General features: G+C 40.7%; 9 protein-coding genes and 1 long non-coding RNA gene across 32 annotated transcripts in view; 5 read left to right on the forward strand and 5 right to left on the reverse strand.

Moving 5' to 3' along the window:
* Positions 1 to 62,388, forward strand: part of LOC110984815 (uncharacterized) — a 339,182-nt gene extending 276,794 nt beyond the window's left edge. Inside the window, exons 4-60 of the mRNA XM_087143523.1 lie at positions 25,540 to 25,745; positions 25,981 to 26,088; positions 26,657 to 26,815; positions 27,248 to 27,395; positions 27,755 to 27,940; positions 29,571 to 29,785; positions 30,654 to 30,828; positions 31,286 to 31,408; positions 31,845 to 31,988; positions 32,413 to 32,586; positions 32,915 to 33,085; positions 33,344 to 33,457; positions 33,723 to 33,845; positions 34,214 to 34,359; positions 34,765 to 34,929; positions 35,288 to 35,449; positions 35,622 to 36,120; positions 36,437 to 36,628; positions 36,854 to 36,973; positions 37,390 to 37,610; positions 37,834 to 37,918; positions 38,275 to 38,454; positions 39,037 to 39,153; positions 39,577 to 39,834; positions 39,983 to 40,132; positions 40,663 to 40,844; positions 41,420 to 41,600; positions 42,189 to 42,446; positions 42,880 to 43,002; positions 43,390 to 43,635; positions 43,862 to 43,987; positions 44,234 to 44,356; positions 44,664 to 44,789; positions 45,228 to 45,353; positions 45,488 to 45,607; positions 45,987 to 46,109; positions 46,452 to 46,580; positions 47,030 to 47,155; positions 47,472 to 47,591; positions 47,806 to 47,931; positions 48,367 to 48,486; positions 48,900 to 49,037; positions 49,292 to 49,531; positions 50,713 to 50,853; positions 51,527 to 51,652; positions 52,039 to 52,161; positions 53,122 to 53,237; positions 53,874 to 54,111; positions 54,593 to 54,724; positions 55,546 to 55,671; positions 56,058 to 56,191; positions 57,131 to 57,380; positions 57,677 to 57,758; positions 58,251 to 58,414; positions 59,146 to 59,507; positions 59,999 to 60,127; positions 60,782 to 62,388. Coding sequence (XP_086999649.1) covers positions 25,540 to 25,745; positions 25,981 to 26,088; positions 26,657 to 26,815; positions 27,248 to 27,395; positions 27,755 to 27,940; positions 29,571 to 29,785; positions 30,654 to 30,828; positions 31,286 to 31,408; positions 31,845 to 31,988; positions 32,413 to 32,586; positions 32,915 to 33,085; positions 33,344 to 33,457; positions 33,723 to 33,845; positions 34,214 to 34,359; positions 34,765 to 34,929; positions 35,288 to 35,449; positions 35,622 to 36,120; positions 36,437 to 36,628; positions 36,854 to 36,973; positions 37,390 to 37,610; positions 37,834 to 37,918; positions 38,275 to 38,454; positions 39,037 to 39,153; positions 39,577 to 39,834; positions 39,983 to 40,132; positions 40,663 to 40,844; positions 41,420 to 41,600; positions 42,189 to 42,446; positions 42,880 to 43,002; positions 43,390 to 43,635; positions 43,862 to 43,987; positions 44,234 to 44,356; positions 44,664 to 44,789; positions 45,228 to 45,353; positions 45,488 to 45,607; positions 45,987 to 46,109; positions 46,452 to 46,580; positions 47,030 to 47,155; positions 47,472 to 47,591; positions 47,806 to 47,931; positions 48,367 to 48,486; positions 48,900 to 49,037; positions 49,292 to 49,531; positions 50,713 to 50,853; positions 51,527 to 51,652; positions 52,039 to 52,161; positions 53,122 to 53,237; positions 53,874 to 54,111; positions 54,593 to 54,724; positions 55,546 to 55,671; positions 56,058 to 56,191; positions 57,131 to 57,380; positions 57,677 to 57,758; positions 58,251 to 58,414; positions 59,146 to 59,507; positions 59,999 to 60,127; positions 60,782 to 60,892 — 9,308 coding nt within the window. The 3' untranslated portion in view covers positions 60,893 to 62,388. The remainder of the gene's footprint in view (positions 1 to 25,539; positions 25,746 to 25,980; positions 26,089 to 26,656; positions 26,816 to 27,247; positions 27,396 to 27,754; positions 27,941 to 29,570; positions 29,786 to 30,653; positions 30,829 to 31,285; positions 31,409 to 31,844; positions 31,989 to 32,412; positions 32,587 to 32,914; positions 33,086 to 33,343; positions 33,458 to 33,722; positions 33,846 to 34,213; positions 34,360 to 34,764; positions 34,930 to 35,287; positions 35,450 to 35,621; positions 36,121 to 36,436; positions 36,629 to 36,853; positions 36,974 to 37,389; positions 37,611 to 37,833; positions 37,919 to 38,274; positions 38,455 to 39,036; positions 39,154 to 39,576; positions 39,835 to 39,982; positions 40,133 to 40,662; positions 40,845 to 41,419; positions 41,601 to 42,188; positions 42,447 to 42,879; positions 43,003 to 43,389; positions 43,636 to 43,861; positions 43,988 to 44,233; positions 44,357 to 44,663; positions 44,790 to 45,227; positions 45,354 to 45,487; positions 45,608 to 45,986; positions 46,110 to 46,451; positions 46,581 to 47,029; positions 47,156 to 47,471; positions 47,592 to 47,805; positions 47,932 to 48,366; positions 48,487 to 48,899; positions 49,038 to 49,291; positions 49,532 to 50,712; positions 50,854 to 51,526; positions 51,653 to 52,038; positions 52,162 to 53,121; positions 53,238 to 53,873; positions 54,112 to 54,592; positions 54,725 to 55,545; positions 55,672 to 56,057; positions 56,192 to 57,130; positions 57,381 to 57,676; positions 57,759 to 58,250; positions 58,415 to 59,145; positions 59,508 to 59,998; positions 60,128 to 60,781) is intronic.
* LOC110984818 (coiled-coil-helix-coiled-coil-helix domain-containing protein 5-like) lies at positions 53,885 to 65,491 on the reverse strand. 9 transcript variants are annotated; one of them, XR_015427147.1, is made up of 7 exons: positions 64,960 to 65,169; positions 64,588 to 64,623; positions 64,123 to 64,263; positions 63,645 to 63,814; positions 63,390 to 63,475; positions 59,968 to 60,101; positions 53,885 to 55,669 (listed from the first exon to the last, which is right to left on the reverse strand). XR_015427147.1 is itself a non-coding variant. In XM_022245353.2 (5 exons), the coding sequence occupies exons 1-5, from the start codon at positions 65,375 to 65,377 to the stop codon at positions 63,447 to 63,449; spliced, it is 399 nt and encodes a 132-aa protein (XP_022101045.1). In that variant the 5' UTR covers positions 65,378 to 65,491; the 3' UTR covers positions 62,036 to 63,446. The 9 variants fall into 9 exon arrangements, 7 of the variants coding, with proteins under 7 accessions (XP_022101045.1, XP_022101042.2, XP_022101044.1 ...); XR_015427148.1 differs by having other exon boundaries at positions 63,390 to 63,472; positions 64,960 to 65,167; XM_022245353.2 differs by lacking the exons at positions 53,885 to 55,669; positions 59,968 to 60,101; positions 64,960 to 65,169 and adding an exon at positions 65,355 to 65,491 and having other exon boundaries at positions 62,036 to 63,475.
* LOC110984816 (endoplasmic reticulum transmembrane helix translocase-like) lies at positions 65,364 to 87,019 on the forward strand. Its single transcript, XM_022245348.2, has 27 exons — positions 65,364 to 65,618; positions 66,830 to 66,919; positions 67,375 to 67,568; positions 68,101 to 68,220; positions 68,609 to 68,717; positions 69,370 to 69,546; positions 70,339 to 70,468; positions 70,770 to 70,825; positions 71,079 to 71,205; positions 71,740 to 71,877; positions 72,137 to 72,257; positions 72,631 to 72,785; positions 73,985 to 74,160; positions 74,628 to 74,738; positions 75,241 to 75,366; positions 75,684 to 75,864; positions 76,421 to 76,530; positions 77,204 to 77,296; positions 78,441 to 78,537; positions 78,794 to 78,864; positions 79,368 to 79,523; positions 79,809 to 79,926; positions 80,643 to 80,839; positions 81,506 to 81,648; positions 82,794 to 82,905; positions 83,421 to 83,564; positions 84,375 to 87,019. Exons 1-27 carry the CDS (start codon positions 65,364 to 65,366, stop codon positions 84,480 to 84,482), a joined length of 3,615 nt encoding a protein of 1,204 aa, XP_022101040.2. The 3' UTR covers positions 84,483 to 87,019.
* LOC147797467 (uncharacterized) lies at positions 74,102 to 75,243 on the reverse strand. Its single transcript, XR_015427152.1, has 3 exons — positions 74,986 to 75,243; positions 74,516 to 74,832; positions 74,102 to 74,237 (listed from the first exon to the last, which is right to left on the reverse strand). It is a non-coding gene; the product is annotated as an uncharacterized LOC147797467 (long non-coding RNA).
* Positions 87,020 to 88,254: 1,235 nt separating the features above from the next.
* On the forward strand, positions 88,255 to 107,466 carry LOC110984804 (uncharacterized). Its single transcript, XM_022245335.2, has 14 exons — positions 88,255 to 89,175; positions 90,689 to 90,740; positions 93,681 to 93,906; positions 95,667 to 95,862; positions 97,381 to 97,511; positions 97,670 to 97,737; positions 97,857 to 98,034; positions 98,247 to 100,937; positions 102,007 to 102,057; positions 102,188 to 102,313; positions 102,802 to 102,884; positions 103,119 to 103,246; positions 104,133 to 104,259; positions 105,300 to 107,466. Exons 1-14 carry the CDS (start codon positions 88,681 to 88,683, stop codon positions 105,407 to 105,409), a joined length of 4,662 nt encoding a protein of 1,553 aa, XP_022101027.2. The 5' UTR covers positions 88,255 to 88,680; the 3' UTR covers positions 105,410 to 107,466.
* LOC110984805 (ciliary microtubule inner protein 2B-like) lies at positions 106,949 to 111,746 on the reverse strand. Its single transcript, XM_022245336.2, has 7 exons — positions 111,511 to 111,746; positions 111,159 to 111,415; positions 110,614 to 110,786; positions 109,944 to 110,088; positions 109,535 to 109,653; positions 109,120 to 109,243; positions 106,949 to 107,867 (listed from the first exon to the last, which is right to left on the reverse strand). Exons 1-7 carry the CDS (start codon positions 111,570 to 111,572, stop codon positions 107,773 to 107,775), a joined length of 975 nt encoding a protein of 324 aa, XP_022101028.1. The 5' UTR covers positions 111,573 to 111,746; the 3' UTR covers positions 106,949 to 107,772.
* A 1,234-nt stretch (positions 111,747 to 112,980) lies between these two features.
* On the reverse strand, positions 112,981 to 164,747 carry sptan1 (spectrin alpha, non-erythrocytic 1). 15 transcript variants are annotated; one of them, XM_022245323.2, is made up of 55 exons: positions 164,664 to 164,747; positions 153,468 to 153,746; positions 152,516 to 152,542; positions 150,445 to 150,570; positions 149,650 to 149,790; positions 148,558 to 148,838; positions 147,672 to 147,816; positions 147,133 to 147,249; positions 146,598 to 146,771; positions 145,831 to 145,932; positions 145,212 to 145,349; positions 144,646 to 144,756; positions 144,072 to 144,149; positions 143,661 to 143,816; positions 142,867 to 143,071; positions 142,409 to 142,521; positions 141,467 to 141,652; positions 140,715 to 140,964; positions 139,873 to 140,090; positions 139,377 to 139,469; positions 138,851 to 138,892; positions 136,293 to 136,427; positions 135,324 to 135,472; positions 134,410 to 134,524; positions 133,947 to 134,030; positions 133,586 to 133,690; positions 133,297 to 133,388; positions 132,730 to 132,874; positions 132,434 to 132,550; positions 131,881 to 132,045; positions 131,414 to 131,562; positions 130,927 to 130,975; positions 130,430 to 130,680; positions 129,741 to 129,988; positions 129,159 to 129,343; positions 128,604 to 128,708; positions 128,271 to 128,380; positions 127,691 to 127,789; positions 127,165 to 127,285; positions 126,556 to 126,597; positions 123,315 to 123,436; positions 122,673 to 122,805; positions 122,368 to 122,466; positions 121,920 to 122,156; positions 121,166 to 121,302; positions 120,756 to 120,945; positions 120,064 to 120,179; positions 119,307 to 119,483; positions 118,061 to 118,075; positions 116,669 to 116,723; positions 116,279 to 116,373; positions 115,737 to 115,838; positions 115,213 to 115,413; positions 114,927 to 115,074; positions 112,981 to 114,438 (listed from the first exon to the last, which is right to left on the reverse strand). In XM_022245323.2, exons 2-55 carry the CDS (start codon positions 153,705 to 153,707, stop codon positions 114,313 to 114,315), a joined length of 7,362 nt encoding a protein of 2,453 aa, XP_022101015.2. In that variant the 5' UTR covers positions 153,708 to 153,746; positions 164,664 to 164,747; the 3' UTR covers positions 112,981 to 114,312. The 15 variants fall into 15 exon arrangements, with proteins under 15 accessions (XP_022101015.2, XP_086999186.1, XP_022101013.2 ...); XM_087143060.1 differs by lacking the exon at positions 164,664 to 164,747 and adding an exon at positions 164,388 to 164,409; XM_022245321.2 differs by lacking the exon at positions 164,664 to 164,747 and adding an exon at positions 164,115 to 164,273.
* Positions 164,656 to 167,110, forward strand: LOC147797468 (three-prime repair exonuclease 1-like). The gene has a single exon (XM_087143078.1). It carries the CDS (start codon positions 165,075 to 165,077, stop codon positions 165,789 to 165,791), a length of 717 nt encoding a protein of 238 aa, XP_086999204.1. The 5' UTR covers positions 164,656 to 165,074; the 3' UTR covers positions 165,792 to 167,110.
* Positions 167,111 to 167,790: 680 nt separating this feature from the next.
* On the forward strand, positions 167,791 to 170,946 carry LOC110984809 (three prime repair exonuclease 2-like). Its single transcript, XM_022245340.2, has one exon. The coding sequence runs from the start codon at positions 168,172 to 168,174 to the stop codon at positions 168,925 to 168,927; it is 756 nt and encodes a 251-aa protein (XP_022101032.2). The 5' UTR covers positions 167,791 to 168,171; the 3' UTR covers positions 168,928 to 170,946.
* Positions 170,947 to 179,270: 8,324 nt separating this feature from the next.
* LOC110984806 (uncharacterized) lies at positions 179,271 to 243,101 on the reverse strand. Its single transcript, XM_087143082.1, has 50 exons — positions 242,904 to 243,101; positions 231,153 to 231,494; positions 228,343 to 228,459; positions 227,398 to 227,745; positions 224,964 to 225,080; positions 223,500 to 223,856; positions 223,064 to 223,180; positions 220,241 to 220,585; positions 218,823 to 218,939; positions 217,940 to 218,287; positions 216,035 to 216,151; positions 214,602 to 214,955; positions 213,318 to 213,434; positions 211,609 to 211,959; positions 204,984 to 205,100; positions 204,710 to 204,859; positions 204,308 to 204,439; positions 203,812 to 204,090; positions 202,937 to 203,044; positions 202,597 to 202,701; positions 202,004 to 202,246; positions 201,433 to 201,687; positions 200,899 to 200,960; positions 200,044 to 200,136; positions 199,420 to 199,587; positions 198,834 to 198,989; positions 197,768 to 198,197; positions 197,163 to 197,342; positions 196,630 to 196,740; positions 195,715 to 195,935; positions 195,382 to 195,460; positions 195,004 to 195,168; positions 194,575 to 194,691; positions 194,081 to 194,341; positions 193,097 to 193,249; positions 192,575 to 192,756; positions 192,302 to 192,482; positions 191,795 to 191,941; positions 190,841 to 191,095; positions 190,180 to 190,434; positions 188,680 to 189,306; positions 188,169 to 188,264; positions 187,093 to 187,230; positions 186,776 to 186,885; positions 186,041 to 186,257; positions 185,139 to 185,229; positions 184,710 to 184,756; positions 184,111 to 184,418; positions 183,921 to 183,998; positions 179,271 to 183,695 (listed from the first exon to the last, which is right to left on the reverse strand). The coding sequence occupies exons 1-50, from the start codon at positions 242,980 to 242,982 to the stop codon at positions 183,651 to 183,653; spliced, it is 9,588 nt and encodes a 3,195-aa protein (XP_086999208.1). The 5' UTR covers positions 242,983 to 243,101; the 3' UTR covers positions 179,271 to 183,650.
* Positions 243,102 to 243,793: the final 692 nt, after the last annotated feature.

Here is a 243,793-nt window from a genome sequence, read left to right on the forward strand (position 1 = left end):
TACTGCAGCAGTTGAGACAACAACAATGGTAGAAACAACTGTGGCTGATGTCACTACCCCACAGACAAAAACTGGTGTGCAGCAAACTACCAAAGTCGCTGACACAACAACAGTGGTGGCTACAACTGCGGCAGATGTTACTTCTAGAGAGATAAAAACGACCAAGGCTGAACTAATAACTGCAGCTGTTGAGACACCAACAGTGGTAGAAACAACTGTGGATGATGTCACTGCTACAGAGACGCAGACAACCACGGCTGAACCACCAACTGCAGCGGTTGAGACAACAACAGTGGTAGAAACAACTGTGGATGATGTCACTAAAACACATTCATCAACTGGTGCTCAGCAAACTACCAAAGTCGCTGAGACAACAACAGTGGTGGGTACAACTGCGGCTGATATTACTTCTAGAGAGATACAAACGACCAAGTCTGAAAGAACAACTACAGCTGTTGAGACAACAACAGTGGTAGAAACAACAGTGGCTGATGTCACTACCCCACTGACAAAAACTGGAGCGCAGCAAACTCCTTTAGCTCCTGAGACAACAACAGGGGTACAAACAACTGTGGATGATGTCACTAAAACATATTCAACAACTGGTGCGCAGCAAACTACCAAAGTCGCTGAGATAACAACAGTGGTGGGTACAACTGCGGCTGATGTTACTTCTAGAGAGATAAAAACGACCAAGTCTGAACTAACAACTGCAGCTGTTGAGACAACAACAGTGGTAGAAACAACTGTGGATGATGTCACTGCTATAGAGACGCAGACAACCACGGCTGAACCACCAACTGCAGCGGTTGAGACAACACTAGTGGTAGAAACAACAGTGGCTGATGTCACTACCCCACTGACAAAAACTGGAGCACAGCAAACTACCAAAGTCGCTGAGACAATGCCAGTGGTGGGTACAACTGCAGCAGATGTTACTTCTAGAGAGAAACCAACCACCAAGGCTGAACCAACAACTGCAGCTGTTAAGACAACAACAGTGGTACAAACAACTGTGGTTGATGTCACTGCTACACGGACAACAACCAGTGCACAGCAAACTCCTTTAGCTCCTGAGACAACAACAGGGGTACAAACAACTGTGGATGATGTCACTAAAACATATTCAACAACTGGTGCGCAGCAAACTACCAAAGTCGCTGAGATAACAACAGTGGTGGGTACAACTGCGGCTGATGTTACTTCTAGAGAGATAAAAACGACCAAGTCTGAACTAACAACTGCAGCTGTTGAGACAACAACAGTGGTAGAAACAACTGGGGCTGATGTCACTACCCCACAGACAAAAACTGGTGCGCAGCAAACTACCAAAGTCGCTGAGACAACGCCAGTGGTGGGTACAGCTTCGGCTGATGTTACTTCTAGAGAGATACCAACCACCAAGGCTGAACCAACAACTGCAGCTGTTGAGACAACAACAGTGGTAGAAACAACTGTGGATGATGTCACTACCCCACAGACAAGGTCTGGGGCGCAGAAAACTACCAAAGCTGCTGAGACAACACCAGTGGTGGGTACAACTGCGGCTGATGTTACTTCTATGGAGTTACAAATGACCACGGCTGAACCAACAACTGCAGCTGTTGAGAACACAACAGTGGTAGAAACAACTGTGGATGATGTCACTGCTACACGGATAACAACCAGTGCCCAGCAAACTCCTTCAGCTCCTGAGACAACAACAACGGTAGAAACAACTGTGGCTGATGTCACTACCCCACAGACAACTGGTGTGCAGCAAACTACCAAAGTCGCTGACACAACAACAGTGGTGGGTACAACTGCGGCAGATGTTACTTCTAAAGAGATAAAAACGACCAAGGCTGAACTAATAACTGCAGCTGTTGAGACACCAACAGTGGTAGAAACAACTGTGGATGATGTCACTGCTACAAAGACGCAGACAACCACGGCTGAACCACCAACTGCAGCGGTTGAGACAACAACAGTGATAGAAACAACTGTGGATGATGTCACTAAAACACATTCAACAACTGGTGCTCAGCAAACTACCAAAGTCGCTGAGACAACAACAGTGGTGGGTACAACTGCGGCTGATATTACTTCTAGAGAGATACAAACGACCAAGTCTGAAAGAACAACTACAGCTGTTGAGACAACAACAGTGGTAGAAACAACAGTGGCTGATGTCACTACCCCACTGACAAAAACTGGAGCGCAGCAAACTACCAAAGTCACTGAGACAATGCCAGTGGTGGGTACAACTGCAGCTGATGTTACTTCTAGAGAGATACCAACCACCAAGACTGAACCAACAACTGCAGCTGTTGAGACAACAACAGTGGTAGAAACAACTGTGGATGATGTCACTGCTACACGGACAACAACCAGTGCACAGCAAACTCCTTTAGCTCCTGAGACAACAACAGGGGTACAAACAACTGTGGATGATGTCACTAAAACACATTCAACAACTGGTGCGCAGCAAACTACCAAAGTCGCTGAGATAACAACAGTGGTGGGTACAACTGCGGCTGATATTACTTCTAGAGAGATACAAACAACCACGGCTGAACGAACAGCTACAGCTGTTGAGACAACAACAGTGGTACAAACAACCGTGGATGATGTCACTAAAACACATTCAACAACTGGTGCTCAACAAACTACCAAAGTCGCTCAGACGACAACAGTGGTGGGTACAACTGCGGCTGATATTACTTCTAGAGAGATACAAACGACCAAGTCTGAACGAACAACTACAGCTGTTGAGACAACAACAGTGGTAGAAACAACTGTGGATGATGTCACTGCGATAGAGACACAGACAACCACGGCTGAACCACCACCTGCAGCGATTGAGACAACTACGGTGGTAGAAACAACTGTGGATGACGTTACTACCGCACATACAACAACTGGTGCGCAGCAAATCACCAAAGCTACTGAGACAACAGTGCTGGATACAACAGTGGCTGAGGTCACTTCTATACAGTCAGAAACAACCACGGCTAAACCAACTACTGCAGCAGTTGAGACAACAACAATGGTAGAAACAACTGTGGCTGATGTCACTACCCCACAGACAAAAACTGGTGTGCAGCAAACTACCAAAGTCGCTGACACAACAACAGTGGTGGCTACAACTGCGGCAGATGTTACTTCTAGAGAGATAAAAACGACCAAGGCTGAACTAATAACTGCAGCTGTTGAGACACCAACAGTGGTAGAAACAACTGTGGATGATGTCACTGCTACAGAGACGCAGACAACCACGGCTGAACCACCAACTGCAGCGGTTGAGACAACAACAGTGGTAGAAACAACTGTGGATGATGTCACTAAAACACATTCATCAACTGGTGCTCAGCAAACTACCAAAGTCGCTGAGACAACAACAGTGGTGGGTACAACTGCGGCTGATATTACTTCTAGAGAGATACAAACGACCAAGTCTGAAAGAACAACTACAGCTGTTGAGACAACAACAGTGGTAGAAACAACAGTGGCTGATGTCACTACCCCACTGACAAAAACTGGAGCGCAGCAAACTACCAAAGTCACTGAGACAATGCCAGTGGTGGGTACAACTGCAGCTGATGTTACTTCTAGAGAGATACCAACCACCAAGACTGAACCAACAACTGCAGCTGTTGAGACAACAACAGTGGTAGAAACAACTGTGGATGATGTCACTGCTACACGGACAACAACCAGTGCACAGCAAACTCCTTTAGCTCCTGAGACAACTACAGGGGTACAAACAACTGTGGATGATGTCACTAAAACACATTCAACAACTGGTGCGCAGCAAACTACCAAAGTCGCTGAGATAACAACAGTGGTGGGTACAACTGCGGCTGATGTTACTTCTAGAGAGATACAAACGACCAAGTCTGAACGAACAACTGCAGCTGTTGAGACAACAACAGTGGTAGAAACAACTGTGGATGATGTCACTGCTACACGGATAACAACCAGTGCACAGCAAACTCCTTCAGCTCCTGAGACAACAACAACGGTAGAAACAACTGTGGCTGATGTCACTACCCCACAGACAACTGGTGCACAGAAAACTACCAAAGTCGCTGACACAACAACAGTGGTGGGTACAACTGCGGCAGATGTTACTTCTAGCGAGATACAAACGACCAAGGCTGAACTAACAATTGCAGCTGTTGAGACAACAACAGTGGTAGAAACAACTGTGGATGATGTCACTAAAACACATTCAACAACTGGTGCTCAGCAAACTACCAAAGTCGCTGAGACAACAACAGTGGTGGGTACAACTGCGGCTGATATTACTTCTAGAGAGATACAAACGACCACGGCTGAACGAACAACTACAGCTGTTGAGACAACAACAGTGGTAGAAACAACTGTGGATGATGTCACTGCTATAGAGACGCAGAACACCACGGCTGAACCACCAACTGCAGCGGTTGAGACAACTACGGTGGTAGAAACAACTGTGGATGACGTTACTACCGCACATACAACAACTGGTGCGCAGCAAATCACCAAAGCTACTGAGACAACAGCGCTGGATACAACAGTGGCTGAGGTCACTTCTATACAGTCAGAAACAACCACGGCTAAACCAGCTACTGCAGCAGTTGAGACAACAACAATGGTAGAAACAACTGTGGTTGATGTCACTACCCCACAGACAAAAACTGGTGTGCAGCAAACCACCAAAGTCACTGAGACAATGCCAGTGGTGGGTACAACTGCGGCTGATGTTACTTCTAGAGAGAAACCAACCACCAAGGCTGAACCAACAACTGCAGCTGTTGAGACAACAACAGTGGTAGAAACAACTGTGGATGATGTAACTGCTACACGGACAACAACCAGTGCACAGCAAACTCCTTTAGCTCCTGAGACAACTACAGGGGTACAAACAACTGTGGATGATGTCACTAAAACACATTCAACAACTGGTGCGCAGCAAACTACCAAAGTCGCTGAGATAACAACAGTGGTGGGTACAACTGCGGCTGATGTTACTTCTAGAGAGATACAAACGACCAAGTCTGAACGAACAACTGCAGCTGTTGAGACAACAACAGTGGTAGAAACAACTGTGGATGATGTCACTGCTACACGGATAACAACCAGTGCACAGCAAACTCCTTCAGCTCCTGAGACAACAACAACGGTAGAAACAACTGTGGCTGATGTCACTACCCCACAGACAACTGGTGCACAGAAAACTACCAAAGTCGCTGACAAAACAACAGTGGTGGGTACAACTGCGGCAGATGTTACTTCTAGCGAGATACAAACGACCAAGGCTGAACTAACAATTGCAGCTGTTGAGACAACAACAGTGGTAGAAACAACTGTGGCTGATGTCACTACCCCACAGACAACTGGTGTGCAGCAAACTACCAAAGTCGCTGACACAACAACAGTGGTGGGTACAACTGCGGCAGATGTTACTTCTAGAGAGATAAAAACGACCAAGGCTGAACTAACAACTGCAGCTGTTGAGACAACAACAGTGGTAGAAACAACTGTGGATGATGTCACTGCTACAGAGACGCAGACAACCACGGCTGAACCACCAACTGCAGCGGTTGAGACAACAACAGTGGTAGAAACAACTGTGGAGGATGTCACTAACACACATTCAACAACTGGTGCTCAGCAAACTACCAAAGTCGCTGAGACAACAACAGTGGTGGGTACAACTGCGGCTGATATTACTTCTAGAGAGATACAAACGACCAAGTCTGAAAGAACAACTACAGCTGTTGAGACAACAACAGTGGTAGAAACAACAGTGGCTGATGTCACTACCCCACTGACAAAAACTGGAGCGCAGCAAACTCCTTTAGCTCCTGAGACAACAACAGGGGTACAAACAACTGTGGATGATGTCACTAAAACATATTCAACAACTGGTGCGCAGCAAACTACCAAAGTCGCTGAGATAACAACAGTGGTGGGTACAACTGCGGCTGATGTTACTTCTAGAGAGATAAAAACGACCAAGTCTGAACTAACAACTGCAGCTGTTGAGACAACAACAGTGGTAGAAACAACTGTGGATGATGTCACTGCTATAGAGACGCAGACAACCACGGCTGAACCACCAACTGCAGCGGTTGAGACAACACTAGTGGTAGAAACAACAGTGGCTGATGTCACTACCCCACTGACAAAAACTGGAGCACAGCAAACTACCAAAGTCGCTGAGACAATGCCAGTGGTGGGTACAACTGCAGCAGATGTTACTTCTAGAGAGAAACCAACCACCAAGGCTGAACCAACAACTGCAGCTGTTAAGACAACAACAGTGGTACAAACAACTGTGGTTGATGTCACTGCTACACGGACAACAACCAGTGCACAGCAAACTCCTTTAGCTCCTGAGACAACAACAGGGGTACAAACAACTGTGGATGATGTCACTAAAACATATTCAACAACTGGTGTGCAGCAAACTACCAAAGTCGCTGAGATAACAACAGTGGTGGGTACAACTGCGGCTGATGTTACTTCTAGAGAGATAAAAACGACCAAGTCTGAACTAACAACTGCAGCTGTTGAGACAACAACAGTGGTAGAAACAACTGGGGCTGATGTCACTACCCCACAGACAAAAACTGGTGCGCAGCAAACTACCAAAGTCGCTGAGACAACGCCAGTGGTGGGTACAGCTTCGGCTGATGTTACTTCTAGAGAGATACCAACCACAAAGGCTGAACCAACAACTGCAGCTGTTGAGACAACAACAGTGGTAGAAACAACTGTGGATGATGTCACTACCCCACAGACAAGGTCTGGGGCGCAGAAAACTACCAAAGCTGCTGAGACAACACCAGTGGTGGGTACAACTGCGGCTGATGTTACTTCTATGGAGTTACAAATGACCACGGCTGAACCAACAACTGCAGCTGTTGAGAACACAACAGTGGTAGAAACAACTGTGGATGATGTCACTGCTACACGGATAACAACCAGTGCCCAGCAAACTCCTTCAGCTCCTGAGACAACAACAACGGTAGAAACAACTGTGGCTGATGTCACTACCCCACAGACAACTGGTGTGCAGCAAACTACCAAAGTCGCTGACACAACAACAGTGGTGGGTACAACTGCGGCAGATGTTACTTCTAAAGAGATAAAAACGACCAAGGCTGAACTAATAACTGCAGCTGTTGAGACACCAACAGTGGTAGAAACAACTGTGGATGATGTCACTGCTACAAAGACGCAGACAACCACGGCTGAACCACCAACTGCAGCGGTTGAGACAACAACAGTGGTAGAAACAACTGTGGATGATGTCACTAAAACACATTCAACAACTGGTGCTCAGCAAACTACCAAAGTCGCTGAGACAACAACAGTGGTGGGTACAACTGCGGCTGATATTACTTCTAGAGAGATACAAACGACCACGGCTGAACGAACAACTACAGCTGTTGAGACAACAACAGTGGTAGAAACAACTGTGGATGATGTCACTGCTATAGAGACGCAGAACACCACGGCTGAACCACCAACTGCAGCGGTTGAGACAACTACGGTGGTAGAAACAACTGTGGATGACGTTACTACCGCACATACAACAACTGGTGCGCAGCAAATCACCAAAGCTACTGAGACAACAGCGCTGGATACAACAGTGGCTGAGGTCACTTCTATACAGTCAGAAACAACCACGGCTAAACCAGCTACTGCAGCAGTTGAGACAACAACAATGGTAGAAACAACTGTGGTTGATGTCACTACCCCACAGACAAAAACTGGTGTGCAGCAAACCACCAAAGTCACTGAGACAACGCCAGTGGTGGGTACAACTGCGGCTGATGTTACTTCTAGAGAGAAACCAACCACCAAGGCTGAACCAACAACTGCAGCTGTTGAGACAACAACAGTGGTAGAAACAACTGTGGATGATGTAACTGCTATAGAGACGCAGACAACCACGGCTGAACCACCAACTGCAGCGGTTGAGACAACAACAGTGGTAGAAACGATTGGGGCTGATGTCACTACCCCACAGACAACGACTGGGGCACAGAAAACTACCAAAGCTGCTGAGACAACACCAGTGGTGGGTACAACTGTGGCTGATGTTACTTTTAGAGAGTTACAAACGACCTTGGCTGAACCAACAACTGCAGCTGTTGAGACAACAACAGTGGTAGAAACAACTGTGGATGATGTCACTGCTACACGGATAACAACCAGTGCACAGCAAACTCCTTCAGCTCCTGAGACAACAACAACGGTAGAAACAACTGTGGCTGATGTCACTACCCCACAGACAACTGGTGCACAGAAAACTACCAAAGTCGCTGACACAACAACAGTGGTGGGTACAACTGCTGCAGATGTTACTTCTAGCGAGATACAAACGACCAAGGCTGAACTAACAATTGCAGCTGTTGAGACAACAACAGTGGTAGAAACAACTGTGGATGATGTCACTAAAACACATTCAACAACTGGTGCTCAGCAAACTACCAAAGTCGCTGAGACAACAACAGTGGTGGGTACAACTGCGGCTGATATTACTTCTAGAGAGATACAAACGACCACGGCTGAACGAACAACTACAGCTGTTGAGACAACAACAGTGGTAGAAACAACTGTGGATGATGTCACTGCTATAGAGACGCAGAACACCACGGCTGAACCACTAACTGCAGCGGTTGAGACAACTACGGTGGTAGAAACAACTGTGGATGACGTTACTACCGCACATACAACAACTGGTGCGCAGCAAATCACCAAAGCTACTGAGACAACAGCGCTGGATACAACAGTGGCTGAGGTCACTTCTATACAGTCAGAAACAACCACGGCTAAACCAGCTACTGCAGCAGTTGAGACAACAACAATGGTAGAAACAACTGTGGTTGATGTCACTACCCCACAGACAAAAACTGGTGTGCAGCAAACCACCAAAGTCACTGAGACAACGCCAGTGGTGGGTACAACTGCGGCTGATGTTACTTCTAGAGAGAAACCAACCACCAAGGCTGAACCAACAACTGCAGCTGTTGAGACAACAACAGTGGTAGAAACAACTGTGGATGATGTAACTGCTATAGAGACGCAGACAACCACGGCTGAACCACCAACTGCAGCGGTTGAGACAACAACAGTGGTAGAAACGATTGGGGCTGATGTCACTACCCCACAGACAACGACTGGGGCACAGAAAACTACCAAAGCTGCTGAGACAACACCAGTGGTGGGTACAACTGTGGCTGATGTTACTTTTAGAGAGTTACAAACGACCTTGGCTGAACCAACAACTGCAGCTGTTGAGACATCAACAGTGGAAGAAACAACTGTGGATGATGTCACTGCTACATGGACAACAACCAGTGCACAGCAAACTCCTTCAGCTCCTGAGACAACAACAACAGTAGAAACAACTGTGGCTGATGTCACTACCCCACTGACAAAAACTGGATCGCAGAAAACTACCAAAGTCGCTGACACAGCAACAGTGGTGGGTACAACTGCGGCAGATGTTACTTCTAGCGAGATACAAACGACCAAAGCTGAACTTACAATTGCAGCTGTTGAGACAACAACAGTGGTAGAAACAACTGTGGATGATGTCACTAAAACACATTCAACAACTGGTGCTCAGCAAACTACCAAAGTCGCTGAGACAACAACAGTGGTGGGTACAACTGCGGCTGATATTACTTCTAGAGAGATACAAACGACCACGGCTGAACGAACAACTACAGCTGTTGAGACAACAACAGTGGTAGAAACAACTGTGGATGATGTCACTGCTATAGAGACGCAGACAACCACGGCTGAACCACCAACTGCAGCGGTTGAGACAACTACGGTGGTAGAAACAACTGTGGATGACGTTACTACCGCACATACAACAACTGGTGCGCAGCAAATCACCAAAGCTACTGAGACAACAGCGCTGGATACAACAGTGGCTGAGGTCACTTCTATACAGTCAGAAACAACCACGGCTAAACCAACTACTGCAGCAGTTGAGACAACAACAATGGTAGAAACAACTGTGGTTGATGTCACTACCCCACAGACAAAAACTGGTGTGCAGCAAACTACCAAAGTCACTGAGACAACGCCACTGGTGGGTACAACTGCGGCTGATGTTACTTCTAGAGAGAAACCAACCACCAAGGCTGAACCAACAACTGCAGCTGTTGAGACAACAACAGTGGTAGAAACAACTGTGGATGATGTCACTGCTATAGAGACGCAGACAACCACGGCTGAACCACCAACTGCAGCGGTTGAGACAACAACAGTAGTAGAAACGATTGGGGCTGATGTCACTACCCCACAGACAACGACTGGGGCACAGAAAACTACCAAAGCTGCTGAGACAACACCAGTGGTGGGTACAACTGTGGCTGATGTTACTTTTAGAGAGTTACAAACGACCTTGGCTGAACCAACAACTGCAGCTGTTGAGACATCAACAGTGGAAGAAACAACTGTGGATGATGTCACTGCTACATGGACAACAACCAGTGCACAGCAAACTCCTTCAGCTCCTGAGACAACAACAACGGTAGAAACAACTGTGGCTGATGTCACTACCCCACTGACAAAAACTGGATCGCAGCAAACTACCAAAGTCGCTGAGACAACGCCAGTGGTGGGTACAACTGCAGCTGATGTTACTTCTAGAGAGATACCAACCACCAAGGCTAAACCAACAACTGCAGCTGTTGAGAAAACAACAGTGGTAGAAACAACTGTGGATGATGTCACTGCCACCCGGACAACAACCAGTGCACAGCAAACTCCTTTAGCTCCTGAGACAACAACAGGGGTACAAACAACTCTGGATGATGTCACTAAAACACATTCAACAACTGGTGCGCAGCAAACTACCAAAGTCGCTGAGATAACAACAGTGGTGGGTACAACTGCGGCTGATGTTACTTCTAGAGAAATAAAAACGACCAAGGCTGAACTAACAACTGCAGCTGTTGAGACAACAACAGTGGTAGAAACAACTGTGGATGATGTCACTGCTATAGAAACGCAGACAACCACGGCTGAACCACCAACTGCAGCGGTTGAGACAACAACAGTGGTAGAAACAACTGTGGATGATGTCACTGCTATAGAAACGCAGACAACCACGGCTGAACCACCAACTGCAGCGGTTGAGACAACAACAGTGGTAGAAACAACTGTGGATGATGTCACTAAAACACATTCAACAACTGGTGCTCAGGAAACTACCAAAGTCGCTGAGACAACAACAGTGGTGGGTACAACTGCGGCTGATATTACTTCTAGAGAGATACAAACGACCAAGTCTGAACGAACAACTACAGCTGTTGAGACAACAACAGTGGTAGAAACAACAGTGGCTGATGTCACTACCCCACTGACAAAAACTGGAGTGCAGCAAACTACCAAAGTCGCTGAGACAATGCCAATGGTGGGTACAACTGCAGCTGATGTTACTTCTAGAGAGATACCAACCACCAAGGCTGAACCAACAACTGCAGCTGTTGAGACAACAACAGTGGTAGAAACAACTGTGGATGATGTCACTGCTACACGGACAACAACCAGTGCACAGCAAACTCCTTTAGCTCCTGAGACAACAACAGGGGTACAAACAACCGTGGATGATGTCACTAAAACATATTCAACAACTGGTGCGCAGCAAACTACCAAAGTCGCTGAGATAACAACAGTGGTGGGTACAACTGCGGCTGATGTTACTTCTAGAGAGATACAAACGACCAAGTCTGAACTAACAACTGCAGCTGTTGAGACAACAACAGTGGTAGAAATAACTGTGGATGATGTCACTGCTACAAGGATAACAACCAGTGCACAGCAAACTCCTTCAGCTCCTGAGACAACAACAACGGTAGAAACAACTGTGGCTGATGTCACTACCCCACAGACAACTGGTGCCCAGCAAACTACCAAAGTCGCTGACACAACAACAGTGGTGGGTACAACTGCGGCGGATGTTACTTCTAGCGAGATACAAACGACCAAGGCTGAACTAACAACTGCAGCTGTTGAGACAACAACAGTGGTAGAAACAACTGTGGATGATGTCACTGCTATAGAAACGCAGACAACCATGGCTGAACCACCAACTGCAGCGGTTGAGACAACAACAGTGGTGGAAACAACTGTGGATGATGTCACTAAAACACATTCAACAACTGGTCCTCAGCAAACTACCAAAGTCGCTGAGACAACAACAGTGGTGGGTACAACTGCGGCTGATATTACTTCTAGAGAGATACAAACGACCACGGCTGAACGAACAACTACAGCTGTTGAGACAACAACAGTGGTAGAAACAACTGTGGCTGATGTCACTACCCCACAGACAAAAACTGGTGTGCAGCAAACTACCAAAGTCGCTGAGACAACGCCAGTGGTGGGTACAACTGCGGCTGATGTTACTTCTAGAGAGAAACCAACCACCAAGGCTGAACCAACAACTGCAGCTGTTGAGACAACAACAGTGGTAGAAACAACTGTGGCTGAGGTCACTGCTATAGAGACGCAGACAACCACGGCTGAACCACCAACTGCAGCGGTTGAGACAACAACAGTGGTAGTAACGATTGGGGCTGATGTCACTACCCCACAGACAACGACTGGGGCACAGAAAACTGCCAAAGCTGCTGAGACAACACCAGTGGAGGGTACAACTGTGGCTGATGTTACTTTTAGAGAGTTACAAACGACCACGGCGGAAACAACAACTGCAGCTGTTGAGACAACAACAGTGGTAGTAACGATTGGGGCTGATGTCACTACCCCACAGATAACAACTGGGGCGCAGAAAACTACGAAAGTTGCTGAGACAACAACAGTACTGGATACAACAGTGGCTGATGTCACTTCTATACAGTCACAAACAACCACGGCTAAACCATCAACTGCAGCTGTTCAGACAACAACAGTGGATGAAACAACTGTGGATGATGTCACTGCTACACGGACAACAACCAGTGCACAGCAAACTCCTTTAGCTCCTGAGACAACAACAGCGGTAGAAACAACTGTGGATGATGTCACTAAAACACATTCAACAACTGGTGCGCAGCAAACTACCAAAGTCGCTGAGACAACAACAGTGGTGGGTACAACTGCGGCTGATGTTACTTCTAGAGAGATACAAACGACCAAGTCTGAACTAACAACTGCAGCTGTTGAGACAACAACAATCGTAGAAACGACTGGGGCTGATGTCACTACCCCACAGACAACAACTGGGGCGCAGAAAACTACCAAAGTTGCTGAGACAACACCAGTGGTAGGTACAACTGCGGCTGATGTTACTTCTAGAGAGATACCAACCACCAAGGCTGAACCAACAACTGCTGCAGTTGAGAGAACAACAGTGCTAGAAACAACTGTGACTGATATCATTACCCCACAGACAACAACTGGTATGCAACAAATTACCAAAGCTGCTGAAACAACAACAGTGGTAGAGACAACTGTGGCTGACGTCACTTCTATAGATATGCAAAGTACCACGACTGAACCACCAACTGCAGCGGTTGAGACAACAACAGTGGTAGAAACGGCTGTGGCTGATGTCACTACCGCACTGACAAAAACTGCGGTGCAGCAAACTACTGAAGCCGCTGAGACAACAACAGTTGTAGACACAACTTTGGAAGAACATACTGCTACACCGACACAAACAACCAGATCCCAGCCAACTACTGCAGCTGCTGATACGGTTGAAAAGACAATTTTAGTTGATTTCACTACTAGACAGACGCAAACAACCACAGCCCAGCCAGTTACTCAAGCTATTGAAACGAAAACTTTGGTAGAGACAACTGTGGCTAATGGAACTACCACAGGTACACAAACAACGACAGCGCAAACAACAACTGCATCCACCGAGACAACAAATGTAGTAAAGACTACTCTGGCTGCTTTAACTACTACACAGACATCAAGAACCACAACACAACCAAGTACTGCAGCTGCTGAGACTACTGCAGTGGCAGAGACAACTGTAGCTGCTTTAACTACTGCAAAGACACAAACAACCAGAGCCCAACCAATTACCTCAGTTACTAAGACAACAACAGTGGTAGAGACCACTGTGGCAGATCTAATTACCACACAGACACAACCAACCCCATTCCAGCTTATTACTGCAGCTTCTGAGACAACAACAGTCGTAGAGACGACTGTTGCTGATGTCACTACTATAAAGACACAAATGTCCACAGGAAAACCAATAACTGCAGCTGCTGAGACAACAATGGTTGACAGAAGTGTAGCTGTAACAGGGATTACAACTGCAGCAGAGACAACACGGGGTGATGGTACACCAGACGTAGATACCCTGACTGTCAAAGAAACAACCGAACCTTCATATCTTTCAATGGGCATTGTTACAGTAACAGATTTTTCAGTTGCAGAAACATCCTTAGCAGCCGGAACCACACCATCAGTGCCAGAAATCACCCCTGCTCCGCAGATAACAGTGTCTGGCTTCTACACACAGGAAACTCGGACTACTCGCGAAGCAGCCACAACAAAAGAAGGTATGCTGGTTGTTAATAATTATTTTGGGGGATTTTGGACACATCGAGTGAATCTTTGTGATACTCTGTCCCTGTACGATTGTTTACCTTGCTTTTAAAAATTTTCATTTTCAAGTTTAAGTACTGATTCATTCTTGGACAGGCCCTTTAGTATTGGAAATTTTAGAATAGTGATATCATCCTCAAGGATGTATGAATTTTGCCCAGATAAACTATTCAGGATTTCAGTAATCCCACATATGCAACGAGTATAACGTTGCTTGTTTATTTCTGCAGATATCTTAATCAACCACTTAACTCATAATTGCCAATTTTGAAGCTTTCCGAGACTGCTACAGCAATTAATGTTTTAATGAAACTCATTAATTAAAAATTAATTATAATTTGTACTAACCATGTCCAAATACTCATGTAATGAGAGTCATTTCAGGTACTGCAGTTAAACTCCTATTTCTTTTTAAGTAATGTCGCTCGTTCATTTCAGCAGACGTCTTAAACACAATTGCCAATTTTAAAGCTTTCTGGGACTGCCAGAGTAATTATTTTTTTTATGAAAACAATTAATTAGAAAATCACCAATCATTTCTACTAACCATGTCCAAACAATCATGCGATGACATTCATTTCCACTACAAGTTACCTTTGTTATACTCTCTTTACAAGTGGCATTTTAACAAGCATTTTGCTTTGAACTTTACATTACATAACTTTTGAGAAGGTTAACTACTACACTCGCGGTATTGTTTCCCGAAATGCTTTAAAACTGGAACGGAAAACGTGAAAAGTTTATTCTTATTCATCAAATTAGTCTTTAATAGGGGCAAATGGATCGTAAATACTGTGTTACATGTATGTTTCAGCAAGAAGCGTTGAATCACGGACCATGATCCGCCGAATTCAGCGAGTTTTAGGCTACACAAATTTGCACACGTACTGAGTGCCACGTACATTCGTGTCATGCGTGATGGCAGCTGTTTCATATGAAATGTAGCTAAGGATTTCTCTGAAATAACGGTACCAGACGAAAATATATTCATGGTACGAGTCCAGCCCATTCCCAACGTTATTTGTGAAATTGAATCGAGATAATAGTAACAGAGTCGGCTAAACTACTGACTTTATCCTCCTGCTTTTTACGTGAATAATAATGCTGCACTGACTAGTCGTGTCATGTCCTCCAGCCTGGCAAGACCAAAAAGGGGAAACAACTTACTGGACATGCAACGGCAAAACTCTTGTTTATTACAAAAACTCCGCATACAACTTTCCGCACTGTTGGCACGTCAGAACAACTATTGCTTCCGCGCCTACACAAAAAGTATGACAAGAGCGCCTACTAATCCACGTGACCTATAGTAGGTATAAAATATCACAAAGCACGGCGTTTACCAATGTAAAGTGTTTCACATTCATTTACCAAATCATTTACCAAAAATAAAGCCGACAGTAGGTACCGTAGTCGGACTACTGACGTGCTGGGTATTATTCCATAAATTGGCTTTATTGTTTGTGAATAACACTAAAAACGCACTTTACGATGGACTGATACCAACCATAGGTCAGCTGCTTTAGTGGGCGCAATTAGTATATTGCCCGGTACTGGGAACTAGCCAAATCCCTCCCGCACGCGGCCTACCAAAAAGCCCTCGGCAGCCCAGAATAGAAACCAATTTCTGGTGTGCATACAAATTGCCAGAAGATAAAAGTATGTTTTCCGGTAAATTTTGGCAAAAGAGCAACCAATTTAACACCCGTGCGTTCGAATTGCAACCATTTTCCTCTCATGAATTACTGTGTTTCAGTTTTGCGAGAAAAAGAATGGCACAGAGGTTTAAATGGCTGCTTGTTTGCCGAAACTGACCGGTAATACCTTTATAAAGAAGCAAGTTAGGGCGCTCAGCTGAAATCCCTCCACCGACGGCATGAAAATAATCGAATGGAAACCAAAAGGCTATATTACAATCTGTTACAATAGTTGACGTTTTGACACAACTTCAGAAAGCCTGAAACAAAAGCTTGAAAGTTCTCGTGAAATTTTTCAAAGTACTAAAGGTGGGAAGGTTTTCAGCTTTGCTGTTTTCGTTAGCTTTTGTTTCTCTCGTCCCTCCTGGACGTGCTTGCATATTGCCCAAAACTCATCACAGATTACGTTATATCCCACTCACTATCAATCGTCTGCCCTGCGGGCGAATTAATCATTTAGCGCTTCGGGAATGAATGACGAAGACATGAATTCAGTTCACGAGAGCTCATTTTTGAAAGCTAGATCTACTTTCCATCATAATGTTTCACAGAGACGTACAACGAGCCTTTTGCGAATTAAATTTAAATGAAATTTAGTACACTGATGGTACAAACGCATGAAACACATTAGTACAATCATGTGACGATTTGAATTCCCCAGACTATAAGGGCACTTATGCTATACCGAGCGATTTACGACAAGGTTTTAAAAAGTGACCATCATGTCTGAAATGGACTGAATCTTTACTCCCAAATCATCCTTTGATAACCGTGTATTGGTGCAAGACGTTTCTTATGTCACTTGGCAAGTGCGTGCCCCGAATTAGACTGTATCCCGTCCCGCGCGTAGTATATAGACGTCCTACGTACGTAGGGACTAGTAGAGAGTAATGATTCCAGAGGAATCCTGCCAGTTTTATGTTAAGTAAATTAGCATATAACAGTTCACACAAGAGTTGAGTGCGTCTGGCGGACTGTTAGCTACTACCAACCGTAAAAAGAGTTGTGCTCAATAGAAAAAGGGGAAAATAATTTAATTGAAAATGATAAAGTCAAGAGTTTATGATATCAACGTGGATTATTTATGTTCATGTTCTATCTCAGATATGTTCAAGGGTTTCCGGTTCATCGTAGTGCAATGAATCCTGCGCGGAAGTAAAGAATGCGTGCTCTCTGCGTTGGAGAGGTGTTAATTTTAATTACAGGTTTTGCCCTTAGCGTCTTTCCATTAGAACTTGCTCAGAGACTTTAGGTTTACATCTCCTCGACACAAAACACATCTTGAAATAGTTCGCGGTACCCGCTGCTCAGTGGTCGAGTGGCCGCACTAGTAAGCAGGAATTGATCGTAGGTTCAAGTCCCACAGAAAACTTGTGAATTTTTTCACAGGCTCTCGGACTGGCACTAAGAATAGTTTTAATCAGTGCACGTCAGGTAAGGGCAAATTCCATACTTAAGAGAATGCGTGTGTTTATTAAGTACTCACTGTGTGGTCGCCTCTTCAGTGACAGTCACATCCGCAACTCTGCAAAAACAAAATTGCAGAAACATTCATTTAAAATCTTGTTTGTATTCGCTGAATGTATCACCAAAGGCTTACGGTTATGTCTGCAATTATTTAAAGCAAATCCGTAGGTTTAACGTTAACCAAATTTTCGAACAAAGTGAAAGACGAATGGTTTCTCGAAAATTGTCCGTTACAATGTAGTCGGGTGCCTGGATTAACAAGCGCTCGGTAACGCGATATCAAATTGGAAAACAAGCAGGGGCTACCGTCCTGTGGCCAGCGCTAGCGCTTCGTTCGTCGCCCAGAGCCTGAACTGGGTGCTGGCGCGGGGACCCTAGTGATTGTGCATGCCCTGTTACCGTGAGGTTAATATTTAAATTTTGGGGCTCGCAAATGGCAATGTCTCGACACGGTCAAATTGCCGGCTATATGATAAAAACATGGCCTTTGTACCACACGTGTCTTTTAGCAATAATTTTCAAATTAATAGTTATCTTGATCAGTTTTGGGATTATAAATAAATAAAGTGTAGTGAGAATATTTTCCACTTGGAGGAAGAAAAAGAAAAGTATCGAATTGATAACTACCGGTAATGTAACACATTGAGCTAGCTGGCGCGGCTGGCAGAACTTTACTCCCAACGCTCTGCGTGCCGTCAGCTGTGACGTATTTCCTTCACTAAACTCTGTGAAAGGCGACCAGCCCTTCCCCTCAGCGGGCGTTGAGCGACGAGCGAACGCTGGCGCATGCGGTTGGTCATTGTGTAAGGTAAAACTGTGTCCCGCGTGGTAAATAAATGACCGGCAAATAAATGACCCGACAGCTCCCGGTAACGTTAGAAGTCTATCACCCAGACTGTGTATTTCAACTGTTTTCATACAGCTTTCAGCCAGACGTCGTATTTTTTTCTGGAGTGATTACGGCAAAACACTGCGACTGTTATACGCGGGTATCCATGGCGACCGAGTCGTGCGTGCAGAAGTTGTACTCATTGTCATCATACGAGTTTAATGTGCTCGAGTCCGGTGACTTCCTCTGCAAATTGGCCGTGGCAGCTACAAACTCATGCAAGACTTCAAAGACTGCTACCCTGTAGAAACATATTTCGATTGATTTTACATCTTCCCAGAACGTTTATGGTATCCACAAAGAAGATAAAATGACGTATTTTCCTCCAAGTATTGAACAAGTACATTTCTTTTGAACTAAAAAACGGGAACCAACTGGTTCAATTTGTTAACCATAGTTCGACTACATAATTCTTATCAAACGCAGCCTAGTCGACAATGGACTAGATTGGACTTCTTTAGTCGACCATTCACAACCAACCTCGAGGTAGGTCGCGTCGTTGGTTGCCTTTTAATTTTAAGTGTAATAGCAGAAGTGCAAAGAAGACCAGTTATAAGATTTTGTGGAAAACAGTATTTCATTACAGTATACAATCATTTTCAAATTTCTTTGGCTATTTTGTCCCTCTTACAGCCACCCTTTCTCCCCATAGGCGTAAATTAGGCCTACCTGACAACAATTTACTAGAGTCGTTCGCACTCCAACTCCACTGCCCATGCAAACCAACCACCAGTAAACAATTATTCCTTGGTCGAACCATAGAGCCAGGAAAAGTGCTCTATGGTCGAACTTGTCTTTCTACCGGTATGCAGGCAGAAAGGGTCCCTTACAAGATATTGGTTGTCAGGTTTCTGTTGGCGCAGGGGTGGATTTTGGGATTTTTCGGGGGTGTCAGGCCAGAGATTTCTGTGTAAAGGGGAAAACAATTCTGAAAATTTACTTGACATCAACGAAATGTCGTGTTGTTTTTACAGCTACTTTATTATTTTAAATTATATACATGTATTCCTTTTTTTAGCTTTTGGTGCCATAACAAGGGGGATTGATCCCCAGTCACGCCATCAGCGCCCTTGTCGTCTTGTTGACAGATAACATGTCGCCAGCGTCTGAGAACGGTGCCAACTGCATGTGAGCTTTATCCAACCATTAGACTACGCATAAGAGCGGGAGGGGTTTTAAGCGTCAACATCGGGGCTGAATTTTCAACCGGCAGTAGGCGTATCGATTCTTTAGTTGTCTCTATTTGATTAGAATCTCCATGCAAGAATGGCGCGGGTCCCTTGTCATCACCCAGCGGCGTGTCCAACTCTTACCGTGTGGGGGGAGTGAATGCCGCTTCGGGCTTATTCAACATGATTTTAGGGAATAAAAATTATCAAACGCCTTACTCAAGGTTCCGGCACCCTTGATTTTATTCATGGTGTTGTTTTCTTAGGGTTTTGGCGCTTCAATTTGATAAATAAAATATTAATATTAATGTTTGAATAAAAAAAAATTCCGTCGGGGGAAGTTGGATACTGTCATCACAGAATGCAAGCTGGAGAAAAATACAAGTCATGCAGTTGTCACCTTGTGCCAGAGGATAATATCCAGCTGAAAGGCCTGTAATACTTTCTTCACTTCGTGAAACTAGGCAACCAGTGTGTAAAGCAAACAGTCGTTTGAATGGAACAAACCCCAAAGCTTGGCGTTTGTACCTCTCCGAGTGGATTTAGTATCGAACTTCTACCAAGGTAATGGATAGGGGCTACTTGTATTGTAAAGGTGTGAGGCATCCTTGGCTTTCCCGCTTTGGTGTTTTTTCAGGAAAAAGATACTCACTGATGATAACGTTTGCATTTTCGCTTGTGTAAGTGCGAATACACAAGCCAAATCTATTCAGAGGTGCATATATAGGGAAAATTTCAATGACTAAATAATGATGCAAAAGTTTCCTATGGGCCCAATAGGCCTATGGAACTGCAAACTCAGTTTTCTCGATGTAATAATTTCTGGCGTTTGCGACTATTTCCCATAGACCTTGTGTGTCAGCGTCTCCAATAATTAGTAAACAGTCCGCGGGTGAGATGCCAGGATAGAGTTGCCACGTTCTACCAGGCGAGGCTAACTACAAAAGAGCCCACTGTAGCTGCGGGGGCGCTATTACCAAATAACGACCTTTTATCAATACATATTGTTAAATTAAAGCCATGGTGCGTTCCGCACGTTTTGTATTTTCTGTTGTGCATTTACTTATCCAGTCCACCTATCTTTTTGAACACTCACCCACCATTAATTAAGAGTCTTGGTGATGCCAAGAAGCAATTTGCCATTCTCACTGCAGACGTAAACAGTCAAGAGATTTTCGGTGATACGTTTAATCAGGTTTATCTAAAAAAATACAAACCTGGTGCTAAGGAAAGATATAGACCTACGGTACATGTGATAGGTTGTACAAGAACGTACTCCTTGAAATGCGTTATTTGGTGTAAATCTCTTGTGCAACGTTTCTGAAATGTCCCCTACTGACAGTGGCGGCCATGGCCGTGGAAAATGGGGAACTGACACCATAGGCCTATATCACTACATGTATATGGGGGCGATGTTCATGATACAGACATACATCTGTAATTATGTATAACATCGTGCAGAATGTAACATCATAACAGCATGTTTATAGCTTTTTTATTGTAAAATATTATTGGTGGTTGGGAAGTCTAAAAGGTCGGGGATGATGCAATAGCCCATCATCCCCTGATCAAGGGGGGGTGTATACTCCCGTCCCCGTACCTACTTATTCTGCCCGATAGGCCTAAACCTGAAGTCCCAAAGAAGTTTAATCTGGGCGTATGCCCACACCTAAACTGTTGTCGAACCTCCCGTAAAGTGCATTCCAATGAAGATTTGAAATCCTTGAAGGAAACAGTGAAAAGATTTTTCCTTTCCTCTTGATTCAACACTCCATGAATAAGGGCGCGCTAAAGATGCCGTAAGGAGCTTATTCTTGTTTGCTCAACAGTTTCGTTTTTCTCCACAACATACTAAGAGGTTACTGAAAATAAGAAACTGTGTGGCCCTTGAAAATTCGTGTCAATCCCCTTCATCTGAAAGCCACTTTACAACTTGGCAACAATTCCTTCGATTTTAGTGTGATCTAAATGTGCAGCTTCGCTCCAACATTTACATCAGTGCAGGGTTCGTCTGGTAAACTCACGAATTTTCTACACCCCACATGTTTTGCTTATTTGCAGCGTGAGAGGTTCACTTATTTGGTTACCAGCACATCTTTTCTGCTTTATTGGGCACAGCCAAGTAACTTTGCAAATATGCCCAAATCTATGAGAGTCCAAAACAGCAAAAATTAATAAAGTTTATAATAAACATTCAGTAACCTACGGTAAGAGCGCCTCGGAGTTCAAAGGATTGAGTTTGTTTCAGACTTTTGTCTCTAGTTTGCAAACGAAGTTTGATTTCTCATACGTTTGGTTAATCTGAAGATTGATAACTTGTGTGTAGATTTGTTGTCTTGTCTTTCATCCTTTGATTTCGATTTCTTATCCTTTGGTTTCTAAATTTTTTCTTTTGTTTTGTCCGTTTCTTGGTTTTGACTTTCTGATTTTTGTAAATTTGCCCTTTTGTTGTGCTTAATCCGTTGTTTGATTTTGAATATCTTTTTGTGAATTTGTTCCGTCACCACTTGACTTTGTTTATATACAATTTTGTTCTCTAGGTGTTTTGTAATTTGTTAATGTTTGTCTTTTCACAACAATATTCCGTGGCTGTTGTTTTTTCCTTTATATATTTCTGAATGATTGTTATATATTTTATTCGTTTTGGCCGTTTTGGCCGCCCATTATAATTAAGCAAAAACTCTGGATATCTTTATCGAGATTATTTTGATTAACTTCTCAGTGATACATAAACCCTTTTGTCCGCAACGGTCTTCAACACTTGTAATTATGCGGACTAACTTCACGTACAGGCCTGTTGATCAATATGCATGGCCCTTGACGATTATTCACAACAGCTTGTTGTCAAACTTATGAATGCTAGGGACCCAAGGTTTTTAACGTTTCAAAGTTCTCCAGTCCCATTTTATATGGTTTAATCTTTTAGTGTCGGACGTTTTCCCTTGATGTAAGTTTCCACTGTGATGGTTTGGGGGAAAAAATAATCCAACATCACGGTAAATCAGCATGTCCGATCTAGCAGGCCTATGACTCAAAAAGGGTTACCACATTTTCACAACGTGGACATGATCTGCAAAATGCGTAGCGGCCTACCCCTTTAATTAAGAATTTAGTTGTTGGACTCATTTAAAAATATACTTAGTAGTCTACTCGTAGTATTCTTCTCATTAAGTAATTCTAATGCCGGCTTTTGTCTAAAAAAATGAACACAATAAACTTCATCTCCGTTCTTTGAAAAATGTTCTACTGAATTATTTCATGATCACTTTTGTGAGCGTTTAGAGGGAATTGCTGCGTTCAGTCGTGAGTCGGTACAAATTCAGAGAACTAATTTGAAAATACAAATAATGAACCAATCAAAAAAAAGTGTTTGCGTTTTCTTCACGCAGGGCATAGGTGAGTAGATTTGCAACATGTCTAATGTTGCGATGAACACTCATGTTTTATGTATGTTGTGAAATCGACTTGAGGATAATAACCAACAATTATTTGCCGAGTATTTCAGGCCTCAAACCAAGTTATAAACCTGCTATACGCACGCGTGGTGTATCAACCTTGCATAATATAGACTTATGTAACAGGGTGGGTCGCAATTCTGGACAAGTGTCCGGGTTTTAAGAAGATAAGTTGTACCTTTTGTCAAGCATTCAAACATGACGGAGACGCTACATATGAATGCCGGGTGTGTCCACCGAAGTTGTGTGTACCTTAGCACCACACAATAGGGAAGGACAAAAGCAAGGGATTGAACTCACGGTTTGAGGCTATTATGTGAATCATAGCCGTCCACGGCATCATGCACTCAGCTTGTGCTCCACCACATCGATCGACCGCCATTGAAGATTCACTTGCCCTAGGCTGGTTACATTTCACACTTCTGTATCAGAATTCAGCGCGGATCTGTTACACTTTCAGCAGTAAAAAAAATCCACCCGTTGACTGGGCAAATCATTCGGAACCTTAAGTGGAACTGAAAGCAGATGAGACGAGTGACGATGAACTTACTTTTGATGGATGGGACGAGATGCTTCGATTTTTGATGAAATTTTGGATTATCTATAGCATACATGGCCACCCCCAGAATCGCTGGCTACTATGTCGCGTTGAATGGGAGTCATTGTAAGAGCTAAAATAACTTTTACAGGTACACCACTCCGTCCAACATGCCGCTGAGAATTCGACTACAAAGTGGAAATGTCGTGATGTTGCTTTCCATTACGAAATCATCAGGGTCGGGAATTTCTGCGTTATATGGCTGACATGACTTGTTTTTATCAGCGCCGTATTATTAAAGACTATCAGTGACTTCTTATCTTGAACTCCTCGGTGGACAGTGGGATGGGCCTGAAAGCTGTTAGCTCATCGAAAATAAGCCTGCAAGGAAATTGGACAGCACAACTACCCAACGCTTGACAAATTATTACTTGTGGCACCGTACCAATGTGCAGCCGTTTCACTTCCAGAGCTTGCCCTATGGGATAAACCGTGTTTGCTGCGTTGAGAGCCAATCGGTGTCGATTGCTACTCTCGTTCGATTAGTGCCGGGCACGCATGTTCACGAGACGTGGGCCCTGTTAGATTAGGATGTTGATTTCAATCAACATAGACTCAGATCCGTCTAGATTATTTCCAGGGACTGTGATTGCTTTATCTTGCAGAATTTAAGAAAGAAAGGTTGACTATACTACTTTTGCTTTAGGAACAGTGACAGAGAAGGCAGTGATGCATTAATTAGTTGTTGGTTGATTGCTTATGGGGATAAAAAGGTTAAAGATTTGGATTTTCATGTATAGGACAACTTAGGTATATGAAAATTCTTAAAAGGTAATGTTACTCTCGGTTTAGTGAGAAACTGCAGCTTAGGGTTTCTTTTTCATACATACACACAGTTATTTTTAGTGCAACTCCTATTGATAGAGATTTTTTTCTAGTTTCTTTTGGATAGGCCATTTAATTTGGGACCAAACAGTGCAGCAGGAATTACTTGCCATCTTCAATAATTAAATAATTAGTTTTATTTACTTCAAAAGTCTCATTACTTTTTTATTTTACGTGGAGTCGTTGGGTTAGAAATTTACACTGGGTAATTTTCTGCGATATGCAGGAATTCTTTCTTTTTGCTTTTGTAGAGAAAAGAAAATATGCTTTAACTTTAGAGGAGCAGCTAGGAGTTTTGTAGGAAACTATAGATGAGTGGCCCATGGTAAAGCGAGCTCACTCCAGCAGCAGTGAGGTATAACTGTAGTTCATAGAGAACTTGCAGATAGATTTCAGATCTAATGTTGAAGTGTTATGTTGCAGACACCTGTTAGGCCCTTGGAAAAACACAGTCAAGGTCCACATTTTCCCTAAAGAAGTGCAGATTTAAGGTATAGGATCGTCCTTCACTTACACTAACCCCTGATCCTAAATCTTAGAATCTCCATTTCTGCCAGGGTGGATAAGTGACCAGGGTTTTGTTTTTGCAGGTCTCCGTGTTTTGCTTCATTTCATTCAGCCAGCAGAAGGTTTAGTGTAATTTGATCAGTCAGGTGTAAATAAATTTAGTGTAGTCACAGAGATAGGACAGTGGGACTGAGCTCGTTTCACTACAGGCTACTTTGCTTTAGGGCTTGTCTGAAGTCTGTCCCGTCTGTCCTGTCTGTCCCGTCAGTCCCAATTTTTCATTGCATTATTTTGCCCGCATTCACCTTGTTAGAATGATGCTTGTAATGCTTTTTTGTAATCATTCTCTCCTAATATACAGAAGTTGAGGCTATTGCCGTAGGTGATCCTCACTACTACACCTTTGACGGCCGCCACTTCACCTTCCAGGGTTACTGTGAGTATCTGTTTGCCTCAGATTGCATAGCGGATAACTCACAGTTTGAAGTGGTGGTTGTCAACCAGCAAAGTTCCAGCAGTTTCCAGACGGCAGTCACTCAGTCTGTGCGCATCACCATTGGTGACACGGTATGTTTGCAACTGAGTTGTCATAGCAGCTCATTTCCTCTTAAGTATCACCCTGAAATATGTGTCATACCCAGTTTCTTACCTCTGCCAGTTTTATGTTTTACATAAAATACACTGTGGAATTCAAAATGGCATAATTTGCTTGATGATAATAAACTCTTGAAGTATGAAAAACCAATGCTGCTTTTACTGATTTAACAATGGAAATATACCTTTATCTTGTCCTTTTCAACAGGTAATTCAGCTTCAGCGAGGCAGACAGCAGTTGGTCAATGACATTGCTATCAACACTCCAGCATTCTTAGGAAATGACATCAGTATCAGGAGAACCGGTCTGCAGACGGTGCGTATTTTGATGTGAAATTTTTCTTACACTGAGTGGTATTGAGTGATACCTGCAGAGTCTAGACTTTCATGAAGTTATTGCATCTAAATAATTTTGAAAGTCTAAAAGCTGTTTACTTCTGCATTGTTAAGACGTTAGAAGAGCTTTATACTATGCATATTTATTGGTTTCTAGTTATAATTCTGAAACAGCTTTTACTTGTCCTCAACTTTCATTTCAGAACTACAATGTTAAATGGTTTCCCTAATGATCCTAAATTCTCAAACTGTTGGAGGATTCAGGAAAGCTAAGATTAGTGTGTTCTGCAATCTACAAATAAATTGTTGTGAGATACGACTTCTGCTATTTGGAATAAGTGAAATCTGACTTTTGATAGGTTAATCATGACTAAAAGATTGCAATAGAGGTTTGATATCAGAAAATCATATTTTGACACCCTCATGACTGATACATCAGTGTTAACATTACATCCTTCTCGAGTTTTCAATAGAAAAGCTCTGCAATTATGTACAGAACATATTCATTATTAAAAAACTGTTGAATGCCAATGCCTTCATGATTGCAGTCTATTTTGACCCCTCTTGGACTGCGAGTGAAGTGGGACGGCTCTACCGGGGTGAAGGTGCTTCTGAATGGAACTACCTACGGGATGATGATGTGCGGCCTTGGAGGAGACAACGATGGAGACCCTAATGATGACTTCACTTCCAGCTCTGGATCACTAGTAAGATGTTGATAGGGACTTTTTCTTCATTATTGTTTAGAAATAAAATTTATATTATTGAGATAAAAAGGGTAAATTTGCTGGTGCACTTCAGGAACTCTTTTGAAGGTTCATTCTATTGGTTTTGATCATTTTAGACTGTACCTGGCTTTATCCACTTATCCAAAAATCTGAAGTGATTGAGGGGAGAGTAAAGACTTAAGTAAAGGACTTTATATTACCCTTATGTACACCATGGAATTAGTATTGTGATGTATGATATCTATGAAGGGAAATGTTGGTCTTCACTGTCAATTGTTTGTCTACCCAAGACAGCAAATCATTATTCCTACAATAATGGATGCAACTTACTTATTTCTATCTTTTTATTTCAATCTCTTTGACAATAATGGGTTATAATAGTTGTAATTACCATTCCCCTTTTTTATTTAGTCTTCCTTGTTGGCATTTGCCAATAGCTACATAGCTAATCCAACACAGTGCCCTGAGACATCAACGAGCATACCAAGTCCTTGTGACAGCAACTCAACTGTTGCTGCTATTGGAGCAATGATCTGTAATGACATCATAAGATCTGATGGTGAGATTTCTAGGACAGATTTTGACTGTTCTTCTGAAGAGTTATTTTTTTGCTCCAGTATGCTTTTTTTCTCCCCCAAAGATGAATTTGGTATGTTTATTCACTGGAATCAGACAGTTGTAGCCAAACTCAAGTTAGAGGTCAAGAGTAAATCTTTCAAAATGAAAACTTCACAAAATAACAATCTTAATTGTTTGATTGCACATCATACCGATGAGATCCTTTGATGTAAAAAGCTTCCCTTAATTGTGCCCAAGACATGTTCTTTTGACTATCTATGATATCAAAAAGTTGTACATATTGAACATGACAATTAGACATATTGTAAGTATGCTTGTTTTTTTTCTTTTTACTTCAAGGTCCATTTGCTGCATGTGCTGAAGCAAATCCAACATATGCGAGTTACTTCTATAGCGATTGCCAGTACGATGTATGTGCATCTTACCCTGACACATCCCAAGCGTGTGACACTATTGCAGCTTTTGTGGACACCTGTAATGCTCGAGGCTACCCTCCATCTGATTGGCGTTCATCAAGCCTTTGCCGTGAGTTTGCTAAACTTCACTCTCTCTTGGTTTTGGTTAGGTGTTACCAATTCAGCCTTCAGTTTCCTCTGAAGTAATTCCTGGAATCTGGGAAACATTCTTATTTTGTTAAAAGAATTGTTTCTGTGCATGTTCAGATTTTTCTGTAGTAGTTTAAGTTATAAATGCCGGATATGTTTTAAAAGGGCCTTGTCTTCAGTGTCACTTTATAACTGGTTGTTGCAGAAGTTACAAACAATTCTGTATCTTTCAATTCTAGTGTTTCCATGCTCTAGTATAAAAGTGCATGCTATATGGGAAGTTCAATTCTGTGCTTTAAAATGATTTCTGACGTTCAAAGATTCCTAGTCATTTCATTACTTTTCTATTGGAAGTAACAAAACTGTTCAGTAAGAAAGGTAGAGAACCCATAGATGCATCGGTGCAGTTCCAAGTGCAACAGTAATTGCATGATCACAGTGGATATACATGTACATGTAGTTTAATGAATCCAGCCAAAGTTATTATTCACTGAGGAACCAGTAAAAGTGGATCTGGGGAGGAACGACCATCCTTGGTGGTCTGGCCCCTGTTTGTAACAGCATTCATTAAAATGGAAGGTGTTGAAAGTAGTGACATAAGGCACTAAAAGCTCCTAAAATTGCAGTATACAGTATACATGCACTGCTCTAGAGGTATTGGTAATATAGCACTGGTTTATATGAATCTGTGCACTTTGCATGGAAGTCAGTTGGTTCTGCTACTTTCCATGTGGAGGCCATTTGCTTTTGTCAACAGATTATTGTTCATGGTGCGATCTGGGGATTCAATGACCTGTCTGTCCCTGGACTGCATCTTGGGTGTGGTTTGAGTTCCCATTATATGCATTGAATGGATAATCTCTTTATCTGTACCTTGCTATTCTGATTTAAATCTCTTTCAACCAGGAATCTGTAGGAAAAGGGAATGAAGCCTTCCTCCAAAGGCTTTCACACTTCCTTGCATGGAAATATGTGGTGAAATGCGTGGGAAACATTTCAAGATAATTGTGGTGTTGATCATGCCAAACTGAATTCTTCTGGCCCTTATTCTCCATTTTTCTTCGATTAGATGTGGATTTAATGGCTTTAATATATGTCCTTCAAGTGTTATTAGCAATTTCAGTCCTTTATTAAAGTTCTCCAAACTCTGGGACCCTGGTGGACCCCTTAGTTATGGTTGCTTCCCACCATGTTCTAAAAGTAGCCACCGAGCTTTGAAATCTGAATTCCAATTTGCCAGGTTTGCCTTTTTAAACATGTCTTAGATGTGTCATCTTTTCACTACATTATGTTGATGAAAAGAGCATGTCCAAATTGCTTCCAGTTTTCACAGAAAAACATGCCCTAAAGAAGCCTAGAAATGCACAAGATCCTGAACTTTAATAAATGGGTTCCTATTGAGTGGGACTACAACCTCTTACTAAAGCCTGGCCCCATTCACATCAAGTGTGGAATTTAGAGTTTTGAGAACACTGACATCTATTTTTACAGCATTTAATACTAGTCAAATTGATTTTTTCAGAGTTTGGCAAGTATGAATGCAATCTCTGTAATGTTGAATTTGTGTTATTAAAGGTCTAAGCTTTTTTACTTTTTGATTTTTTTATTAGCGATTGCATGCCCTGCAAACTCTTCGTACAGCACATGCAGCAATGATTGCGAGTTGACATGTGCTGACTACCGCCGCGGCAACCAGTTGGAAACTGCATGCGATGAGCTGCCCTGTGTTGAAGGCTGTGTGTGCAACAATGGCTACTACCAAGAAGGGGATAGTTGTGTTCTGCCAGAGGAATGTGGATGTGTCTACCAGGGCAACTATTACAATGTATGTAATGTGTATTACACGTATATACATGTAACCTGATTTGGGGGGGTTGGGAATGAATTTGGGCTTTTCAATATCCTTGCTTTTTACTACATATAATTGAAAAAATATTTGCCTCCAGCAAAGTTCAATCCTTTGAGGAAATGAGTATCTTATTTCAAAAAGATGTTTGGTATTGTTCACTTTTTGATTCAAGCAAAGAAAAAAAGATTTTATTAGAGTAGGTAACCTGCTAATTTGAGCACAAACATCCAAAGGAGAAGTTAACAGTTTGCAATGTATAGAATTCTCTTCAAATGACTTAAGAAGTTAAATTTTTCAGATGTTTGTTAAAGTATATGTCAAGATTCTTGGAGACCATATGTAAAAATAGTAGGTATTTAGTTGAGTGTCATACATAACTTCATTAGGATGAAGCACTTCAAATGCATTACTGCTTAATGCAGTGTAAACTGTTATTTTACAGTAAGAACTTTCAAAAGTTCGTCTTAAAAGATGTTTGCCCAGAGCCATAAACTGATTATACTTTCTCGTCCCTAACCCCCTGGATTAAAGTGTGATTAAATAAATCATTGTTGCATTGAGCATTAAGATTGAAGAATTAGTAATAAGGAGGTGAATGGGCTGCAAGATGCTTACCATTCCTGCTAAATCTAATCTGATTATTGCCCAGGTATTAAGCAGAGTTGTTTGACTGTCTGCTCTGTGGAAATCGGGATGGAGGATCAGGTCATGAAATCACATAGGAAAGAATCTTTGGTGGTCACATGTAACTATGAAGCCCTTGTGAAACCCTGAAATAGCTTATTTACATTTTGGTCCCTCAGATGTTAAGTATAGCACAATATGTGTTCATTTCACTTTGTAGGTAAATGAATCATTTTTGATGGAGGGATGCGAAAATACTTGCACTTGTGGAACTGGAGGAGTAACCACCTGTAAACCTAGTAACTGCAGTGTTAATTCGGTGTGCCAGATCATCAATAATGCCTATACCTGTGTCTGTACAGAAAGCTATGAAGGAGATGGTTATACTTGTGAACGTGAGTATAAGTTAAGGCAGTTCTGTGGAAAGCAGTTGTTCAAATTCCATGCCATGGGATCTGATTTTTGTCACATTTGCCAGTTTGTGATTCCAATGAGTAAATCTGAATCAGGCCCTTCACTGTTAAAGAATTTTCCAGCAGAGAATGTGACAGCAATTATACTTTTAAAGTCATCTCTTATTATAACAAGAAAGCATAAACTTTATATCCTTTATTAAATGTACATACTCATCATACCAAATAATGAATGTTCCACAAAACTGACAGAACCTTTGTTGATAGTTTGACTCCGCTTTGTTCCCCTTCAGTTTTCCATTCGATTCTGTAATGAGGGCACTGTAGGAGAGTAAATTTTGACCAATGTGTTTTCCTGGAATGCATATTGATTCCCTCAGTTTTCATATCTAGCAGGGACAGATGTGTAATAAATCGATCTCTCCAAATATACGTGCAGGTGCTTGCGAGGCAAATCAATTCAAATGTCCTGAGGGAACCTGTGTACCAAGTGAATGGATCTGTGATGCCTTCCCTGGAGACTGCAATGACTTCTATGATGAGGACGAAACACTTTGCTGCAGTAATTAATATATCTGTCTTTTTCACAGTAAAGAAAAGGGTCAACACACACCTGTTTGGCTGTGTGACTATTTCTGAAAAAAGTGAACTTGATCAAGTTATTAATCTCACATTTTGACAAAGTGTACATTCCTTCATTTTAAAATACAGTGCCATTTAATAACATTGGACTTCAATCTTTTGTTTAATGTCTGTGTGTAATAAGTTTGCCTACTCTGATTAATCAAAGTGGGATTTTGTTTCATTGCGCCTAAATGAACATGACAAGCCGCTTATCAAAATGAAACAGTCCATTAAGATGGCGACTTAAATATTACTTTTATGCTTAGCTGTATTCTGCTTCTCTGAATTCAACACTAATAGGGTTGTATAAAGTCACAAATACCCCACTTTTACATTCAAAATATTCTAACCAATTTGTCTTGTAAATTTTTCAGATATTATGAATGTAACAACTCACTGCCCCAAGCCAGACTATTACCGTTGTCCAGATGGTGTCTATATACCAAACAGTTACCTGTGTGATGGCATTCCTTATGACTGTGGTAACAATATGGATGAATCAGAAGAAGTTTGCAGAGGTATGAACTGTATAATTAGACATTCATAAGCTCAGTGTTTAATATATTACAGGCTCGGAATCTAGTAAGAGCAGTATTGAGATTTTTAGTCAAGCTGAGGTAGCAGGTTGAGCAAGAAACTTGCACACCTATCATATCCCCCTCACCTTGTTTGTCAAGGTTATGTGTGCGGGATTGGTTATGTTTGTTCAACCCCAGGGTGGGAATTTTGCACTAGAGACATTTTTTTTTCTGTTGCATCTACATTGCATACTCAAAGACTGCGTGGGATGGGGGTTTGTCACTTCAGAAAAGATAATGCCCGTGTATGCCAAGGATTGGGTAGCCTTGGGGTAGGATGGGGCTACATTCTTATCAAGCAAGTTTTTTAAAAGGCGAGATGAAGTGTAGATCTTTAAATCCATGCAAACTTTAATTTTTACAGGAGTTTGCCCGTATCCAGGTGACCTGGCAAATGGACGAGTCGGTCCACAAAAGTTTCAGTACCGTGACGGAGAGAGCATATTCTTCCAGTGCTTCAGTGGATATACCAGAGTTGGACCTAATGAGATTATGTGCAACAATACCATATGGTCTGATGACTTGCCCATCTGCTATGGTAAGTTGAACTCAAGGGAAAAAAGTATGTTAATGTGTGCAGCAGTAGGGCTTCACAAGGCTTTTGCATGCAAAATTGAATACATATGCATCAAAAATAAATTGCAAGTACACTAAAGAGAAAATGTTATTAATTGTAGGAAAAAACATGCCATTTTAAGGTTTTTTGTGCTACTGGTGTAATTACATGAAGAAATTGCTTTTTTCAACACAAATCACAATTGATTGTGTTGAAACATCTAAAGCATATTTTTCCATTCAAAACTTTATGTATGTGAAAATACTTGTCAAGATTCAAAGTGTTATGGAAATAACTTGTTTCCTCCTAGAAAACTGCATCATTCCTGTACCTCCGGCCCATGGTTTTGTGGATGCCATTGCTTTCAACCACAGTGATATTATTGGATTTTCCTGTGAAGCCGGCTACATGCTGGACCCAGCCAATGCAACCTTGGCCTGCAACAATGGCCAAGTGAATGGAACCATACCCGTTTGTTTAGGTAAGAGAAGCTAATCATTAACCAACTTAAAACAGTGAATTAAGTAACATTTGCTGAAAAAGTATGGTTAAGTATTAATCACTTAAACATTCTTTACCAAAACAGGGGCACCAAACATTATGAACCATAAAGGGTGCTTGGATCTGCAGTACAGAATCCAGCAAAGTCATGCATAACCAGGCTTTAGCATATTTGGATTAATTGTGGAAAAATCACAATCAAATTGTTTTTCAACTCGTATTTGACTTCTCCTTTCAGATATCAATGAGTGTGCCTCTGCACCCTGCCTGAATGGTGGAACTTGCTTGAACAAAGTTAATGCTTATGAGTGTGTTTGCACTTCATCATGGACCGGAGTCAACTGTGAAACAGGTACAAATAGCTGTTTTTCCAGTAGAGAGCACTCCAGATAGGTTTAAACGGCATTACATATTTGTATGTAATTACATGTATTATGCATTATGCATCATGCATTGCCATCATTAATGTTTATAACTGACTGCTGATTGATTGCATGAAAGCTAAATTTCTAGCTCAGTAACTCTGCCAGGGATTGGAACTAGGATATTAAATGACTTCGATTCTCATTCCTTTTGAATTTTGTCAATTTTATAATGTATGCATGGTTGTTTCACAGACGTTGATGAGTGTATGGTTGGGTTGGACACATGCCATGCTAATGCTGAATGCACAAATACAATTGGAAGCTTTACCTGTGCCTGCAGTGAGGGTTATCGAGGAGATGGTTTTGATTGTAAAGGTAAGGTACAAGTTAATATTAGTTTGGCACGAGAGATTCATTGCAAAACACATTTGTGTCTGTAAACCTAATTTCTCCAATCATACCTGTGACCAGTTTTCCGTGCCATCAAAGTTCACATATCAGCTAGGAATACAGCAAACTAAATGATGCTGGAGATTTAAAAAACACAGGAAGTTACATTTAGTGTTAACAATGCATCAACATTTTAACAAAAATGTCACTGTTTTTGTAAAGATCTTCAGGAGTCCTCATTAGCAATACAGTAAAATTATAACAAGAAGCATCAGTGTTTTGGAAAGATCTCAGCATTACTTTGTTATGGATGTAATGCTATTTAATTGTTTTCCTATCTCTCTGTCCTTTAGAAATAATCCTCTTCCCATTTGGCCTTGAGAATGGCGACAGGTCTTTGCGAAACATAAATGAAGTGGTTGACTTTGAAGTTGTGTCACAGACATTCCGACCGGAAACAGGCTTCCCATTCGGCAGATTGTTCTACCCAGGCCTCTATGTAAGAAACAGTTATACGTTGTAATCTATGTCCGAAGAGGACCTACCTTTATTTGGTTACTAATAAAAACTTTTCAAAATAAACAAATTAAAAATTTTCAATGCCTTTGAGGGTTGTATTCTTCTCCGCAAAAGTTGTCAGAAGGCAGCTCATAGGTTTGCCAAAAGTCAAAAGCGTTACAAGTTATTCATTTCAGCTGTGCTTGTGATTACAAATTAAGGCATTATTCCTCACACATCCTCCATTACATTTATTTGCAAGTTGACTTGTCGTTGACCGTGCAACAATCTGTTATTTTTAAATTTGTATGCCTGTCTGCTTGAAATTCCAGAGGATCCATTGTCTGTATTTTAAAATTTTGTAACATTTTATCCATGTTTTTATCACCATTCATTTTTTTTCTAGTTTATGGACAATGGCTTGCTCATTCTACTCAACGAGAATGACGACAAGTTGGGTTTCCCAAACCCTTTCCCGGGGGGATTCACAGACATCAATACCGTTCCAATGGTGGCGCCATTTTGGGCTGACACCGACCTTAGCGCAAACCAAGGAGACGTTTTCTACCAGGTATCAATTGGTGGATGGATCCCACCTCCCAGATATATTTTTGACAAGAGGTCTGCTGCAACATTTGTAAATTATTCCACTATCCTTGACCCTGTGCAGTCAAATGGTCATGTGCACAGCAGAGTTGGTGATAATTAGTTTGGCTTATTTTTGCCTTTTGGTATTGGTTGAACCATTTCCAAACTGAAAAGTGAACACAGCAGTGTTAAGTATATATTAAGTATTAAGTTGTATTTGATGATTTCAATCCACATGATTGTTTAATTGATGATAAAATTCTACTTCTAACATTACCCTAAGAATATTAGCTACAGTCGAAGGAAAAATGAATGTTGATACAAATCTTTCTTAATTCCAGGTGTACGAACCTTCAGCCTCAGGGACTGAGGCAAGAGACGCTGTTTTAGCTGATGCCAGTTCCAGAATTAGGATCCAGTATGCGCCTTCTTTCTTTTCCTTTAATGCCACTTGGATGCTGGTTGTAACATGGTACCAACTGCCATCTTTCATCCAGCAAAATGTAAGTGCAAATTCACTTTTACTGGAAAACCTCTGCAGGACTTTCATGTGTGAAATACTCAGCACTACAGCTTTCTGGCCTCTCTTAAGGCATAAATGCATTTTGGTATACTGAATTTGAAGCGTATTATTTTTGTGCAGTTAATATATGGTATATATTTTTTATCTGTCAGGAAACCAACACATTCCAAGCTGCACTAGTAACTGATGGCATCTATAGCTTTGCCATTTTCAATTACCGGGAGGGGGAAATGCTCTGGGACTATGAAACCCTTGCCAGTACAGATCTCATCATCGGTTACAACGGTGGGTCAGGCACCTACATCAATGCCCAACTGGAAAATCCACCCTTTGCTACACGAGCTGATGCCTTCCGACCTGATCAAAACCTTGGAAACACTGGACTCAAGGGCCGGTGGATCTACCGACTGGAGAATAACACTGACGACACAATCAATCCCAAAGGGTTCTGTCTGGACTGGTACAACAGGCAGCCTCAGCCAAGCACCTGGGATCGTTTCCTTGGGACGTGCCCGTGCTCATTCGACCAAGGTCGGAATGATAGATCTTATGGGCGGAGGGCTTCTTCCAGAGGGCGTGTTTCATCAGCAGCATCCAGAGCTCCTGGCCGGTTTAGCCAAGAACTCCTAGATCAGATTGAAGCATTGGAGGGTGAGTGGCTAAACGTGTTAACTCAGATTGAAGGAAAACGTTTCATATTGAGGTTTTTGCATGTTTACCATTTTCTCATGTTTAATCCATTAATGTTTATATACTAGCTTGACTAAGCATGCAGTGTGTGGCAGACAACATCTTGTTGAATTTTGCAATTGCAGAAATTCACGGTTGGTGTTATTTAAATCTAAAAGAAATGGAAAAGCTCTGATGTTGTAACAAACAACACCTCATACTTCAACTGCAGATATTTCTTGATATGCATTGTTCATGACTGCATGCTTTTGACATACTTTTTTTATTCTTACCCCAGGACAACCGTTCTGTCTGGTGACAGAGCTCTCACCTTCCATGAATGGTGCTGGTATGCGATGCTGCTACCGTGAGGATCGGTCATTGATTCTCGGCTATGAAACAGATTTCCTCATCAGTGTGGAAGAGAGATATCTGTTCAACTTCCAAGGAGAAGTTTCAGAGTATGAGCCACAGCTCATCAATTGGTTGTGTAAGTTCAACAGTTCCTGAAGATTGTTCACCAAACAGCTGGCAAACCTTTTGGGGCATTTAACATTACACACAACATCATAACAGGCAATTTGTACACTTGAAATGGGTTGTTCTTTTGCTTGAATACGAAACATTATTGGCAGTTTCAAGGCTTTAGTTATTTTAAGCACAAAAGGTGTGAGAAGACATCGGCACTTGAATTTTGTTTATTTTGTGTTACTAGTGGAAGACTACTTTCCACGACACTACTGCTGTAATGCAGCAAATGATGAAGCCTTCTGTGACAGGTACTTTGAGAGACGGCCCGCGGGCTCCTGTAATGGTTATCTGCCTCCAAACATAGGTAAGAAAATACAATTTGTAAATATTTCCCAAATTTGATAGCTAATGCAGATTTCTCGTTCGAGTAGTTGAACAGAATGGTTATGGTCATAGACTGCTTTAACAAAGTGTAGTTTTAGGGAAGATCATTGTTGATACATACATTTTGTATTCTAATTTCTTCATCCTATTAAATCTCGATTACAGTTTCACAGTTGAAATTTGTCAATTACCTGATTTTGTTGCAGACTCAAACAGCATTCTTTATATATAGTTATTTATCAGGGAAACAAATCAAAAGAGGTAGTCTAATTTCACAGGTATCTAAGTGTTAAATCTCAGCTGGAACTATTGTAGTTATGTGGTGTCGAAAATAAAGTAAATGACACTGTTTAATATTCCCAATTCAAGATTATTATGATTTCATTTGCTTTTAAGGATGGACAATTGGTGATCCTCACATCGAGACCTTGGATGGCAATGCATACACATTCAACGGCCTTGGCGAATATGTGCACATTACCTTCCCAGACGGTAGCGGTGGCACCATCTTTGAGGTACAGGGTCGCACTGCTCAGGCCCTAGATGTGCAGACACAACAGCTCACTCGGGCCACCATATTCACTGCCTTTGTTGCCAAGGCCAATGATGCCCAAAAGGTATTTTCATTTTAATCAAATATTGATATTAGGCACAAGCATCAAAGACATGTTGCAAAGGCTTCATTTGAATGCCGTACATCTTGGAAATGTCTACAATTACAGACTTTCACACTGCAAAATATGCAACTGGTTCAATTAAAACAGGCAAATGTGAATTTGAATGTACCAGTACCACTGTCAGAATGTTTGACGGAAACTTTCTTTGTTCTATATTTCACAGGTCCAGATGACTTTGAACACTGATGGTTCTGATGTCGACCTACGTGTGGATGATGTCCTATTTAACAAAACACTGTTTGTTGATGGTACGGACTTCAGGCTTATCTTATGGTGCACTTTAAATGCCAAAAATGGTTTCTTTCCTCATTACAACATAAGTACATGTATTTTCTCGTAACAGTTTTTGGGCCAACATGTTCATGGTAACATGACAGGGAGGCAAAATCGAAGACTGACTGCATGTTGACAATACTTTTTGGTTTACCTTGGCATTTCTGAGATACCAGTGAGAAATTAATTTCACCTGAACCAAAATCCTTCACAAGCCATAAGTACTTAGCCTTTTTTTGGCCATATTTTCTTGTTCAGTGTGGGGACCTATGTTAAAATTTTGGTAACGCAGAAGAATGAAGATGCCATCAACCTTGTAATTTCTTTTCAGGAAAATACAACTTAAACGGCACACTACAACTTTCTGTTCAAGAAGTCAATGGCACCTCAAGGTACATAGCTTACTGGCTGAATGGGATGTCCATCAATGTAGGCAGTGTTAGTGGAATCCTGGACATGGTATTTTCTGCTCCTGAAACATTCAGGGATGGTTCCAGCCGGGGCTTGCTAGGTGAGTTGCTTACTTGTGTCGAGATATTCTCAGTTAACTTGAAAAAAAACTGCAGTATTTAGTATCTCCACTTTCACTTGATAATGTTGATGTTTTGTCAAGACTGAATATGGCTGCCACAACTATTAAACGTTGGTTTTAATATAATATATTCTTGCCAACAAATTTGCCTTAGACTTTCTCGACCAGCTTTGCTTCTGATGGGATTCCTCCACATATGTACTATTTATATATTTTCTTCTGATATACACTTTATATCCAGTATTTTGTCGTATATGGAAATAACGAGAGATTGTTTTGATTTTGATTTGAAACCACAGCTATTACATGATTACTTCTCTTTGTTACTCTGAAATGTATCTCCTTGCCAATATAAGAACAAACGATTTCTAAACAGAAGTTGCTTATTGCCACTCAGCTGTTGCAGACGCTCCCTTATACTAATACATGGACATATTTTCAAAGGGATTTAGCACCTTTTTTTAAAAGGAACAGCAGCTACAACCTTCTTTAAAGACGATGCCAGGCACAGTCACATTGTCACACTGAGTTTCAATCGCGGGTCAATCTTTCTTTTTTCAGGTGTGTGGAATAATGATCCTAGTGATGATTTTATGAAGGTGGATGGCATGCTACAATCACCAACTGGTGCTGGGAGTAGTTATACGGAAGCAGACTACTTCACTTTTGGCGAATCATGTAAGTTCAGACATATAGTCTACCATTTTCATGCGCAAATCGGATATTAAGGTTTGTTTTACAGTGATAGGCTATGTACATTTATAAGCTTTCACATGTAGGTGCTTTCTTTTCACAGGGACAGAATCGGTCCCTATTAAAGTGTATAACTTGTTAAACAATCATGCTATTCATCACCTTAAGGAAACAAGATGTTGATTGACTTGCACTAAAGTGGTCTTATGTCACACAGTAGGAATGATATGCATTGAGAACCAAAGTATTAACTGGTAGCATAAAAGTATATACCATGAACGACAAAATGTTTCTAAATCTTGGAAGTGGTGTCCATATCATGTCAAAATGCCATTTTCCATTTGCTACCTCTTCCTGATTTGCATAACTATAAATCTACACCTGATTTTTTAACTATTGCTTATTCAGGGAGAACAACAGCTGCCACCTCTCTGTTCTACTATGAAGCCGGCGAATCCTGGGACACAGTTAATGATGAGACGTTCATGCCATTGTTCCTGGACGACCTGATAGCTGCCGCTGATCCAGCCTATCTGACTCAGGCCCAAACAATGTGTGGGAGTGACAACCAGTGTCTCTATGATGCCCTGGCCACCAATAGCCTTGTCCTTGGGGTGGAGACAATGTCGCAGAACCAGGAATTCACAAATGAAGCTGGAGATCTTGGTATGCTTTAGTCAAACTGTTCAGGGCTGAATATTTCTAACAAAACTTCCAGTGATGTTTCACAAACAACAGTTCTTTTCAAGATGTTTTCTCAGACCATTGGAAATGGTACTCATACATCCCACAATTTGTCTGTTCATCCCAACAGCTAACTTCCCACCCAACATCACTGGCCCCAACATCCTGCAAGCTGTTGTTGGAGAGCAGGTCACCTTGACAACAACATCATTTGACCCAGAAGGCCAGTCCATCACATTCTCCCTAACAGAGAATATTCTCAATGGCTCTATTGATCAGAGTAAGTTATTCTACATTGATCTATATCAAGATGGGGAACGAGGGTTGAAATTTAGACTGTTGGGTTTAAGGGAAAATGCTGATGTTGACAACTTCAGAAAAGTTTTCTAGAAACTGAACAAGCAACCTTGATTCTGCTTTATAAATTAGTTGTTTAAAATATAACGTGACTCCTACTTCCTTTATTTTTGTAATCAACTAAGCATTGATTACCCAGAATATAGTTACCTTTCCCAAACAGCAAATTTTAATTGCAAATGAAATCATTAGTGGTTTGGCCAAGATGCACCGGACTGAAGGCATTGAGAATGGGGAAAAAGTTAACCAGTAAGGGACTGACCGTATCTTTATAAACTTCTTGCATTATGTTTGCCATAAGAAAAGTTATTGAAAGCCACATAGTTTCTCTCATTATAAACTTTAAATTATTGTAAATTGGAAGGGGTTTTATCTGACATCACATTTATAATGTGTTGCATGTTCATGGGAATAACATTTTGTATTTCCTTTTATGTTTTTGTTCCTTTTCAGATGGTGTCTTTGCGTGGAACCCACAAAATTTGAATAAAGTGAGGGTTGGCATCCGGGCATTTGATGGTGAGACCAATTCAGTCTTGGAGCCTACTGTCAAACTATGCGACTGCCAAAATGGTGGCACCTGCATGTATGACCAGTACACAGAGAACTCCAATGTTGTTGTGGACAAATTTGCTGTAAGTGTTAAGGTTTTTGATGGAGACTGTAGACACCCTTTACCATTTTTACTCTGATAGGCCTTGGGCAGGATCTGAGCAAAGATATTACAGGAAGACAGTGCCATACATTGTCCATGGTAGTTACTACGTTTACTTGGGAATCCAGTGCTCACTGCTCAGTCAAATTTGCACGTGTGTAAGACCATTACATGTTTAATATTTTATAGGGGAGTTGATTGTGTTCTCTGGTGCAGATTCTGTGACAGAATTTATATACATGTACATGTTGAGTGAATCGAGGATGCCAACTCCACACTCATTCGTCGTTATTGACCTTTCTTGATCTGTATTTCTATGACCTATGCCATAGATTTCTAGATATGTGAAGGGGAAATGGGTGGAAATAGTAGTACAATCGGAAATAAAAAGGAAAACATCATAGTACTAGAAAAGTTGTAGAGATTAAAAACTGTAAACCAGGGCAGTTTGGGAGATGTCTCCTTGAAATATAAAAACAAGGCACAATGAAAATTGGAAGGAACATCATTGAGAAAGTTTGTGCTTTGAGTGTATTTCATACGCTGTGATCACAGGTTGTTGTGTGTGCCTGCACCTTGGCCTGGACTGGCGACTTCTGCGAGACTGACCGTAATGGTTGTGAGGATGACCCTTGCTTTCCAGGCATCACATGTGTGGATGCTCTTGCCCCATTGGAAGGGAACACCTGTGGGCCCTGCCCAGATGGTCTGGAAGGGGATGGTTTCAAGTGCTATGGTAAGAATGCATACTAATTTAACAGAGTTGCTCTATGGTGACTTCTAAGCTTGACTGAAAAGCATAAACTGATGATAGGGATTTCAGTTTTAATGAAAACTTAAACCCTGTGTTAAGGCACAGTGTTACAAATGTTGTGACAAAGCTGTGTCCAGTGAAAGCTTAAGCCTAAATCCCTAGCTAGGGTGATTTACTAGTGACCTTCCACATCCTTGCAAATCTCAACATTATATGGTGAAGTGGGCACACAAACAGTTGGACTCTGTTTATTTGTGGTGTACCTAATCCCTCACAAAACACAGTCAGTTTACAAGAGTAATACTCATCCTAACGGATTTCAACAACCCTGGTGTTGGAATGTTGACTGGTTTTGGATTGATAGGGTTAATCCGGACTTAACATTTAAAAGCCCATATCTCAAACCTCACCACCTAGCTAGAATGTGGCCAAGTTAATTAAATATCTTAGAACAGACCTATACCGTTGAAGCCTCCTTTCTACTGGCTTCCCTGTTTACGAACGAGTCATAATCCATCACCCTATAACTCTCACTTGGTCAAGTCGTACTTCTCCACATCTTGTTTGCAGATTTGGATGAGTGCACCCAACCAGGAGGATCACCATGTGAACAGATCTGCAACAACATCCTTGGGGGTTTCCGCTGTTCCTGTGAAACTGGCTACGAGCTTCACCCAGATGCACGCACATGCCTTGACATTGACGAGTGTGACCTCCAGACAGACAATTGCCATGAATTTGCCACCTGTGCCAATACCGCCGGCAGCTTTACTTGCACCTGCAGTGAAGGATTCTCGGACACAAATGGGGATGGAACATTATGCGAAGGTTTGTTTCTGTCATAAATTGTCTACCCACTCAGCTAAAGAAATCATATTATCGTTAATCATTCAAGTTAGTGTAATTTTGAATTTCAAAATGCTAGGAGTTTTCAGAATAAACAAACCTGTTCTTAATTGTCATGATTTTGTACACTCTTAATTTATTAATGTAGCCAATTCATATGTCAACATTTGGGTCTTTTAATATTAACATTTAACTCTTAATGCATGGATTCCTCAGAAAAGAATCTTTAATTTTTAACCCATCAAGCAGCAGTTTAAAAAAGACTAGTTTTCTTTAAATAATATTTCAACAAACTCATTGTTCTGCCTCCCTCAAAGCCCTAAAAGCTGTACCATGTATACCACATTCATGTAATCACGTGTACATCTAAGAGATTTGCAAGTGTTTAGAATTTGACTTGTTTATCTTATTGCAGACATTGATGAGTGTTTCAATGAAGTCCCTGTCTGTGACACAAACTCAGAGTGTACAAACACTGTTGGCAGTTATTCCTGTATCTGTGACACTGGATATGAGAAGATTAGTGGAGTGTGTCAAGGTGAGTCTTGCAAGGTTTCCATGCAATATACTAATCTGAGAAGACGCCGTACTGCGGTGGCGTTGTGCTCACACCCACATTCCTGATCTTGAGACGTGTGCCTGGCAAATCGCGACACCTTATTGGTCAACGGCATGTCAAGCGCGTTTAGAAGAAACTTTACAAATATGGCAAGTGATAATAAAATGCCAAATTTAGTTAAGGTTTGAAAACTGTTGATAAATGGCAGATCAGTTTCATATTTATCGAGCACTTTCAAGTATAACTGTTTCTTATGATTTACGATACATTTCAATCTAAGTCATTTATATTTTATTCAAATTTCCATTTTCTAGTAATGTTGGGTGGGTTTCGGATTGAATTATGATTTCTGTAATACTTTTTCAGACATCAATGAGTGCACGCGAGGCCTGCAAAACTGCAGCAGTCTGGCCACCTGCACCAACTCCCCAGGCTCCTACTTCTGCACTTGTAATAGCGGCTTTGAAGGGGATGGGCGGGACTGCCAGAACATTGATGAATGCATGCTGGCTATACGCCCCTGCCATCCTCGCGCAGTGTGCGAGGACAATTTCGGGAGCTACGTCTGTGTGTGCAACCCCGGCCAGATCGGAGATGGAATCATGTGCATGGGTACGACTAGAGAGGAAAATGTTTTACATCAGTAGCATGGTGGAGTCCCATTGATTTAACTTATGAAATTCACGCTTAGTTAAAATTAGGCCAGTGGCCAAACTCAAGACTTAGCTTTGTGAAATTTTTGGTCACTCAAAAAGAGCAAGTGTCATAGTTGGAGGCCTTTGTTTAGAGGCTTTTGATTGTATAAATGCCTTTATGATGTGATTTGTTTCTGTTTCAGATGTGGATGAATGTTTAGCCAACACTGATGATTGTGCTGCCGGCACAGCCATGTGCACCAATACCCAAGGATCCTACGAGTGTCGCTGTTACGAAGGCTACACTGGTGATGGTTTCATGTGTGAAGGTTAGCTTTTGATGAAAGAGGTTCACTAAGTTATTGCAGTGCCAAATAGTCGAACAAGTAGTTAACAACTTGTGTGTGAGTATAGCATCACTAAAGGAATGTGATCTTTTCCTGGTACCAGGGTTAGTTGATCATCAAGATTCTTAGAACTACTGCTGTGTTCACCCTGTGTCTTACATGTAGCTGCATAAATTAGCAGGATTTACGTTGACTCCATCATTTTATGGTCTTTCTTATTTTTTGCAGACATCGATGAGTGTACCATCAATGCTACCATTTGTTCAGTCAATGCCAAGTGCCAAAACACCCCTGGCTCCTATGACTGCACTTGTAAAGATGGCTACATCGGAAATGGTGCAGAATGCTACGGTAAGAGTACACAGTATTATAGAGTGCCTTTCTACCAAGCATCCTTTGTTCTTTCTTTAGAGAGAGTCCAATCCATCAAATTTAGAATGTCAGATTGTAGCATTCGTGGAAGTGCATAACATTGTGCCCACAGTTTGATTGTAAAAATAATTTAGAAGTTACTGACAATGTACCGGTAACTATGCAGTATACATGGCATTGATTTGCCCTGTAGACCCCATAGCTGAGGTTTTTCCTTATTGTTTTTGTTCAAAACATTTTAAATATAGTGGTGAGTTAATTTGTTGTATGTATTTGTTGCCATTAGATATGAATGAGTGCACTGAAGAAGTGGACACTTGTAATGATACCTTGGGACTGTGCATCAACACCATAGGGTCCTACACCTGCCGTTGTGTTGTTGGCTATGAAGGAGATGGCCGGACGTGCACAAGTAATTATACCAATGTTAAAGCCTTTTTGATAGCTTAATAGAGGTATCAGCTCTTCTTATTGCACAGTTTCTTTACTTTTGCAGATTCTTATGTGTAACACAACACTTCTACTGTTTTGAAAGTTTAATTCTCTGAAGTGAGATAGATCTGTAGTGGAATGTTTTATCAAACAGAGCAAAATAGTGAAACAACAATGGAAAACATTGTGCAATGTTCGAGTTTTGAGCTCTTTGTTTTGTGAACAACTAAGCACCATAGAGTTGTTTTGTGCCCCGAAAGTGCAGCTGAAAAAGTAATACAAATTTAGTGAGTTCACAGTTATTGTCATTTGTATTTGTAAGCAGTTATAAAAAATACTTGGGATTGCCTGTTGTGAACTGAACATTTTGAGATCATCCTTAACTATGTAACATTCTTTCACCACCATTTTCGTGTAGATATTGATGAGTGTACTGCAAATACAGACGACTGTGAGCAGATTTGCACTGATACCATTGGGAGTTTTGTCTGTTCCTGTCGGTCAGGTTTTACCGTCGACATGACAGCAACAAATCTTTGCCAAGGTAAGACATTCTCCTGAAGCATTTTGTCACATGCTCTGTTTGCTTCTGATTGATATTTTCCTGTTTGTGCAACAAGTGTATTGTAATCTGGTGATCTTAATTGGTTTATAATTGATATCTTTTTGTTTTTACAGACATTGACGAATGCAGCCTTGCCATTGACAACTGTACACAAGGATGCAACAACACTGTTGGCAGCTTTGAGTGTTTCTGCTTCGATGGTTTCCGAAAGGACAATCAGGGCACCTGTGTCCGTAAGTGGCATCAGATGTTATAGAAAATCTGCAAAGATTCCCTCCACGGAAGTCAACTTTAATTGTGCTGCAAAAGAATGTCCAAGTGTCAACGCATGAAGGAGTGATGATGAAATGTGTTACTTATAACCCTTGTAAAGGAATTCCATTATGTCCTGACAATTTCATGTAATCTTTTTTTTTTTTTTTTTGGCTTCAAATGGTCATATATAGTATCTCACTTGCAGAGAAATTGCTTACTCAGCTAAGGAAAACAAGTTTTGTCTTCCGCTGAAACAAAAATTCTTAAAGTAAGAATGTTCTCAAAGTAAGCAATATATAGTTGATTTCCCACCTATTTGACTTGATTCTGATAAATTCAAGTTTTCTCCATTTACAGCTGATTCTGTGTGCATCAGTAAAATCTGTACCAACGGCGACTGCTATGTTTTAAATGGCATGGAACTCTGCGCATGCTATGATGGATACAAATTAGACGGCAGCAATGATACCCTGTGTATCAGTAAGTTACTGCAACTTTCAATCAAAGTGTTATATACATGGCTTTCTTCATGGAATTTATAGACTACAGTTTGAACTTTCTCCTTTTGTGATGAAAAAATGTTCAGATGACAGATGATAAAATCCCAAATGGTTTATAACTGTATCCATGTTCGTTGTATATTCGACGCAAATCATTTTGAATTTTTGCTTCAGAATATAAACTTCATTAACTACAGCATTTGACGCCAACATCATTCGATCAAAGCAATTTGCAGATTCTGTTTTTATATTAAAATAATTTACTAATTTTATATTGAGAAGCATTTTCAGTGCTTAAAAAATCACTTTTTTTTTCATTCAGATATTGATGAATGTACAGATATGCAATACCCAGATGCCTGTGACCAGATTTGCATTGATGCTATCCCAGGATACACCTGTGATTGTAACACAGGTTACAGGCTAACAACTGGAGGACGACTGTGCGAAGGTAATTAAGCCTGGTTGCAGTTTGCCACAGATAGTCGCAGATAGCCCCAAAGTTCAAAGTGCATTGCAAAGCTATATAGCAAGTACTACGACACAAATTGATATGAACAATATCACAGATTATTAGCAATTGTACTGATTTTCTGGATCCTCAGTTGGAGGTTTGCATAAATTCAACTCCTGCCTGTTAGCATGCATATCAACAGTCATCCTACATTATAGCATGCCGAAGATCGCAAAGTTTGCTCAATAACATGACAACTTGATTTTCGACCCCAAATTGGCAGAAGGTTTTAGCTTGCCTAACCCTTTATTTAATTCACTGATTCATCCATTAGATAAGCAGTTTTCCCTCTTCACTTTTCACTGCATGATCATTTGTAAAGTTACACTGAAATATTGTTCATGGAAATTTTAATATGATTGTTTTGTACTGTTTCTTTTCAAAAGATATCAATGAGTGCATAGAGGGCACAAGCACCTGCGATGCAGTATCTGAGAATTGCTTCAACACAGATGGAAGCTTTGTCTGCAACTGTAAGAGTGGATTCGTGACAAATGGGACCATCTGTTCAGGTGAGTTAATACGTTTTTTTATACTGAATGGATCATGAGATAAATCAATAGTAAATATTTAATGCTTCATTCGTTCCTAACTCTAGTTAATTTTGGGGATAGGATAATGATTTTAAACATCTGATGATTGTTGTTCATTTGATAAGACTCCTATGTGGGTCTTAATGTATTGATGCATTTACTTCGATGTGGTTTTCCTCATAAGACTTCACAGAATTCACTGATTCAAACCTCAAACACTCTGGGACTGATAAACTCTTACTTTTGCTTCAGAAAGGTCATTAAAGTTGATAGATTTATTCAACCTATGTTGCAGACATCAATGAATGTGAGGGTGTCAACCTTTGCAGTGCTAATGCTGCATGCACCAACTTGCCTGGCACATATTCCTGCACGTGTCTCAGCGGCTATTCGGGAGACGGACAAACATGCGTTGGTAAGCACAGAAAGACTTACTGCAAGTTGAGAATTTAATTTTTCACAGATAGTGATGTCAGTCTTTAACATTTTTTCATTGTTTTTAATACAGTACTTCAGACAAGGTCCTCAATTTCTTGACCATGGGTTAGCTTCAAGGTCTCAGTTTCTCCAGCCTGGAATGCGAAGGGTTTATCATCAAACACTTCACGTGATACTTTTATTCCTTTCAGACATCAATGAGTGTGCATCATCCTCCCTGAATGATTGCAGTGTTAATTCTGTGTGCACCAATCTACCAGGCTCATACCGGTGTGATTGCCTGACAGGATTTGAGTTCAATGGAACTGTTTGCAATGGTGGGTGGAATTTCTTTTTCATATCTACTGATCATGCCTCATGCCAGCAGAGGCTGGCATAAATTCCCCATAATTAGAAAACAAAGTAACCGAGTTTATAATGGTTCATGTTTTTTTGTTTCAGAAATTTTGATTTAAAGGGTTTACAAGTTACATATGAAGAATTGCACGCAGCAATGAAACTTACTTAAATTCTACAGTAAAATTTAAAATAAAAATCCCTTCCATTATTATTAACGTCAATCTTACTTTGAGCTTTATTGTTCAGTAATTGCATCCTGTAGAGTAAATTTTAGTAAAAATATAACTTGCAACTGATGAAGGAGAATTACGGAGCAGTATTTTTTGAAGGGCGAGTTAAGCTAAATGGGCAAGACAGATTATTCTTTAAAACTATTTCATAAGTGATATTTGCTTTTGTTTTTACCTCTGCAGATATCGATGAGTGTGTTGTTGGCCACAACTGCTCTGCTCTAGCTATGTGTGTTAACACCCCCGGGTCATACCAGTGCCCTTGCCTCAGTGGCTACGAAGGAGATGGAGCTGTTTGTATCGGTAAGAAATCCATGTTCTCCAACATCATATTGTGTCAGAGTTAAAGATTGGAAAAGAGGAATACAGCCCATCTGTTTTGTCTCCCACTTTTCACTTTGTGCTTTGAGTCACTTTAACAGTGGAGGGTTAACTCTTGGTAACCCTTTAAGCCAGAAATGAGGGGCAGCTTGCTTAATCTGTACAAAAAATTTAAAATACTTGAGAATGACTTGTTTGAGAATCTGGATAGCATTATATGTTCTTCAGTGGGACTTGAATAAATTCATGGACAAGGAAATGTAGCATTATTATCCAAAAACCAGACAAGATATGGAAATGCATACATGTGTATCCGCATGTTAAATGTTAAAGTCTTGTGTGTAAGATGAGTAAATTTTTTAATTAGTGATATCTTTTTGTTCTTGTTCTTGAAGATGTGAATGAATGCACACTCTCTTCCACGGATGCCAGGGCTGACGACTGCCATGCAGATGCCACTTGCACCAACACAGAGGGAGGGTATCTTTGTGCATGTAATAGCGGTTACTCAGGCAATGGAACATCATGTACAGGTAGGCCTAATGAGATTTGCATTTTTCTCAGTGCGACCCTCTTCAATCCAGAAAATCCTTTTTCTACTTGTGCAACATTCTTATCTGCACGGGATAACAATGCACATGAAATTTTCAGGTTTTCAAACCAAACCTACAGTTTTGTATGGAACAGATTACATGTACATGTCCCTCTTATTTTGAAGTTAGCACAGAATCGTGAAGCAAGTTAATAGATCCCTGTAAAGAAATCAATTTATGGCTTGTTTTGGTAGACGTCAATGAATGCAACATTCCAGACAGCTGTGCTGCAAACAGCACATGTGACAACACACCTGGTGATTACGTCTGCACTTGCAATGAGGGTTTCAGCGGTGATGCCCGAGTGCAGTGCTTTGACATCGATGAGTGCTTGGATTCCCCGTGTGACAACAATGCCCAGTGCAGTAACAGCATCGGGAGCTACACTTGCACTTGTCACAATGGCTATGTTGGGACTGGATTCAACTGCACAGGTAAATTTTAATGTCAGGGAATTGGTCTAATTTTTTACCAATTTTTCCTAGTGAATATCTACCTTGCTTCAATTGACTTGTGGACACAGTCAAGTTAAACTACATTCTACAGTAAAACGGATTAATAAATTATTATTTCATTAGCCTAATCAGCCATTTGCGAATTAAATTTGAATAAATCTGGTGTACTGAGTTCTTTGAATTCACTTGAACATAACAGCTTTAATTCTCCTTACTAAAACCACTGTTGCTATACCTTGTGCTTTGGAGCAAGCTTTTGCTCAGTTACATAAAAGATGCCTTGCAACAATACACTGTTCTCAATGGATAAGAACAGCACAAAGGAACCAGTCCATTCCAGAGATGGTGGTCGCTGGGCAAAAGCTTGCCCCAAATAACGAGGTATAGCAACAGTGTCTTTAGTCTGGGGAATTCAAATTGTTACGTTTCTATGCAATTGGATAACACAGTGTACCAGATTTTATTCAAGTTTAACTTGCAAGTGGCTTATTAGCTAATATAGCTATGTTATCATTCATTACTTGACTGGGCAGAACTGTTCTAATGCAATACCAGACAAATAATTTTAGGCAAAATATGAAAATGCATATGGATAAAGGAATTCTTTGTGTATACAAACAAGGACACCTTTTGGACAAACAAGAAATTTATTGGAACGAAAAGATGAGGGTGTCAGAGGAAAGGTCGTAAGATTTTCCTTTCCAATAAGCGCAAAAACAAGTCTTTTCCAAGCCATTTGGCCCATTATTTTACTACATGTCTATTCAGCCCAAGATAGAATGCCAGTCCATGAAAGGTTTACTCCCCCAGCTAATGCCGTAATGCTGGTACTCATTTATTGTCCTGGGTGGAGAGAGGCAAGCAGGGGTGAAGTGGCGTACCTAGGGCCCCAGCTTATGTACAGTAGCTGGATTTGAACCCCCAACCCTATGTTCAGGAGTCACAAACCTTATTAATCACTCGGCTGCCTGCATCCCAAAAGAGGCTCAAGAAAAATACCTAAGCGAAATCTAAGAGAATAGCAATAGGTTTTCTGCAAGGTTCTTTGTCTCTGTCAAAGTTACAAGATATACTTTTATATTCTATAGGTATTCCATACTCCTAAAAACAGTCTTTGCACGATCTTTAAAATAGAATTTTCATTACCATGTATTTTCCAGATGTTAATGAGTGTGCATCAGATGACACCAATGACTGTCATCCCTTGTCGACATGTATCAACGTTGACGGTAGTTTCACATGCCGCTGCAGAGATGGCTATGTGACAAGTGATGGGTTTTCACCAGGCAGAGAGTGTGAAGGTATGCTGAAGTTCAGGATGCATGCACATTGATGAGCAACAATTGCCACTGAGCAAATGTTGGTCAATACCTCTAGGTTTTTGATAATTTGTCCGCTGCTTATCAGTGTGCTTAAATAATGCGCCAGCCAAGGTCTTTTGGGAACAATGTATGTACGTGAGTCGGCGTGTGACTGTGCTGCTAAGCCAGATTATCACACAAGTACATGTACATGGCTGTAGCCTCATAGTGGACATGCGTGGTTAGAATACTAAACTGGCTCACGCACCAGGAATATCTAAATTTAAATTTCTCATTGAATCAGTTGCTGAATGAAGATATACATGCTTGCCTGTGAGTAGTTTTCAAGTAAAAATCATATCCTATTGTGTGCGTATCAGTCAAGTATAAAAAAAAGAGAATCTTTGATTTACATGAGAAAGTGTTAACGGACAGCTCTCGCATATCATGGGAATTCCTCATAAAGTCGAATGAACAGATACCATATCTGAACATTTTACATGTACATAAAACTCCAACTTCTCAATTAACAATGATTCTGGTGCACCAGAGCACTTTCGTGCATTACACTTGTTCACAAGGACGTGCAGTTGCGATCACTTGCTCTTTCTTGTATCTTTTGTTAACTTTTCCACATTGTAAAATATTTTTAAACCCTAATCCTTGTATTCAGATGTAAATGAATGTGCCTTTGAGACGGACACATGTGATCCAGTCAAGGAGGTGTGTATTAACAACTTTGGCAGCTTTACCTGCATGTGTGGAAATGGTTACGAAGGAACTGTTGGCGCATGCACTGGTGAGTATTAACATCTAGTCACACAAAAGTTCATTTGCCCTCAGTTGATAAAGCCTTGAGAGTTTTATCTTATCACATGTCAAGGTCTCTTTCGTAGCAATTTTCTACTGCTGCCCTGAAGTAACTTGTAAGCTGTCCTGTACATTTCTCCTTCTTGTGGGTGAAAATGAGGAAAGTTGATCCTGATCCAGCACTCAGTACAAACATCAATATCACCTACAATTTGAAAAGTGTGTTTTTGTTTGTTAATAACATGTACAATTCTGAACTGAGAAAAAAATCCGTAAAGACTAATATTTGCGACCAGTGTGATGTAAAGCCTCTTGGCATGCTTGGTAATATGCCTTGCAAAAATGTTCTCAAATGATTGCATGTGATTCTTCTAGATGTCAATGAGTGCGAGAACAATCCGTGTGAATCTCAAGTCAACACCCGCTGCCAAAACCTTGCTGGGACATATCGCTGCTTGTGTCAAACAGGCTTCTTTGAATTCTTCGGCGTCTGCACAGGTATGTAACACACCATGAGTGTATCCTTGTTTGCCAGGGGTCGATTATTTGTTTTTCCTTTAATTTTTGTATTTTGGGCTCACCCCTTCCTAAGGAGTGAGCCAAATATTTCAGGCCTCACACATAACCAGATTGAAGCCATCAAGCAAGTTCAGAAACGAGCCTGTAGAATAATTCTTGGTTCTAGCTATATTGGTTATGATCATGCCATGTTTGAATGTAAACTTCCGACCTTGTCTGACAGAAGAGAAATGTTGAGTAGGAAGTTTACCCAATCGTATGTTAACTCTCCTAGATTTCAATCCTGGTTCAAGGATAATAGCAGTTGCTATGAAATGACCCTTAGAGAAAAGTACCGTTTCGATCAACTTAAGTGTAGATAGGTGAGATATATGCTAGCAGTGCAATACCATACCTGACGAAACCCATCAATAAAACAAAATGGTGAAATTTACAGGTGAAAAATATTTATGTTCAAATTCAATTTTAATCTTAATTCTATTTTTCTTAGCTGATCACATTTCCTTGTTACGTGGCTCTCTTTTTAATATTTATTTCATTTTAAGTTATATGCATTTATAATAATAATATTAATGATATGCCAATGGGATAATGTATTGTATGTCGTTATCCAACGTCCTTGTCTGCACATAACAAGTGAATTTTTGACCAGTTTTAGTCAAATATTAATGCTATCCATGCTATCTTTTGGTAACACACTGCTTTACACATAAGCTACATGTACATTGCTGAGCTTTGTTCCTTCACATGGTTAACTTGTGCATGGTTTACGCAATTACATGTTCTTGCATTTAATAAGAAATTACAATTTACTTAAGCCTCAGCTTAATTAAAGAGCCCCATGAATGCAAGAGTTGGATAAAGTTTGTAGTGGTCAGTGGGACTTTGCTTTAAATAGTCAACCTAATAAATGCTACTGTATGATCTTTTGTTTTGCAGCTGGTGTCTCAAAGACAGTGTATGCACTATTCACAGACATCGTTGGGTTCGAAGTTAACGATTTGTACTTTAATTACAATGACACAACAATCTACCAGATCCCACTATCTGCAGATGTAAGTATAATGTATATTGAAAGTGACAACAGAAAAGGGTGCCCATTTTTGCCACATCCAGAGTCGCAAGAAAATAACTTTTTCAATGCTTAGTGACTTCAGACAGGTTTAAAGTTCACATATATTTTAGGAGAACAATGACCTTTTTCGAAACAAAGATATCACATAAGGTGACTTTGTTTCTCTACCTTATTCAAAACACATTCTAGCAAATATTTAATTTATGCACAATGTCCCTTCACTAGCACGATGTTGTCTCTGAAAGGAGTATTTTCCTGAAAAGTGTTTCAACCAATGTGTCACATGTTGCGTAATTTACAAAAATTCACGACACTTTGCAAAAGTTACTTTGTGAATCTGCTACCTGTACAAAAGTTGGTAATTTTATGTATTACCTTGTAACATACAAGTCAAATGAAAACAATCTTTGTAGGAAAAAATTTCGATTGTTGTAAATCCAGATTTTAGTTTCTTAAAGTAATACCATAGCAACGACTGATGTGCAAGTTGTGTAGGCCCTGTGTCTTACACATAGACAGTTATGCACTGTGAGCTGGCATGTAAACATGGTAAAGGAACAAAGTCTGCAGCCCCTGTAATAGAAATATACATGTATGTCATTGTTTGTCTTTACAGCTGGATGCTCATTTCAATGCGAGTATGCTCAGAGACTACCAGTCCGTCTTTGTCAACTCCATTACCATGGCTGGCCAGGTAGCTCGGGTCATCATGACCCTGACTTTCCTTCCAAACTCATCTGTCAGTGACATGGAAATCATTGACGCCTTTGTGAGTCGTCTGACTGGGAGAGATAACAATGTCATCCTGCCAGACAGCAGGGTGTTCAACACTAGCTTTGGTGTTGGGGATCCAAGTAAGTGCAGAGCCACTTTTGAATTCTATTATTTCTAAGCAACTGTGACAGAAATTGATGTTATTTGATTTGACAGTTCTCAACCCTAACCATCCTCTAGCCCTCACCATTTGGAGGATTTAGGACTGTTAGAGTAACAAAGTATTTTTACCATAAAGTGCCAAATCATCTACTGTCAGTATAATTTTCCACATCCCGTAGTTACAGGTTAAAGCTAATGACTACACGGTAGAATAGCCATTGACGTATAATATACTGTGCAGCAGTGATGCAGAAATTTAAAAACATACATGTAGCTTTCAAGCCCACTTATTTCAAAGTCTATACCTTTTTGTAACTACTTTCTACTTGCCCGCTATATTTTTGTTATCACCTTACATTTGATGTATAATGTAGCTTCTGCTTGTACCTGACTTTCTCCATCTGCTAAATAAGCCATATCTTATTTACAAAAATTCTTTTTGCACCTTTCGTTTGACAGTCATCAATCCATGTGAAGAAGGCACGTTCCAGTGTCCAGAGAATGCTGTTTGCGTGTTTAATGGCATCAGTAATGAGCATACCTGCATGTGCGCGGATGGGTGGAGCGGATCTGGAAATGAGACCTGCATAGGTTGGTATTATGAATGCAAACTCTCAATTCAAAAGACCTCATGAAATGTATGAACCACTCTATTTTCAACAAAGTAGAATTTATATCTCAGAATGTCTGATCAGGGAAATAAATTTGACCCGTTCTGTGATGATGGGGAATTAAGGGACCCTGCTTTTTCACGCTAAGGGCTTTATTGTGTGGACAGGGTGATTTTTCTTTTCCTGGTTTATTGGCTTCTATTATATCAGTACTTTCACAATTCATACAAGAAACCTAACTGCTACTATGGGTATCTTTAGAGACTTTCTTCTTCGCTGATTTCTTTTTCCACTTCCTGCGTTTAAAGAGCTTTATCTCTGAAAGCCCTTCCGTTAATGTGTATGATATGTTTATGCAAAATCAATATATTTCTAGATTGCAAAATGCCACAGGGTTCAAACCTACACCAAGTGAAAGCTTTTAATGTAACCAATTCAAATGTGCATGTGACTCATTATGAAAAAAGTCCCATTATACCCATTTTTGTAGAGCCGGTCACAAATATTCTGAAAAAATAAATTCAAACCACATCTAACTGTGCTTTGCCAAACATGTTGGTTAGAAGGCATTGTTAACACTTTTGGTATAAATATTGCCTTGGGTATTTGAAACTTTAAAAGCATTAATATCCTGACTTTTCTAATCAAGCTACTGTAGGATTTCGGATCAGACACATGTAAGGTTTCAATATCTCCCTCAAAGAGTGAAGGAATGCATTGCAAATTTAAATACGTAGCAATTATTCTTTATGCTTTGCACAAGTGTAGTTGTTAGAATACCAATTGCTGTTTCTTATTCAGATGTCGATGAGTGTCTGACTGCCCCGTGCACTGGCCGTGGAGAGATGTGTGTCAACTCACCGGGGAGTTACAGTTGTGATTGTCGTGCCATGGATGGTTTCCAGAGGGTTGGAGGCATGTGTGTCTGTGAGTAATCAGAAATCAGTTGCTTATTTTTCTTCAATGTGTCTCTTTCAGCAATTAATACAGATATATAATCCAGGGATCATTTTAATTAAACTAGATCAGAATATAAAGTTTGTAATGATACATTTGACTCTTTTCATGTCAAATCATCACTGGTCTTTTGAAATCTTAGACAAGGACTTAATTCGGGCATGTTTAAAACCATTTACTTCCAAATGGTCCTTCCCTACATTTCAAGTCACAATCAAGACTTGCTATGAATTATAACAGTCAACCTCAGATAACCTCAGAACTCACCGCAACTTTTTTATGCCCCCAAGGGGGGGATTAAAGATGAACTTTTGTATGTTTTACAGTTGGTAATAATTACACTCTTAATTTTTCAGTGTTCATCACATACGATGGACGTTTCACCGTGTACGAGGTCAACAGGATTGCAGGAGATGCCCAGTACCTCCCTGCACTGGGTGACCCAACATCACCAGAATTCCTGGACCTTTCACTAAGAGTCTGTGGTGTGGTAAGTGCTGTGGAACTATTTAGTTGTCTTTATTGTAGTATTGGCCTTTCCACGGTTACATATTTCATTTCTGAGTGGATTATTCTATAACTTTCATGTCCATTGTTTTTGTGACCCTGTTACATCTGGTGTATGATTTTGTAAGCTTAGAGCACATTCTTTAACTTCCAAGAGCCACTACGTAATGAATGTTACCTGCCAAACAAATGCCAGTAAAACTAGTTTTAAAGTCAATTTCAATGAGATATCCCTTGTCATACGACATGGGTCAGGTGTAACAGGGACAGAAAATGCCACACATTGGACCCCAAATTTACAGAACAACCTGAGAATGACTTCAACAGTGGAGGCACCAAAAATGGCTTGGATTGCACTTCACTACATGAACAATACCCCACAAAAACCAGTATGTTCTTCCAAAGTGGCTTCTACCCAATCCTTTAGTCAGGAGCGAAACTTGGAGACAATAAGGACCAGCTTACTACACTTTGCTGCCACTGTGAAGCTAAATGCTCCTTTCTCTGTACCAGTATTATCAGTTTTTAATTTTTTATGATGGAAAAACACATGTAATGTGCAAGAAGCATGAAACTTTATATTTAAGGTAACACATGCACACTTTTATTAAATATATTCATGGAGCCCATTTTATACATTTCAGTGAGGTTACCAGTGCTGTTAGTACTTCAGGCCTGTGACAATTAGTCACCAAAAAGTCACACTTTCTGCCAAATATGCCAAGGAAAACTGCCTAAGAAGGAACTGAATATCCGAAATGTCGATCCTTTGTTGGATTTCATTGAACCACAGTCGACAAGTTAACAAGGAAAGCACTGGTACCAGTGCATCAGCATGCTGATACTGCATAGAGGTAGTGGGATGGTTACGTAAACACCGACCTTCACAATTCATTTGATTCATCATCTTTTGCCTATTTAGATTCGCTACACCATTCTTCTGGAACGCTCCTTGCAAGATTCTTACTACGACTGTCAAGTGATAAACTTCACCATGGCCGACCAAGGCACGGAGGCAGAATTCCTGATCTTGTTCATTGACAACGTGATGACGAGTGGCTCTGAGCTCCAGCAGCTAGTGATGAACCAGTTAGACAGTAACAATGTGATTGTGTCCGGCACTACAACACTGGGCAACCTCACCCTGGCACCATCATCCATTGTTATCACAGGTGCAGGTTCATTTCTTTTCCTGAATAATGCCGTTGTAGTTTATCTCATCAAACTTGATAATGATGCTTATATGGCTAGTCAATCCTGAATAGAAACAATTTCAGTGCTGCATTACTTAAACATTGACACTGACACTTTCTTGATAACCAGTCTTTAGTATTGTTCCGTGTTGTCCCGAGAATCTGCTTGCACTTATGCAAGGAAACCTCTACCACTGTTGCATTTAGAAAAATTGACCCAAACCTGTCCTTCTTGTGTAATGTTTTGAAGTGACCTTTTTCTCTCACATCTTCAGATATCAATCCTGCCTGCACAGACACATACTGTCTGAATGGAGGTACATGCGAGAATGCTGGAGACTTCCGAAGAAACTGCACGTAAGTATTCTAGTACACTGCAGGATTGGTTTCATCATGTTATCCAGTAGAGACTTTTCAGTTCCAGGCAATTCTGTCGGTTTTTGGAACAACAAAAAACAGATTGTTGGAATTTTAAAAGGCCCGCTTCAGCTTGTTTGTTCTGTGTAAATAGAAGACCTTGCTACTAAGAATAAGAGCTTAATGCATAACCGAAAAAGGAAAGTAGAAATCTGGAGTATAAAAAAGAAACGAGTATATGGAGCTTGCATGCCTTTTAGTCATTAATAAAGTTTTATTTTCAAATGTTTTGAAGAAGTGCCTCTTACAAATAGTCAAACTTTTCTACCAAAAAAATGGGTATAGTAGTACAATTCTCTGTCATTTCTTTTTTGACACTGCAGAATGTACTTTGGTGGCATAGTGAACAACCAACAGTTTTGAGGTACAACTATAAAATCTGTTGATTCTTAAAATACTCTTAAAATTTTCCGTAATCTGTTTAAAATGTAGATGTCCTGAGGGGTATGCTGGCAGTAGGTGTGAAATAGCTCCAACAACAGAAGTCCCTATAACTCAACCAGTAACAACACAAGCGGTGACTCCAGCAACTGTTCCAACAGAGCCACCAGACGTTGCAACAACAGGACTACCGCAGACAACAGCAGCACCCGGAGGTGAGATTCTGAACTGTTGCTTTTGACTGGATGAGAGAATGTAGATTTGAAGTAAAGGGGACCAGTTCAAATCAAGCTAAGAAACAAGTGTGTGCAAAAAGTATTTTTACAAGTTAATAAGGAAAGCATACTCAGAGTGAGGTTTTTTGGAGGGGGGGTGGTAAGTGGTGGGTGGGTTGACAACCGATACGAAATTGTAAAACTTTATTAAATGTAAATTGTAGTCTGTCACACACATTAATGAGCAAAGAGTTCTGTTAATGCTGGCACTATGCATTTTAGAAGCTTAACAGCAACAAGTGCTTGTTTGATTACATCATAAAATATATAACTGTCTGCAATGCATGTTTCAATACTGTGAAGATACTTAAGATTTTGAAGTAAGATCTTGATTAAACTTGTGTGTTTTGGTATTAACCCTAACAGTCCGTAATCCTCCAATTTCAATACAATTTTACATACACCGTTGGGGGTTAGGGTTAAGGCAAGTGTAATTTCTTTTTGACACTGCTTTTGCTTTATTTTGATCTCAACATGGTAAACCATGTTTTTAACAGTTAAAAGGCATGCCATAACTGCTAGTGATGTTTAGATGTCCTTGAGGACTAATTGCTGTACAGAAAAAGATCTAAATATTCAGAAAAACACTGACAATCACCTTTAATTGCTTGGTAAATATTGTGTAGATTGTAGAATTATTTTGCTAAAAAATGTGTCCTTTATCTGTTCAGGAGGTTTGACAACACTGCAGATTATAGGCATAGCCTTGGGACTGGCAGCCTTTGTTCTGCTGATCATCCTAATGTGCCTGTGCATGCTTGTGATGGTGCGTCGCCGACAGGCTGAGGCCCGTCGACGCGCAGATTACTTCCAAGCCCCGTCGGACCGCATGAAGATCTTCTACAACCCGCCGCTGGGTGCCACGCGCATCTCTGAGTACCGCGGGTACCTGCAGCCCGATGAGTACCTCGGGGTGGACAATGAGTCTGTCAGTGACGACAGCAGCTTTATTGCCTCTCTGGGCCAGCGTAGCGAGGAGGAGAGTCGTATGCGACATCTTGCCAATGTTATCACTCAGTCTCCATACCTGAATGTAAGCTTCTTGGCAACTGATCTAACGGACAAAAATTTCTGTATGGCTTACAGTATTGCTTGGGAACATTGTCACTTTTTATGTTGTCCGATGCAAGAACATGGAAAAATGCACGCGTTTTACCTTTGAATGAAATCTGTATATATTTGGCGGTTATCCCTCAGCAAACTGCCAAGTCAGTGGGTTTATTGTTGAGTTGGATGCCATGAAATGGTTCAGTTTTTCTTGACTTATCCTTGTTTTAATTTGTTACAACATATCAACACCATTCCAGACCATCATTTTAAAGATTCTTTTCACCGTTTCTTTCAGCAATTTCTTCCGTAGTTTTCAGCTGTCCAAATTCTAAGCCAAGCAAAAATCACAAGGCCATCACCCTAACATTGCTAACAACCGGGTTTTGTCATTTACATTTATCTTGGCGTTCAAAATTAGAATTATTGAATGGGAATTAACTTACTCAATGAAGAGTTGTTCTCACTTTCTCACAGGAGCGTATGAGGGCCAGAATATCCAGTATGGTATCTCAAGAGCCGCCACGTCTCCCTCAGTCAGAATTTGTCCGTCCATATATTGCCACTGGACGAGAAGCTGCTGAAGTTGAAGTACACAGAGATCCGGTAAGACTTTAGTTCAAGCTGGTTGTGTTGTTAATTAAATCACAAACATCATTGCCAATACGGGCAATTCACAATACAGCACACCACCAAGAGTTTGCCGCGACAGGCTACATTTCAAGTTTACAGTTGACAGGCTGCTGCGATTAAGCACACTTTGTACGTAATTTGGGGACATTTGATTGATTGAGGCATTCCCAGCACCACTCAAAACCATCATCGCAATGAGCAATTTCGAATTTTCAAGCAAGATAAATGTTTACGTTTGGAAAAAATTCATGTTTTCAGCCCACAGCATCATGTTTTCGGCGCACAGCACAGTTAGTGAATGAGACTTTGTCGTCTATTTATCCCACAATACACTATGAAAAGGCCTCTCCCATGACAACCTCTTGGTGGCGCACTGCATTGTGAATCGCCTGTATTACATTTTTTCTTATTTTTATTATAAATTTTCTTTTTTGGGGGAGTGTTTTACTTGCTTCATAAAACACTGATTCTGTTCACTGTTTCAGAACTGATTACATGAAATGTTTTTAGATATTTAATAATGTGGCTATGTGGGTGAAGGCAAAATACAGGACCAGTGTAAACTCAGGAACCGCATGATTTTTTTAAAGTGACTGAATTCCAAAATTCAATTGCTTTGTCTCTCAGGAGGATCAACCACCCCGAAGACCCACTGCCAGATTGCCAGAACGCCAGACATCTTTCCGGATACCACGAGCCCAGTTCTACTGGGACTCCAATACTGAAAGCTTCTCTTAAATTTGGACACTGGCCTCCTCAACATGAACTGCTCAGAAAAATCCTGCATTTTCCTCTTCAGCGTCTCTCTAATGTGTGTGTCAGTATAAGGGAAACATCAGTATTAGAAACTATCAGTTCAGACTTTTGCACATGTGCAGAACTTCTTGAATGAGTAGAACACAGCAGTTCATGTTGTTAAAGGCCAAACCAAACATGGATACACTGTACTCCAATTTGCCTTGAAGCAAAAAGGGAGAGCTGAGTCATTAGGTGTGCACCCCAGTCACTCCTTTGGTGCATGGCTAATTGGAGTATATTCCTAACCTGATTTTGTTGCCATTTAAAAAGATTGTGTAAAACATATTTTAACATCTGTGAAGTTTGTAAGGTGCTGCCGTCTTATACTGTGGTCAGTGACAGTGGTGACCAGTCACTTATTGTCAAGTCAGTGCTGTGACTGTGACATTTGTTACCTACACAATCCCAGGAGTGGTTGTGGTGATGACAGACATTGTTTACTTAATATCAAGTGAGGAATGGTGGATTTGACTATTTTTATAAATGCCCAAATTATTTTTATATTTTTACTTAGGAAACTGAATAAACAGCCTAATTTGTGGCTTTCTGGAACACTTTGTGAGACCCCCATTGGATCACCACGACTAGTTCTGTGTAACTTAGTTGATGCCCTTTCAGTGATAAACATTATGATGTAATGAATATTTACAGCAGATGTAATACTAGTTTTTGAAATGCTTGGAACAGAAGATAGCTTTTTAAATGTCCAATTAAAAGTAATTGTCAGTTTTTAAATGATGGTATTTTAAAAATATTTCATGAGAAATGAACTGTTTTCCAGTGTTGAATGTTGGTATAATTGTGTAAGAGGTGCCCAAGTAATTTACAAGTGTTATTTAAAATGCAATTTTCCATTTTTGCACCCCAAGTCCCATTGTTAGTACCAAGAAAGATTAAGCATTTTCTTCATTGTTGATTTCACACTCTTTTCTTTAGCTGTTCTTATATTTTGAACATTTCCATCTTTTTAGTGTAAAAGTAAACAAGACATTTCTAATGTTGTCTCAATTATTTGTTTATTTTCGTATTTTGCTGTTTTTAAACTGTTGTCATGTGCTTTTAAAGAACAATTCTAATACAAAATCACAGGTTTGAATATTTATTGTATAAAACGAACTTACAGATGTGGTTAAACCAAATTTACCCTGGGAATATATTTAAAGGTAATAACTGCAATTCTATGAGCCTTGTATAAAAGGTTACTGAGTTTTTAAGATCTTAGGTCAAGCTACAGTTCAATAATTGTTCAACTAACCAAAGAGCTCAGATAGTTGAAAAGGAAGTGTCTTCCAGCCAATTTTCACAAATAGTATATCTTTAACATCCAGCAATTATTGCAGTATGACCCAGCATTGATCACATTTTATTCTTGTTTTCTACTTTTCTTTATCTTTTCCAATAAAAGTTCTTTGACAAAAGTTTAGCTACAAAGGCAACTTATTTGCATGGGTCTTACAGTGGCATATATAACTGTATTTAGAAATGCACACACAACTTTAGTTCATCACAGATGACAAAATAGTGAATCAACAAGGCACTCGTCAAGGAAACTTGCTTGCCAACACGACTCCATTTTGCACACCTGAATACGTTATCAAGCAACACTGCACAGCTTCGGCAGGGATTTATTATAGTACAGCGTACTTGAAACATTTTATCCCCAAAACGTCTTTCCCAAAAATGGCTATCCACTTTGAAGATTGCAGAAATATAGCAAGTGATAATTATAGAAATTCGTGAATGATCACGTAATTCAATGTAGTGACAAGGGGAGAAGTTTTGACACAAATTACAACTGATATTTGGCTGTGAGTGTTGACTTTTCCCCACAATGCAATGTGTTTTCAATGATTTTCAGCATTCTTATTTTGGTGTAGAGGCATTGTGCGTTGCTCCTACATTTTAATGCTGCGACATGAAACCTGGTAAAAATTTGTTAACACTCAATGGTGGCCACATGACCTCGCCAGCACCACATTGTGGGAAGGATTTCTCTTGGCCGTGAACTTTGGACAAATTTGTGGCGAATTTGGTAGGAGTCCCTACACTGTTGTACAGTGTGTGTGGGGTCTCCCCTGCTACAGCCTCGGAACAAGAATGTATGCCTTGGCCAGCATTATACCGAGGGGACAGTTTCTTTGGTAAGGAAATTTGGGACTGAGTAGGTTTGGACCAGAAATTTGTTTCCGCCGTAACTATCGTTCAATACATGGATAGTCTTCACAGCTGCAAGATGGTAGTGTCATTTACCTGATATGCAGAATTTGCAAGGTAGTATTTATGTAAAGAGTCCTTTCTATAAACCAGCCATGTGACAATATAACAAGTACATGTAAGTTAACTGTGTCCAGCACAACTGTACAGTCCACAAATCATGTGCATATTAAACAGCTTTTTATTTGATCATTCTTTTCAAAATCATTTAAAAAAAATTTACCCAGTATGGATCATGTGATGGGCAACCTGCACAAAATTGCGAAGATGAGAGCTTGTATCACAAGGAATGACTTCCATCTTTTTCTGCTGGAGAAAGAAGGCAAAACATGAACTGATAACGAGAGGATTTTACAATGGTACACTGTATTTTGGAGAGGTTAAAAAAACACCCTGTCAATGCATGTCAATAGGATATGTATTACCACATCAAGATTGTTTTTTCTAATCCAAATGAAAGAGCAACGAAAAAACTCACATTTTTCTAAAACTGCATTTTGTATTCTGTGAGCAGATGAATCGGCACATTGCAAAAATTTGTGCAGTTGGTCCACACACACCGTGACATCTTCTGGGTTCTTTTTGAGACAAGCATCATAGTTGCTGAACTCTGCTACACAGTCACGGTTGATTTGACGAACTACTGGACTGAAAAGAAGCAGACAAGAAGATTAATATTAGGACAATACAAACCACAAGGACAAGATCAGATTAGTGGAAGGGCATTAGTGACACATTGAGACTCAGTACTCCACTACTAATTACCTTCTTAATAATGCTCTAAAATACAAGCATATGGCACACTCTGCCATGCCCTGAAGAGGCTTGACATCATTCATATACGACTGTACATGTATCACTACCTACATGTAGGAATGCCCTCCACTGACATCCGCAGTGAGGTCACAGAACGCCCTCAACAGTTCAGGCAGTCAGCAATTGAGAAATGGACTCACTGGTGATCTGAACAATTGGCAGCCGCCTCCTTCAGCTCAGCACAGGCAGTCTGCCAGTCCTTAGGATGTTCACTGACGCACTTCCCATACAGTTCCAGCTCCGTTCCACAATACTTCATGACTAGAGTTATGACAGCCTCCCTGTGGGTGCAATACACATTTTTTTTTAATAATAGACAAATAATGATAATTGAAAAGCCCACATAATACATGTATATATGCCTGGATTTTGGAGGTCAAAAGCTACAAGCTCACCGTCAGTCATCTTCAATTAAAAAATGAATAGTTTGTCTTCAAAAGGTGGGACTTCCTGCACTATAAATTGGAAAGATTCTGATCATATTGACAGTGGAACCTGATCATGAATGTCTGACTGGTCCCCACTCTTCCAAATGGACCCAGTCTTGAAATGCCCCTGTACTGGAATCTAGATGAGTTTTAACTGAGATCATCACTCGTCCTTACATTTTTGTTGATGTACCATCAATGTCAGTACAGGTGCTGTAAAAAAAAAGACAACAGGTGTACGGTTAGCCTTCATGTTTGAGCTAGCTGCATGTGCTACCCCATTTTACATTCCATTAACCGTATCCTATCTTGTAAAAAAAAAGAAACTGCTGCCTAACCTGTCTTTCACATGTTTAATGACTTAAGCAACATTGGGCAAAATGGTAGAAAGGCATTGTGGAAAGGAAAAAAGGGCAATGTTTGCTACTTTTTCCTTCCCACAGTGCCTTTCTACCATTGTGTAAAAGCACCCATGCAGTATTTGCGATAAGGCATAGGGCTGGCCCCCCTAAACGTTCTTCATAATCATATCATATGATCATTACTTGCATCATTGCATTGGCCCTACCCCCATATACAGTCATCAGAACGCCTAAATGAAATCGATCACACAAAAGCTTCAGTCATTTCAACCCAGCAGCACAGCGAGCAGAAATATTCATCAAGATGTTACAAATTGCAGCACATGTCCCGCTCACCACCGAATGGGCATTGGCGAGCTAGCTAGCTAGCTGCACTCGACTCATTCGTTTGAAAAAATTTACAGAAAAAAGCGAATGACACAGCAAATAAGACCAGCAATTAAAATTGAAATAATCCATGACTAATGATTTTTAAATTATTTCATAAATGCTATAATGAAAATATTGAGAAATTGACACAAGTATGGGGAAAATAATTATAATTGCTGAATTTTATCATATTCAACGAGCGCAAGAGGATACGTTTCAAAGATGGCGGCTTCCATAAGCGATGAGATTCAGAGCATATCTCTCCACAATCTTCGTCCTGTGGTGTTCCACGGTTATATTTTCCCATTTATTTTTCTCTATGGCATTTGGCTGTATTTTTGGGTTGGTGTCTACGGCATAAATGAGTACTTTGAAGCCGGTTTGATCGCTTTAGCAATTGTCGGATGTATTCAGATACTGGTTTGCCTGTTCTGCCATTGGTCTGTGCACGTCCGGTGTTCACTCACGTGTACAACGGTAAGTACAATGGGCCATGATTTTATGGACACATTGCAGTTTCCAAAAATGATGGCCCTTTTTGTCCACATATTCGTCATGATGGTCAGACATAGTCATTGCAAATGTGTGCGTTAACTTGTTAGGTAGTTAAGATAGGCATGATCATGATGGTAGGCCTATATTTTTATATACAGGCCTACGCCTGGTATTAATTACATATTTTTAAAATTTTTACCACTCCATCTCCATTTGGAAAATCAGTTGTTGGCTGGTTGTGGGAAAGGGTATTTCATTTGGTGTAATTTTTCACTCCACCACAACCAAATTAAGTTTAGTAGACCCATATGGTGCTAAACCGCGGCATGCAACTTTTCCTTGTTGTATCAGCTGATTTCCTTGTTTTTCACTTCACTCTGAAAAACACTGTACAAAGTCTTGTAAAGATTGGAATTCCATTGATTTTTGACAAAGTTCAAGTTTCCTGCCCGTAAACCAAGTTGAGAACACATTAAACATGGAAAATATGCTGAGTAGAAACCAGTTTTTCATCTCTACCTACATCAGTTTCCCTGTCCACCTTTCCTTTTCTTTTTTTTTTTCTTTTTGGTTAATATGATTTGTTTCTATACATGTATGTAGCTACATATGTAAGTTGAAAAGCCTTAAAGCTCTTTCATTTCAGATGCAAAAGTGAGCAAAGGTGGAAAAATCAGCTAGGTGGAAAAATCAGCTATGTGAAAAAAGAATTTTTTTCCTTCTTCACTTAAATAAGAATTGGACAAGAAACTATTTTTTTCCCTCCAAACTCCGAATGAGAGAATTAGTGAATTAATGGATTATTTAAAGGTTACTGCTCTCATTATCATCTCAGTCATGTCAGTGGTGATCAATTGCTGCAAATGGGAATCAAAATCCAGAACTTTGTCCAATTTGAAGAACTTAAAGTATTTTCACCGCTCTACATAGATACGTGTATACGCAGATTAATAAGTGATACCCAAATACTATTTCATGCTCTCTAACAGCAAAGTTTGGTTTATGAATCTTACTCCTCTGCCCTAGGTACTCTTGTAGGTCATGGCCACGTGAGATTACTTAATATCCCGAAATCCAACAATTACACTGTGCAGTTTTCTGTTTCCAGTCATTATAATGATAAAAAGATAAAATCTATTGCTTCAAAGATAATTTTAAATGTTTTTTTCTGGATTGTGCATTTTACTGTTCAGGAAAATGATCCTTACAAAGCAGAATGGCTGAAAGTGGTACCTACTGAAAACAATGGATACCCAGATATAATCAAGCTCCATCATGACAAGGTATAGTACCAGACAGAATAAGAGACATATTAACATGTAGTCTGTGGTGTGAACATTAGTGACTGTTGAAAAAAAATTATACTTAACACATAAGATTGAATGTGCATACAATTTTTATCAGCTCTAGGTGCTAAATTGCTCATTATCAGTGAAAATGCAAACATAATCTTCAGGAATGGAGGATGCTGTTAGGTGTAACTGATGAGAGACTGGATTGAACTAGCAAGAAGATTAAGCACTGCTGGGGTTAATCTTTCCCAACTTGACTTGATTGAGCAATAGATACATTGTATCTCTGTTGTTCTCTCATGCATACCTTTTGTCATTAACCCTAACCCTCCTCAATCCTTCACCTGTTGGAGGATTGAGGAGGGTTAGGGTTAAGGGTTCATGTGTGTCATTTGGCCGGAGTACCTTACTGGTACTGAATATTGCCACTTTCAATTTATCTCCAGGCCAAAGAGAGCAAGAAGCCACAGCTTTGGTTCATCTTTCAGAAGACCAAGTACATCTATGATGCTGAGGAAAAGAAGAGATTCCAGTCCGTACAGTTCCCTACAAACCTGCCCCTCAGAGACTATCAGAACTGGAAGGGCTACACAGAAGACACAGAGGTGGCTGAGGCAAAGGACAAATACGGAGACAATGAGTAGGTCCTATGCATTCTGATTATAATTTGTATCCTTGTCTGTTGTGGTTTAGTTCATGTTGTTTTGTGCACTGGGTGGAAGGAACTAGGCCTTTGCTTTACAAGAATTTGGTAACAAAAAAAATTCAGTATCATCAAAAGATATCTGAAACTCAAGTCTTCCAAGAAAAATTATTCTAGACAGCATTTTATCCTTGATGTATTCCATCTCCATGTGCAGTTTAAATATGTGTCTCTGCTAGTCAGTACATTACACTCACTGCGCAGTAGATAAAGCCAATTTTCTGCATCTTACGTTCTCTAGAATATTTATATATATTCAAGACTACTTTTTCGTCGTGATTGATACATGACCAGGCCACTATTTGCTCTATGAGGCACAAGCTGTTCCAGTTGGAGTTCAGTGAAAGGGTCATCGGTTTTCAGCCTGGCCATCAATTTTTGCAGAAAAAGAAGACTTCCTTGCCAGTGCCCCATACCAGGAGTTGGGGGTTGATAACTTGTCTTGATTGCTTGTCTGTCTGTATTTCAGTCTCAACATGGAGCCGCCCATGTTCAAGGATCTGTTCAAGGAGAGAGCAACAGCTCCATTCTTTGTCTTCCAAGTCTTCTGTGTTGGTCTTTGGTGTTTAGATGAGTATTGGTACTACAGGTACGTTGTGTGCCCGTCTGGAGAGTTTTCTTACAAAATGGATTTCCTTCATATTTGCACGTAACTTTCAAATGGCTGTTCACAAGTACTCCCTATGAAAAAAGGGTATTCATTAGTTGTGTCAGGAGAATATTTACACAGCACTACGCAGCGTAATTCATTCCCAGAGTTGAACATATTTGTCTACACTCTTGAATTTGGGAAGATCCTGAATCACAAACATTAATGAAGTACCTGTTTTCAGAGTCAGTGGATTTCAGAGGTTTTACCATTAAACAAACCGCTTCATTTGTCCTAGACTTAAAGTGCCAGTAAAGTGCATCAAGTTTAATGGTACATGTACGTAGATTGCAATCATTGTATTTGTGCTGTCCTCTTGTACATACAGCATCTTTACACTCTTCATGCTGGTGACATTTGAAGCCACCTTGGTACAGCAGCAGCTCAGGAACATGGCAGAGATCAGGAAGATGGGAAACAAACCATTCCACATCCAGGTGGGTTGATGTACACCTGTTCCCTCTTTTTTATTCTAGCTTTAATATCCCACTGCACCCCACGTCACCACACTCGCTTGATGCAGTGTCACACCTGCAGTGTAATAGGGATTGCATACCACAATATGGCATAAAGCATTTTGAAGCAAAGACAGTCACTGGGACAAGTTGCAATGGAGTTGTGGTGTGTTATGACAAATTTTGACTGATTCGAGTGTAGTAGTAAAATTGGCCTCTTGAGGTGACCCTCCTTTGGTGCGAAAAAATTGATTGCATCAGGGGAGACTAGTTTTACAATGCCTCAAGATAAAGCAGTATTTGTTTTGGGACACCTCTCTCACAGATTCTGCTCGATTTTGTGACGACTTCTTAATTTGATCTTAATATATATGAAAGGTTTTCATCTTTTTGAATAAGAAATTTGTTGAAAATTTACTAGCACTTTTCCTGACTACCTCTTCATAGAGTATTTGGACCTAGCTTTGTAGCTAGGCAATCTAAGAATTACATCAGAATTAGTCACCATGCGTGGTGTCTAAGGCAACTTAAGAAAAATTGCTGGGTTTTCAAAGCAAATTTTATTTCATTTGTTATTTGTCTAAAAGGGAAATTTTTGCTATCCACACTTTCTTCAATAATTTGCTGTTGGTAGGTGTACCGTAACCGCAAGTGGCGTCCCATTATGAGTAATGAACTGGTACCTGGTGACATCTGCTCCATTGGGCGTTCTCAGAATGAGAACCCGGTACCCTGCGATATGCTTCTCTTGAGGGGACAATGTATCGTGGATGAATCCATGCTGACAGGCGAGTCTGTACCCCAGATGAAGGTAAGGCTTCAGGAAGACAAAAATTCTGTGTGTGGATCTGGCTCATTTCATTTTCCTTTCTTTGTACTTTTCTTAGACATTAAATGTGACCCACCATCCCCAAACCAGGCTGAAGTAGGTAACTTCATAACACTGAAAAAGTGGAACTTCTGCTGTTCAGATTTTCACGGGAGTTTTACAGCTATCACTACCTGTAAGAAGCTTACTGCAGACAGAATTTGGATTTCACATGGATCACTTTAAAGTGTAAAAAAAAGCTGAAGGAGAGGAATTGTCCAACACCACAAATTATGACATCAGCCTGATTTGGGATGGTGGGTCGCAAATGGTCTGCTAACTATCTGCTGAATGAACAAAACTCTTTGTGACATTAATCTACCACTTACTACAGACATTGATTGAACTATGTGGATGCATATGTATTGGTAGTTTTCAATCTACTGCTCAAACCCTGTGGCCATCCAAGAATTCGGGAATAACTGTAAGGGTTGCAACTATTAGCTGCCATTGTCAGCAAATGGCATCTTGTTTACAAAAATGGTTTGGATCCTCAGCACCTGGAACCCTTTGCTCCATGCAAAGAAGAGATACTAAGGTTTTGGAAATTAAAAAAGGCTTGCCTCAACAACCTCACATAGCCATCATGAGTAAGTTGTACCCTGCCTTGCAAAGTTCTGGAGTAGGCTTCATGATTGCCCAGTTGAGGGAAAAAGGAAGTGATGCAAAACTGTCTTAAAGCTTTGCCGGTAACAGGCCGGCATTTTTGTTTAATTCTCACATATTTGTCTTAAGGAATCTATTGAGACATGTGAAGGAGACGAAATCCTGGACATGCAGTCATACAGCAAGCTGCATGTCATCTTTGGTGGGACCAAGGTTGTTCAGCACTCACCACCTAGCAAGTCAGCAAGCGGACTCAAAGGTTTGTAGAATGAGATCATTTCACATACAATTCAAACACTGGTCAGTTTGTAGAAACGTTAACTAAATATAGTTCCCTCATCAACCACTACTCGTATAAAGTTCCTTTGGCCTGGTACGTAGTATGTGGAATCAGATGAGTGACATACTTATGTCGTGGTCTGTGTGACTGAAAGACTAAATGGTTTTCAAATTTCGTCAAAGTTGTACTTTCATGGAATTAGAATCACCTCATCACTCAAGAGTTTTGGACAGATTCTTAAATCAAGAGATTGATTTTTTTGTTTCTGTTATTTGTCTAGCTCATGACAATGGATGTATTGCCTATGTTCTCCGCACTGGGTTCAACACATCACAGGTAAGACTTTCAATTTTGCACAAATTAAAAATAATAAATTAGTGAAAGGAGTAGCTTAGTAAATCGAGAAATTTCCCTAGAATCGGGGTTCCTTTTGATGGTATGCTGACGAGCAGAATCAAGCTCAGTGCACGCATAGGACATTGTAGCCTTACCTCAAAGGTGAGGAGGCACCAGTGGAATGTAAAGGTTTATTTTGGGTTTTCAAGATTAATATCTTTTGCTTACATTGACCTGACCTTTGACCTGCCAGGGGCGTCTACTACGCACCATCCTGTTTGGGGTCAAGAGAGTCACAGCCAACAACTTGGAGACATTCCTCTTCATCCTGTTTCTACTGGTCTTTGCCATTGCTGCAGCATCTTACGTGTGGATCGAAGGTGAGGTGAATAAGTTGTCAGTGACAGGCAGTCTTACTGATGTGCCTTCCCCTGAAGTGCTTTTCTTCCAGCATCCAGTTTTTCATTTTCATACATACCTCAATTTGCTGAGTGTACAGGCGATAATGATTACTTGGACAGAACCACCAACACTTCAATTTTACTTCTACTATTGCATGTGGCATGGTTGAGATCAGTAGCGCTAACCACGTGGTTCATTTTGGCCATGATAGCAACGAATTTGCAAAAATTGGGACTCGTAGTGCTGCATTACAATTGTAACGTTAAGCTTTAAATTAAAATTTTGCTTCACTTACTGGTGTAAAATATTGTAGAAAACACTAAAGTCTGAGTTGATTGGTAAAGAGTTGCTGTTCAGGAGCATTGAAGGGGCAATTTTAGGAGCATTTGATTGGCTGAAGAGTGAACAAAGTTGACTGATTTGGTTTTGAACACCCAGTTGCATACATTTTTTCTCAATGTTGATACCATAAAGCTGTTTGTTTATTTTATGAGGTCTTCTGCTTTCACCAGGTACCAAGGATCCGGACAGGAATAAGTACAAGTTGTTTCTGGAGTGCACGCTGATCCTCACCTCTGTGGTCCCCCCTGAGCTGCCCATAGAACTCTCCCTTGCAGTCAACTCCTCCCTGCTGGCACTCAGCAAGCTTGGTAATTCTTGGTCTGAAGACAGACTGTTTTATTCATTAAATAAAATAAGGATTTATAGCTTACAGTTCTTTTCTTAATTTAATGTCTGATAGATCTAACTACTTATTGAAAAGCAACAAATTGATTCACTGAAAATATTAATTTTGCTACATGATTTTATGAAGCATAATTTCAAGAAGTCGTAGAAGTCTGAATTGATATGTTGTTGTTTATTTGTTTGTGATTGTTTGTGTAATATTTCCTGTTTCCTTGGTTAAAGGTGTGTATTGTACAGAGCCATTCAGAATCCCTTTTGCTGGGAAAGTTGACATGTGCTGCTTTGACAAGACAGGGACTCTAACCAGCGACAACCTGGTGGTGCAGGGAATAGCTGGACTCAAGTACGTGGTCAGGTGGTAGACATAACCCCCCCAGACAAGGAGTTGGACCATGTGGGCGTAACAGAACTGGAGACACAGTGTTGAACTTAGCAAGATTGAATGCCATTTATTCTTAAACACCTTTAGGCATATTCCTACAAGCATCCCCGAACTGTCTGTTTCTGAAATCCCTCTGTGTAGAAAAGCAATGACGCTGTCTTTGTACTTTAATTTCAGGGGGCATCTGGTCCTATGTGGTCAGTTTTACAGGTCTTATTTGCTTGAATGTAGATTGGCTATTGTTTCCCTTGTTGAACCAGTCCTAAGGGAGCACCCGCACTTTGCTCTTGTGAATTAGACAGCACACATATTCATTGTGTGGTCTTTTTATCAGGGGAGGTTCCAAGCTCTGTCTGATTGCTGACTGTCCCATCGAGACACATCAGGTGCTAGCAACCTGCCATTCATTGGTGCAGCTGGAGGATACCATAGTCGGTGACCCATTGGAGAAGGCAACACTCACTGCTGTGGACTGGACACTTACCAAAGGTTAGTGACAAATGCCACTGGATATTATTTTTTCGTAGAACGTGTAATGTATCTATTTGTATTTTAGATGATCAGCACATACATTGAGAGTTAAAAAGATATAGGTAGGATGTAATTGACATCTACATGTATTCTACATAAAGTTAAAGTTTGATAGTTTTCAGATTTGTTATAATTTTAGCATTACTTGTGAGGTTGTAAAAGCTGTTGCAATGATTCCATTAGTCTGATATCAAACGTTTGGAGCGCGTCTATGTCTGTTTTCCAAGTTATGTTGGCTTTTTATGTTTTTATGAAGTGAGTAGATGTCACCAGTAATTGATCAACTTTGAAGTAAAAAGCTGCAACAATTCACAAACAATTCAAAGAAATTCTCACAGTTAAAACTGCAGTCAGTTTGTGACTTCCATTTATTTCCAGTCAATAATGAACATTATTCCATGTTGTCTGTATTGAATTTTCTATTTACCATATAATCAAATTGTACCATTTAGTTCCTAGGGTGTATGTAAAATCATATTGAAATCGGAGGATTCAGGACTTTTCTATAGGATTGAGATGCACGTGATCCATTGAGCATTATGCTGTATTCTAGGATTCTTCCAAAATAAAATATTTAACTGCCATACAGATCGTTGTCATTTGATTGGTGGAACACGCATCACGTGACATTCATTATTCCTGCAATTCATGCTGCGTCAGGTACTATTCGCCCATGTGCAGATGGTAAAAATATACAACGATTAAGATCATCCTTGTTTCCACGACATTATGAATGGCCTCGTCCCTCAAAAGGCAGCATGAGCGTAACACGCAGCACATAGCCCAACATGCAGCACAAGCACAGCACGCAATGCTGATCAAACCTGGGGAGAATAAAATTTGGTCCAAACAGTTATTGGGATTTGAAATTGTTTGAAATTTATTTAAAGATGAATCATATGACAAGGATCTATGTGACACTTATATAAAACAAATAATGAATGTTTTTTCACTTGTGCAGTGGGGAGAATATTTTCATGAGTTGACAGATGGAATGTTCCATTCAACGAGGCGAAGCATTCCATCTTTTAACTCATGAAAAAATTCTAACCATTGCACGTATAAACATTCATTATTTGTATACTATTTTAGCTCTTTCAAACTGCATTCTTAAGAGGAGGGTGATGATCTTGTGTCACCCTCTCAACCTATCACAGGTGACGTAGTTATTCCGCGCCGCATCCGCAGCCAGCCTCTCAAGATAGCCCAGCGGTATCACTTCTCTAGCGCCCTCAAGAGGATGGCTGTCTTGGTATCCATGCAGGAAGCAGGGTCAACAGAGAACAGCTTCATGGCCACCGTCAAGGGGGCACCAGAGACTCTCAGAGCCATGGTAAGATTTGCTTGGACAATTTAAGGCTGGCTTAGCCTGCATCCAAAGTTTTGGCTGTGGCAGGTAGTAACGACACCCTGGAAGTGGATAGAACCATGTTCTGGTGACTTATTGGTGCATCCATCATTTCCAGCCAAAGCAGATATTCTTAGATGCAGCTTCACACTCATAGTACTTCATTTCACAGCACCTTTGTATAAATACTAGTACATGCTACATTGATGTAATCAAATTCATTACAAGTGAATCACAAACTGATCACCAGTTGGTTAGGTTCCAGTAATGAGCCATACTAACTTACTGTACCTATGTGAATTTCATCATTATTACCGTTCTCTGTTACTTCAGCACTTACATGTTGACCAAGATCCAAACTGTTGTTCATTGCATGTAACACCCTCATCCATTGTGGCAAAGTATCAATGATATGTTTCCTTCACTCATTTTGGTTTTTTTTATGCTGGCAGTTTTCTACCGTTCCTGCTGACTATGATGCTGTCCATTCACAAATGTCAAGGCTTGGTGCTCGGGTGTTAGCCCTCGGGTACAAGAAACTGGGACATCTGTCATCACAGCAGGTGGGCTAACTTCAACAATTGCATTGCTCTTCAAACACCTTGAGGCAGTTTTCACGGATGAGTTGCTATTCCCTCCTTATCCTAAGCTAGAATGCTGACATAGAGAAACAGTAGGTGTACGTCTAAGTAATCCTTGCAATTGTACCAATCATTGTTGTGACAAAAGCAGTTTTCCTTTCAGTTTTCAAATGAAAAGTTTGACAGTTTGTGAAGTAACTCCATCCTAACTTTCTGTGAAAATTCTTACCCACTTTGAGCTGGAACCTCCAGAGCTAGGGACTCGAAGCCCCAAGCAGACAGTTGAGATGAAATAGTGGTTTGAAGAATGACTGATGTTCCCTAAAGGATTGTTCCTAATGCGAAGCACTTTTAGCATTTTATAGAATGAAAAGTATGTAGTTTGAGGTGCTACCAAGGATAGGTGAGGGAGTCGGTTTTCAACGTTTGTGTTATTGGCGACAGTATTCAAACTTGCACCCTCTGCTGCTCTTAATGTTTGCAGATACGTGACATGCACCGTGATGAGGTGGAACACAATCTTCTCTTTGCTGGTTTTGTCATAATCTCCTGTCCCCTCAAGAATGACTCCAAGGCCGTTATCAAGGAGATACAGCATGCCTCACACCATGTAAGTCACTTGTAATATCTGGAGAGATTTTGGCTATAGATTCTTGAGAATTCCCCCAAACACAACCTGCCACATTGCAGCAAACAGCACCATGGCTCACCTGTAAAGACAAGAACGGGCAAAGGTAAAGAGGCCTACCATGGAAAGTTGCCAGGTTTTTGTCAAATTAAGAAATGCCGTCACTAGAGTATAACAGGCTGAAATTTTTTAGGAATCCAATTGGAGCCCAGGACAGGTCTGAAGGGAAAAACATGGGTTGAGAAATCGTACAAAATTCAACAAAATTCAGAACAGAATTTTTGCAATTTTCGTTTTAGAACGTGATGATCACTGGTGACAACCCCCTCACTGCCTGCCATGTTGCCAAGGAGCTGAAGGTTACCAAGAAACAGCACACACTGATTCTCAGTCCTCCCCAGAATGATGGGAGTACCAGGAACCCTGACACCACCACACAGAACCATTTGGAGGAAACAGACACCAATATTCCGCTCAAAGGTACTATTATGGACTTCCTGTGTTAAGTAATGAAGATTTGACAGGCATGCTCCCACAGGTGCAGTGAAGGCCTCAAAAGTCTTTCCCTGTGTACAATGAGTGGCATTGTACAAGCTGCCAGTTCTAAACTATCAGTTCACAGTGCTGCACCCTTCCAATCTTTTATCTCAGAGGCCATTTTTAAATGGCATTATTTATTGATTATGTGTGGTGCTGCACAACCACAGATTTATTGATGCACAGAAAAATCCAATTTACATTGTGCATGTCACGAAGAGGTAAAATATTCCAGGTCCTCGTTTTAAAAGAGTACATTTTAGTGATTCAACATTGCATCATAATATAAATACTATAGAACACCTGAAAAGCTTTTCTTAGCACAAAAAAGGAGTCATTTCGAACAGTGGTTCATTGTTGATTCTTCCGTACTCAACTTTAAATCTCACTCCTACCTGTAATGCCAACTATTTCCTCTGATGTGCAAAATACCATGGCCATACCTCTCAGCATGTAGTTGTCATTTAGAGATTTTTTATTCTTGTGTTTTTTATTATAGGGTGGCACTGGCAGTCGATAGATGACACAGTTACTCTACCCATGACGCCTAGCAGTCGAAGGGAGCAGCAAGAACTGATTCAACAGTACGATTTGTGCATGACTGGCGAGGTAAGCATTGATGCAACACTCCAGGGGCCAATTTCATAGAACCGCTTAAGCACAAAATTTCCTTTAGTACAAAAAAACCTTGCTTAAAAAAAAAGGTTACCAGCTCAAAATCTATTTGATTGTCATACTAACCAAAAGACAGGTAAATACCATTCCAAAACATTATACGGCACATGGAGTTTGGCTGGTAACCTGATTTGTCAAGCAAGGCTTTCTCACACTTAAAGGGTTACAGAAATAGAAAACATTTAGTTCGCATGAAGTATTTCAAAATAACAATAAATACGTAACCACTTCAAAAACATTTCAAACCCTTTAAGCAAATATTGTGCTTAAGCAGCTCTATGAAATCGGCCCAGGGAACATAGAGAATCTATGGTGCCATTCCATAAATAGCATTGAATGCTTGAAGACATTATCATAGGTTTTCGCCGTGACATTCACGTTGCTAAAGAGTGATGTTATGTTTAGCTGTTATTAAATTGTACAAAGTTCCAAGTCCATGAACCATGGTTTTAAGGAGTTTTGTTCAAAAATTTGGACTTCAAAGAGATACCTTTTTACGGGAGGTCACTGTTGTGCATATCTCTTCATGCCAGTTTGTGTTATTTGTCTTGTTACTGACTTGTGTGGCACTGTGGAAGTTTATTCATCATTCTGCATTGTTTAACAGGCTTTGCAGTACCTGCAGACAACAAATGTAAAGTTCTTCAGCAGTGTGCTACCCTACATCAAAGTGTTTGCCAGGGTCGCCCCAAAACAAAAGGTGATCATATGTATTTCAGTTTGAATAGCAGTGGTTTGTCAACAGTCTGGCCGCTTGTGGAAATGGTAGAGTTATTAATTGCTTTATAAATTGGGATTGTTTTATTCATTTGAAAATATAGGTTGTTGTCAATGGAAATGACTCTTTCCGCCTGGCGTAGACCATGCTTAAGTAACTGCAAAAAGACCACTGCACTACTTGTAGACACCTGCTATTTATTGGCTGTTTCCCAGTGGGCATAGCATATATGCCTGGTGTCAAGATAACATGTCCCTGATGGCCAGATTCTTTTTTACACAACATGCTGGGGAAACTTGACTTGAATAAAGGCTATCGTCTTGGGTCTGGAAGATATTTTTAACAGGGAAGTAAAAGTCGACATTTCATCAGCGCAGTCTTCGTTGAGGCGTGAAGACTAGTCTCCTCGCAAGACTGGCAATGAAACCATTTTCCCAAAGGAAATTACATCAGGAAAGTGTATCCCCAGTCAGTTATGTAATAAACAATCTTCCTGATGGAATGTCCCATGGGTTCTGAGGTATGGGCCACCCCTCGAATCTGCTTAATTTTCTTACAGCACTATAAATTGCATATTCCAGATTAGTAAAAAAAAAAGCGCTTCTTTGTCCTACGGTCATTTGCAAAAGGTTAGGACCACCCAAACAAAATGCAATAACCTGAAGAAAAACCAAACTTAATCCAAGCAATGTATGTTTATTTTCAATGTGTAACCTAAGTATCTTGGTTAAACAGCTATTTGACTATATTTTCATGATTTGAAATGCTTACAGTCTGACATTAGTGTGCCCTCCTTCATATCTGATTACTTAGACTGGCTTTTTTTACCCATGCTGCCTTACAAACAACATGTCATACAAGACCTGCCTTTGTAAAAACTTTCATTCAAATGGGTTTACATATATAGCACTACAATGATTGTATACGCAACTGTAAAACATTAAGTAATCATTCAATGAGACAATGTAATGCAGGCCCTGTGACAGAAATACCAATAAGATTGCAGGTGGTCGTAAACTTTTGAAAGTGACTGTATATTGTTTTCACTGATCTTATAAATGTAACTAAATGTGACATTAGAATAAGTTTCTATAATCAAGCTAGTGTTTACCTCATAACTTGATAGGAATTTGTGGTGACATCACTAAAAAGACTAGGGTATACAACACTGATGTGTGGAGATGGGACAAACGATGTAGGAGCTTTGAAACATGCTCATGTTGGTAAGTGAATTAAATTGTTTCTGGGAAGGTAGTTATAAAGTTGAGATTCATTATCAAATGACGGGTTGCTTGCTATCAGTTTTATTGGTCAGATACAAATTTTAGACTAACTGCTCTTGTCTGCCCATTAAAGAGGTAAATGGCAATGTTTGTGGGGATTTCTGATTAGAGCCTTTATGTGACTCCTCCGTAAATGTGTGTTTAACTTTTGTCTTTTTTTTTAGATCAATAACTCAAATGTGTTTGTTTCCTGCAGGTGTTGCCTTGTTGTCGAATATCCCAGAAAAGGTGCTTGAAAGGATGAAGAAAAAGGCCAAAGAGGAGCAGGTGAGACGCGCTTGTTGCTTGGGAAGTTGATAAGTCAGGAAGTATTGATTGATATATTTTTGTCTAAAGCCTTTTTTTGGTTAAAATCGAAATACCATGCATTGTGTGGGCATGTAGTTAGTGTGTTATATGTATTTAGTTCTTTCTGTTGCTCAAGAAAGATAAGAAAAGACACCCAGGGTCAGAATTTATGCTGTACTCTGTTGATTCGCACATTTTGTGTGAGCAAGTTTGACATTCCAACAGTGCATGCCCAATATGAAGCACGTCCAAGGTCATGCAGACATGCATTTGAGGTCTGTCATTAGCATGGCCCCGGGCGGACTCATTTGCATGCTTTATTCCCTTGTGACCTTGCTGTTCAGAAAGTCCAAACTGGCTCAATGTGAATCAGTTTTTCGCTGGTTACCGGTGAAAAGCAAATGCCAGCACATAGATCTCATAGAGTGCCCCGGGTTATTGGACAGACTGACCTCACTGCACTCCCATTCTGCTGGTTTCAGGAGCAAGCTAATAATGTGAAGCAGGAGTCCAAGCACAAGGGTAAGACAGAGAAAGAGAAGACGGTGGCTGATGCAGTGAGAGCCAGGCAGGGGACAGGAGGCTCCAGCAAGGCAGCGAAAGCAAGGGCTGTACAGAGAGGCGAAGATGTCACCAGGGTAGGCCTGTTTTAGACTTGATATTCTATGCTTGTTAACCCTTTGTGCATGCATTGTGCCTTTCCCACATACCATATCAACTGTGTTTTTTGCAGAACTCTCCCTGGTCACCATTAGTTCTGTTTTCAATTTCTGCTTTTAATCAGTTATTCTTGGTCTGATTACTCAGTTCCTGATTAAGATTTAGAATAGATGTAGATTAAACATAAATTTCGTCAGTTCCCCCAAAGGTTTTCCGTTATGCCTTTTTGCAAGTCAATTGTAGTTTTTGTTTGTTTGATGTAGAAACGTATCAATGCCATCTTGAAAGATATAGATGAGCAGGATCAGCCCCAGGTTGTCAAGTTGGGAGACGCCAGCATCGCATCACCATTCACATCCAAACTCTCATCGATTATATGTGGTAAGACTTCTTACTCCTTTACAAATGAACTCTTTCAGAGATGCCAAGCTTGACCACTTGCTGCCGGGTGGATTTTTCTTGAGCAAGACAAGATGCCGGGTCATTTTCAAGATTTTCCGTTTTCAAAATTCTTCAAAAATTCATCATTTCATTTAATGGCCGTTTATACCAAAATGAAGAACTCTTTGGGCACTACTCTATTAAAAGCTGACAGGTAAAATTCATTGACTCCTGAATATTTCAGCCAGGCCTGCAGCCTTTGAAAAAGAGCCCAGATTGTGCGGTGTTAAGTAAGATTCTTTTGTTCCCAAAACCGGCACAGTGCACTGCTGACCTCTTTTCAATAGGGGCCAGATTAGCGTGCAGTGGTGCTGTGTGGCTCATCGCTGCGGTGGTGGAGAGCTTTTGTCCCCGGTGGTAATCCACTCGCTCTAAATGCCTCAAACTGTGGTATACTGTTTCAAAACAAGGCTGGATTATCTCCACTATTGAGAACGAAAAAATGTCAGTAATGCCCAGCAGCTCAGTCTTTTGTGCTGAGCATGGTCTTTTGTTATAAGACCTAACTCTTTTGTCCCAGTTCCGGGCTCCCCGGCTCTGCATATAAAGCCTGTGTACCCGAAAATGGGTCGCCAGACAGGAAGTGATTAGATGTGGTAAAGGTGTGCTCTGTAGTGCACTTTATTACACCATCTTGTGTTCACTTGGTTCCACAGTGTGTCACATCATCAAGCAAGGCAGATGTACCCTGGTCACCACACTGCAGATGTTTAAGATCTTAGCTTTGAATGCCCTCATCTTAGCATACAGCCAGAGTGTTCTCTACTTAGATGGAGTAAAGTTTAGTGATGGCCAGGCTACTTTACAAGGGCTATTGCTGGCTGGCTGTTTTCTCTTTATATCACGTTCAAAGGTATGCGGTGTTAAAATTAATGCATTGAATTTTTATTACACTCACTTTTTGTGCATCTTTATACTCTCCTTCTGCATATGAAGACTGAATTTCTTTTTTAATTAAGTGTATTGGAAAGTGCGCTTTTTAAACATTAAAACTTGTCTAAAATTTCCAGGTAAATGAGAGCACTGTTGTGTATTTGTAATTCAGGTGAGACATTGTGTTTTTTACAAGTTTCCATGTTCCGATTTTTAAATTCCAAATTTGTTGTTTGAAAACACTTCTGAAAATATTTGCTTGCTAGATATTGTCATATACATGAACCTAACAATAAATTGCCAAATAAGTGGAAATTTACTGCAGAAATATATATAAGATTGCTGCATATTTTTGTTTTTGGGGGGGGGGAAATCAATGCAGCATTTAGGTTGGACAAATCTTCTGTAATTTCACTGTATTGGCCTTTTCTAGAATAATTGCATTCCTTTTGCATTAAAATATGTAATAGGTGACGTCTCAGTTCAAATGCAGGTATTTTCATTATCAGCACATGTGTGGTGTCGAGGAGTGGATATGATATATTCCATTATTTGAAGAGAACGAATGTGATTCCACGGATGACCTATCATTCAGGTATTCATACCGCTTATTTGGTGCTTGAATTCAATTTTTTTTTTCCTACAGCCTCTGAAGACGTTATCCAAGTCTCGTCCCCTGCCCAATATCTTCAACCTCTACACCGTCTTGACAGTTTTGTTGCAGTTTGCAGTCCACTTTGCATGTCTTATCTTTCTAGTATCTGAAGCTAAGGCAAGATCTCCACCAAGGTCAGTATACTCGGCACGTGTGTCCCCGAGCAAGATGCTTTTCCTCAATCACGATTTGGCCGCATGTAAATGGGAACATGGAAACTAGTAGTCCTCAGTGTGGAACCACTATTGAAGTGCACTTCAGTGAGTGTCATTGTGACTGTGTAATTAGTTGTGCTATCACACTCTTGTAAATTCCACTGACTTGGCAGAACAGGTTTGTGCATGTCACCTTGCCCCCAAGTTAGCACAAATTAGTGGATATGAACAACGTGTCCTGTACTCTCTTGTCAGACCTGCCAACCTTTAGAATAGCAAAAGTGTATTCAGAGGTTCCAAAATGTGTATTTTTCAGTAAAAATGTGTATTTTCCCAAACAGGAAAGACTAGCTTACAAATACCTTTTCGTGACTACATACTTTTTGAACTTTAATACTTTACTCGTGCAGGCTTCAATGGACCTGGTAATTTCCTGGTGTTGCTCACAGCAGTTGCTTTCTTGCATGTACGCAACAGTTTATTTTGGTGTGCAAGTTGCTGCCATGGCCTGGCTGTGGCTTGGGTGTATATTTTTTTGTGAGAGAGTCTGACAGCATTGCAGTACTGTGGGTCGCATTCTTCGTTTCAGCGACGTCACGGTGTTTACCGGTCATGGTATTAAGCGTATTAAGATTCACGCAGAAAAACAAATCTTTTCACCGATGTATGGAGGCCGCCATCTTTCTTTACTCTACTGTCCATGCAAAAACAAGATGGCGGCCGGTCGGGCTGCTCGAGCAGGCCCGAATTTGTCGCTCAAATTTCCACCTTCAAATATCATTTTTGACAAAATGATACGTTGAATATGATGTGTAGGAGCCTTATGAATATTGTAAATATAAAATATTTGTATAAAAATGCTTGAAATGGTCTTATTTTCATCAATTTTTCATACAAAATATGCCAAAATCGTTCTAGTTGGCAGGTCTGTCTTGTGAGTAGTTCATATATGAACTAAAAGTTTCCTCACAGAGTCAGTAAGTCAAAGTCAGTAGAACAGATCTGATTGTCAGTTATGTACTCACATAACATGAGGGTGAATGTTTTGGAATTATCTGGAGTAAATCTTTTTAAAATGCTTAAGGGCTAAAACAACTGTTCAATTTTCTGTTTGGGTTGCACAGGGAAAAGAAGTTTGTAGATCTTGAAAAAGAATTCCAGCCAAACTTACTGAATAGCAGTGTCTATATTATATCCATGATGTTGCAAGTCAGCACTTTTGCAGTCAACTACAAGGTATGTATCATTGCCAAGGTTCATGTTCGTCAATTTATTACTGTCAAGTGGCAACTTTCATCCAGCTGACAGATTTAAATAATGGCTAGTTTGGGAGCAGCCATGTACTTTTTACACATTGCTAAATGCAGATACTTGGGATGATAGCCAAAGTTTGTAAATATCCACCATTAATTTGGCAACAGTGGTTACTGGCGGCGGGAACACACTGCAGAACTGACGTACTCAGACCTAGTCACCAAAGTCTAATTACTAGGTTGTGCTTAAAACAACTGCTTTTCCCTACTTCAGTTGCTCATAATTCTTGTTCATTTTCAACCATTGCATATAAGATAACTGTCATACATTTGACAAATACGTGCATTTTTACCAGAGGGGTTTTGTGTTCAAAGCAGTGAATGCATCATTGAATTTGTGACCTGATTCTGTGATTGACTTGGATGACTTTGTCTGGTTGCCAGGCTACCCTCTTACTACACGCTCTGATGAGATCAACCTTTGTTTCCCTCTCATAGGGCCATCCATTCATGGCTAGCCTGAAGGACAATAAGCCCTTGCTCTACAGCCTGTTGATATCAGGCATTGCTATCATAGCACTCACCACGGGTATCATTCCGGAGATATCACAGCAGTTTGAGATTGTAGAGTTTCCTGCAGAGGTGAGTTGAGTGCTGAATAAGTTCCCAGTTGCAGTTACTATTTCGTAACTTCTGCAGAGGTTGCACACTTGATAGTGGACCAAACTTAAAAAGAGTCAAGAAGTAAAAAGCATTGTGCAAAAAAGTAATTGGAAACTTCTACCTCTTAGTGCAAGACACATATGGCAGTGAGTCTATTAGTGCTTATTGATATCCATTAAGATCCTCAGTGGTAACCTTGATATTGCCCCCTTTTGTAAAGAACCTCACTGTTGATTAAGTGCTGACCAGAAAGTTTTTGTGTGCCAGAGTGCTCTAAACGCTATGGTCTCTAGGGTATAGATGAGAATCTCATGTCTTTATGCTCAGTCATGCTTTGATTGCGCCATTGAGTTCCAACCAAAGATCATCAACCCCTTTGAGAAACAGTTCATGATTTGAAACATTTTCAGTCAATGGTGAAGCAGTCAGCAGAGATAAAAGCAGTTCATTCCACTTTAGCCTTTAGTTTATACTAATATAGATCAAGATGGGACATGTAGTAGATAAAGATTTTTATCTCTGATTTGTGGTGAAAAACCGTAATGAAATTTGTAAAGGGTCAGCCTGTCTCACACAGGTTAATTTGTGTGGCCACAAGTGGAATTTGGGCATTGGCTTTACCCTTACCCTCATCCTGTTTCATCAGTGGCAGGGTACCTATACAGAAAGCACGTAGGTCTGGTAATGATGCAAAAGTAGCCCATGAATTGCATGGCTTTTTATTTTCTCTTGGCTGTAGGTTACCTGGCTTTGCTTTGAATTTCTATTTTATTCCCTTCTCCACTTCAGTTTCGTGCAGTGATGCTCCAGGGTCTCTTTGCTGACATGGTAGCTGCCTTAATCATAGACAGAACTCTGCAATTCTTCCTCGGATATGCCACACTGAAGACTGGTTGAAACACTTTTTGTAGTGTGAAGTAGAATGTGTAGAGGGGCTAGGTCTAGGAACTAGTCTCATAGAATCTGTAGAATTAGTATTACTTCAAGTTTAGCCTGGGGGTTAGTCATACGGGTAACCCAAAATCATTGGTATTTAGATCTCGGTGGAAGACATTGTGGCCAAATTCTCTCTCCCTATATGTAGTTGAATAAAGTAAAACCGTAAACTTGTTGCAGTTAAAAAGTAAAAGAACTAACGAATTAATATCTGGAGTATCCACTCAGATGTTTTCTTAAAAGTTCATATATTCCTCAATTCATTAAAACTTATTTGGTTTAACCACTATTTTATATAAGAGTTCCACATGGAGTTCCCTCGTTATCAGCTAGGTTAATAGTAATTGTACTTGTGTACATACCAAGCTAAATGTTTGATTTGTAAAGTTGTGTTTACCCAAATGTCCATGGCATTTTTCTCTCACTGTACAGGGAGTCCCCCTAGAAAATGCAACCAAAAGTAGAATGTATTTTCTAACGATTTTCAAAAATCAGCAACTTCAGTTGAACATGTGCAATTTACGTCGGTCTCTTTGTTAAGGTGCTGATCGTATTTACTCAGTAGACAATATTAATCACATTGAAGCATTTCAGGATCCAGTTTGTTAATGGAAAGTTAAAGGGGTTTGAACATGACACAACAAAACCCTGCTCAGTGCAGTATCCTCTCCAATTATCTCATGTGATCAAGAGTTTTCAATGGGAATGACTTCGGGAGAAAATGAATGTGGACTTTGGGTTGTGTTTTTTCTTTTGGGACACACTGTATATTTTGACTGGCCTTTCAGTCTTCAAAGCTAATGTACACACTTTGTAACATACAAAAAATTGGACTGCTTAATTTATTATAATAGTAAGTAATAGTGTCATTATGTAAAATTCTTTCACCTGGAAAGCTGTTTTTTTGGGAAGGGGATAAAAAAGCATTTTGTATCGTTCTCCAAGAACCGTCTACAGGAAAAAGATAATCGATGACTCACGGTGTCGTGTTGCTGGTAGCGACGTTTCGGCTGCTGGTGCTGCTAGCCTTCATCAGGCAACTGAAGTCTGGATGCTGCAGAGATATACCACTGGACTGCGTCCTCCGCGTTTCTCGCTCTTCTGTTAACCTTCTGTTAACCTTTTTCCTGTATTTGTCATCCACCGCGGTGATTATGTTTATCTCTTCTAAGAACCGTCTAGACAAATGGTATTTGGAAGAAAAACTTGTATAAACACATTTACTGCCTCTGTCAATGGGTACCTTGCATCATTCTCGCCCCTTGTGGTCCATGTGTTTTTGCAAGACAAATTAAGCGAGTTATGCTTTGATGAAAACTGTGCAGCTACATCAGGGATATGGTAAACCGCTTTTCTCTCGCTCTTCTGTTAACCTTTATTGACAGGCTGTTAGGAACAGGTACATACAACTTAGGCAAATCTAGGAGTTAGAATACTAGGTTGTTTAACCTTTACTTGTGCCTTAAAAATCATACATATTCATTCAAGTACATATGAGTTTTTAATCGTATATTCAGGTTATATAAGTTGTAAGTTTACATATAAATTATATGTGCATGTATCACATACCAATTTAAGTCTTGCATGTCTTACAGGTCAGCAGAAGTGCGAGAGAATGTTTGTCACCTTGTCCCAAATACAATTAGTGAAAAGCAAACACTGTTTTTCTCAATTTTTCTCCAGCAGTAATAAACGAATACATGTATGAAAGAAGCAAATGGAATGATAGACACTATATTAAAAGCAAGTGCCATTACCTTCAGTGTGCCCCTCTTATATTGTGCTGTATCCAAGTTATTATTCTTTGCCAAAAGACATCATTTTTTCCCTAATTATAATTCCTTGTTCGCATGAAAGAAGTTTATCTTTTACAACACTGGCCACTTTGTTAATTATTCAAGAGGTGGAAGAGGAGATTTGTGCCCATGTTCATTCAAGGTTTTATTTTACACATAATTTGTTTTATTTTCTTCATTTTGGCCTTTTGGGCCACCTGCATTTTCTTGTCAGTTCTCAGTTTGGTCATGTGATGTAACCATTGTTCTTAACATGTGTATTTGTTTTAATCGTTTTCCACAAACCATTGCATTCCAAACACAACATCATACCGGGAGCTCTCAGGAGTCCCTCAGTAATAGCGATCATGTGCTGCCATTCCAAACATGAGATTACTTTGCATTGAGGAAGCCCAAAGTAACACATTTTGCAAGCTATTGTGCAAATATAACAGCCTTTAATAGTTCTCGGTAAAAATTAACTTGCCGTGCCTGTAGTTCGGGAGGATGGACCATACTGACGTCACAGAGCAGTAATGCACAACTCATGCTCAGATTGGTCTGCTGTCAAGAGAGGCTATAATCTGCCTTTGAAGTGTTTTCTTGTTTTCTGAGGTATTTATTTGACAAGCATCCCATTTGCAGAGATCTGGAATAAATATCTGGTTAATAAAGGTCAACAAATCTGCTTTAAAATAAATTCTGCGGTAATTCTTCAAAGAATATTCGCTTTGGCTGATAAAGTGGAGTCTATAATCATCAAATAAATAACTTACCTATTTATAGATGACGTACATGTATTCATTATCAGGCGTCCCTACTAAAACAGTCTGGGGAGCTCTGATCAGACGCCAATAAAGCAATGTTAATCTGCCGTTAAGTCAGCGAGATTATTCTGAATTAAGATTGGCATTTGGGTAGAATTTTGCCACTTCAGCAATTAGGCCATCGATTCAAACTCTGAAACACCGAGGAAATGTAAGATGGGCCGTTCGGATGGGAAGACAGTCACAGGGCGCTGGCTGTATTTTTTCTCGGTTTCATGTGTTTTTTGCATCAATTAGTGGCCTTTTTGTAACCCCCCCCCTTTTTCGTAAGCTTTACGTGTTAAGGCCACGCCGAGCAATACGTTTTCCCACTGCATAAGTTGCCGAATTTATACAATAAATATTGTTGGACTGGGATTCGTTCAATAGACTTTTTTTCATTGGTTAGTTTGTAGATATATATATAGAGTATATTGTTTAGGAGAACAACCTAAAGTTAAAGGGGCATAATTAACGGTAAGTGGTGCAGGGGGAAGTCAGTAGCCTCGGCTGTATCGATGAATGTGTATGCCTGTCGGTTAACTAACCAAAGGAAAAGCGTCATTCAATAATATTGCGATGTATGAATGTGACGGGGAACATTCATCACACACTTTTTATTTTCCACCTCTAGTAGGCCTATATATACCTTTGATGCTCAGTTATATAGAACGTTGTTATATAACTGAATATTTAATTACAACTTTACGGATCAATAACTGTCGAAGCAGCTTGCCCTTTTTTAAATTAATCAGATCTCTTTTGTCTGTTTTGTAGTGGTTGTCCCTAAATTTTTGTAAGAAATGCCAATTTGTATCGATGTACCTTGAATAAGATTTATACTATTATTGAACTGTTCTTAGCGGGACGAAGTAGGCCGGACTCAGTAGACAAAAGAAATCGGTGTTGGCACAACACGCTAAAGACCTGTTGTAAAAGCCGCAGGGTTAACTTCCACACTCCCATTTACGTGGCTTCTGTGCTCCAGAGACGTTGGCACGGTTCAGAGGGTTTACTGTATACCCGAACCCGTACGTACGCACCATACAGGACTACACGCACTCATACCGCGGCCTTCGAGTAATCGCGTGTCCGTACTGTAAGTGTGCTAAACACCTGTGCATGTGTACGTACATGTACATGTACATGTACAGTAGGCCTACGTGCACTCGGTTGAAGTCGATGTACCATGCAGGTAGATATAGCAACGGACGCTTCGTGACGAACAACCCAAACAAAGTCCAGACTGTCCCAGTCCGCGGTTAAAGTAGGTCACTTGATTCATATTTATAATCTCCTACCTTCACCAAAAATATCGATTATTTATTCAAACTGAGAAACTAGTTAAGCACGTTTGTGTATGCTCATCAAACAGTTATAAAAACTGCCTTTAATTCGACCACGACAACTTTTCTGAACTTTTAAATCAATGGAGCGGAATAATAACAATTACAATTACAGTGAGTGTCCTTAATCAAAGATGGCTGACAAGTGACACTTGCGTGCGGACTCGAAATCGAGATCTTCGCGGGATATGTTTCACGTTCTTGAAGTTTCTCCGTTTATGACATTACTGCAATGCAAGCAGTTATGTCGATCGAGGAGGTAACTAACGTAATACCTTCCACGATCACCTGGCGTGAGCCGGTGGAAGTAAGCCAGGTGCGGGGAGTCGATGCCGGAACGTCCCGGGCTGCCGTGGATTCACCACGGGGAAGGGAGTCACCTGCGCACAGCGGGCACCTCTCCGACGGAGATACACCTGCCTTGGCCAAGTTAGCCTCGCGCACACGGTTTTACTCTGGTAGTTCGCAGGGCCATGGCTACGGTGGGCTCGCGTCGAGTAGCTCCAGTCCAAATTTGACATTAAGAGACCACGACCAAGCCAACACCTTCACTGAGACTACACAGATTATTGGAATACAGGCTAAGTTACAAGAGAAGCCATTCAGTGGTGGAGGTGTGTCGGAGTCGGTAATGATGCCGTCCGTGACAGATGGAGTTTCACCAGGGAGCCCACAGGTTTCCCGGCAAACTATTCGGTCAAGAGCCAGACCAAGACGGCCAGATGAGGTAAACAAAATTACAACTTTTAAACTGTTGCTTCAATTAATTATGCTAGGGCCTACCTTTGAGAACGTTACAGAACTTTTCATATACAGACATTTGATGCCCCTGTCATGCCTGTGCACAAACCTTACACTTCCTTGAAAAGAATCTTCGACATGTTTGAAGTGGTTTCTAGGGAAATGCTTCGGAATTTTTCGGGCTTAAGTTCACTTATTAGAATATCTTATCACTGTCTGATGGCTGCTGTAGCACTGTAAGAGCAAATAAGTGCTGTCTGTGTATGGGACTCTTTCCAAAGTGGCTTGTTAAATACTGAGCGTCTTCTGGTTGTGTGATTTTGTTGGTTGTAGTGTGTGTTCCTTACAGTCTTCTTCAGTCCCGATTCTAAATGTCTCTTTAAACATGCAGTTTTATGACAAATAAGTTTGAGGTGAGAAACTTTTTACAGGTGATAGGCTTCACATTTTCATTTTAGATGTGTCCTATCCTGTTTGAATATATTGTTTCAAGTGAGGCAGACTAACTGAGGAAGTGTTAAAAATATAATTTTCAAATTTATAGGCCCATTTGATGTTTGAGCCAATAAAAGAAAGTTCTCTCCCCAAATGGATGATGTGAGTGTGCCAGAGAGTAGGATTTTCCAACATTTTGACTGGCACTGAGTGTACCTCAAGCTTTGATTTTCAAATTGGATATTTTACATTTTTCCCTAATTTGTCCATTTTTGCCTGTGGGTTGAAGGGCAAAAGATATGGAGAAAGTATTTTTAGTAAAATTTTACAAACAAGTGTTTCTTTGCACATTGTTGTGATGTTGATGGAGGAAACAGTGGCATACCCAGCTCGTTTAAGCCTTTGGCTTCAAACTTATTGAAGTATTTATATCCCTTCTGCCTTGCAGAATGAATAGTCTGATTATAATATAGTTATTCTTAGAACCAAAGAAACTCGACCAAAATAGTTTCATTTAGCACGGCATAAGAAAAGTGGCTGTAAAAATGTGCACTTTGAAATTTACTTGCTGGAATGGTTACCCTGCAAGGACAGATCTCAGACTAAATTTCCAGGGTGTGGGCCAAAAAAGTAGGATTTTTTTATATGGCCTTTATTTGGGGATGAGGCTACAGAGGTACATGTAGATCCAAGTTTATTTGCTGGTTGGGGTGTAGGAAAGTTTTGCTTGTGCAAACCATTTAATCTCCCTGTTTTGTCCTTTTGGCTACATTATGAGGGGAGGTACATGATGTTTGTAGGTCGGTAAATAAGGTCAACAATTTCCCTTTCCCTCGTAAAAAAAAAGTGGTGTGGGGGGACATGGCCCCGTTGCCATTCCCTCCCCCCCATCCACTAGCTCTTGGAACCCTTGTACGTACATGTATGCTAAATGCAATCATTTGTAAGTCTTTTGGATTGAGTCACATACACATACAAACTGTAGACTAACAAATTCTACCCCAATGAAAATGTTCACACAGTGTACATTCTGACAAAAAATATATTTTTGTGCTTTCTTTCAGCCTGCTCCATTCCTTAGTGTAGACAATTTACCAGTTGACAAAGTTATTGTTGGTAAGTACATGTACATTTTACAGATAATTGTAGTGACTTGGAAATGTGTGATTGTATGCAAATTAATACAGTATAATGAGGCACATTTGATTTGAGTTGTCCAGGATCCTTGCTAAAGCCAACAGCTTATCAAACATGTAGTTGTAAAGCGGGCTGAGAGTTATGGCCTTTGGTGATAGTAAGTAGAACACAAAGTATTTTGTTACTGCCAATAAAATGTCTCTACTGAACACAATCCAGCACAGATCTGATTTTTAAAGATCCATTTAACGATGTTTTAAAAGAAATACAGTGTAGCTGCACATCACTAGAAATGATGTGTGGAAAAAATTAAGCGGGAGGTTAAAGAAAACACGATAAGAAAGGATGTTACATGTGCATCACTTAAACCTTGTAAATGAAATGTTGCAAATTTTTGGGATATGGCGGTGCCTTACAGATCTAAGGTTGACTAGCATAATGGTGGTATATGGATTGCCTCCAAGATATCTGGTTAATATACATTGTCAGGCCTGGGCTATATGCCGTGCTGAATAAGTGAATAAATAGCATAAGTCCATAGAGCAGTGTCAGGCCACTGCTGTTGAGAACACCTATACTATAGTGCAGCATACCCTGTGAAGCCAAGGAGCTTGCCATGAATACTGCAACTTGCCAAGCTGGACTGGAGCTAAATGTTGTGCTATTGCTTTGTAAACTTCAAAAAATATCAAATTGTTTGAATATGATGTGGCTGTAGCATGGCATGTAGCCTAGGCCTTAAAGACTAAAGAGGGAAAATTACGGAGGCAAGGAGACAGTACAGATGTTTAAATCAAATTCTAAGAGGCTTTTGTTGCAGTTTACAAAAGTTTGTATATGTACCCTCTGCACAGCATTCTCTTTATGGCAGGCTTGCTGTAGGGTTACTGAAGAATGATTCTACATGTACATGTACATGTACAGTAGTTTAGTCAGCTATTAATACAGCAATTTTGCTAGTGTTGAATGCCAACTTAAATTGTCTGGAGACTGCTGATACCAAAGAAAACAACAATACATACGACCATTCTACCTTTATTTAACCTGTCACATGTACATGTATCAGTAAACATTTCAAGCTCCTTAAACCTCAGATAGTGTAATCATAAGTTGTAAAAAAGTAGAGACAAAATATTTACACTGTATCTCATGTGCCCAACATTGTGTTTGGCGCTATGCTAGCAGCAGCTTCTGAATGCAAACTGTTTGTGGAAGAAGCAGAGATCCCATGTCCTTGGTTTCAGAAGAATTGTGGGCATAAAAACCAGTATGAGAACCAATATTTTCTGACATCCTCCTCTGCCATTGTCTGTGTCCCATCTAGTGTTGACTCTGCCCACACCAGTGTTTGCCCAGCAATCCAACTGGAGCTGCATCATTTACCCCCCATGTTGGCACAAGGGTGTTTTGGCATTTATGTGTGGTTATCAACCTGAAAATGTGGTTCAGCATTGTTTGGAGAAGGTTATTACCTGCATTGCGCCAGAGATTCATGTGAACTTTGCATCACAATTAGAGCTAAATAGCAGTTTGGAAGTAATTTCTCGACCCTGGGTTCCATAATTTCCCCCAGCCAGTTAATTATGTTTGTGTAACGAGGAGGCCTTCATTTGAGTGGAGAACATTTTGGGCAGTGATTCTGCACAGATTTTAGAATCCTTGAATCATATGAAATTCATAGAAACCTAGTATTCATGCATATTCATAGTAACAGCAATTGCCTGGATGGTTTGATCATTAACCGGATTCCATTCACACCTGCCACTCCTTCCAGATCTCCAGTGAAAATTGGCCATTACGCCCAGCATAAAAGTGATTGACAGAAATTTATTTGGTGATAATAACTGGAAGGGTTTGGTGGTAAAGTGCAATTTTAATAGATGTTTGTGTCAGAAAAGATATTCTGAAACTCTAATTTATGTACATAAGGGTCCAAATGGAATAAATACATGTACATGTACTGTGTTTAAATTTGTGCATTATCATCAGTGATAAAAGTCTTTAGATTTGTTTGCCCTGAAACCCCTATATAGTAATTGCCTTCTTTATCACTGAGAATCCATGTCAAATTTGTGTGTGGTGAAACAGTTAAATGTAAAAATTGTAAAAATAAAACTGTAAAATTTGTCATGCCTCAGTTTTTATTGAGGAAACAGATCTGTGATCATTGGGTCCTTATAATTGTGAGGGGAGGTTGTGCCTGGGTGGTGTGGGGCTGGGCCATGATTCACTGCGTTTTGTACACCATGGGGGAAATTTATGCTCGGTGCAAAGCAGACAGTATACAACTTACAAGTGCTATTACGCAAGCTGATGACCCAATTATAATGTGAAACCAATGAATTGATTGTTCACACTTTGGTTGGAATGTACATACAGGTACATGTAATACTAATAAGCTGTACTAATACACCTGTACATACATGTATAGCCCTATAATTGAATTGAGCCATTCTAACAGAATGGGAGGAAGTTTCATCTTGACATGCTTGAAAAACAGAGTTTGTGTACGTATCTAGTTAGGATTCCTTTGTCAACTCCTTTCTCTACAGGCACTGGCTTTCATGCACATACATACCGGTACATACCGGTACGATAAGTCACAACAAGAATAATCTCATTAAAATTTATTCAGACATGCTGCCACTGGTTTTCACCAAATAGAATTAATACAATAATAATATTCGTAAATTATTCGTCTAAGTTACACAAACTCATAGTTGTAAATAAACCCCACTTTCCGCTTTTTCACAAAATGGTCTGACATACATGTAGTCCATGGATGTGTGCCTGTGTGTATGTTCAGCTGCATCTCAGCATCCATCATCTGTTTATAAACTTCCACATCATACGTTTTCAATTGTAGCCTTCCATTCATATTGACTGCAAGTTACATGTAACCCCCTTTTCATTTTGCAGAGGGCAAACCACATTCAAAATCCAGGCTGCCATCCGATTCCCCTCGCAAGCCAACAACTGCAGGCAAGAAACGTCCAGACCCCCTCCTAAATGGGACAGGGCGCAAGACTCGCTCCCCTCCCCAGTCGGCTTTTACCTCACCTGTGCCAAGGTCACCGTCAAGAGGGCAGTCCAGAGGTACACCTAGTGCCACGTCTTACAACTACAATTCCTTCTTTACGCACAAGTAAGTGCAAAAATTGAATTGAATTGAATTGTGAATGATTCCGCAAACTTCCAGGCAACATCCAAGATGTAACATTGCCACACAGTCTATACTACAATCCCAAGGTTGCTGAAATTATTTTTTGTGGTATCTTTTTGTTGGAGAAGTACAAATTTCAGTTGTTAATGAATATTCAGTTTAGCATCTTTTGTAAGCTCAGTCAGCATGGACTCTTCCCCCTAAGTTTTAATATGAGAAAAATGTAACCATGGCACTTTACATTGTGCAGTAGTTACCAACAGGTCTGCATGGATAATTGGATCAGCTTGTAATTTAAGTCTTCAAGACAAACAGTTAGGTCTCACTTGTTCTAGTGTCAAGTTAACAGTGGGGAAACTGTTAACAATTGCATGGTCCCAGACAGTGCAAACACTCTTTACAATGATCCCTTTTACCAGCTGATCAATGATGGATGTAATGGAATCCTTTAATTCAATCGTCTCCCTGGTTGAGTTGGCATACTTCTTGGCCATTTCATTCAGTTTTTGCTCCCCCGAAGGAGTTGTTGATTTGTATTGAATTGTAAGGGACAGACCCACACTTGTAAGGAGACCAAACAGGAGAAATATTTCAGGGCTAACATAAGGCAATTGTCTGTAAGGATAACCCACACTTATCTGAAGTTGCTCAGCCTGCAAACATTGGAGAAGTGGAATCCAAACATTTCACTACTGCTGTTCATTTGAATACTGGTGAGCACATTTTCTGAAGCTACTGTAGGAAATGTCCTGGAATTAGGCCAAGTACATATACATGTACATAACACCAAAAATGTTCAAACAACTCAGATCACAAACCATGCACACGTACATGTACTTGCACCTTTGCAAATTTATGTGCACATTGTTATACAATTAATATCAATTCAAAGAAAGAATTATCTTAATCTTGCTGTTCGTTTTCAAATTTGTTGTGTTAATGTGGAGAAGGTGTTTAAATGAAAGATACTGAAAGAATTTTCCAGTAAGGTGTTTAGAAGATCAAATGCAGACAGATTTATTTCATATTCAATAGAGGCTAGGTCCAGGATCTTTTCACTTGCTGTGTTTGTTTTTGCATGCTGTTACACCTCTGAACTACATGTTATTTATTTGGTCTAAGTTCACACATCTTGAACACATCATGCATGAACTCACACATTGCCATCTGAGACGTCCTGAGATTGGGTTACTGACATGTTTGGGCTAGCTTTGTAAGTGATACAGGCAGGCTCTTGCAGCCTTCACATTTGTGGTGTAGTCCCAACAGAGGTATTAAAACACCCAGATTTTCTTTCCTCTTGGTACTGTCATTGAAACTCCCTTCATTGCCATATAAATTTAAACCTACATTTTCAACTTACCCTGTTAAAATAATGATGGCTTTTGTGGAGGTACATGTCGATGTACATGTACATTCAAACAACTCTAGGTTAGTGTTTCTACGTCTTCTCTCTTTGTTGCTCTGAAGTAAAGATGCTGAACAGTCTCCAAGCTGTTACAGGTCTAGACTCAGTTTCTTATTTAAAGTGTTTTAGTCATAAAAAAGAAGCCCTAAAGAAATAACATATCAGCAAGCACCTTTGAGTAATTTTGCAATGATGAAATTCCTCAAATTTGTTCTTTCTGATTCCTTTTTATGTTCCAATATTAAATTTATGTAGAAGTTGTCTGCTGTACATGCATGTATCAGTATGGAGTGTCTTATAAATATTTCGGATTGGTGTCTGTCATCACCTGTAGGAGTTCAGCATTTCTGGCAGGCCCTCCTGACCTCTGGTCCATGGGCAACAAATATTGGCCCCAACATGGCACCCCTAATGATCGGCAGAAACTGGCCCCGCTCCCTCAGAGCGTAGCAGCGGAGGCGTTGGCCCCAAAGCCAAATGTTCATGTCTCCCAGCCTTTCAAGCATGACGTGAATGCGGAAGTGCCATTAGTAAGTAGAAATCAAGCGTGATTTATCGTTGGGTGTTGGAATTTTGTCAGATGTCGCCTTTTTTTAGCCTCCTGGTAGAAGATGAAGTTCCAGATGTCAGTGAACTGCTATTAATAAGAGAACTGTCATCAGCAAGCCATAACATACTACATGTATATTACCATCAAAGGAAAATAAAGACTGATTCTGTGAAAACTTAACTTTTTTCATCCAGCAGCTGACTTTTTTTTCATGTTTTGTTAATGAAAGAATATTTTGCTGCTGAGTCAACTTTCTGTTGGTTAGTTGTGAAGTTTTGTTTAATCATGGAAAGGAGTCTTTAGCCCTGGTATCATTTTCCCATGGGATTGATTATACCACAACAGAATTTCAGCAGGTTTGCCCTATACTATAAAACCTGAATGAAGGTTTTGCCATCATCAGTAGGAGAACAAGATTACTTTTCTCCCATGTGTTTTTGTACTTTTACAAGTTTGTGGACCTGTTTTGTCCATGATATATTGGTACACATAATATGTACATACATGTATATGTCATGGAATGAGCCACAGGCTTTCCTGTGGTTTGTTCAGTCAGCACAACTACACATACAGTAGATAGCTTTTTTTCTCAGCCCCTCCCCACCACCTCACTACTCAAGTTAATCTAATCATCTTTTTTGTCAGTGGTTCCTTGTTGCCCATTGTGTCTGGCGCAAAGGCCTTGTTGGCCCTAGGCCATTCTTCCAACAGTACGTGCTCCATAGAAACTAAGTGTTGCAGCCTTGCACACCTGCATGGACTTTTAGCTGGCTTTATATCCACCTCAGCAACTATTTTATTGAAGTTAAACTGAAGCTGACAGCTGCCTTGGAACAGGGATGAGAAAATGTTTAGCAATAATTCATCACTTATCATCCTGCCTGGTCAGCATGATGGTCTATTTTATTTCAGAATTCCTTAACTTTTACCTGTACAATCAAAGAAATGCGGCTTGTTCATTTCAGAGTTGTTTTGATGGCTCCAAGTTGCTAGTGCAAGTGTGCATTCCCTTCATGACTCTGTGCCAGAAAATTTGTCTGTAATAGAGTCATGTACATCTAATCTCATCCAGTTACAAAAACTGCAGGAGTAGAATTTCTGTATTTGAGTGCAAATGTCTCCCGAAGTTCAATTTGACAGAGAAGAAGAGAGGCTTGTTTGTTTATGGGTGTGACTATTTATGTGTACACATGTATGTTAACATGTAAATTGTCATTATCAACATCCAGTATTAAGCTGCAAATTATCATTTTTGTTCAGGTGTTTTGAACTTGTGTCAACTTGGACGAGATTCATTTACACTATCATTTTCTTGCAGCCTTAAAAGTCTTAACAAATAGGCACTGCACATTCCTCAGTACATGTATAAATATGAGTTGCTGTGTCTAATTACCATCGCTATTTTGGGAAGGAATTTTAGCAAACATCCCCAGGTTTCTTTAAATTCATTTTAGCTTCTCAATGCACTGTCTTATATTCTGCCCTCATCATGTCACAGGATCGCCCCGTGTCACCCAGCCAAGACCTGAAGGAACGTAGCATTTATGCTCTGAGGGAGGTCACTAGAGGGCTGAACCGCCAACAGTCCCCTCCACAGAGCAGGAGAGGGGGGAGATTACTGAAGGGGAGGTATGGCAGTTACAGGTTCTGTTTGGTCATTGGACTTAAATTTTCTTAGTGAAAGATGATCTTTGTTTATAAAGTTCAAAGCACTCGCAGCAAATTTCAAACTTCAAGAAATGATTGATTTACATATCAGTATTAAACTATTTATGCTTCTGTTGTAGGTTGAAGCCACTGCATACATTTAAGCTTTCTGGGCCTACCATTGATAACTGCAAAGGCATCCAACCAGGTAATTTTTAACTTTTTTCTGATTTAAAGTTAGTCTACACTAACAAAATTTGGAAAAGGCGCGCGTTTTCATGATGATTTTTCCAAGATTTTGAGCAAATCTAACTTGAAACCTTGCAGAGGAAATGGATCATGGACCCAGTGAAAGTCGGATGTTGCAACGAAAGCGAGAACTTCTTAGCATGCTTCCCGCTGATATATTCCAGCCGCGACCGATGACAGGAGAGTCTGTCCATCGCACGTCCATTGTCTCCCAGCTATCAACAGACAGAGACAAGCATCTTGAAGATGAATTGGGGTTGGTGCTTGCCCTTTTTTATAAAGTTAACTTCAAGTGCATTGCTATTTTGAAAAAGATGCACATGAATATTAAATAGGCAGATGTTAAAATGAATATTGTTTAGAAAATATTCTAATGATTAAGCCATAGGCTCAGCACTGGCATACAAGCAGTGCTGTGCAGTTTGTTATATTATGGTTAAAAGGTGTCTTTGAATTTCTTTTTAATAGAAAAACAGAGGAAGGAACTGAAGACGAAACATGCAAACTTAGTCAGGTCCTGTCTGGTGTCCGAATGCCACCAAACAGCTTAGCCAGTCTCTCGGGTGACAACGTATCCTACCTCCAAGATGCCCTGACCAGCCACATGGAAATCCCAGGGGTACCCTACAACAGGGATGCAGCCAGTGAACACCAGCATGAGGACAAGGAGAGCCAAGATGACCAGAGCAGAGTCCCTCAGATCTCTGAGGCCTACGCAACCAGCTATGAGAGCGGCAGCAAGATAGATCTGAGTTCCCAGCAGGTGGAAGAGGAGGTGACTGCTTCTGGGGATGCCCCTGCAAGTGAGGACAAGATTCCAGAGGAGAAAGTGGAAGATGAGAAGGAATCAGCTGTCAAGGATGAGGTGAAAGCCACCATGAGCGATTACATGAATGAAGGAGGGGCAGCCAGGGTGCTCAGCGACATGGTCCAGAGGGTCACCAACAGCGCCAAGAAGAGCACAGTGGAGGAAGACAACGCCTTGGACCAGAAATATGACACCTATTTTGCTGATACGGAGACAAGGTCTGACACTCCGACCAGCCGTACAGGCAGCAGCACACTGATGAGGCGGCAGAGCTCAATGGATGACATTGAGATAGATCAGGCCAGCTTTGAGCTGACCGACATGGTGTCCGAGGATGGCTTGGGAGAGGATGGAAGTGTGAAACAAGCTGGCAAAGAATCAAATGTCGAACGTGGATCATTAAGCTCTTTAAGCAAAGCCAAAGAACCAAATGAAGAAAACAGTGTAACCAATGATGACACCAAGTGCCAAAGCAGAGAATATGAAACCCCAACAAATGAAGACTTTCAAAAAGACATTTCTGTACATACAAATACATCTGACAATTCTTCCACAGACAAATCAAAAGAAGAAAGTGTAAAAGATCATGGTATAACAGCAAGTACTTTGTACAAGTACATTGACAGCGGGCTTGTAGAAAATTTACAAAATTCAACCAGCAATTCCAGCATAAACGTAGATCAAGACCTCACATCTGCTGGAGACAGTGCAGCAGAACTGACTTTAGGGGAGACAAATGATGATGGTCAAACTGTAAATGTTAATGACAAGGGCCTTGAACGGAATAAAGAAGGAAAACCAACAGACACAGAAATTGGAAGCTCGTCTGCAAAAGACGATGTAAAACCCCTGACAATAGAATCTGGCATTCAACCCCAAGAAAATGGCAATGTGGACCCTCTTGCCGAACAACCAAGAGAGGTTGGTGAGAACACTTCCAATATTCCTGTTGCCAAGGGGGATTTTGTGGCTGCTGATCCAGAGGCTAGTGTAGATACTATCACCACTATTCAGCTTGATGGAAATGGACAAAAATCAGAAATCACATCCAAAGAAGGACCAGACTTGACTGTTGAGCAAAACCAAGACACAACTGGCCATTCAGCAGATACAGTCCTCAATGACATTGATCAGGAATCAGAGGAAGTTAATATAGCAGAAGTGGTTGATATTGCTGATGAGAGCAAGGTGATTACACATTCTCATGAATGCAATGGAGACAGAACTGAATTGCCTGATGGAGAATGTGAAAAACCAGCAGAAGAGGACAGCAGTAAAGAGGAAACACAAGGTAATGAGAGCAGCGGATGTCATGGTAACAGTTTCAAGAAAGATGATGAAGATCAGGATGGTAATCAGGGTGGGCAAGGTGGTGGTGGTGCCCGTAGTGGTGGTGGCAGTGGTTCGGCTTGTGGGGGTGGAGATGGTTCAGACACCAATGGCGTGAGTGATACTGGGAATTCGCAAGGTAACCCACCATCTGGAACGGGTACAGGGGGAACACAACACAGACTGAATGAAATAACGCATACGGATAACCCTGCTGATGAAGACTGTCTAACTATGCAAAGAGATTCTTACTTGTACTTGGAGTCAGACAGTTTCCAGCCAAGACAGGATGATACCGTTAGTGACGATTATGAGGATGACATTCCTGAAGTAGATGAGCCAGTCCTCTTCTGTGGAATATGTGGCCTCGATGAGGACATGTGTCTGTGCCCTTGCAGCACTTTCAATGAAAAACTTGGATCATTAGGACACAAACACACAATCAAATCTACTTCAGCTGTCATAGACAATAACCCATTAACCTCAGGTGCTCCTCAAAGAAGTTACAGTGCTGCGGAAGGCCTACAAAGCACTAGAGGAATTAAAGAAATAATGTACTCGTGGAGTCAGGAAGCAGAGATTGAAGAGAAGTCAATCCAAAGACATCTGATCCTGGAATACCAGGCAATGATAGAGAAACCAGGGCAGAAAGGTTTCTTGAGCGAGGCACTGACATCGCCCAGGTTCGGCCAGGGTAACCTTATGCTCTTACAGGGTACCAAGATGAAGTGTGGGTCAAGACAGGAGAGTGCAAAGAGGAAACCCCAGGCTTTCCTCTCAGAATTTGAATTCAGAAATGACATGTCAAGGTTGTGTAATGGCGTCAGTGAGCAATCTGAACAGTTGGAGTGCAGCATGGTGTCAAATGACATGATGGTGGACAGTGGATGCTGGAGCGAGATGCAGGGAGAAGCATCCCCTCAGAGTGAGGAGTCATCCAAGAAGCAGACAGAAATAATGTCAACAAATGGAGAGAGCAGCGATTGCGGTTCAGCATACGAGGTCAATTTGGATCAGTCAAGGTGCTTGCATTTTTTAATTTCTGAACTGGCAACAGAAGTCCGGAAAAGAACTCTCTATAGCCATCAGATTTATGTTCCTGAATGCTATAAGTGCACCCCAGATTTTTTTGTGTCTTATGTGATTTTACATGTCTGCAAAACTTTCACATTTCCGTTTTGATTTTGTGTCATGCTGCTTTATGTCCACAAAATTGAAGATCACAGCGTATTTCTGGAAATCATTTTATTTGTCCACATTTGGCACTTTTGACATAAATAATACAACTTTAATAATGCAAAAATCAATTCATTGTGAGCTGCTCTGTCTGTACAGTGGATGGCAATGGCTAACACCTGTCCAATATCCTGTTTTATGTCAGTGGCAACTACACTGCACTATCCAGGATTCAGAAACACCTGCTAGAAAACAATTGGCTGCGTGCATTTAACAATTGTAATGGGAAATTAATTCAGAAGCAAATGGGTATTTGACATTATTGCATTGTAGAATTGAAGTTTAACCAGATTGCATAATTCTTTTACTCAGTTTTCTGACACAGTCACGCCTTTTGGAAATATCAAACTAGTTAATATTTCTTTACAGAAATTGTAAAGAGAAACTCTGCTCATAGTTCATCCCTGCATTAAATGGCAGGGTCCCATGAATCACCTTACTGGCAGCCCAACATCCATACGAAAGACACATCAAGCAGAAATAGAAACCTAAATATACAATGATGTCTTGCTCCTTTGCATGGGTCCAAGTGAAAGCAATCTGTGGAGTCAGCTTACTGGCAATTTGTCCTATGCAGCTGGACCTTGTGGATAAAAAGTCTGCACTTGGAGTTTCAGGCTCATTTATATACACATATGTATATATACATGTAGGCAACATCATGTGGCGATCACAGTATCGGAGGTAATATGAAACAGTTTGTATTGTTGTTCTTGGGATTGCATTCTTTGTTGAATGTGTACATCAGATTTGTTGGATGTAAGTGAATTGCATTAACACAGCATATATTGTTACAGTCTGTGGTTGCTGATATATTTTAACTTTGCTTGATTCTCTTAACCTTTCTTGTTCCAGACTTGAGGCAGAAACTTTGGAGGTAGTGGCCAAGCCATTGTCAAAACCAAGGTTAGCAGCGTTTGTACTTCATAGATTCATACAGTTTATCAAAGTTTGGCCACTCAGCAGCCTGGTCATTCATCACTCAGTTAACAGTCAGTTGTAATTTATTTTATTTACTGTGCCACGTGTTTGACAGGTATCCAAGGGACACCCATTTTCCTGCAGCCAGAGCTCCTGCTCCTCTGTGCTTCAAGATCAATGCCAAACCACCATCAGGGTTCCTTTACTACTTTGCATATGGAGCCGACATGAATAAGAGCAGGTTGGTCAATATCTTTCATGCTGGGTTTCTCATGGAATATAAAGGGAAAAGGAATATAACTTCTTTGTTGACTTGTTCATTTGGGCAGTGGTGAGCATTAACAAAACAGAAAATATGGCAGCTCTGTCTTTGAGCTGGTTGGAATGTAATCACAGCAGATGTCCTTAAAAATTTGTTGCAGATAAAGTTTCCGGTTCTTTTCAGAACCACACATACTCAAAAGAGATATTTTCCACATGGTGTATCCGCAAACCCTCTACCTTAAAGTATCCACATCGTGGCACTAAATGAAGAAAGTTATAAATTTGAAAAATTAAAACAAACATAAAATGGAGTAGTCAACTCTAAATGTGCATTTATTTAACAAATAAATGTACATTTAGAGTTGACTGAATGCCTGTTACTGCTTTTTTGCTTTTTTAATATGATTTGTACTGTGATAGTCTTCAACCAATGCAGAGTGATTACTTTGTCCTGTTTGCATGCAGAATGTCATCTTACATTGGCAGAGAGGCAGACCACAGACTCTGGGGTATCTTGTTTGGCTTCCAGTTGACATTCAACAAACGAGGTTACAGAACATCTCATGCTTTTTTTATATGTCAGAGAAATATCTCCAAGTCCATCTCATCAATGCAATCCATACTTTCTGAGTTTTTACGATAACCTTAACTTGCACTTAAGCATTTGAATTTTTATGACCAAAAGCAAAACTTATAAAAGAGACATTAGCATTTGCGAGGGCATTTTGATTCTCAGGTTTTCCTTTTGTAGGCCTCTGTCATTTTTGTAATGTCTCCCCCAGGTGCTGACTTGGAAGCAGGAGGATTCCCCAATATTGCTTTCAGCCCAGACAGCTCAGTGGAAGGGTGTGTCTATCTCATAACACCCTCAGAGCTGCAGAAGTTGGATCGCCACATTGGATGCCCAAAGGCGAGGACTGGATTTTTTGGATATTTTTTTAGAAAGATATCTTGTTTTGTAGGCTAATTGGAGTGATTTATGATACAAAGCACCAGGAACTTTTTTTTAAGAATGCATTGTGGGAAGAAGTAGATTTCCTCTTTTGTGCACAAGAATTTTGCAGGTATTCCTTTTCTGGATACCCGACATTTCCATTTTGTGCATCGATAGTAGTTCATAATCATTTGGTGCAGTTTTGCTGAGATGTTGACAAACATAAACAAAAAGGCACAGATGTTCATCTGTAGGATAAGTTGGAAAATGATGTCTTTCAGACATTTTTTACTTGAGGAGAACCCCGTTTGTTTGCGTGGAAACTAATGCAGGGTGGCCCTTATATGTATTTCTTTTGCAACAAGCAAAGAAATATGATCTTATATGCAGTGGAATAAAAGATATTCCTGTATCATACTTTTGAGAAATCTGTCCCCAAAACGATTTCTAGCGGAATGTTTTGAGTTCTCTGTAAACTCCCAAAACAGGCCAAGAACCTTTGTCTGCTGGAAAATTCTGGGTTCTATCAAGACTGTTTGTCAGCAGGGTTGAACATATTTCAAATTGGATTGCTTGTTGAAGGACAGTAGTGGCTGTACCATTAACCCTAACACTCCTCAGTCCTCCAACAGGTGAAGGATTGAGGAGGGTTTGGGTTAATGACCTTGATTGCAGAGTCCAGGGTTGTCTTCTTATCTTTCATATGACATAAAATCACTGCTGGTTATTAGAATACACACTTCAGTTATTTGGGAACTTTTGCAGGCAAATGAAATTTAGATCCAGGAGTGTTCTACTGCATTGTGTGAGTCATTTCAAGCACCAAAGCCTATCATGACCATATCGTATGCTTCCTCAACAGTTCTACACGAAAGCCGTGTTTCCAGTATGGATGATGAACTGTGCTGAACCAGATGAGCTGGGTGTGGCTCAGTACTGTATCCCTGCACTGATGTATGTGGCTCAAGATAAGTGGACCTTGAACCAAGGTGCATATGTTGTCCTCGGTGCAACTTGTTCACTGTGTGACCTGCAGTTCAATCTGTTTTAACCTGATATCTCCACTGTATATATTGATCAGCTCTGGTAAAATTTCCATTCGGTTTTACAAAGTTGAGAAAAATTTAGAGGTTCTGGGGCCAATTTCATAGAGCTGGTTAAGCACAAAACTTGCTTCAGCGGAAAAAAAATTTGCTTAATAAACAAAGGTTACTGGCTCAAACTCTATCTGATTGTCATGCTAACCCCAAAACAGCTAAATACAACCCCAGAACAATATACATCACATGGAGTTTTGGCTGGTTACTTGATTTATCAAGCAAGTTTTTTTCATGCTTAAGCAAATTTTGTGCTTAAGCAGCTCTACGAAATTGGCCCCTTTTTATATTGAGATATCAGGGATCATGTATAAGCAGAGTTTCAGGTCCAAACGAGAAATTCAGTGATTACTGTGCAGTTTACATTCTAAATATGAGAGTTGTTTACTGTAATAGTCGTGTAAGTCATTGCCTGGGGCCAATTTCATAGAGGTGCTTAAGCACAGAAGTTGCTTAAGCACAAAAAAAACCTTGCTCAATTAACAAAGGGTACCAGCTCAAACTCTATGTGATTGTCATGCTAACCAAAAGACAGGTAAATATCATTCCAGAACAATATACATGTAATCTCATACAGGAAGTTTTGGCTGGTATCCTGATTTGTCAAGCAAGCTTTTTACACTTAAACAAATGTTTTGCTTAAGCAGCGCTAGGATTTCATGAACATGTAATCCTTTGGCAAGGAGAGATGGAAACATTGGGCAATTGCCATCATGCAGGGCTGGGCATCTAGGCAAAGTTAGTAGAACATAGCTGTGGTTACAGGGTTGGTTTTGTGTTGATCCTTGACTAGAGAGAGGCATAGAATTTAGTGAACCTCCGCACAGAATTTCATTGTGTGGTTTTGAGTGTTGCAAAAATGGATTATTCCAGTTCGTCTTGGAGTGTAACAAAAGATGTTCAAACCATTTTTTTTTCTGTCGCCTTTACAGAGGAAAAAGAACAAGTTGAAAGTGACTACAGCGTCGGCCAGTGCTTAAAAGGATCAGAACTCCTGACACCATCCTATGTCCAGCATATTGCCAGTTTACGTGTACACTGATAACGTGAATTCAGTGTGCTCATGAATGACCAAAGCAACCTCCAAAGTGAATGGATTTTGTGGTATTGAGTTTCTGAAACTAATATCTGAAAACTTTTTTAGTGTAGTCTTTTCTTGGCATGAGAACGGTGTAAACAGTGCAAGGTGTACCCCTGTGCTCTCGTTGAAACGCACTCAAAACATGGAGTGCCAACACGATACACCATTTGCACTGTTTAAGCCATTCCAGTTCATTCCTTGTTTGGACTAAAAATGTCAAGTAGTCAATTAATGTAATTCAGGCCAAGCTCGTAAATGCCAGTGGCCATGCAACCTGATGACAACACAATGCGATAGACAAAAATCAGTGTCGTGTTTTGGTTGTACTCTGTGGAACAGAAAACTAATAAGAAACTGACCGTCTGTTGCGCTGAATGGCCACTGCATTTTTAAACACATATTTTATCCATCTATCTCAATCAGTACCAAGGGCAAGATAAGTTGGCAGAGAACAGCAACTATCTGAAGGTTGCTGAGTCTTTGCTCTGATGTTTCTTGGTTCAGTATTTACAGTCATGTGTAAAGCTGTTCCATTATTGTTATCTCGCATGCACGAAGGTGATAATGAATGTATGTTCAAGCAAACTTGACGCACAGTAAAGATGTTATATAGGGGCCTATGCACACAAATGCACTGCCTGTGATTTTACAGTAAAATTTTGCAGCTGTGCATTTTGCTTTTGGCGTAAAAATAGCATAGTGAGTAAAGTCAGAACAGATCAGTACGCTGGGTTTGACATGGACCATGCAACAGTTACATATGTACATGTATGTCACACTGTTTGTTGCCATGGATCAATAAATCAGAACTGAGAATTCAAGTTTGCTTGAAAATAAGTAGCCATCAATATATTTATCTTGGAAGTAAAATCTTTTCCACCCTGTCGGATAGCGAACTTGTCCACTCACGAAGGGTTTCTTAATGTATTCTTTTGTATAAAAACTTGTGCTTGCTTGTGCATGTTATTTAGCTTGGATGCTTGGAAACTGATCATGTCACATTTTTGTCACTGAAATATTCTGAAATATTTGACAGTTTCAAATTTAGATTTTTAGTGAGTAGAGCTTTCTTTGACTTCCAAATGTCTTAAGATTTGTAGAAAGCAGGTGATCTCTGCAATTCTGTGATTCTTCAATCAAGTTATAATCATGTACATTATTCGTAGATGCCGCATCAGTATCAATGATGAAAACAAGTAAGCCATACAAGGTCTTGTGAAACAGGAATTATTGGCAAATAGCTTTGCGACATTAATGTGACATGGACAGGATTGATGTTCAAGCAAAATGAATGAATAATTGAGTTTTCATTTTTGCAGTTTGGTTTGAGGCAATACACAATGCACAGGAGGATTGCATGCATACAGAGCCGCACTGTTCAGCATTTTACAATCGCACATGCAGCATTATGAATGTGAAGCAATAAAGACATGTCCTGACTCGCGTTCAGTTTAAAATTTGCAGTGATATTAAATGACAACACTTTTGATATTTCACATATTTCAATTTGGCTTTCAGATTTTTGGTTGCATGATTTAATTGTGATTTGGAATTTTGTTTTAATATCGTTTGCATCCACAGACAATCTTTAGTACAATGCTAAATCCCAAAATGATCAGTTTAAAACTAGATGATTTCATTAGATCCTACATCCATTCCTGGATTTTTTTAGTTTTGCAAAATTGCAATTTGAGTGTTTGTTTATACCAATCTGCTTGTATGAAGCAATTTGATTGTCAGCAATTTTCAAATTTCTTTTGTTAACTTTACTGAGATGCACAGTATTTTTATTTTATGCTATATTGGACAAAGCTTGTGTAACCATCAAGAATTTCTGAATGTGCTTACTCTATAGCGATTTTATAATCATGTACATGTACATATTGTATTTTTGCAAGCGCAAATGTTTTCATAAGAAAGCTCTATTTATACTGTTGAATTTCCCACTGGTCATTGATGTGTGCAAGTAATCTAAATGCTGTTTTATTTGAAATAAAGCATTCTGTGAAAATGATAAAGCTTCATGTCAAAAAGTCAGTTCCTGAATTAACATCAGAAAATGCTGTGTTCAACATTCACATCTTCTTACTTGTAATATATATTCAGTTATTCTTGGAAATCATGACTACAGCGGTATGCACCTCAAAGAATGTAAGTTTTTTAATGGCAGTGATTTTGTTCACGGCTTTCTTCATGAAAACATTGTGACATGTTGGACAGGAGGAAGCTACAGAGATCTAAAGATTTACGAATTCAAATTCATGAAGTGCATCGATGATTGATTCTTTGAGACTCGTACTAGAAATTGCCGAGTTGTAATCTGACTACTTAGATGCGATTGCCTCACCCATGTTGACTCGGACTCGTTTTGCATTGCGGGTGCTGTGACCAAATGTTGTACCATAGCGGAACTTCTGGCCTGTACAAACAGACGAAAAAGGATTTCAAATTAGCAAGAAGCCCTCATGGTAACATCTCCACAAAAATTCTTAAGTTCTTAGCATCTAAAGACTTCAAGGCATATTCTGCAGCCTTGTACTTAGTACTCATTTTCTAGATTACAAGAAATATTATTGGCATGGCATATGGTAGCTTCATTGCCAATCTTTGCTGAATGAGAGCTAAATGTCTCGAGTTTCATGCTTTCCAAAAGTATCAAATTACAGAGTTAACCTTGCTTTTAAAAGCAAATTTTGATTTAAAGTACATCAAGAAGTTAACGTCGGATTTTCAATTAACAGTCCATTGCTTTCCCCAATGACATACACGCAACATTTTATTTTAAAAAGTAGTTCACTATGTTCAAAGTTTTTTTGAATGGTTTTAGCATGACGGCAAAGTAACAATTGGAGCCCTAATTTTAAAGGGTTAAAAGTGAGACCGATTGTTATCTTAATAAATGTTAAGGACTAAACTGTTTAATGTCAGTTGTTAGAAAATACGCAAGGGCTTAGAACTTTTTAAACAATCTATGCCCCTTTTAAAAAATTAAACTCTTACATTTTCAAGAAACGTGGCAGATATCACCTTACAGTGTTTTTTTTTTTCATTTTTCATCCAGGGTGAGGGGGTGAACCTAAGATAACTTGTGAATTCTAGCAACAACATTTTGGCCAAAATATACATGTGATGGCTTCACTTGAGATCCTTGATAAAATTTCAAGGAATTTCATGTTCATATAGTGAGGAGCTTCATTTGGACTATTCGAATTGAAATTTTTATCCTGAAAAATGTGAGGCATTAAGCTCAGAATTAACCCTATATAACCCCCTCGGGTGTATGTAAAATCATATTGAAATCGGAGGATTTGGGGCTGTTATGGCTATCACGGTGAAATAGAGACCAACCTTAATTTTTTTACTAGTATTGGTTGTTTCTAGGTTTTAAACATCAATTTCAATTCTGAAAAGTGAGGCTTAACCTCACTTTTTCATCAAAGCTATGCGCAAAAATATATGTGGATTACCTTAATACACTTTAAATAATTTGAGCCTTTTCAGAAACTGCACAACTGATTAGATTGCTGTTGGTTTGTATTTCAAATTACGGTCTGCCTTCTACAGAGGTATAGATTTAAACAAAATAATCATTTTTCTACTTCTTCTAGTCAAGTAACATTTGAAGCAGTTGAGTTTCCCGTCCTGTTAAGTATCTTGTTTAAATGACATACCTGGAATGTGTCCCGTGTAGTGAGGAACAAGCCCAGAATCGGTTGGGTATATGATATTGGGGTCCAACCGAGGTAATTTGATGCAACCTCTTATTACAGTCGTTTCTCCTTTCTCTGGTGCCCCCTGCGAAAGTACAGCATTGACAGCATTATACTTCGACTAGACTGTAATTGTACAGAGTAAGTAAAGATACATTTCGAACATTAATACGCCACGCACATCCCTTGGTTAAACATTAAGATTAGCACTAGCAGTCAATAAAAGGTAATTTGTAGCATCATAGTTTAGCCAACAAATCCCATACGACACTTTTCAATATTAAGCTTGCCACGTCGTCGGTTACCTTCAGAAAAAAAAGTTCAGAAAAACAAGAAACGGAGCGGGAGAAGTGCAGTACAAGCCGTCGATGCTTACCTGCAAACGGCTTATTGCATGACGAGGATCGCTAGTGAATTCGTTGAGGGCGTAATTGGTGATGATGGGATAGCTCATCCCAATCAGCCCGCGGGACTTTGGGATAAAACCAGTGTAGCCTGAAACATATGGAACGATGAAATATGGTAGGAATGGGGTGAATTAATGGAGGAAGTAGTTCTTGGTTGGGTGTGCATGGTTACAGCATAGTGAAGCAAAGTATTACTCTTTGCATGGCTAGAATGTTGCTATGTGCATTTTCCCATGAATGCTTGTACGTTGCCTTCGAGCAATACCGGTGCACAATTGGATTTTCATTTTTCCACCAAGACCGGCGCCTCTGAATGCTTTGCAGATATAGTGCGCCTTATAAATGCTTTATTATTATTATTCATTCCACGGCATTTACCTGACATGAAGAATTTCTGAGGATCATGCTGAGCCATGTAGTACGGTGAAGTGGAATGTTGCTGCTCGTTCGGTTTTCCGTACACAAGAGGTGCGATGTCTTTCTTGATCGGCTTCAGAGGACCACGGCAACGCAATGGCGATTCCTAACCGGGAGGAAAAGATGTCCTTTTTTTAGAATGACCTTTTTCTAGAGTCACAAGGGTCCCCTCATCGAAACAGTCGATTGTCAGTGTTTTGCTTTGCCCGTTGAGAAAAAAACTTCTACTTTATATTAAATAACGAAATTGGGTTATGATGACTCCAGACAGATAATACAAGATTTGGAAATATTTCCGGAACAGCATTTAATACTTGGTCTCGACTTTGTTTGAAGGGACATTAAACACTAAACGCAAAGCTTGCCTCACGTCAAACAACTCTTGACGGTATCGTAGCTGGGGTGCAAAATGGAAGAATTACAACAGGACGCTGGCAGTTTATTCGGCACAATTAGGCCTATGTACAACCCTTTTCTATGCCGCACACCATTTTCTGTCTTTCGTTAAATAAAATGTGACGATGATATCTGTCCTAATACGTATGTTTTACAAGCAAGTTCAAATAAGTGTAATTTACATTAACGACAGCATCATGGAGTGATAACAAACGGTTGTATACAAGTCATGTACCTTTTTCTCTTGTTCCGTTGGTTCGATACGGCCTGCCTGGATGTGCCGTACCCGTTCCATAGCAGTGGTCTTGGACTTATGATTTCGCTGTTCAAGCTCAAATTCAGCGATAGCGTTGCGACAGTTTTCGGCGTAACGATCCCCGAAGTAATGTTCACCTTTCGGAATGTAGCCTGACGGAACCAAAGGAGGAGTACCGACATCAGCCATAGAAGACGAACATTTCGTTATGGTCGGGAGTCAGTTAACTTTGTGAGAACTACCATACTCTGGCTAAATCGAAGGTCAAGGTATTGTCAAATATGCTTCCAACTGATAGACTAAATGACTGTTGAAATGTCCCTTGCCGAAGTTGAAAGAACCGGGACTACTAAAATTTGTCAAACACGTGGTAAATTATACCATACGCCAGCGCCATCCTAATAAGAAACTGTTTCATTTTTCCACGAACAAATAGTAGGAGTTATTAAGCCGGGCTGCACTTTGCATAAAGTATCTATACACGAATTTCTAAACAAAACATCCCGCTAAGGGATCTTGATTACCTGTATACCCAGGGACCATTGTCTCTCCAAGCTTCTGGTCTCCAAAGCTGGCCCGTCTACTCCTCAAGACATCTCCTCTGGCAGCGAGTCGCTTTGTCTCCCCTGTAACCTGAGAATCCGGGCCTTTGACTGGACTGATGTCGGCCAAGACGGGCCGGCCCGAGCTCGCCACAGTTGGGTTGGTCAGCAGGCGAGAGGTGGTCCGGCCGAACGTCTCGCCGATCTGAAACTTGAACTGGGGACAAAACCCACAGTACCTGTTTGGCCAATCCAGAAAATGAGGATAAAATCCAAGCTCATGGAGGGCAGAGCAATTTCCTCAAATTAAAACATTCTATAAAGGCAGACTTACCCCGGTGTGTGGTACGGATCCGGGGTCATCAACACACTCTTCCCTTTACTCCACTGCGGCATTTTTCCACTGACCTGCCGTCCTCCGAAATACACGAATTTCGTGGAGAAGGAAGCAAAGAACAGCTCGATTTTAAGGCAAAGTTCTTTGCTGTTGCTTTGCTGTGTACGATTTCGGACGTCGTGAAGCCGGATAAATTGAACTCGTGTTGACGTTAAACGCAAGAAACTAGAGCGTTACCAACCGTTGCGCACGGTTTGTGCGCATGCGTCAAGCAGCAAGTCACAGAGAGCGTTACGTCACAAAACGGTGTGCACTGCGCGAGGTTCGAACGAGCACGTGAATGCATGGTTTAAATAGAGGGCTCTTTTAATATATCGATACTTCGCAATATCCAAACTCTTTTACTAAAATGATTTGGGAATTTGAGTTTTCTAGTAGAGCAATATTTACATGTTTATATAATGTAGTACAGTCCCTCGATGTGGCGCACTTCCGACTTTCCTCACACAGCGTTGCCAAACCTCTTGAAGAAAACTTCAAATTCATTTGGTTAAATGCTGGTACCGTAACCTTCATAATACAAGCCGATGAATCTTTGTGAACAATTTCAGCGTGATGAAATTTCCTCCAAAAATTAAAAAAAAGCGGCATAGTGAAATTGGGCAACAAGGCATCTCGGTGTTCCCTAAAGTTGCGCTCTTGAAAAAAATCTTTGAAAATTCCACATAAACCAGTTCTTTAAAGTTGACAAATTCTAATAATTTATACCAGTACTACCTCCACTTCCACCAGTTTGTTAGAAAATTATTTTCGTCTTTTGGGCGCTTCGTAATGGAGTTAATTTTACACTTCAGAAGAAAAAAGATCGGAAACCCGAGCCAATTTAAAAGTTCTTCGGAACTATGTAGTGTATAAGTATCGACTTTGGAATCAGAATAAGACTTTGATGAAATTTCACTCATACACGTAATGACATTTGAGGTAAATATAATGCACCAGCAAGGCAATAGAGGTGAAAAATCAAAGTGCCCCAAATTAGGAGCCGCACCACGTTAGTAGGGTACATCTACGATACAACTATAAATAGAACCATCAGCGAGAAGTAAGCAGGAGCGTAAACAGTCCGTCGATTCTACATTTATGAGTTGGTCAACTCCTAAGATGGGTGAATTACTTGTTGGAAAGCGAATGTCTGCGTATGACTGGAAGTAAACAGTAGCAGTAGTTTACATGTATTTGAAATGACGTTTTATCTCATGCTATTCCTGGGCGCAATTAGAAGATGAATTATTGATTACGGCGCAAGCAGTAACGGAAATTGTCCAGTACAAAACCTTCATGAAAATCAGTCACACGCATGCGTACGTAGGTACAAACGTTTGGTAGGACACGCGCGCTCACAACCCTTGGGATACCATCAAAACTTCAACAATCGATCGGATGGGGAAAACTAAAGAGCAAATGACCTGGTTTTATATGCTTCACTACTTTATTCACCTTTCCTTGCTAAACAAGTTACAGAACATCAAAGCCAACACCGGAAAATACCTTCACGAATTGCTGGTTACAATACTCATGTAATTACGTTATCGCTAACGACGCCAATTATGAATTATTTTGAAACAATTTTTAAATCGAAACTCCACAGTTGTACGCTTGCTTTACTTGGATACTTTCTTTGGATGTCGTAGCCTGAACCTTCAACCACACACTCCTATTAAAACACTGATGTAATCGAGGTGAATACTTGTCACTGAATTACTTAATACAAGTCCATCTGTCATTCGTCCATTGGTTGTTATCTCCCCTTTACCAATAATTATACTTTAAAGACCGAAAGTTTGACAGGATTTGTTTTCTATCAAATACACAATGATTTACTTTGAAGAACAATTTGCAAAAGACTCCTTCGCAATACACCCATTAGGGCTTTCTTAACAACGTGCAGAACTACTTATTTTAGAAAAAAATCTACAACCTCAGTATTACATGGGTGTAAAGATCGTATTTTATTTTCACACGAATAACGGTTGGCTGTATTTTTAATATGAGCATGAAATAACTGTTGCATGACTAACTCGACAAGCTCTACAGTTCACAAAAGCGGCATGTCCTACAGCCGATGATATAATTTTAGGACAGGGTTTTGTTTCATGAATAGTAAATGCATTTTTGTAACATCAAGCAGATTACACATCAATCGAGCTACGATCATGCAGTATTAAGCATTGTTACATTACACCTGCGTGACAGTACTGATTTCTTTGCTGAAGGTTTTTATTTCTGACGATTCTCACCACTGCCTACTACTTTTACTGCAGAGAGTACAAGTAATGACTTACAGTTACAATTTTAATAACTCCACACCATTCAAAGAAATACCAGTCAAGTTTTGATGATTGATACATAAAAGCCTCTTCAAACATTACTTTTACAATGTAAATTTTTCAACATTGTGCATGAACTAGGAATACACTGACAATGATCACAATGTAGAGAGGAGAAAAATTTTCATTCGTATTGCGCATTACACTCAGGTAAGCATCCCTACACTTGCTTTAAGTCCAAGTGATTTGTTTGAGAAAATCAATTGTCTTTTTACTTCCAAGATACAGATTACTGGATTTAAATGTAAAAGCATCCATCAAACAGCTTGCCTGAAAACTTCTCTAAATGGGAAAGGTGAACCTAAAATCTATGACCTAAACAACTGATAACAAAAAAAAATTTAAGATGTGAAAATCTGCTCCTTCAACCTACCCACTGAGGGGATGGGACGAAAGCAGATAGGGCCAGGTGTTAGTTTTGGAACATATCCACACTGAACTTGACATAGTCCAAGGCGTTGGGTATTTCCCGACCCTTGGAATCGCGAAACGGCTCCATGCGTAAAATGCAGTACTCAGCCAACTGCGTTGGTAAGTTCTGAGGAAAGATAAGAGAGAAATGAAAGCTGCCTAGGTGAGTGGGTTGATCAGAAAAAAGGCAAAATTATTTGTTTTGGTTTTCACAGTTTCGAGATAGATGATGAAAAATTCTGCAGTTACATAAAAAAATTATGATCAAACCACATTCAATAAAATTTGTTTGTAGGAACTGTTTTCCTAGGTCTCAAAATATCAGAAATCTGTTAAAACACAGGGCATCTTCCTATCCAAGAATTACCAGTACCTTTAGATACTTCATCAACAAGTAAGAAAGCAACACTTTTAATCAATGTACCATCAAATATTAAAACAATTATATGAAAAAATATTCTGCAAGCAGCTATTCAAATCAACATACTACAGAACTACAACAGTGAATATTACGAGATGACAAATTGACAGTAACTCAAAATACTATGAAGACATTTCATCAGTGTCAATTGATGTCCAAGCAAACAGAAAGCAAAGTTTCAAATGCCAACTTACGGAATAGAGCTCGTGTTTGGTGACGTAAGGTTTGCCCTCGGCGCTGAGCGCACGGAAGGCGTTTTCGATCTCGTCTCGCGAGTGGACATTCTCCGTCTCCCGGCTGATCATGAAGGTCATGTACTCCTGGAGGGACACCACTCCATCTCTGCAGACGAAAGCAACAAAAATCAATCAGCATCTTCCCCAAAACGGTTTATCCTTAACTGATCTATTTTGAATCTTCAGTTTTTCTCCACATTACCCTTTCCAGAACACCCACGCTTCTTATTTTTTATTCCCTCACTTGTTTGGATCCACAGTGTCCAGGATGGCCTGGAATTCCGGATCCTCCGCTCCCTCCTCCACCATGGGCAGGTCGTATCCCAGGGAACGCAGGCAGGACTTGAACTCCTTGTGCTCCAGGAAGCCCGTCTTGTCCTTGTCAAAGTGCTTGAACATCATGCTGAACTCCTTCAGCGACTCCTCACTGACTCCGGTGGTGTTGCTGCAGGGGAAAGAGATTCAGACCACAGAGGGCCATCAGCATGCCAAAATAAGCTGCAGTCAAGCAGTATTGCTTCTCTTATGCCACTGCGACAATTAAGCGTTGTCGTAGCAAGAGTGGATTTATGAGCGTGCTATGAATACTCTACTGTGAAGTTAAACAAGTTGACACACCCGTTTCCACGCTGTGACAAAATAACTCAGGCTAGATTGGATGAGTTTTCTTTCTTATCATATGCCAGGAGTTACAAGCATTAATTGCTTTGACCAGGAGGCAACTCTTGCCCGCATGTAGTATCGGCTGGTGAGGTTGGTTGTACTTACCGTGCCTGTATCTGTTGTTCCAGGTTGTGCTGCATCCGCATACCTAGTTGGTCCAGTTGGTCCCACTGCTGTGCCAGGCCAACAGTGGAATGTTCAGTGTAACTGCAGGATGAAACAAGAAATGAACTTCAATGGAACTCAGATTCTCTCCTTACTTGATCCAGGAACTGAATAAACTTTGTGCCCATGTAGACAGACTTGCTTCTTAGACCTTCATTTAAACTTCAACTTTTCAAAAGCATTTTTGGGTCGGCCTAGGAAACTAATTTTCTTATTCAGCCTATCATGCAAAAAGGGCATTAAAATCATAGCCTGCACGTGAATGATACTGCATGGTGCGTAGCCGATTTGAATTGAAAGCACACAAAACCAAAGCAAACGTGACCAGCCTCTGACCAATAGGAGTACTGCAGAATGCACCTGTCATACTGCAAAGCAGAGCCGAGATGCCATTCACATCGAAGTGTTTCTCTTTTAAAACCTGTTTCTCAGTAATAAAAAGATCACCATAGAGCTCATAACGTTACTGAAAGATTTCTCACCGGTTATCCAAGATCAGCCTCTCCTCCATCTTGGCTCCAAGGTCCTCGATCTTCTTCAGTTGGCTCTTCTGAGATCGAACCTCAACGATCTTTTCCTGTTAACCATAAAGTAAGCAGCAGTTCATAAGCAACAAATGCATGCAATGTACAAAGGAACCCTGTTGCTTCAGGATCCCTGTATACATTACAAATTCTCATAAATTGCAATGTACGTGCGCAATTATAAATACACAAAAATAATGCGAGATATCTTAATTCTACATTACAGAACAGACTTTAAGTTGTAGGAAACATTCTGTGAGGCCAAGCACAACGAGACAGTGCCAAAGGCTGTAGACTATGCAGGAAGTGATCTACAACAGAATGTATACAAATAAAGCAGTCACTTACTTTGAGATTCTCCAGTTGGTTCTCCAAATTACCAGATTCCTCCACCATGGCAACCCTAAAACAGATAAATCATAAATCAATCAATCAACACAATCAGTGCAGTTGGTATCTTCATTCACTCCGGTGCCTCTTGGAGGCACTAAAACACTTTGCATAGCACCTCATTTGTCCCTTTTTCTGTCACCTGACATGCAATGCCCCCACTACTTAATTCCATCAAGATGCTGAAAAGTGCCTTCACTGCTTTATTCAAAGCCAACGTCAAATGCCGCTTTTGCCAATAAAACTGACCCAAGTTTACTGCATACATTTAAAAGGTACAGTCAATCGTCTTGGCAATACTGTTAGTACACACAGTTTCTTTGAATCTCTGTTTTGTCGAGTCTGATAAACATGCATGTTGAGAACTGCAAGCTCCATGCTCCTATATTCAAGACTTTGTCTTATTACTAGTCTTTGGAAAGGGGAAAAGTCTGTGTCAGTAAAAAACGTATTAAGACACAACGGCTGTTATTCAGGAAATAACACAAATCCTGTGCTCTTTGCAGATACTTTGACATCTAAATACAACCTCATAATTAAGTACAAATTTGCTTGATGTAAATGAGAACGTAACAAAGGCTGACAAATCTGATGAGGGGAAGAAGAATGATAGGTTCAGGACAATGTTAGAAACTCCTTTTAAAAGTCTTCAACGTTTGACATTGATATAAAAGAGAGATTTCAAGTGGAAAGTTCAGAAAAAGGAAAACAGGAGAAAAAGGCCAAAGGGAACGAAATAGAAATAGCTATGAAAGGTACTCATAATCAAATAGATGGAAAAACTGAAGTTAATGATCAAATGATTCCCTTTACCCATTTTTGTTAAATAGACTATAAGTCAAGAAGGTGCTACAAAACAGTGTCAGGCAAGATGGCTACTGACACCTCGTTTTTATGTTTCTTCTTCCCTTTAAGTAGAACTGCATGCACATCGAGAGCTAGCAAGTCTTTAGGTCAGAATGTCTAGTCAAATCATGCACTACTTCTACCTCAAGAACAAGAAGTAAGTCTGTTCTGATCGTAAGGCCAGCAACTGGTTGAACTGAACCAGTGTGCCTGTTATGTTCTGTAAATGGCAAGTTCTTTTATTTTTTGAAAGCTTCTGTTGAGATGTCACGCTGTTCAGTAAACTTTCATACATAAATGAATCACGCTGTGAGATATTTTTGTCTCCAAGTCTGTGTAAAGCTCACTTAGGAGAGGAAAGGATTCTAACCTTGGTCTGCAGATACCATGCACCATGCACTTTATCTACAACTAAAATGAAATCAGAAACTAAGAAACGGGGGAAATCAAAGTAGTTTCAGGCCAGGCAACTCAAACCAAAGAAAGAGAGAAAGAAGTAGTAACCGATTGATGATGGTCCTGGCGTTATTGCAGCCACAGGTAGCAGGTAACCGGGCCAACCCAAAAAATAGAGACAATTTCATTGTTCAATGAGAAATGAATGAAAAATTCCTGCTGTGACAGATGCTACATTTTTGCAAAACTGAAGAGTGAGAATTAAACATTACAACTCCATATACAGTCATCAAATTTTGTTCATATTTGCTTCCACATCAAGTGTAAATAGTGATCATTACTGGTATCAGCAAAGTTGCCTTGATGCTAATTTTGGTTCGGAAACAATTGTTTGCACTGTATATTGGACAACTGTGGGTTTCCGCTCCATCATTCACATCATTCACATGTAACATCAGTCACAGGCAGGTTACCAGGGAAGAGACAGTCACCATGGGTACCACAGATGCCAACAGAGAATGGGTAACAGAGAGAAACAGAAACACAGTCAAACAAAGAGAGAAAAAGAAATATCAGATTATTGATCAAGATTATGTTCGGTGGGCATGTCATCAAGTCAGAGGCTTTCTTTCTATCATATTAACATTGCTATGTTATGGATGAATTGTGCAGCCTTTCTCATTTTCTTGCAGTTATGAATCCAACTAGTTTCAGACTGAGATTTCTTTTTCAAGTCACTTTCTGGCATATCAAGAGCCACTCAAATGCTAAGACAGTATTAAATGTATCATTCCCTTCCAAAGGTATAAAAGAAAATTAAATAAAGCGATGAATTTGAAGTGTATGGATGAAAAATATGGTACTTAAATAATATGATAATCAAATGCTGTATGAATTAATGGAGCGTTATTTGAACGTTTGAACTTTCGAAACATTTCTTTTGATAAAGAAGCATTATTGGAACAATAGGAAACACTTTCATACAGCAGTCAAGAAGTTTGCTGTCTGCCTTGGAAAAACACAGCAAAGATTAACAGTTCATTATGTTTGCTGGTCCAACTTGTATTGGCCTACTTGTCTGGAGGAATTTCAGATTTTTAAAAATGTGGTAGGATGCTCAAAATTATGTGGACACTACAGAAGCTGGGAGTGTGCAGACTAATTTAGCAGTAGTATGTGTCAGGAAATCTAGTCCTGCTATTCCAAACACAATTTCGCATACAATTTACATATAATTTTCCTAAATTATCAACAGGATCCAATAAAATCCATGGAAGGGACAGCCTCAAGAAATCGCAGAAAGGGTTATAAAACAGGTATATATCCCCTGATGGGATGGTCTCTACGAACGTACCTGGACTCAGTCAGCCAGGCATGGAAGGAGTTGGCCAGCTGGGCAAACTGCTTGCGGAAGCGGTCATTCTCCTCTTGCCTCTCCATCTCCTTGTTCAGCTCTACCTCCCGCTCTCGGATAATGCGCTGCAGGTTGCGCCAGGTCTCCTCCAGCGCCTCCATGGTGAACCAGGTGTACCTGCGAGGTTATGGAAACAAAGACAGGGAGACGGGCCGTGTCTGAATTGTGTGGCTGTCCAGATATAATACATGAGTCTACGGGAAATGAAAAAGCTGCAAGCTGGAAAGCTTTCCCAGAGGTATCTGAAGCCAAAACAAAAACAAACATGACCACATACAAGCCTCACAAACCCAAACAGCTGGCAAAAAATGCACTTAAAAATACCACATCAAAATCCACGGTATCAACCGCTGTGAATAGGCTATATTTTTTTGAGCTAACTTTTTAGAAAGCATAAATTTGAACGAGTGTACCAAACACTTCAATCAACTCTTGATACTTTGCTAACAAAGCTTTAAGCGACGGACATTCTTTTACCCTACCCTCCAAGATGTGTAGGAAAGTATTCTGAGATTGAGAAGATTCAAAAATTCTTAAGAGTTTATGTAGTTTGGATGTCCCATCATACTTCCGGCCTTGTGCTTTTCTTGGCTCACAAGGTAGACAATGCTTACTACATGATAAAAATTCTCCAATTATCATACTTTCTTGGCTTGATAATTCACATCCTTGAGAAGAACCGAACGGACAAGCTTACGGGTTGGATGTGACATTGTAGCTCTTGATTTGCTTGTCCAGGGCAGCCAGCTGCTTCAGGTCATTCTGGGCGCTGCTCAGGGAGGCGGTGAAGGCGTCATGGGCCTCCTTCAAAGCCTGATCGAATGCGAAAGTCAAAGTTTTTAATCAATTATTCTTCACGACAGATGAGATCAACACGTAAGTGCTTAGTAGTCAAAATTAAAAAGGAAGCATGCATGCGCATAAAGATGTATCCGCCAATTCTTAGACATTTTGAAAACAGTGAATCAACTACCAACTACCATATAGCCAAGTAGTCAAACATGTCAAACATGTCAAACTTAAGATCTGGTGGATCCCTTCTGTAGTTCTCCAGATTGTTATCTCAAGTCCCCAAAACAGCCCAATTAATGACCTGATATAAATAACGCATTAGTGAGACCCTGCATCACTTGAAATATTCTTTTAAAAAATTGGTTCTTGTTGTGGTTGAGCTCAGATACGACACAGTTGACCCCTATGTTCCCTTTGTATCCAAGACAGTGTCAAAAATGTTTTACAGGTAGGTCAATCAGGAGCACCAATTAGAATAGAGAGTGGGCAAAGTCAAGGTTGGACGAAAACTGAGATCTTTAATAATGAGAATGTGCCAAGTTTGTTTGCATCACAAATAACACTGTCTATTGTCACTGTCCCATCCACATAGCCTACCTTGATCTCTTCCACGGAGTTACAGCGCACCGGGTCAGTCAGGTCCTCTTCAGCATTCTCAAACCAGCTGTTGAACGCCGAGGCCTTCTTGGCAAAGAGAAGGAACAGGTCCTCCACCTCACGGTACTGCTCCTGGGCACGCAGCAGGCGCTGGCGACGATTCTGCGAGTCCGACAGCAACTTCTCCCACCTAACCGTTAAAAAAAAAGCAGGGGGGGTGACAATAAATGTGAAATGAACATCTCAAGGGCGCGATGATGACCAAATCAGTTTTGGGGGAATTGGCAGATATGTATCCTGGAAAAAAACAGGTACTGACAGAAAACATGATGAAAGGAACGGTTACTGCAAAAGGATGGCTAGTGTTATATCCTAGGTCCTTGCTCCTGAGTGAATTTCTGCTGTCGTACCTAGCCATGAGGTTGGCATGACGTTGCTGTATGGCTGGGGTCTGGACGTGATTGGCCTCCACCAGTTGGTCCTTCAGAGTGGTGATAGTAGAGATGCCTTCTTTCTCAAAGGCTTGCAGGCCGGCATCAAAGGTCTCCTACAGTGACAACAAGAAAAAATATATATATATACACCACGTCAGCAGAAACTTTCTTATCTGCAGTTGGTGAAGATTCATATTTGTGTAGTTACCAGAATTTGCATAGAACTGTAAGTTCGTTCTAGATGCGTCAATCAAGTAAACTACTCAGTTGCCATCCACTTCTGACATGCATGTACAGTACATGCATACTCTGCCATCAAGGCCAATTTTTAGCATGAGCAAGCTCTCGGGCTATGTGGCATATGCTGAATAAAGCACGTAAATGTTTCCATGTCCACAGGGAGGATACAAGGGCTGAATTTGATGGAAAAGATTACCTTCTTCAATTACTAAAACTGATACCTCAAGACTGCTCTGGTAAGTGTGTCACATTTAAAGCTCCATTGAAAAGAAGTGAGTATGTTTAAAAAAATGGTTGAATGTTTTACTGTTGAGTGTGATTATGCTTGAAAAATCCAAGTATACCAGAAGAACAGGTGTTCCTTGTAGCCTGAGTTGCTGCTGCTTCGGCATTCATGGGGACACAGTTCCAATCTAATTCAGCAAAGTTCTTTATCTTCTTGTGGCCTTTTGAATGACTTTTCCGGAAGCGATGCTACACGATGACCTACCTGCTTGGTGAGCAGTGTCTGGACGGACGACAGGTCCCGTCCGTAGTCGTCGGAGCGAGCCATGCTCTCCTTGTCACCAATCCAGGACTCCACCACGTCCGCCTTCCAGATGAACTGCAGGAAGGCCGAGTTCTCGTCCAGCTTGGCCTTGCGGCGCTGGGACGCCTGGCCCAGCTCCTGAAACTTCTTCTCCAGGGATTCAATGCGCTGGCCGATAGCCTCCGAATTGTGGTTCTCCTGATCAAAGACAGTGGCAATTTAAGCCATATCATGAGTGCTGCAATTGGAGACCTTCTATTGGCTAAAATGATTTTATGAATTTTAGAAATAATTTGAGTATTTGGAAGGCTAGGAATGTGAGATATGCAAAAAAGCTCTTCTGTTAGGGGAACACAATCAATTTCAGCTTTGGATTCTAATCAAAAATGCTAAATGCGGTTATGCTTACAGCTTCAATCAGAGTCTCCCCCTGCCGTTTGATGTCATCCACGCGTTCCTGGTGCACCTTGTAGTCCATGTCAAATGCCTTGTGCTTCTTTTGCAGGCCCTGTTGACAAGCATGAACAATAATTAATCATTCCTTAGATTTGTTGGTGGTCACTCATGAGCGGACCTCTCGGCCAAATCTGACTCTGGACGATTCTAACACACAAAGAGCTTCATTCTTGAATCTCTGGCATTCAGTCACCAATACCAGTCTACCATATGCAAATAACGCATTGGCACTATACTCTTGACAGCAGTCCAGCATACCTGCACAGCGGCCAGTGTGTCTCCATAGTCCTCGCTGGACAGCAGATTCTGCTTCTCGTTCACCCAGGCTTCCTCCTCTTCCACGCTGGCCAAGAACTCCTGGTAAGCCAGCGACTCCTCAAGCTTCTTACCTCTGTCGGTGGAAACAAAATACATGAATTCAGATAAAACTAAGTCATGATCTTCCATAATCCCACAGCATGATTTGCATTTACCCCCAAACAGATCTACACACATAACTCAGAAACAGACACTTTCTTGGAGGACTACCCCTACTGTTCCTTAAACTTCCTGCAGCCGATGACTTCTGCAAGGAAAAATTTTATTGACATAACTTTCAGAAGGAAACAGACTTATGTGAACATACAGCGAAGCATCAAAGTTTCCTTATGACCTCTCGTGACTCTGGATTCTGAAATATTTAGTGAAAATCTCACAGTTTATTTAGATTATTCCCTCTAGGCTTTCTAAGATTTTTAACAGGGTTGACCTTTCTAGAATTTCACGACCTCTACAATTTGGTGCCCTACAATAGCCTGAGCAAGTTACTTGAGGAGAAAAAAACGAAGGGTGCTCCATGTTACGGAATGCACCATCTTTCAGTGGAAGCCCCTTTGTGACTGAGAGATCAGACAGTCTTACCTGTCCTGTGCCAAGTTCTTGAGCTCATCCCAGTTGTAGGCCAGTTGGTCCAAGCGCTGTTGCACGTTGTCCCTGTTCAGCTCTACCTCCTGCATCAGAGTGGCACCCGAGTCTTGGACAGCCTGGGGTAGGGAGGGAGGGGATTCAAGTACTCGGATTACTACACGCATTCTTATCAAGGATGCCAATTAGTGCAGAACTGTTAGTCTGAACTGTTAGTTCACTGTAGCCTGTTTATACTGGGAAGTGTTAATAGTGGCAGAAAGACCCAAAATAGCAAAAAAAAATGACGTTTTCCGTGTATTCAGTTTTGAACGCAGCAGAGCCAAATTTCCCCCGAACCACCTGTACCTGTCTGGCATTATTTTTTTATTCACAGCTAGGAATCAATACAGAGTAATAATCAAGTATGCTCAGTCAAAGATATGTCATGTCGAATTTCTTAATTTTGATTGTTGAATTTATGAATGTTGAATTTCTCTACTTCATAAACAAAGTATGCTCATGAAGTGGTTGTGTGCACTGTGAAGACCTGATACGAATTTTTATACCAGATGTGAACAAGCTTAGTAAGTTTCAGTTCAAAATTGTTTCCTTGTTAAATGATTATTTACTAGTACTAGAAAGCAGTATGTCGACATTTAGACTTTAGTGGACATTTGAAGTAACTAATAATTCTCATATGGGATCCAAATGGTAAAGAAAACCATATCTGAACTACGATGTAAACAAAATGATTTATGGTTAACTGATGATGAATCTAATGATGAAACTAAACTGTAACTTGAATCTTAAAAGGAAATCATTGCTTCAGGACAGTTATCAGAGTTTACTGGCATTTGTAAGACTACGGCAAAAGTTGGTTCACAGGGTCTGCAAATCATCTTTTTTGAAGGAAACAACTGACAGCCTGTCAGTGCCAACAAGCAACACCTTTGGGTGGCAAATGGATAATGTGCATGATTTCTGCAAACTACTGGCGGAGCTGAGATTATGTCAGTGATGTCAAACTGAACCATGTGTAATGCCGGTCATGAAATTGACAGGTGTGATTGCGATGTCACTGAGGATTCTTCACTAACAACTAATGACTTCAAATTTTGTGTTATTGTGGACTCTTGGTTATCACTGAAAAATAGACAAACAGGAAAGAAAAACAAGAAGTATGTATTTACTTCAGGAAGTTGAATAAATCACTCTACTAGCAAATCCATGGTAACAAGAAACAGCCTGCGTAACGCTAACACTGCATGTATGAGAGATCCACACTAACTCGTGCTCAAAGCACATTTTCTTCTTCAAAAGTAGACTTCAAGAACAGTTCCAACAGGTTATGAAACCTTGGAGTACCATGCATTGTGGCCTCTCAATTCATTGCACAGAGCTTTAACCTCCAAGAATGCGAATCATAGTTACTACTTTGATGCTCATATGTTACGTGGCCCCAAAGGCACGAAATGGTGCATTTCTGGGTGGGACCCCTCACGACAATTCAATTACATGAATTCGCACCAGTTCTCATGCTACCATGGATCAGCTTTGAGACTCCGCCCCTTTCCCAAGTCCCAGAGTGGAGAAAAGCAGAGGGCGCTCCTCCTGGGTAACAGGGATCTAGAGTTGATTGCCCTGCCACTGAGCACTGAAGGTTGCACACACAAGTACACACATGTTTTACAGACAAAGTGTGGACATTCCTTTGTTCTCCTGTGGTTAAGGAAACTTGAGGAAAATGCTCCTTTTTCTCCAACTAGGTCCTTTGAGCTGGATTTTTGATGATGATTCCCTGGACTGTTCCTCTTTATTTCGCCACTGATAACCTTGACCCCAGAATGCCTCTGAAATTTTTTTTCGGAGAGGGGAAAACGTTGTGTGGACATGTGAGTCCACACAACGCCATCGCACCCTACGTTATGTGGACTTCTTTTGTGCGGGTCCACACTATGTATGCCACACCTGCACAGTAAACATACACTGCCCACGGTGACAGGATGTAAACCATGAGCATGTGTTGCTTTGACTCATCACTGTTTCCCTCATGAGGAAATTCACAGAGATGTGATATTCAAGGGCAGCATACCAAACACCTACTTTCTAGTTCAGGGTTTCTAGGGCTGGTGTTGCGAGTTCATCTTTGGAGAACTTTACAAGTATTTCCAAACTCATCCAATAACCACAATTTGACCAGCAAACACAGAAAAGCCAACAGTATGACCATCAATGATGTGCATGGAAATTTCTTTGCTTGTGTACAACCTTACAGTGCCCATAGTTTAGGAAGAAAGCTTTCGCAAAAACTTCCAGTTTTTGTTAGCTTTGGTACTAAGTATTGTAGGCTGGTCACAGCAAAGTGGGGATAGATATTAGGTTACAAATAGACACTGGTCAAGGAAGGGAGTATAAAAAAGATACGTCTTGGTCTGAGGAAATTCACCCAAGCCTTAAAGACACAGCAAGCTCTTCATGTCCATGAAACTCTATGGAACTCTACGGTACATGGAGTAAGTGGTCAACAGTAATAGCTAGTATGCCTGATTTAAAATTGTCTTTGTTTTGAAGACTGAAGTATGGAACTGCTCAATTGGTTTCCAAATTTGAGAAAACAATTCCAATCCCAGTGTTACTTGCTGTGCCTTTTTCCACTTTGCCTTTCATTGCTTCAGTGGGCACCGCAGGGGTTAGAGCAGCTGGAAAAGAACTGTTTTGCTGGGAATAGAGAGGTGTCGCAAGTGTTAACAATACACTACAAACCCCGGTTGGTTAAATACATAACCACCAGCTTCCAACAGAGCGATCCCAATCCAAAGTGCTTTTTGGGTACAAGGAAATTCACAATCTCTTTCATGACAAACACAAATCAGGGCCAAAAGCATTCCAGACGGGTAATTAACACCAGGTATTCAATGGATGATTACAACTTCAGTTCAAGGAGAATGAACATTTGCATCATACTAGATAAAGCCTCACTGGGCAGCCAAGCATTTCTTATCGAAGCACCTGCTTCTCCAAGGACTTGGGATCGATCTGTTCAAGCAAAATGACCCACTGGTACAGCAAATGCGAGTGGAAATTGCCTGCTTCACTTTTATTTGGACAGTTGGCACGGGGAAAACACACTGTGGAGATGTATGTTGGCGTATTATGGAATGACGTGTCTATAAACAGAGCACTACGTGTACACGGAAAGACTACTGTAAGCTGGTGTGATTGTGTGAGGTTGGCTGGCTAAGTATGAAGACTATACCTGTAGTTTCTCCATCAAAACAGCACCTGCATCATGAACAGCCTTAAGAAAAAAATCAAGTGTTAATGAACGGAAAAAACAAAACAAAAAAACCCCCAAAAAACATGTATCACTGAACTAAACACAAATTCCAATATAAATGGCCACGACAAAACTGGAGACAACGTGACACCTTAAGAAAAACAGGTTTCAAGATTTGTGATGATTACATTTTCCAATTGAAAGTCTAGGTTTACTTAAATGTAAAGGATCAGTTGAAAAGCCACCAAGCAATCGACGAAAATGTGTAATATGGTATATAACCGGCAAAATTAAAATGTTGCAGCTGTCCAGAGCATATTCTAAGCAGTATAAACCATCCATAATCATACAAATCATATGTGCTCCATTAGAAATATCCCCCACTGTTGGTGCAAATAGCCAAATACATTATCTGATATGAGATTCAAACACTCACTACTTGTAAAAGTAGGCCTTGTATTGAAGTAATATGTCAAAAGGAATTCCGTTCAGAAATATCTCCAAATAACGCCACACCTATTTCACAGTGCTCGAGGGCAATACACCCAAACTTTCTCAACAAGTAACAAAGGGATGTGGCTTGCATACCTGAATGGCGGGCTCGTGGCCACTGATCTCAGCCTCCAGACGCTTGTGCTTCTTGCGCAGGTTCTGCACGCCGGTCAGCTCGCGGCCGTAGTCATCAGAGCTGGTCAGGAGTTTCTTCTCCCTATAAATGAAACCACAAGATTGCTGGATGTTTCATTCTGACACAAGGAAATCTTACAAAATTATCATTATTATTATTATTTATTCGGCCATCAACAGAATACCAACAACATACAATTCCAAAATACAAATAGAAAACATAACAGTAAACAAACTAAACAAAAACGAGCAAATCCAAGTTGGCCAGAACTGAGAGTTCAAGAGTATAACCAAACACTGTGGCTCCAAAGCCTGTCAACCCAGCAGTAATACCACTGCGTCAAATCTATCTGAATACAGCATTTGGCCCAACCTTGTCAGTTGGGTTTTTATTCTTATGGAGATCTGTGGTCTGAAATAAGACAGGAAAACCAAGAACATAGCAAAAAGCAACTTAAACTGCCCCATAACCTAAAGAATTTCTTACTTGATCCAGGCCTCCTCGTCATCAATATCTCGGAAGAACTGATGCACACGGTGTGACTCGTTCAGTTTCTCACGACGCAAGATGCTCAGCTCTTTGACTCTGAGAATTGAGAGGAAGTCAAATTGTTAGATAACTTTAAGTGAACAAACTACACTTTTGCAGTGGGCTCTGCAAAACAGACCAGTATGATTTTGCTTAAAACATTTTTTCCTACGCTCAGCAAATTTCCGTGCTAAATAATTCACCCAATTTATCAACTGGTGTCAACAGACCCTTATTTCATGGCTCTGCTGACTGGAATAGCAATTCTGTGCTAACAGAGCAAGCACAGCAAATCTGGGCTGACCTGGTCAGAAAAGAATCCGTATATGTAGTTACTGAAGTCAGCTTGCACCCTAAACTTCTTGCTTATCCGTCAAACATGCTAACCGTGTCAAGAATCTTTGGATTACAGAGAGCTAAACCATGTACGTTTGTGACATGATTTGCCTTTCTTATGCGACCATTTCACACTTGCTGTCAGAAACTTCACAGTCATCGATTCAGCTGGCTTTCCTCATCACTGTGACAATGTTCTTACTTTTCATAGCGAACGTTGATGTTCTCCTTCTTTTCTTTGATCTCCTGGGGGTCAAAGTGACCGGCTTCGATGAAGGCATCCGCTTGAGCATTCAGGTCCTTGATACGATCCTGCATTGGTAAGAAGCCAAAAGAAGCATACTTCAAGAGTGACACCTCAGTAATGTCTACAAATATAGGTTGGAAAACAAAAAAGGTCCAAGATTGAAACAAAGACATGAATTTAAATCGTTACCACGGCATTCCTCCATCTTATAAAAATGCACTTTTAATCTGTGAGGAAACGTTAGCTTCCTTGTCTGCGATGCTTGTCAGTCCATGTCATTTTTCTTACCTCATGGGCAGCAATGTCATCCTCCAGCAGCTGGTGCTTCTTCAGAAGATATTGCACCGAGGTCAGGTCACGACCTATGTCATCCGACGACAGAGAGGCCTCAATCTGACAAGAGCAAGTGGCAAATTGTAAGAAAAGAGTCAATCCTAGCAAGCACAAAAGCACTCAGGACAAAACCCACACACAATGTAAATCCCAGCGGTAAGAGTGCAGAGTTTAACTGTTGACGGGGCATTTTCTGTTACGCACTGAGTTTTCCTTAATTTCAAGTGGAGGTTTTCTTAAGCTTAGCTGTTGCACACAAACAAGGTATACAATGCATTTTCTTTCACTTGATTACTTATCAGTCCTGCAAAATGTCCACTCCATAGATCACTTCAAGTAACACCACTTTACAAGTGCAGTTTTGCAGACCAATAGACGGAACTCCTTTGCAAATAACGTTTTTTGCAACTGCAATTCTACCAAAGCAGATCATATTGAACAATTCAAGATTCAAAGGAAAAAAGGCCGCCGAGGAGTGCAGAGTCTTGGAGAAAGCATGCAGGGCCTCACCTCACTGAGCCAGAAGTCAATGTCCTTGATGCTGATGTGGAAGGTCTGCTGCTTGTTGGCCTCCTTCAGCTTCTCGCTCTTCTCGGTCGACTTGGTGACCAGCAGCTCCCACTGGTTGCCGATGTTGACGATGCGATTCTGGACCGCCTCCTCGCTGCCCACGCACTGGTGGTTGTCGATCAGCCCTGGGCAGATGGACGGAAGCAAAGACTGTCAACGTTTCATGCAACATTTACTACTGCAGATGGTTCTCCTTCCAGGTACACAATTAATTTAGGATTTAATTTGAGGGACGTAACACTCCTGTGTTATGTTATACTTTACTTCTGCAAACAAGTCTACAAAAGTGGCTGGTGATGAATGCTCCATTTGAACCAATGTCAACAAAACTAGTTTGGAATCACAGGCCTCTGAACAAACCTTACACAATAGTAATCAGTAGGAAATGAAAGTGATTCTACACAACTAAATCTAAATGGCATGGACAACTAACTCACTGAAATTGATTAAACCACTGTTTTGTTGCTGGCTATTCAGTGGTAGCCTGCGACATATGAAATACTGGAATACAAGCCAACTCACTCTGTCCGACAGCCGTGACAGCTTGGATGCGTTCGGCGTTGGCCGCAACCTCAGCCTCGAAGGCCTGGTGCTTCTGGTGCTTGCTCTGGATGTTGGTGGAGTCCATGTAGGACTTGTCCGTGGCCACCTGGTACTTCTCGGTAATCCAGGCCTCCACCTCGTCGGCATCCCGGCTGAACTGCTGCAGGGTGTGGGACTCGCCAAGCTTGGAGCGTTTCTCGATCAGGGCAGCCTTCAGTGAGTTCCACCTGATCACAAAGGTGGGACAAATGGGAAATGAATGTAGAGACGAGCATCATTAATGAGGGGAAACTCAGCTTTGCAGTAATGTAGTCATCCCATGGCTTTTCAGTCCACTACCAACCATTCAGTATGAAGTAGGTACAAGCTGTTCATACTTGACAAATGCATTCCTTTAGTACTGTTTCCTCTTGTTGCAGGACTTGATGTTTGATTTGATTTGTGATAAATCTGCCATGGGCTAGCTCATGGTTCAGCACCTGTGGCTGTGTAAGGCATCAGTGTATAAACTGGCAAAATGCACCATTATTGTAATTATGACCACGATTATGTAATGATGAATGATGATCGTGTTGCTGTCACCCATTAAGGCTTTCATTGCTCATCACATTGAGTAACACAGAAACAACCAGCTATCATGGCTGAAAAATATCTTCCTGGCACTCTACCTTTCAATGACTTGGTCCCTCTTCTCGGCGATGAAGGGTGAGTCGTAGTGGTCGGCGTTGATCAGCTGGTCGGCGAAGGACTGCAGCGTGTTGATCTTCTGCTCCTGGGCGCTGATGGCCTTATCAAAGTCCTCATGCTTCTTGATGAGTGCCTCCACGCCGTCCAGGGAGCCTGTGATGTCCTCACTGGCCAGGAAGGCCTCGCGGGAGGCCATCCAGGCCTCGGCCTGTTCGCAGTCTCGCAAGAAGAGCTGCAAGAGTTAGAAACGGGATTGACAGCTCAGCAAGAAACGTCGCCAACGAATCTTGGAAACAGAACAGAAACTTGTTCATTCAGGTAATAATCAACTATCAATAAGATACGTGCACACTTCCCAAAATTGGTTTTCATCTTCGTACAATGTATATTCACTCAGTAAAGTTAGGCTGAAATCCACAAATTCTGCAGACTGAAGTTCACAAATGTGACCAAGTGTGTTAACCAAAAACTTGCATACCTGCAACTCCAGGCACTGATCAAGCTTGACCCTGCGGTTGGTCCATTCTCTGTTGCAGAAAAAAGTGAACAACGTATTGACAGTTATTAGAAGGAGAGTACAGAATTGTACAGGATTCAAATGATGCAGAGAAAAAGTCTGGTGCATGGCGACAAATGCAGAAATATAATATCAAGAGTTGTATCAAGTCATGAAATGTCTGTTGTAATTGATCATTCTTTACCACAAGTAAATGGACCCGAGTTGACATGTGAATGGACCTGTGAAGGTCTAGCTCGTTCCATTAAACATCAAATACTTCAGTGCTGAACTGTCACGTAACTGGTTACTTCTTTAGTAATTTGCACATGACTGATCTGCCAATTTACAGCTCTAGAAGCATGCTGATTTGACAAGGAATGACACTGGTACTGGCCCGAGAAGACACGATACCTGTCAAATGAAATTTGGTTTCTTTGACCCTTTTGCTTGAATTTTATGAACTTACTTGTCCAGAGTCTCCCTCTCTTGTTGGAGGGTGTCCAGTTTCTCCTGGATCTCAGGGCTGGCGTAGTGCTGGTTCTGCAGGAGCTGCTTGCCAAAGGCTTCGAAGTTCTGGAAGGAGCCAGCGCGGGCCTCAATCTCAGAGTGCAGTTCCTACGAAACACACCCCCAAAACAGATTGTTAAATTATCTTCAGCTTTTCATACTCAAAATAATTGATCAAATATATAGCCTGATACTCATTATCGAAGAAGCATTATCTCAGGGTGCCCCATAGTGCTTCGCATATATTACGACAGTAATGGACAGGTTAACCACTTTTTTTGACTAAATGTGCTTCTCAGTACATAAACCTGCTCAGCAATGGAAACATCTGCTTAGCCAAAGCAGGGAACCTGCCAAAATGCCATACGATTCACACTGCTTGTCACCAATTCTCAGCCTGCTTTTGCTTAGCACCATCAATATTACCTGGTGGCGTTCCAGCAGAGCCTCGGCGCTGGTGACGTCCTTGGCCAACTCATCGCTGCACACCAGCGTCTTCATGCTGCTGATCCAGGACATCAGGTCGCGGTAGTCGCTCAGGAAACGCTGCAGGTCGTAGGAGTCGGTCAGCTTATTCTTGCGATCATTGGCCTGTGGGGGAAAAAAGGAGGGCGCAAGGCTCAGGTGTCAGTTATTAACAAAGAGCAGAGAAAGATTGGAAAATTGGGTGTCATACTTTCGCGTCAGTTTTTATAATCATACAAACACATACAAAAAACACAGTCCCATCTAATCAAAGGGAGAATTTCTCTGTTGTAGATCTGAGACTGTAAATCCTTTAGATAATGCATAAAGATGATGAAAAGCATTTCCTTCTCAAAGTCAAACTCGTGACATTTACTAGTGAAAGTAAGCATTGTCACACATTGTGGAATTTTATAGATAACCATTCTTTAAAATCCACATAAACTTCACTGGGTCACTTTCCAAACAAAGACACGGAATCATTATGTAAGTACATGTACATGCAAATCTTTACCCTCTGCTGAAGGTTGTTCCATGCGGCATCGATGTCCTGGCACTTCTCTGTGATTGGCTCTGCCTGGTCAGGGTGGGTCTGGATCAGTCTGGTTGCGGTCTCATCCAGTTTGTTCACCTACAGATAAGAGAAGATGACAGAGCTAACTCAAAGCTAACGAAACTGAAAGAGACTACCCTGCAACGTGCATCTCTTTCACATCCGGAAGTCACACTCCCTGCTAATGCCATATTCTGTTTTCTGTTAACACAATGACTCCTTCTGCAGCTGGTGTGTGCTGCCATCTCCCTCCCTACCTGGCTTCCCAGGGCATTCAGGTCTCTCTCCAGCCCCTGGTGCTTGCGTTGCAGGGCCTGTACACTGTGCAAGTCATGGCCCAGGTTCTCCGTGTTGAGGGATTTGTTCTTGTCATTGATCCAGTCCTTGGTCTCGTCGGCATCTCTGCATAAAATGCATGAAACTCACGAATGTTAATGAAGGTTCAAAAATGCTTTGTTTGCTGGAAATGTTCCACCACAATCTGGAAAGCACTTTGTTCAATTTACTACACGAAATAGATGTCTGCACTGTGGAAGTCAACAATACACACGCACATGCAGGTGTATCCATTCATTATGCAAGATATCTGCATCTCAACTGTGACCAATCAGCATAGAGCTAATCAAAAGCCTTGGTGCTATTTCTCACCAAAGGCTCTCATTGACTGGTGTGTAGCAGGTTCATGTAAGATTTGAATGCAATAGTGCACAGGGACAGAACAACCAAGGAATGCAATGTTCAAATCTTTATCTCCATTCTATAAAAACAACGTAGGAAGGGAAAAAAATATTAATTGACAATGCTATCCCTGGGTCCAATCTTACCTGAAGAAGCGCTGGACCTCATGGGCCGTGCCGAGGACCTCGCTTCGCTCTTCAGTCAACCTCTGCAGGGCCTTCCAACGTTCGTTCAGCTCCTGTGTACCAAGGGGAAATGATGGCTTCGTGAACAAGGACTGACGAGTAAATTACACCGTTGCATCAAGTACGCGTGGCACCACATCACATCAAGGTCAAACCAAATAGATATTAACAACCTACATGGTATTGCAGTGTGGCAGAAGTACGGCAGTGTTAGGTTGGAAGTTTATACAGACTAAGAGAAGGCACTTACGTAGACACGTTGGCGAACCACATCATCTTCCGGGCTCTCATCGACGGGCAGTTCCTTTGATTGTTCATTGATTTCATCAAGACGGCTCTCATTTGCAGCAAGATCCTGAGTAAAATATGACGCCACATTTCATCAATGTTATCACAAGATGCGAGAAACAACTGATGCAAGCATTTCAGTCAATACTCACTAATCAATTTATACACAGCGTTTTAACAGTTAGTAAGAAAGGACTACTGTCAGCTGTAATCTAACAATTGAAAACTGATGTGAAAAGCGGAATCTTGAAAATCTAGATTAACAAACTTAAGCCTCTTGTTTCTAAAACAGAAAGTTCACTTCTATGGCTGGGCCAACTCACCTTCTGGAAGTTGTCAAACTTCTTCTGCAGTATCTGGACTTGCTCCAAGTCCTCACCAACCTCTTGTGCAGTCACAAAGGCTTCCTACAAGAAAGAACACATTGTGCTATCATTGAATAAAGTGATAGCTATACAGGGTTACTTTCATGACTAAAGCACCAGCTGGTGATAGTCGGGTCAAAGGCTAATGAAAACTCTGTGTTTCTGTCATGCGGTGATTTTGAGAAGCATGAGGTTTTTCACATTTATTGTGGCATACATGAAGTTTTCCATCATTTGGGAATGAGGACTACTAAATCCAAACACTACTTCTGGGCTTGAATGCAACTAGCAGCATCACAAATTGCTCCACGGATGATGCCCAGGTGTTAGTCATCCGTTGAGCAACGCATTCTTAATTGGTAACCTCATACTGACAAGTGCAGTTATCATGCAATTGGGGCCCCGGTTCCCTGTCTCTGACCTTATCCTTGATCCACTGATTGAGGTCATTGGCCTCTCGCAGCAGCATGTAGCGCTTGCAGGACTCTTCCAGTTTCTCCTTGCGGACGTCGGCCTTCTGCAGCAGGTCATCGTATCTGTGAGAAACAAACGACAAAACAAGTGCACTCAGTTAACTACAGGCTTCAATCTCAATTGGCAATCCACCTGTGAGTGAACCAATGAACTTAAACCGATCAACCCCACAGTACAACTCCTCCAACAAGGAGCTTGTTCAGACTTTCTACTCTGTCGTTATTTTGCTACGTCCTTACTTTCAAATTCAATTCCTAGAGATCTAATAATCCATTAACTTTATTCAATTAAAGTTCTCATGCTGTTTTGGCAACTCAACCCTCATCCTGTCAAATCCAAAAAATTGCTTTCAACACACTTTGCCGGGGGTAATGGTTCCTCAAATGTTTAAACATTCATTACCTTCATTCACAGCACAGGTGGTCAACAGGAAACATCCAACAGGTTCCCCACCAACACCTAAACTACATTTCAGAGCTTCCCTGTGATAGCCAGTAATTTGTTTTGAAGAGAGCAGGGAGAGGATAAGACAATAAGACTTTTGCGAGTTAAATTTGAATAAGATCTAGTACACCGAGTTCTTTAAACCTAACAATTTGAATTCTCCAGACTAAAAACACTGTTGCTATACCTCGTGATTCGGGGCAAGCTTTTGCATAAGAGACGCCTTGCAATAATACACTTTTCTCAATGAATAAGGGCCGAAAGGAGCCAGTCCATTCCAGAGATGGTGGTCGCTATGCAAAAAGTTGCCCTGAATCACAAGGTACAGCAACAGTGTCTTTAGTCTGGGGAATTCAAATTGTTTAAACTCAATGTACCAGATTTAACTCGCAAACAGCTTATTAACACTGGACATACTGTTTTTCAATCTGAGCCTGTCTGGCCTTGATGCTGCCATCCTCCTCAGCCAGATTGGCCTGGGAAGCACTCTGGGCAGCATCAATCTTCTTGACATAGGCAGCGGGGACGAAGCCCTGACGATCATTCACCTCAACCTTCCACCAGTCCTGTAGCCCAAAGCAATATGTATACGTGGGAGTCACACCACTTTATCCAGTCCGGTTTCCAAAAATGTCGTATTATGCTTTGCAATGAGGAGAGACTGGACAGCATTTCTATAGGAACCATCATAGTTTTGCAATTAGGTTCTAAATACAGTTCATTTTTTTGGTGAGTCAAGTCTGAAACAGAAAACACTAGAATCAGAATCATGACCACAGACATTCAAGTTTACACACAGACACGCTTTTAACTCTTCAACCTTTGGGTCTGTGACTGCTGCCCAAGTCATCTGAACTCCTACAATTGCCTTATCTTCTTTTTCCTTGTCATCAAAACCAAAGTGATCTATAAAGTGACCGGCAAGTTTGCAAGTTGACGAGGTAGACGTGGTAACGACGTGGTCAAGTACCAAAGAGTGATTAACACAAGCACAGTTTAATCAGCAAGCATCAGCCCACCTGAGGGTGGGAATTTACATTTAATATGAAAAGCATATAGAAAACTTTTACAAACCACTTAAATGTGCGTCAACACTTTACAGAAGCCGCCGAATACATGAATAAAATTCTTTTGAAACAACTGAGCAGTAAAGTGTTCCGAAAATCAGATTATATTTTAAAGGCATCCTTTACAATAAAAATGAACTGCAGATTGGATCAGTCAAAACATTAAACCTCTAAAAGTGGCAGTTCAATATAAACATTTGGGAAAATCTGTCAACAGATTTGGAACTGTTTTCATTTAAACATGTAAACCTCCCACCCTCAAGCCCACCACCAGTCAACTTTATATGGTAATCAGATTAAAAACTATTCTGTGTTTTACCTTGTTGCTGCTGTTCAGAAGGACCAGGATGTCTCCTTTCTTCATGGACACCTCCCGGGGACTCTTCTCGGTGTAATCGTAGAGAGCAACAACACATTCTTTGCCAGCCTCATCACTCACGGGCACCTCTTGTTGCTATCAGAAATAAAATAGTGAAATTCAATGCATGGCGATCTTTGCAAAATGGAGTACGCTAAATTTATCCAACAAAGTTTATTAATGAATGAATGCATTTCTAATAAAAGCATATTCATAGAAAGAAGCAAGATTTCATGTAAAAATGTTTATTTAAATATTTTGAAAAAGATTTGAAGTCAGTTTTGTAGTCAATTCAACTGACACATAACATGATTGGGACTAAGCTTAAATGTGTTTTAAATATATATCTCTATAATGAATGGTTTTTAGTATAATCTGAATTAGTGTGAAGATGCAATGGGTGGGATAATGATTTCATAATATTTGCCATGTACTCTGGAAGCGCATCATAACCAAAACCCAAGTAGAAATTCACAACCTTCTCGCAACCACTGATTTTTCCCCTTTCAAGATGTTTCAAACTTCAATCTACGATACAAAATGTCAGAAAACATTACATTGCTTCAGGGTACCTTTTAAAGTATTATAAAGCACAAAATCCATGCAGAAGGTTAACCGTTCACATGTCAATATGCTGAATCACAGAAACCATGCACTGTTGTTTCTGTATGTCAGGAAAATATTAGCATCCACAAACTTCCACCATGCATGCTGAGATTAGTTAGTTCATTTGGTACGCCATGTTCAGCACTGCATTCAAAATACAAGAAATGCAAGATCTCACTTAGCTGTGTATTCATACTCGTATACATGTTTCCACTGAGATTTGTGTAACTTTTCGACAAGAAGTTAAGGTCCCCCCAACCAAAGTTTTAGACCCATTCAAAACCTTTAATATTTCTCCTGAACTGAAAAAATGCAAACCTATGTACCGTTATGAATGTACATAAATGGCCATGAAGACATAAATATACAAAATGCACAAAATGAAAGTTATTCTGTTCATTGACAAATGGAAATTTGAACAAATGTCTGAAATTGCTTTTTGGATGCCATTACAGTGATTAGGCCCCTTAGGTTAACACGTATTTCCCATAATTCAAGATAGGACCGCACAGACGGCCAGCAAAGAATTCAATAACAGGCGGATGTTTAAGAACTGTGCAAATCCTGTGTATATCTGCAGAACTCCTACAGTAAGTTTTGATATCAACTTCTTTGTCTAGTCAACAGTGCCCTCAATGCTAACGCAGCAGACCCTCTGACCAAAGATTGTATCGCACCGTACAGCAGCCCAAGAAGGGAACTCGGCCAAAAAAGGTGTTATCACCATGGGCGCCATTCGAGTGTGAACATTAATGCATAGGCGCAGGCATAGTGAGTGCGTGCCTGTCGCAGCACCTGCACATTTACATGCACTGCACAGGCGTAGTCCAACTCAAATGGCACCCATAACAACGTTTTACGCGTATTCACAGTGAAGTTCCCCATCTTGCGCCACTACGGGGAGCTAGATCTTCGCCTATGACTGTCAACTTGAGACAATCATACACTGAACCCATCGCCCTTTTCCAATACTCGACTTGGACTCTGTCTGAGGCTTCATTCCCAAAACTAATCCCCGATTGTGGGCCTGAAGCATTTAAATTAAATTGGGTTCCTGTAATGTCTGGCTCTCTTACATCTTATTTCATGTTCTGTGGCACTATTAGACTAATTACTGTGCTTACAGCTTCAGTCAGCTAGTTTAAAAACAGGTGAAGCCTGAGATGGAGCCGAAGTTGAGTATTGGAAAATGGCCCATGCATTCACAAGGTGAGATCTGACAGGCTAAAGCATTGACCATATCTTAGACATTTGTCCACTTTTTTCCAGATTACAAGAGCAATAGAGGAACCACCAGTTGTGTGACGTTGAAGAAAAAGCTCTGGGAAGTTACAGCATGCAATTTCTTGCATGAAATGAAAAGAGTATCTTGGCAAGCATCACATGATGCAAATTCTTGAGACAGAATGTCTTTTCAAACCACAAGAGCTGATGCGAGCAGGAGGAATGCCAATATTTCAGTAATCAGCAAAGTGTGGAAATAATGCTTGACCGACAGACTGTTGAGTTATTAAACAGGGTTTTGCTTTTATCATCACGTACATACACCACTGTAGGAAAGCCCTTTGCAGCCTTTGGTGAGTGCAGAATGAAACTCGCATATATACGATATTCGTAAGTGCGAGTAAATCAAAAGCGGTAGTGCGTTCACAAAACACATGTTGCAGTACCCACGTACAGCCCGTCTCCATACAGAATTATTACAGTCAGTACTTGAAAGCTCATAATAGAGAGAATCTGCACATTTCTGTTCACCACGTTTGACGGCTAGGAAAACTGCTCTCCCGCGGGAAATTGAAATGAATTTTGTGTGGTTATTAAACCCTGCTCAACCCGGATGAGAATGGGCATGGGACGAAATGCTCTGAAGTCTCTGTCTTCCACATTCACCATGCTCTTGACCGCCTACTTACGGTTCCGATTAAAAAGCGCACCATCGACTGGGGAGGATCGTACTGTGAGAAACGCCAGGCAAATCATGAATGGCCATGGCAAAGGAGAGATTAATGCAAGGTCCAGAGATTTACCAGAGAGACCACTCAAACAGAAATAAGTACGAAACAAGGATAATAACACACAATTAATGTACAATTCATGCAGGAATTCTGTGGGTGGGGCAAAGGGGGGGGGAGGGTAATTTTTTGTTGCAGGGAGATGGTTTGTGAAACATCACAGCACACCTACACGTACATGTAACAATCCAATATCGGTAAGGGATGCATTTTAATATATTCAGTCTTTATGCGACTGCAACCACTATGTTATGTTTGCCTTAAGCTCTATTTGCCTGACAGAAGGCACACTCCACACCAAGTTCACTCAGAATATATGCAGCCTGCGAATTTGGTCCAAATCCAAGAAAACACAACAAATTGGGGCACACACAGACTGCAGGAAGAGAAGCAAAAGTAACGGAAGGAAAGAAAGGGGAAGACTTACTCGGCATTCCTCTGCCTGTTTGGCCAGGTTCTCAATGGTCCAGTGGTAGGCCTTCAGGTCTGACTGAAGGGCCTCATGCTTTTTCAGCAGAGACTGTCAAAAACAAGAAGCAGAATTGAACAACTTTATCAAATTTGGTTTCTTTGAAAAGAGGTATGAGTAATGCCACTTGCAGCGATGCCTTCAAAATCGTATTCAGAGTCAGAGAAGCCGAAATGTACCTCGTTAAGGTGTGAAATTTAGCCCATTTCACACGAGAAGGCATGAAATCAATAGGGTCCTTGTATATTCATTTGTATTATTTACAGAAGAAACATACAAACCAGAAAATATTGCAGATTGCCAAATATGGCCGAGTTCTAAAAGTTTGGATATGGCTGGTGGTAACAATATGTGTCTATGGAACTGAATCCAGCCACAAGCGACTGCTTTTACTGTTACACTCATTACACCCAGCCATAGCCATTACTTCAGGCTGCGGCTCGGGGCAACCCACCTCTGCAGTGTCCTCATCCTTGCCGTAATCCTCGCTGCAGACGATGGGCTCCTTCTCCTTCATCCAGGACTCGGCCTCGTTGGCGTCGGCAAAGTACTGCTGGGCCTCCAGGGAGTCGTCCAGGTCCTCCTTGCGCTTGGCCGCCTTGTCCTTCAGGTTTTGCCACTTCTCCTCCAGGGCGTTCACCTTGGTGGCGATTTCCTCCGAGGCAAAGTGTTCTGGCGACGAAAACAAACAAAAAGCAGTTGAAGGCTCCAATAGTGATACAAAGTTTGCTTTTGCCAATTTTACCAGAGTGCTGCTTCACTTTCCACGTTTTGAACATATGTGTGTCTACAATCCAGTAAACGATATGCCTAATGCTACTTGCATGCAACTGTGGTCAGAGGTTGTATGTTCTTGGATGGTAGCAACCGACAGAAATGGAGAATATGTTAATACCCAGTGGTAGGATTGGTGTTTAAACGAGTACTGCAGAATGCCACATGACTAACTCATTTTGGTACACTTTGGTGTATTTAGCAAGGTGCCCATGGAACACCTCATTGGGATTAGGGAATAAGGCTAAGTTTATGGATTCAAATTATCTAGCCTAACCCTTGCACAGTGAGTAATAAAAGTGAACATGTCTGCACTAGCAAGCCGGAAGATGCCACTTCCATAACAATATGGAGGGAAACAAAATGGCCAACATCATTGCATAAAGATCAGCATTGGTCACGTTTTCCTGGTTGAAGTAATTCTCATGTGTGATTTCCATATCAAGCTTTACTGGGATGGTAATCTTCAGACATAAAGTGAATTCCCAAAGTCAGTCTGAATAGCAAAATCCAAATTCTAACCTTCATCGATCATCTCCCGGCCAATCTTGGCCACCGAGGTGATCCTGGGCTCATGGCCCGAGATCTCCGTCATCAGGGCCTGGTTCTTCTTGATTAGGTTCTGGACGCCGATCAGGTCCCGGCCTCGGTTGGTGGAGGTGACGATGGGCTCCTTCTCTCGGATCCAGGCCTCCTCATCGTCCACATCCCGCAGGAACTGGTGGTAGCGGTACGAGTCCTCCAGCTTCTTCTTGCGAGCCTGTAAGGGAGCCTGGAGGCAAGAGACACCACAACAACAAAATCTTTTCTTGAATCAGTGGCCAAACAAACCCATCAAAGCTGTAGCTGCTAGTCTTTCTTAAGACTCCAAAGAATGTTTGCATCTTGGGTTTTCTGGAAAGCACTGAATAACAGGTCAGGAATGTTAGACCCTGCAGAAAAAAGAGGACAAGTTCCGAGCAGACTTCCTATGTATTAAGACAAAGGTACAGACTGCTGAAAATGGAAGAAATAGGAGGAAACAAAAGGAGAAAAATCTCAAATCCTATCAGAAAAATATCATGGCTGCAAAGCACAATTTTTTTCACACTGCTGACAAATTGGTCCATACATTTTTACGAAGTTTTAAACTATGCAATAATCAGCTGTATCTGCTGTTTCAATCTCACTGGTCAACCACTTAAAGAGTTTGATGAGGCATTGAGATTTTTAGGACTGCCAATTATGAGGGCCATTTTTCATGATCAATAGAAGGCCCTCCAATGGAGGCCTACCTGCAGAGACTGGTAGCGCTCTTTCAGGACGACCTCCTTCTCGATGATGGTGTCCTTGTCAAAGTGGTCGGCCATGGCAAACTGCTGGCTCTGGGTGGTGGAGGCCACGATGCGCTCCTCCAGCTGACCCAGCTGGTTCTCCATCTCGGCCACCTTCTTCTGCATGGACTGCACAGTGCCAATGTCCTGCAGGCAAGAGGCGAGATAGTTTACTGTGACACAGACAACACGGCACCGAGGTTCCTACTGTTCCTACAGCACAGCACTCTCCCATGGACTAAGGACAGGCACTTCCATGCACCACAGACCTGAACGATGGACCGATCAAAGAGGGCAGGAGAAATCCACTACCCTTTGTAGAAAAGTTATCCCTGGACACACACAGGGGATGGACACAACATGCAAACATTTTTCACCCCAAACAACTTAGCACGGGTAACATATGAAAGTATGTACACAATCTAAAAGATTTTAGGATTGCAGTTCAAAGGGGATGAACACAAAGTTTACAAGTATATTGCAAGGTGTTCATGTTTTTTAAGCCAGGGCCCTATTTATCATTTGTTGGCAAAACTGCCCTCTTTAGTACATTCAAATTCCATTTTCTGTGGTCAAACCCTATTCAACTAGGTCAGGTGATGCTTCAGAGCTTGGAGTGTGGGACTTGTGGATTTGAGGCTGCTTCCATGCTTTCGCACTCAAGATAACACTCGCGAACAGAAAGGAATTATTTTTTTTCAATGCCTAGGCAAAGCCTCAAAGAATTGTCTGTTCCAGTTTTGAGCAAGCCTTTCCATCCATAAAAGGCTTCCTTTTCACAAGTGTCATCTCTTGACAAGGTACACTGCCACAAATCAGACCCTTCAAATACTTAAACAGACATATTCACAAACACGAGAAAGACAAAAAGTGCCCTTGACGTCACCCTCTATCCTCGAGTACCTTTCCGTGATCATCTGTCTGCAGGAGGCCATCCATCTCTGTCACGTAGGACTGGATCTCGGCCACGTTCATGCTGAACTGCAGGGCCTGTGTGGCTTCTTGCAGGCGCACACCTGTCAGGAAGAAACCAGGTGCACATATTCAAGGATCTGGCTCACCAGAGAAATCTCATTACTGCTGCGTGAGAGTCAAACGAGTTCAGGTCAAGTTTGAGCACTGTTTCCCTCAAGCATTATTCTTAAATCTGAGGGATGAGATTCAGCTCCAGAATATGAACAAAATTTCCTTTTATTTTTCAAGACTAATTTAAAGTAATGGAGCTTCATAGATTTCAGAAAAGCAATTGAAATGTGCGTTTCTGAGACGTTGAGAGTCCCGTGGATACCCAAACAAGAATGCAAACACTTGCATGCAATTTCAATTGTTTCCACATTAAAAGTGAGTCGCGCTTCACTCACTCTTTGTCTCAGTCTGAGTAATCAGGCTGCTCCACAACTCATTGAGTTCAGCCAGGCGTCGCTCAATCTCTGGCGTGTTGTAGTGCTCCTCAGCGATCATCTCTTCCCCTTGCTCCCGGACGGAGTTGATCCGAACCTGGTTGATGTTCAGCTCAGCCTCAAATGCCTGGTGCCGCTGCTGTTTGCCTGTCAGGTTGGTGGGATCCTGCAAAACATTTGGTGACCCCCATAAAATTTAGCACGAGTTACACAAGAAAGAGTGCACACAAATCTACACAGGCTTGGTTATTCGAGTTCAAAAACTGCATTCGTTTATCAAACGCATGATGCATGGATTTGTCCTTCCCTGGTAGCCTGAGCATTACTCAACCGTTATTCAGCCTTAGTTCCCAGCTTTGCACCAGGGCAGAAGAGGAAGGTAATAGAAAAATGGGAAGAAAACGCTGGGGCCAACCATTCTCTGGGAAGTGTTGATCAGTTTGGTAAAGCGCGAGCACTGATGAGAATGGTAACTTCAGCGGAAGAATTTGCTCATAGTAGTGATGCAATATTGACAGAAATTTCTGTGCGCAGCATGTCAAGGTTGTGAATATACAGAGCACTGTTTCTCATCTGTTGTCAGTATGATTTGTCTGCGGTTCAGTTGCTCCATGAAATTGACCTCGGGTGGTCAGGGCAGAGAAAAATGCATGTGATCTTGCAAAATACTTTCTAGTACGACTGCACCCGTTGGGATTCATGCCCTAGGCACCGCAACTGCAAAGTGAACTCCTTGTCTGGTCTCAGACACCTACCCTGTAGGATTCGTCTGAGGTCTGCTTGAGTTTCTCTCGGATCCAGCCTTCCACCTCGTCGGCATCCCGGTCAAACTGCTGGTAGCGGTACGAGTCCTCCAGCAGGCTGCGGCGGATGTTGGCCTTCTCAATCAGGGCCTCGCGGCGCTTGATCAGCTGATGTGGGCACACAAAAAAGTACAGGCAGGCACCAGTGTATTAGACTAAGACCTTTACCTTGTAAGTACATGACAGCTTAACAAGAAAGACCTGATTTTTGGGGGGGAAGGCAAAAGTCACAAAGATCCAAAGCTGCATGATGAATTTATTGTCATTAACACATTAAGTTTGTTTTGATCTTTTGACTTGGCTTAAATAATGTATAGTTTTTCAGAAATGCGTTCTTCAATGCACTTAGATTTTGTTCCCTACCTCATCACGTCGTCTTTCCACATCATCCGATGCATAGTGGTCGCTCTCGATCAGTTTGGTGGCAAAGTCATCCAAGGCCTATGAATCACAAACATCCATTTTTCACATGAATATTTCTGAAAAACTGTAACACTTAGCATCTTACTTTGGTAACCTGCAGGCGCAGCATGATGTCCACTTCAAAGTCACGATGAAAACTTACAAACATTACTCGTGTACTATGTAACTTTGACAAAGGATACGAAACGATACAGGGAGTTTATCTCTGCTAAATGATCTGGGACTTTGCACGGTGGATCATCAGAGTTTGCAGTGACACCGTCTGTGAATCTCAAGGAGACGTGGCAGGTCCAAAATGGAACCTGTGCCTTTTATATAATTCTGGGCTGTTTTACTCTGCTTGACTTCATCTCTAGCTCCGCAATCAGTTTCAAACATTTTCTGTAGGAATCAAATAAACATTCTCCTAACCCTGGCCAATTAAATATAATTTTGAATGAGTTACAAGGAGATCAAAGGGGTTAACTATTGAGATGAGTTCAGATTTTGTAGTCTGGTTAATAACAAACCCTACCTTGATCTTTTCCTCTTGTGCGTTGAGGGACTTCTCAAAATCATTGTGCTTCTTGATCAGAGCTTCGACAGAGTCGATGGAGTCCCCGAGGTCTTCGTTGCTCAAGAAAGCCTTCACAAACAGGAAAGGCAAAAGTTCTTGTGACTGTCCCACATATAAAGCAAACGTAGCTCAGGAAACCAGACAACCTGAACAACTGTCCAGTGAAGCCATCACTGCACTGAGCTCGTATTCCACATACATATGAGGACAGTTCATGTCCTCAAAGTTTCTGATATTGTATTGGAAGCTTGTCTGCTGGCAACTGCTTTTTCCCTGTAATCTGGTTGGCCTATTCCTAACATACTGATAAAAACTGAAGTGTTGGTTCATGTGTGCAGGGATACTCATGGAGGTTCTGCATGGCAGTCAGCTTTCTGGTAACTGCTTTTGTCACGGAGGGATAGTACAAATGGGTCTACTCATGTGTATCCCTGTGGAATAAAAGGTCTCATCGGATGACTGATGACAATCAGATTCGTGCTGTTCTTAGACCATTTAGGCTGTGTTCAGACTGACCCCCTTACCTCCTGCTTGGCCATCCAGGTGTTAGCCTGCTCAGTGTCTCTGTAGAACAGCTGTAAGTCCATGCACTGCTCATACTGGACACGGCGCTCTTCCCACAACTTCTCTAGGCTTGCCTTCTCCTCAGCGAGGTTGACAAGCTAAGGGAAATGGTAGAATTCAACAGGCTTACTTAATGCCAATGAGTGCAAATCTCAGACAACTTGCAAGCAGATGTTTCAATTGTTTAAATGGATTTCCTAATACAACATGAAACTGCACATGGTCACATTTTCACAACGGTTGGGGGAAAAGTAAAATCCAACTGCAGTTTTCAATTTCTAATCTATGTCAAAAAGTTTCACACATGAACTTGGTATGATCAACAACATCCAAATTTGTTTTAAAATTTGATAAGACTGGGTGAAGTTTTCACAACCTTACGCTTATCTGGTTTGTGAACTTGAACTGCGGTAAATGTGCTCTTTCTTAAGCGTAGCAGCAGTTTGAATGTTTGAAAGTCACAAAACATAGTAGCTGTGTGACAGATAAAGATTGTGTGCTAAAACCAAACAAGCACAAGGTCAGTAATAAGTTAAAAATGAATGAAACTGTATTGTAACTGCTACTCTAAGGTCTCACCTTTTCCTTGACTTCCTCTTTAGCAGGGTGGTCAGTGTCCACCAGTTCTTGACCTTCATCAGCACAGGCTCTGAAGTTGTCATCATGTGCATCAATCTCTCCCTGAAAACCAAGACCGGAAGTATAAAATTGCACGAATACTGTCTTTGTTGCTGGCCCAGGAAGTAGTTTTTCCCGAGCTTTCCGATGTACTAAATTTTTTTTTTTTTTTACTTTTTCTAAGGTACATGTATTACGGGGTGAATACGTCAGACAAGAAGGATGATAGCGCCATTCATTTGGAAATCTTGTTGGTGGTGTTACACACCTCACCAAATTACATCCGAGAGGACTTCTGTACAATTTTAGATGAACAAAAGTGCCAATTTACAGCAAATTTGAAGATCCTGTTTTAAAAACTGGACATAGACTCTTTCCATTCTCTCAACTCAGAGGGCTTTAAGAATGTAACTGATAGCTGGTTAAAAGGAAACCTAGGGGTAAGTGCCTTCCATGTTCTAGCAAAACACAGCACAGTGAAACAGATTCTAGTTTTCTTCAAAGAAACTCCCTCAATTTTGAGATAAAAATGATGCAAGATGTTGGTCTTTCACATACACAGACATGGGACTGGAAAGCCACAAAGAGGAAACTGTAAGTTGCACAAATCTTTGAATTTGATTTTTCAACTAGTAGCAGCCGGACATGGCATTAAAAAAACAACAACAAATTCAGCTAAATGAAACAAAGTCCAGAAACTAAGCGATCTGTGATCCTGGAGTCTTTACCTTATGTTCCTGGTGACGTTCCATGAGAGCCTCGGCCCCCGGCACATCCTTGGCCAGCTCGTCCGAGTTGATCAGGGCCTTCATGTCGTGCACCCAGGTGATCAAGTCACGGTAGTCGGCCACAAAGCGCTGCAGCTTGTTGGACTCCTCCAGGCGGATGCGGCGCTCGTCAGCCTAGGAAAGAGTGAGTGTATGAGATAGATTCAGCACTTCTGGCTCGAAGGCAAAATTCAGCAGTTACCCTAAACACAGTCATGCCACACGATCATCCATACCAAACATAAACAACTACGTATATCAATCCCTTAACTTATGCTAACATGCTGCCAGAACAAGGAAGTATGCTGTCAAACTAAAACAGAACTGATTTTTTTTCTACTGATACATTTTTCAACCCTTTTTACTCCCTTTTTTTGTTTTAACAATGAACCCCTTATGGAGGTCACATTTTCAACTCAAACTCATAACATACTATGCGAGTACATAGTTTTCTACTTACCAAATTGACTGATATAACTGGAATAAATTAACTCACCTTGGAGCGTAGGTTCTCCCAGTTGTTGGCAATCTCATCACGCTTGGATTGGATCTCAGGAGCATGGTCGGTGTGGATCTGCTCCAAGCGGTCTGCTTCTTGAACCAAGCAGGTCACCTGAAAGAGAGAGAGTAAGGCTGCATAAATATGGCCCACTGCAGATTTAATTGGACAGCATCCATGAACTAAACTGACATGGTTAAAAACTATGTTTGAGTGTAGGCTGGATTCAAGAATGACAGGTTTGAGGTCCGTTTCTGATGCTTTCCCAAACCAGTACTTGTACTCCAGGAAAACATCGGCCGTGATCCATGGAAATCCATTTTCAACGCTGACATTGTTCACAGTACTCCTTTTGAACCTATTTCAAGTACTGTCCACATTTAAGTACTCAGTCATTAGTGAAAGTTAGCACCAACTATTAACTACCCATCAAAATGTTGCAACTACTGTTACTTTCATTGTGCAGAAAAGGTACATACTATGGAGCTTTACCATCAATACGTTTAAACCAATGTCACACCCTCCCCTCCACTAACCTTGTCTTCCAGGGCATTCAGGTCACGTTCAATGCCTTCATGCTTACGCTGCAGGGCCTGCACGCTGGCCAGGTCACGGCCATAATCATCCGAAGACAGGATGGAGTCCTTCTCGTTGATCCAACTGATGGTCTCATCGGCGTCCCTGTGGGATTGAGAAGATCATGGATGCTACTGAATACACATCAACTACAACATACAAAAGTCTCCTTACACCTCAGACATCGGCATCAGATTTATATGTATGTATCAGATATGTTTCCCCACTTCCTCCAGGGAGGAAATGCTCAGTGTAACCCTTACCATCAATGAGGATTTCAGAGTGTGAATAAGACAAGGGGTTTCATTGCCTAGTAATAACATCCCGTGGTGCAGTACAGACAGGCTGCAAACAAGCACAGTTAACATATGGAGAGAGACGGAATGTGCAACTGAATGGACACCAACTTGTAACATTTTCACTTGGGCAATGAATGGGCAAACGGCTGAAACTGCCAGCCCACTTTCTCTCTTTGTTACTGTTAACCTCTCAGGTCATTCCCAATCCTTCCGGGATGTTCTGAACACACTAGGAGATGCAACAAGATTGAAGCCAGTACCCCTTGAAGTTCCAGGTGAAACCAGCATTGCAACCTGCTTCCTGCAATGAAAATGCGGCTCCATACTTCAGGCAGATGCAACAGCGAAGCAACTTGACGTCACAAAAAGGCTGCGGTGAACCTTAGTTGAGTTGAAATGTGTTCAGCTTCTGTGAATCCTTCGCCGATGATCTGATCTGGCATCACAAAGTCCCATTCATATAGTATATTAAAACGCTGCCTTATTTGGGAGGATTAAGAGTGACTCGTGGCACCCAGTCGAGAGGAGGAGGGGAGCACCACCCTACCTGTTGAAGCGCTGGATCTCCATAGCTCCAAACAGCTTCTCCTGCCGGATGGTGGCCAGCCTCTTGAGGTGCTCCCAGGCCTCGTTCATCTCCTCCTGCTTGAGGCGGATAGTCTCACTCTCCGGGTGCTCCTCACCCAGAAGCGTGTTGGCCTCATCGTTCACTGCTGCCACCCGGTCCTCGTGAGCTGCCAGGTCCTTCTGGAACTCATCAAACTTCTTCTGGAGGACCTCCACGTGCTCCAGGTCAAGGCCCGTCTCTACAGAGGAGGCAAAGGTCTCCTGGATGTGCGAAAGGAAAAAAATTATGACAAAATTGAAGCATCCACACACCTGATCTTCAGTAATCTTTATTTTCAGGACCCCTGTGCAATATTTTGAAATTTGTACAGGATGTGCATCAGTTCCAAATTGCTGTTGCAGACACAGCATGTCTATTTCATAAAATAACCATGTCGTTTGAAAAAAAAAGTTGGATGACTTACAAAATATGACAGTCTTAACAGTTTAACCAGATGAAGATGTGTGAAAATGATGGGTATGTTATGAGTAAGAACTACCCAGCATCCCCATCAAAAACCTCTCCAAGTCTAGCAACTAAGGAAAAACTGAACAGTAATAACCCATTTGGAGGTATACATCATAAAAGATCCTAGTGCTATTGCTTTAAGTTACTTTCTCAGAGGGTCGACAGGGTGAAACTAAGTCAGGCATAAATAGGGAAGTGAGTGGGACCTGACTTTTTGCCTCAAATTTTGCATGAAAAGAGCACACAACTGCATGTAACAATACTGCAACTAAAAGCTGGAAAAATGCCAAAATCGAGCTATTGCAAGACTTAAAATGTACCTGCATTTCTATTCTTTATTGTCTGAGGTGATTGTGTTTTTACAGAAGTCTCTTTCTGATCTACACCCTGACTTCACATGTCATGCATGTGCAGCAAACTTCAGGATCTGTGTTGGAAAAGGGGGCTGTGAAAAGAGGAGAGCCTCCGCAGGTAATGTACGCTTGTAATCAAAACTGTAAGTAGGGGTTGCAAGCAGCTTGGGCCCTTCTGCCAGTCACTCAACATCCCACTCCCTTTTCTCACCTTGTCTCTGATCCAGAACATGACCTCCTCCCATTCCCGCAGGAAGTGGACCAGCTTCTGGGCTTGCAGGAGCTTGATGCCCTTCTCCCGCAACTTGCTGAGCAGCAAGTCCCACAGGCGGTGCAGTTCAATCAGGCGGGCCTGTAAAACAAATCAGAGAAATGGTCAACATGGTTACTTGGTTATACATTGACACTTGATTGTCAAGTTTGACTTGAACATCAACTAAAGATCCCATTTTTGTGTGTGGGCATACATGTAGTTGCATGAAAGGATCTTTGGAGGGAACAAAATTTGCTTTTCTTGTACTTGACCACACATTTGCTGTATTTGAATTTTTGTGATTTTCCTGCAGAAATTTATTACTGATAACATTAAACATTCTAAAGCCCCCAAAGCACTTTATGCATACATGTAGCTCGTGCTGAAAACCTTTTGTGGTGAGAAATGTTACCGTACTTTATATGCAGTTGTCAAAAGATATTTTCATTTTATGATTCTCTGCAGAACCTATTGATGAGGGTAAAACATCCCAAAACCAAAAACTGAAACCAAAATGAAATTAGTGAAACGTTACTTCCTGTACAATTAGATACTTCCAGAGAATTTTCCTAGACTTTTATGTAACTTCACGGAAACAAATCCCAGGGTATTTCTACCAAGTGACGTCATTCCTTACTGGAAAAAAAGCCATATTTATTGAGAGTACTTGACTTTCAAGTAATATTTCGTTGCTTGTGGAATTTCCTAATATTCATAAAGCCCACATGAATGTGGAAGTATCAGACAAATTACCTCGATGACATCTGAGGCAAAGTGTTGCTCGGCAATCATGGCATTGCCAGACTGATCCAGCTGCTCAATAGCGTTGCTATGGGCGATCACCTCAGCCTCAAATGCCTGGTGCTTCTGCAGCTTACCCTGCAGAGCAAAAGAGGAGATTGGGATTAACAGCAATACAGAATGTATGCAGTTTACAATGTAAAATACCTACGTGTGTACATGTACTTTTTATCTTTCCTTTCTCACCTTCATCATTTACTTGTACCGTCTGTTCATGGTATACGTACCTGTACATAATACACGTACGTAAAGTCCACAGCCAATCAAAGGAATATGCCTTTATTTCGACTGCTTGTAATACTGCAAGTTTCTAGTGAGAACTGGGCAAAAGCATTCCCAACACAAGAACACCCAGTGTGCGTAATGCTACATGTATATCCTACAGGATCAAATTTCAAAGATTGGCCCAGCATGGGATTTTTGCTAAGCACAGGAAATATCTGCTTAGCAATAACAGGATACCAGCCCAAATGCCAAGCACTATACCCAGGTCATGTCCAAATTACTGGTACTTGGCTGTGGCTTGAAATTGTGCACCTGTCCATCATCTCTACGGTTGTGATTGCAGCAATTACCCACTGAGTTGTCATTTCAATGAATAACCAAGCAACTCAGACATGGCAATATGATGTATGTACCGTACACGTGTACCAGTATTTATTGTGACTGATTCTAATGTACTGAGTCGTGAAAGTCATCAGTATCATGAATGCAAGACACACACTTGATCAAAGAGAATGTGGTAGATTTCCAGCACAACTACATGTACATGTACACTGTACATGTACCTGAACTGTACTGAATGAGGTAACTTTATCCATCTACACGTAAAAACATTAGACATGCATTTTGTGATTATTCAATAGATTACCAGCCAACTACATTGGGAGACTGATATACATATCAGCTACGAAAAAATCCTTGAATACATTTACCATTTCTTTTTAGGTTTAGCTCCCAAATTACATGCATGTTGTTAATGTGTTCCATTTTTCACATATTCTGCTGCTTAATGCTTGAAGTGCTTCGTAAAATAGTTACATGTATAATCGAGCACGGTGTATTGTGCAAACTTTTGGTGTTTCAGAAAAGGAAAATATAAAATTGGCAATTAAGTATCACATTAATTAATTTTAAAATAACACAGCCTGTGAGTCCGAGGAACATATATTGTATTGTACACCACTACAAAATGCACATGCACAATCAAAGACAAGAACACTCAAGTGAAAAAAAAAAACAACATGCAAATTTATACAACATTCTGTGGAATGTGTACATGTAGGTGAGACTGGTTTTATGTATAGTGTTTGTGTCTCTTGTAACATGGATTCGAAGTTGTTAGTGTGTGATTTGACCATGGACATAGGTGGGAATAAATGTTTCAATCATTTGTGAGGTTAGGTGACAGGTAAGTAGGGATAGCGTCTGTCAGATATCCACTTATTCTACATATGCATGTATATAGCATGCAAATCTGGATAAAACTAAAACGTGCGATGAAATTTTTTAACAGGGAAAATGCTAACATGCAACAATCTGCTACTGGTACAGGTATGCATCGGTAAAATGAAAGGACCTGCTAATACAATATTTGAAGTAAGCAAATCACAAGGACATGAAGGAGAGTCAGAAGATAGAAAAATAAGAGACACAGCACACATGTACTGAGCTTGTATGTACTAGTAATTACCACACTGCACATGCAGAACCAGGAGAAAGGATTGGGCAAAGCTCTTGACAAAAAAGGAATGGAATCAGTGAAGTGTTGCAAATGGGAATTCAGAGGGAGTCCTGGGTAGTTTGAATACCTCTGTCCCCTCCCCCTCCCCCCGGCCATCCTGTACCACTCCCCTCCTTCCTTCCCATTCCCACAACAATGAGGGAGAAAGCTAGAGGGCACTACATGTACATCATTGATTTGAATGCTACCACAAGTGTACGTGTGGCACAGCTGTACGGGTTACATGAATGTACATCACAACTGGTACACCATGGACGTGACTTGTGCAAGCAGCCATACCTTAAGATTTCTAAGGTGTCTTAAGTCCTGTGATATGATGGGGAAGGAACAAGGACAAGTTAATGTTTCTTTTGTTTTTCTTGTTTCAATACGAAAGAAAAATATGGCCTTCAACATCCTGATACCGGTACATCCTTTCTTGTCAGATCATTTCTGAAGTGGCTTAAGATTTGAGCAAATGAGTTTGGAGACTTGTTTTGGCCCGTATGTACAAATTTTACACCGACATGTACAGTAACTTTCAGCAAATCAGAACAGGACTACAACAGCATGAAGCAAGTGGGTTTGGGTAAACAACGCCACTTTAGGGCAAGAAAATCATATTTTGCTGCCGAGCTTTCCAAAAGAAGAAATGAACATTTCCATGGCAAATGGCAGTTTTGAGGAGGGAAAAAAGCTCAACATTAGTGAATGCTACCAGTCCATAAAAATGAGTATATATCCTGTATATTGTATATATATACATGTACATTTTCCAAGGAAAAAAAAGTAAATTTCATATAACATTCCACTGCAAAAAAATGACAAGTTAGTGAAATCAATGAAATCATCACAGCAATTAGGTGTGAACCATTCAGCAAAGCAATTTCGAAAGTCAAATGATTAACCCATCAGTTGTAAATTTAGAGACTCGTAGAGATATTAAACAGACCAACCCATTAAGCTTCGGCAATTGTGCACACAGAACACATGTGTGCCTTTCCTGTATCACAATGCTTGCTGACAAGCAAGGGGTTGGGCAAAATGGATCAGTCTATCCTATCAAATCTGTTGTTACATTACATACATACATACCGGTACATGTCCATCCCATAAAGGGATGGCTTTAGAATTACAGGCAAATGACACTTGTGTCAATGTAAGAGAACTGTATATTTTTCACTTCCACTTTTTGAAGTACATGTAGTCTCGATGCAAGAAAAGCCCAAAAGCCTGAAAACAAATTACCAACCTGCAAGTTGACGGGATCCCTGAAGCTCTCATCCGAGGCAGTCTGCAGTTTCTCCAGGATCCAGGTCTCCAGCTCGTCAGCGTCCCGCTTGAAGAACTGGAAGCGGCGAGCGGCTTCCAGCTTATCCCGACGCTCCCGCGCCAGCCGCTTGAACTCCTCATAGTGGTTTAGCACCTGCTGCCGGCGCTCCTGGATGTCATCTGCTGTCTCCAAGACCTTAATCTCGCCCCGTTCCGTCATGGCGTCGGCTGGGGTGTGGTTTTCTCAGTTGTGATTTATCTGCAGCGGCAAAGATGCGTACACTGAAATTCGGTGCTTGACACTACGCGCCTACTTCTGCTTCACAAACGTAGCAAAGAATTTTCTTTCACATGGCACGTGCAGCCTACAGACTTCATTACTGCTGTGGCATCACACAGTATGCATGTCATGTTTAGTTCACAAACATGCACATGTGCATTTAGGCAAGTCACCAACCCTATTACATGTAGTTGAATAGGCATTTAATGCACAGACACATGTATCACCTTAACACGATCATAGTCCCTGACCGCAGCAGTAATGACTTCCTATCGGGGTTACCAAATTAATCTTGAGGGCCTAGTAGATGTACAAGCATCGGACCACACTGATGCTGTAAGGAAAGCATTTCAGCAGGCAGTCCTGTACAATAAGGAGGTCTGGTCTGGGTGTCCCCCTCCCAACACACAGGGCTAGGGGCTCTCTCATCCTCCATTTGTACAGGTGGGGGGCAGGTTTCACATCCATGGAGGATATACCTGCAAGTATCCTAGTCACAGAGTAAGCCAAGAGATTTTCCTGACATGGAAAAACTGTTAACTCGGGCATTCCATTGTAAAAACTCACCCACTACTAATCGTCGTGAAAGATATTTGCAATAGTTCTTGCGATGACTGGTGACAAGTACTCGTGATAAGTATTGAGCTACAACACGGCTGAAAATGTTATTCATCTTAAGTGACCTCACATGCATTCACATAAGTCTTGCAAATGGTAAATAAAACTTGCATTGTACATGTACAACTGTATTTTCAAGTTTTCAGGTGCGTGATTACATTTGGTTTATATTGCTTACATGTACAAGATCTACATGTACAGTGTTTGTTCAAAGATGCTAGAACTATAGTATTTGGTCAAATAAAGAGGGTGTCATGACTAATTTGACGTACTGTTCGTGAACTCCTATGGATGCAAACAGAGAATGGGTCCCCAACTGAATTTTTAAACTCCTATGATCATTCATGTGAATCCGGTCAGCAAGTATGACATCACTTCAGTTTAAGCTAAGCCCACACATTTATTGCCATTTACTCATGGAACCACGGAACCAGAGGTTAACCTGCAACTTCAGCGATCGCCAATGGGAGCTAGCAAATTGTGGCGGGTCTAAGTGTATGATGAAGTCACTTGCGAAACCAGATATACTCTTGATCTGGCTTCCTCTCCCCATTCCCCTTTGAGCCTAAAACTTTTAACTGGAACAAGAACATTATTATCCAGTTTTACAAGTATGACGAAAATTCTCCAATAAAAAAAAAAAATTAAGATTCCGAAATATTTCTTGTGGACTGCAATACACGAAAAGAGCCCCTGCACTTTGCTTCATACTCAACAACGGACATTCTATAATATGCATCCGCTAATCCAGGATTTCCCCTATTGCTCCACTGATCGCACATGGGTTATGCATTACACTCATTCAACAATGCACTGCAATGACGTGCATTGCACTAATACATTATAAATTCACTGAATGGGCCAATGTGACATTTTAGTCAATGTATCGGTACAAGCCGTACAGTACTAGGTGTATGCACAAATTGAATCAAATAAATACAATTTTGAACTTGCTGGTACCCAACAAGAAGTGACCCTCATGTCACCATACCAAGTCAGTTCTAAATTCTCACTTACCGGTATTTAATTAAAGTCACATGTTCACGTACACACAAGATTAAATCTGGTTATTAAATTACAAAACAAAAAGCTACTTTTTCTTCCCCTACCGATTCCAGTTTGCAAGTGAGAAAAAATACATGTAAAAGTCAACAAACAAGCGGCAACACTTTATAATTTGTACCTATGCACACTCAACAAAGTGATTTTCAAACCTCTATTGCCAGCGGTTGCTGGATAGGGCCCTATATTAACAGTAAACTAACAGCCGGGTGGAAATCTAAATAAAACTCTACATCCTAAATAAACATATGTATATCAAAATAAATCCAAGTCCTCCCTGAAATGGCATGGCAGAATGTTTGCCTGGAAATGAAAGTTTAATGTACAAGTACATGTATGTACTTACACGTACTGTTTCTAATTTTTGAAGAAACAGGCCACAATTTTTCAGAAACTGACATTCACCTACAGTGAAAATTGTCAAGACATCTTCTTGGAAATGAACCCCAAACTTTACTCAGATAAATTCTTCCTAAAAAACCCAGGTGTCTCACCTACCTCTGCAAATCCAACAAGAAATTCCACTATCGTCCAGACATATCCATGACAGAAAAATATAGGGCCAAGAAACAACCAATATTCCCAAGCTCACCTGGCAAACTCCTTGTGATCCAAAAATGCTGCAATGCAGAGAGACTGCCAGTATCATCCGATTCAGCGTCCCAACACACAGCATACGAACACAGACGAAAAATTCATGAGCCAACACCCAGTTTAATATAATCCCTGGCTGGCCTGCATATTTGCGCAGACAACCTCACAGCAGGCAAACATGTTGGTCGTAAGGCCCTGTATGTACATGTACAGTACATGTGGTACGTGCACCACACATGCCGCACCTCCCTACACCGAGCGCATACACAATACTGTACAGAAGTGTACATGTACATGTACAGTACATGTACACAGGCTGGATGCACTGAGGTGGAAGCCGAGGCCACATATTATGATTATCCAGGGACCATCTCATAAACGCAGAGCATGGCACCAAAAAATCAATACAATTCCCAGACATGCCAGAGATTTCAATGCGGGCCCTGGTTAATATGCTGGGAAAAGGCAGACACCATGAGATTATTAATTCCTAGAGCAAGTTGTCTCCCTTGGGCATTAGCAATCCAGCAGCAGACTTTCACAGAGGCTGCTCTGTTCAATTAAAAATCAATCACTGATATTACATACGGGTACACAGAAATTTTATTTCAAGCTTCTGTGACTGTGAGTGTGACCTTTAGAGACCATTTCAACATAAAAGAATCTTGAATCTTGAGTACAGCTTACATTGCAGGTACAGTATAAATGTACCCGTACATTTACCAGTCTGTACATGTACATGGAATTTATCTCCTTCTAAAGACATGCATAGTATTACAACTGTGAACTCTTTTAAACAGGTTTGATGAGGAATCTTGACAACGGCTACACTGTATTTAGCAGTCTTACAAGTTACATGTGATGTTCGAACTGAAGTCTAATCCTTGCTCTTTGTTGTAGGTTTTTTAAAGCAATCTCTTTGACGGCCCGATAATTCCCAAAATCCTCTTGGGTTTTGAAAGATTTTGAATGGAAGATCCAGTGTTCAAACCATATTAATCCACATATTTAACTGATTTGAATACACTGGGACAGTAGCCCTGACCAAAAAGTTGAAACTGACATACAATGAGAAGTGTGTTCTGCTACAAACAGCTACTATCTACATGTATGACCTACATGTAATGTTAATTTCTACATTCCTGCAGTGCACCCTTCAAGTGATGGTAAATAAGTAACCAGTATGAACCAAATGTCAACAGTCACGATTGCATTTTGTGAGGTTACAATATTCAAGTAGCGTTATTTAAGTCAACAAGAATGACTCAGAGCCCAAACTCAAACAGCAAGCACAAAACACAGAATTGAAAGTTATATTGTATCTTACTTATGTGAATAAAGTGTAAAAAATTGTTCAGTTCTCTTAAGTACTAGTACTGTAGGGTTTCAGCCCTGATTCGAAAATAGGATACATCCTCTCCTGTCCTATCCTTGGAAACAAAATATTCTAATTTATCCCAATATTAAAATTAGCATGCCCCATTTATTCACATACAAATAGTAGTACAAGCAAAACTGCAAATATGGGTGATTCACAACAGTGCGCCTCCAAGAATTTGCAATGCGTTGGCCAATCACAATATGTGAAATCTGTCGACCCAATCCACGTTTGGAAAGGGTCGACAGATTTTGCGCATTATGATTGGCCAATGCATTGCAAACTCTTGGAGGTGCACTATTGTGAATCACCAATATTCAGATATGTTTCTAGGAGTTTCAGTAAAATTACAATGCTACATGTACATGTACAGTACATTCCATTTGTTTAAGCATAATTACTCAGAACAAAAATCTTACTTCGTGATAAATTTCCTTTTAAGTATCCTGGTGGGTTTTACTTAAATTCATGGAAAGCTTACAGATATAAATGTTTAACACAGATAAATGTAAGTCTAAGAATCCCCAGACAGGACAAATTCACTCAGCTACTGACATCATCGTCTCATTCACATTGGCGCCATAGCAACAGCACATCTCGTGTTTGTGCAAGTGGGTGCCTCGGGGTACGTACATGTGCATGAACATGGTTAGGGCTCACTTACGGAATGTACGTGTATGTATGTACACATGTACACAAAGTACATGTACACACTGTCTAGCAAGTAATCTCATTAGGTATACTCTGCATGCACAAGCAAAATACTTGACCTGAAAACAGAAAAGTCACGAATTTGCACAATTTGCACTTCTGGTTTTTAAATGATATACCAATACCTCATTTCAAATCTAAACTCTCAAAATTTGTATTTAATTTATTTGTCTCTGGCCCATTGATTCACAAATGTATTTTACAGCAACAATATTCTAACAAATTTGATGGGATGCTGAACTAAATTTTGACTGAACAAATTATATTGAAAGATGCATAATCACATTTTAACTTGCAAACTAACTTCCGTGAACAAAAACCACAATTTCTCACAGACAAACTATCAGCTAAAAGTGCAGTGCATGAAAACACAGAACTTTGAAAGATCTCACAAACGAAAGGCAGTCTAAAGTTGAAGGAAGCTAGGTACATGTACAAACCTGTCTGGGAAAGAAGATATACAATAGCACAGGAGAGTCCGTAGTAAGCAGCGTATAACGCAACTATCAAGAGCATGAGAAGAAGAAACAAGTCCGGGTGCTCGTCCAAGAATGGGCAGATACCTGGCATGCCAGATACCAGTACGTAGTCAAGAGAACCTCCAACAAGAAAAAACTCGAACTTGGGCAAATAGGGGTGAAATCTAGGAGTCAGTGAAGGGATGAGATCTCCATCAAGTCTACTTTTCCAGAACACGACAAAAAAGAGTCAAAAGGGTTAGAAATATCAAGAAAGCGTACGACATAAAACATAAATGCAACACTGGAGATCTACCGTATGCATGAGCAGTACCGTCAGAAACAACCAGCATGTCTACAATGTATGTATGTCACTGAGAACCTGATGTTTCATGTGTGCATAATAGATCATTTGGCTCTGTCTTCACTAGTAGTCAAGGAGGCAAATTACAGTTCCTCGGAGTCTTCCATTTCATCAGCACACATGACGAGTTTGATCTCTGAACACTGAGCACCCACTACACACCGCATCAGCATGCTAGCAGCCTGCCGTCAGTTGCAGGCAGCTGATTTCAGACGAGAATAACCTCTGCCGAAATGCCACACAAATAGCTAACACTTATCTCCTGAAGCCTCGAGACTCACCAGAAGCTTCACAGAAAAGGTCAGATGTAGGGGAAAAAGTCTACATTACAAAAAATTCTTTAACATTTGAAAGTCCTGGGAGGTGTGATAAAATCAAAGACACACTCCGGAATCTCCATCTAATCCTCCGAGCATGAGAAATGCTGTCTGCACGCGGGCAAAGACACACCAGCACAATGCTGCAGAGACGAATCACTGTTGCTAATGTTCCAACCACTTGACGCAATATTCATATATGTAGCTTGTGGCAAATGCTAGATGGAAGTACAAAGAACTCATGATGATACCAGGGGAACAGAACACAGCAACGCACTTATCTAAATGCCATTAGCAGCGGGAAAAAATGCATGGCACCACAATCCATCAGCAGAGGCAGATGGTTCCCCCTTTTCTTTCTCTCCACGGTCCTGGCACAGAATCATTAAGTGGAGGGCGAGTGAACCAGATCTGACGTGTTTCCCCAAACTCCTATTTTGCTTCATGGAAAAACGTCTTGAGACAGGGTAAAAGTACTGACGAGGCCATGAGAGGCTTGCCTCCCAGGTCATGGAGAAATGAAAATCAGATGGAATTTCCACCAGAGACAAGTCATCCACAGGTCAAAAATACCCTGGTAATGTTTCCAGGCAAAGAATGCACTACAGGAGAAACATGTAATAATATTAATCAATTGGATTACATTAAAAATCTCCACAGCACAAATCGCATTTAAGGTTAGTCCACATCCTGAATTCAGTTCAAGTGAAGTTTCGGCTTGACAATTTTACACTTCTATAATACATCCTCAGAGCAGTTTCCAGTTTGCGTAATTCCTTGAATGAAATCAATGCGACAAGTTCACGTGCATCAAGAGGGTGTTTATTTTATTGCAACAGAACAAAGTAAATGCCAAGAGGAACTGTGCACTGATTGTAACAGACAAGACCAATAATTCCATTCCCAGTCGACTCCAGAGAAACGATTGCCATCATAACGGTCCAGACATGAGGAGAGCAAATGATGAATCAGCAGCAAGACAAAAGTACACACAACATAACCCGTAGGAACTCCTACCGAAACAGTAATGACGTACATGTACGTGTCATCAGATACAGCCAACACTAAGAGCTACACCCACATGCGATATGCTTCTGAAGTAACTGACATCTGCAGCAGTCACTCACTATTTGTGCAGTTTACAAAAGGGGCATTACATCATGCAATTTCTCCAGACACAGGTACATCTCTATAAAGCTATATATAACTGGCAAAAAAAAAATCACCATCATCCAGACCTTCTTTCAGATTCATCTGATATGAACAGACAACAATGTTGTCTTGTTAAGATGATTGCCGCCTACTTTCTTCTGGTGAAACCAGGCACCAGCTCGAGGTTGAATTTCAAGCAAACAATGCTTTTATTCTGCCCTCTGCATGTACAGCTGAGTGTAGAGCTTTTATTATTAACTCCTGCACATTTCAACTGCATAACATAAGCAGTGTGGCAAGTGACGTAAGGTCTCATTCAATGTAGTCATGGAAACAGCACTACATGAATAAGTCAATCTCAACAGATTACACAACTGACAAAACGTAAGGAAAAAATGACTAGACATTCCAATCTCATCCAGAGGGTGCATTTATACCAATATGTACAATGTAGCACCTAAAATATTCTATGATTCTTTTGAAGAAAACACAGCCAATCTTAAGCAAATGGTAATGTCTGTGTGAATAGTGAATTGAATTAAAGGTCAAAATAATGAGCAATTCTCAAAATATTCCATCTCTGCCTTGGAACAAGACTAACGGCCTGGTGTTGAAGTTGGTAGTGGGCATACATTGTACATATAGGAAAAATGTAGCTTTAGGCATGTTCACCAGCGACTGTACGAACAGGCTGCTGACACAAGCAGTGCTGTGCGGCGTGCGAGCAGTCCAGTTTTTGATGGAATTTACAATCGAAAGATCAAGAAAACTATCATAGTTCATCGTTGGTGGAATAAGGCCACATTTTTTGGGACTTTAAGGAAAAAAAGTTTCTTCAGTATGCTTTTGGCGGCATGAAAATGAAGGTACACAACTTGTGTTTCTTTCTTGTCAAATACATACTTTAGAGCTCATGGTCACTTCTATATAAACTGGAAAACTTGAAAGCCGGCGGGCTACATAGATTGATAATCTTTTCCCATGAATGATGTGCTTCCATCAAGTTAAAATTTCTGATTTCAAAATCTGTAATGATAATAAATCTTTCATGTTTCTGATGAAATAAAAGGGGATAATTGTTTAGGAAACAACTTACGAGTGAACGAGCAAACAACTTAACTTACAAGTAATATTCACATGTAAAATTGGAATCAATTCCGAGTGGAATCCTGATTCCTGGACGGAATCAATTCCAAAAATGCTGGAATCGCTCAACACTCTTAGCGATTTCACACTCACTTCACTTCAAGAAGAATCACTGTTTGCCATCAGTTCACATTCTTTGGGAAAACATGAAATGCTGGGGACAAATTGTTTATCATGAGTAAAAGGATTGGAGATGAAGACCATAATTTCACTAAATTAATACAGGAGAAATCAAGGAATTGCAGTCTTGTGTATTAAGTTGTGTAAAATGCAAGGAAGAAGCCCTCCTAGGTACCAGGAACTTGTACTTCAGGAAGAGACCAACTGAAACATCGCTTGTATGTATCGTGTGCGTAATGGGGCGAACTAGGACAGTGAACTGATACCAATAAGCCTCTTGTGATTCAGGGCAAGCTTTTTCTTGGTCACGCAAGAGACAATTTGCACTATTTTCAATGGATAATGGCACAGAGGCACCAGTCCATTCCAGAGAGATGGTGGCCACTATGCAAAAGCTTGTTCCGAATCACAAGGTATAAGCATCTTTTGTCTGGGGAATTCAAATTATGTCATGTGCAATCAGATAGCTCAGTGTACCAGATTTTCTTCAGATTTAACTCGCAAAAGGCTTCTTAGAGCACCCATCAATTTGTGTGTGAAGCCTTTTAGAAGTACTAATAAACCACAACCATGTTTAACAAATTTTCCCCCAAATTTAGTCTTCTAAACCACTCACTGCAAAATGCCAATGTTCAGAGCTGTGCAAACACAGTGGCTACAGTAATGGCACTCTTTAATTTCAGACTGTTCCTGTCTTCATGTACATGTACATCAACTCTGGCATTGGAAACAATGACCCTCACTGAGACAATATATGAGATAATACTAAACCCTACCCTTCCTAAATCTGATGATCAACAGCATGTGACGATCGCCCTGATCACACCGTACATGCTGTTTTAGTGTTTGTGTTTTCTCCGCATGGGTTGGGTGGTCAATGGCCAAGCTTGCTCTACAAGTCGGTTCGACCATTTTTGGAGGCGGGGGAGGAGGGGAAGGAGATCTTGCAATCTGTCACAGCTTACACAGCCCGGCTCTTTCACGTGATAGGTTAGCTCAGGCAACGAAAACATTGTGCGATCATCAACAGGTGGCAAGGATAGATTGGTCATGTTAGTGAGTAAAAATGTCAGATTTTTCTTTTAAATGTACAACTCCCATACGACCAGTTTCAAGAGCTCCAGGTCCTTGCAGTTGCTCTCTCAACACCGTTGCAACATCACAGGGTACTTGATTTGGACTTAGCATTTTTCAGCTCTGCCCGTTCTGTTGCCGTTGCCTTGTTTTTCCACAGCTGCCTTTGCAACATTGTAGCCGGCTACTTGGTTTAAACTTCATTCTTTTTTCATCGTCCCCATTCATTCCGCGTTGCCTTGTTCTCAGATAGGCCTAACACCAATTCATAATCAACGTCGCCTATCTCACCAACTGACGCTGCTGTAAGGCCAACATCGTAGCCACCTATGGGATACTTGGTTTGGACTTAGCATTTTTCATGCCCTCCCCATTCATTCAGCCTACATTCATTGACTGTCACATTCCCACATGAAATCCCATTTGATTAGCAGGTGCCCATTTGATTTCCTACTTGGTCTGTTTGCAACTGCACTCATTTCATTTTCCAGCTTGGACTGCGCTGCAACACAGCCACTTCGACATCGTAGCTGTTATGCCCCAACTACAGCATAAGTCCCAACTATAGTTGCGACAGTCCCAACTGTAGTGCTGCAGTTGGGCTTCCCAACTATTGTTAAGCAATGTCTGTGGAAAATGTCTCAACATTATCCACACTGATCCAAGTCAATGTGTCTCACACTTGACACGTTTCATCTAAAATGTGGCACTTCATCTGTTCATCTAGCCCTATAACCAATGACATGACATTTGTAAACAATATGACTCTGGCACATCATGCACACAGGACCTCTCTGCTGTACAGTAGTTGGGCCGGCCTTACTGTAGGCTCTAGCACCCTAGTTGGGACGCGCCCAACTATAGTAAGGACTGATGCTATCGATAGGGGCATAACATAGCCAACAATTTCAAAGGGGTAAATTTTGAGTGGCAGGGTATTCTGCAATCACTCCAATGTATGGCGGCTATGCTTGGACTTACATGTAGTAGTAGTAGCCTACACCTAATATCCAAACGAAACTCGATTTGTAAATTGAACATTTAACACGTTGACATGGGTGAAGCCTGGTCCATGTTACTCAGGCTAGTTTAGGTAAACGTTGACTCAAAACCTAGCCAGTAGCCCAGGTCTTACTCCTCTGACTGAAGCTTTGGTTAAATATCCACTGCCAAATAATTAAGGAGCTAGCGAGCTTGAATCAAAGGCAAAAAGCTACACCCCCCCCCCGGTGTCGGAAATAGACAGCTTTGGATTTATTTAGGCCTATGAACCAGATTCTCAAACACTTCAAACTACGGTATAGCATGGGTATAGGCCTATCACGTCATCCTGTTTCACTAAAGAGTACCTACCAAATACAATATGTTTCCTTTTTTCTGTTATATATGTACCAGTCAGATGGCAGTTACCAGTCTCTTTTCTGAGAAAAAAACCTCACAAGACCGCTCACTCGGCCTCCAAGTTCCGACTTCCGCTAGCGCTAGGCGAACAGCCCACAGCGTGTTGCTTCAAACAATTAAGCCTACCAACTCGAAACGTATCAATTTCTGTCTGTTTTCATATTCTCTTCACAAACACTACAATCATTTTACATTAATCATGCAGCTCTTCATTGTTATACTCGCCTTTCAATACAATGTACCCTCTGGTTCAAACTTATTATAAAAAAAAACCGTTTTTCAAGATCACGGACTAACGTGTAAGATTCTAAAAGAGAACAGCTACAGGTCACGTGATTAAACTGACAGCGTGCCCATCCACGCCGCGCGTTGGGTCGACCCAACGCGCGGCGTGGTGGAGATAGTGCTTGACTCAACAAGCCCTCCCCCCCCATTTAAATTAGTGTATTGCAATTGGGGTCTTTGCTGTATGGTCTGAGCGGTCATGGAACGCAAACCTACCTTTGTTGAGAAAATGTGTGGAGATCTGTGGAATGCAGTTATTACCACTGGACACGGTAACGTAACACAGTGGTAAACATTTTAATACATTGGAAGTTCAGTGATAAAGCCCGCTTCTATATTATTATTGAACGAGTAGATATCCACAAAAAGTTCAGTGAATTCAGCTAACCGCAGAAGGACACAATCTGCACGTTAAAAAATAGAGTCAGTCATTCAGTGCAAGTCCGGACAAGTTGGAAGGCTTAGAACGCGTCGGGGTGAAGATAATAAAAGACTCCCCTCATTCCTTGCAGGGAACTTGTTTGTGTTTAGGAAATGCGGACTATTACAGACTTGAACATTTGTCTCTAGCCTACAATCACCGTAGCAATTTGCGTTTCGTTTCCTTCTCATCGAGCAAATATTACCATGGAGCAAACACAATCAGATCCAAATTTCATTAAAACGTTCGTGTTCCTTGATTTGGAAACTACGAGTCTTCTTCCTATGGAACGCCCGAAGATAATGGAAATTTGTCTGGTTGCTGTCCATCGGGAAGCCCTTCTATCAAGCTCACGCAAAGATTTGGCCTCAATATCAGAACAAATACCTCGAGTTGTGGATAAACTCACCCTGTGTGTTTATCCCAACAAGAACGTCTCCGAGAAGTCCTTCCAGCTGACGAAACTCGACAACTTCAACCTTGCACAAAGTTGTAAGAAAATACTTGACGTCAACGCAGCGACGATGCTGACGCTTTTCCTCTCGAGGCAAGAGGGGCCGGTTTGTCTCGTTGCGCATAACGGTGACAAGTTTGACTTCCGAATCCTGCGGACCGAACTTCACAAACTTGAGCAGCGCTTAGGCGAGGACATTCTGTGCGCAGATTCTCTAAAGGCGTACGCAGAGTCCGACGAGCGGACGCAGGAGGATCGGACTGTCACCGTCTCGTACGCCATGGAAGAAATATACAGCAGGACTTTCGGGAGGTCAGTACCAGACGCCCACAACGCCGAGTCTGATGCGATGGCACTGATTCGTATCATGGTGGCCCGAGCTGACATCATGTGTAAATGGATGGATGAAAATGCAATTCCATTTAATGACATCGAACTATACTATATCCCTAGTCCTCACAAAAAGTAAGCTATAAGTCAGGGCTTAAGTCGCACACTCCCTCGCCGAAAAATGAAGGAATAACGAAACAATGAATGTTTTATATTATCCACTTCATAATGGAGTATGTAATCATGCATTTCATTTTCAGTGACAAATATTTGATTGTAAAAAAGGCTATTTTTAAAGAAATTTTGTCTACTAGATATAATTTAAAAGATGACTTGTTATTGCACTTAAAAACAGGAAATGAAATGCTGGTACTGTATGTGTTGCCGAGTTTTCCATTCTCAGCCATGCAGTGGTAGTACATGTGCGTGAATTTTGTGCAATCTACTGGTGTAAATGTGCTAATGTGCAAAAATCTTCCGTGTGTATTTATACTGTAGGATGAACCATGACGAATTCTGAATTTGAAATTTTGTGACTGCTTTCAAACTTGTAACTTTATGAAATCTCGAAAGCTGCAGCACTGATTTTTTTCTTATTTTGCACGTGCTTTTCTTTACAGGATTCCGTCGAATGTCTGATATTTAATATGTGTAATTCTAGTGCACTGTATGTATGATGATTATCAAAGAACGGGAATTTACAAGAGTGTAGTGTATTATACATGTATATTTATCTTTCATTAAATTTCTTTTAGATGTGTACAGTTATTTGTAAAGGTGAAGCTTCACATAATTAGTGAAAATAAGATAAGTTATTTTTATTTTGTTATGTAATTTGTTATGTTTTGGCTCTTTTTCCCTGGTTGTTTTTTACCGTTGAGAAACGGTGTGATTTTCACCCGTGTATGTACATGTATTGGTTTGTCGACCAACTTAGAGCATAAGGGTTGAAATGTAGACAGGCACCGGTGCGGCCAAATATTGTGGACTCAAAACAGATCCAGAATACACTGTAGAACAACGTTTAGAGTTTAGAATTGTGTTTAAACTCAAAGCGCCCTTTTAGAGTGTATCATTAGCACTTTTTTCAATATTTGAATGTGTTAATAGAATTGTATTTCTTTACAATAAAAAGTACTTTTCATTAACATCAGTCAAACATGCCAGCATCAACATAAAAATGTTAAATGTTGATGTTTATAACATTTTTTAACGTTTCAGTTTTTCACTATAGTTCGAACACTAGCCATTTATGAGATGTTTCAAGAATTTTATCATCACCTCTTCACTAACATCTTAATAACAGCTAAACATGTCGAGCGTTGCTATAAATGCATGTTTTGGTAATATATGTATTTCCACATCATGGAAAAACAGGCCTACCTAAATAATATTGAAAAAGGATCAAATAAATTACCGGTATATTTCAAGCAATAAAACTTGTTTAAAATATTTAAAGCATTATTATTCGGATAACTTTAATTTATTCAAATTCAAATTAGGTTTATTATAAAACACCACCAAAGAAGAAGTCCAAGGGCTTATACTCTTCCTGTGCAACTTCGTTTTACCTCAGGACCACCGAGCTTGTCCGAATTGGGGCAGGATAGTAGTCAGCATAATTTGAAGCGATAATTTGAAGCAGTGGGCAACAGCTTAACTATAGTTATGGAATTTATACTGATCTTGTCAGTACACAAGACTTGCTGTAAACCCGATGCACTGACTGTTTTCAATAATCGTGTCTTTTGGCAACATGAATACATACAAACATCTTGTCCGGCAAAATCTTGTCCATTTGATGCACGGATATGGATGTTTTTGTTCTATAACCAAGAGTTCTTATCGATGCAATATAGGCCTATATACCCGTCCCTTAAAATGCAACCAAAAGGTGATGAGTATTAAACCTTTTTCCGGCTCGTATACCGATGGCCAATGTGCTAACAACAGCACCCGCAACGGCTGTTTGAGGTTAGTCAACTAATCTGGTTCCCTAACCATGCAATTGAACTTCACTCATGTCAGGTCAGGTAACATAACTGCTAAAAACGAAAGCTTGTGACCTACAGTACATATACATGTACATGTATTAAAAGTCAGCGTCATCACACGTAAAGGCAGTAAAATAATGAAAAATTGAATCGGAAGTATACGGTCTAAACAAAGAGAAAGGTGATTTTACACATCGTAAAAATTTATGAACATAAATGAAAAAGACGAAAATGGGCTCGAGCAGTTCTCTCGTTTTGGTCATGTGACCGTAGAGGCTAAACAAATAGTGGCTGTTCGATCCTAAAAACTTCCCCTAATAATAATCGGAATTTGTTAGTCTAGGATCCAGACTTTAATAGCCAACTCCCTCTTGGAACAAGGACTACACGACATAGGCTTATAGTGATAGCGGGTCTAGTTTCCGCAACGAATACTGGTTTCGAATTGGTATTCATTTTAGTCACCGCAACATATAGCCTACTCCATTTTATATGAACTGATTTAGCGGTACCTGCTTAATAGCTATGTCGACTGATACAAGAACCATTCAAACGTTCGTCTTTTTTGACTTAGAAACCACGAGCCCGGATCCTGATGACTGCAAAATCACAGAGATCTCCCTCTATGCCATCAATCGCTGGACTCTGGAGGCGCGCGAGGCGAACAGTCGAAAACCACCCCGTATTGCCGACAAGTTAGTCCTGTGCGTGGACCCAGAGAAGGCTGTGTCAGCAGGTGCAGCAGATTTGACGGGCTTGACGCAGCGGTTGCTTCGCCTCAACCAACGAGGTGCTTTTGGGAAAGGGGTCGCCAAGTTGATCAAAAGCTTCTTGGAAATCCAGGCTTCGCCAGTGTGTCTGGTGGCTCACAACGGAGACCGCTTTGATTTCCCCATACTGGCCAGGCATTTCAAGGAGGTTGAGGTGGGTATACCCGAAGAGTCGAATATTCTCTGCGCCTGTACCTTACGGGCATTCGTGAAACTAGAACCAGAATTAAGTGACCGCAAACTGGTCAGACTGTACGGCCGGTACGTCGGAGGTGTCCCTCCAGCTGCCCATAGCGCAGAAGGGGACTGTTTAACATTGCTCCACCTTGTCCATCACAAGGTCAAATCCATACTTCCCTGGATAGACAAAAACGCTATCCGTTTCTCCGAAGATTTTTCTGCAGCCCCAGTGTATGCCAGAGCGATTCGGCGACGGGCCTCAGCCACCGAGAGATCATCTAGATGTGGGGAGATGCCCGATTTGAAGAGGTCCCATACCGAACCAAAGTAGACAGCAGTAGTCGATGGATGAAAATGCCTCAGATCCGACTACGCATTGTTTGGCGTCTGCAAGCAGCTATAAGCTTCCCTCTGTGATGTCCTTGAGCCTTACAACGGCAATGACATTGGTCTAGCTCACTCCATTTTCTCATGCGTCGAAAGAAAACGGCGCTGAAATTAAACTCCCTGTCGGTTCACTGCTGCCAGAAGCGCACTGAACGCATTTAAGACTAGCTCCATTTGCCATGAATTCAAGCCTTGGGAATTTTTTTCAGCGATTTCCTCTTCGTTTGTTCACTCTAAGCCACTTTTAAACTAATTGGCGTTTCTGCATGCAACCCAAGATGTTTAGTATACTTGTATGAATTGCGTTTAGTGTTTTTGTTTGTTGACCGAATGATAATACTTTGTAACAGCAGTGCTTTTTGTTAATAATGATAACTACTTTGAGTTATATGTCGACCTACTCCGATGTATGATCGCACATTAAGATGTATGTAACTTTCAAGAATTTTGCTGTAAGTCACAATTGCTAAACAGTAGCTATAGATAATGGTTTCTTACAGTCAGCATGTTATTTCAGATTTTATTCTAAATGAAGTACAGAGCTATTGTAGGTAAAAAAGAATTTACTGAGTACATGTATTACAATTCCAGGTACCTCCTTTTATAGGCAGTTTTATAATTTTACTCGATATGAAATGTACATTATAAACTTTTCACGGTGAAGGTAGCAAGTTTTAGTTACAGAGGTTTGCGGTATAGCACCGTGCAAAGTTATCTCTTTCTGAGCATGTATGTTTCTGAAAAGGACTGGAGGGCACTCAACGTTTCAGACAGTATGCTCCGTCCGTCATCAGGAGACCACGTTGAACGATGAAGCTGCTTGTCATGTCTTGTGTCTGGAGGCGGTGAGGTGTTGAGAGGACGCTAACTCAGGATCCAACAGCAGAACATGGGATGCTGGCAGATGCACACATGCTCAGAAAGAGATAACCTCGCATGGTGCAACCGCAAAACTCTGTAAATAAATGTACATACACTATGAAATTTGAAAGTCACTGTTTGAAAATCACCACACACAAAAAGGCTTAAAATTGCCATATACCTCATCAGGATCCACCATTGAGGAATCTTTAGACGCTCGTCTACATTTCCTCAGCAACTAAGACCACATCATTCATGAAAACAGTCGAACACAAAGCACCCTTCCAGGAAAAAAAATCTTACCAATTATTTTTTTCACTGAGCATAGTTTAAAAATATATACCTGACATAATTCCACTGGCAGATTTCTGGCATTATGTAAGAAGTGACATATTAATATACATTCCAACTTATCAAGTCTTGTAAGGAGACTTTTTTCTTTATTTTTGATTATTCTTTTTCTTTCAGTTATTTTTGTTATTCATTATCACAAATGAACCAGTGGCCGGTTGTCCACTGATCGGTCAGTTGTTCGTAAGCTTATTACATTTTGTGACACGTGTATGCGGTGCCTTTGTTGCAACATTTCTCACTGAAAGTATTGCTCACCCGGTGAAGTCCCCTCGAGTGAGAAATAGGCTTTGTCCAAGTTTGGTTTAACCCAACAGTTTTTGTTTGTACAGCATGTTTCTAGATAAGCACCTTTTAATTGTGGGCAGTGACTTCATTGCATTTTTGTATTCGTAGTACGGTAAATGTGAACTGAGCTCGTTATCCTGCAAGGGAGCTGATCCTGAATCGGCCTTCCCCTGGTCGTTGTGTTGATCGTTATACAAATCATGTGCAACTACAGCACTTACAGAAAACTTGTAAATACAAGTAGACATTTGGCCTCTCGTCCTTTATGTTCTAGGTGTCACATAATTCGTACAAGATCGTGTTGTTTTTGCTTTGACTGTTAGGTCTATGCCTTCACATGCCCTTCAAGGGACCATGCAATGAATTTCTCTTCGGCGCACTTTTGGTGCTTTGTATACCCCCCTTCCATGTCGATGTGATATATAAATGCCGAAATGCAAAAAATGAACGGAAAGTGTCCGAATCTGCTTGTCACATGCGAGTTTCTTTTCAACTCTGTTGCCCTTTATCGACGCCTTCACAAAGAACTTGTGAAGTGTCCTTTTGAAACCACTCCACGCACGTCCAAAATGCAACTGCGCCACATTGTATTTATACCTCAGATATCACGCACAGGTTCAATGTCTGTATGCAGTTCTGCATGTGACAGGAACGCTGTACCTTTGGCCCTATGATGGTTTCTCGGGAGATGCAAGCAAAAAAGCACTATCTGGGGACGCGCAGCCTGCCGTACCAGGATATGGGTCCATTCGCAAGGGCTTCCTACCTTTTTTGTCAGAAATCATTCCAAGTTTTCACGATACAATTGTGCCTTAGATCAAGTTAAAAAAAACGTATTTACTATTTCCCCCTTTTTTTGAAAGTTAGTCAGTTGCAAGTATTTACTTTTCGATAAACGTATTAACTTTTATTTTTTTCCCAATTTTTTCCTTGTGGTAAAAAAATTCCAGGCGAGTGAAGACGTGAAGCATGATTTTTTTCTTTGCCAATTTTCTCTAGATAAAGTCACCATTTCAGTTCAGTGATGTGCCCCTTGATATTTACAGTAACCAGACCCCTTGAAACCAACAACCCCGTTGAACGCCTTAATACTTAATAAATCAAATAATAGATCAGCAATCCAGTATGATAAATGAGACCCAACATTCTAAAAGTTTATCTTATGTTTGATGTTGGACGATTCCTCTTCCAGTATACTGTTTGTCTGCAGAAATTGTTGGTACTCACGGGCATGGAAAATTGTTAATTTTGAATTCATTTTCTAGATAAGAGCTTACAGATTTGAGCTTAGTTAGTTGGGTCAAAATAAAGTCAGCTTTCAAAATCAGGAAAATGCTGTGCAATTCTTCAAGGTTTTTGAGTAACGCACCGAAAATTTCCAAAGATTTTTGAAGTAGCCTACTTAAGCCGAATGTACCCCTTGGCCCATTGCACTTTTACGATGTTATAACCGAGAATGTTATACACCTTTCGATGGAGGGGAACAATTTAGGACATTTTCTTTCATCAAAGCAAGATTTCCAAGGCAAAGGAAACGGCCTTTCGAGGTATGTAGAGCACGCAAGCTATAATGAAAACCAAGTCCGCCAAAAATGTTCTTCGTAAGAAAGCCTTTGGAAGCAACGCAAACGAAGATAATGAAGGGCATTTCGAGAGACGTTTAAAGCGCGTAATTATTCAAAGCGCTTGGACAAAAACAAACTTAAGAACCGAACTTAATGTAATTATGAAAAACTTTCTAAGCAATGCTTTGACAGAAAGACTGGACAGAAGGGCGTTTCACCAACGTCTGACTTAAATTTCACAGATTCTGAGAAAATGCTCTAAATCCAGTTGTTACGTTTTTCTTGCCAGTTAACCGAAGGTCAATCTTCATCAGTTCTCCCATGGGATATCCGCTCTACCCCTTAAACACAAAAAGCCACCTCTGATTGACCGATGATTGACGTGGGGTTTCTCCGTATTTAAAAGTTAGAAACGACGCACCATTTACTTGCAACATCATTTAGCAAACTTTGCTCCAAGGAGACCACCTGGCAGTCGGATAAGGCTAATTTGAATGGAATGTAAGAGGTCAGAACATAGAAGGCGTAGACGGCCTTGGGTGTGGCCGATCTGGCCTGCGTCCTTCACTGCGCTACAGTCGGTTACTCCTTGACCACTTCTTTGATTTGTGATCTATTAATTTGCAAGGCCATAATTTTTTTCCAGAGCCTTTAGCTCATTGAGTTTTATCTCTTTTTTTTACCCTGGACTGGAAATTTGCAACCTGTACAATGTTTACATACTAACCTATAGTTTTCAATTCGCATAATATTGTACAATGGCTGGACGAGTAACTCCTCAGATCAAGACCAATAATATCTGCATACTGGTATAAATTAATGCAAATGTTACTCTAGCTTAACTGATTTCGGAATCAAGAACTTCAATATATTCTAAAGAGCCTCGCAAGTGCTTTGTTTACAATGAAGTAGGAATTTAAAATCGTTTACGGATATAAGATTGATATTTTTGCTTTTATAAGCTCAAAGGTTGTAGTATATAACAAGATGTGAAGTTTTGATATTACAATGGTCGGAAAATAAACCAGCTGACGCTAGCCAGCCGGACAGGCTACATGCAATTTACAATGTTTACATGCCGGGTACCTGAGTTATGTTGTGTATTTGAGGTGAGCGCAAGGTGGTGCGCATAGAATAGACCCCTCCCTGCAACGCTCTTGCTAATACGTTTGGGTCTGTTGAACATTATCTCATCCATTATTCAATGAACTGCAAAGGATCCTTGATCCAGTTTAATATAGTTTGGCTGTAGGTCCTATATTCAAAACCTTGGACACTTCAAGGTGAAATAAGTTCGCGGTCAGATCCTTATGGTTTTCGTCGAAGTGTTTTGCATTGTCACCAATAATATTCTTGATGGTCTGCGACCCGATCGTTCAACGCCTAAAGTTGAAAGAGGGCACTCATTGTTCGAGGGAAAACGGTACATCATCTTCCCTTTTGCGGACGATTTCTGCCTCCAGAGAGGAAACACCCACAATTGATGACAGAGGTTTTAAGCAAACAACGTGGGGGACCGGCTGTCTGTAGGCCTTATTAGATTTTTGAAGTTCCCGAGTAGTACAATGACTGTTACAGATAACACTAAGAAAAATTTCGATGTTGTAAAAAGGAAATTGTGTAATGTTATTCAAAATACTTCCGCTAATAGGGATGAATGTAAAAGGGTTATGCCGTCCCCTCATCGAGATGTATGCTTTTATTTCATGATCTTTATGATACTCAATTCGACTTGATCGATCATTAACAAAGGTGCCATTATCAAGAGTGCTACTCCTGCCTTTTTGTAAACATCGGTTTATAAACACAACTCGAGTTTTATTCACTTTCTAGTCACAGGCTTACAAATGCCCCTTATTCCAGTGTTGTTGCCTTCTTAGATATCGCACAACTAAACTTACACAGCACAACAAACTGTACTACCGAGTGCTCACACATACAATTTCACTCCAAGAAGGCGCTGTTGCCCAGGACAGCGATGTGGGCTTGCCTATTGCAATTGCCATGGACTATGCACACTAGGCCCCAGAACACGAAAACGTGGCCGGAAAAATCTATTTTAAAACATTACTATTCAGCTTAGGAGTAAAATAAAAATTATTAATTAAGAATAAATGAGATAAAGAACTGATAATGACAGAGCGTCGGGTAACATTTATGCTAGAGTAAAACTAAAGAGTAACTATTAAACGCACTGAAAGTGAACTATTTCGTTATGAAAAACATCGCCCAAATTACCTTCCAAATTTGTGACAAAATCCCATTTGCGGAGAATCTAATAAATGAAATTACACTCCTTACCGCCGGTTTAGGATCCAGGGCACAAGAAACCTTGAAACAGGACGATTAACTCTATCTCATTGAATGAAAGAATTTACATTGGGAAGGAAACGTGCTTGATTAAATGAATGCGGTTTTCGAGACCCTTTCTGAATGCAGGCCAGTAAACAGGCCGAAAACTGCTTGCGTGGGCCAAAACACAATTTGTATGCTCTCAAATTCTCTGCGAAATGGCGCATTTTGTGGTTAAGGCGGGTACAGAGAATACCAGCTTGCGTCTGAGTGAGATTTGGAAGAAATTGGTGCCTAAAAACGGTCTAGTTTACGAGAAGTGAAGGCATCGATATTTCAAAATGGCGAGGGGCTTCAAGACTGCATTTTTAGGGGTGACCTTCCGTGGATATAATAAATATCTTCAGACGTCACCGGTTAATGAATAGAAATTTGAAAAGAAAATGAAAAATCATGAATTGGGCTTTGATTTGACGTGCGTCTCAAATGCCTGAGAAACTCCTGAGTATTTTTCCAGATATTTTGAAGTTTGAATATTTGTCATTATTTACTGGCCTACAACCTATTAAAGAGACTACTCTCTTGCGCCCTCTACTGTCATTCATAGATATTTTTAATGAGTCTGCGGGAACAGGGCGACGTCTTTAAGATACGTATGTAAGGGCGCGTCTATTTTTCCACAAGTCCAAGGCGACAGCAGGAGAGATATTCGACGCTGCAATGGCACAACGCGACGGCTCGCCGGCATGACGCAAACTTGCTTTGCGACGGCACAACGCAACAGCACAACGAGCAAACAAGACGGCATGACGCAAGGCTCGATCGGACGTAAGAGTGCGACACGACGGCAGGATAATACGATGCGATGGCACGACACGACGGCATATATACTGCATAACAGCAACTTAGCATCGGGACAAGCGGCGATTTTATATCACTGTAGTTAAATAACAGATAGGCTGTCGTTGAAAACAACTGCCAATCCGACGACAATAAGTCATGATATGACGTGGCATGTTTTATACTAGACGTAGTAGTAACTTAACACTGCAGGGCCTTGACCTTCAGGGTTAAGTCTTGGCCTTGAGAATCAAAACCTTTGCTCCAACACTGGCTTGTACTCTAACTGAAATGGCATAACTGATGACGTGTCATGTGATTTATAAAACTGGAACATTCCGTGACAACCTATCTTGAATCAAGTTACATTTTGACAATCTGAATTCGCAACATCTTTTTTAAAGGATAGCTACAATAAATTTCTTTTAATGTAAATTAAAGAGCACCTCTCTGTCTCAGTTAACCCGACTTTCAACTTGGTTTCATGATTTTCAAAGAGTGCTTTATTGCCTTTTTGTGTTCACTGCTGGGAGTATTTCCATACCCATGGGCACAAGTGTTATGCTAAAATAAAAAATACTAAGGAGAAGCTGCCAGGGAGGTTTAATGTTGATGGCCATTGTTTCTGCGTATGTGTATTTTTGCTACGTGATGCACTATTGTAGCGTTTTAGTCACTCAGTCTTTACACAGAAAAAACATGCTGTCGGCCTACAGTTAAGTCATTAACCTTTTGTTATCTCCTTAATATGAACAGCGAAAAGCAGCTTCTTTGAAAGGGTCACATGGTTAAGATCGCGGTTTTCAGATCGTTAGTCAGTGGGTTCGAATCCCAGCGGTCGTCTTTTATTTTTCCAACGGTTGCTGTCATTCAGTAGCTATAAGAGACGCTAAATTCACCCGTCAAATACCAACAGTACCTTAGCCTACTGGATAAGCTCTTCTGCTGGGACTGTCCGCGAAGTCCAGGTGAGCGCCTTAGTACAGGTTCGAGACGTATGGGCCGACTCGGCGGCCAGGGCTTAGGGGCTTGTCTCGTTTCCTCCCTTGCATGGTCGCTCGAACCCTTTTTGGGGGTTAAATGGATGGACAGGGAGGAAGTGTGGTGGGCCGGGAACGGCGAGACCCCAGAAGAGTCCTATATGGAAGCCGGTAACTGCGATTCCTTGCGAATTTCAGGAGTCCGTGCGCCTGAATGCTTGGTCAACACCACATAACTTTTGGATTCCCCCCCCCCACCATTTTTTTTTCATTTCCCTGGGCGCAGGACCCACAAGGCAATTTTTCTAGGTTTGAATACAGTGCCGATTTAAATCTTCCTTTATAATCTTTATTTCCTACATTTTTGACAATAAAAGGGATCCCAACCGTGTTCGGGTTTCACTTCTTTTAAGGGATCTCAATATAAAAGCAGTAGCGTATCTAGTTATTGTTCACGGTTCAGATGTAACAGATCGAGGGCTGGCACAGTTGGGCGGAATAAAGTAATCACGTACTTATAATGGACAGTTTTGTTTTTTATAATACTGGGATTCACCCAAGTTGAGAAAGCGCTTATAAGTATCTTTTCTCATGCATAAGTATTCACTTATCTTATTCTCTGTTTCTCCCATCTTCTGCACATTTCGGCAGTCTGTAAGCCAATGCCCAGGCTTCCCGCAAGAAAAGCACAGCTCTGGTTTCTACCGGTAGCTTGAGGTTGGCTGTGAGGGATGTGATCTCTTGCAGCTCGACAGCCTCTTGGTCTTTAGTTTCAGCTTTCTTTGGGCTCTTGATTCGGCTTTCCAGATCTTTTTCTCATCCTCGGAATCTTCTGCAATGGCGTTTGCTTGGTACTCAGTGACTGTTCTCCAAGCCAGCTCCGAGCTGTCTGCTATATTGATCAATTTCATACCTTCTTCAATCTTCTCTTGAGCTTTAATGGTCATCTGGCTTAGCCTTGGTTCTTCTTTTAGCAGAGCATCTGCTTTTTTTCAGTTTCTTCTGAAATCTGGCGTTGGCCTTATACTGCTCTTCATTTCCTTTTTGGTTGAAGGTAATTTTTGTTGCTGATTTGCTGTATTTTAGCGACCTGCACTTCGCTTAGCTTTCGTTTATCTGTTGGTGGAAGGTGTTTAACTTCGAATAAATCAGATTATCCAGCTTGTTCAGCAGAAGGCCTTGTGATTCCTTATCAGACGTGTTAGCTCTTTGTTTCGCTCCATAGCGATCCCGGGAAGGTACATGTCAAAGAAGTGGTCAACCGACTGTAGCGCAGTGAAGGACGCAGGCCAGAACGGCCACACCCAAGGCCGTTTACGCCTTGTATGTTCTGACCTCTTACATTTCATTCAAATTAGCCTTATCCAAACGAAGCTTGTTCAAGCGTTAAGCTGGCAACGTACAGACAAATTTTCTCTGCTACACTTCGTAAAGCAGAGAAATGGGCTTCTCCAGTATGTCTCGTGTCTCACCATGGAGACGGCGTCGATTTCCTCATATTGGCCATTCATTTCAGGGAGGCAGGGGTGGACCTACCCAAAGATTTGAACATGTTCTGCACCTGTACCTTAAAAACATTCAAAGAGGTGAAACCAGAAGCGAGGGATCGAAAGTTGACCACGCTGTACGACCAGTATGTTGGTGGAAGTTCTCCAGCTACCCATAGCGCAGAAGGGGACAGCTCTCCACCTTGTGACTCACACGGTTAACGACATGCTTCCCTGGATTGACAAAATGCTACGCGGTTCTCCCACGAAGGCCCCAACGCACGCCCACGACAAGGAACAGAAGCGATTCGCTGACAGGCCTCAGCCATCGAGAAAAGTCCCAATTTAACAGGTCACGTTCCAAACCCAAATAGACCGCAGTCGAAGATCCAAGTATGCATAGTTTGACATGTTGTTAACGACTTGCATCTTGGATGTTAATGTCCGCGACGTCACCTTGTAACGCGAGCAAAGCTTGGCTTGGTTTGATATTCGTCAACCTTCTTTCTATCTTCGTGATTGCAGAGGTACATTCGATTTCGCGCTCAAATGAATGCCGCCATTATTTAAATCAGCGCACTGTCGGGAAATCTTATACACTGACTTATATTACGAATAAGTGTATGCATCCTCATTGGAATCGAATAAAATTTATGTTAAACTGGGATTTTTTAACAGTCATTCTATTTCGCTCGACAATTAACGAATGCTGATATTACAAATCCATGTACACATCCTCCAAACTGGGTCGGGAACGCCTATATTCAAACCGTATCGAACATACCGGAGACTTCCTGTGTTAATCGCAGGGGATGATCTGTACCATAAATTAATGTAAGGAGATGCCACTATCAAGTGTCCTTGGGCTCATGGCACTAGTGCATTAGTGAATCGGAGCACGCACGCTCCACGAGCGTTGCGCATGTGCCACTCACGGCATGAACATTCAGACTATACAGGCTGTCCACATAGAAAGCATACCGAGGTAGAAATTATTTAAATAAACATTTAATGTCAGATGTGCAGTAACAGGAATGGAGGCCACGTGGAGAGCACAGCACATTAGACTTGTGAGGTAAGGAGCGAAAATAATAAGATTAGATTGATTTAGATGCATTCCTTGTCTTAAAGAATGTGTTCTTAAAGCAAAGGCATTTGGTATTCTGCACACTTGCATGGTGGAGCCTTATTCATCAAACACGCAAACTTGTCACAGTGCCGATTTCAGTACCCTTGACATCAGTCTAGTTTGTTCCTCAAAAGCTGTATACCATTGAAAAGAACACATGCTGCCCTTCAAGAGATATATTTCTTTTCCCCAAATATAAAGCAGTTTTGCCATTACAGTCATTTTTATCTCAGTGTACTTATTACGTGGACACCCTGTATAGGCCGTGTCCGAAACAAGATTCCAGAGCTACGGCTAGGTCTATTGTCTGCGCATCTCTGTTTGATTCCTACATAGTGAAGACTTGGACCTAGCCCTGTATACAACAGAGTCGGATGCTGATCTGAGTCCTGAGTACGCGTCAGAAGGATGCATGTTGACTGTTTCCGAATTGAGTCGTAAGGTGTTAAATGTTTGCTCCAATAATGCACTCAGAAATAAGGAAAAGCAACTGATAAATTTCTTTTGTCTTTTTGCTTCGTTTAATTAACCCATTACCAATGTAAAAGAAATAAGCAAAATATAATGAGAAATAAAGTTTAAGTTTCTGAATAACTTGGTTTGCATATATTATAAAACAATGTTCCTACCTGATTTGAAAATGAAAGCTTCAGAATATTATTGAGCTATGGTTTTTCCTACTCTTAAAAGTATAATTTCTGTCTTAGGTCAAAGTGTTCCATCGTGAATGCACTGAAGAGTCGGCTTAAGACCAAAGCAAGTGGTGTTGTGTTTTGCGTAATTCCAATTCCATTGCTTTTTTAAACATGGGTCAATAAAGCACATCATACATAGATTTCACCGGGTAGACTTGTCGAAAATTCCAAATTTCGATTGACACATGTAATCACCCCTACATGTTTTTATAAAACCCAGTTACATAATGTAAAATTCTCCTGGTAGTTCGAACCAAACGACGACGATCCTTACCGTAGTCATCTGACCTCAAGTTGGTTTGAACTGTGTACTATTCGTGTTATCAGTCGTGATTATTTTTCTCGAGATCTCACGCGGGCTGCATAGAAGCAATGTTTACAGTTTCATCAAACACAATGAAAGTATTAATGAACATACAAAATCAATTCAACAAGGGTAAAGTGAATAGGCCTACTTTGCCCATACCTATGAGACCTTTTGCACCTCATTGTGCCGTAAAATCACGGCAATAGACGAGCTTAAGTGTATTATGCATAATTATTTAACTGCAAGAAAGCAGTGCAAACTAAATGTATATTTTAACCAGTGCACAACACGCAGTTATCAATGATTGAGATTTAAAGGCGCAATGGTGTTAGGTAAAACATACCAAATTTTAATCCACGTGCGTTTTCTGCTTGCTTCCAGTCTTCCGCCTAAAGTCGGCTTTCCGTATATATGCTCGTTAACACTTACGTCAAGTGTTGCGTACCCGTAAAAATCGCTCCAGGGGGATTTTGAGGGGCCGAACGGAACGCACACGTGTGTTATTATAATGGAGTAGATTTTTGTGTCCGTGAAAGTGAAACGCATCATGTACGCGCGCAAAGCACCCAAAGTGCGTACATATGGAAAGGCGCCTGAATGCAAATGATCTCATACGCACGCCTCCGAGTAAAAACACTCATTTTAAACGCCCCAGCTCAATACAGGCGCGTAGCCAGGGACTTTCGACCAGTTTAACACGTATATATATTCTTCATGTCGATTTTGCTTTATCAGCGTCCCGATATTCGCCCATTGCATCTTCGTCCCGTTTAACTTGATTGTTCGACCCCCCTTGTGTCGTCAGTGCCCCGATTTCGCTTCATCAGCGGCCTGAATGCGGTTTAAAAGCCTCTATCTTGTTATCTCGTTAGAGTCTGTAACTCTCCTACCCCTGGGTATACGTTACTTCTTCACCACCCTCAGATCATTTTCATGTCAGAAAAACGACAAAATAATGCTTTGTGCGGTAGGCCTATACAGGATCGGTTCGTTGTGAAATGCACGGTGAAGGCACAGAGTATCTAATTGAGGTGACTGTCGAGATCGTACACGGAGATCTGAGTACTTTAAAAATAAACTATAAAACAACCGATAAAGAGAATTAACAGACTGTTGAAAACATTTAAAACTAAAAAAAAGATACAGATAATTGTTTAAAAATTGCCCTCTGTGTAATTTGTTCCCAATCCAATTAAGTAATATATGTTTTTAACCTATCACCTCTTAAAATACTTACGTTATATTACGTTGCAATAGCGTTAATTGGGTTTACACGGTCATAGACCATTTGCATGCACGTCATTTAAACAACAGTTGTCGTTCCAGTTAGAAAATACATGTAGGATAAAAACCGTCAGTTGAACAGAAACTTATGGCTACTGCACTTGATTTCATGCTTTTGCGAGAGCAGTTTAAACTAACGTTTTGCCATTGACGGAGAGCAACCTTTTAGTGTAACTAACTGACGCAACTAATGCAAAATTGTCTTTGCTAGTTAATCGCATTTTTAAATTCAGTTATGTTATGTCATCTGCATTCGATTGATCCATTATGCGTGCCTCTGAAAAATAAGGGAAACCATCATTCTAAACACAGAAGCTCAACATATCAGACAAAGACATTGGAGTCATTTTTTTGTCAGAAAACCCTGCAACTGAATGTCTAACATGCTATTTCAGATCGTTTATGAAATCGGCACAGCCAGCAAGAGCTTCACTTTTGCCCATGTATTTTCAAGTGACTTAACGCAATACAGCTCAGGTTTTGTGACTCTAAACTCCGATCAAAATGCGGACATCTTGAATGGAGTCTGGTTGAGCTGGGGGAGGATTATTGAGCATATACGATATAAATGAGGGAGAAAGCTTGGTAGTTGGAGCATCAAAGGACCAAGCAATGCATATGCATGTGTTTCAGTTAACTTTATTTTCAATGTTTGTCGTGCCATTTTCAGTGGTGTTTTGGTGCCTTTTCGGATAATATACTTTTTATGAAGAAATGTTGGGATCATAATAACTAAAGTGTCGAATCCTGTCCATCACTGAAGACGAAAACAGAGCTGCGCAAAAGGTGCGTGTCAGAAAAATCTGTGGACCCTTTATAATGCAGCACTTGGCACATCCAGAAAGTAAAAACGTCCAAGCAAATTCCTGTATATAAAATGAACTCTGAGTAAGTTAAGTTTAACTTCTCCTACAACAGGAAGACTAACTACAGAGTAACAAACGAGATTTAACTGATCAACTCTTCAGATACACACGTGACTCATTCAGGATGATTCCGTGACCCGTTAAAAAGCAATCAAAACTTCAAAATATGAAGCATGGCTTCGCTTCACTTGACTGATTATACCGCGCGGTCGTCTCGAGGCTCTGGATCCGAGAATTCATGTGTAGAAGTACTGAACATAATTCAACCTTACGCCTATTTTACCAATTGGTAAGTAGCACTCTGCGTACAGTATAACAGTGTTATAATTCAAAACGGCTGAAATTAATTAATCTGAGTATTAATACAATGGAATCCACAGATTGGTCCATCTCAGGGCGAACCAGTCTCTCAATCACTCACAGGCCTCAGAAAACTTGTCATCACATTGTAGGCCAAATTCTCAGCTGTATAACTCTCTCTCAAAAAATCTCACCCGTCAAGCAAACAAATCTCCGAATTAAAGTTCATTCTTTCCCTTTAAAATGGGTCGCCCGAAAGGGATCATGTCTTCTCGTGCAAACTTGTTGGAACACATCAGCTATATAATTGGCGTTTCCGTTTTACTTACAAAAATTCGCAAGTCTGTTTAAGACTGTTAATGAACCGAAAAATGCATATTTTCATGCGTGCTAAACCTTTCCACGTACGCAAACTGTAATTAAAAAGCGTGCAAAGTCTTCAGCCATATTGTTCTCGCTATTGTGCCCGTTCACAATAATTTCAATTTGTCAAAGTGTTTTAATTAAAATTCGCTCTATAGACGTACTTCTTTATGAGTCTTCCATATGCAATGCAGCTGGATTTATGTTGTATTAACTTCATCGAAACTTTACTGAATCCTCACAGGAAATGTTATCTTAAAATATGTTGTACTTGCAGGACAACCTGTCTGGGTAACATGGATAAAAGAAGCTTTTCGATAAGCTGATTAGGAGAAAAAAAATTAAATTGCAATCTTACTCTTGAAAAAGACATTACAAGACGTCACCGACACTACGAAATAACATTCCCACTAACTTCAGTATTACTCCGTAGAAACCGCTATGTGGCATGGTTTCACATGCAGAGAAACACCCAAGTGTGTGCACGCACATCGTAAACTGCTGTCAACGACTTTTCGTTTCACAAAGTCACAACACTGTTACAGAAATACATATCATTTAACGGTTTATATTGACGGTTTTGAGAGGAATGTACCGGTAATTGTGGGAGTGGAATGAAATGAAACGATTGTAATATTTGTGCGATTACAGAACAAAATTAACACAATTTATTAAATGAGGACAGGTGTTACTTCGTGAAAACGAACATACACCAAGTGACAGTGTACCTGGGTGTTATAGAAACGAAAATCATTCAGTTTTAGTACCTGTGCGAAGCGAACCCAAGCCCACTCAGGTGTTACTTTGTGGTGTCATTAACGAAATGTTCTCAGTTTTAAAGAGGACAGCAGTTCATTTAAATGATTACACACAAAAAATTAAGAAATAGGCCTACTAATGGACTGTAAGGATCCAGACAATGTGATTTTGAAAGTGCCTAGTTAGGAAGGTAAAAACACACGAGCATAATTACACAAAATAAATCGACTGAGATCGGCCCACATTCCTCACATTCACTGAAGTGAAAACAAGGTAGACGTAGCAGTTAGTATGCAGGGTCTAGTTGAGCATCGGATTGCGCACCACTCGACCAGCATGGTTGGCCTGCTGAGATAGAAAGATGACATTATACTGATCGCATTATACTCCTACATTCATTCATGCAGTTCTGGAACAAACTGCCTTAATTAAGGTAATACATGACCATCACAGAGCCAAAGTTCTAGAAGAAAATCTTTTCTGTTACAGTAAACTATTTTGTTCAACGCATAGACTTTTTCCTGTGTGGTTTCTTCAGAAAGTGTAATAGCTAAGCTTTCGATTACTCACAGGAGGGTCCTCACGATGCGGCCCTTTCATTCCTGTCACCATGTAGGGCCGGATAAACTCCCCTCGCACAGGCAAGCCCTTCACAGAAAGAATGAGAGAAAAAATATATACATTTTCAATTTTGAAATAGAGCATTCAATCAACAAGAGTCGTTTCCACAACAAATAAGCCTAAGTGCAAGCTTAAATACCTCCTGCTGGTATGGTGACTGACTCATGATCTGCATTATCCGCTCCAACCTAAACCCCTCCTCGTCATCGATATTTGACTGGCTGAAGCTATCACCAGACCCCCTGCTCTGGTCGTTGTCGAGGATGCCCCGGCGGTTTCTTGGTACTGCCGGCCAGCGACTGTCCCGGGAGGGAGCGAGCAGCTTCCCACGCTGCCTCTGGGCGAGCAGACACGCGCAGGCAAGCATACACACAACCACAAGAAGCAGAATGCAACCGAGGATGATGAACACCGTAGCGATGGTGGGTAAACCGCCAGAGCCGGGCCCTAAATAAGAGGGGTTCACACACATTTCACGAAATCATATAAGACAAAGACAACCTTGGTGATTTCGTCTTGTGAGGTGTGACATGAAATAGCAACGCCAAAGCATTTTTGCTGTGGCAAATGATATTTAAGTTTTTTTGGTGCAAGTGTAATCTTTTAAGTATTATAGTATACATATTTTATGAAATTAATTCGAGTCTTTATTCGTCTGTTCACAGTGAAAACATTCCTAAAATGCCGATTTTTTTTTCAAATAATTCCTCACAATGTGTTTATTTCCAATGAGCTAACCTTGGATTTCAACCTCACACCGGTCCCCGGTATACGACGCTGGACAGCTGAAAGGGAACAAAACAGCATGAACTTTGAAACGCTTAATAATTTGTCTATATTTGCTTCCACTGCTTTACTGTTGATGCTTGGGTTAGGTGCCCGATAATCCACTGTCCAACTCCCATTCGAATTTCTCTGTACGTTTCAAAAATGCACTCCATACCTGCACCGGTTTTTGTCACAAATAATGTACATTATTGTTCGTGGACTTTTGCTTATGTCAGTGCAAACCGCACGCAAGACAGGTCATTGGCAAATATTGTCGAATCATTCATCTAAGAATCTGGTATAAGAGACACTGGTGCTGATGTACATTGAAATACCATGAAAATTATCTTTAGGTTGTTTGTATACCTGCACGTAAATGCTTCTTTATGTTGTTTTTACCTGCACGTAAATGAAACATAAGGGGCGTTTCCAGAAATCTCACAAGTCCCGCCATTCTTGCAGTAGCTTGGCACACAGCCTATTGCCTGGTCTGTCATAAGCAAAACAATCAGAGCAAACGTCTGAATGATACAGAAAAAACTACGGAAGTCCATGTTGTAGAAAAATAGCGGGCTTAAATGCACATCACGGTTTACATGACCGAGGTGGATAAATTCAGACATGTTTCATACAGGCCCAATGTTGGAAAAAAATTGTTTGCAGATACATGATGATCAGTTCCTGCCGCTCGATATTATAGGTTTGACAGTTAATTTTTGGACTTCTTTCATTTGAAATTGCTAAAACGAAAGTTTTATATCGTCAAAGAAGGGTCGCTTGTCTTAAGTGTTGATTCCAATTTCGAAATAACACCATCAGATTAAATGGATAAAATGGATGTCAAAAAACGAATTTGCTTTTCTGATTCAACGCCATTCATGGAGTGAGACGAAAATGACAATAGATGGCACGAATAAGTGTGTTTTTTCCCCTTGATTTACAATGCTCTGAACGTGAAATCTCGTGTTGTAACTTTGAAATGGGAATCAACATATAGGGTGAGTGACCCCTCGTCTCATGAAATAAAACTTTCGTTCAAGCAATTTAAATGAAAAAAGTGCTAACTTAACCGGGAAAACCTATATAGGCCTATCTTTAATACACATCATCTGCCAAACCCATTATCTTTACAAACCGTACACATCAACTCCATCTAAGGTTTATTGAACTTGGAGCAAAAATAAAGCAGAAACATTAGGGCCTAAAGCCACGGATATTTCCTCTAACGTTCCTCGTATCGCAAAGGTAGGCCTACAATAATTGTGTAATTTGTGTAATAAAGTAATCTATATGCCCATTACCATTAACGATGACTGAATTGGTGTAGAGATATATGACTGTGTTTCCGTCACTCAGAGACGCATTGCTTGCCAAGACTTGCTGTAGGATGGCGTCGGAGGGCGCAGCGTTTTGAAATGATGCCACCGACCTTACGACAGTGCTGCCTTCTTCCATCAAAGGGACGTACACTGAAGATACATCGTTGGTTGAAGGATTCCCCTTAAGTCTCAAGAAAATCTGAAGGAAATTAAAACGATAAGTTTGAACACAGTCTCTGGCCACTGGACTCCCTGAAGAGACTCCCCGAGAATCCCTGAAGATGACTATATTGCTAGGTTTACAATGAAGTTTTTAACACAATAACTGACATAATTAATTTCGAGCATTTTGTGATTGGTATGACACGCGCAAAAATGAGAATATAAAGGGTGGCATTTTTTCACACTGGAACCATTTTGAAATTTGGTTCCAGAAAGTTGAATTTTAAGAGCACAAAAAGTGTCCTAGTTGATTTCTGCAACATTTATAGACGTATTTCCATCGTGACCAGTAAACAGGATTATTTCCCTATTATTCCTGTAATTAATTGACACCACGTGGCATGTGCGAATTGGCAATATGTAGGTAAAAAGTTAATTGCAGCTACCAATCTATTAGGATACCTCGTGAAAACGTTTGCAGAAAAAGAGAAAGACTGGCTTTGCCTAAACCACTGTAAAAAACGGTCATAATATTACTAGTCTGTCTGTTATTACCGCCTGCTCAAACACAGCAGCTTGCTTCCGGAATGCAGCCGATGTGGGATTATTAAAGGCCGGATTGAAATCCAATTCAGCTGTTACCACCATGTGCTTAGAAGGGTGTTCTACATAATTGAAGAGAAAAATGAAAATATGCTTAAACCGTACAAATTACAGCTTTGAGTGGAAATTTCAACACCGAGACTAAACTATATCTTGGTTTTGTATACTCAAAGCTTAATTTCCATAGTTAAAGAAGTTCTTCACTCTGTTGTTAGAATCTAACAACAGTATCAAATCCTGGATGCAAAAGAAGCAAAATTTACACTTACGTCGACAAGAACCATCGTCTTGCGGGAAAGAGTTATTGAAAACATTACACGTGCAAGTGAAGCCATCTTGGTTAGTAGCCGGTAAACAGTAGTGTTCAGCGGCCGAGCATCTATTCCCGGAGAGGCATAGGTTCTCATCTGTAAATAATTTGCATTGGTAATAAAATCGTACTGATACCTGGAACAAAATATATATTTTCTGACTCTTTCATCGAGGTAATGACTATTTAATGACTGCTACAACATTGCTGAAAACTGAAACTTTGTTTTATAAATGCTTGCATTCAGGCAGCAGTGTAATATTAACAAAATAATAATACCGAGCGTTTAAGTGGCACACAGTATCTCGTAGTGTTATAATCCTAAGGCGCCTGCAAATTATCATTATCTCTCCACATAGGGCTCACAACATCTGAACACTCCTGAAACTATTTCAGCTCCTTGGGGGGTATACAAGCCCAATGCTGCCATATCAGGAACCAATTGCTAAATATAACCCATATCTGTCCTCACAGCTAGGCCTACCTATTTCCTCCTGGGTGATGGAGAGAGGCACACAGGGGGAAACTGACTTGGCCAAAATCCTATGATCAGAAGCTTTAACCCTAACCACCAGGCAACAATTAATGCCCAGTACTCGATGCCTATGGTATAATTGATGCTTAAATAATTATTCGAAGCCTAGGACTGCCACTTCTCAAGTTCATTTCCTTGAATTATCGTCACTTAGGACAACTGAACAGACGCGTTGATTTTTTTTAGTGCTGAAGTACAGACTATATATTTGAAGAGCAGGGTGAAGTTAACACCGCGTGATGACACAGAAATTAGATAATATTCCTGAGTTTAATACTAACATGGGCCTGCGAGATGCATAAATCACTTCAAGTAATTTAGACTTTTAAGCAATTGGTTATTGGCTTTACGTCTCCTACGCTAAGCATTCACAGGACAGGCAGGCAGCGAGGTGTACTCCTAGGATGGAATTCGATCGCAACACGCAAAACACAATCAATGCAAACAAAGTGGGGAAAGGAAGTCTTGAAAAATATTTATGGCATACTCGACGATCTTACCTGAACACGTCACGCCTGAGTAGGCAAGAGGACAAACACACTCACAAAACTCAGTATCAAAAGTTCCTCCATTCAGACAGCTTAACGCTTGACAGCCTGAAAAATGAACCACAGAAGATCTTTTTGTAGTGCTAGGCCCTGTAAACTGGACTTGGCCTCATAAAACTAACCTCACCTAGCTCACAATTTTGGGGTAAATCAATACTCCCCTGTAAATGGAATACTACGGATTCTCATTACCCTATTCATGAAGCTTTACATTGCATTCTTTCCATCTGCAGAAGTACAGAACTCGAACAGTGAATGAGTGCGTACTCACCAGCATTTCACTCTCAAATTCCTCAACCATGTAAATACCGCAACATCACATTGCATATTTACAAGTTCAAGAGCGAATGCAGGTTTGGCCAAAAGGGTTTGGCTTTTAACAAGGGAGATTAATTAATTTCAATTAGATGTCTCCATTGCCCAAATGAGCAGGTTTAGCTGAATTATATTGACTTATTCACACCTGTGGTTGCAGAGGGTGTTGTTGCAGTGGTGGGTGATGCTGGAGTGGTAGTTAATGCTGGCGTAGTGGTTGATTTTGGAGTGGTAGTCGATGCTGGCGTGGTGGTTGATTTTGGAGTGGTAGTCGATGCTGGCGTAGGGGTTGATGTTGGAGTGGTAGTCAATGCTGGCGTGGGGGTTGATGTTGGAGTGGTAGTCGATGCTGGGGTGGGGGTTGATGTTGGAGTGGTAGTCAATGCTGGCGTGGGGGTTGATGTTGGAGTGGTAGTCGATGCTGGCGTGGGGGTTGATGTTGGAGTGGTAGTCGATGCTGGCGTGGGGGTTGATGTTGGAGTGGTAGTCAATGCTGGCGTGGGGGTTGATGTTGGAGTGGTAGTCGATGCTGGCGTGGGGGTTGATGTTGGAGTGGTAGTCAATGCTGGCGTGGGGGTTGATGTTGGAGTGGTGGTTGATGCTGGCGTGGCGGTGGATGCCGTGGTGGTTGATGTTGGAGTAGGAGTCAATGCCAGCATAGGGGTTGATGCTGGAGTGGTAGTTAATGCTGGAGTGGTTGTTGTTGGAGTGGTTGGTGTTGCTGGAATGGTGGCTGATACTGGAGTAGTGGTTGATACAGGAGGGGTGGTTGTTTCTGGTGTGAATTGGGCAATAAGACAAGATGCAACAAACGATCAAATTTCATCGATATTTTGACCCCAAATGGGTTGGTTTTCACTTTTTAAAAATGTATAAATTGGTCTGCCATCATTTGTAATTTGGTGTAATTTGTAGCAGCGTTAAGGTTGGAGTTAAAAATTGCCAAAATCCTCTCCCCAGTTGAACTCGCCCCTTGTGTTTTCCTCGTCTTTTATAATCCTGGCTTGGCAACGATTTATCGCAACCCTGTGTTCTGTTTACACTCCCAAACTAAGTGTAGAAAGAGACTGTCCAGCCGTTGACTTTTTGCATTGCGTGATTTTATGTGAATATTTAAGATTAAATTGTGTTAAGCTGTTAAATAAGGAAAACTTCGTTGAATTTAAGCCCTTCCGAGAAACTTTGATCTCGCGCAAAAAAAACCGTCTGATGACATCTCAATTACTGGCCTTACTTTATTGACAATTTACGTTTAGGTCTTGAATGTTAATTTACGAAAAAGTTCCTGATTTGCAAAATTGATCAGGAAGAGTTTGCTAAAGTTCAGTTCATGTCGGATTTGGATCGGATTCGGCATATTTTGGATTAAACCACGAAGACCATCAGGTCGAATGGTCTTCTTGCGTTAAAGCTCAGGCTTCGGATCAAATGTGGATTTTCGTCTGGATTTGTTAAATGGAATTGACCTTCTCTAACTTTATCTGATACGCATCTTTGTTGCAAATATTTTCGAATGACTTTCGTTTGTTCGCCTGTATTCACTCTTGAAATACCGAATCAGCTCGTTTTGCCAAAGAAAACATGTCTGCTGCCTAAGAATATGGAAATGGGTTTGATAGCTAAGCATTACAACAGAAATATTTCTCACCGATTACATCGAACGCGAAGCTTGCTGAGGCGAAACACCCCAAATTATTGGTCAAGGAGCAGGTCACATTGTGCGATCCTAACGGAAAGTCGCCCCCTGAGACGGTCACATTGGTTCCCCCTGCATCATCCGTACATGTTATTGCCCGACCACTTGCGTTTGTGGCATTGACCTCATCCCAAGTTACTGAAATTGATACCTGACCAGGAGAAATCTGCCGAGTTTCAACCTTAGGCACAATGATTGTAGGTATTGCTGAAAAGTAAAATACACAGTCTTAAAATTAGTCCGTTCAAAATGTACACCGAAAAGTATTTGTAGAAAAGCATTCACATAATCCATACAGATGCTTTATGGTTAGTAACTGAGAATATCCTGAAATTATTGTCGCTACTGCATCATTAGCCTTTTAGAAGCACGGCGTACACAATAGGAAGGCGCTATTTGGTTTCTGTAAAATCTTGTGTGTTTGCTCCAACTTTACCCACTTCAAACAGCGTCCTCCTGTTGTGTCCGCCATGCTTGTAAAAGGCTAATGTCTACAAAATGATCTCCTCTTTCAACTTAAACCACGTTAAGACAACTAGCCATGAAAAGTGCATGTTCCTCTGAGATTTCTGTAACTAATAGACGATGTTAATCAAGAACAACCATATCTTACCAAAGATGCTGAACGAGAAGTTTGTAGAGACAACTTTTTCAAACGGTAGATCAACCCTGCAGGTCACAACATAGTACCCCACTCCAAATACACCTCCAGTTGATGAAACATTGGTTCCTCCAACGGACTCAGTGCAAATGATGTCCTCAGCAGCGGTATTTGTGGCAGTAACGTCCTCCCACATCACCTCAACAGGTCCTTCGGCTTCATTTACGCACCGATCTTCAACAGATGGCACTGTGATATTTGGCGTTTCTGTGACATAAGAATGGCCAAGAATGGTTGCGGTGGAATGATTAGCTTCGTAGTACGTTGAAAAGTGAGAGGCAATAGTTGAATCTCAGCTAACGTATGGTTCTATGTCGAGATCCTTCACAGTTCGATGGATACCGTTGGGCAGAAAAATCAATGGCGATGATGATATTTTCTTGAATAACAAACAACTGGCTTATTTCATCACCCCTTAAACCTTTGAGGTCGGTAGCCTCAACAGTGATCGTGTCTGGGAGTCAACGTGGAAACTTGGCTTGAAAAGAGTGCATTATTCTCTATAAAGATTTGAAGGTAAATTTCAGCTTGATATAAACCAAACAATTAAGTCAAAGGTTAATTTGCATGTACTTGTCAAAATTAGCTCTAAGGCTGTGTCCGAATCACTTGGCTACGGCCGGAAATTACACAAAACTCTTTGGGAATTGGTCGCGGCCACTATCATAGACTCATGTGTGATTTCAAGCCACAGCCAAGTGATTTGGACACGGCCTAAGACTGATTATAAATGGTGCATTTTAACATAAACTGTGTAATTTTTACCTATCACATCAATGAAGACGGTTGGCATCGTGGAGCTAATTCGTCGACAAAAACGGTCGGAATTTTCGACATTGGTCAACTTTTTGTATTGGAAACGAGCTAGGTTTTCTTACGCCTACTGTCAGACTATATGGTACCTACCGATACAACGTCGGCCATCTCCGCCCAAGAAATATCCAGGATTGCAACTGCATGTGTAGTTCATCAGGGCGTTGAAACAGTTTTGATCGCAGCCACGTCCACCATTGCTAGCTGGTTGGTCTCTATACAACTCGCACTCATCAATATCTACGGGTACAGATCGAATCAGTGTTGACATAAATTGTCCAATCTATACGAAAAAGGTGTATGAAAATGCCCACACTATAAAGAGTTGAGCATGAAAATACAACCCTGTCCAACGTCATATAAAAGTAAGAAGAAGTTACCTTTTCGGGACCTAAGACTGAGGTGCTAAATAAATGAGCTTGCAACACCATTTCTGGGTCTTTATTGAGACATCAAGATGGTCCAGGTCTTATAAGCTCCAGTAATGGTAATTTTGTACGGATTTTCGGACGTAGTAATTTATTTTTCGAAGAGAGGTTGATAGTAAAGATTAGTTGTTACCGGTTGAGCCTAAGTAATTATTTCATTGTAATGCCATACCTTGGCAGCTCTTGCCGTCACCCTCAAATCCCTCAGGACAAGGTCCGCAGGTGCTATTGAATGACGGTGGGGCCTCATCAGAACAAGTTACGCCTATGAAACAAGGGTCGTCAGCGCAGGCATCATAATCCATCTCGCAGAACTCACCAGTCCAACCAGGCTTACACTGACACAACACTACCTGAGGTACCACGTAGAAACGATTCGCGTTAGTACAAACATGCATAATCTTACTCAAGCGTGTGCCTTGCATTTACCTAATTGCGTACTCACTCCAAAACGATCCTGCAGGAGATTTGTCCCACTGACGTACTGGTCGAACAGGCAAGACCCGCCATTCTCACAGCTACAGAGTTTGACGACGGGCTCCATTGTTGCATTTGCCTTACCGTCTGTTGCTAGAAAACCCAGCGAGACCTTCGACTTGTTTGCTGGGGTCCACGTGAATAGACCATCTACAACAGACGTTTATTTCAAAGAAAAGAGAAAGGAAAAAGACACACTATTAGACGAACTAAGCCAGCGAACACCAATGGCTACCATTATGATACCAAGTCACCGACGTAAAGTACGATGCAAGCTGCAGTTCCGAAGCTACCTCAGCATGATCTCCTCAATTACGTGTACAAAATGTTTGCTTTTTTGGTATATCATTACCAATGAAGGCTCCATACTTCCGACTATCGAAGGGGTTTCAGATTCATTAAAGCTTGGTTATTTCTCTCTTCACTAAAACAGAGACAAACGCAAAAAGGGAGAAATAAAAGAAAAGTGTTGATATCGAGTTTGACTGACCATCATCAGAAATCGAGGCCCCTTCCACCGGTCGTAGCAGCTGGTAGGTGATGTTATCTCCATCGGGATCGACTGCTTCTAGCTGCAACGTTACCATTTGCCCCACCACAGCCTCAATGGTCTCCACGAGCGTCAGATTTGGCGGGAAGTTAGCTGACATTATGTAATATACCGGAAGGAATTAATGGTCCATGTTGGGATGAAAGGGGAAATGCTCATTAAGATTTAGCTGAAATTAGATGGATGTCCATACTAAGGATACGCAGATCGGCAAAGCGATTCCCTTGTAACACAAACACAAAAAGAGGAAGACCACAGAGGAAGGCTAAATGAGGACCAGGCCATTTACATAATGACTACTGTTAATATCTTTCATCTGATAAGGTTGATGAATGGCTTCTCAAATAAGCCATAAAAAGTCCTTTCTTTTAATCACAACGGTGAGATCGGGTGTGTGGATGAAGTTATTGTTAGGTCATTACTTGGTTTGCGAGTTTCCTTCTTGGGATACATGCATCTTGTATATACAACTGAATAAAATACTTGGAAGGCAGGATTGAAGTGAATATTTTCTGACGATAATTTCAGTGTATTTAGCATCCTTGATATTTGACACCAGAAGAGAACCAGTGGTCCTCCACTGGTGCCAGCAATGTTCAATTTGAAGGTGCCGAGAAAAAATCTGCAACACTGCTTACTATCTGTGAATAGTGCATAGGCTGAAATTCCTGAGGAATAGAGCCGCCAAATTATAATTACCAATAATAACATTATAGAATTTATTAACTTTCTGTATTTGCATGCTTTACACGTCTCTGTTTTTCCTTTCGGTATTACAGTTTTCTGCTGAATGTAGGTACAAAACGTCACCCTAACATGTCGATAGCCCTTGGGAAAATGTCCAAGGTTGTGCAAACCACTTTTATATATCTAAACAACTTAACTGAAACTTTAAAAAGACTTGAAGCTTAATGCCGTACTTACTTGACAACACCATATTCACGGTGTTCGTTTCATTGATTTCTAATGTGGCCATACCAATGTCGGTATCATTCAGAGCCAACGAATCGTAGAGACATACTTTGCTCGACCCGCAGACCTCCATCGCCATTCGGTACTTGTCTGGGGGTGCTTTGTCAATCAAGTCTTGCAGGAAGTCCGGTGTGAAAGTCGGGTCATTCAAGGAGTTATAGCTCTCCTCGGGAGACTGGTAGTAGAACAGGGAATCCTCTTCCGCAATACGCCCTGAAGAATGGAATGTAAAAATAAGAATTATTTGCACAATATGAGTGCTGCCGTTCCCCGAACATAGTTACGACTAAAGAGAGCCAACAAAAGTGGCTGGCAGGGATGTAGACAATTATATTGGGCAACCTATTGAGGATACAACAAAAGGGGGTTACAATATTAGGCCTATGTGCATCCAATAACAATGTGAATCAGACGGGTGCGTCAGAAGGGGGTGAACATTTTCTTACAAGTTTCGCCAAACGCAAAGAAGTCCCGTTCGAGCATTTTCCCATTTGGACCTGTGGCCGGCTGTAACGTTCCATCACGCCTCAAAGTGTCATTGTTTGGCTCACCGTCCCATACACCTGTAGGCAAAAGGTAAATTTCAGCAGATACACAGAATCCAATCATAGACTGATTCATCAGTTACAGACTGAAAAACGTTTACTATAGCATGTGCAGATAGCCACACTAACCAATAATCCAGTCTCATGCCTTTCAAAATTAAGTGATTAATCCTTTGAAGAAATTGGTGCTTTTCTTGATTGTATTCTTGATTATAAAGCATTTTTTGTTTAATTTAAAAAGTTGAAAAAATTTCAACCAAAATGAGTCCAAGAACGTCTAGCAGCAATCATAAACTTCAAGAACATCTTTGACAAAACCTTTTAATGTACCTAGTAGTCCTTTCGTTTTGCCTTTAAAATCCTGGTTGAGTAGGACGGTGATGTTGGCCATACTGTTGTTGACCCCGACAGCGAATGTGACGTGTTCGGAATACATGACGCTCACTTTGATAGGGTCCTCCTCTCTCATCACCAACAGATTGTCAAACCTTAATCCTAAAAGAAAATCATAAAAGGGTGGTTACAAAGTAGGCCTAATGGCTATCTTAATTTCAATGTGACCGTTGGTCGACATGCACCAGAATCCACCTGAAGGGCTCAGCCGTCTTTGTGTGCCACGGTTAAAGTGGCCAAAAAGGTACCGTTTGGAGTAACTGTTAAAACACAAACACCGTTTACTCAAAGTTAAATTAAGATACTGGTATTTACCTTCAGCTGTGGGTGTGACCACGGTCCCATTGACAGTCGTTAGCAGATCTGTGGCATTACTACTCAACTTGATCTCCACCTGTTCTTGGATTAGAATAAATGTTGTTCATAATACAGTGTCCTGAAAAGTATTTTGTTTGTTCAATTTCGTTATTAGAGCCCGATCAGTAGTTTTCTAGCAGGATCAAAATCAGAGAACACTCTCTGAAAACTTTTTTAGGCATGTGGACCACTGCAAAGCGAACAGTGACTGGTGTAAGAAGTTAGATTACGATGAAACTCCGAGAAAGCCAAGTACTATTTTTTTTTTCAAATTAAAATCCACTCACGGACCCTTGATTCTCCGATGTACTCTGCCGCAAAACCAGAGTAGACAGTTGCTTGGCTGAGTTCGCCCGTCTCGGTATCCACTGCTCGGCGGGTACGACTTTGCAGTTCAAACACCCTTTGTCCCTCGTCGTCATCGATGAGTGCGAGTGTATATTCTCCCAGACCATTGAAGGTGTATTCGAGTCCGTCAAGGGTTACAATGTGGGGATCTCCCCAGAACCACACTTATGATAACGAGCAGAAAATAAGAAAGAATATCAAGCAGAGAAAATACTCGAGAACCGTTTCGATGTAAAGCAAAAGCATTTCAATGCTTGATGGTAAAACATACAGCAATCCTCAATACTTCAGTAAGTAATCGAAAAGGCATATTGCCGCCCCGTCAATATAATTTGCGAGATTTTAGGTTTATTTATACTGTGAGGGCCTAGCGACCTCTGTCTCATAATACGATACATCTAATTCTTAGCGGCTGAGTTCAGGCGGCTTGTTCTCGTATGTTCACGAATAGATCAATTTGTTGTTCGTGAGTCAACTGGTTATCTCCGGTTAATTGTTGCATATAACATGCCGGCATCCATGTACGTTCTTTCAGAGTAAACTTTTAAGATAGCTGGGCTGAATTCTTTTCTTTTTAAAAAGAAACATTCATTTCTGTGTTACGGAAAATATTTATTGTTAATTTTGCAAAACTCCCCTCCGTCTCTGGCTTTATAAGACGTCTCGCTATTTTTGCAGCTGTTCAAAAAACAAAATCCCACGAGTTTTTTCGTGTGTTCTTGTAAAACCCTGACGAGGAGGCGCGTAATCCTTTTCCAGGAACTGTGTTTCTGGGTTGTGTTCCCGCAGTTCGAGCGCGAGAACAAGTAAGCCTTGTCAAGAATAGGCCACCCGGACTCGACCGGTGTAGATCCTTACCCCAGACTGGAGGATTGTATGACCTGCATGTCATGAGAGGGCGCCATTCTATGTACATGTGGCAAAGATTTGACTGAAAGCAGCAATCATTGCGAGCCTGCTGCTCTTCATCTGGAATAAAATACATCAAATTTCATAAAACATAAAAATTTCATCGGATGAAGCTATGGCTCAGTTACGATTTGATGCTACAACAAGAACTGTTTTATCATCTGACACTTTGAAGAGACCGCTCAGAGAGGATTTCAAAGTCTAGTTTAATGGTTTGAGGTTACCTTTCGAACCTCACACCTTCCCATTTACTGTGAAAAGAGTTTCCCCTTTGGCCTACTTTATCGTTGATTCATGCCTTCTGTAGACAATTGGATCTGAAAATCTTAAATCATCGCCGTTTATTTGTCGTCAAGAGGTTGGGATACAAGTAGCACTCCGGTGTTTATTCTCCGTTTCATCATTCCAAAATACTGAACAAAAATGCAGGACAGTACAAGATGGCCAGCATCCCGTTAACACAATGAATGCACCTTCTTTACCTAGCCATTGCTGGTACAAGTCTTCCGTATAGTATACTGGACTGACTGGGAACCGTTCAAAGACCGAAGCGATGCTTGGGCTCCTCACGCCATACAGAAGATCACAGGTGAACACGTTGTAGCAGCATCGAGGGCCTGGCGTCCCAGGGAATTGCAACAGTCGAACAAAGCAAACAACAGCTAAAACGAAACACCGATAATAGTCTCTTGTTGGCAACCACATTTCAACATCGTTAATGTGAAAAACAATGAGATAAAACGTGTACAAAACTGTGGAATTGACTAGCAAGTTCAACTGAGTTGCCAGCATCTTTCTGGGCCCTCCATATTTGCATATTGTATTTCCATCTTATAGAATGTATTTATTGTATTTATTGGCAATACCTACCATGGCGCTAAAGATAAAGCATGTCATTTTTTGTTGTCCCTATTTCTAAATAATTTTGTAAGCAATACCAAATAATTATGTCACTTCTTTATACTACGGCAAGTGTAGGCCCCCTACATGAAAAGAGGAGGTGGATTGGAATACCTCCCTGAAGCAAACAGTTGGAGCATCGCTGTTACTTTTACTGTTCGTGTATAGGTTGTTAGTGAATGCTTACGTTCTCGAGGCACGTCATTATCGGACGGGGCCTTTGTGAATCGCCAGTCAAAGTTGGCACTAACTAGACTGCAAGGGCACGTGTCGGCAAATGGAGGGTAGTAGGCGTCAAATCTCGGGTAGGGTGTTTGACGTTTGTACCATGTATAGCAAGACAAACGTGGATTTACGAAATCATCTGGAAGTTTGTCAACTTTGTAGATCCAGCGTCCAAGTGTTCCCGAGTTGCCCACAGTATCACTGGGACTAAATGAAGAGTCATTAGGGCTGCCGATGTAGACAGGCTCATCTGATGTTCCGCAGGTGTAACCACGGATAATGTTTAGAGGCTGTAGTGTGGGGTTCCAGTTCCAACCACAAGGATCGTAGTTGATTATGGCATAACCATGAGTCCCATCAGTCGCAAGTACAGCTTGGAAAGTGACTGTCTCCTGAACATTGGAAGAAAATAACAAACAATGGGTTGATTTACAATATAGCCTCTCCTAAATGGAATGGCATAGTTTCATGAGCTTGATATTCAAACATGCATATTTCCTGCAGCGGCTCACTGTATTTTCAATTATTATCTGCATGTATACATGTGCAAGTGTAAACTAACTAAACTACTGGAAGTTTGCTTAATTAGCCTTTTGTGCGTTAAAGTTGAACATTGTCAGATACACTGCATTATCCAATTGTACATAAACATAACAATTTAAATTCCCCATAACTAAAGACACGATTGCTATACCTCTGACTTCGGGGCAAGCTTTTATAGCGACCACCGTCTCTAGAATAGGCTGGTTCCTTTGTACCCTTCTTATTCATTGAAAACATGGTATTGGGGCAAGGCGTCTCTCATTTAACTAAGCAAAAGCTGCCCCAAATCACGAAGTATAGCAACAGTGTCTTCAGTGCGGAGAATTAAAATTAGTATGTTCACCTGAATTTAAAGAACTCAGTTTTAACAGATTTTATTCTAATTCAACTCGCAAAAGATTAACTGACATGGGATACAAATAATGGCTCCCTTCTAAATATTCAGCGTCAGTGCAAATCAACTGGTTTTGGTGTACCATACTTACGAGTGAGGCCGTCGTTACTTGTACGATGTTACTCCGGACATTACTCCAGGTAATGACAAGCGCCCAGTTTGCTCTGAAATCGCTGTACCTAGTTGAAACTACGGCACTAATAACATCCAACATGGCTTGATTGACGCTGAGGTCGTTCCTGTAAACCTGTCACACAGGGACGAAGTGTTGGTGGGGGGGTTAATAACAGTACACGTTCCGCAATGCAATCGGAAAAGAACAGCGCGTTTCTCAGAGGTTTCAAACTTTGGTAACTGACTTTACCTAATCTTTGTTTTACACCGTGATAGTAGAAGGATAATATCAATTGACATGTAGATGAACTTGAGAGGAGTGGTTTGAGGACTTCTTTATACCATAAATTGCCGCAAAGCAATTGCAAGCCTAAGGAAAAAATCTTGTTAAATTCCGCTCATAGTTCCCTCACACTCTGCATTTTGGGAAAATAGTTTTGAAGAAGTTGGGGAAGTTTACTTGAAATTAGTCAAATAATTTACACAAAGGCCACAGTTTACAACAAAATGTAAATTTATATCAAGAAACCTATAATTTGAATGAATGAAATGGGGCACTTTACCTGCCAGAAAACATCACTGGTATCAGTGAATGCATTGCTGTTGACGTCCACCCAAAGGGGAGTAATCATTTTGCCAGTTCCGGAGTAAGATGGACTTTTGGCACCCGGAAAGGAAAATTTGTCAAGTTTTGGCTCCTCAGACAAAAGGATTACGCCATTGTCAGTGAACTGAAGGTGCAAAAGAGTATGCATAAATAAGTCTTCACATAATCTAAGAGCTGGGTATTAGATGAGTGGAACAGCTGGAAAATTAAAACAAATGCTAATCCTCTTTCAAAATTACAAAGAAACCAAATCAAACAAAACAAAAACACCAGAAAGAAAGAACTGTCCGTATGTGCAGTAACGTGCTATAGAAGGAGTTTAGCCAAGTGCGAAGACTCAGAGAATATTTTCAAGACCGTTGCCAGAAAGGTTCGTTTTGTAAAATCAGCTAAAAATCTTGCACCCGTCAAAATTGCACTGTTAAAACAACGTTGAGAGTATACTTGTTTATACCCACTTTTTCCACACGTTCAAACTGTCCAAAGACATGAACAAAGTTACATGTACCGGGTTTCTACACAACGTCAGAGTGATTTCACCAAATGTACTCAATACCATCATCGACTATAGGATACTTACATAAATCTTGTCATAAAGCCCTCGACAGAAAGGAAAGAAATGCGGTGGATAGATGGTTTGAGATATCAAGTCCTTCTCGCCGGTATGATTTGGCTGTAATTAAACCCGTAATTATAACTTTACAAGCGTCTGATGTATTTCAGCAGTTCTTAACTAGAAGGAATAATTTAACGTTAGAAGTATTGAAACATTAACCACTGATTTATACAGCTCAAATCATCCGGGACATCAGGGACATTCTCTACGCACCGTCTTCCAGAAAACTCGACCAAACAACCTTTGCCCGGAATAATATCAACGAAACCCACAGACCGCTTTTTATAAATAGCATTTTTCACCCTAAAAGAGCTAGGGGCGGAATATACACCCCTCGACAATTTTCAAATATAGTCTCATTACATTTTTTCCACATGTCGAATCTCCAGAATTATATTTACCCTAACAGTCACAAATCCTCCAATTTCAATACAATTTTACATACACCCTTGGGGTTAGGGTTATGTAACTTCTTCATGTATTTTGACACCAATATTGTGAAAATGTGACTCATCAGTCAGCAAAAAAGTATACTTTTCCACTGATGTGATCAATGCACACGGGCTGTGTAGTCCTGAACTTCAAATTAGGGGGCCTACCGTAACAACAAAGGAATTGATCAAATTGAGTCGAAATTTGACATTTACAGATGATAGCATCTGGTAAAAATGTCAAAAATAAATTGGGCATTACACAGCCAAGACCTTTGGGTGGAATCTACTCATTGACAGTTAGATGGTCCAAAATAGCCTGGCTCTTTTAGGAATAAAGAATAAAGAGAGTTCTACATTTTCCTTGAGCGATGCTCGCAAAATATACCTGTGATTCATCTGACAGTCGCGCGTCACCAACGTCTGGGCCATAGGGAATAAGATTGCCCTCTGAAAAAGACAAACACACACAGCTGTACAGTAATCAATATAGAATTCTAAGCATTCTTATACCCCTTACCAACCCAGTTCTTATCGTGGACCAACAAAATGTATACCGGTACCTCCGTTTCACTAGTGTTACCAGTTAAAACTGACCACCCCGTTGTCAAAAAGAAGCAGGGTATGTTGTTTGTCTCTGAGTGACTGAAAACATGCCAGCCGATTTGTGGAACATATCTGCAAACATCACGTTCAAACGTTTGGTTACCAAAGAAAAGGTATGTTCTTCCCGCCCAAGCCATTTTTCTGGGTATACCAAAGTGCAGTTCCAACGTTGGACGGGGTATAACAAAGTGTAAGCCCTATTTCAGACAATACACTCCACAAAACGTGTAACCTATCTCTCCACAAGCTTTACTGTATAAACGTAAAAAATCAACCTCTTAACAAAGGATCCTCCTTGTGATTATTTTTGTCTTACGTGTGATACTGAATTTAAAACTCCTGGGTGTCATGCAGCCAGCATCGTCAGTTGCAACGCATGTAATGGTGTGCGGTCCTGGTCCAAATGCACCTCCAGTGACACTGACATCGACGCCATCACCGGAATCTGTACAATCAATGATTACTTCCCCAGTGTCCATAGCATACACCTCATCCCATGTCACAGTTGATGTGGTCTTGCCTGGATCGGTACACTGATCAGCCACTTCTGGTACCCACAGATTTGGATACACTGTGCAAAAAATGTATTTTTCCACCTTGTTTTAGAACATATACATTTAAGATTACAAATTCCAACATTAACCCCCCCCCCAAAAAAAAAAGAATGAACCTATAATAATTATGAACGATCTGCAGATTTATAAAAATCATGAAACACGGCCGTTACGTTTTAACAATATAAAAAACTATAGGCCTAGCATTTAAACACCCTCAACCCGTTCATTTGTGACCGGAGGCAATGTATCCTCGCATGGTAAAATCAATCCAACCATGCTTTCTTGGCAGTGGACAGACTGCCTTGATCCTAAAGACCAATTTTTACCTACCAGACATACTGAACGAAATTAAGCAATCTGAAAAACCACCGCTGGCTGACGAGCAGACCACGTGGTGTGTTCCAATGCCAAAACGTCCGCCTGAAGTAGGCACGGTGCTCCCATCCTTCACATTTGTGCATGTGATATCAGTTCCAAGTGGATCATTGTTCCCGGAAAGCGTCCAATTAACATTCGCAGATGAAGCTCCGTCATTGAGACACTGGTTATGAACTTCCGGACACTGAAGTGAACCTTCATTTTCAATAAAATCAAAAGAGAAAGTATGAAGTAAAGAATGAAAATCACATCGAGAGATTACGTGTTTCCATCACAAGAAACTCATGTAGTAATAAAATCTGGGCGGCCATCTTGTGGCTCGTTCCTCTAAAGTATCCCTTCTTCCCCAGCAGCACATCAGATCTTCCGTGCCACTGTGGAACAATTCGGTTCTCTACCCTAGTTACAAAGAGCACCACTTGTTCCTTCTCATTTGAAACTTGCTGATCATTTGCCATGAAAAAACTCAAACAAACAGGCAGATGTGTAATTTTCAGTTGACATAATAAGAAGCATTGCGCGAACGCAGACTCAGAAAGACTCACCGGCATCACAGCGTGGACCAGAGTGGCCCGGATTACACTTATCGACGTCTGTGCAGTTTGGGAACGGTGTGGCTGGACCGGTGCATTCCGTCCCGTCTTCTGACTCTGTATACAGAAAATTGTCACAATTAATACCTTTTCTTAACAATAACTCAAGCAGAAAGAATTAACAACAAATGGACAGACGAACTGTAGGCTTCTGACGGATTTGAAATGTTTCTGTTGAGATTTGAGTGATGCATTTACTTAAGTCTACCAAGTTGCCCAAAACAGACTAGGCCGCGGGTTGCGATTCTTTTCCTGTCTAGTTCATGTTCAAAAGCTTTTACGGTTGACGTACGAGAACAGTCATGCCCGCAGTAGCTAGAGGAGCAGGTGCAATTCGGCGCCTCGTGGGACAGACATATGCAATTCGGGGGGTTGCCTGTTGCTTCACAGAATGATGCATCTGTTTTTAGAGAAAAAAATATCGATACCCTGATTTATTCAATTTTTTAAACAACATTTTACCACACTATGTTTTCAAAGACCATATTTTTTATATAGGTTAATTTTTTTAATCCACAGTTATTAGTGGTGACGAAGAGGCGGATCTAGGGGGCGTGGTTGGCTCACGGCTTCCATTTTTTCACCACAAAAATAAATAAATAAATAGAAAAAGAGTACAAAAAGATGGATGGTCCAGAAAAAGAAGGGACCCAGTCCCGCTAAGCGCTCGCGAACATTTTACCATTGTTTCTTTAGTTTATGCCCCCTCCCCTTTTGGAAAATCCTGGATCCACCCCTATGACCTGTTCACCCATGCGAGTTCCCTAAAGACGAGGACTCTTGTAGATGGAATGATTGATGTGTCTTGTGAATGCCGCCTCAGAAGCGAAACACCAAGTACGAAGAATGTGTGACCACCTTCAAATCCCGAACTTAACCCCGTCGGGATAGCATTGTACCGTGTGAAAAGATGAAAGGACTCATTGAAATATTGACCTGAGTCTGAACGAAGGAAATTAAGAAAGATGAGCTGAAATCGTTACCGACAGTAATTTGACTACGGGTTATCAAACAATCACTGATTGGGCCTGTTGCAAATTACAGGGTCTTAGGTAACCCCGAGCTATCTTCGGATGTAGCTGTTGCACTGACGGGAACCTACCATCTGCTCTGAGAGTAATCTAGGATGATCAAGACAATATTACGCTAATAAATGAACTCCATTACCTGGGACAGAAGCAACTGTAATGTAAGTTTCACAATCTGAGGTACCAGATGATTCGTCGGTGGCATTGTAGCGCAATACATATGGAGACTGTTCAAGATAGAAGCTGACTGTATCAGAAACATTATAGGTGGAGCCGTCGATATGAATGGTGACCGAAAATACCCCTGAGTTGTCAGACACAGAGTCTGCGTCAGGAAGTGTAACTGATGAAAAGGTCTTTCCACAAGCTGTGTAAACGGTCATATTTGCAGGACAGGATATGTTTGGGGCCTCCATGTCTGTTGATAACAAAAAGAAAAAGATCTTCAAAAACAGAATTTTAACAATAGATGTGCCAACTCTGAAGAAGTAAATTAAAATGTTCCCCCTCACTATCTTTCGGTCCTCCTGCAAAGGATGCATTTGAAATCAAGGAAGATTAGTTTATGAATAGCAGTGCCGAGAATGTTTTAATTAATTGACCATGTCTGATCGATTTCAGAGATTATACTTCACCCGTGCACGAGGTGCCATTTCCCGAATAGCCCTGATTACACGTGCAGGCGTAGTTCCTGGAGTTGTTGATGCATATTGCGTTGACATCACAGTTGAGCGATGGTGAATTAGGATCACATTCATCAATTACTTCTGGAACAGGTACGAGAACGACATAATACGTGTAAAGCATGGCTTTCAACTCCCTAAAAATATCAAAGTAATATCACTCGGTGCTAAATCACTATACTTACATCATTGGTATTTGGTAAATCTCAATGGAAAGTCGAAGAGTATGTAAAACACCTGTCATCACCCCAACATTGGAAGACGTTGGAGTACTTACACCTATCAGTGCACGCTCCACGGGCGCTAGCTGCCTTGGAAGGCTTGTAGAAAGTACACAAGATGAAATTGCATTACCTGGCTGTATAGTGCTCAGCTCCATGTCCGGTTGACCCTTGCAGACTGACCTAAAATCTTTGCAGCAGTCGTCAAACTGGTCACAAGCATCGTCGCACCAACAAACTCCATGTCGAGGGCCATCCAAGAAACAACGACCTTCACAGGAGTCTTTAAAAAGTAACATGTTGAGAGGCAGGTGTTGTTATTCTTCATTGTTATACCAAACTCACGGGTAAAAATATCATGAGTACGTAATACACACATGTATTCATATACAGCATACTATAGTTACCACAGTTACGTTCGTCAACTCCCTCGAAACAGTCAGACACACCATCGCATACCCAGGCACCGTTGAGGCAGACAGAATGTCCACAGTGAAACTCCGACGAAGAACAGGTTATGGTTTCTGATACAACCAGAGAAAAGTACTGATGTTTGTTGTTGTTGTTTACTAAACAAAATTGGAATTTCTAGACACATCGGTGTTGTCTTGAAATCACTGACTTTTTAATTTGAGCAAGTGTTGATTAGTTTACTCACCGAAATTGAAGGCCTGCAAAAGACCACCAACCGCGATTAGTGTTCTAAATTTTAATAAGTTGCAATTTCACTCTTAAGGCTTGATAAGAAAATTTGAAATTCAAAACTCTTTAATAATGTGAAGAATTCCCCTTCCCAACAAACACCTTTAATTCATGACAGAAAATATCTACAAAACAATGTCTCTCAAAATAAAACGAGGTTCAAGTGGAATAAATAAATAATGACATACAATAAACTTAACAGAAAAGAAGGATTCTCAGTAAAAATAAAAGAATTGATTAATTATAACAGGAAGATCGGAGGAGTACTTTTAGCCATCGAAAATCCTGAGACCTCTTATCAGGGATAGACAAAGACAACCATGAGAAAAAACACGAATAAGATTAGAAAAAAGGATCAGTCTTCATATCAGCCAGAAAAGTTTTTTGTCCACAAATGTGAACAAAGTGTTGTTGTGGTCGCATTTGCCCAAAAACAAGCCAACATTATGTTTCGCAGAGAAAAAGTGGTAATCAATCAGAATTTTACTTTTCATTCGATGTTTCCACACAATGAGAGGGTCAGCAGAAGATGAACGCGAGTAGAGAAAAGATATAGTTGCTGTCAGACTGATAATGAAGTAATTTGCAAGATTGACCATCTCCTTTAAACGTCCATTCTTGTACCGAAGGAGGCACCAGTACAGGTCAAAATCTTGAACAACACTCGGGAAAAGACGACTCAAGAGACTATCAGAAGATTTAGTGCTGGTTGAATGGTGCGACATATGATGAACTAATGAATGATTGTTCCTCTTTCTCCACACAAAGAGCACAAGGGAGACATGTCAGGGTTAATGTGTTGCAGAACCGGTAGACTGGGCAGAAAGTTATGAAATAGGCGAAACTGGACATCGCCCTCTTTCTTTGAGGAAGGTAGACGATATATTGCATGCCATTCGATTTTCCGGTTCTGTGGGATTACATTTTGTTCATGTCAGTATAAGTCTGAATAGAAATCTTAAGCTGGTTGAGTTCTGCGTTTGAGGGTTTTATAAATAGTCTTCGAAGACGCGCTAGTGGCATCGATGTCTGGAAGGAAGTGAACGTGAGGGGAAGTTCTCTCAAGGCTGGAATGCTCTGAAGACTACGTGTGGAGAGACGGTATCCAAAACGGTTGAAAAACTGCGGGAAGACATACACGCAAGAGGAGATCTGTCATTTCAGAGAGTTCAGCATGAAGAAGCCTGTTTGAGGACCTTCGCACTGGGCTAGCAGATTGGATATCCTCCGCTGTTTTCCATTTTCCGAAAGAGACGTCCAGTATATAGGTCTCCAACTGTACGAACACTGCACATCCGAAGACGAACTTAAAAGTATGAAATGAAGAGAATCGGGCGGTATGACAATTTGGGCTCTCGATAACTTCCAAGCTTGTAACACACGACAGTAAAAGGTGGGGAGGTGAACAAAAAATTTGGCGTCAAGGTTTATTAAGAAAATTTGAGCAACAAAATCGAACTTGCAATACTGACACGAAAAGTAGCCCATAAAAGCAAAAACAGGATGAGGTCAGTTTTTGAGAAATCTTTGTGAGTAGCGATACGTAAAAACTCGTGACTGGAGGCAGGTCAGGCCTAGACCGCCTATTTCAGGCGTACGGTACAAAACATTTTCCTTTATCTAATGTCGCCCATCAAACCGAATAAAATCTACCAGTTTCCTTTGGAGTTCACTGAGAATTTCGGGGGGGGGGTAAAACTGCAAGGACGTGAAGAAGTTTGGAAGCCGCCAAATGATTGGCTACCAGGGCTCTGCCTCTGAAGGAAAGTAGTCTAGACAAGCCCTTCCAACGAGCATGAAAGTTTTGCAATTTATCTCTACAGGTTTGCCAGTTTTGTTGAAAAAAATGGAAGGAGTTTCCCACGTGAACTCCAAGGAATCTTAAACCAGTATTATTCTACTTAAAATTTAAGGGGTTGTCCATTCTGTTTATCCACGAACTGACCCAGAGGCCTTGAGATTTAGTAAAATTCAAAGAAGCAGCATAACAACGACTATAACAATTACAAATATCTTGAATAATATTAAAAGCTTTAGCACTGGTAACAAATATAGAAACATCATCGGCATAAGCCGAAGTAACAACGGTGTAGTCAGAATTTGGAATCATAAAGCCGAAAGGTATTGAATTACATCGAAGAGCATGGAGGAGAGGTTCTATAGCTATTACATATAGTAAACCTGAAACTGGACATCTTTGTCTAATTCCCTTTTTAAAAGGTAAAGGTGCCGTTAAGGAGCTACAAACCTTAATAAGACTCTGAGCATCTTTATACAGCAGTTTGATATAGGAGATAAATCTTTCTCCAAAATCCATGGTCTTCATAACAGCACAAAAATAGTAATGATCCACATTATCAAATGCTTTTTTATCAAGATTTAAAACAGCTAGAGGCATACGGTGAGAATTCGTATACATTATAACATCATTGATTAAGATGATATTATCATAGATTGAACGACCCAGAACAGTTTAACTTTGATCAGGGTGAACAACGCTATCGATAACATTTTTGAGTCGTTTTGAAATAATTTTGCAAAGATTTTGTAGTCTGTATTAAGTAAAGAGACAGGACGCCAGTTCAAAATATCAGGCAAATGGCCTATTCTGGGAAGAAGGGTTATAACTCCCCTTCGACAAGAAACCGGAAGGTGGCCACTGGCAACGGATTCATTGAGAACTGCCATGAGATCATCCTTAATGATATTCCAAAACGTTTGATAGAATTCAGAAGTAAGGCCATCCAGGCCAGGGGACTTATTTACATTTAACTGCTTAACCGCCATATCCATTTCATCTGTTGTTATTGGTTTGTCACAATTTTCAGAGTCATTTTCACTGAGCGTAGGTAAATTTTTAATTAAGTGATCCATAGTACTAGGGTCAGGTTCAGCCTCACTGTACATTTTTTTTGTAGAAATTCCGAGTGTGATATTTTATTTCATTTGGATCATCAGCAGTCCTTCCAGATGAGAGACAAATTTTAGAAATAGTTGGATGTTGGATGTTTCTAGATTAAAAAAGAATGTAGAACAAGTGTCAATTTCTGTTGTGAGCAGAAAGCGAGATCTAATGATAGCTCCTTTAGTGTCGTGCTTATAGTATTCATTCAGTGCATCTCGTTGTTCCTGAAGAGTTTTTTTTTTAATCTCTTGGGGTAGATCAGGACGGCACTGGAAATCATCGATGGATTTGTGAAGAGAATGCATCTTGTCCCGTTTTTACGGCACTTTTTGCTGTATACATTTGAGTGATGGATTTAATATGATTCTTCCCTATGTCCCACCATGCACTGATGGAAGAAAATTGGCATCATGTGGCTTGCCACTTTTTCCAGAATTGTTTAAAAATTTCTTTATAGGTCTCGTCTTGAAGCAAAGAATTATTGAAGTGCCAATAAGCGCTCCCCTTCTTGCTCATGTCGGGAAGTGTTATTTTAAGAACAACAGCACTATGATCCGACAAGGAACAAGGTTGAATGTTACAGGAGTCAACAGAGGGCAAAAGGTGAACAGGGAAGTAAATTCTATCAAGTCTAGCTTTGGAGGTGCTTCTCAAAGTACTAGGGCTGTATCTGAACCAAGTTAACTTGCATAAATTGGGATTATTTCTACGCCAAACATCACACAGAAGTATTGATGATATTTTCTATAGCGGAAGCAACTTTATGTCTCCTCTCAATGCTTTGCGAGAAGCGATCTAGAAGCGGGTCATGTGTACAGTTGAAATCCCCGCCAAAAATGGTAACTCCATTGTCGTGTGAAGAACAATCCTGTTGAGATTGGTGTATCTGTGGTGATTCCACAGACATCTGAGATTCATCCAGGACTTGGGAAATATTTTCCTCCGTTGAAGTTTGGGAGACACTTTCCTCTCTTTCCATCTGGGTTGTATCACTTTGTTTACGGAGACTTCAGATGCATTAATGGATTTGACACTTCTTTTGGCTTTGATTTTTTTTAGGTGTCCTTTGGCAACAATCTCTGCAAAGAGAGGAGAGGTTTCACGAGAAGGAGCTGGAGGCAAACCCCAGAGGAAGGGCAGTAGTATTGTTAGATGTTTTGGGTGTTGTTTATTTTGCTTTGAAGGAGCTGCATTTAAAGTGGTGTTGTGTTTGTCTGTAGTGAAAGTACTTTGTTTTTCTGTCTCCTGCTGTTTTAAAGGTGTTCCTGCTAAACGTCGAGCATTAGGTTCAGTGGCTGATTGTTGCTGCGCATCAGTGTCAGCTGGCTTATCTAAAGTAGACGGGAATTGTTCTGGTCAGTCAAAATGTTTTGTCGACTCTGTTTTGTTGGATGTTTTGGGTGCAATTTTTTACCGTGTACGGACTTGAGAGGGGGATTCAATGGGATAAAATCAGCAATGTTAGTGTCAGATGTAGACGGTTCAGCTTCTGCTGTTTTTTTTTTACAATGTTTACTTATGTGGCCATTTTCTCCTGAGTGATCCCGAACAACAGTACGGTCAGCAGTACGACTAGCCATGGCGGCCAGCCCCGCTAGCTAACGTATATCAAATGTTCGGGACTATGAAAAAAAAGGAGGTGAAAATATCACAAAATGATACACCGTAACAGTCCTTAAATAAGACCTATCAAGTCTACAACAATATACGTACACAACTACAACCACTAAGGACCAAAAAAGTCATTAGTACAGTGAAAAAAACTTACGTTAAACGAGAGCCAAAAAAATCACACCGCCTTCAAACAAACAAACAAACAAACACCCCTAACAACCCAACAAACAAACAACCCCAACACCCCCAATAAACAAACAAACAAACAAACAACCCAACACCCCAACAGACAAAAAAAACAACCCAACAAACAAATTGATTTGGATTTTGCCCTGCCCGACGTGTATTTAACACTGCATACAAGCCTTCGGGGGCATACACTGAGTATACAGTGTTAAATACACGTCGGGCAAGGCAAAATCCAAAATTAATTTACATCTCCCCGGCGCAAATCCATCTTTGAAACCAACAAACACACAAACAACCCTTACAACATGATCTTACCGTGTGGCAGCAATGAATCAATGCAGACCCAATGTTTAGGCAACTTTAAACTCTTCTTAAATGTGCGGAAATTATTTGATATCCCTTTTCGGTTTAATGCTTTGAAAACTGTAATTGTTAAAACATAAACTTTGAAATTGCCATTGCTTTCCTGGACAACAGAGGGCGCTTTTGCTGTGATGTCATCTAGGGAAGACATATTTCAGTGCACAGGCTCTTCCGCTCAAATTTTCTGACTCCCAAATTAACTCAATGAAAACATTTTTGAGAAAAGTTATAATGCTTGCTTTAATATTGCTAGGTACTAACACAAAACTGAATCACGGGAGAAAAAAATTGAGGCCAGCAAAATCTTCAAAATTTAAGCACCCTTTTGTGAACACAGACCTTCCAGTGCAACACTGAGATTCTCTTCTTGGGACTGCATCACACTTTTGCTTATGAATAACATAAACACTTATTAGCATTAAACCAAAAAGGCAGCAAAATACTAGGAGGTTCATTCCAAAATATTTCTACAAATATTGAATATTTAAGAACAAAAAGAGTGTTTCAGGTGTTCCTAAATGCTATTTTGCACAGTTCTTACTCACTGAGTTATATTATTAATCAAAGCACCTATAAAAACTGCCTGGAGGTAACCTCGTTTCTCGTTTTGAAAATAAACTCTTCTTAACCTTTTAAACAATTAAACAAAAATTGAAAACAAGGTTAACTGAGAAGTAAAGGTGTTCTTTCGAGGATTCTGTTGACCAATATTATATAGGAGCTTTCATTTAAGCAATTAATGTGCTCGTGTAAATCCCTTTGTGACCGCTCTTATACTGGACAAATTTTGTATAGGCAGCCAAAGTGTACAAATGTCCCTCAGTGGGTTTTAAAGATCTTAGATTTCTAATTAATATATCTGTTATTCTTTGAAAATTTACTATTACTTTTAAGATTATTTTTTTAAACTTGGCAGGCATGCAAGCTACTCCTTAACAATACAAATGGGAAGTTCCAACTCAAATTTGACACATGGTCGTGTTAAGTCATTTGAAGCTCAAGGCCACACGCGTGCATTGGGTTGTGTGAAAGTATACACTTTGGTTGACCAGTTTCGGAAAATGGGCGCTGCTCGAAAACGGTAATGTTCGATATTTTCACGAACTTGGTGTCAAAATGATCGCGCTGCAGCAATATCGTAAAAACTGTCGAGGGAGGAACGAGTTCCCCTCCCAGCTTTTATAGGATTAAGATTAATTAAGCAACAACATTAAAACACAAGGAATTCGGCAAGACACCGTAAACTGTGCGATTCTTACCAGTTGATAGTACACTGGCGGCTTGCAATTCAAACGGCTGCCACGTAGATGCTTTTCCAGTTTCGAAGCTCAGCCACATTGTACTTCCGTCAGAAAGAGCTCTGGGAGCAGGTCGTCTTCCACTCCAACTGAAAAATACGCCTGTGCCATTGGCATTGTTTGAACCGTCTCCGGCTCGGAAAATCCCATCCTCGAACGTAGTTTGAAAAGAAGAGAAGGTGAGGAGAATCTTCCTGTCTTCCTGTGTCTGGATCACCCAGGTTGCGTCAAGGTTTCGGGGAGTTAAATAAAACACTCTGTACCACGGAGGTGTTAAGCGGAGTGTTCCCACTGCAGTAAGGTTGATGTTTCCTGACAAGGCATAAATTGACAAAGAACAGGGTAAACACATACAATGTCAACCTTCAAGGTACGTCAAGCCCAGATCCCTTAACAAACTGATCATTTGTCGTGTTCAATCAACCATATAAGGCATACCATAAAGACACCTCATGCAGCTCTCCTATCTGTGCCACTGTGATAGTGTTGTCCAACCCGATCCGATTACCCAACGCTACTTATATGTGAGGCCTCTACAGGAAAATAGACTGCAAGATCTGTGATTTAATTTTAGATTTTTTCCCTGCTCGACGTATATTTTAACACTGTATACTCAGTGTATGCCCGAAGGCTTAAGAAAAAAACCACTAACGTACTCGGGTGGGACTCAACCCACGACCTCCTGCTGCACTAGTAAGCAGGAGGTTGTGGGTTCGAGTCCCACCCGAGTACGCTTGCGGTATTTTCACAAACCTTCAGGGCATAAACTGAGTATTCAGTGTTAAAATACACGTCGGGAAGGGCAAAAATCTGAAATTAATTTACATCTTCCCGGCGCAAATCCATCATTGAAATAAGATCTGTGATGCTAATATTTTTCGTAAAATGCATTGCAGTAGGCAAACTTATGGTTAGGCTAGTCAGCGTCACGAAAATCTTTGCAAGCAGAAGGATCGAACAAGCCTCACTTATAAATTTGCCTGCTGTGTTGCATTATACGATAATATATTAGCATCATAGTTAGAGGATGGCTACTTTGCTCAACAGGCCTCACTTATGTGTAGCGGTGTGTATAGTGTTTTCATCATCTATCACGTTATAAGAATGCAATATACTTTTTCTATGCTCGTATAGTTTCAGATCCAGTATACTTTTTTGATGAAAACTGTTCCAAACTAAATTAAAATGGTTATATGGGCCTTAATCACAACAGCGCGGATGATGCCTCTGTCACTTCTCTCAATAAACAATATTCACCTAAAAATGTGCCTGTGCAAATGTGCATAACTTCCCAATTATGGTACAGGAAATCCCTACCATCCATTGGAAGGATTTTTAGACGTTTCAAATAACAGCAAAATGAATCAGTCCCACGAAACGCGTCTGATATTGTTTGTATTGTTTGGAGCATACATGTACGTGGGTGGTTAGCTCAAATTTGACTCAAACAAGACCAAGGTTCCTGTATGTTTGCCACCGTCATGCGTTCCAAAGGTTCCAGAAGGATCGACATAACTTTTTTCCCAAGACTTTCCCTCAAACTCGCGTAGTAAGGAGTACACCCAAGGAAAAGAAATAATGCATGCATTCCAAATTGTTTTGAATATTTCAGCAAGTAAATACATGAATATAAATAGGCCTTGCAACATTATTTAGCATTGAAGGTTTACCGCAGTTGAGTTCATCACTTCCATCCAAACAGTCAACTATATTGTCACACTGCCACTCACTCCTGATGCAAACAGAATGTCCACAGTCAAACTCGTCTGAAACGCATGTCAGATTTTCTGTAATAAAGGGAGTTATTCAACTATTTTATGCTCATGACTAATGATTAACGCCTTAAAGAGTCGTGTTTCTTCGGACCATCTTATAGCTGGGGCAGATTCACTCCCCCCCGAACTCAGATGTCCCATGCCCGTTCGCTTTGAAACTTTACATGCATGCACGGACATTCGTCATACGCAGTCATTTTATCTGCGCAATATAGTTTAAGAACACTTGCCAACATTTACCAGACAGTACTTCAAAAATGACTTTTGACAGTTCCAGTTCCTTCTATTCGACTACCAATTGGAAACTTTTCACGTTTAATTTTAGCCCATTCCATATTAGCTCATAATACTTGAAAGAGCAGACTTTTTAGTAATTTCGTGTTTTAGGCCAAATATGCAGCTTTCGAACAATGTATCATTTGTTGGAAGTTGTTATTTCTCAATCGGTTAATCGTTAGACAAGAAAGTTGACCACCAAATCGAATTACCGATACCGTGCATGATATGGGGCCGATGGGTAGCCCCCCCCCCACCGTCCAATCCCTATACACACACTCTAGGTCTATTGTTACCTAACACCCCCCCCAAAAAAAAGTCTGTAAAAACTTCCTGAGATTCCGATCAAACATTGACCAACACAAAGGTGGGAGGGGGGTCTCTCAGCCCCATATCTTGCATCATATGGAATCACCCGTCTGACAAGCATCCACGAAATAACACCAAAACATCGTCGCTTTTCAAAAACCACGGAAGCTCAACAATGTTTGGTTGTTTTATTGTAACGCCCACAGATTCAGCTTACAAAAATGTATAATGCGGCGTGATTTGCTATTTGTCCATCACTTTACTGCCACAGATATGAACAGCTAACCAAGGAATCGAAGTGCTTGTCTGAAAAGCATACTGGCGCCAATTTGTACACAACGAAACAGCTGCAAAACATCATTAAAATATCCAACATTTTGGCTGAACTGGAGACTCTTTCTGTAATTGTCTATTGTAGCCGAACTGTTACTCTTTCAAACAATGTCTTTATTTCTCCATCAATTTCTCGTCAGATATACCAGCCAGCTTACCACGGAATAGAAGTACCCCTCTAACAAGCATACATGCTTATCAACATGTCACCTTTATACAACTGAATTTTCTAATGGCTTTACGGCTGCAACAAATGCTTACCATTATGCGGAACGCTGTGAGCGAGTAAAGAGAACCCATTGTTTCCTTCACTTCTGTCAGATATGAACCTAAGCCACATTGTACTCCCATCGGAGAGCAGATCAGGTGGTTCTTTTATCCAGCTCCACTGAAAGAAAGCGCCCTCTGCACTGCTGTTGCCATCACCCGCGCGCACAACATCGTAGCGATATTCTGTTCTGAAGTAACTGAAGATCAGACGAACCCTCCGGCCCTGCTCTGTTTGGATTATCCAAGTGAGGTCTTTATTGTTGCTGTCGTGGTGGTATGTGGACTGACGTGGGGATGCAAGCAAGGCCATTTCAGACTCCGTGACATAAACTTCAAGGTCTTCGTCTAACATTAATAAAAAGTGAAAAAAAATCCATGAACAGAGCTGGGCATAATAAAATTGTAACACAAAATACTCATTTATGAACATCCTGAAGAGATCATTTTCTAAAAGCCACAATGCGCCGAAATGCCTTTTTTAACCACGTAGGACTCAGTAATTCTCTCACCTGAAAAGACTGGAATAAATGATAGGGGGTGAGTTTCCCTTAAATAGAGAATGAACATCGTTCTGTATTCTTGTTTGTTGGGGTATTTGTTGGGGTGTTGGGGTGTTTGTTTGTTTGTTTGTTTGTTGGGGTGTTGGGGTGTTTGTTTGTTTGTTGGGGTGTTTGTTTGTTTGTTTGTTGGGGTGTTGGGGTTGTTTGTTTGTTTGTTTGTGTCTTTTTGTGCATCCTAATGGGATGCTGACTATATAAGAAACGTTCTTCTGTTCGTGCATGGGGCATGGTGCCTCATTTTAAATTGGACAATGGAAAGCAGACAAAAAAAATCGCCAAAGACGAGGCCAATGAAATCTCAAAGTGCTAACGGATGATAAAAAGCATGCCTATAAACTGCTAAAGAATTGTGTTTTCTGGGGGCCCCTTGGGTATCCAAGTGTAAGAAAGAAGAAAATCCCCGTTTGTTTGAATCTACAAATAAACCTGTGAGACGTTTGTCTACCTTTGGCTCCGTTTAACTTTAGGTAGAGCGAGATTTATGCTCACGTGCGGATGATATAGTTCGTATTTAATGATATAATTTACGTGGAAAAAGCTGTCTCTAGATGCGCTGATAAGATGCAAATGCTAAAACGTAAAAAAGAGGGACCATAGATGATCGAGGAAAAAAAGCGCCGGAATTTTAGTCGGTTAACTAATTCAAATGTAGCTGGTTTGCAATTCAAGGAAGTCACACGAACAAATGAGCCAAACCTTAAGATGGAAAGCAATGCTGATCACAGTACCGTAATTCAGCAGATCTACAATCAATGAAAAATTTGCCCGAAACAACTTTGGGTAAACTATAACATAGAAACGAAATATAACACTAGATTAGATCGAACAGAATAAATAACGATGCATTATATGCGTTAGCCTTACCACAACGTCGTTCGTCTTTTTCATTGATGCATTCACGTAAACCGTCACACTGCCATGCGCTTTGTATGCAGACGGAATGCCCACAGTCCAACTCTCCAGGAGAACACTCTATGGTATCTAGATTACCCAAGGGTGGCAAGCAAAAACGATCCAGGTAAGTTCCAGGCAAAATATAGTGCTATTTATTACACATTGTACAAATTGAAAAGATTGCATTAGCATCGCCTTTCATCAGAGGCAGCGCAGCGAATTGATGTGGCGTCATTATACCAGCTTTACATGTACGGTCTTATCCAGAAGTTGGTTAGCAATCAGCGGTGTAGTCAGACTATTCTTCAGTTTCCTTTAATGTTCAGTTCAGTTTTGGAATCCATCTGTTTGACTGAAGCTTGCTTAAAATGAAATAAAAAGTTCTCAAAATCTGAGCGGCTGATATAGACTGCAGTAGGGTATTTTGGCATGTAATGAATAATTTATATCTACAAGTGCAGCTAAATGATCCTTTGCTGTTGTGAGCAACGGCCAATCAGATGATTTCAAAACTAAAACAAGACAGGAAAGAAATCACAGAACAACTTTATAATTCATGGACTGGACTGTATTAAACCAAACTTTCTCATTAGTTATACGACCCACAGCTTTTTTCAAAGAATGTACATTATGTCTAGTCCGGTTATTGTGATGTCTCTTTTATCTGCTCATTGTATCTGATGAGGTACATGTATTTGTTGACAAAGGTTTCAAAGTTGTAAATCCCGTCCTTTTTCAAAACCTTAGCCCCCACACAAATAGCAATATAAAACAAATTGAGGCCGGTAATGCAGACTGAACAGAATGATAAATCGTGCAAATCCAGGTATTAACGCATATAAAGTCTCGATTGTCTATCCTTTTCTTAAACTTATCTTAAATCCCATTTATTCAGATTTTAGAACATAGAAAGATTTACATTTTCATTTACATTCTATTTTGTAGAAATACAATCAATGTTTAAAGAATGCTCCAAAGAAACTCTATCATATTTTAAAGAAACTCTGTATAGATTCCACAGAAATTGAGAAGAAATTCAAGTGCGATTCAGTAGAAAGGTACAGTGAATTTCTTGGATTGTTTTTTTAAAAAATCGTTTCTAGAGAAATTATATCTTCTGAACCAAATACTACAAGTAGTGTTAACAGAAATTCTGTAGAATTTTCGTTTACAAAATGCCATTGAGGATTTAAATATGGGCGGAGCTTTTCATTGAAATAGACACGATACTATAAACCATGGATTGCTTTCACAGATGGGGTCTTGTTTGAAAACAGCCGTATAATCCTCTCGGTGCGGTTACACGTAGGATACGAACTACGAAGCAGAAGTCGGGTCAAAAAGATTGGGACGTGTTTTTACAAAACAAAATGCCTTTTTTCAAAATTGAACTTCTTGTTTAAAAATCGAACGTTTGCATTTTTGACTTTTGGAAGCATTTTTAAAATACACGTATCGAACGAAATTTTAAAGATACAATACATGTTTCTTTAGATTTGAGTGAATTTATAAAGAGCAGATTAATTTCTATAGATGGAGTTTCTTATTTTTTAGAATAAGATTTTACAAATCCCACATGTTCTTAAGCTTAGAACGAATTTTATAAGTCCAAACTTTTTTAATTTCGTTTGGTTAAAAACATGTATTCCAAAATTCGAAAAATGCGATCTTTTTTGAAATGACATTCGTTTAAAAAATACACTCGATTTTAAAAACAAGTTCGTTTTTTTAAAAAAAGCATTCCGTTGGGCAAAAATAGGTTCCAACCTTTTTGACCCGAATTGTGCTTCGTGTATGGCTGCTTGCAGATGGACGACGTCACAAAGACACTGAGTGCACTCTTTCTATTTGATTTTGTTCACATCTGAATGTTACCTCCTGAGGGTACGCTAGAAGCCGTCAACGAAAATCCACGTCTGGTGTGGTAACTGTTGGACGTGAACCTCAACCACATAGTGTTCTCACTGGATAGAATATCAGGGGGCAGTTTGTAGTTAGCAGCCCACTGGAAGAACGCGTTACTTGTCATGTTGCCGTCACCAGCCCGAAGATAGTCAGCATTTTGTTGAGTATCGAAAGCATGGAAGGTCACGTGTATCTTGCGGTCATCATCCGTTTGGAGGATCCAAGTAATGTCCACATTATTAGGATAGTACCTGGGATAACGTGTGGAGACTAGCTGCGCAGTTTCATTTTCACCGATGAATATGAATCGCGGGACATCTGAATATGAAATGGAATGAACGACAAGGAGTGATATCAGTCGTTAGAACATACATTTTGGGGAGGCGGGTGAAACGTAGGGGTGTGAAGGGGTGGATCAACGTAGTGACCATGAACCTGTACTGTCAAGTCCACAACCACTGTTAGGTTATGTTTGCCATCGCATATCTCCGGCGCTGTGCACGGGGACAAAACATTGGAACGTAGGCCACGACTGAGTCCAAATAAGCATGGGGGACTTGCATTGTTGTGTGTCGATCATAATGTGTCTTGAAAAAAAACAGCAACTTTTTAATGTTAGAAACTATTTTGGAAAAGAGAATCTGTGTCTCCACAAGGTCTGTATAAATGATAGATATGAAAAACAACTTCAAGTAATACTCTAAGACGATAACAATACAGTAATGAAGGGAAACATAGGGGCCTACAACAGGAATACACGTCCAGAAGAGTTGCCTCGACCAAACACTTTAAACAATGTTTGCGAATCATTAAACTTATGTTAATTGAATCACACTGCTTAAGTGAGAGTTACCGCAATCATGCTCATCACTTCCGTCGACGCAGTCTGTCAGAGCATCACAATACCAGGCCGCGGATATGCAGACTGAATGACCACAGTCAAAATCGCCCTGAGAACACACCAGTGTGGCTGTAAAAAAAGAGTATAGGGTGACAGAAAAGATAGGACACGCCATCACTAGAAATAAAGATGTTAGGGACATCCTGACCGAGACCAAAATATATCCGAAAGTTGCGTTTGGCTTCAACATTAGTTTAACTACACTGACAGTCCCATTTACAGTAAATATGCTGGGACACAAATTCAACTTTAAAGCATTCAGAAATTCGTTTAAAGCAGCACAATCTTGACTTCACCACCAAACGAGTGTCCTAGAACGACCGAACGAGATATGTTGGTGTACCCAATAAATAAAACGATAATACGATATTGTAATATTGATGAAAACAATAAGAACTGTTTTATACTGGCCAGTGGAACACTTTTAGGCATGCAATGGAATAATTCATTTTGCTGCAAGTGCAACTAAATAATAATTTACTGTTGTTGATCAACGGTCAATCAGCTGGATTTCAAAGTTACAATTAAACAGAAAAGAAATCACAGAACTTTATCTTTATGAACCGGACTCTACTAAACCAGACCTTGGCTTTGTGTTACATTAATTACACCCTCCTCAGATGTTTTGGACTGTGATTATGACAAGTCCTGGTATTGCGACGCCTCCTTTACTGCATCTGTTCATTTTATCTGATGAGGTAGTTTGTTGACAAAGGTTTCAAAGGTGTGAATGGTGTGGGTTTTGATTTTCAAAACGTTAGCCAACAAACATATAGCCATCTAAAACAAATCAGGCAACGCACATTCAGACCAGACAGTTTATCCTATTCTTAATATGTTAATTGAATCACGGTGCTTATTTTCCTAATTTTGATATCACAGAAAGATTCACATTTTCTTTGTTCATTTTTCTGTCATTAATTTTTAAAGAATGATCTTAAGAAAGTCTGTTATTTTCTAAAGAAACTTAGCATAGATCCATTAGAAATTGTAAAGAAATTTAACAACGATTCCGTAGAAAAGTACAATGAATTTCTAAAAGGACTGTTTCAAATTTCTTTACATATTCTAAAGAAGTTTTGTCTTCAGAACCAAATTTATCGAATACTATGAGTAGTGTTTACTGCGATTCTTTAGGTTTTTCGTTTATAAAATGCCATTGAACATTTACTTACAGGCGTAGCTTAATGATTAAAATAGACACGATAAACCAAGGATTGCTTTCACAGACCGTGATCCTGTTTTAACACGGCCGTTTTAATCATTTCGGTGTGATTAAACGTATAGCAGCTTGCAAGTGCACGACGTCACAAAGAGGCTGCGTACACTTTGCATAGGCCTATTTGATTTGGTGAACATCTGAATGTTACCTTCTGAGGGTACGCTAGAAGCCGTCAATGAAAATCCACGTCGGGTGTAGTAACTGTTGGACGTGAACCTCAACCACATGGTGTTCCCATTGGACAGAAGATCAGGGGGAAGTTTGTAACCTGCCCACTGGAAGAACGCGTTACTTGTCATGTTGCCGTCACCAGCCCGCAGATAGTCAGCATTTTGTTGGGTATCGAAAGCATTGAAGGTCACGTGTATCTTGCGGTCTTCATCCGTATGGAGGATCCAGGTAATGTTAACATTATTAGGATAGTTGTTGGGATAACCTGTGGAGACTAGCTGTGCGGTTTCATTTTCACCGATGAATATGAATCGCGGGACGTCTGAATATGAAATGAAGGAACGATAAGGAGTGATATCAGTCGTTAGAACATACATGGGGGTACAATTGTCAAGTCAAATGCATGGCAATATTACAACTGTGGAAAGGATTTGACTTCCACATTTTCAGAAAAGAGGAATCATTGGTGGCCCTTACCAGACTGGAAATTTCTTAACAAAAATGAAAAGGAATTTCTGACCCTGCCCTACTCAGACGAGGCAGGTATGACACTTTTTATTGAAACTCAGGACGTTGTGACCATGTTGTCTCAGATTTGCTTGTATGGTTAAACAATCCTTATTCAATGTCTTTCTCTGTTCTTTCAAAATAAATCAGATGGAGGCCTTCCTTGGCAGACTTCTCGGTATGTTTTGTAAAGGAAGCGTCATTTTGGGGGGCGTGGTCTGCAGTGGAGCGCACTGAATTTTTCAATACTAAAATACATCGGCGATACTAAAAATACACGGGGAATTCGCACTATAGGCCCTACAAGTTCAAACACCGTGAATCACTCATCCAAGGCCATATAGTATAGTACTAGAGCTGGCCCTAGACAGTGTAAAGGGGGGGAGCGGGTTAGCGTAGCGGTTCTTTCCTCGCTTTGCACCAACGAGGCCCGAGTTCGAGTCCCGGCTTGGCCCAGGCTTGGCCCAGGCTTTAAGTGCATTTGGTTTCCAGTCCATACTCGCTCTCGCAGGTTTTCTCCGGGTACTCCGGTTTCCTCCTGCCTCTAAAACTGGACCTTCTTCCTAACTCCGTAATGTGATGCTGATTAATAAAGTGTATGAATAAACGTACAGTTATTGGCGCAAATAGCCTGAGTTGCTGAAAGCGCCATGAAGACAAACAACAATAGACAGTGTAAAAAATCCCATGCGGGCAGCCTCCCCTTAACCAGGCTCGGCCTAACTGTCAAGGCGTTCGTCATTTGATGCAGTAGCTCAGCGCAGCGCGCACCAGCTAGCTAGCCGCTCGAAATCACGCGGTATAATAAATATGCAGTCAGCTGAACCAGGACGAACGTACAAAGCAGAATTACAGTCAAAAAGATCGGAACATGTTTTTTCGAGAAATGTCACGCTTTTTAAAAAATTGTACATGTACAACTTTACATGACAATTCAACAATACAAATTTTGCCAGCTGATCAGTGTAATCGTAGACCGAGTTGCCTTTACTTTGCTTTACTGATTGTGATTTATTTTTTCCAACGATTTGATATTAGTAGACAACGCTATCTGGCTTCATACAGACTTGGTCGGCGACCTCCAGTTTTGCATTAACAAATTAAATGACAATTGTCACAATTTGACTAACGCTACGGACTTTGATATATCTGTTCTGAGGAGCTCCGAGCAGAACGGTGCCTACAACGGAGCAGAGTTAGAGTCAAAAAGATCGGATCATGCTTTCCGAGAAATGTAATGCTTTTTTTAAAAATCGATTTTTTGTTAATGTCATTTTTTTTAAAAACAGACCGTACTTTGAATTTTTGAATTCATTTTCAAAAACCGAATGAAATCTTTCGTACCTAATATTTCTTTCTTGGATGGAATTTTACAGACCTAACATGCTTTAAAGATTCGAATGAAATTATTTTGACCCAACATGTTTTTAAGATTCGAATCAAATTTTGTAGACCTGACATGTTTTTAAGATACGAATGAAATTTTTTTGGACCTAATATGTTTTTCAGATTCGAGTACATTTTTCCAGACCTAACATGTTTTCTTAATCGGAATGAAATTTGACAGACCTAACGTTTTCCAGATTCGAATGCATTTCCCCCGACAATAAACAGCCGAAGGTTTCGAGTTCCGCACCTGCATTTCATCCGAATTCAGAAAGCACCTAATTTCGAAAGGATATTGGGTCCTTTTGGGAATTATTCAGAACGATCACGGTTAACTGTCTTCAAACTATCGGCAACGACACGCCATGCTTCATCAATCAAAGCCTTGATAAACATTTCCCACTATAGTGGCGATGTCGAGCGTTCATCGTCCACAGCATGGACGGTGCATTTCCTACCTGTCTCCAGTTAAAGCGCTGAAATCTGAATTCGTCTTTTGGTATAGCGCCATGTACTGTACCACTATTAGGTCATACTTGCCGGCGCATATCTCCGGCGCTGTGCACGGGGACAAAACAGTGGAACGTAGGCCAATATGAGTCCAAATGAGCATGGGGAACTTGCATTGTTGTATGTTGATCATAATGTGTCTTGAAAAACAGCAACATTAGGAACTATTTTGGAAAAGAGAATCTGTGTCTCCACAAGGTCAGCAGAAATGATAGATATGAAAAATAACTTCAAGTAATATTCTAAGGCAATAACAATACGGTAATGAAGGGAAACATACCGGCCTACAACAAGAATACACGTCCAGAATATTTGCCTCGACCAACACTTTAAAAGAATGTTTGCGAATCATTAAACTTCTATGTTAACTGAATCACACTGCTTTAGTGAGAGTTACCACAATCATGCTCATCACTTCCGTCGACGCAGTCTGTCAGAGCATCACAATACCAGTCCGCGGATATGCAGACTGAATGACCACAGTCAAAATCGCCCTCAGAACACACCAGAGTGGCTGTAAAAAAAGAGTATAGGGTGACAGAAAAGATAGGACACCATCACTAGAAATAAATATGTTCGGGACATCCTGACCGAGACCAAAACGCCTCCAAGAGTTGCGTTTGGCTTCAACATTATTCTACGCTGACAGTCCCTTTTACAGTGAATATGCTGGGACACAAATTCATTTTCAAACCATTTAAAGCAACACAATCCTGACCTCCACACCAAACGAGTGCCCCAAAACGATCGAACGAGATAGGTTGGTGTATAGCTGATAAATAAAACCATATGGAATTCTAATATTGATGAAACCTATCAAAGCTGTTTCGTACCGGCCAGTGGAACACTTGTGGCAGAAAGAGGAAATGCGAATCTTGCAGAACCCTTGCTTGTTAGTTCAAAACTCAGCCACATCGCACGACCAGCTGAGTGAAGATCAGGAGGTGAAGAATACCTGCTCCACTCAAAGAAGACGCTCTCCTCGTTTGCACTGTCGTTACCGTCACCAGCTCGGAATTTGTAGGGTCCAAACACTGACACATGCTTTGAGAACGTAATTTGAATTTTTCGATTTTCTTCTGCTTCGATTACCCATGCACTGTCAATAATCCGGGGGTAGTTACTTGGATAGGTTTCTGGACTCAATTCGACTGTCTCGGTTGAATTGAGATAAATGGTTTCCCCTCTTCCTATATACACAAAATAAAAACGAGTGAGAAAATATATGAAAAGAACGAGTAAAAAGTGTGCATGTTTGGAAGAGCAAAGAACTCTTCAACAGCACAGTTAGCAGCTAAATTATAATCAATGGAACTGCCTAGGAATTTTAAGTGTCCAAGTATAGACATTTTTAGTCATATTCACTGTAAACATTAATATGACAGAAGTTGTGAAAGGGAAGGTAACAGAGAATCCAAAGGTAACAAATCCAGGAACGAATCAAAGTTACCGGAAATGTCTGTCCGCTTGGGTGTGTACATCTTCTGGGGTCTTTTCAATTATAAATCTAATTACAAGGATAATCAAAACCTGAACTGCAGGAAGGTCATATATATTCACACAGCACAGCCGAGGTATCAATTTAGTTAATACATGGGATTGTATGGGGCGGCGCATGACAGGGGTAGACATAACCCGGTCCTGTCTCTTGTGATACGGCTTCGAATTTTAATCAAAAGAGGCAGCGGTGGAGAGCCGTAGCCAGTGTTCGATACTTGTGCATGCCGTAGTCTCACACTGAGACGCCGCACCGTGTGTTGCCAACATAGAGTACAACACAAACCGTTGAAAATATTTCTTGTCGGGGTTTCCTGAAGATTTACCCCACGTGTATATTTGCAGTGGACGTTTGTAATAACACACATGATAAAGCCATTCAGAGTGCAAACGTTTTTTGAAAATTGATACTGAGCCGTTTCATACAACAGCGTCATCATTGAGTAACGTTCCTTGACATATCATAAACTGATTTTTATTGACATCATTAAACCCTACTAAATTCTACACTAGTCGAATATCAACTGGACTTTCGGTTAAGTAACGTATTGCTGTGACAGATTAAAAGCACAGCAAATCTGATTTTTAAGTTTGTTAATCTGGCTTTAAAAAACTTTTGCAAGCTAATGACCATCAGGATGGCCTGAAAGACAGGATCAAGATGCGATTCAACGAGGGTGGACGTGTTTCCGGTTAGCCCCGACTGATTTCTCAAATACCACCGTTTTACATCACTTATATATAACGGTAGTGCATTTGTGGAGATAGGCCTATTGTTCATTTCCTCATTTTAAACTTACCACAATTGAGTTCATCGCCTCCACCAAAACAGTCATTTATGGAGTCACACTGCCAGTTCCCACTTATACAGACTGAATGCCCGCAGTCAAACTCATTTTGAGAACAATTCAGTACATCTGTATCAAAGAACAAATATAAATGCGGCTAACTCTGTCGGAAGTTCAATGTTTCATTACATAAAACCATCAGGTTTGATATTTCTTTGTCCTTCACCTTGTAATTGTTCAAACTTTTCAAACTGCTCAGTAAAAACCAAGTATATCATTTCGCCGGATTTCAATACCTCTTTCTGACACAGTTATTTGTCACGCTAAGAAGGAAACATACGGAAGCGTACAAGGGTCACTTCCCATTTTTTTTCGAGTTATTTATCTCTCCACGGCAAAATACTATCACGCCACGAAGAAATACTATCTACCCACGGCCAGTTATACGATCTTGCCGGGAGGCGTCAAATTGATATCCCATCACGGCGGACATTTTGAAAGTTTCGTAAGTTTTATTTAGTGTGCCATGGTTTTAAATGTATCCTTAGGGTGGAATGCACTGAGATTTGTTTTTATTGCTTGGAACCAAAGATGTTACATTTCAATAAAGCTTGGTTTCCAACACAAAAGGAAAGGACATAAATCTTATTTTATGTGTGAATTTTCACATTTAGATGACGAGTAGACTGCAGTGTTGTTTTCGAGACCACCTACGGCACAGGACCACACGAGACCAACACAAGACCTGCAGTCTGAATTCAAGCCACAAGCTATTCAAATGAACTGCAACAAAAACATTCCTTTGTCACTGTTCACCCTGTCACTTGCGACTGTTCTTGTGACTGGTCTGGTGATGGTCTCGATTTCAACACTGCAGACTGTTTTTAATTTCTTCGTACATTTTCCAAGTGCCAAACAGAATTAAGCAAGCGAACTTGGAAGTTGGATTTGAATTTTCACCAGTCGAAATTTATTAATTTATAATACATGAAATAGAGAACAAAAACAGTACTTTTACAAATGCAACGCACGAAATACCCCACAGCTGCGGACGCGCAAAGTATTTGGGGTTACTTTGTACCCTAATCCCGAATATATAAGTGTACACGTGTCATGCGCACTGGGAAGTTTGACCCACGTTCAAATGTGAAAATGAACTCCATCCAAAAAGCAATCGACAAACATACGTTATACATATGCCCTCGCCAGCACCCTGCGCTGTATGTGCGGTTTGTGTCGAGTGAACGTATAGATGTGACGTCAAAGAGCCTGGGGATTGCAATCCACTTCATGAAAAGGTACGCTAGTGTCCCTTTTCATGTCCTTTTCATTTTTATTTTTTTGCCTGTTGAAATCTCCAAAATCATATATTAACATCGACGTTTGGTCTGAAACGGCAATACACAATGGCTAAAAATATGCATGGGTGTCACTAGCATTTTTTCCTAGCGGTGGGGGGAAGGCAACCATCCAGGTAAAAAAACAAAAATTAAAGCAAATTGATAGTTTTCATATTTTTTCATATCTGTTTTCATTTATTTGGCTGATAGTAAATCGCCGTGGTAAAAACTGTTTGTACAGATGGTCTTTATATGCGCTTCCGTAGAAACACGGTTTCCATGTAAAACCGAAATAATCTCGATGGACAACGGTTCTCTGTTGTTTCGCTTTTAACAGTCGTAGGACAGTGAGCTTTAATTCTGTGCGAGTTGATTCTACATATCAGCATTGTACGTGGTAAGTCAGAAAGAAACAGACTTTTCAGTGCCGAGATAGTTATGGCCCATTTTGACGATGCAGTCACATTGATAAGGTGATGGAGCATGTATGGTTAGCGAATTATTGATGGATGGCATTGCACAAGAAGAATTGGCTGGTTTCTACATTCCCAGCCTAAAATGGCATTAAATTCATGACTAGTCGTGAATTTTTTGCGACGTCGTGGATTTTAAAACGACTAGTCGCGAATATTTTTCATGACTAGTCGCGAATATTTTTTACGACCAGTTGTAAATATTTCTGCGGCACTACTAGTGAATATTTCTTTGCACGTCATGAATAACTTTACTAGTCGTAAACTTTGTCACGAATATTTTCCAGAAACTTGAAGGGTTCGAATTCGTTTTTTCTCAATGCATAGCTTCACTGTTCTTTTGGCATCGCATGTAGACAGCCATGGAATAGTACACGCGCATGGCCACTGCACCGCTTTGCGTGCAAAATGCTCAAGGTCAGGCCAGGCAAGCGCTTATCATTATGTATTTGCCGTTTGTTTTAGCGAACTTACACTCCAAGTTTATGGAAAAATATTCGCGACTAGCCGTAAAACGAAAATATTCGCGACTATAGTCGTGAAAAAATTCACAACGTCGCAAAAACAAATTTACGACTAGTCGTGAATTTTATTTCCTTCAGGGCCACCATAGAAAATACTTTGTCAACCTACCGGTGATCGGTACGCTGGAAGCTGAAATCAAGAATCCAGGTCGTGAGTTACTTCCATCAGAATCGAATTTTAACCACATGGTGTTTCCATTGGACAACACATCGGGTGGTGTCCTCCTCCAGCTCCATTCAAAGAAAGTGTTGACTGCGCTTACGTTGCCATCACCAGCCTGGACGTAGTCGTATCGATACTCAGTGTCAAAGCTGGCAAACCTGACACGAATTTTCCGATCGTCTTCTGTTTGGATGATCCACGTGATGTCTCTATTATTTGGATAGTACCCGGGATAGTTCGTGGAAACAAGTCGTGCTGTTTCAGTTTGTTTTATGAAGACAAAGCGATCTTCACCTGAAGTGAAAACAAAATTAATCATAGTTTTTGTTTAAAAGGCACTATAGTAGGGCACTATCGAATAAGACTGTATAGGAACATGAAAGAAGGACTTTGTCTCAGTTGTTTTTAAATAAAACAGCAACAAAACTATCACAGGCATTGGAAGAAATAGAAATGGTAAATACTGAAATTAATGTAAAAATCGGGACGACCTGAAATTCAATTTAACATGAACGCCAGCTGCAACTTCAAGTCAGAAAAAAGATATAAAGTGTTACTACTGTTTCTTCGGTATACGGAGCACAAATTTACAGCTGTGTGTCCTTAATTAGTTTTGACATATCTTTTGTAAGGTCTTTGTTTATAAAATTCGTGGAAATTTCAATGAAACCTTGATGTCCCAATCAGTTTTAGAATAATAAATGTTAAATTTCCTGTGACAGAGAGGATAACAGTAGTGACCCTCTCTCCTATTTAGGCAGGCGAAGGCTTCTCGGTTAGTTGATTATCACAGTATTCTTTTTTTTAATGCACGCTTGATAACTAACAAACAACGCCTTTTTAGATGGTGGCTTAAAAGAAGAAGAAAAAAGAATAGGAAAAACCGGTTACCGCAGTTTAGCTGATCAACACTTCCACGACAGTCTGTTGTATAGTCACACTGCCATGCACCGTCGATGCAAACAGAGTGGCCACAATCAAAGTCCCCCGGCGTACACGTCAACGTTTCTGAAGAAACCAGGTCAAGAATTCGAGGCGTCACTGTTATTATGCATGTAGCTAAAAGCGTATTCTGCAAGATAAGTTACTTGTCAGATTCAATGGAAAATCTGGAAGTTTCGGTGATAAATTTTAAGTTTAAAATTTACATACATAATTTTCTTGTGAATCTGGGAGACATCTCTGACTGAGTTGCATTATAGAGGCACTTATACACCCCACGTCACAGCGTACAATGCACGGGGAATTATAGGAGTTTCTATAATCAGATTAGCCTGACCTACATTTGGGCTGGCCTACGTTTCTTTCATTCATATTTCGATTTAAAAGCAAAGAAAAAAGTACACTCACACAACAAGTCGTTTTCGTTTTCCAATGTGAAAAAGAAAAAGCAAAAATTGAAAAATGAATCATTTCTCGTTTTTCTATTTGAAACACAGATATGGAAAAATAATATATGTCCTTTCACTTTTCACATTTTAAAAACGAAGAACGAGAATCGTTTTGTATTTCGTTTTTCCACTTGAGAACGAACAACAACGTAACCTACTTTGATAAACGATCAATTTTTCAGACTTTTCTGGCTGAAATGGAGGATTACAATGAATTTGTTGGTTCCAAAGGAGGAGAATCAACCCACAAAATCTTCTTATATTCTAACAAGCAACATCTATCTTACAGAAAGTGCGCGGGCGATAATGTCCTAAAATGATCATTGAGCGGGCATAAATTGCTTTACTTTTCCGCGTTCCCAAATGCATCACAAATCGAAAACGGTTTTTCCTGCATAATGATCTCAGCCTTTTCACAACTTGATTACTGTTACGCTTACTCTTTTAACAAAAGACATATGTCATGCTGCTCCTTCTAGAATTGACGTCATACCTTATTCAAGAGGCTTACATCCTGTATATTATAGATATGGTTGAAAGAAATGGGGGCAGTCAGGTATGGTGGGCCAGTCAATATTTTTCTATGAAATCACGCAACATGACTCCTCGTCTATTTATCATCATATTTTATCCTGTTGTGCTGAGGTCAACGTGTACCACATTTTTTGACCCTATGAATTTCCATATATATGTTCATCCCGTACAAAATGTCAACTTCTACCAGACTTTCCGACCCTATGTTATTCCCATTCCTTACAAAAGGTCATCTTCTACCATTATCTTTTCACCCTACACCTCATTATTATTAATATCTATATGATCATAATTATTACGCTTATGCATATTCATGTGACCTTTTCCTGTTTCTAGACCAAAGGTCAAACTGTACCAGACTGCCCCCACCCATTACTGTAGGAAACCAGCAGCCTTCTCAGAGCTACGGGTCCGGTAAGGAATTCGATTAAAATGAAATTTAAACATGGCTAAAATAGAGAGAAAAATGACTTCGCTTTCGTTTACCGTTTTCAACATTCAATACGAGAAAAAGTACCTCTTTTCCGAGTTTGACACACTTTTCGTTTTCAAATGACAAAGTAATACAAGAAACGACTTTTTCCAATATTAGTTTTCTTTTTCAAATTTAAAAAACAACTTGTTTTTCAATGTTCATTTTTAAAAGGAAAAATGAATAAACAAAGCGTAGACGGACCCTACATGCAGTTTGGTACGTAGGCTATTTTAACTCAGTTTGACATGGGTCCCCTTTCTGTTTGCATAAAGAACTTTTATACACCGGCCCAGTTATTGACCAAACCAGGTTTAACTGGTCGCAGTCCCTAATTTCACCATCACTTGGGTCCATTAAAGTACCGTATGTTCTCTTCAAGGAAACATTTGAGACACCAAATAAATCTCCCGTTAACAGAAAACATGCGTGTTCCTTTCGATTTCAGACAAAAACCCTCAAAGTAAGAGAGGAACAGCAGCAAATACCTTGAGAAATAATTCCTCCTGGGACAGTGTGCTTTGGGAGGAATGAATTTGTGGAGTCGTTATTTGCGATGTTTGTGAATACATGTAATTGTTCGGAGTGAGTTATGTCGTCTTCTTTTATGGGTGATGATCCCATACCTGGAAAACAGAATTTCCAAGCTCGGTTTTGACTAACATCCCAATTTCTCACACACTTATGGCATCCTCGTTGGCTAACACCATCAATGTCCATCAAGGTAGTCAAATATTGAACAAATTTTTGGGATGCATTCATAGAAATTGTATCTACATTAGAAGCTGTTTCCTTCAATAAAACCTACGTATTAGCCAGAGAGAACGGAACACACGCGCGGGAAACTGTGCGTCTCTTCGAAAAACACCAAAAGCGGCTTCCGCCTACACTTAATGTATTATCCAACAGAGAAATGACCCGTACGCACTGACATTGATAAAACAAATAAAACATTATAAAGCGAAATTTGAGCCTGCGGCCTTCAGAATACCGTACCAGTGCTCTACCAACTGAGCTATCCAGCCATTCCATCCATTGGTGGCTCTTCCCATTTGTCAATTACTTTGTTCGGGGTGCTAGCCAGAAGCCATTGAGCCTAAAACATGACACCATGTAGCCAGGGATTACATCCCAATAACACGATACAACCTGGGAAGTGGTAAACAGGGATCACTCAAAGAGGATACGGCTTTTTGAAAATACATTTTGAAAGACTTTACAGGGAAACCGACTAGGTGCACGTAATCAGTTTCCCTACATATTTTCTTTCAGATAATAAAACAGGGTCGTTAGGAAGTCCTTACCGGTCATTGGTACGCTGACAGCATTAAATAGAAACCCACGTGCTCCGTTTGCTCCGTTTGAGGTAAATCGCAGCCACATCTGCTTGCCACTTGACAGAAGACGTGGAGCTAATCTATTACCGCTCCACACAAAAAACTCGTCAACTCCGATGTTGCCACCATCTCCAGCCCGAAAATAGTCTCTATAAAGCTGAGTGGAAAATTCAAAGAAAGTGACCAGAATTTTGCGGCCCTCATCAGTTCGTATGATCCAGGTGCGATCAACATTGTTTGGATAGATGTTCGGAAATAGCGGCGATCCCACACGCACGGACTCATTCGCTGTAATGCTGATGTTCTGATCTGTAATTGATTTGAATCAAAACAAAAAAGTATATGTTTAAAGCAAAAGGTAATTTAAGACTGTAAATATTAGAAAATCTTTGGCTCAGGGCACTAACTAATACTTTCTCTTTCATACTGCCAAACTTATAGGGAGGATTAATGTTGTTTAGGACGCTTTAATCAAGTTGGCGACTTCAATCACGCTCGCTTTGAGGTCGTTAGACAGTCGTTAAACCTGGAAGTTTTAACGAAATTGTACATGTACTTTGAAGTGATGACCCTGCGTATCTCACTCGTCTTATATTTTTGTCATTTTGAAATCTAGTATGTGATTACCTAGTCAGTGTATGGTTTGCTTTACTTTTTGTGTTTAAAACTGTTTCCTCTTTTACTGATCTCCGTTCACCACTTCCTATGCTTGTGGCGTTGGTATAATGTTGTTTGTATCATGCCTTTGAGGCGTGATCACTGCCCAAAATGGTTTTAGGGGTTTTATGGCCTCTGACTGTTGTCCATAAGCAAAGAAAATGACAAATGGACGGAGCCATGAACATGGGGCTGGACGGTTCAGTGGGTAGAAAACTGGCTTGGGTGTTTTGGAGGTCGAAATTAAATCACACCCCAGCGTAGTCTTTTATCAAAATAAATTTATCGAATATACCTTTATAGACTTTCACTTCAACATGCACGTTTCGCTAAAGTATGCCACGCGCTGACCAATCCGCTTGCGTGGAATGTGTCGACCACTACTAAAGCCCAATCGTGCCAATGAAGTATAAATTTTCAGCTATAGAATCTATAGAAACACTATTTCGTTTCGACAAATTACTAACTCGTAATACAAATTAATAATTCGTAATAACTAATTACTAATTCGCAATAACGACTAACTACTTCAAAATAACGAATTACTATTTTTATAACGAATTACTAATTCGTATAAGAATTACTTGAGCCTCCATATGGCGTTGTTTTGCGTTATTCCCATGTGATTCAAGGCATGCATGCTTCATACGTCTAAGGGTGCACCCCTAAAAATAAATTCCCATAGACACCAATGACAAATCCTTATATTTCAAAATTATTTGAAAAATACTACCTACTCTCACAGGTGTCCAAGCTTGACAGCAAAATGATGTTCGACAAGTCCTCTTTCATTTTCCTTTCAACTTTAGTAGGTTGAAAGATGAAAATTGAGAAATTCTCACCCAAAGTTCACCACCCCTAAAATGAAGGAAATTTCACTGCCCGGAAAAGTAGTCATTTTGAAAATGCACCCCTCTGCGAAACAGCTAAATAGTGCCACTTTCAGACTCAATTGCATCCAAATTGCCCAGAATTGGAAGCCTGGTGTGTATTCGAAACCCCATTCTCATGGGACTCACGAACAGGGTTCTTGGGTCTTTGATAACGAACGCCGAAGTGCAAAAGGAGTGCAGCTGCGATGAAGGTCAAGGTAGCAGTCGCCATTTTGACACCAAATGAAAAGATGACATGACATTAACCATCTCACATTAAATAAAACCCACAAATATCCATATTAAATGGTCAGGGTAAATCCCCTCCGGTATCCATGAGTATTTGCCCTGGGTTTATTTTCCTTATTGTGTTTTCTATTTTATGTAACAAAACCAACAACATTAAGTAACGGTACGTGCCTGTATCCGCCGTCTTTGTTCTTGATGTTCTCCATCCACTTCCCAGAAAGTGGGGAGTGAGAATCTTGTTCGCGAACAATGTTCGCGTGTTGATTTTCCTCGTTCGAATCCCCGTTCTCGTATTCGTGTAACACGAGAACGGGATTTTTAATACGCCCCTTGAGTCTGGGCTAGAGTTTGGAATCAGTGCCAAATTTCTTCAGTTTCCCATTTCCATGGCTCTCAGGACTCTCTAGTATAGAATATTTTCTGTGTATAACTTTTATCATTGAGCTCGGCCGACATAATATTTCCGGCCTATTTGCGTGGGTAAACCCCTAATCGCATATTATATCTCTTTGATTCCTATGGCCCTGGGCGCCTAGAACCTGACTCGGACATGTCTCTGTTTGGAGAAATTGAGGTTCTGTTTGTTTCAAACAGATCTGGATCTCAATCAGAAATCCTTACGTTGATTCGTACTATCCATTAGGCGGGTTTTGGTGTCCGTGATGACCAACTGATCGTGATCTAGATCCGTATGAAACAAACACGGCCAAAGAGCGCCATTCAGGGGTTCTGTGGGTCAGTGCGTTTTATTCGTTATTTCGAATTCAGAAGGGCCTGATCAGTTATTACGAATTTGTAATTCGTTACTTAGAATTAGTGTCAGGCTGAAACTCTGATGTCATTGGCACGATTGGGCTTTCGTGCTTTTGTACTTGGGCTTTCGTAGACCACTATTCTCTATAATAATATCTGGATAGTCTGCTCTGGCTCTTCTTGTTGATGTAATCGTCCGCCATTCGCTCTTTGCACGCTGCCGCTATTGGTATGCAGAACCTCGATCTGGCAGCTTGTAGAATCGTTTCAACGCAGCTTTTCAAATATTGTCCAGTCGCATGGTATAAGAGCGGACGCAGCACGCGCAGAATTGCTAAGCAATAATATTCGGGAATCATTGAGCCGGCTTGTGTAAAGCTCGAGGCTCTGTATGCCCATGGCGGCAGAGTGCAAAGAACGAATAATTATTATTACCCCCAAACAACGGAGCGCGGGGCCCGGGTCAACCTCGACTCCATAGGCTGCGTGCGCGTTCCTTCACTATCCAGTTCGTAAGTGACTTCGTCACAAAGGCGGACGCGCCACGATTTGCAGGCTTTCATTGGACAATCGCTGAAGTTGCGCGTTAACTTCCGGTTCCATGGTTCCAGTAAACGGAGATCAATACATGTAACTCTATCCGGTTCGTAAGTGTGACGTCACTTCAGTTTAAACCACGCCCACTGCACACGTGCACTGCACATAGGGTTACATGCATTGATTGTCGTTTACGTGGAACCATGGAATCGGAAGTTAACGCGCAACTTCTGCGGTGGCCCAATGGAAGACTGTCAAACGTGGCGCGATCGCCTTTGTGACGAAGTCACATACGAACTGGATGTGCAGTGCACGTGTGTAGTGGGCGTGGTTTAAACTGAAGTGACGTCACACTTACGAACCGGATAGCCTTATTTCTCTAGCCTCCGGTCGTGTAAAAGTCGAAATGACGCTGACTGGCTATTTAGGATGAAATAAATGTAAAGTGAATCACACGCATATTTCAAAGCTACACGCTCGCGCCTCTCTATTCTCCTACATTATGGAATTCCATATCTGCCGTCGTGCGTCGCCCGTAGTTTGTTTGTGGTTTTTTTGTCACGATTGCGCAGTGGCATTTTTAACTTTGACCCTTGATCGTTTCACATGTACATGTCCTTGTTCGATCGATCCACCATGCCTGACTATCATTTTAGCAATAGAACTAGAAGATGTACATGTATTCGTTTTTGCAGTTGCGCCAAACTCCAATTGAAAGAAGAAATAATATCCTGACATCGGTTAAGTAACGTGTATATGAAATAATACCATTTTTTGGTTACATAAATAACTTAACAAAATAGACTTTTGTCAGGGTAGATTGTTTTTCTCAACAACTTAGTTACTCTAGACGTAACTTTACTCGTTAACAGCAAGACTTTAGGTCTATAACCTATGTAATATTTCTGTCTGTCCCTGCACGATATCCCACAGAACGGAATGTAAATAATAGATTATTTACAATGTTTGATTCCTTAATAGTTTTCATAAGAGACGAACTGATTCAACATTATTTTGAGGGCGGGTATACCTATGATGATATCTGTTGTATACTCTAAATTACATTACATGACTTTAGTTGCAGGTTGGCTCACAGAAGTCTTTCAAACAGTAACGTTTCTTGTTAGCCCCATAAATAATGCTGATGTGCTGGACAACCTGTTCTCATTGGTCTATCCACCATGGCATACACACCCACAAAAACCAACACGTCATATTTTCTGAAACTTAAACTAAGTGGTAATTGCCCCCTAACAATACATTTAATAAACAGTTTGTTATCCACAGCACGTCTAGTATTTCTGGATTTCAAGGTGAAATTGAGAGGACAAGATGGAATATCTGTATCGGTTGGCAGATTTCTTCCTGGAATTTGATGAAAACAAGTCGGCATATTTTTACAGTATGCAAATTAGAATAACACTGTGGATAAGTTGGCTGGAACATTTTTTGCTGAAAATGTTTTTCCCCAAAAAACACTTGGTTGAATTCTCAAAGAGGCTATATTTTCTTGTCAAGGGGCAGGGGTAGTCTAGCATTATTGGAATTAATTATGTGACTAGTATATGCTTTGCAGGTGGGATTTGTACTTGCCTTATTCGGAAAAGATCTTTAGAAGTGAATGGAATCATCACATTGTCAGTTGTTAAACCCCGGCTTTTGCAGGTTCTATGCAACCCATTTGATGGGCGACGCACGACGGACGACGCACGACGGGCGACGCATGACGGACGACGGGCGACGCATGACAGGCGACGCACGACGGGCGACGGAAAATGGCATGTTTGGAACTGGTAAATGGCAGAATTGGGACACAACGAAAAGCAAAATGCGACAGACGACGGGCGACGGCAGATATGGAATTCCATACAACATGATCTCCATTAAAAAAGAGACCAATGGTGAACACACTGACTAAAGTCCTACTTTAAGTATCCCAAATAGTGGGATATACAATACCAGGGGGTAAGATCGCGCAAGACATGGTGGAAACCAACATGGCGCGGCAAGATCGTACCAATGGGACGAGGTTGGGCCAAGGTATACCAGGATTTAACAACGTTAACATTTGTAACAGAAATTCATTTACTTTCATCAGCCGACTTAACATACGTTGCTGGTATGATGAAGAATTTCCCGATCTCGTCAACAGAGAGAAAACTCCAATTTTAAAATCTTTTTACAGAGCAGCAAAAATTCCAGTTAAGGTAGAAACTAATAGCAAACACGATTTAATGAGATTTTGCAAATGTAAATTCATGCTAAGAATGAGTTGGCTTCGCCTCGCCTATTCTTTTCACGAATCTACAGTCCTCGTCCATCCTCTATGATGGAAAATGTTGAGCGTACCCCTTTTTGTGTTAAAGTTTTGAACTCTTTTCAGTGCATGTACTAAGTTGTGCATTTCTAGCTCTGCAGCAGGAAGCAACGGGGAATTACAATAGGAGACCAGCATTTGTTTTGATAGAAATTCAGTTTGGCCGTATCCGGGACCATGGTTGTTGGCGACTAGGATTGAAAGCTTTGTAGCATTGTAGCTTTTGTGCTTAAAGGAAGGGGCCTAAAGGCATTTTGGGTGTTTCTGGGTTAATTGTCACGTGTTCTGTTCTGTTGTATTCTGCTCTGTCATGCTTGTCGCTTGAAAGAGCGGAGTTTGGACTTGCACGGCACTGAAATTATTGAATATTTTCGACCAAAATGTCAAAAATCGCGGCAGTCTTCAATAGGTTTGTGTTGATTAACTTTTGCCACGGTAAAAATTATTGGCCGCTACACGACTTCCGGTGGCTTCAACCAATCAGGAGAGTTGCTGGTCCAGATTTTATTATCAGTACGTCCATAATTTGGAAAGGGTCGACACCACTGATCTCTGGATAGCGTATGCACAATAGGTGCTGCACAAACAAAATGACGCCACCACTCGGCAGCTCAGGCCGCCATGATGCTCCCATTTTGGCGAGTTTTAACGTACGAAGCATATGACAAGACGCAGTTTTTTTCCACATTCTGGCTCAAATGGTAGTATTTTTTAAACCAGCTTTATTTCAATTTATACCTTCTTTCTCAGCGAGTCATGCAAGAATCACGAATGAAGTAGCAATGTGTAGACTACTGCACATTGCTACGACATTGCCTAAACTTAGGCCTAGGCCATGGCTAAACAGCCCCGGTATGGCTGGCCATGGCATGTTTATGATGATGTGTGTACGTAGGCCTGCCGATAACATTAGTTGTGCACCTGATCATAGTTATTTGGACTCGGATTTCCCTTGTCCGACTGACATCATTTTATAGCGAAATTCCTGGGAATTTCCTGTTAATTATCCCCTACAGTGACATACAAGCCGTCAGAAAGCAAAACCATGTCCAGAAAAGTTCAATTTAGGAGTGAAAAACCAAGTCATTTACTTAAAAACAGGATTTTCTTTCTTCATTATTCTGAAAGAAAATCCTTCTGCTTTTCTACATCTTCCTCATGTGTACAACAATTTAACACTGACACAAATTTGGACCACGACTGGTAGGAGGAGCCGCCTACCTCGCTATATATTTCATGTCCTACATTACAAAAACATAATTAGAATTCCGTCTCTGCATTAATGAATACAAAGTGCATCAGGAAAACTGTGTGGGATTTTATGTACAGTTTTGTATGAACAATTTAAGTTAATTTTCATGGGAAAATAACGAAACGCCTCGAATTCTGTACTTTTACTCTATTAGGGGCGTAGCCACGGGGGGTGCTGGAAGGCACAAATTCCCAGTGCCCCCAAGTGCCCCCACCCCCACCTAAAAAAAGATGAATGGAGATTGAACAAGGCTAAAGAAAACCTAAAAATCACACCACTGAAAGCTGGTGCCCCCAAGACGGTGGTGCCCCTTGTGCCCCCCCCCAATAAAATCTTAGCTACAGTACGCCACTGTATTCGAAATCGAAAACCAGAAGTTTCATTTGGGGCATCTCAAAATACTAATGCTGCAGTGAAATCTTGCCAAATCAACCAAATTTCGAATCCTCGACCAAGCTGGCCAACTGTACTATAAACTCTGATGAGGTCAAGTTGGACTCATAGAATTTCAAGGTTTCACTGTAGTCCATTATATTTCTATAAAAATTGTACACACTGGACGTTATCAGATCAACGTAATAGGAACAACATAAAATTTGAATACTCGGCTATATTCCCAAAGCCTTGGAAGGAAGAAAACTCATGGACTACCGGTATGTATCTATAATAATTTTAGACTTGTCAGATGACCACCTTCCGTGCTTGGAAATTGAGACGGAACCAGTGCATTGAATGCTGCGAAATGCAAAAGCGACCCTTTCCAAACCACGCACGTACATGTATAGTAAATCTGGACCGGTAACTTTCCTGATTGGTTGAAGCCAGCAGAGGTCGTGTAGCGGCCATTCACCTTTACCGTGCCAAAAGTTTATAGACTAAAACAAACCTATGGAAGACTGCTGCGATTTTTTATATTTTGGTCGAAAATATTCAATAATTTCAGTGCACTGCAAGTCCACACTCTGATCTTGCAAGGCAGGGGGTATCAATGTAATCGATATTGTTTTCCTGTTTTCGATAGCCGTTTGTTTCCTCAAGTTGAAAATATAACTTTGTCCCAGTATCTGATGTGCCATGGCAAAGCTGATGTGCCATGGCAAAGTGTCAAAGACACAAAAGTGGCCCAATGTTCCGAGGAAGAAGCTTGCAGCACGGCTACAGCATCGAGTAATCAATGTCACTATGCAAAAAACGATTCGTAACCAGCATGACAGAGCAGAACAGAACAGAGCACGTGATAGTTAACCCAGAAACGCCCAAAATGCCTTTTAAGCCCCTTCCTTTAAACACAAAAGCTGCAATGCTACAAAAGCTTTAAATCCTGTCGTCAACAACCATAGTTCTGGATACTTCCCAACGAATTTCTATCAAAGCAAATGCTGGTCTCCTATTATAATTCCCCGTTGCTTCCTTCTGCAGAGCTAGAAATGCGCAACTTCAGTACGTGCACTAAAAAGAGTTCAAAAGTTTAACGCAAAAAGGGGCGTGCTCAACATTTTCCGTCATAGAGAGTGGACAAGGACTGTAGATTCGTGAAAAGAATGGGCGAGGCGAAGCCGACCCATTCTTAACATGAATTTACATTTCCTCGTCCATAGAGCTTAAGAGTAAAAAGTCACGCAGCGACCTTCCGCCTACTGAGATTTTACATTGGGCCGTCCTATCACGTTCGATTTGTTTTTGAAGAATAATTCCTTACTGAAACCGCTCCATGAAACACTCATGTTAGAAGTTTACCTTTGTCTTCCTCAACTAATATTTCGGAAAAGTCACCTGGAGATTGGTAAAAATGAATTTCATTAACGACCTTTCACATCCGGCGACATCGTACCTGGGTCTCTTTAATTCATGGAGATTGGTAAAAACGAATTTCATTAACGACCTTTCACATCTGGCGATATCGTACCTGGGTCTCTTTAATTCATGCATGTTTGTTTTTACTCCCCGTGCTTACGTGAAAACGAGATTATAAAATGTTGCAAAGATTTCCGTACCTTTAGTACATGGATTCCATGTTCCGTTGATTTGATATACTTTGTAACGCAGTTGTTGTCAGCAAAGATGAAATAAAATCTTAGAATCTTTCGTTATTTCTTTAAGTTTATTACCTTATAAATCCAAACACTGTGTGAAATGTTTTGATCTGTTTTTATTTCGGCTTTTACCAACAGATTACCATAAATTTCAAACTGTAAAATTCATGTTCATCTGCATACGAGACCGGCGCATTAGATTGTTCTTTATGTATTTTAGATTTTCGGGAGGGATGGGTCAATTTTCGGCAGGATATGTCTCTTTTAGGTCAGGTAACTTTTCATTTCTAAAAATTGATATACTAGCAAATATTTTCCAAAGCCCTTTTTCCATGCTGGATTTTGAAGAAGTAACTGAATGAACAAAAAATGTTACAAATTCTAAAATCTTTGTAGGTTCAACATTTTTCCTATCCAAGGGTTCCGGAAGCATGCCATCAGGGCTCAACTTTCGGGAACTATTGTCCTTGACAAATCATTCGCTGTAATGTGCTTGCTCGTCACTCTGTAATATATGGAATTCCATATCTGCCGTCGCCCGTCGTCCGTGTTTTTTGTCAAGATTGCGCAGTGGTATTTTTTACTTTGACCCTTGATCGTCTCACATGTACATGTACTTGTTCGATTGATCCATCATGCCCATCATCCATCATCATTGTAAAGTTTTCCATAAATGGATCCATTTATGCCAACAACCAAACGACGCGAACGTGCAAGTACGTGTGAATGTACATTTATTCATGTACGGAAGCCCATTTGGGACAACACCAAAAAAAAAAAGGTTCTCTGGGCTACTGTTTCGCCGATTAATTATTATCTCGCTTGTTTCTCCTTGGCGGATTACCAGGGTGGATTACTACTTTGCATTGGAGGTTTACTGTTTTATCAGACCTGTATTCCATACTGTTGCCGCTGTCACAGCCGCTCGTGTAGTAATCTGCCCTGGATACATTTAGGCTATAGTGGCTCGGAAATTTTTGTTAGCGCGTCCTGATACGCAACCGTAAATACGCTTCCTAACCCTAGGCACCATGCCGACATCTGCCTGTTGGACAGTCCGGACCTGCCCACTGGGTTGGAACACTGGTGCCTTGGCCCTGCGGCACATTTAATCCAGCCCAGATAATTCCACTGGAATGTTGCGAAGATATATTCCCAAGTTGGTTTTAATACGAAATTAGAGGATAAAAAGTTTGAGGTGATCCAAACACCTAATTTTAAATGCAAAGTTGAAACCGGATTTTGAGCTGTTTTATTAGGCCATTGCTTTCAATGACTTTCCTTTAAAAATTGGAAGAAAGATTCCACAATTGTTCTTTTTGTTGTAAATATCATGAAACTTCGATTCATGTTTTGTATGAGTGTGAGCGTGTTTCGCGATCTTGTCAGACGTCTCCTCTTTCCTCAATCGGACCCTAGCGGACTCTATTCCAATTGGGAAGTTTTGAACTCCCATTTGGTGTTTCCAAAAATACATTTTCGACATATGGTTTCCTTTGTGCTAAATTCAATTTTTATAGATGTAATTATTCCGAATTCGAATTCCCACCTTCAGTGGATTAAGATATTTTTTTTTACAAAATCGGTATTATGGCATGGAATAGGCCTACACGACTGCTGTGAAAAAAATTTTTGCCTTTGTTATAAGAAATGGAAATTAGATTTCTAATTCTAGTTTTCGTTATACATTCATTGCAACCATTCATGTGACCACTTATCTACAAGTAGGGCCTATCTCTTCTTGATCCTCTTTCCTAAGTGTTGAATTCTGAATTGTACATTTTTCATGATTCCTGTTTTTATTTTCTAATGTATGTTTGGTTTATGTTCTTGCCCATCAATGAAACACAAGGACAGAATAAAAACAGATATATTCCCGAGTAAAGTTCACGTTGTAACCATTACTCCTATTTTTTCACACGTCTGGTTTCAACGAATGACGTAACAGAGATAAATTGTATTAACAGAGGTGTCCCCTTAGTAGAAATCTTTCCAAGTTTCCTATTTCACCATGGAATAAGAAATACTTATAACCTCCTTGTGCTCAAGTCTGCAAGGACTTGTTTATCTGCCTACGATTTGTTGAATAAGATAACATGAAAGGAATTTTGTGACATAGAACAACAGTAAATATTATGAAAAATATCACGATGAAAAGAAAATGAAACAAATTCCTGTTCTTGCTGTTGACTTATATTTGATGTGACAATACAGTACAAAATATCATTTTTTATGGCAGTCCTTAAAAGGAGTTTCCAAACATACAATCAAAGTAGAAAATTTTTACACTCCATTCTCGGACAATTTAGTCGGAGGATAAAAGAATATGAAAATGCGAAGAGAAGGATCGACTAACACAATCATCCGCAAACGTAGATGGATACAGCTGGTGATAGTTTGTCGTTTGACAGTTTCTATATTTGCCAACACCAAACTACTAATTTTTTTTGCACTCGGTATCTTGTCAGAGTAAAATGAAACCGAATAAAGAAATTGGCTATCAGTCAAAAATGGGCTCCGTATATAAACGAAAGTAAAAACGTTCAGGCCTACACAAATTTCCTTCCAAGGGAGTATGGGGATAAAACTTTAAATGCTCTGGAAGTCACCGCCCACTTTCAAGTTTTAACAGAATTCAATACTTTGAAGTCCAGTCTCTTGCACTGCATGCACCACTTGTGCAACATCAAAAAAGTTGTTTCTCCTCTCCGTTACAATGAAATTTAAAATAGAAGGCCTCTGGAAAAGTGTAGATGATAAGAAGATAAGAATGTAATGTCATTTCCCGATATGACCAGGGGCTATGTCTTATTCCGTCAGTAAATTTTACAGACATTACCTTGTTTTGCTTGTAATTTAGACTGAGCTGTTTCTATCAATAAAAAGCAGGTGAAAGGTATTCACATGAAGAAGGAAACTCATTAAAACAAAAGAAAAATCCAAACAAGAATTCTTGACAGTAGAGTTGTATTCCTACCCCATAACGTGTAGCACTTCGTGGAACAAATAAATTTAATCTTTTGTGGAAAGTGTTTAAACTGATATTACCTTGAGCTTCCACGCACGACACCAGTGCTTCAAATGCAAACAGAAGAACCAGCAGAAATGTCTGCACTTTACGTCGCATTTTTTCGATCTACCACAGTTTGTCAACTTGTAGAATGTAGGCCTAGGCCTATAAACATGAGTGTAAAAACCGACGTCTGCTCAGCTCGCTGGTGCTGAGGATTATATTTCTGTCCTCTGAATGGGTAATCAGTTTTGATCGGCTCAAAAGTTTTTTTTTTTTTACTTACTTCCTCATTCTATTTATTAAACCTGTTAACAATAGTCTCCTTAACAATAGTCTCCTTAACAATAGTCTCCTTGGCTTTGCTTGGGTGAATCTACTATTGCTACTGCTCAACCCTGGGGATTCAGTGACTCCAGACGTTGTGATGACGACACACCCCTTTCATTATTGTTTGACCCCGAACGAGCCTGATATTTTGGCTATACCCAGCCAGAAATGAGACCAAAAGAAGATGGACAGAACCTGTGTGTGTAGCAGTGCTACGTGCTACACCGAATGCTTAGTCAGGTGATATGTAATAGGATATATGCATAGCCAATTGGATGGTCTAAGAACCAGACCTTGATGTGCACACTAATGCTACACAGTGCTACACGGGAAAACGAAAAAGGAAGGGGCCGCGGCGTGTAGCAAAAAAGTGCTACACCATTGACTTGTGCACAAACCTGGTGCTACACAGTGCTACACGTGTCTAGTCAGAGGAAAGCGTGCAGGTGTTCTGTTCTGTTCTACGCGTGCGCGTATATGTGACGCTTTCATAGCGTACCTGTGAACTTCTGCTCTTTGATGCGCATGCTCAGTTCTGCAGCAGTGTAGCGGCGCTACAATGAAGACCGTGTGGATTCGGCCGTATATGATTTTGGCA

Source organism: Acanthaster planci, linkage group LG11 (assembly GCF_054643075.1).
Source record: "Acanthaster planci isolate LZ-2023a linkage group LG11, COTS_SCS, whole genome shotgun sequence".
NCBI lineage: Eukaryota > Metazoa > Echinodermata > Asteroidea > Valvatida > Acanthasteridae > Acanthaster > Acanthaster planci.

What these genes read in the sequence shown, in the direction of transcription:
- LOC110984818 (XM_022245352.2), bottom strand. Translation starts at nt 64,994, where the DNA reads ATGACTGTATATGGGGGTAGGGCCAATGCAATGAT. An exon ending in GGTAGGGCCAATGCAATGAT is followed by an intron (nt 64,624 to 64,959) that starts GCAAGTAATGAT and finishes TTTTTTTTACAG; the next exon opens with CACCTGTACTGACATTGATG. An exon ending in GATGGTACATCAACAAAAAT is followed by an intron (nt 64,264 to 64,587) that starts GTAAGGACGAGT and finishes TTGCACCCACAG; the next exon opens with GGAGGCTGTCATAACTCTAG.
- LOC110984816 (XM_022245348.2), top strand. Translation starts at nt 65,364, where the DNA reads ATGGCGGCTTCCATAAGCGATGAGATTCAGAGCATATCTCTCCACAAT. An exon ending in ACAAACCATTCCACATCCAG is followed by an intron (nt 68,718 to 69,369) that starts GTGGGTTGATGT and finishes TGCTGTTGGTAG; the next exon opens with GTGTACCGTAACCGCAAGTG. An exon ending in TTTGAAACATGCTCATGTTG is followed by an intron (nt 78,538 to 78,793) that starts GTAAGTGAATTA and finishes TGTTTCCTGCAG; the next exon opens with GTGTTGCCTTGTTGTCGAAT.
- LOC110984804 (XM_022245335.2), top strand. Translation starts at nt 88,681, where the DNA reads ATGCAAGCAGTTATGTCGATCGAGGAGGTAACTAACGTAATACCTTCC. An exon ending in GACCAAGACGGCCAGATGAG is followed by an intron (nt 89,176 to 90,688) that starts GTAAACAAAATT and finishes GCTTTCTTTCAG; the next exon opens with CCTGCTCCATTCCTTAGTGT. An exon ending in GTTGACATTCAACAAACGAG is followed by an intron (nt 102,885 to 103,118) that starts GTTACAGAACAT and finishes TGTCTCCCCCAG; the next exon opens with GTGCTGACTTGGAAGCAGGA.
- LOC110984805 (XM_022245336.2), bottom strand. Translation starts at nt 111,572, where the DNA reads ATGCCGCAGTGGAGTAAAGGGAAGAGTGTGTTGATGACCCCGGATCCG. An exon ending in ATGCAATAAGCCGTTTGCAG is followed by an intron (nt 109,244 to 109,534) that starts GTAAGCATCGAC and finishes GTACTTTCGCAG; the next exon opens with GGGGCACCAGAGAAAGGAGA. An exon ending in CTACACGGGACACATTCCAG is followed by an intron (nt 107,868 to 109,119) that starts GTATGTCATTTA and finishes CTGTTTGTACAG; the next exon opens with GCCAGAAGTTCCGCTATGGT.
- sptan1 (XM_022245323.2), bottom strand. Translation starts at nt 153,707, where the DNA reads ATGACGGAACGGGGCGAGATTAAGGTCTTGGAGACAGCAGATGACATC. An exon ending in GCCACGAGCCCGCCATTCAG is followed by an intron (nt 126,598 to 127,164) that starts GTATGCAAGCCA and finishes TTTTTTCTTAAG; the next exon opens with GCTGTTCATGATGCAGGTGC. An exon ending in CATGCCAACCTCATGGCTAG is followed by an intron (nt 120,946 to 121,165) that starts GTACGACAGCAG and finishes TTTAACGGTTAG; the next exon opens with GTGGGAGAAGTTGCTGTCGG.
- LOC147797468 (XM_087143078.1), top strand. Translation starts at nt 165,075, where the DNA reads ATGGAGCAAACACAATCAGATCCAAATTTCATTAAAACGTTCGTGTTC.
- LOC110984809 (XM_022245340.2), top strand. Translation starts at nt 168,172, where the DNA reads ATGTCGACTGATACAAGAACCATTCAAACGTTCGTCTTTTTTGACTTA.
- LOC110984806 (XM_087143082.1), bottom strand. Translation starts at nt 242,982, where the DNA reads ATGCGACGTAAAGTGCAGACATTTCTGCTGGTTCTTCTGTTTGCATTT. An exon ending in TTCTAGCGTACCCTCAGAAG is followed by an intron (nt 218,940 to 220,240) that starts GTAACATTCAGA and finishes CTTTTTTTACAG; the next exon opens with CCACACTGGTGTGTTCTCAG. An exon ending in ATACAATCCTCCAGTCTGGG is followed by an intron (nt 195,936 to 196,629) that starts GTAAGGATCTAC and finishes CGTTATCATAAG; the next exon opens with TGTGGTTCTGGGGAGATCCC.